The 288,358-nt window shown below is 42.6% G+C and overlaps 3 protein-coding genes and 1 pseudogene across 3 annotated transcripts; 2 read left to right on the forward strand and 2 right to left on the reverse strand.

The window, feature by feature from the left end:
* Positions 1–705: 705 nt before the first annotated feature.
* brk1 (BRICK1 subunit of SCAR/WAVE actin nucleating complex) lies at positions 706–24,055 on the reverse strand. The gene is made up of 3 exons (XM_072281000.1): positions 23,894–24,055; positions 10,580–10,662; positions 706–1,291 (listed from the first exon to the last, which is right to left on the reverse strand). The coding sequence occupies exons 1-3, from the start codon at positions 24,009–24,011 to the stop codon at positions 1,265–1,267; spliced, it is 228 nt and encodes a 75-aa protein (XP_072137101.1). The 5' UTR covers positions 24,012–24,055; the 3' UTR covers positions 706–1,264.
* Positions 7,224–30,983, forward strand: LOC140211286 (FANCD2 opposite strand protein-like; annotated as a pseudogene).
* Positions 30,984–35,063: 4,080 nt separating this feature from the next.
* LOC140211285 (ER membrane protein complex subunit 3) lies at positions 35,064–64,531 on the reverse strand. Its single transcript, XM_072280998.1, has 8 exons — positions 64,365–64,531; positions 54,401–54,458; positions 53,882–53,975; positions 51,107–51,211; positions 50,538–50,619; positions 46,718–46,797; positions 44,740–44,822; positions 35,064–41,770 (listed from the first exon to the last, which is right to left on the reverse strand). Exons 1-8 carry the CDS (start codon positions 64,517–64,519, stop codon positions 41,642–41,644), a joined length of 786 nt encoding a protein of 261 aa, XP_072137099.1. The 5' UTR covers positions 64,520–64,531; the 3' UTR covers positions 35,064–41,641.
* Positions 64,532–67,455: 2,924 nt separating this feature from the next.
* Positions 67,456–241,510, forward strand: fancd2 (FA complementation group D2). The gene is made up of 43 exons (XM_072281001.1): positions 67,456–67,616; positions 73,485–73,625; positions 74,767–74,834; positions 76,025–76,128; positions 77,057–77,117; positions 77,206–77,258; positions 78,447–78,525; positions 78,879–79,003; positions 86,702–86,789; positions 89,225–89,329; positions 91,440–91,537; positions 94,341–94,449; positions 98,163–98,198; positions 99,592–99,738; positions 102,519–102,653; positions 103,788–103,919; positions 110,641–110,748; positions 110,932–111,041; positions 125,193–125,253; positions 140,793–140,912; positions 144,315–144,388; positions 146,112–146,249; positions 146,360–146,460; positions 172,118–172,233; positions 172,446–172,554; positions 173,638–173,739; positions 174,532–174,650; positions 181,621–181,761; positions 182,448–182,564; positions 183,860–183,988; positions 195,104–195,222; positions 199,548–199,658; positions 208,331–208,455; positions 211,645–211,744; positions 213,172–213,294; positions 214,029–214,122; positions 216,160–216,231; positions 219,583–219,621; positions 223,159–223,233; positions 232,227–232,301; positions 237,664–237,810; positions 239,458–239,541; positions 240,509–241,510. Exons 1-43 carry the CDS (start codon positions 67,547–67,549, stop codon positions 240,590–240,592), a joined length of 4,344 nt encoding a protein of 1,447 aa, XP_072137102.1. The 5' UTR covers positions 67,456–67,546; the 3' UTR covers positions 240,593–241,510.
* Positions 241,511–288,358: the final 46,848 nt, after the last annotated feature.

Genomic DNA, 288,358 nt, shown 5'->3' on the forward strand with positions numbered 1-288,358 from the left:
ACAATAGTGCCTCTTTCACCTCAGACGTTTGAAGAAGTTTGCTATGGGCTCCCAAATCCTAAGAACTTTCTATAGGGGCACAATTGAGAGCATCCTGACTGGCTGCATCACTGCCTGGTATGGGAACTGTACTTCCCTCAATCGCAGGGCTCTGCAGAGATTGGTGCAGACAGCCCAGTGCATCTGTAAATGTGAACTTCCCACTATTCAAGACATTTGCAAAGACAGGTGTGTAAAAAAGGGCAGCTCCATTTTTTTCTGCTGATCCAGGCATCAAGAAATATAGATACAAGACCATTGCCTTAAAGGTATTTACCCAACCCCAGTTGGCCAAAATCCTCCACACTATTATTCTGCCCAGTGTCAACAGCCTACAGCTGAACCATAGTACACTTCACCCTTAACCTATGACCTCTAACTCTAATCTCATTCAACCTCACTGGAAAAAAGCCTGCTTGCATTTACCGTACCTATAAGCACTCATTATTTTAATATACCTCTATCAAGTCTCCCCTTTCTCCAGTGCTCTAGGAATAAAATACTAACCTATTCAACCTTTCTCTATTACTCAGGTCCTCAAGTCCTAGCAACATCCTTGTACTCTTCATTGCACCAAATCCTCCCTCCCACTTCTCACCCTCATTAATCCACAGAACAAAAAAAATCCCCTTCAGGTACAATATTAAATAAAATTTAATGCCAAAATGTTTTCAACCACTTTATTTTTAATATATAGTGACACACATTGGAGCAATGAAAATAAACAATAAAATGACAATTTATTTGTTGTACACTCCCAGGAACTCCAAAAAATTTGTTACATATGAAACAGTCATTATTCCCTCATCCAAGGAGCAGGCTAGCCAGCTGACAGGCTGGAGGTTACAAACTGTTAAACATTTTATCAAGAATAAAATGGAAAGACAAGACTCCACTTACAATACACGAGTTAGAACACAATTCTTGAAATCAAGGAGATTAAAAAAACCCACTCCACCATGAACAGTTGGCACAAATTTTACACCCAATCTCCAACTCACTGTTTTACTCAGTGCCGCCATCTTCAAAAATGAGGGAATCACCTTGGAATGGAACTTGGTCTGAATTACTTTGAGCTCTCTTGTTAAAAAGCCTTTAATGATCAAAAGAGTTAAGATAGAAAAGGAAAAGTTTGATGGCTGGGCAAGTCACGGCATCTGTTTTTCCCTGACATGATTCCATCGAGTTCATGATTACTCCGAGTGGAGGTTGAAATGCCACCGATTTAGGTCAGAGTCTCACCCTTCGTTACCTGCAGGGCAAGCAAATATGCATCGTTAATACAAAACTTCTGAATGCAATCATCATCATGAACAGGTTCATCCATACTCAGCTCCTCCCAACAGCTCATCACAGACATAGACCTCCCTAACATTGACAGCATCCATGTGCAAAGCAGGAAAATGGCCACCCATCTTCAAGGATTTGCTAGTAGGGATAGTACATTCATAGCAGAGAATCGTGAGCTCCTTCACTCCATCTGAAACAAGTTGGGATTTCCTTGCGGCCTACTGTTTTTATTTCAATCCCCATTCCAATGTCAGTCCACGGCCTCCTCTACTGTCACAATGAAGTCACACTCAGGATGGAGGAACAACACCACAGATTCCACCTGGGGAACCTCCGACCAGATGGCATGAACATCAATTTCTCCCCCTTACCCCTTCTTTCTCTTCTCATTCCCTGTTCTTTTCTTCTGCTCCCCTGCCCTATCTCATTTTCCTATAGCCAACTCTACTATTTTCCTTCTTCAGCTCTCTACCTTTTCCACCTATCGCCTCCCAGCTTCTCACTTTATCCTCTTTTCCCCCACTAACCAACCTTCCCCTTTACATTGGTTTGACTCATCACGTTCAAACTTTCCCTGCCCACCCCGCACCTCCCAACCTTCTTATACTAGCTTCTTCCTGTTTTCCAGCCTTCACGAGGACTATCAGCCCCAAAATGTCATCTTTGCCCCTTTCCATAGATGCTGCCCGAGGCTGCTGCGTTCCTCCAGCATTTGTGTGTTACTCAAGATTTCCAGCAGCTGCAGAATCTTGTGTTCGGGATTAGTGATTTCTTGGTTCTGCGCAGAAAGAGAGAGGGGGGAAATGAACATGTAGCAGAGAGACTGAGGAAAAAAAAAGGGTTGCTGTAGGTTTGGTACCAGGCAGTGAAAGTCTCTAACAGCTCAGCTGGCCTGAGTCACAAACTGTAGGCTAAAGTGAACTTTAATAAAAGCACACCTGGTTGCTAATCCAACAATGGTTGCACAAAACATCGGAACAGAAGCTGGCCATTGTACGTATGAGGTGAAGGCAGAACGGCACACAGCTCATATACAACACAGTGGCCACTTTACCAGGTACAGGAGTGGCCTTCTGCCAGTATGGCCCATCTACCTCAAAGTGTGACACGTGAGTTCAGAGATTCTTTTCTGCACGCTGCTGTTATAATGTGCAAACTGAGTTACTGAAGCCTTTCTATCAGCTCGAACCAGACTGGCTACCTCCTCCGACCTCTCATTAACAAGAACTACCACTCACTGGATGTTTTTTGTTTCTCACACCGTCCTCTGTGAACTCCAGAGATGTTTGCATATGGAAATCCTAGTAGATCAGCAGATTCTCAAACCACCGTCTAGCAACAACAATTATTCCATGCTCAAAGTTACTTCTGTCACATTTCGATCCCATTCTGATGTTCGGTTACGACAACAACTGACCCTCGTGACCATATCAGCATGGTTATGCATTGAGTTGCTGTCACATGAATGGCTAATTAGATATTTGTATTAACAAGGAGTACCTAATAAAGTGGCCACTGAGTTTCATACTAGAAAAGGTTTACCTCATTATGTACAAACAGTGCATGGGGAGGCAGGGCAAGACAGTTAGGGGAAGGTGTAGATATGAATGAAGAAATCTTTGGACTGGGGAGCATTCAATCCGAGATGAATGATTTGTTTGTTGATGTCCACTTATAATAAAGAGCAAGTTTGTTCTGAAGGTAAGCCTCAACTTCATGTGAATTCTTTGTCTACAATTCCCAGCTCTACTTCTTGCTGATACCGTCAGGCAGGAGGCTCAGAAAACTCAGATCCACAGCACCAGGTTTCGGAACAGCTATACTGACAATCAGGCTCTTTCAAAAGTCTGCACAACCTTAACCCGACCTCAGCTTCACTCATGGTCTCTCCTACCCGCCCCCACAGTCCCACCAGTCTTGTACAATCTGCATGCCCTTGTTTGTACAAATATGCCTATAAAGCAGCTGTTTCCACTGCAGCCATACCACACCATAATTGTACTTTACTAAATAATATCAGTTGCAAACACATTGAACCAGGAACAGTTATTACCCTTCTACCATCAGGCTCCTGAATCAGCATGGGTAACTTCACTCAGCTCAACACTGAACCGATTCCACATCCATGCACTACCTTTCAAGAATCTACAAGTTCTCAGTATTATTTATTTATTTTTGTATGTATTTGTAGTTTGTCTTTTGCACATGGGTTGTTTGTCAGTCTGTGTAGTTTTTCATTGATTCTATTGTATTTCTTTGTTCTACTGTGAGTGCTTGCAAGAAAATTAACCTCAGGGTAGTATATTTGACATACATGTACAGGTCGACCTTCACTAATCTGACTAGCTGTAATCCGGTTCCTTCGATAATCCGGCACTGATTATGCTTAATGTGATCCTTCTGTAATTCGGCATTTTCACTAATCCAGCACACCTCGGGTCCCAATGGTGCCGGATTAGTGAAGGTTGGCCTGTCCTTTGATAATAAATTTACTTTGAACGTTGAATAAAGTGGAAAAACTGAAATGTAGCTGGTTTTACCAGCAAACGTACAGACCAAGGGTGCTGGCAGGTGACCATTCTCCCACAAAATTCAACTTATAATTTCTTCCCTCTTTCCACATTCCAAGCAGTACACTTACTGCAGGGCTGATACTGTCTGTGTACCTCAATCTTCCATAGCAATGTTGGTCAAGATTGACCTCAAAGTTTCAACTAATACTTTTATGCTACAGAATTGTAGCAGTTAAGTGTGACGCCAGCACCAGTGATAGTGATCTTTGGATCACCTGGACTACACAAATTCCTACATCAGGCTGCCGTTTATTGACTTCAGCTCAGTGCTTAACATAGTCATTCCTACAGTTCTGATCAAAAAGCTCCAAAACCTGGGCCTCTGTACCTCCCACTGCAACTGAATCCTCGACTTCTTAACTGGAAGACCACAATTTGTGCAGGTCGGAAGCAACATCTCCACCTCACTGACAATCAACATACACTCATCTCAGGAATGTGCACTTAGCACACTGCTCTATTCTCTACACCACAACTACGTGGCTAGGCACAGTTCAAATGCCATTTATAAATTTGCTGATAACACTACAGTTGGTAGAATTTCAGATGGTGACAAAAGGGCATACAGGAGCAAGATAGTCAGCTAGTTGAATGCTGTCACGGCAACACCCTCGCCCTCATTGCCAGCAAGATCAAAAAAACGATCATGGACTTCAGAAAGGGCAAGACAAGGGAACACATACAAGTCCTCAGAGAGATCAGAAGTGGCAAGAGTGAGCAAATTCAAGTTCCTGGATGTCAATATTTCTGAGGATCTATCCTAGGCCCAACATATTGTTGAAGCTACAAGGAAGGTGCAACTGCAGCTATATTTCATTAGAAGTTTGAGGAGATTTGGGATGTCACCAAAGACATTTGCAAATTTCTACAGATGTACCAGGGAGAGCATTCTAACCAGATATATCATCTGGTATCGGGGGGGGGGGGGGGGGAAGAGGGAGAAGGGACAAAACAAGCTGCAGAAACTTGGAAACCCGTCATGTGCACTAGCCTCTGTAATATACAGGACATCTTCAAAGAATGATGTCTCAAAGGCAGCATCCATCATCAACGACTACCATCAGCCAGGACATGCCCTGTTCTCATTGCTATCATCAGGAAGGAGATACAGGAGCCCGAAGGCAGGCAGGCAGACACACACACACACACACACACACACACACACACACACACACACACACACACACACACACACAGAGCGATTCAGGAACACCTTCTTCCCCTCTGCCACCTGATTTCTGAATGCACATCGAAACCAAGAACATTACCTCACTATTTTTTTTTGCTGTTATATGAACCCTAACCTTACATCAGGATCAAAGATATATATCTATCTGATCCTGATGAAGGGCCTCAGCCTGAAACATTGACTGTACCCTTTCCCCCCACAGATGCTGCCTGGCCTGCTGAGTTCCTCCAGCATTTTGTGCGTATTGCTTGGATTTCCAGCATCTGCAGATTTTCTCTTGTTTGTGATGTTACAAATAAAGTTAATTTTAAAATTGAGACAAACACAAAAAGTCAATGAAGGTGTAGAGAGAAGCCCGGTTTAAGGGAAAAGAAAGCTCTTATCAGCAGGGGAAAAATCAGGAACAGGTGATCACGGATATTTCACCTTTTGTTTAGGTGTGGAAAAAGGAGAGGCAGTCCTGGAACCTGATGCAATGTCCTAAATACTTAATGATCTCTTACATTTATCCATCACATCCAATGGTTCTGATCACGAGGGGAAGTTTTGTGCACGTGCTTGTTAAGAAGTCAGTACTCTTAGCAAGATGTTTGAGCTTGCTTTCAGCTGTGAATAGCACGAGCTGAATTTCATTCTAAGGTGAAATGAAAGATGGTTGAACCCAAGGATCAAGATGCTATGAAGCTGAATGAGTGGATAGTCACCCAAAATTCCACAACAGTGATATAATAAAAACTATTCCAAAGTTGAGCAGTACAGTAGCATGGAGTGGAAGAAAATTAAATTTTGTCATCAAGCTTGATTAGCCAAGTATTGCTCAAGATTTGCATCATGAGGGTGACAGGATATGACGCAGATGCTGTCTTGCTTGTGCTAGCTAACAATAGCTAGCAATAGATCATGCCAATAATGAAGCATTGCTAACCTTTGTCTGAGTGTGTCTGGCTAATAGAGGAACTGAATGTGGACATGCAGTTCTAATTTTGTGTAACGCCCAGAAACATTTGTGAACTGGCTGATACCCAACAAGTACTTCTTGAAATTACTGACCAAGTATGTTTAGCAGCTGGCTATTGCCCAGAATTTACTGTATAAATTTTAAAATGTAACCTGACATTGGCAGAGTCGTAAGGCAACAGCTCCCCGTGATCACGTATTAAAGGGTTAAACATAAACAGCTGTCCCCCGCTTTTCGAACGTTCACTTTACGAAACCTCACTGTTACGAAGGACCTACATTAGTTACCTGTTTTCGTTAACAGGTGTTTTCACTGTTACGAAAAAAAGCAGCGCGCGCCCCGAGCAGCCGCTCCTCCCCCGGATTCGGAACTGCATTCTCACCGGCATTGCTTAAACACGAGCCTGTGAGCAGCCGTTAGTAAGATGAGTTCTAAGGTATCGGAAAAGCCTAAAAGAACTTGTAAGGGTGTTACACTTAGCGTAAAACTAGACATAATCAAGCGTTTCGATCGTGGTGAGCGAAGTAAGGACAAAGTGAGTTTGGCTTGTGGAAGTTGACAAAGATGATGTTGAAGAGGTTTTGGCATCTCATGACCAAGAACTGATACAGGAAGAGCTGATGCAATTGGAAGAGGAAAGGATAACAATCGAAACTGAATGCAGTAGCGAACGAAGTCGTCCAGGAACTGAACATGAAGCAACTGCACAAGATTTTCGCCACAATGATAAAGTACGGCTTTAATTTTGAAAGGGTACATAGGTTTAGGGCATATTTGCAAGATGGCTTGAGTACTTACAAAGAACTGTATGATAGAAAAATGCACGAGGCTAGCAGTCAAGCATACTGTCGTTTTTCAAGTCTTCCACATCAGCCACAGCAGACGACGAACCTCGACCTTCCCCATCGAGGCAGGCAGACATAGAAGATGACCTGCCTGCCCTGATCGACGATGAGATGACACCCCCATGTCCCACCACCCCAGTGGTCCCAACCCCCGGGCCGCGAACAGATACCGATTCGCGGAGAATGCAGCGGTAGCCGGGAGGCACACAGCACATCTTTAAGAAAAAAGCCGAAATAAACAAGCTAATTAATTAGGTGCTGCCTGGCACGTAATTAATTAGCTTGTTTATTTTGGTTTTTTTCTTAAAGATGTGCTGGATGTGTCCTGGCCACCGCTGCATGTTTCGTGAATCAGTATCGGTTCGCTGCCCGGAGGGTGGGGGGCACTGCACCACCCAAACTCCAACGACTCAGCCTAACACACTATCATCAGCGTGCTCGGCGCGGTCTTCCCGATTCCGGTAAGTGATCCTACACTGTACATACATTATTTTTACTTTATATAGGCTGTGTATTTTTACATGTTATTTGATATGATTTGGCAGCTTCATAGCTTAAAGGTTACTGGACAGTGTTTTTGCCAAGAGCAATTGCGTCGTGTTTCTGCCGAGAGCGCTTGCATGAGATTTTCGCTACAGAGAACAGTGCGGCAATGATTGTAGAGAAGTATTTCTACTTTATAAAGGCTGCGTATTTATCATATCATTCCTGCTTTTACTATATGTTACTGTTATTTTAGGTTTTATGTGTTATTTGGCATGATTTGGTAGGTTATTTTTGGGTTTGCGAACGCTCACAAATTTTTCCCATATAAATAAATAGTAATTGCTTCTTCACTTTACGACATTCCAGCTTACAAACCGTTTCGTAGGAACGCTCTACCTTCGGATGGCGGGGAAAACCTGTACCAAGGTCTTTGTCTTTGTTTCTGTTTGATAACAGGGTAAATTCTCTTACAGTAAAACATGGAAAAACAGAAGATTCTTCAACACATAGCAATTAGCATAACACTATTATAGTGCCAATGACCCTTGTTCAATTCTGCCTCTGTCATAAGGAGTTTGTACAACTCCACGAGACTGCATGGGTTTCCTCCCACATTCCAAAGATGTTGAGGTCAGTAAGTTAACTGGTCACATGAGTATAATTGGTCAGCCTAGGCTCATTGGGCAGCAAGGGCCTGTTAGTGTGCTGCTTGCTCACGATGTGCTGTGTCCTGTGACGTGGGCAATCCTGTTCTTTCCATAACCAAGATTGTTCCTGGCAACTTTTTTTCCCCTCTACAGATTTGGTTTGCCATTTCATTCTTCTGGGCAGTGTCTTGACAAGATGGGTGACCCCAGCCATCACCAACGCCCTTCAGAAATTGTGTGTCTGACATCAGTGGTTGTATAACCAGGACTTGGGATATACACCAGCTGCTCATATGACCATCCACCACCTGCTCCCATGGCTTCAGGTGAGCCCCCGATCAGGGTGGGGGGAGAAGAAGAGCTGAGCAGTTTCTACACATTGGCCAAGGGTGACCTGCAGACTAGCAGAGGGAAAGACTGCTTTACATCTCTTTTGGAGGAGATGCATCGCCACTCTGCCACCTATACCATGCTGTATCTCTGAATAAATAATAAGTGAAAACTGTGCGGGTCATCTGTAATGTACGCTTCTACAGAATGTTACTTTTCCCATTGGACTTGAAATCTGAAGAAAAATGAGTATTGCACAAGAGGCTGACATAATTAAGTTACGTGGAAATAATGTTTTCCTCAAGGAATGTATTAACAGCAATGTATTTGTAGAAATGTTGGTTACAAGAGCCATGAGGTAACGTTGCAGCTCTACAAGTCTCTGGTTAGATCACAAGACATAGGAGCAGAATTAGACCATTTGGCCCATCGAGTCTGCTCTGCCATTTCATCATGGCTCACCCAATTTCTCTCACAGCCCAATCTCCTGCATTCTCTCGTAACCCTTGATGCCCTGACCAATCAAGAATTTATCAACCTCTGCCTTAAATATACCCACTGACTTGAACTCCACAGCAGCCAGTGGCAACGAATTCCACAGATTCACCATGCTCTGGCTAAAGAAATTTCTCCTCATCTCCATTCTAAAAAGATGCCCCTCTATCCTGAGGTTGCATCCTCTGGTCAGGCTCTCCCACCATATGAATATTGTGTTTCATTCTGGTCGCCTATTTCGAGGAAGGATGTGGAAGTTTTAGAAAGGTTGCAGAGGAGATTTACCAGGATGCTGCAGAGATTAGAGATAATGTCTTATGAGGAAAGGCTGAGTGAATTAGGACTTCTCTTTGGAGGATGAGAGGTGACTTATTGCAAGTATCAAGGGGTACAGCTGGAGTTAGACAGCCAGCACCTTTTCCCCAGGGTGGCAATGGCTAAACCCAGAGTAGATCCTTTTAAGATAAAAGTGGAGGTAAAGTCAGAGGCAAGGTATTTCTCCCCCCCACCCCCCAAAACACAGGAAGTGTCTGGAATGCACTGCTGGAGGTGGTGGTGAAGGCTGATATTTAAGAGACTCTTAGACAGGCACATGAATGGAAGAGAATGCAGGGTTATGGGTCACGTGTTGGGAAGGGTTACACTGATCACAGAATAGGTTAAAAGGTCAGCACATCATGAATCGAAGCACCTGTGCTTCCCGTACTCTCACTCAGCAGCTCACTAGAATAGATTTCGAAATTTATACACTCAGGTAGTGCTGAGGAAGCAATGTAATTGCAGCAAGACTTAAGACAAATTAGAAGAATGGGCAAAAAAGTGGCCGATGGAATACGGTGTTGGGAAATGTATGATAATGCATTTTGGTAAAAGGAATTGTACAGACTATTATCCAAATGGGGAGAAGGTTCAAACATCTCAAGTGTAGACAGATTTAGGAGTCCTCGTGCAAGACTCCCAGAAGGTTAATTTACAGGCTGAGTCTGTGGTAAAGGTGGCAAATGCAATGTTGGCATTTATTTCAAGGTGAATAGAATATAAAAAACAAGGAGATAATGCTGAGCCTTTCATAAGACAGTAGTCAGGCCACACTTGGAGTATTGTCAACAGTTTTGGACCTCATAACTCAGAGAGGATGTGTGGTCATTGGAGAGAGTCCAGAGCAGGTTCATGAGGATGATTCCAGGAATGAAGGGGTGTACTCACTGGAATTTAGAAGTATGCAGCAGGGGAATCTCATTGAAACCCACTTAATGTTGAAAGAACTGGGTGGATGTGGAGAGGATGTTTCCTGTGGTGGGGGTATCCAGAACTAGAGGGCACAGCCTCAAAATTGAGGGGTGACCTTTTAAAACAGAGGCAAGGAGGATTTTTTTTTAAGCCAGAGAGTAGTGAATCTATGGAATGTTCTGCCACAGTGGAGGCCAGGTGAGTGCATATATTTAAGGGGGAAGTTGATAGTTTGCTGATCGGTCAGGGCATCAAAGGATATGGCAAGGCAGCAGGTGCATGGGGTTGAGTGGGATCCAGGATCCGCCGTGATGGAATGGCAGAGCAGTCTCGATGGGCTGAATGGCCTAATTCTGCTTCTATGTCTTATGGATTGCTTTGTACAGATAACAGAGGAACATCTCAAAGCTTCAGTAGTACTCAGTACCAAAGAATTAAATGTTTCCCCTCAAGTGAATGTCCAATCAGAAAACTGAATTCAACCACAGCCCTCTTACCCGTGCTTCAATGTATTCAATCCTTCGTTCTAGAGCTGTTAGCTTCTCATTCAGTGTGGCTAGCCGGGAACGGCAGGACATGTCTGCGAAGATAAAAAGAAATCACATTACATTTCTAGGGACATGTGACAGACACAAGGTTTCTCTTTCAGGCAATCAAGGCTGCAAGGTAACATCAATGGTAAACCCACAATTTTTCTTTAAACTTTACCTCCAATACAGAAGTAAACTTGAAAACACAGGAGTCTGCTGATAGTGGAATATAGAGACAACGGAAGAACTCCAGCCCTCTACCTTGTCCATCTATCACCTCCCTGCGTCTCCCTTCACTACCCATCTACCCCACACCTGGTTTTGCCCATCTCCTTTACCTCCCCCCCACCTTCTTGTTCTGTCTTCTGCCCCCTTCCTTTCCATTCCTGACTGAGAGCTGACAAATGGCTTTCAAACCATCTGATTGTGCTCCTAACCCTTCTTCTGGCCCCCTCCTTTACAGTCCTGATGAGAGATCTTGGCCCAAACATCGACTGCTTATTCTCCTCCATACATGCTGCCCAACTTGTTGAATTCCTCCAGCGTTTTGTGAGCACTGCTCAAGATGGCAAGGTTGTTGATTTCATCTCCAGGACACAAGAATAAAGAAGAACGAAATAATTGTTTCTCCAAATTTGATGTAGCACAAAAACATTCAGATAAACAACACAAAAATAAAAACACAATAAGTATAAATACATAAGGTAGCTTCTATACATTAATTGTTATGTCTATGAAGTGTTGCTAGGCACAGAACAGTCTGTACATAAAATGGCTGCCAGGAAATGAAAAGTCAGTGGTGCAGTGGGTTCATGGACAAAGGTGTTGATCAACCACTGCTTGAGCCTGGGGGTCCTGGCACGGAGATTATGGAGTCTGTTCCCTTACGGGAGTGCGAGAAACAATCCATGAGCAGGGTGGGTGGGATGCTTCATGTCGTTACTGGCCTTTCCTCGGTGCCTGTCTGTATACGTGACCCCAGTGGCAAGTAGGCTGGTGCCAGTGATCAGCTGCGCCATTGTGACTATCTGTCATAGAGACTTCCTGCCTTCCAGACCGCACACTGATGCAGCACATCAGGATGTTCTGTATGGCACATCTATAGAAGGACGCGAGTACAGATGAGCATAGTCCAGCTCTCTTCAGCTCCTCAGAGAGCAGAGGCATTGGTGAGCTTTCCAGATTGTGTAGGATGTATTCCGGGAACACGAGAGGTTGTGCGAGTTTCAAAAACTGCTTGTAGTTTCCACTGCTATGCTGCCAATGTAAAGAGGGACATGACTGATGCAAGCTCCCCTGAAGTCAATAACCATCTCCTTTATCTTGGTGACATTAAGGAAAAAGGTCATTTGCCTGGCACCAGGCCTCGAGCTTTTCCACCTCCTCTTTACAGGCCATCTATTCACTGTTCCAGCATCGACTGAGCTCAATCCAGATAAAGGAGGGCTATTGCATTTTGAGAGATCACCTCATTATGATCCAGCACTTAATCATTTACCTGCACTGAACTTTTTCAATAGATGGAGCAATTCATTCTGCATTTAGAGATACAACATTCAATCAATTCATTCATTTTAGAAAACAGGCCCATACCACCCAATTACATCCATGTAACCTACTAACCTGTACGTCTTTGGAATGTGAGAGGAAAAGCTTGAGCATGTAGTTATTAAGGAAGAGGATATGCTGGAGCTTTTGGAAAGCATCAAGTTGGATAAGTCACCAGGACCGGACGGGATGTACCCCAGGCTACTACGAGAGGCAAGGGAGGAGACTGCTGAGCCTCTGGCGATGATCTTTGCATTATCAATGAGTATGAGAGAGGTTCTGAAGGATTGGAGGGTTGCAGATGTTGTTCCCTTATTCAAGAAAGGGAGTAGAAATAGCCCAGGAAATTATAGACCAGTGAGTCTCACTTCAGTGGTTGGTAAGCTGATAGAGAAGATCCTGAGAGGCAGGATTCATGAACATTTGGAGAGGCATAATATGATTAGGAATAGTCAGCATGGCTTTGTCAAAGGCAGGTCGTGCCTTACGAGCCTGATTGAATTTTTTGAGGATGTGACTAAATACATTGATGAAGGTAGAGCCGTAGATGTAGTGTATATGGATTTCAGCAAGGTATTTGATAAGGTACCCCATGCAAGGCTTATTGAGAAAGTAAGGAGGCATGGGATCCAAGGGGACATTGCTTTGTGGATCCAGAACTGGCTTGCCCACAGAAGGCAAAGAGTGGTCGGGTCATATGCTGCATGGAGGCCAGTGACCAGTGGTGTGCCTCAGGGATCTGTTCCGGGACACCTATTCTGTGATTTTTATAAATGACCTGGATGATGAAGTGGAGGGATGGGTTAGTAAATTTGCTGATGATACGAAGGTTGGGAGTGTTGTGGATAGTGTGGAGGGCTGTCAGAGGTTACAGCGGAACATTCATAGGATGCAAAACTGTGCTGAGAAGTGGCAGATGGAGTTCAACCCAGATAAGTGTGAGGTGGTTCATTTTGGTAGGTCAAATATGATGACAGAATATAGTATTAATGGTAAGACTCTTGGCAGTGTGGAGGATCAGAGAGATCTTGGGGTCTGAGTCCATAGGACACTCAAAGCTGCTACGCTGGTTGACTCTGTGGTTAAGAAGGCAAACTGTGCATTGTCCTTTGTCAATTGTGGGGTTGAGTTTAAGAGCCGAGAGGTAATGTTGCAGCTATATAGGACCCTGGTCAGACCCTACTTGGGAGTACTGTGCTCAATTCTGGTCACTTCACTACAGGAAGGACATGGGGGTGCAGAGGAGACTTACAAGGATGTTGCCTGGATTGGGGAGCATGCCTTATGAGAATAGGTTGAGTGAACTCAGCCTTTTCCCCTTGGAGTGACGGAGGATGAGAGGTGACCTGATAGAGGTGTACAAGATAATGAGAGGCATTGATCGTGTGGATAGTCAGAGGCTTTCCCCCCCAGTGTTGAAATGGCTAGCACAGGACGGCATAGTTTTAAGGTGCTTGGAAGTAGGTACAGAGGAGATGTCAGAGGTAAGTTTTTTTTTTAAATAAACGCAGAGAGAGGTGAGTGTGTGGAATGGGCTGCCCGCGGCGGTGGTGGAGGCGGAATGAAGACTCCTGGATAGGTACATGGAGCTTAGAAAAATAAAGGGCTACGGGTAAGCCTAGGTAGTTCTAAGGTAAGGACACGTTCGGCACAGCTTTGTGGGCCGAAGGGCCTGTATTGAGCTGTAGGTTTTCTATGTTTCTATGAAACTAAAGTAAACAGGAATCTTACACCATCACAGGTAGAATGTATAAAAGTAAACACGAGATCTGCAGGTGCTGGAAATCAACAGGATAGGGAGCATCTATGAACGGGAGCAAATGGCCCAAAGCATCAACTTTTTATGCATCTCCATAGATGCTGGCTGACTTACTGAGTTCCTCCAGCATTTAATGCATGTTGCTCTAGATTTCCAACATCTGCATGATCCCTTGTGTTTTTGGCTGTCGTTAAATAGAAACTTTTAGAAACAGATGTTGTTTGCTGCAATTACAAACGCGGCCATCCAGCCCCAACACAGTTCAAGCAAGAAGCTTTCTTCCTTTGCAGCTGCCAATGGTTGCACATGAACCAATCCTTTTTTTAAAAAAAAGGGTCAACAGGAGGCATTTATTTCCAGTATGAAGCAATGTAGAGGTCTAGAATAACTCCCTCTGTGGAGCCATGGACCATGACTGCTTTCCAGACCAAAAAAAAAGGAAAAAAAAATTAAAGTTAAGATGGATAAACAAGGAGCAGATCAGCCCCTATTTAACTGAATAGGTGGTGGTGACTGTTTAGCACATGATGGGATGTGGATTAGTGGCAGTGATCACTGATAGAGATAAAAGTTCACACCCCCCCTGCAACTGTCCCACACCCCTCCTCCTAAACACAGCTGGGGATTTACATTTAAGCATTTAAAATACTGCAGAAGTTTCTATCACTCAGAGGGACATGGGAGTAGAATCAGGCCATTCAGCCCATCGAGTCTGCTTTGCAATTATTGTCCCTCAACCTCATTCTCCTGTCTTCTCCCCATAACTTTTAACACCCTTACTAGTCAATAAGTTATCAACCTTTACTTTCAACATACCCAATGACTTGGCCTCCACAGCTGTCTGTGGTGATGAATTCCTCTGATTCACCACCCACTGGCTAAACAAATTCCTCACTGCTCTAAAGGTACGTCCTCATATTCTGAGACCGGACCTTTTGATCCTAGACCTCCCCACAAGAGGAAACACCCCCTCCGCATCCACTCTATCTCGATCTTTCAATATTCAAAAGGTTTAGAAGAAACTCCTGTGATTACAGGTCCAGAGACATCAAGTTGCCTTTATTTATCACACATACATCGAAACTTCAGTGAAATGCCTCACTCACGTTAGTTAAGAGCTGGAGGTGGCCCACGAGTGTTGACACGCTTCTGGCACCAACATTGTATGCCCACAACTAACTACCCCTAACTTGCACATCTATTGGGTGTGGGAGGAAACCACAGCATCTGTAGGGTACCACAAGGCCATGAGAAGAACGCACAAACTCTTTGTAGACAGCAGTAGGACTTGAACCCTAATCTTACAGCTGATACATTATAAAGTGTTGTGCTAACCTCTGTACTAATGATCCTGGACTAACAACCCAGAGTTCAAATCTCACCACAGCAACTGTGGGATTCAAGTCCAGTACACAATACAGAAATTTGGTCTAAAACAATTAGTTATAGTGACCATAAAGCACATTGAACCATTGCAAAAACCTATCTGGTTCAATAATTTCCGCAAGGCAGTAAATTTGCTACCCTTCCCCAGTCTAGCCTGTCTGTAATGCCAGACCGCACCAAGCAGGCTGGCTCTTAAACCTGCCCTAAAAGCCTCTCAGTTTAAGGGCAAACAAGAATTATCAATAAATGCTCTCCTTGAAACAATACCAGGGTGTGCAAAAACAAGTTTGAAGAATTAGAATCAGGTTTATTATCACTGCTTTATATGATTCAAATTTGTTTTGCAGCAGCAGTACAGTGCACACATAAAATTACTACAAATTGCTATCAATTACAGAACATCACGTACAGTGCTGTATCACCAGGATCGTTCTTGGCAAACCTTCCTATACAAGGGGTTTGCCATTGCCTTCTTCTGGGCAGTGCCTTTACGAGACAAGTGACCTCAGCCGTTATCAATATTTTTCAGAAGTTGACTGCCTGGGTCAGTGGCTGCATAACCAAGACGTGGCATGTACCAGCTACCCATACGGACACCCACCACCTGCTCCCAAGGTTTCACAAGATTGACTGGGGGAGGGGGTGGACTAAGCAGATGCCACACATTGTCCAATGGTGCCCTCCAGACTAGTAGAGGGAAGGAGTGCCTCACACCTCCTTTGGTAGATACACATCTCCACCTCGCCATCTAAATTCCCCCCCTCTTTTTGCACTAATTTAAATATGTTTCTTATTATATGTTTTTATTATGTATTGTACTGTACTGCTCCCATAAGACAACAAATTTCCTGCATATACCAGTGATATTAGACCTGATGACAGCAGTAAGAAGACAGCAAATCCCCGATGGTGAGGGTCTTTAATGATGGATGCTGCCTTCTCAAGCCACTGCCTCTTAAAGATGTCATCAGTGGTGATTTGAGGCACAAATCTACTGGGACACAAGAGATTCTGCATATGCTTGAAAACCAGAGTAACACAAAATGCTGAATGTATTTAGCAATTCAGGCAGCATCTATGGAGAGGAATAAACTTAAGTTCAATTTATTGTTATTCAACCATACACATGTATACTGCTAAACAGAACGACATTCCTCTGGATCAAGGTACACACCACAAATTATTACCATATCACTGGCAACATTTTGGGTTGAGACCCTTGATCACAACTGAATAAAGAATCATTGGGATGTGTCAAGAAAATTCCAGGAAAGGAACTCACCCAGCTTTGCTCAGTCAGTCCTATGTACCACTGCAGACCCACTTTGCAGCTGATTCTCAACTACCTCCTCAATTCAAGGAAATTAGGGACAGAGACTGACTGTCCACGTGCACAGGCGGTTGTCAGATATATTGGGGCATTTGGGAAAAAAACTCCTGGGCACATGGATGATAGAAAAGTGGAGAGTTGGATTCGAGTAGGTTAAAAGGTCAGTAGCATGCTATAATGTTCTATGTTATGAAGCAAAACCAAGGGCTAGGTGGCTTCCTTGAAACAGTTAACTGGTGAAGGACATTCAACTCAATCATGGATAAAGGATTGCTGGCAATGCCAACAGTCAGTCTCTGTCCCTAATTTCCCATACTTTCCTCCATTTACCTTAAAATTATGCCCCCTTGTTTTAGCCACTTCCACCCTGGTAAAAAGTCTTTGGCTATCTACTCTATCTATGCCTCTTAACATTTTGTACCACTATCAAGTCATATCTTAGCCTCTTACACTCTAAAGATAAAAGCCCTAGCTTGCTCAATCCATAAGACATGCCCCTCTGGTCCAGACAGCATCCTGGTAAATCTCCTCTGCCCCCTTCCTAAAGCTTCCACATCTTTCCTATAATGAGGTGACCAGAACTGAACACGATATTTTAAGTGTGGTTTAGCCAAGGTTTTATGGAGCTGTAACATTATCTCACGGTTCTTGAACTTAATCCCCTGTCTAATGAAGGCCAGCGTACCATATGACTTCTTAACAACCCTATCAACTTGCACAGAAACTTTGAGGATCTATAGACATGGACCCCATATCCCGCTGTTCCTCCACACTGCTAAAATCCTGCCGTTATTCCTGTACTCCACCTTTAAATCTGACCTTCTGAAATTAATCCCTTCACACTTCTCCACATTGAAGTTTGTCAGCCATTCCTCCGCCAAGTTCTGTATTCTGTCAATGCCCTGTTGCAACCTACAACCACACTATCCACAATTCCACCAACCTTCAAATAGCTACTAGGAAAACAACATTCTATGTTATCTAAAAAAAAAAGAGCTTTAATACAGCAGACAAGCAAATAACAAGTAAAACTCAGGAAAGGCTTTGTCAGACACAGCACCACCGACCAGGGTTCAATTCCCAGCACTGCCTGCAAAGAGTTTGCCTCTTCTCCCATAACCATTGTTTCCTCCTGGCGCTCCAGTTTTCTTCTACATTCCAAAAAATAACACAGGTTGCTAGGTCAATTGGTCACATGGTGTAATTGTACGGCATGGGTTTGTTGGGCCAGAAGGACTTACTACCATACAGTATCTCTACCTTTAAAAACACACACCAAGTTTTACAAAAATTTGTGCAGTTGCCTTCTTTCTCACATTGGTTGTTTGCCAGACTTAATTGTTTTTCATAAATTCTATTGTACCACTGCTCCGGCAGCACGTTTCACGCACATACCGCTGTGTAAAAGGAAAAAACGTCTGCCTCTGACATCACCCCCTATACTTTTCTCCAAACATTTTAAAATTATGCTGCCTTATATTAGTCATTTCCACCCTAGTAAAAACTCTGGTTGTCCACTATCTATGCCTCTTATCATCTTGCACACCTTTAAGACAAAAATCTTAGGGATAGGAAGCTATTGGGAAAAATTCTGACAGAGGGGATGTATCAACACTTGGAAAGTTAGTATGTAATCAGAAACCAATCTGGCTTTGTCAAGGAAAGATCAAGAGAAGACAAAGTGCACGGATGATAGCAGGGTTATAGGTGAGATCCGGTACATCTCAGTAAAGCCTCTGACAAGGTCCCACATGGGACACTCGTTCAAACGTTTAGGGCCCACGACAGGCTGGCAAACTAATTTCAAATGCCTTATTTTTAAAAACTAATTACAACCTGGATACATGTTCAAAACACAGGACTGATCGCAACTTTGGAAAATAAGTGAAGATATACTTTAATGCAGATATGAATAATCATTCTACATTAACTTTGATACTCAAAATGAAGTAATCATCTGACTTGATTCTCTCCTTTGGTCAGCAAGTTTCAGAGATCTGAGAAGCAACTCACAGGTCCACAGTTATGGTTCACCTCATGTATATCTGTAATGATTGACATGGGCAAGGAAATCCCAAGTCCAAGCTGATTCTCAGAAATATTTTGAATTGCATAATGTCACAAATAGGTATGGGCACTACTCAAAATCCAATTAAAAACAAATATACAGCAATCTTATTTAAAAATCATGTTTTTCTAATTAACTCTTACGTACAACTGTCATAATTCCTTTCAACAACGAAATTCAATTTCAGTCAGCTGGTCATCATCGACCAAGCAACAATTCTCAATGTAGTAAACCACCTTTTTCACTATAGGAGAATGGAACTCTTTAGGAAACACAAACAAAAGTTCACATTATTGCCAATATTATTTTGAGGAGCCCAGCTTCAGCAATTTGGAATATAGATGAAGCAAATGTCATCAATGCGACAGATTGAACAGCCTGGTAAGGAAACATCAATGCCCAGGAATGGAAAAGGCTACAGAAAGTGACCCAGGCCCACACAGGCAAATCCCTCCCCAGCATTGACCACATTTACATTGAGTGCTGCCACATGAAGCATTGCCCCAAGACCCCCATCATCTCTTCTCACTTCAAGAACAGTTATCACCCTACAACCATCAGGCTCCTGCATCAGCATGGATAACTTCATTCCCCACAACTCTGAAATGATTTCATAACCTACAAACTCACTTTCAAGGACACTTTAAGACATGCTCTCAGTACTTTTTTTAAATTTGCAGTTTGTCTTTTACATGTTGGTTGTTTGCCAGCCTTTAAACATACAATAACTATGCATGCAACACACATCAAAGTTGCTGGTGAACGCAGCAGGCCAAGCAGCATCTCTAGGGAGAGGTAGTCTTTCCACTTTCAAATCTCTTACTAGCTCTTCCTTCAGTTAGTCCTGACGAAAGGTCTCAGCCCAAAACGTCAACTGTACCTTTTCCTAGAGATGCTGCCTGGCCTGCTGCGTTCACCAGCAACTTTGATGTGTGTTGCTTGAATTTCCAGCATCTGCAGAATTCCTCATGTTTACGGTTTTAAAATAACTATGCCTACTTTTCCTATAAAAGGCTGCAAGAAAGTGAATCTGAAGTTAGTATATAGCAACAGATATACTTTTTGATAATAAATTTTGACATTACTTTTACTTGTGCTCAAGACAGTGTTGTCAACGTGATTTTTTTTGTCTCCTACAGAGTTCATCTCTTCAATGTCATCTCTGACTATCTATCCTGGGTCCAACATATTAATGCAGTTACAAAATTCAGGAGGGATAGACATGAAGGAAGGGGAGGTGGGGTGGCGTTGCTGATTAAAGAAGAGATTAACGCAATAGAAAGGAAGGACATAAGCCGGGAAGATGTGGAATCGATATGGGTAGAGCTGCGTAACACTAAGGGGCAGAAGACGCTGGTGGGAGTTGTGTACAGGCCACCTAACAGTAGCAGTGAGGTCGGAGATGGTATTAAACAGGAAATTAGAAATGTGTGCAATAAAGGAACAGCAGTTATAATGGGTGACTTCAATCTACATGTAGATTGGGTGAACCAAATTGGTAAAGGTGCTGAGGAAGAGGATTTCTTGGAATGTATGCGGGATGGTTTTTTGAACCAACATGTCGAGGAACTGACTAGAGAGCAGGCTATTCTGGACTGGGTTTTGAGCAATGAGGAAGGGTTAATTAGCAATCTTGTCGTGAGAGGCCCCTTGGGTAAGAGTGACCATAATATGGTGGAATTCTTCATTAAGATGGAGAGTGACATAGTTAATTCAGAAACAAAGGTTCTGAACTTAAAGAGGGGTAACTTTGAAGGTATGAGACGTGAATTAGCTAAGATAGACTGGCAAATGACACTTAAAGGATTGACGGTGGATATGCAATGGCAAGCATTTAAAGGTTGCATGGATGAACTGCAACAAATGTTCATCCCTGTTTGGCAAAAGAATAAATCAAGGAAGGTAGTGCACCCGTGGCTGACAAGGGAAATTAGGGATAGTATCAATTCCAAAGAAGCAGCATACGAATTAGCCAGAGAAAGTGGCTCACCTGAGGACTGGGAGAAATTCAGAGTTCAGCAGAGGAGGACAAAGGGCTTAATTAGGAAGGGGAAAAAAGATTATGAGAGAAGACTGGCAGGCAACATAAAAACGGACTGTAAAAGCTTTTATAGATATGTAAAAAGGAAAAGACTGGTAAAGACAAATGTAGGTCCCCTGCAGACAGAAACAGGTGAGTTGATTATGGGGAGCAAGGACATGGCAGACCAATTGAATAATTACTTTGGTTCTGTCTTCACTAAGGAGGACATAAATAATCTTCCAGAAATTGTAGGGGACAGAGGGTCCAGTGAGATGGAGGAACTGAGCGAAATACATGTTAGTAGGGAAGTGGTGTTAGGTAAATTGAAGGGATTGAAGGCAGATAATTCCCCAGGGCCAGATGGTCTGCATCCCAGGGTGCTTAAGGAAGTAGCCCAAGAAATAGTGGATGCATTAGTGATAATTTTTCAAAACTCGTTAGATTCTGGACTAGTTCCTGAGGATTGGAGGGTGGCTAATGTAACTCCACTTTTTAAAAAAGGAGGGAGAGAGAAACCGGGGAATTATAGACTGGTTAGCCTAACGTCGGTGGTGGGGAAACTGCTGGAGTCAGTTATCAAGGATGTGATAACAGCACATTTGGAAAGCGGTGAAATGATCGGACAAAGTCAGCATGGATTTGTGAAAGGAAAATCATGTCTGACGAATCTCATAGAATTTTTTGAGGATGTAACTAGTAGAATGGATAGGGGAGAACCAGTGGATGTGGTATATTTGGATTTTCAGAAGGCTTTTGACAAGGTTCCACACAGGAGATTAGTGTGCAAACTTAAAGCACACGGTATTGGGGGTAAGGTATTGGTGTGGGTGGAGAGTTGGTTAGCAGACAGGAAGCAAAGAGTGGGAATAAACGGGACCTTTTCAGAATGGCAGGCGGTGACTAGTGGGGTACCGCAAGGCTCAGTGCTGGGACCCCAGTTGTTTACAATATATATTAATGACTTGGATGAGGGAATTAAATGCAGCATCTCCAAGTTTGCGGATGACACGAAGCTGGGTGGCAGTGTTAGCTGTGAGGAGGATGCTAAGAGGATGCAGGGTGACTTGGATAGGTTGGGTGAGTGGGCAAATTCATGGCAGATGCAATTTAATGTGGATAAATGTGAAGTTATCCACTTTGGTGGCAAAAATAGGAAAACAGATTATTATCTGAATGGTGGCCGATTAGGAAAAGGGGAGGTGCAACGTGACCTGGGTGTTATTATACACCAGTCATTGAAAGTGGGCATGCAGGTACAGCAGGCGGTGAAAAAGGCGAATGGTATGCTGGCATTTATAGCGAGAGTATTTGAGGACAGGAGCAGGGAGGTACTACTGCAGTTGTACAAGGCCTTGGTGAGACCGCACCTGGAGTATTGTGTGCAGTTTTGGTCCCCTAATCTGAGGAAAGACATCCTTGCCATAGAGGGAGTACAGAGAAGGTTCACCAGATTGATTCCTGGGATGGCAGGACTTTCATATGAAGAAAGAATGGATAAACTGGGCTTGTACTCGTTGGAATTTAGAAGATTGAGGGGGGATCTGATTGAAACGTATAAGATCCTAAAGGGATTGGACAGGCTAGATGCAGGAAGATTGTTCCCGATGTTGGGGAAGTCCAGAACGAGGGGTCACAGTTTGAGGATAGAGGGGAAGCCTTTTAGGACTGAGATTAGGAAAAACTTCTTCACACAGAGAGTGGTGAATCTGTGGAATTCTCTGCCACAGGAAACAGTTGAGGCCAGTTCATTGGCTATATTTAAGAGGGAGTTAGATATGGCCCTTGTGGCTACGGGGGTCAGGGGGTATGGAGGGAGGGCTGGGGCGGTGTTCTGAGTTGGATGATCAGCCATGATCATAATAAATGGCGGTGCAGGTTTGAAGGGCCGAATGGCCTACTCCTGCACCTATTTTCTAAGTTTCTATGTTTCTAAAATAGCTACGCCAGCAGCTATTTCATTAGGTTTGAGGAGATTTCATATGTCATCTAAAACCCGAGCAGATTTCTACAGCAGTACTTCAGACAGCATTCTGACTGGTTACATGACTGTCTGGTATGGAGGGGCCACTGCACAGAATCGGAAAAGGCTGCCGAGCTGCAGACTCATTCTGCTCCACCATGAGCACCAGCCTGCCCAGCATCAACATCTCCAAAAAGTCAGCATCCATCATTAGGGACCTCAACAGATGTCCTCTTGTCATTACTACCATCAGAGAGAAGGTATAGGAGGCTGACGACACACAATTAATGTTTTAGGAACAACTTCTTCCCCTACACCATCAGACTTCTGAACAAACAATCAGCTCATGAAAACTACTTCACTTTTTTTTTAAAAAACACAAACACGAGGAAATCTGCAGATGCTGGAATTTCAAGCAACGCACAAATTTTTTTGTGTGTTGCTTCACTATTTTTTATTCATTTGCACTACGTACTTAATATATTCTTACTGTAATTTATTTTTAATGTATCACACTGTTCTGCCTCCACAAAACAAAATTTCACAATATACCTGTGTGCCAGTGATAAAAACCCTATTCTGATTCTATATTAATGTTCTAACAACAGGTAGAAGGAGGTTTAAAAACTCTTTAACACACTATTGAACACACAGGGATCATTCAAACAGCAGCCCATCCTCTTCAGTGTTTTGTGAATTTCAAAGTACAGCTATTTAGGGTCTGATTAGTTTAAAGTAGCAGGCAATCTGAGAGGCAATTTTTATGAACATATAACAGCGTTGGTACATTCAACACATATTCCTTACTTGAAGAAAGCTCACAATGCTTGTAACATTTGCATGAGTAATACAGTACTATAACAGGCGACAGCTGCAATCCGCTAAAGACCACTGCACTGCAAACATTGTCTGATCAGACACGAAGGATTCGTAGAAATAGAGGTATCCGACGAGCCTGCTTTTTAAATCAACAACTGATGAGGGATGAATCCCGACGCTTACCAAATAAATACTTTGCCCTTCAAATATCACTGCTACCATTTTAAACCAATAACTGGACATTAGATGCAGTATTACTTTTTCTGCCAAGGGTTCTGCTAATACCGGATATTAGCAGAACCAGGCCACAAGCCCCGGCGTTGCAGACACCCACTGAAGTGAATAGGTGAGGAAAGGAAGCTCTCCTCTTATCGCCCCGGCTGCTTACCAAATGAGTTGAGGAAATCGGCAATCTTCTTGATGCTGCTGGTGATAACTTCGATGTACTCCCTATTTGCCCAGTCTTGGTGAATCTCTCTCTGCACCGGATCTCCCTGGCCCGCCATCTCCCTCCAGCGCAACCCAGCTGGAACAAGCCATTTGTATTCGCGGCGCTGATTGGCTCTCCGACCGCCGGTCCTGAACGACCAACGATTCAATTGGCCCAATCTAACCCGGAAGGAGGCATTCGGCCACGATCATTGGCCAGGAAAGAGAGCTTGTCCATCAATGGAAAACCGGACAGGGCTGGGTCTCTGGTGACCAACGCGTGTGCTGGGCTGTCTGTTAAAACTGGTCAGGATAAGTAGATTAGCGAAATGACGACTCGGAGAAGAACGCAAGTAGCTGCGATGAAAGGACAAAGTCTGCATCCACCCGGAACGCCGTACTGCTCCGTCGCCGGACGGCTGCGGTGTTTCGGTGCAGTCGCTCCCGCGGCGCAGCCTGGAGAAAGGCGTGGGCCGGAACCGGCGCAGGGAGCTGCCGACTGCCACATTCTCGGCTGCAGGAGTCCGGGCTGAGGGACGCGCTGAAACTCGGTGCAGCCACCGCAAGGGCCTGCTGGGGACGGACCACGGTGTAGGGTTCTTCTCCCGCGGGATGAGGGAGGGAGTAGACCCCTCAACAACGGTGTGGGAAGGGGAACCAACGAAGTGCCACCTGGGTGGCCAGAAGTAGGAACATGTAGAAACTATAAGAGAAATGTATGTAAAGGATTGAGAGTCATTGGGTAGTTTATTGTAAATAATTTTATTTTTGAATAAAGTATATTTTGAAATAAAAAGTTCGTTCGTAACATAGATTTAGCAATGCAGCCTTATTTTAATTGGTTGAATCCTCCAGCAACTCTTTGAGAATGATAGATTGCTTTGAGGTATCACAGTTCTGAAACGCTGTAACTATTGTGCATTATGATGTCATTATCAATGTATCGATTTGTTGCAACATCATCAAACACTGATACACTTACGTCTCAGGTAACTAAGCAACATAATAGAATTGTATCATGATTCACCTCAACAGAGAAATCGCAAGTCAAAATAGAAAACTGAAAAATAATTCGTATTTCTGGTATTATTTTTCTTACACCCTGACAATCTGATCAGTGGGAGGCAAGTATTAATTTAAATTTGTTACGTCATAAAAAGTGCTCACACTGATTTGTGCTCTAATCTAATAAAATTAGCGTCTTAAATTATTAACTTATTTTTCTACACAGACTGCCTGACTTCCTGAGTATTCTAATATATTTCATATTTTTAAAATCTGATAAAAACCAACATGTAAAACTAAGTATGTTCATCCTAAACTGAGCCAACATTTATAAATGCAAATTAGATTAACAGGTAACTATGCCCTAATAATATAAAATGTGATACCCATGCCAAGGAAATGGTGATGAAGAAACAGAATATAATTAACGGTAGAGTGCAAATATTTAAAAAGTCATTAAAAAGTTGTGCAAGTGCTCATTTGGTCAAAAAGCATGTATGGAGGGACAAACAGTTGATATTTAAGGTCAATTGTTTTCAACAGATACTGGTTGAACTGCTGAGTATTTCATAGAACACTACAGTACCGTACAGGCTGACTTAATGTACTCAAAGATCAATCTAACCCTTCCCTGCCACTTAGACTCTCTCGTGTTAGCCATTTCCACTCTGGGAAAAAGTCTCTGGCTTTCCACTCAATCTAAGCCTCATCATCTTGTACACCTCTATCAAGTTACCTCTAATCCTCCTTGGCTCCAAAGAGAAAAGCCCCAGCTCACTCAATCCATCCTCTTAAGACATAAGACCTTAAGGGAGAGGAACAGAATTAGGCCTTTTGGCCCAGTGAGTCTGCTCTGCTATATCATCATGGCTGATCCATTTTCCCTCTCAACCCCATTCTCTGCCTCCTCCCAGTAACCTTTTATGCTCTGAATAATCAAGAATCTATCAACCTCTGCATAAATACACCCAATGATCAGGCCTCCACAGCCCCTGTGGCAAAGAATTTCACAGGTTCACTAAAGATATTCCACCTCATCTCCATTCTACATGGACGTCCCTCTGTTCCAGGGATTCCCAACCTGGGGTCCATGGACCCCTTGCTTAATGGCATTGGTCCATGACATAAAGAAGTTTGGGAACCCCCGCTATATATGAGGCTGTGTCCTCTGGTCCTGGACTCCCCCACTATAGGAAACATCCTCTCCACATCCACTCTATCTAGGCCTTTCAACATTTGATAGGTTTCAATGAGATCCTCCACACATTTTGTCTAAATTCTAGCGAGTTCAGACACAGAGTATTCAAATGCTTCTCATATGATAACCCTTTAATTCCCAGAATCATTCTAGTGAATCTCTTCTGAACTCCTCCAATGTCAGCATAACCTTTCTTTGATAAGGGGTCCAAAACTGCTCACAATACTCCAAGTGAGGCCTCTACAGTGCCTTATAAAGCCTCAGCATTACAGCCTTGCTTTTATATTCAGTCCTCTCAAAATGAATGTTAACATTGTATTTGCCTTCCTCACCACAGACTCAACCTGCAAGTTAACCTTTAGAGAATCCTGCATGAAGACTCCCAAGTCCCTTTGCACCTCGAAGTTTTGAATTTTCTATCTGTTTTTGTTCCTTCTACCAAATTGCATGAACATACATTTCCGGACACTGTATTCCATCTGCCACTTCTTTGCCCATTCTCCTAATCTGTCTTCAGTCTTTCTGCAACCTCCCTGCTTCCTCAGCACTACCTGCCCCTCCTGTAATAACATGGTATATTATCTTGTTAAGCAGCCTCATGTGCGGTACCTTATCAAAGGCTTTCTGAAAATCCAAGTACCACAGCCACTAACTCTCCTTTGTCTATCCTATAACCATATAACAATTACAGCATGGAAACAGGCCATCTTGGCCCTTCTAGTCCGTGCCGAGCTCTTACTCTCACTCTATCCTGTTTGTTATTTCCTCAAAGAATTCCAACAGATTTGTCAGGTTAGGTTTTTCCTTCAGGAAACCATACTGACTTTTGCCTCTAAGTACCCTGAGACCTCATCCTTCATAATCAATTCCAACTTCTGAGGTCAGACTAACTGGCCTATAATTTCCTTTCTTCTGCCCTCATCCCTCTTGAAGAGTGGAGTGATATTTGCAACTTACTAGCCCTCTGGAACCATTCCAGAATCTAGTGATTTTTAGAAGATCATTATTAATGCCTGCACAGTCTCCTCAGCTACCTCTTTCAGAATTCTGGGGTGTAGTCCATCTGGTTCAGGTGACTCATCTACCTTCTGACCTTTCAGCTAACTGAGCAACTTCTCCCAAGTGACAGCAATAGCAATTGAACTTATTTCTGCTTCTGTCACTCTCAAACTTCCACCATACTGCTAACATTTTCCACAGTGAAGACAGATGCAAAATACTTACTTAATTCATCTGCTATTTCCTTGTTCCCCCATTGCTACCTCTCCAGCTTCATTTCCCAGCAGTTAATATCAACTCTCACCTCCTTTTGACTCTTTATACAGTAAATCTGAAAAACATGTTTTGTATCCTCTTTGATATTATTGGGTAGTTTATCTTTATATTTCATCTTTTTCCTCCTTATGACTTTTTTACTTGCCTTCTGTTGGCTTATAAAATCTTTCCAATCCACCAACTTCCCACTAATCTTTGCTGTATTGTAAGCCCCCTCTCTGGCTTTTCTGTCGTTTTTGGCTTCCTTTGTCAGTCATGATTGCATCATCCTGCCTTTAGAACACTTATTCTTTGGGATGTACCTATCCTGCATCTTCTTAAATTCTCCCAGAAACTCCAGTCCTTGCTGCTCTGCTGTCATCCCTGTTAGTATACCCTTCCAATCATCTTTGGCCAGCTCCTTTCTCATGCCCCTATAATTCTCTTTACTCCACTGTAATATTGATATATCTGCCTTTAACTTCTCCCTCTCAAATTGCAAGGTCAAGTCCATCATATTATGATCACCGTCTCCTAAGGATTCCTTTATCTTAAGCTCCTAATCAAATTTGATTCATTACACAACACCCAATCCAGAATAGCTGATCCCCCAGTACACTCAACCATAAGCTGCTCTGAAAAGCCATCTCGTAGGCATTCTACAAATTCTCTCTCTTGGGAACCTGATTTTCCCAATCTACCTGCTTATTGAAATCTCCCATGACTTGTAAACCTTCCTGAAAGGATATTGGCCCCATTCGGATTTAGGTGTAATCTGTCCCTTTTGTACAAGTCATACCTTCCTCAGAAGAGATCCCATTGATCAAGAAGTCTGAAGCCCTGCCCTCTGCACCAGTTTCTCAGCTACATATTCATCTGCCAAATCATCCCATTTTCACTCCCACCAATGTGTGGCACAGGTAGAAATCCAGAAATTATTAGCCTGGAAGTTTTGCTTTTCAGCTTTCTACCTAGCTCCCTAAAATCTTTCTTCAGAACCTCCTCAATTTTCCCACCTATGTCATTGGTGCCAATATGTACCAAGATTTCTGGCTGCTCATCCTCCCCTTTCAGAATGCCATGTATCCAATCTGAGATGTCACTCACCCTGGCACCTGGGAGGCAACACAGCATCTAAGTGTTTCTTTCACATCCACAGAATTATCATGTCTACTCCTTTTACTGTGGGATCTCCTTCTCTCCCCCTTGCCTTCTGAACCATAGTACCAGAAACCTGGTTGCTGCAGCTCCCTCCCGGTAGGTCTTCCCTCCCCCCCCCCCCCCAAATTTATAGGCATCTGTTAGTCTTGTGAGACCATGGATTTGTGCCTTGGAAGGTTTCCAGGGTGCAGGCCTGGGAAAGGTTGTATGGAAGACCAGCAGTTGCCCATGCTGCAAGTCTCCCCTCTCCACACCACCGATGTTGTCCAGGGGAAGGGCATTAAGACCCACACAGCTTGGCACCGGTGTCATCGCAATGCAATGTGTGGTTAAGTGCCTTGCTCAAGGACACGCACGCTGCCTCAGCCAAGTCTCGAACTAGTGACCTTCAGATCACTGGATCGATGCCTTAACCACTTGGCCATGTGCCAACACAGTGAGGGGAATGGCCACAGGGGTACTCTGTACTGGCTGCCCATTTCTTTCCCCTTTCCTAACAATCACCCAGGTAGCTGCCTCCGGCTACTCCCTTTAGCTGTTGTCACTTCCTCAGTTTCCCATATGAGCTGGAGGTCATCGAGCTGCAACTGCAGTTCCTTAACATGTTCTCCCAGAAGATGCAGCTCATGCTTTCTATCACTTTCACTTTTTAATTCAAATTTCCCACATCAGCAATATTTCACATTTAGCATGATGCAATAAGAATCCGGTTTATTACCACTGACATATGTCTAGTGTAGTTTCCTGGAATATAAACTTGTGTTTTTATTAGAGGTATAGAACAGCATCCCAGCTACACCCAATCTGAAAATGTTAGCTGAAACATGGATGCTGGGAATGGATAACAATTCAGCTAGATTTTGCAAAGAGAGCAGTTTCGTGAATACTTTAGGCATAGAGCCTTATCATCACTTAATGTTCACATACATATATGTTTTCAGTTCTAATGACAGACCATCATGTTAACTGTCTCCAGAGGTGTTAACTAACCATTTTCTTTAATTCCACCATTGAGTACAGGCTGGTAAGAGAAAGGAATAATAATTTTCTTCCCCTTAAGCCTGTATTGTTGTTACAATGTCAACATTTAACACATTCGCAAATTAAGTTTGTTACTAATAGATATAGACATTATTAATAGATATAAACTTCTATAAATTATAAAAGTAAATAGCACCAAATAAAAAGAATAACAAGCTAACATGGATAGTTCAGAAATCTGATGGAGCAGAGGAAGAATCTGTTTCTAAATTGTTGAGTGTGATTCTTCAGTCCCTATACCTCCTCACTGATAGTAAAGAGAAGAGGGCATGTCTTGGATGCTGAGGGTCCTAAATAGTGGATCCTGCCTTTTTGAGGCATGTTATATGACTGATGTTCTATTGAGCTGAAAACAGATTTGTATTTTTTTAAACAAATGCAGAGTTTATATAAAATAAGTAATTTCAAGGGCAACTAGTGCAACTATTTGTATCAAATTATTGTATTGATGACTGACCATTGTCACCCTCTTTAAGATCCTCTCGTTGTGTACTTCATGTTTGAAGATGACTTCCTATCAGCTGTGGGGTCTATGGTCTCCCTTTGATGAAAGTTTCCAGTTGGATGGATACAGTGCATGTCTTTCTGGGAAACCAGATGGAGCGGAAACAATTCAGGTAGCCTTGCCATCGGACCAAGAAGTCGCTCTCTAGCTGCAAGATAACGTTATGACCAATGACTGGAAGCTGTTGGGCCTAAACAGATAGTATCAGTCCTGAGATGTTGTGTTATACTCTCAAAGTCGAGCAAGACACCACCGCAGTTGTGTATAAACCTCAAGCTGTCAAACTCAACTCTGTGGATTCAGTATTCAAGTCAGCCATCACCACTGGAGCACCAAAACTGACAAGTGTCTTCCACACTTCTGAAGGATCAGCCTTTACTGTAATCAATGCTGGTTCCCCAGCATCTACTTTAACTGCACAATACAAAATTAATGTCATTGTGATGATCTACAGACAATTATTAAGAGTTGTCACTTTAATCTATACAGCCTACCAGAAGTGTTTTCATACCTTACAACTTCCAGTTTAATGCTGGCTTCTTAAGAGTATTTGGAATTTAAAGATGGAAGCTGTCTTTATCTCCAGTTTTCCTTTCTACTGCTCCTATCATTTAAAAAAAAAATACACACTGATGTGGTACCACAACTGCTGCAGTTCACAAGTAAGCTGTGGTTGCCTTTTACCTTAAAGATATGAGTTCATTTGGATTTGGCATAATAATAATTCTGACAATGGACTCTTAGAATGAAGAACAGCACTGGGAAAGTATAACTTAATATTAATCTGTGACTTTTGTTCTTTATGTCCAGGCATACTTGTATTGGGAATTGGTTGAGATGATCTTAGGAATTAGTTCAATGAACTATTAGATGATAAATATCAAGTTTAAGATGTGATATGTTAAGAGTAACAAAAATAAAACTAACAGATTTCTAGCATTTGTACAATCTCGTGTTTATAACAGATTTGTTTCTAATTTTTCAGACAAGTGTTTATATTTTTTTAGAAACACATTATTCCGTGTCGCTGACATTCACGAACACTGAAAAGAAATCAATATTAATGTTTTGAGTCTGTGTGATGGAAAGGGTATGTAGCTGAACAATGCCAAGCAAAGATGCTGTATAATGATTTTCAATTATTCAAAGGACTGCCTTTTAAATATTCTGATGAAAAACACAGCAGTGAATTGAAATTATGTTTTTTTTTAATTTAGAGATAAATAAACAGGCATGGAATAAGCCCTTTTGTCCCAACGAGCCACACCATCAAAAGATCCACATACTTAACCTTAGCTTAATCACAAGACAATTTACAATGACCAATTAACTTACTAACCGGTTTGTCTTTGAACTATGAGAGGAGACCAGAGTACCGGGAGGAAACCCACACATTCCTTTCCCTACAAGGTTCATAGGAAAAGAAAGGTCAAAAGGTGTCATAGCAGTATAATACAATATAACTCTTGTAATGCTGAGTTGCAGGAATACAGTTCCTTTGGATGATACGTGGAAACTAACTGTTAAGATGTCGGCTGAAAACAAAATATAGATCCACTTATTAAATGTTTTCATCTGTTTGTTTAAGTTCAGCAATCAAGCTACCTTCTCATCACAAGCCTCACTTCCTTTTTGTCTCTCAGTGAAAATGCAGAATTTAGTTTAACTATTCAGATTCAATGCAATGTTTTATACAGGTAAAGGCACATGCGAAGGTAAATCTTCCACAAGATTCAGGTCAATCCTAAATACCTCCGAATGTCACTGGTTTGTGGTCACAATAACCAGGTTTAGGAAATATCTTAGTGCATCTTTTCAAGCACTAACATATATTGCGAGGCACTATTGGATATTAAGAATACCAACTATGGTAGGTCTGCACCCTACTAGTGAGTTGCTGGATAGCGGTGGAGCTACAAATGTTGCGTACCATGTTGTAGCCTGCTTCAGCCACCCAGGGAAGAAATAGTCAGTGACCGTGCACAATCCATAACAGGACAGTGAAGGACATTTTTGTTGAGATTGCAAGACCCCGTTGGTCATTGTGGTAATGTAGAATACTGCTGGTCTGATTCTTTGGTTCGTTGATAAAACTGATGGGAACTGCATGGCCTTGGTTGTGGCATGGACCAGGCCCTCATTTGTGCCTTGGTATTGCCTGTTGCGGCCACCGTGGAAGGAGCTGCTGGAGCTGGCTTCTCCCATCATCACTGCCCCCCAGTGCTCACTAAGTGGAATTGCGACAAGCCTTTGTCTGCCCTGTGCAATATGAGGAACCGATGAGGGCTGTTTTCGCAGAAACTTGGCACTAGTACAATTTTTAACACTCAATCAACAAAAGACATGTTTTTCTTTTGTTACAAAAAATATTTTTTTAAATTTAAAGACAATTCAGATGTCCGTTAGGATAAGAGAATTAGTTCTAATCGTTGGTGTTAACACACACAAACAAACGTACATACAATCACATGCAACACACCGAGACAAAGAAACCCACATGACACATTTCTCCACACACAAACATGGACACAAATACAGACACACAAAGGAACACACACATTCACATGCAACACACTGCGACACATAGAAACATGCACGCGCGCGCACACACACACGCACACAAATGCATGGACACAGACAAATATGCACACACACAATCCCAAAAGCACACAACACCTCGCACACAATCACAGACACAAACACAGAAACAAACATAAAACACACACGCACACACATGCACAAACACACACAAATACTCACACACGCAACACAGCAACATAAACACACAAATTCTTACACACACACACAAACACAGTAACATAAACACACAGAAACACACAAACACCTATAGAGAGAAAAATGCAGACACACACAGGCACAGATGCAAACATTGACATATACAGTCACATAAGATACTTGCACAAACACGCATTCAAAGCACATGCATACACACACTTACACATAAACACAATCACAGATAAACACACACAAACATGCTTATATAGACCAACACAGAAACACAAACACAAAAACATAAACACAAACACACACACACACACACACAGTAAAAAGAAACATGCAAACAAACACACACAAATAAACACACGCTCAGAGAGAAAAATGCTGACACACACAAAAGGAATGGATTAAGACAAAATTTAGAGATTTTATATTTTAAAATTGCAGTTGTTTAATCTTCTAAAGTTTACTTCAAGTGCAATATGAACTACTTATGTAATGTCCTATAGTTACGTCTTCAAATCTTTGAGTTTCTTGTGTGCAGCACCTTTTCTGCACAAAATCCCATTGGAAATCTCAAGTAACAAGCAAGGTTGCACTACCAACCTATACCAGAGGTAACAGCAACTCAACACCACTGCATTTCACTCAATTCACTGCAGTTAGTGTAAAGAAAAATTCAGTGGCGTATCATGACTAACGTAAACGTTAATGTTATGTAATAAGTCATTAATATTCAAACAATGCCTGCACAAGAAAATTAATCTTGGTTTATCACAGTTGACTTAAACAATTAAAATCCTCCCATTTACTGATCGCCTATGGTTTGTTACATTAGGCACTGTAGAGATACAGAAGTGTAGTCACACAAGGTAATTGATGATTCCAGTCATTGGCAGCAGCACACTAACTGATATGTGCACAAGAGAACAGTAAAGAACATTTTGTACAGACAGAGTATTACTTTAAGTGTATGTCAGTCAATATTGCAGATAGATTTAAAAGATCTCTTTCACCATTTCAAAAATGGCATGTGTGTCCTGATTAATGTTTCTCCTTTAACCAACACCAAAAACCAATTAAATCGCACCATCAATGACTGTGTTTCCAATATTCACCTATATACCATCAAAACATTTCAAGTCCAAGTCACTTTTTATTGTCATTTCAACCATAACTGCTGGTACAGAACTTAATAAAAACGAGACAACATTTTCCAGGACCATGCTGCTACATGAAACAATACAAAAACTACACTGAACTACGTAAGAAAAAACACAAAGACTACACTAGACTACAGACCTACCCAGGACTGCATAAAGTGCACAGAAAAGTGCAGGCACTACAATAAATAATAAACAAGACAATAGGCACAGTAGAGGGCAGTAGGTTGGTGTCAGTCCAGGCTCTGGGTATTGAGGAGTCTGATGGCTTGGGGGAAGAAACTGTTACATAGTCTGGTTGTGAGAGCCCGAATGCTTCGGTGCCTTTGGCCAGATGGCAGGAGGGAGAAGAGTTTATATGGGGGGGTGCGTGGGGTCCTTCATAATGCTGTTTGCTTTGCGGATGCAGCGTGTGGTGTAAATGTCTGTGATGGCAGGAAGAGAGACCCCGATGATCTCAGTTGACCTCACTATCCGCTGCAGGGTCTTGCAATCCGAGATGGTGCAATTTCCAAACCAGGCCGTGATGCAGTTGCTCAGGATACTCTCAATACATCCTCTGTAGAATGTGGTGAGGATGGGGGTGGGGGGGGTTTGGAGATGGACTTTTCTCAGCCTGGTAATAGTAACATAACTATTGGATAAAAAAAAAATCCTTAGAAAATTAATGTAGCTAAGCTTGATAGCCAACTAACAGATGATTTTCTGAAAAGTGCAAAGAGTATTTGAACCTCTTTTTTGTTAACAAGGCATTTGTTAAATGCTAACTTGGATTCTATGAAATGTCATTTATATCAAATAAGGAAGGCATTAATGATATCTAATCTAGCTCTCCCATTACCACATCTAGTACATGGGTACCTCCCCAAATTTGATGAGACTTTTTCAGTAAATGAATGTGTTGTAGAATCAGAGACAACAATATCTTTTTTTTAACCTTTTAAACAAATATTACTAGCTTTAGTTTGGCTGTCAAACATTCCGGTAACTAAGTACAGAAACCATACCAAATCTGCATACTTCTTACCTTAAGACTATCATAAATAATCAAGTACCTTAATAATTATTATTGAAAAACTTTATTAAACACAATGAACATCTCATACAAAAATGAGCAAGGTTGTCTACAAATTAATATGCAGGTAGTTGCTGAGAATAGGGTTATTAAATATGGGAGCTCTGCTTTTAAATATAGTGGACATAAAAACAGTTGTAAACCAGTCACTGAAAAAGTCAGAATTTCACACGATCAGTCATGTTATATTAGTAGACATTCAATCATGTAGGTTTTCATGGCTTTCAAATAATTTATCTTTTGGAGGCCCGAAAACGGAAGTGCTTCACAATTTTATCAATAAAATTTGAAAACTTGTGTTAATGTAACTTGAAGAATACAGTACCAGCTGAAGTGGTATTACACCACTACCAATTCCTAACAACAGCACAGAACAAGTTGAAACATGCTTTAGTTACATATATGCAGATAATCATAAAGACCTAGATGGACGTGGAAGCATTGGAAAGGGTACAGAGCAGATTTACCAGGATGCTGCCTAGTTCAGAGAGTATGCATTATGATCAGAGATGAAGGGAGCTAGGGCTTTACTATTTGGCGAGAAGGAAGATGAGAGGAGACATGATAGAGGTGTACAAGATAATAAGAGGAATAGATAGAGTGGACAGCCAGTGCCTCTTCCCCAGGGCACCACTGCTCAAGACAAGAGGACATAGCTTTAAGGTAAGGGGTGGGAAGTTCAAGGGGCATATTAGAGGAAGGTTTTTTACTCAGAGTGTGGTTGGTACGTGGAATGCACTGCCTGAGTCAGTGGTGGAGGCAGATACACTAGTGAAGTTTAAGAGACTACTAGACAGGTATATGGGGGAATTTAAGGTGGGGGCTTATATGGGAGGCAGGGTTTGGGGGTTGGCACAACATTGTGGGCCGAAGAGCCTGTACTGTGCTGTACTATTCTACGTTCTATGTTCTATCCCAAGGTGTGGACTTTCACTTAGATACAACAGCCCCTCTGATGCACTGCCATTCAGCATGAACCTTGGACTTACTAGTCTTTCTAGTTGCTATGAAATGATCACTAGCCTAAATAAATTTGAGAAAGGAAGCAGTTTTTCGTTGTAAACCTGAGATAGCATTGAAGCATTGAGAATGGCTGTCCTGGTTCTCTGTATTTGTTTGTTATATTTCAGGGCAACTTACATTTCAAGGAAATGTTTATTGTTTGGTTACAGAAAACATTTAAACATTTCTACAACCCCTCCAAATGAAGAACATTATAGAAATGAGTAAGAAACAAACCTAATCTAAACCTAGAAATTTTATCTTTACATGCTTCCCCAATATCTAAAGGATAATGGAGCACCTCAACCCAACAAAAATAAAATTAAACTAAGAATAAAAATACAAAATGAATCTTGTTACTTTGCAGTGAAAATGTATTTTAAGTTCAAACAGATATTACATTTGCATCAATACTGAATTATTTGTTTTAAACATTATAGCTTGGATGAACGACATATCACATTATTAGTCGACTGAGGCATGAAAGATTGTGATGGTACACATTCAATATGGGGCACATGTACATAGATCCAAGAGAAAGGTGTGTCCTAATTTGGATGCAAGGAAATAGTTTCCCAAACATATGAGTGAATATTTAAAAGTGCGGGATGTCAGCAAGGGAGTTTATGTGCAGCTGAAAGAACATGGCCTGTCGATTAAAGATCACAATTTTAGATATTGCTAAGTTTAGTCCTTTTGTAGGGTGAAAAAAATCATTGCAGTTTGCTTTTGGATATGGTCCTCATAATCTAGTCAAATAGCAAAAGGAAAATATTTGGAAGCCACTTTTCAATCAGCTCCATTTTACTTGGGATATTGACTTAAATTCTCACTAAGAATAGATTTCACGTCACATGCCGGTGATAATAAACCCGATTCTGATTCTGAATATAAGGCAGTGACCTTAAAATGCTTTCCAGCAACCACCCTGGGCTGTAATCAAAATAATTTATGATAGGGAGCCAAAAAGAAACCCACGACTGGTAAAGCTGAGGCTAATGGAAATATAAATGGAATTTGCTTGACTCTGTTGTGGTTAATGCTGCAATTATACAAGGTAGACATGATATTAGTAGTAAGTACTCATGCAATATCATAAACATAATAGATATTTGAGTATTTGGAAACACATGGCCTAATTAGGGAGAGCCAGCAGGGATTTGTACATGGCAGGTCATGAGAGAGATTGATGAGGGAAGGGCAGTGGATATTGTCTACATAGACCTTCGTAAGGCATTTTTCAAAGTCCCTCATAGGAGGCTAATCCAGAAGATTAAGATGCATGGAATCTGTGGCGAATTGGCTGTTTGGATTTCGAACTGGCTTGCACATAGAAGAGAGAGGGAAGTGGTTGAAGGGACATATTCGAGCTGAGGGTCTGTAGTTAGTGGAGCTTTGCAGAGATCTGTGCTGAGATCTCTGCTGTAGTAATATATACAAAGGACCGGATGAAAATGTAGATAGTGGGTTAGTAAATTTGCAGATGATACCAAGATTGGTGGAGTTGTGGATAGTGCAGAAGACTGGCAAAGAATACAGCGTGATATAAATCAGTTGCAGCCATGGGCTAAGAAATGGGAGATGGTGTTTAACCCAGATAAATGTGAGCTGTTGTACCTCAACAGAGCAAATACAAGGAAACAGTACACTGTTAAGAGCAAGATCCTTAACAATGCTGCTGAGCAGAGATCCAAATTCATAGTTTCTTGAAAGCAGCCACACAGTTCCATTAAGGTGGTTAAGGCGGCTTATGGAATGCTTGCTTTTATTAGTCCAGGCATTGAGTTCAAAGGTTTGGAGGTTTTGTTGCAACTTTATACTCGAAACTGTGTTGAGGCTTTGGAGAGGGTGCAGAACAGGTTTACTAGGATGCTGCCTGGTTTAGAAGGCATGTGCTAGAGGCTTTTAAGAGACATTTGGATAGGCACATGTGTGTATGGAAGATGGAGGGATTATGGACATGGCGTAGGTAGGAGGGATTAGTGATTGAGTATTTTTGATTTGCTTTTTAGCTTGTTCAGCACAACATTGTGGGCTAAATGGCCTGCTCCTGTGCAGTACTCTTATACCACTTGAGTAAATATTGGATCTTCTTAACCTCACAAAAATTATATGTCAGATGTTTGTTATGTATGAAACCATGAATTCAAAAGAACAAAGAATCATAATACAAAAAGTTTTCTAGAAGCACTTTGTTAAATATATAACAGAGATACATTTAACTATTTCCCCCTCAACTCCAGAATTTTTGGGATGCTTTTAGATTTAGCTGCAAATCACACACATTTTTACTGTCCATGTTTGAAAGTCAGTAATTCTGAATTTGTAAAAAAAGTTCTGCAACAGAAAGATAATTGTCAGAAATGCCTTTCCTGTTATTTATAAAGCATACAAATCATTATTATACCATGCCAGGTAACAGCCTTTAAATTGTTTGTTTTTAAAAATCTAATTAACATATACCAGAATATTAAACCTATTAAAGAAATAGTCATAAAACACTAGCAGTAAAAATCAATTTCACTAAAAGTCTTTTGTTCCCAAAACCTCAAGGACACATTTATCCGTTTTTCATGTTGCTTGTTAATTTTTGTTACACCTAATATATTGCTACTTTCATCTAAAGTTCTGCGACAAAGGAGAACAAAGTAGAAGTAAAATTTATGCAGCAATTATACAAGGTACAACTAGTTATTTACACAATGATTACACAACAGTGATAAAATTACACGGCCTCCCAAAAATGCTCTATTTCTCCAAAATCTGTACTGAGTACACATAAAAGGATGATTCTGGAATGTTAATAAACAAAATAATTTTGGAAATATTCAACAGAAGAAACCATACCTATGGCACAAATAGTTTACACTTCAAGTTAATGACCTTTCACTTGAATGAAAGTTATTGGAATGCTAATACACTACTGCAAATATAGTTAACAAAACAAAGATATCTGCCTGTTGACATTCATGTTTCATGATGTCTTAGAAGAACCTGTTCAGTCTAACAAGTCCACACCAAACAACACTGCTTGCTCCAGTGGCTTGTGTTAAGAGTGCAGTCAGGTACAGCACAGAGTCAAAATTCAGATGTAGATGGGATGTGCAGAGGCATGATTTCCAATATCTTTCCAATGGCCTGGAAGGAGATGGAAATGAACAGCAAATGGACTGGGCTCCAACTCTGAAGTTGTTAAGCAGTTGTCAAATTTGAGCCTTTAAATAAAAGTGAAGGGCCACCAAGTGCACTTCAAAAGCCATAAAACTGTAAGCCAGTTTCATCAAGAAAGGAACCAAGAACAAAAAAAAACACGGTAAAGTATGGGCAACATCTGCGACTAACATCAGAAACTGTTGCTTGCTGCCGCTTATGTGCGGAAGGGAGGGGAGCTGGGGGGGGGGGGGGAACCTCAGGGTTCTTACGTTTAACTGCCGTTCATTCTTTGGGGCACTCCTCTGTTTTCATGGGTATTTGTGAAGAAAATGCATTTCAGGATCTATATTGTATACATTTCTCTGACATTAAATTGGACCTTTGAACCTTTGAATGCAGATGCGCAAACATCCATTTATTGGATGGTTTTATCTGAGGCATACCAAAATTTCTATCAGGGAGCAGACCAGGTACAAGTTAACATTAAACTTTACAAGAATGTTGAATGCGTATGCAAAATTAGCCTGGGAAACAAGTGGAACACTTCAATATGATTCAGAAAAACTTATGATTTGATAAATAGATAGGGCACGAAGTCTTAATCCTAGGCAATTTCAAATGCATTGCACATTTGGGAAAAAAGACTTAAAATAACCTTAAGTTGAGTCAAAAAAAATAAGGTAAAAAAAACAAATCGTTAATTTGCTTTTGCTTTTCTGAATTGTTGATATAGAATTCCTTGGCAAAAACCAAATCTTCACTTGTAAACTTTAAAGGTGCTTTGTTAAGTCATGGCGTGCACCAAACATTTATCCATGTCCATCAGTGCCAAATGCCCACGTCGATCAGGATTGATGGATTGTAATTAGAAAAGTACATTTTGCTGAATAAGGACTTAACTGCATCAGCTAAACTACACAGATAGAAATGTGAGGGATAGGGGTAATCAGTTTCCTTTTTACTTGATCTTGCACAAATGGGTATTTTTGTGCGTCAGAAGAAATATACATTTTAAAATCAGTCAACCTGAAATAGTATTTCAAAACACTGAAGGTTATACTTCAAAACCAAGAAAAAAAGTAATAAAATATCAAACCAGCTCAATATTCCCCATTCACACTACCAGTTTGTGATTAACTGTGTGCTAATCTTTAACTATAAAATACAACATTACAGGAACAGAAAAATCAAAGTGTTGAATGATTGCAGTGGAGGTAATGAAAATGCATGTGTAGCTTTGACTTCTGATTCACATTCTTAGTTGGCATTTATTTCAATTTCAGCAGTTTACTCAGAAGGATCTGAGCACTGATAATATTTCACGTTGAAAACTTTAAATATATTAATCTTGTTTTCTTTTTGGCAGGACATAAAATAGCCAACAGAAGACTACCAGTATGTATGTCAAAAGGGAATCACTAATTTTCCGTGACAGGAGAAAAACTGAAGATGTTGGGAGAACACACACACACACACACACACACACACACCCACCCCTAGGCAGAATCTATGGAAAAGAGTAAACAGTTGACATTTCTGGCTGAGGCCCTTCATCAGGACTGGAGAAAAAAAGATGACAGGTCAGTGTAAGAAGATGGTGGGGGGGCGGGGGGGGAGAGAGAGAGGAGGACGGAAGGTAGTAGTACAAGGTAGTAGGTGATGGGTGGAACCGGGAGAGGGGGAGGGGTGAAGTAAGGAGTTGAGGGCTAAGTCAATTGGTGAAAGAGATAAAGGGTTGGAGAAGGGGGAATCTGATAGGAGAGAACAGAAGGCCATGGAGGAAAGGGAGGGGAGAAGCAACAGAGTGAGGTAAGAGAAGGAAATGGGAAATGGAGAATGGTAAGGGACGGGGGGGGGGAATTATCAGAAGTTCAAGAAATTGATGTTCATGCCATTAGGTTGAAGGCTACCCAGTTCCTGGGTGATAATATGGAAAAAAATGATGAAATGCCAGTACTTAGTCACAAGATGAACATTAAGTATAGTGCACTTAATTCTGACCTACAAGAACTGCAAAATAAAATGCTTCAATTACCCAAAGAACCACCCTTATCCACATGAGAATAGTAATTTTTATTTTCCCCCCATAATTCTTTTAACAAAAAAGTAATCCAATACATTTGGTCATAGACACCTTACACTTCTACGTAACTTTTACTTTTATGAATGAACAGAGAGAGACAATTCCTGACATATTGCAAGAAAATATACAATCTATTCTCGTCTAGTATCTTTACACTGATGGCTTTCAAATTCACAGTAAAATCTCACATTAGTGGTTTGTGTAACTTGCAGCTTTACCAGACATTTCTAATGCTTTCAAGTGAATTTTTAAGACAAGGAGAAATATCTGTCTTACTACAAACCAAGTTATGGTAGAAGTTTAATCTGGGGTCCCTGGTTAAGGTGCCTTAAAACATTGATGTGTCTATTTCCTTGTTGAACATTCCTTCAAAATTGAGATCCTTGGCCATAAGTTCTTCTTCCACTTCCTCCAAGGCCCACTGATGATCCAGGATTTCCAATGCTTCCCATTCAGCCTTTAGAATAAAAATACAAAACCAAGAAAAGGTATATTTTTCTACCTTTTAGTTTTGAACTACTAAATAGATAACTTATTCCCATTACTCCCCCTTCTATTTTAATCCTACTCTTAAGCATACTACTAAATTCCTAGTATATCATTAGGCCATTTTTCATACAAATTCATATTAATCAGTGCTGATAAGGTGCTTGAAAATGGAGGATATTATAATTCACTACAACCTTGTTGTCATTTACCTCTGCATAGATCTTCAGCAGAAATGATTCGGACCTTAATCAGTATTAGGAACCTCAGAATCGGGAACTTTGTGGCTGAACAGATTCTCTTAATAGGGGCAGAGCCAAGATCAAGTATCTTTGCATTGATCAGACCATGGCCAGAAAATGTTAACCATGAGGAAACTGGGTTGGTTTACTGGTAATGCAGGCTGAGGCATATAGAATTGAAAAGAAACAGAAGTTAGGAATAGCCGCCACCTTTTGCAAGAAGTTAAAAACAAGGGTTAACGACAAGTAGTGAAGGAAATTTAGGAACCACTGAGATGGTGGAAGTTAGTCATTACGTTTAAAAATATTTGAGTTCAATGCCAGATGGACCATGCAAGTGCTGGATAGCTATACCTCAGTCTGAATAGACAAAGTAGAGCAGAACATCCTCCTTTCTTGCCACAATGGAGGCCACTCTCAGGTTGGAGCAAAACCTCATATTCCGTCTGGGTAGCCTCCAACCTTATGGCATGAACATCAATTTCTCTAACTTCCAGTAATTTCTCCCCCTCATCTTTTTCCCTCCCCATTCTGGATCCCCTCTTGCCCCTTTCTCTTCTCCCCACCTATCAATCGCCTCCCTCTGTCCCTTTCTCTCATGGTTCACTCTCTTATCAGATTACTTCTATTTTTAGCCCTTTACTTTTTTCACTCATCACCTACCAGCTTCTCAATTCAATCCCACCACCCCCCATCCATTTGCCTTTCCTCCTCACTTAGCTTCACTTATCACCTGGCAGCTTGTACTCCCCCCCCCCCCACCACCACTTATCTTCTTATTCTTGCTTTCCACCCTTTCCTAGCCAGTCCGAATGAAGGATCTTGACCCAAAACATCAACTGTTTATTCCTCTCCTTAGATGCTGCTGACCTACGGACTTCCTCCACATTTTGTGTGTGTGTTGCTGAACGAAACAGCACCCTGTGATGGATTTGAACTTGAAGTCAATAACTTTGTTTCCAATTATCAATTGCACTTAGAGGATTTTCACAGTCATAATGTTCTAGTTATAAAAAAGGGCTAAAATCTTTGCCTTTACAATCTCCTATTTAAGTATTCCCTCGCATGACCCTAACAATTCCCAGAGAAGTTCCAATTTTTTAATTCCATTTTTCCCTCAGCAGATTATGGCAAATTAGAGTCACTACAGCGGAACATTTTGGGCAGCCAACGAGTTCTCTGAAGCTGCGAGATATCATCGGTAGCCCCTGTGTCGGGTGGCAAGGCCTCGGTTCAGTTCACTTCCAGCAGTGGGGAAACGCAAGCATAAGGAACAGGCGAGACGTGGTACAGGCAGAAGTACAAACCCGTGAGGAAGAGAAGCGCATTTCAAAGGCAGTGGAACAAGGGTCCCAGGGTGCCTGGTCAAAATGGGATCACCTGAGCACAAGATCTCATGGGCAGAGTTATGGAGACTGGTGCCCTTCCGTATTTCCTTCCTCTTGCGATCCGTGTATGACACCCTTCCTTCACCATTACATCTGTGCACATGGGGGATGAGAGAGGACCCGAACTGTAAGCTCTGTGGTCAAAAGGGGACACTGGCTCATATATCGCCTGGGTGTAAAACAGCTCTAACTCAAGGACAGTATAGGTGGTGCCATGAGAAGGTGCTTCTGGCTCTTGCCGACACACTAGAGCGGGAGAGATGCAAGAAGAGGACGGCTGGCACAGATTTGAGAAAGGCCATCACCTTCATCAAAGAGGGAGCCAGGCCTTTCGTAACCAAACAACCAAAGCCCAATCTACTGCTAACGGCCAGGTCCTGGGAGATGAGGGTCGATGTGGGAAGGAAGCTGCAGTTCTCGGATGTGGTGCACACGACCCTACGCCCGAACATTGTACTGTGGTCAACTGAAGACAGGAAGATAATTCTGGTTGAGCTGACTGTGCCGTGGGAGGAGGGATGGGAAGAGGCCCACGAGAGTAAGGCCTTGAAGTACCAGCCCTTAGCGCAGGAATGCAAAGACAAGGGACGGCAGGCATGGTTGTTCCCTGTGGAGATCGGCTGCAGAGGTTTCCCAGCCAAATCAGCATGGTGGTTGTTGTCAGCTCCGGGCCTGGACAGAAGGAGCGAAAAACAGGCAGCTCGTAGGATGGGGGAAGAGGCAGAATGAGCCTCTTGTTGGATTTGGAGTAGGCGAGAGGAGGGGAGCTGGAAGCCAGGAGCAGGTGGGCAGTGATTTGGCCACCACTGCCGGCCCAGCAACTGGAGAGTGTCATGGTTAAGGGTCGAAACACTCGGTGAAGGTTGGGAACCACCTGATGACATCTGCTCCTGGCTGAAGGCTACGGTTACCTTATAATGTATCTGGAGAATGCACCCTAACAGGTGTATGTAACAAGCAAACAAGTGAATATACTCTATATACACTCTCTCAACAAGGACTTCAGTTCATTCTTGTTCTAATATTCATTTGTATAGATCTGGCAACAAACCCCTTATTCCCTACTCAAAAACAGTTATAATGTCCTAAATATGAAGCTTTGCATTTTATGAATAAAAATTATAGAACATTTTTTATCTACAAAATACCATGAATTTCATGAACAAAATTACTGCTAACTTTGACTTTATTATCCAAATTAAGTGTCTACTAGAGCTTACTATAAAATGCTGTAATGTGCAAGACAACTAATGTTATACCAGAAGGCTAGAACAGGATATTTCTATATTTATATGGTATAACTAACAAACCTTGAAAGCTTTATTTGTATCAGGAGGCATTGCCATTGCAGCACCTGTCATCTGTTCTTGCATAATACGTGACTGATCTGCAGCTACAATAAGAGGCAGAGTATTGAGTACAATGGATTAAGTGTCAAAGTAAGGAAAGAAACAGATCTAATCATGAAAAAAGTATTTTATAAAAGGGAAAACTTTTATTCAGATAAGCAGCTTCATTTCATAAAGGGAACATTCTTGAATAGTATTCAGTTCCACATTAACATGGTTTACTTTTCATGCACAATAAATCCCAGAATAAAGACACTTCCATAAATTAAAATTAACTTATTTTTACAATAACAAGAATGGCAACCAATATAAAAGGTAATTAGTTTTATGAGAATAAAATTGCAATTCTCATAATAAGCACACTACATCCTTAAATTATACCCAGTACAAAAACAGAAAACCCATATTCTTGTCTTTATGATGTTCATGATTTACAAGGATCTAAAATAGTTTCACAAGCTTTTCCAAAGCACAAATCTATGTTCTAAGATTCACTGAACATTTTGTTTTGCTGCAATCAGATTGTAGCCACCAACCCATTACCTCCTGTCTGGTGTAAAATTACTAATGCAGGATACTATTGCTGGTTGATTCAGCAACAACTTTCCTTTTTTTTTGCAGCTAAATATCAATGTTTGTTTTCAGGATTTGTAAATTATTTATTCAACACGTTTAAAAAAAGCTTGTAGCAGAGAAATGTCATTTCAGGTGATCCCGATTGGTATCTGGTTATAAAAGTACATTTTTTCTTTCTTTCCATCCTCTCAAATTTTATCTATTCCCACAGGTCACTGACTCACTTTGTTTTAAGGAAGTCAGTGACAACCTAATAGTTAATAGGAGATGTTTGGTGGTTTGGGCACAAATAGGATAACAAAAGAAGGCAAGGTGCTTTTGCAATTACTCATCATCATCCATTCAAATATGGAAGATTGTTAAGACAGATCAGGGTAAGAGAAGTGTTCATGATGGTGATAGTGAGAGAACAAGGCTTCTTCATGCTTCATTTTGAGCAGATCTTTAATACCAACATGGTAATAAAGATGTGCTAAAGCCTTACCTCTGCATTTCCTCTGAACCACATTACAGTACTAGAGTGCCTTCTGAATATGAACTTTGTTTTTGATAGATTATATTCACATATACCAAGTGAACATTATTAATACAACTGCAAAACTAAGTTACTTTCTCTTTTCTTCATCCTGAAAACAGAACCCATAATACCAGCTCATTACAAATGCAGTCTAACTCAAAGGTCTTTAATGATATTCAACATGCCCAATTCAACTCAAACACTTGAAAATTCAATCTCGATTAGAAATAAATAGGTCATAATCAAGTCTGAAAAGTAGAATTGTATTTAATTTTATTCTGGCTTGATTGTACTAGTTAACACAAAGTACTAAATGTTGTATGGCTTTAGTCAATACAGTCTATAAGATGTTAAAATGTTTTGTATGTTGATAAAATGGAATACTGTATCTTTAGATTCCAAGGTACCTTAACCCATAATTTTCATATTCTCTCAAAATGTTTAGCAATGACACCACTAACCACAAGATTAGTAAGATGCTTTGTAAGAAGGGCAAGTAGGATGAATTACCTCATTTGTCCACACTAACATCTTGCTGCTGCTGTGTGACTTGAAGTTCCAAATTAAATTCTGGGCCAATATTTACTTTTTTAAAAAAATTCTTACGCTAGTTAGAAGGGAGGCAAAATACATGCAGATAGGAAAAAGATCTTCCTGGCTATAGAAGCTTGAGGAGCTCATTTTCTGGTGAAAATTCAAAATGTAATCTTCTATCCCAAAAAGAAAATCTATCCTACCATACATCCAGCCTGCTAAATCAATCCATTGACACAATTTTATACACATTTTGTGCCATATATGATATTCATCAAGACATAGTGTATACATGCTCAAGTTACTGATTACCATTATCTTGTCCCAGGAGTAGAGAATACATGCTTCTCAGTCCAAACACATTCAAAAAGTACCAAGATGCAGAGCTCACCCTAAGTACAAAAAAGAAAAAACAAATTAACTTGAAAAAAATGGAAAAATAAATGTAAATGTGGTAACATTACTGCACTATCAACTTTGTCTACATAATGATAAACCAGACATGCCCTCCAGTCAAGATGCAAGATGTTCCAGTATCAAAGTACATCTGTCATGCATCTTACTGGTAAGCTCCATCAAGGGAGAACTGACCAAATAGACCAAAAATGAAATGGATGATTCATGTTTTCCCATTTTTTCTTATTTCTATTAAATTTCTCTATCATTCTTGAGTCGGAATCCATTCAGCCTTGTGTAAACCGATGCACTAAGAGAGTACTCTATTCTAATTGTGCTGTGTGCTTGATAACCTATACTCCAACTATATTTAGCCTTTACCAAGAAGAAAAATAACCTTCATATAATGTCTTTAATGGTGACGACACAGCATTTTACAAGAGGGGTTACTCTCATAATTAAGGAAACGTAACTGCTAATTTGTACATAGCAAGCTCACACAGAGTGACAGAGGCAGAATAAGCTAAATTTTAGCAATGTTCAGTGAGATGAATATTGCTTTGGTTATGTGGAGTTTTCAAAAATAGTGCCATGGATCTTTTACATCTGCCTCTTTGAAAGTCTCATTCATAAGACACTTGAAATCATGAAATGCTTTTCACTTAGCCAAAGGAAACAAGGACTCCAGAGGAAAGGCAGGAAGAAAAAAATGTAAGATTGAAGAGACAAATTTAGAAATCCTATATAAACCCATGAGAACTTAAATTTCATTTCAAATGATTGAAATAGCTTCCATTTAAAACTCAATAGCCCTATTGAATTTTCAGTAGATTAGAGATTCATGAGTTATATGATGCTGGCTTAGCCTTTGTTTATTCCTGTCCTACTTTAATGGAAGATTAATGCAGCAGTGAACAGATTCATGTTCTCCATGGATAAATCCCATCCATTGAAGGGAGCATTCACTGCAGATCTTTACTCAATTTTTATTTATTTATTTATTTTTAAGCAGGGCGTCTCACAAGCTCTAAAAGCCTTCCAAAAAATCACAATTCCCTGCCTTCTTAAAAATACCACTTCTAATTCTGTAAAACCCTTGATTCAAGGAAAAAGGTTTACATGAACAATAAATATGGAAATGGATATGAAGGTCAAAGCCCATAGATTATTAAAATTAAATCATTCAACATACAATGTATTATTGGATAATTAGATTAACTCAAATTGTTCCATTTCATAGTTTTTGTAAAGCATTTTTAAAAGTATGCCAGAAGGATAGTGGACAACAAGCTAAGGCTATCCAACACAAGCAGTTCATATTGAGCGTATATTGAATAGATTAAAAGAATGTGCAAAAACAAATACTGTACATTAAAAAAAAGGTGAGGTAGTGTCTAAAGATTCAATGTCCATTTAGGAATCAGATGGCAGAGGGGAAGAAGCTGTTCCTGAATCACTGAGTGTGTGCCTTCAGGCTTCTGTATCTCCTACCTGACGGTAACAGTGAGAAAAGGGCATGCCCTGGGTGCTGGAGGTCCTTAATAATGGACGCTGCCTTTCTGAGACACCGCTCCCTGACGATGTCCTGGGTACTACGTAGGCTAGTACCCAAGATGGAGCTGACTAGATTTACAACCTTCTGCAGCTTCTTTCGGTCCTGTGCAGTAGCCTCTCCATACCAGACAGTGATGCAGCCTGTCAGAATACTCTCCACGGTACAACTATAGAAGTTTTTGAGTGTATTTGTTGACATGCCAGATCTCTTCAAACTCCTAAAACAAAAAGTATAGCCGCAGTTTTGCCTTCTTTTAACTACACTGATATGTTGGGACCAGATTACATCCTCAGAGATCTTGACACCGAGAAACTTGAAGCTGCTCACTCTCTCCACTTCTGATCCCTCTAAGGATTGATATGTTTTCCTTTGTCTTACCCTTCCTGAAGTCCACAATCAGCTCTTTCATCTTACTGATGTTGAGTGCCAGGTTGTTGCTGTGGCACCATTTCACTAGTTGCCAAATCTTCCACCTGTATGCCCACTCATCACCACCTGAGATTCTACCAACAATGGTTGTATTGTCAGCAAATTTATAGATGGTATTTGAGCTATGCCTAGCCACACAGTCATGTGTATATAGAGAGCAGGGCAGTGGCCTAAGCACACGCCCAAGGTGCACCAATGTTGATGGTCAGGGAGGAGGATATGTTATCACCAATCTGCATTGATTGTGGTCTTCTGGTTAGGAAGCTGAGGATCCAACTGCAGAGGGAGGTACAGAGGCCCAGGTTCTGCAACTTCTCAAATCAGGAGAATAGGCCATTGACCTATTGTGGTGATAGGCAAATTGCAATGGGTCCAGGTCCCTGCTGAGGCAGGAGTTCAGTCTAGTCATGACCAATCTCTCAAAGCATTTCATCACTGTCGATGTGAGTGCTACCGGGCGATAGTCATTAAGGCAGCCCACATTATTCTTCTAAGGCACTGGTATAATTGTTGCCTTTTTGAAGCAAGTGGGAATTTCTGCCCATAGCAGTGAGAGGTTGAAAATGTCCTTGAATACTCCCGCTAGTTGGTTGGCACAAGTTTTCAGAGCCTTACCAGGTACTTCAGCGAGTTGTTATGTCTCCCCTCTCGCTGTGAAACGGGAACAACTCTTTTTCCTTTATTAGGGAGAGGCTGTGGTATGTCAAGTTACCAGGTGTAGAGTAGTCTTTGGGGTACTGCAAGTCTGTGTCTTTATTGATGCTTTGCTGCATGCTTGATTGCTCAGTGGAGGGTGCCGATACTTTTTTGCTGGTGGGGGGGCGGGTCATTGCCTTGTTGCTTAAGGGAGGGTGCTTTGGGGTTCTAATGTTTAACTGTCATTCATTCTTTGGGGCACTCCTCTGTTTTTGTGGATGTTTGCGAAGAAAAAGAATTTCAGGATGCATATTCTATGCATTTCTCCAACATTAAATGTACCTTTGAACCTATTGAAAAAAAACCACCGTTTAACTGACTAACAAATTATGTATTTAAATGAAATACAGAATAAGAACACTAACAATACACTATTGTACTATAAAATTATAGTTCATAATAGTTATTGACATAACAGTTCATCCAGTATACATTGCCGTGTTCTTTTGATTGGCTGTAAATGAACAATATCAGCGTAGACACAGTGCAAATAAAGGACTACCTTCATACAATTAATTCCAACATTTGCATTCTTCAAATCTTCATTTTCACTGCAACATTCGAGATCATTGTTGATACCTTCAAATTCCTAACTTGAAGTAGTGAAATGTTTCATTTTCATTCTGGCCATTTTTGGCATCTCCAAGCTTGAATGCTTGAAACCGCAGTAGGTAAAAGAGTTCAAAATTGCCTTACTGCTCATTTCTAACCAACTATCAGTGACAAAAAAAAAAAAGTGCTTTTTGAACACAAACACACACAACTAAAACTATTTAAAAACTACTTGCTCCAAGTATGGTGCAGTGTTAACGTCCACACGACTGACACTGGTTAGAAGTTTCAGCAAGTCTCCTGTGTCAATTTAGTGGCATAGTGCTCCAAATAAAAAAAAGTAATCCTGGCTATTTTCTCAATTAGTTTTTGTTCTTTAAGAGATGTCCCAAATAAGTGCTGGCCATGATTATCTGCAATGCACGGTAGTTTGGTTTAGTGAAAAACTAAAACCAAAACTTGCTTTTGGCACATCATATCTGTAGTGTGTACTTTTCAACATACCAAGAAGCGTCCAGTGACAGCAGCTCGATTCCCTGCTGTAACATGGGCTTAAAACGTAATGTCAGAGGAAATGGAACCTTTGCTAAAAAGAAAAATAAATAGTGTTAGTAAAATAATTTTAACTTCAATTTGCTAAACATATATTTGATATTTGGACTACCTGTACAGCACTAAACAGGATGGTAATACATCAGAGAAAAGTGAGAGAAAATGCAAGTAAATTTGGATAGAGGTGATGGGATGAGTAGCATTTAGTACACAAGTGAAGCAGGTAGTGTTTTTTTAAAAAAATGGCAATATGTTAGAAAAAGTTTTAAAAATATGAAATTCAGAGTTGTTGTAACTGTGTATTTAAAGAAGAACTGAGGAAGATGGTGATTAAAATAATTTGACTTTGAATAGGAAATGAAGTTGAATTAATTGAAGACGATGCTGGAATAAATAACGGAATGGTACCAAGAGAATAAAAATTATAGCTTTGGTTTTCTGAACCTCACTTTGAGAGTACAAATGCTCATTTAAGATGAGAACAATTGTTTCGCTCGCACTTTGTCCAGGGCATTACTCACTTGTGACAAAACCGGAGAATGTCCAGTTGATCCAGCCGCCGATGAGAATCATCGGAAGTACATTTGTAACATTGCCTTTCATCATGTCCATCACCATTGTGGGGTCTGAAACATTAAGTTGGGAAAATTATTAGGTTTAATTTCAACATTTTTATCAGCAATACAGGGAAATGCACAAAGAAAATCCCTATCATATTTGTTAGGCAGGCTATGTCTTTAAAACTTTAAAAATCACAAGATGTTTGCTGTTTACTGAGTGTATCTTTCAAAATAAGATTAAAAATAAAGTGGAAGCAAGATGCAAAAATTCTTGGGTGAGAAAATAATGGCAATTACTTGACCTGGCAATACAAGTCTACTAAATTAATTGATACACAAATTTTATATTTTCACTCAACCTCTGCAATTTTCTTGAATGGAACAGATAAAATAAACAAATAAATGAAAGCAAATCTTGGGCATGACACTTCATCTTTCACCAACCAATTCAAGTCCACACATCAGTGGCCACTTTATTAGGCAAACCTGCTCATTAATGCAAACATCCAATCAGCCAATCCTGTGACAGCAACACAATGCATAAAAACATGCAGATATGATCGAGGGGTTCAATTGCTGTCCAGACCAAACATCAGATGGGGAAGAAATATGATCCCAGTGACTTCGACTGTGGAATGATTGTTGGTTTGAGTATCTCAGAAGCTACTGATCTCCTGGGATTTTCACGAACAACCGTCGCTGCAGCATACAGGGAATGGTGCAAAAAACAAAACAAAAAAGTCATCCAGTGAGCGGCAATTCTATGGGCAAATTCTCTATGTTAACGAGCGAGGTCAGAGGACAATGGTCAGACTGGTTCAAGCTGACAGTAACTCGAATAACCAACACTGGTGTGCAGAAGAACATCTCTGAATGCACAACACTTTAAACTTTGAAGTGGATAGGCTCCAGCAGGAGAGGACACCCTGGTTTCCACTCCTGTAAAGTGGCCATTGAGTGTATATATAATACCGTATGTTATGTCAAAGTACAGAATAACCTCTGAATGTTCTTGAAGTGGAGATTTTACAACCAACCATTTTGCATGCTAGACTCCACAAAATCAAAGGGGAGAACAGACAAAGAGAAATCAGTGGATGCTGTTGACATGGCCCTTTGACAAGGTGCCACACATAAGGCTGCTTAACAAGAGTCCATATTAAAGGAAAGATATTAGCAGGGACAGAAGACTGGCTGACTGCCAAGAGACAAAGAATGCAAAGAAAATGCCTTTTTTGGTTGGGTCTGCTTCTTTTCAAGTTATAGGTCAAAAATTTGGACTTCAGAATCAATGACTTTGTGGCTGTATGAAGATAGGTGGAGAGGCAGGTAGTGCTGAGGAAGCAGGGAATCTGCAGGACTGAGATCGGGAATATGGGCAAAGAAATGGCAGATGGAATATAGTGTTGAGAAGTGTATGGCCATGATTTTGGCAGGAGTAAAGGTGTAGTCTATTTTCAAAAAGAAGAGAAAATTCAAAAATCCGAGGTGCAAGGAGACTTGGGAGTGATTGTGCAGGATTCACTATAGGTTAGATTGTAAGTTGGGTTGGTGCTGAGGAAGGCAAATGCAATATTAGCATTCATTTTGAGAGGACAAGGATGTCATACTAAGGCTTTATAAATAATTGGTCAGACTGCACTGGGGGTATTGAGAGCAGTTTTGGATCCCTTATCTGAAAAAAAAAGCAGCAAGCATTATAGAGGGTCCAGAGAAGGTTCATGAGAGTGATCCTGGGATTGAAAGGATTAACAAATGAGGAGTGCTTGATGGCTCTGGGCTTGTATGAACAGGGATCTCACTGAAAACTATTGAATATTGAAATGCCAAGATAGAGTGGATGTGGAGAGGATGTTTCCTATAGTCCGGGAGTCCAGTGAGTGCAGGATAGATACATCCCAAAGAAGAAGAAATATTCTAAAGGCAGGATGATGCAAACATGGCTGACAAGAGAAGTCAAAGCCAACATACAAGCTAAAGAGAGGTCATATAATAGAGCAGAAAATAGTGTGAAGTTAAAGGATTGGGAAGCTTTTACAAACCAACAAAAGGCAATTAAAAAAGTCATGAAGGAAAAGGTGGAATACAATGTGGAAAGGATGTTACCGATGGTGGGAGAGTCCAAGACTAGAGGATCCTTCAGAATAGGGGATGTCCATTTAGAATGGAGCTGAGGCAGCTGTGGAGGCCAAGTCAAATTCTAGGCAGCTTCTAGAGGAGGTTACATGGTCAGCACAACATTGTGGGCCAAAGGGCCTGTAATGTGCTGTAGATTTTCTATGTTCTTTTGGGGCTGAGGGGTGGGGGGGGGGGGAATGGACCAGCCATGACAAAATGGGAGAGCAGTCCAGATAGCCTAATTCTGTTCCTATATCTTATGGTTTAGAACCAAAGGGCACAGCCTCAGAACAGAGGGATATCCATTTCAATTAGAGATGTGGAATTTCTTTAGCCAGAGAATAGTAAATGTGTGGAATGCATTGTCACAGATAGCTGTGGAAGCTAAGTAATTGAGCACATTTAAAGTGGAGGTTGATAGATTCCTGATTAGTTGGGGTTTCAAAGTTATGGGGAGAAGGCAGGAGAATGGGATTTAGGGGTATAATAAAACAGATATGATGGAATGCTGGAACACACCTGATAGGCTGCATGGCCTTATTCTGCTCCCATGTCTTATGGTCTAAATAAGACATTCCATATCTACTGCATAGATTAAAAATTAAAAGAATCGATTACCAGTCATAGGAGAGGGCGGAACAACTTTTCTTTTGGTCTTCTTGAAAAATCCATCATCAGGGTTGTTGAAATAATACTTCCGTGTTAGGAAAGACTAGACAGTTAAAACAGGAACATATTCAAAATTATAAGAAATTAAACATTTTGCAATCCCATTATAAGAGGGGAAAAGTAGTATGCACATTGTTGGTTGGAAATGAGGCAGTATCTGAATGGAAACCTCGCAATACAGGTTAAGTGCATGTAAGTTGCAAAATTCCCATTACCTATGCCCCAACTTCCTATGCATTTTGTGGGTGTAGCGATATGGCAGATCATGGAGTATGGCACATCCTAGCCACACCAAGTTTTAAATTACTTTGAATGGCCCGCAGGAGTTTGACACAACTAAGTATGCAGAATAAAAAGAATTATTTAAGTAATCCAAACCACATTGACTTACACCCATATTATCTGACCATTAACATTCTGGCACTGACAAGAGTTATTTCAGGTGTGTTTATGGAAAGGAAGATTTACCTGTTTTGGAATATATCTGCCATTTTCTCTCAGAATTCTACTTCTGATTAGAATTTGACTGCAAAAGAAAAGGTATCAATTATACTTTAACAAATTCTGAAATAATTGGAACATAAATAGAAATTACAGATGATGGTTAACACTTTCAAGTGGTTTGATAGCCTCTATCCACACAATTGTTGGATGTACTTCACATTACTGGAATACTTCAGTTACTCACCAACTTGAAATACAAAGAAAAACTAACATTAACAAAACCACTGATGCACTAGATGGGAAAAGGTTCAGAGTACACATTAGAAAACAATAGTATGCAAAAAAAAAATTGTGATTATTTATAGACAGACACACAGGCACCTGGCCTACTAAGAAGCAGGCTTGTCATATGCATGTGGCACCATCAGTTGTACTGCCCATTAACCTTTATTAAACTGCATTTCTGATATTTTTATTTACCATTTACTTCCATCTAGTGGTTTCTTTGTACTTTGATTTCTTTTGCAGTCCATCAAACATTATAGCTATTGAAAAAAAAAACAATGCTTACATTTATGAGATAAATAATTTCTCTTTGACTGTTAGCTTTATTTTTGTTCTGTTTTGAATCTCCCAAGAAGCATTATTTTAATTCTCAATGCTAGCCTGAATTCCCAATGGGAGCATTTTCATTATTGAAAGTCTTGGCATGTGCTCAGAATAACAAAAGTTGTTTCCATCCATTACTTAATTACTGGAATATTTTTTTAATGAAACACAACAGTACTTTACTCAGAGCTTATTTAAAACTTTGACTAAATAATGAGTGTTTTTTAAAAAAGCACACGGTGAGCACCAAATAAACTAAAATACACTGAAAAAGCAGCACAAATGAAATGCTGCCTCATCTAGGAATACAGTTTGCGTCGCAATGTGATGGGAAAAAAAATAGAGTAAAAGCACAGCTCCAATGGAAAGTACCATGAAAAGATGGAAGAGGGGTCCAGGAAATCTTTTCTGAATGCTGAGAGGAGGAAGTAGTGCCTGGTGGTGGAACAGGCTGTAGCAAAATCATGGGTGATTCACTGGATGTGGAGATTAGTGGGGTGTGGCCACGACAAAGGAAACTCCATGCAATTGGGATGTGAGGGGATGAAAATGGAAGTGTGGGAAACAGTAGATACAGTTGCAAGTCGTGAGGGAGAGCTATGGTAAGAAACAATGAAGATATTTTAAATGCCTCTGGTTTGCAAATTAGATCATAGCAGACATCCCACCTCTCCCAGAACTTCCGGGAGTCTCCCGCATATTAATAGTGGCTCCCTGATGCCCGCAAATTATATACAATATTACGGAAATAAATTTTTTTGAGAGCGAGCGAGAGAAAAGCACGAGAGAGTGCGAGAGCAACGAGACAGAGCGCGCGAGAGAGAGCCAGAGAGAAAGCAAGCGAGAGCAAAGGCAAGCGAGAGAGGGACAGCGCGCGAGCGAGAGCGCTTGAGAGCACGCGAGCGATGAGACAGAGAGAGAGAGCGTGAGCGAGAGCGCGCCATTGCAGAGTGTTCCAAAAAAAATATAAAACGTACATCACCCCAGACCACACTAAAGGGTACCCCTGCCTAATAGGGGTCAAAATAATGACAGTGTTGCTCACCGCACTGTTTGCAACAGTGACTTTTCTATTGCCCATGGTGGGTTAAGACTGTAAAAGACATGTTGAAGTGAGTTTAACAGGTGTCATTCATTCATTAGCATAGCTAACGTTATTTAAACTAGCTGGCTAGCTGCTAAGGAGCTACTCTATTGCAGACATCCCACCTCTCCCGGAAGTTTCCCACAAATTGATGGTGCTACCTCCCTGAAATGAGTTTTTGCAGGGTGGGATGTCTGTCATAGTGATAAAAAAAACTGGAAAAATGTAATGATGTCCTTGCAGGATATTGAGGTGCTAGCTGTGGGTTTCTAATGTGCACTGGTACCTAACCTACCCACTGAGACGCAGGTAGGGATGTCAGAAGAGGAAAGAGTCACTTATTAGACCATGCCAATATGAGAGCAGGATGGAAAGGCAACTGAAAGTTTCAATTTCTGCGTGCACAGGAAACAGCATCAACACACTCATCAATGTGGTAAGAAAGGAACGAGCCAAGAATGACCATAACAAGGACTGATCCTTATGTCCAACAAAAAGACAGGCATAACCTGGGGTCACACAAGTGTTAGGAGGTTTCCACTGACTTTAAATAAATGGAGTTTAAAAAATAGTTGAGGTGGGGAGACTACTGCCCATAATGGTAATGGGAGTGAACTAGTCAGGATTTTGTTTGAGGGAGTAATAAGTCATTTTTAGCCACTCTGGTAAGGGACAGAAATATGGAGGAAGTAGACATCTACTATGAAGATTAATCACTCAGGACAGGAAACTGTCAAAGTAGCAGAGGGCATCAAATGTCATAGATGCAAATAGGAAGGGGCATCAAAAAAGAAACAATAAAAATAGAAAGTTTCTCTGGGGCAAGAGCAGGTTGAAATGATGGATCTATCAGTATATTACTGCATGGCTATATCAAAAAAGTAAAGAGGATTCATGGTACCTGTAAAATGGAAGGATTGGACCCCTAGTTTCTGTCTCCACCAAAAGACTTTCAACAGATATTGACTGCCCTTCCTCCAATCCTCCATCCTAGAAGGACTTCTTTTTAAAACCAAGATTCTGTCATTTCTGCTCTAATAAAGAGACCTTTCATAAAGGTTCTCAATTCAATTTGCAAATATATACATGTTTCCAGACTCTTGTTGCTTTAATATTCAAACTCACTCTCAGTCTCACATGTCTTTGGCTTTCTCCATTGCCTCAATGATGCTAATGCAAGTTCAAAGAACATCGTCTCATCTTTCACCTCCTTGGGACGTAATAATAAATATACCAATCCCTGCAAGTCCCTTCTTCCTGCAGTGCTCGAGATACAAAACATTTTCTTTTCACCTTCCATCTGCCAGGTTTTACAGTAACTTACCACAATAACTTTGGTCTGCACAACATCATGCTTTCTCCACTCCTCCTGCAACTTCAAACATGCTCGTTTTCTCCTTTCTAAAGGAGGGCCCTTGACCTGAAATATCAATTTTGCTTCTGTCTTTGAAGAAACAATCTGATTTGCTAAATGCTTCTAAGATTGTGTTTTAGAGTACAAGACATAGGAGCAGAATGAGGCGATTCAGCCCATCAGGTCTGTTCCGCCATTTCATCAGGGCTGATCCATTTCCCTCTCAACCTCACTCCCCTGCCTTCTCCCCATCAATTTTCATGCTCTGACTAATCAAGCACCTATCAACCTCTGCCTTAAACACTGAACTGACCTGGCCTCCACAGCTGCCTGTGGCAACCAATTCCACCCTCTGTCTAAAGAAATTCCTCCCCATCTGCATTCTAGATGGGCATCCCTGCATTCCAAAGCTGTGTTCTCTGGTCTTTTAGATTCTGCTACACAGGAAACATCTTCTCCACATCTACTCTATCGAAGCCTTTCAACATCCGATAGGTTTTAATGAGGTCCCCCCTCATTTGTCTGAATTCCAGTGAGTACAATGAGCCCAGAGTCAAACGCTCCTCACATGACAAGCCTTGCATTCCCAGAGTCATTCTTGTGAACCTCCTCTACACTTTCTCCAATGCCAGCACATCCTATCTAAGATAAATCTGCAGATGATACCATGATTGCGGGTGTAGTGGACAGGGAGGAATATCAGAGCTTGCAGACCAGCCAGAAAAGTAGGCTGAAAAATGGCAGATGGAATTTAATGCAGACAAGTGTGAGGTGTTGCATTTTGGTACAACCAACCACATATATCCAACACAGCGAATGGTAGGGCACTGAGGAGTGCTGTGGAACAAAGCGATCTGGGAATAGATCCATAATTCATTGGAAGTGGTGTCACAGTTAGACAGGGTCGTGAAGAAAGTTTTAGACACTTTCACCAATCAAAGTATTAAGTACAGGAGAAGGGACATTATGTTGAAGTTGTATAAGACATGGTGGATGAAAGCTTGATTTCAACGTTTAAGAGAAGTTTGGATAGGTGCACGGATGGTGGGGGTATGAAGGGTTCTGGCATCAGTGCAGGTTGATGGGTGGAGGGAGGTTAAATGGTTCGGCACAGATTAGATAGGACGAAGGGCGAATTGCTGTGCTGCGATTTTCTATGACTCTAACGCGCCCAAATCAGCTCACAATACTCCAAGTGAAGCCTCAACAGTGCCTTTCAAAGCCTCAGCATTACATCCTTGTTTTTACATTCCAGTCCTCTCAAAATGAATGCTAACATTGTATTTGCCTTCTTCACCACAGACCCAACCTGCAATTTCCTAAATCCCTTTGCATCTCATTATTTTCTCCATTTAGAAAATAGACGCTTTTATTCTTTCTACTAAAGTGCATGACCATACACTTTATTACTGTATTCCATCTGCCACTTTGCCCATTCTCCTAATGTGTCAAAGTCCTGCTCCTTCAACACTACATGCCTCTCCATTTATCTTCATATAGTCTGCAAATTTGGCCATCAATTCACTATCCAACTCACTGATATAAAACGTAAAATGCAGTCCCAATAACGATCCCTGTGGAATATCACCAGTCACTGGCAGCCAATCAGAAAAGACTCCCTTTATTCACATTCATTGCTTCCTTTCAATCAATCAATGCTCTATCCATGTGAATATCTTTTCTATAATACCACGGGCCCTTATCTTTGAATAGATTCTTCTTGGGCTTCCAGCCAGGTACATGTGGGTTTCCATCGTGCCGATATAGCTGCACTGCATTCACAGGGAATCCTGTAAACGCCAGCGGTCCCAAGTCCCTCCTCGTTGTTAGGTTTCCTGCTTTTTCTAGTGGAAACCCACATCAAGGAGCATAGGAGGCGTACTCATTTGGGCTACCCGGAGAAATCTGTAGTAGCAGAACATTGTATTCGCAATGGCCATAGGAATGACTTCCAACAGCACAGAACTACTGTGCCGCGCCAATAGCTTTTGGGACCACATGGTGAAGGAAACCATTGGAATAAAACTAGAGAAGAACAATTTTAACAAAGATGAAAGTCTCGCCCTAGGAACGGGAATTTGACTGTAAACAAGGTGGGACAGTGGAAACCTGATTGGTTGTGTACTAACCAATCAGGAGGGACGTGCGATGGTGGTATATATACCACCAGATTAGACATGCATACGAGGCATCAGCCCTGATGAAGATGGCAGAGTTTGTCATCAAAACATCAGTTATAATTGATACCTATACCTGACTGGAAGCCCAAGAAGAGTTTACTCCTCATATACTCCAGGAAAGCACTAGATCTTTTTTCAGCACTTACCGTGCTAAGCAGCCTCATGTGTGCACCTTGTCAAAGGCCTTCTGAAAATCCAAGTACACAACATCCACTGACGTTGTCTATCCTGTTTGTCATTTTCTCAAAGAATTCCAACAGATTTATGAGGGAAGATTTTCCCTTGAGGAAACCATGCTGATCTTGGTCTATTTTATCATGTGCCCCCAAGAACTCTGAAACCTCATCCTTAACAATAAACTCCAACACCATCCTAACCACTGAGGTCAGGCCAACTGGCCTATAATTTTCTTCCTTCTGCCTCCCTCCCTCCTTGACGAGTGGAGTGACATTTGCAATTTTCCAGTCCTCCAGAACCAATTGATTCTTGAAAGATCATTACTAATGCCTCTACAGTCTCTTCATCTATCTTTTTCAGAACCCTGGGGTGTAGTGCATCTGGTCCAGGTGACGTATCTACCTTCAGACCTTTCAGCTTCCCAAGCGCCTTCTCCCTAGTAATACCAACTGCACTCACTTCTGGCACTCTCGAACTTCCGGCATATTCCTGGCATCTTCCACAGCGAAGACCAATGCAAAATACGCATTTAGTCCATCCGCCATTTCCTTGTTCCCATTACTACCTCTTCAGCATAATTTTCCAATGGTCCGCTATCTACTCTCACCTCCCTTTTACTCTTTACATATCTGGAAAATAAAACACTGGGTATCCTCTAATATTATTGGCTAGTTTACCTTGTGATCTAGTTCTAGACAACATCAGAGCAGAAGCAAATACTTTGGGCCCCACCACAACCACTCTGACCATTTAGCATCCTAATGCTTTCGCTGCTTTGGTGATTCAGGTTCTGAGACCGATACTAATTCAATGTTGTGAAAATCCCTGCCTCCACTCAAGAGATAGGAAACTGTTCCAAGGATCTGCTACATAACATACCTCCTACCCCTTACCTTAAACTCAAGCTCTTGAACTTTGACGACTCTGCTATTGCAACTCACCCTATTAGCAGCACTCAATTTTGCATAGCTTAAATTAAGACACTTTCTGCCCTGGACCAATCCCCCGCTGGTCCAAGGAAAGCACACAGTCCTATCCAATTACTTTCCACAATATGAAAAACTCTATTTTACATTGGACAAGTAATATAAAAACTTAAAGACTGCTGAGAGGTCACGCGAAGTGGTAGATAGCCCTTCGTATATGTTTTGAGAATTAATGGTGGCCAATGACAGATAGTGATCGGAGATTAACAGCAGTGGGAAGAAGCCATGGCTGGTGATTCTCTAGCTGTTAACTCAACAGATAAGCATGATAAACCAAAGTTGCTGGTGAATGCAGCAGGCCAGGCAGCATCTCTAGGACGAGGTACAGTCGACGTTTCGGGCCGAGACCCTTCGTCAGGACTAACTGAAGGAAGAGCTAGTAAGAGATTTGAAAGGGGGAGGGGGAGATCCAAAATGATAGGAGAAGACAGGAGGGGGAGGGATGGAGCCAAGAGCTGGACAGGTGATTGGCAAAAGGGATATGAGAGGATCATGGGACAGGAGGCCTAGGGAGAAGGAAAAGGTGGGGGGGGGGGAACCTAGAAGATGGGCAAGGGGTATAGTCAGAGGGACAGAGGGAGAAAAAGGAGAGTGAGAGAAAGAATGTGTGTATATAAATAAATAACGGATGGGGTACGAGGGGGAGGTGGGGCATTAGCGGAAGTTAGAGAAGTCAACATGTGTTGCTTGAATTTCCAGCATCTGCAGAGTTCCTCGTGTTTGCGAGATAAACATGATGCGATTACAGCTTGGGTGTTAGAATTTGGAGATCAATTCTGATGCCCTCTGTAAGGGGTTTCTCTGGGTGATCCAGATTCCTCCAGCATTCTAAAAACATACCAGTGAGTAACAGACAATAGACAATAGGTGCAGGAGTTGGCCATTCAGCCCTTCGAGCCAATATCGCCATTCACTGTGATCATGGCTGATCATCCACAATCAGTATCCAGTTCCTGCCTTATCCCCACAACCTTGGATTCTGCTACCTTTAAGAGCTCTATCCATCTCTTTCTTGAAAGCATCCAGAGACTTGGCCTCCACAGCCTTCTGGGGCAGAGCATTCCATATATCCACCACTCTGTAGGTGAAAAAGTTTTTCCTCAACTCTGTTCTAAATGGCCTACCCCTTATTCTTAAACTGTGGCCTCTGGTTCTGGACTCACCCATCAGCGGGAACATGCTTCCTGTCTCCAGGGTGTCCAATCCCTTAATAATCTTATATGTTTCAATAAGATCCCCTCTCAGCCTTCTAAATTCCAGAGTATACAAGCCCAATCGCTCCAGTCTTTCAACATATGACATTCCTGCCATCCCAGGAATTAACCTTGTGAGCCTACGCTGCACTCTCTCAATAGCAAGAATGTCCTTCCTCAAATTTGGAGACCAAAACTGCACACAGTACTCCAGGTGTGGTCTCACCAGGGCCCTGTACAGTAGGTTAATTGGTCATGGTAAATTGTCCTGTGATTAGACTGGAGTCAACCATTAGGCTCTTGAACCAGAGGGGATAGCTTCATTCACCCCATCATTGAATTGTCCCCACAACCTATGGACTCACTTTCAAGGACTCTTCATCTCATGTTCTCAATATTTGTGGCTTATTTATTATTTTTTCTCTTTGTATTTGCAGTTTGATGCCTATTGCACATTGGCGTTTGTCCATCTTGTTGGGTGTGGTCTTTCATTGATTTTTTTGTATTTACTGTGGCCGGCTGGTGGTGTAGTGGCATTAGTGCTGGACTTCGGGGCAACAGGTCCCGAGTTCGAATCCAGCCGGCTCCCTTGCACGCTTTCCATCCATGCTGGATTGAGCGTCGAGCTAGCAACTCGACCTCGTAAACAAAAAAGATGCTAAAGAAACACCACATAACGAGCAATCAAGCTTGTCAGGATGGCGCCCCGATGACTCCACCAGGAGTTAAGGGCCTCTTCTTTCTTCTATTTACTGTGAATACGTGGAAGAAAGTGAATCTCAGGGTTACGTATGATGACATATATGTACTTTGATAATAAATTTATTTTGAATTTGAAATAGGTGATTTGCTAGGTGTGTGGCTTGTTGGGCTGGTAGGGCCTGTTCCACACTGTATCTAACTAAATTAAAAAACCCATCCAGCCGGGTGCCAATAGAGGAAAAAACCAGAGAATGGCACAGTTGACTTTGTGAAAGGCTATGGCAGCTCAGGAAGTACAAAGATAATGTTTTCACAGTGACACAGGATGCCACGAGTGACTTTTATAACTAGTTACAGAGTGACAGGGAAAAATTTTAAGGGGATGAATATTGAAGGCAGGTTTAAAGGTGAGGGAAACAATATTTGACAACATAAAATATACAACAGGAGCTAACATGGGGATCAGGAAATAAATTTGACAATTAGTAGTTCAGTGGGAGAGGGGAAGGGCTAAGAGCAAGCCTCATGGATAACCTAAATTAATGGATTTATTAAGAAGCTATGAGACTAACTTCCAAAAGTTAATACCTATCATTCTTATTCAAGTTAAGTCTTCAACGTGTCTTGCCAGTTTCAAGGATTGATTGAAGTATGTACACCCAGATTCTTGTGTCTTACATACAATTTGGAAACTGCCATTTTAGTAAACATTGTTTCTTTCTAAGTGCTTCACTTCAGCAGTTTTCTATATTTACTGTTTTCTGCCACTTCAGGCAGCCTCTTATTTGTTCTTCTAATTGTCTCCCATATTTCCAAGGCCTGCAATTACCCGGATAATCTGCCTGCAGAACACGTCAACTCAATGTCCCTTATTCACTTTGTTAAACCAGGTTACAAAAACCTCACAATGGCACAGTTAGCTTCAACCTGATTCTTACTAATTACAGGTCAAACACAAAAAGAAAATTGCACCTGAAACAACAGATTTAGCGAAGTCTGCAGATTTAGTGGGTAAATCTGCTGACAACTCAAAACATCAGCATCACTGTTGTAGGCTACCAAGTGATATTAGGGTCAAAAAGTTATATTTTGCACAATTTGAAAGTATGTTGACGAAAAGTAACGTACACTAAAGACGTGGCTCATTCTTGACAATGAGAGTTCCTCTCAATGCTCGCAAATATGATGAATTTTAAAAACTACCCACACTTCATTAATTAAAGAACACAAATTCTACAAAATTGCCTGAAATTATAATAACAGAAAAAAATGCTACAGCCATAATCTTGAAGCGAATAGTTATCCAAAGCAAACCCAACTTGCTTTCAAAGACCACAGACGTTGCGGGAATAATCTCTACCCTTCTGTTGAGTATTGAGTGTGCACAGAATTCTTCCTTTAAATCGTTCCAATTTTCCAGGAACCTCAACTAGCTGCTGACCAGTACCTCCATGAAAGACCAATGAACAATTTTTCTTCTACTTCAGCCCTTCAAATACGCGGCATCGTTGTATGTTCATTGGGCAGATTACCAACAAAGAGTAGTCAGCAAGAATTGATTAGAAATTTCAGACGCTGTAACGGTTTTGAAAGGCAACAAGAACATTAACTATACACTAAAATCACCAATGTTTAACAGCCTTGGGGAAAAAGATGGTCGCCATGGAGATAAAGGACATTACTGAATGAGCGGTTTTCTGTACCTGTCGGAAACTTGCTCTTCCGTGAGCTTCTTGTCGCTCTGTAGTAGGATGGAAATGTAATGCCTGATTAAACCAACAAAAAAAGTGATGAAAACGATGGGCAAAACCACCCAGAGCCTGATATTGGAGTCCAGTAACAACTCCGGCTCCGCCATCTTTTGCAGGAAATGACGTTTCAAATCGCCCCGCCCTATTTATTGACAACATAATGTGTGTGACGTTATTACGTCCGGATACGTAACCGGTCCTCCAAGTCGCAGCCACTCTCCCCTTATTAGGTTCGCGTGTCAATATAAATTTATATCGAGGGAGAAAGTGCTGTTAGCGGTCATGCAAAAATAATATTAGGATTATCACGGGGTCTGTCTGTCAGTTTTAAAGGCTGCTTTAACGCTTTGAAACTTTTAAATCAGTGTATCTAGGGTGAAGATAACTATGCACCCGAATTTAGGTCTCCTTTACCCTGAGGAAAAGACTTATGATCCTGATGTGTGCCACTCATTAATTTTAAACATTTCTATAACTTTGTCCTTCATTCTCCTGCGTTTTAAAAAATGAAGACCCAGCCCGGCCAACCTCTTCTTTTAATTCAGGTCCTGTAGTCAAGGCAATTTTTCTGCATTCCTTCCACTGTAACCAGATCTGTCCTGTAACTGGGTGACCAAAACCTTTGAAGTGCGGCCTCATTACTCTGATAGTAATACTCTGCATGGTATTTTGTAGTTTCTCCCTGTATTTTAGTTTGCTCGCTTTTTTGCTTTATGTTTTATAATCACAGAATGCTGGGTCTTCAAGCAGAATGGTGGGTTGTCTGAACCACTCTCTGCAGAGTCCTGTGATTAAGGGAGGTACAGTTCCCATACCAGGCAATGATATAGCCAGTCAGGATGCTCTCAATTGTACTCCTGTAGAATGTTCTTAGGATTTGGGGCACATACCAAACTTTCTCAACTGTCTGAGGTGAAAGAGGCGCTGTTGTGCCTTTTTCACCACACAGCTGGTGTGTCCAGACCACGTGAGGTCCTTAGTGATGTGGATGCCAAGGAACTTAAAGCTGTTTACCCTCTCAACCCCAGATCCATTGATGTCAATAGGGGTTAGCTATCTCTATTCCTCCTGTGATCCACAACCAGCTTCTTTGTTTTTGTGACATTGAGGGAGAATCTGTTTTCTTGACACCACTCTGTCAGAGAGATGAAATCTTCCCTGTAGGCCACCTCGTTATTGTTTGAGATGAGGCTTATGGAATCTATGGAAGATAAGATCTATGGAAGGAAATAGATATTTGACATTTTGGGCCAAAACCCTTCATCAGGATATGCCCAGAGAATGTGTTCTACCAGTTAGTGAAATCATAGTGCATCAAATCTTCCCTGTTGCTCCCTTGCTATCTCCCATAACCCATGGTTTCTTTGTAACTCAAATCTATCGAATGACATTGAGTGCATAGCTCTCTGAGGTGCAGAATTCCAGTGATCCATCACTGTCTAGAGAAAGTAAATTCCTCAACTGCCTGAATTGAGTGATTCCATGTTATAAAACAAACAATGATGTCTCCTCTTCTCCCCCTCCCCCAAAGTTCGAAATAACCCCCACTAAGGGAAATCCCCTCTTAGTAACCACCTGGTCAAAGCTCTGTGAGAACCTTGCCTCTTATGTATGTCAAAGTGACAATAAATTCACTTTGAAAAGTACATGTATATCACCATATACTACCCTGTGATTCTCTTTCTTGTGGACATGCACAGGAGATTAGTGTGCAAACTTAAAGCACACGGTATTGGGGGTAAGGTATTGATGTGGATAGAGAATTGGTAGGCAGACAGGAAGCAAAGAGTGGGAATAAACGGGACCTTTTCAGAATGGCAGGCAGTGACTAGTGGGGTACCGCAAGGCTCAGTGCTGGGACCCCAGTTGTTTACAATATATATTAATGACTTAGACGAGGGAATTAAATGCAGCATCTCCAAGTTTGCGGATGACACGAGGCTGGGCGGCAATGTTAGCTGTGAGGAGGATGTTAAGAGGATGCAGGGTGACTTGGATAGGTTAGGTGAGTGGGCAAATTCATGGCAGATGCAATTTAATGTGGATAAATGTGAAGTTATCCACTTTGGTGGCAAAAACAGGAAAACAGATTATTATCTGAATGGTGGCCGATTAGGAAAAGGGAAGGTGCAACGAGACCTGGGTGTCATTATGCACCAGTCATTGAAAGTGGGCATGCAGGTACAGCAGGCGGTGAAAAAGGCGAATGGTATGCTGGCATTTATAGCAAGAGGATTCGATTACAGGAGCAGGGAGGTACTACTGCAGCTGTACAAGGCCTTGGTGAGACCACACTTGGAGTATTGTGTGCAGTTTTGATCCCCTAATCTGAGGAAAGACATTCTTGCCATAGAGGGAGTACAAAGAAGGTTCACCAGATTGATTCCTGGGATGGCAGGACTTTCATATGAAGAAAGACTGGATGAACTGAGCTTGTACTCTCTGGAATTTGGAAGATTGAGGGAGGATCTTATTGAAACATATAAAATCCTAAAGGGATTGGACAGGCTAGATGCAGGAAGATTGTTCCCGATGTTGGGGAAGTCCAGAACGAGGGGTCACGGTTTGAGGATAAAGGGGAAACCTTTTAGGACCGAGATTAGGAAAAACTTCTTCACACAGAGAGTGGTGAATCTGTGGAATTCTCTGCCACGGGAAACAGTTGGGGTCAGTTCATTGGCTATATTTAAGAGGGAGTTAGATATGGCGCTTGTGGCTAAAGGGATCAGGGGGTATGGAGGGAAGGCTGGTACAGGGTTTTGAGTTGGATGATCAGACATGATCATACTGAATGGCGGTGCAGGCTCGAAGGGCCGAAGGGCCTACTCCTGCACCTATTTTCTATGTTTCTATGTTTTAAATAATAATTACATCACGATCACGCACAACGACGCCAACATTCGCGCGGGGCGGGGCGCGCCCTGCCCAGGAGACGCATGCGCACTGACGTGTCTTCGCGCAGAATAATTACATCACGCACAACGACGCCAGCATTCGCGCGGCGCTGAGCGGGGAGGGGCGTGGCCTTTCCAGGAGACGCATGCGCGCTGACGTGACCGAAGTGGCGGGCTGAACAATTTTGGTGCTTTTGCCGGCTGCCGCTTAGAGTGCGGGGATCAGGCCCGACTAGCGCCATGGTGACCAAGAGAAGGCTCTCTAAGTCAGTCGATGATGACGAAGTGGTAAATTCCAAACAGCTATCAAGTAAGTGAACCGATATATTTATTATTTTAAGTGTTTATTATTGTGCTTGCTGAAACTGCTGTCTAGAGGGCTTCACAGTAGCTATCTCCAACAACCTACATTCGTCTGAGGTGTTTATTTGGCTCTGAGGGAAGATTCTCGTCCTTTCCGAAGATAAAGTGACAGAGGAGTGATACCAATATCTCTCTGAATCAAGTTATTCATTCCCACTGTTACTAGTCTTGAATCAATTAACGAAACTCCGGACAATTTAAATCACAGTTCCTTGGCAATCTACGAAATGGTGTAGTTGCATAACTTGAATTGCATGTTGAATTCTGTTTTTTGAGACCAGTAACTATATAAATTAAATTTACATCACTGAATAATTAGCTAGCAATATAAAACAGGTAATGCTTAATAGATGTTTGAATGAATAATTACCTATATTACTTGTGGGTAATCTTGATCCAGGTCCTAATGATGTGAACGTTGCAGGTTGTGTCTTTCAGATGAGGTGTTAAAGTATCCTATCACATTATTACAAAGAAGTAGGTGTGTGAGTGTTTAAGCCATGTTGCTATTTATGTAAGCTTTTTTGGGCTCAGTTTGCAGCTACGTTTCATTAGACATTTCAAAGTAAATACTAGACTTTTGTCAAAAATGTGAAATACAGGTCAACCTTCACTAATCCGACTACCTGTAATCTGGTTCCTTCTATAATCCACGCTGATTATGCTTAATATGATCCTTCTGTCATTTGGCATTTTCACTAATTCGGCACTCCTCAGGTCCCAATGGTGCCGGATTAGTGAAGATGGACCTGTATTAGAATGGTAAAATGTTATTAAAGTCATGCTGTAAGACTTAACAGTGTCCATGAAATATTGGACAGAGACAAACATAAAAGTTGCTGGTGAACACAGCAGGCCAGGCAGCATCTCTAGGAGGAGGTACAGTCGATGTTTCGGGCCGAGACCCTTCGTCAGGACTAACTGAAGCAAGAGTTAGTAAGAGATTTGAAAGTGGGAGGGGGAGGGGGAGATCCAAAATGATAGGAGAAGACAGGAGGGGGAGGGATGGAGCCAAGAGCTGGACAGTTGATTTGCAAAAGGGCCTCCTCTACTGTCAAGATGAAGCCACACACAGGTTGGAGGAACAACACCTTATATTCCGTCTGGGTAGCCTCCAACCTGATGGCATGAACATCGACTTCTCTAACTTCCGCTAATGCCCCACCTCCCCCTCATACCCCACCCGTTATTTATTTATATACACTCACACGTTCTTTCTCTCACTCTCCTTTTTGTCCCTCTGACTATACCCCTTGCCCATCCTCTGGGTTCCCCCCCCCACCTTTCCTTCTCCCTGGGCCTCCTATCCCATGATCCTCTCACATCCCTTTTGCCAATCACCTGTCCAGCTCGTGGCTCCATCCCTCCCCCTCCTGTCTTCTCCTATCATTTTGGATCTCCCCCTCCCCCTCCCACTTTCAAATCTCTTACTAGCTCTTCCTTCAGTTAGTCCTGACGAAGGGTCTCGGCCTGAAACGTCAACTGTACCTCTTCCTAGAGATGCTGCCTGGTCTGCTGCGTTCACCAGCAACTTTTATGTGTGTTGCTTGAAATTCCAGCATCTGCAGATTTCCTCGTGGTTGCGTTTTTAAATATTGGACAGATCTGTTTTTATAAAAAGCACTTTCTATGTAAATTTAATGTCATTAACTGATGTACTGTATAGGAGATATTGTATAGTTTAAATAATGTAACTATCTTAAAGACTGATAGACCTCTGATCACAGGTAAATCAAAACAATTGTGACTTCAGTACAGTGACTTCCAAACTTCATTTGTTGATGGAAATACTGTTGGTGCGCTTGACTGCTTGGAATACAAGATAACAAAGTAGAGTCTATTTTATCCTTTATCGTTATGTATAATCTCTGTAATGTTAATCTTTCCATCAAGCAGAATCCTGTTGCAGTTATAATTGATAATATTGTCACATGCACCATAATACAGTAAAAAGCTATTTTGCATGCCATCCATATGGATCATCTGAGAACACAAGCATATTGAGCTGATACAAAGAGAAAACCAGTAACACATTTCAGTATCTGGCATTACGGTTATAGAAGTGGAGTACAGGTAGACAAATAAGGTAAAAAGTCATTATGGGGTAGATTGTGAGATCGAGAGTTTATCTTTAATGTACAGGTGGCTTATCCTGGAGTTATATAATAGCAGGGTGCGAGCTGTTCTTGAGCATGTTTTCAAACTTTAATATTTTCTTCCCAGGGAAGAGGGGGGGGTGGGTGAAAAAAGAGAATGACCAAGGTGGAAGAGGTTTTTGATTACATTGTCTGCACTTCTTGCTGCCTCAGGAAAGCAGCCAGGGTCATTGGAGGAGTAGGCTAGATTTCATGATGGACTGAACTGTGTCCACAGCTCCCTGCAATTTCTTGCAGTGTCGGGCAGAACAGCTGGCATGTCACCTGCATACAGTGATTTCTATGGCACATGTATAAAAATGGATGCGGTTCAAAGGAACGTGGAATTTCTGCGGAAGTTGAGGCCCTTGTGTGCTTTCTCGCCCAGAGTGTCTACATCGTTGAACTAGAATAAGCTATCAGTGGTGATTAGATTTTGTTTTGCTGATATTGGGGGAACATTTGCTGTCTTGTCATCAAGCCACTAGGTACTTTGTCTATCCTGTCATTATTTGAGACCTGGCTCACGATGCTGGTATTATCTGCAAACTTGTAGAGGGAGTTGTACAGCAGAATCTAGCCACACGGTCATTGTATTATGATTGTATTGAGAGGAAAGTCAGGAACTGAGAAAGCAGTCTTGAGGGGCATGTAATGTCCAAAGGTGTAGGAAACTGAGATGTTTGGACTGTGTGATAACTAAATTCAAGGTGAGTTCACCCTTTCTTCCATCAATGGGCGTGTTTATTCCATCAGGGAAGAGGTATGGGAGCCTGAAGGCACGCACGTAATGTTTTAGGAACAGCTTCTACCTCTCCACTAAAAGGTTTCTGAGTGGTTCCTGAACCCATGAACAGTACGCCACTATTTTCCTCTCTTTTCACACCACTTATTTATTTACTTTTTAAAATATTTTTATCACAACTTATTGTTTTATTATGTATTGCACTGTACTGCTGCATAACAACAAATTTCACAACCTATGTTAGTGATAATAACAAAACAACAGGAATTCTGCAGATGCTGGAAATTCAAGCAACACACATCAAAGTTGCTGGTGAACGCAGCAGGCCAGGCAGCATCTGTAGGAAGAGGTACAGTCGACATTTCAGGCCGAGACCCTTTGTCAGGACTAACTGAAGGAAGAGTGAGTAAGAGATTTGAAAGTTGGAGGGGGAGGGGGAGATCCAAAATGGTAGGAGAAGACAGGAGGGGGAGGGATAGAGCCCAGAGCTGGACAGTGATAGGCAAAAGGGGATACGAGAGGATCATGGGACAGGAGGTCCGGGAAGAAAGACAAGGGGGGGGGGACCCAGAGGATGGGCAAGAGGTATATTCAGAGGGACAGAGGGAGAAAAAGGAGAGTGAGAGAAAGAATGTGTGCATAAAAATAAGTAACAGATGGGGTACAAGGGGGAGGTGGGGCCTTAGCGGAAGTTAGAGAAGTCGATGTTCATGCCATCAGGTTGGAGGCTACCCAGACGGAATATAAGGTGTTGTTCCTCCAACCTGAGTGTGGCTTCATCTTTACAGTAGAGGAGGTCGTGGATAGACATGTCAGAATGGGAATGGGATGTGGAATTAAAATGTGTGGCCACTGGGAGATCCTGCTTTCTCTGGCGGACAGAGCGTAGATGTTCAGCAAAGCGGTCTCCCAGTCTACGTCAGGTCTCGCCAATATATAAAAGGCTACATTGGGAGCACCGGATGCAGTATATCATCCCAGCCAACACACAGGTGAAGTGTCGCCTCACCTGGAAGGACTGTTTGGGGCTCTGAATGGTGGTAAGGGAGGAAGTGTAAGGGCATATGTAGCACTTGTTCTGCTTACAGGGATAAGTGCCAGGAGGGAGAGCAGTGGGGAGGGATGGGAGGGACGAATGGACAAGGGAGTCGCGTAGGGAGCGATCCCTGTGGAATGCAGAGAGAGGGGGGGAGGGAAAGATGTGCTTAGTGGTGGGATCCCGTTGGAGGTGGCGGAAGTTACGGAGAATAATATGTTGGACCTGGAGGCTGGTGGGATGGTAGGTGAGGACCGGGGAACCCTATTCCCAGTGGGGTGGCGGGAGGATGGAGTGAGAGCAGATGTACATGAAATGGGGGAGATGCGTTTAAGAGCAGAGTTGATAGTGTAGGAAGGGAAGCCCCTTTCTTTAAAAAAGGAAGACGTCTCCCTCGTCCTAGAATGAAAAGCCTCATCCTGAGAGCAGATGCGGCGGAGACAGAGGAATAGCAAGAAGGGGATGGCGTTTTTGCAAGAGACATGGTGAGAAGAGGAATAGTCCAGATAGCTGTGAGAGTCAGTAGGCTTATAGTGGACATCACTGGATAAGCTATCTCCAGAGACAGAGACAGAAAGATCTCGAAAGGGGAGGGAGGTGTTGGAAATGGACCAGGTAAACTTGAGGGCAGGGTGAAAGTTGGAGGCAAAGTTAATAAAGTCAACGAGCTCTGCATGCGTGCAGGAAGCAGTGCCAATGTAGTCGTCGATGTAGTGAAGGAAAAGTGGGGGACAGATACCAGAATAGGCACGGAACATAGATTGTTCCACAAACCCAACAAAAAGGCAGGCATAGCTAGGAACCATACGGGTGCCCATAGCTGCACCTTTAGTTTGGAGGAAGTGGGAGGAGTCAAAGGAGAAATTATTAAGAGTAAGGACTAATTCCGCTAGACAGAGCAGAGTGGTGGTAGAGGGGAACTGATTAGGAACGCGACTCCCTTGTCCATTCGTCCCCCCGTCCCTCCCCACTGATCTCCCTCCTGGCACTTATCCGTGTAAGCGGAACAAGTGCTACACATGCCCTTACACTTCCTCCCTTACCACCATTCAGGGCCCCAAACAGTCCTTCCAGGTGAGGCAACACTTCACCTGTGAGTCGACTGGGGTGATATACTGCGTCCGGTGCTCCCGATGTGGCCTTTTATATATTGGCGAGACCCGACGCAGACTGGGAGACCGCTTTGCTGAACATCTACGCTCTGTCCGCCAGAGAAAGCAGGATCTCCCAGTGGCCACACATTTTAATTCCACATCCCATTCCCATTCTGACATGTCTATCCACGGCCTCCTCTACTGTAAAGATGAAGCCACACTCAGGTTGGAGAAACAACACCTTATATTCCGTCTGGGTAGCCTCCAACCTGATGGCATGAACATCGACTTCTCTAACTTCCACTAAGGCCCCACCTCCCCCTCGTACCCCATCTGTTACTTATTTTTATGCACACATTCTTTCTCTCACTCTCCTTTTTCTCCCTCTGTCCCTCTGAATATACCTCTTGCCCATCCTCTGGGTCCGCCCCCCCCCCCCCCCCCCCGTCTTTCTTCCCGGCCTCCTGTCCCATGATCCTCTCGTATCCTCTTTTGCCTATCACCTGTCCAGCTCTTGGCTCTATCCCTCCCCCTCCTGTCTTCTCCTATGATTTTGGATCTCCCCCTCCCCCTCCAACTTTCAAATCCCTTACTCACTCTTCCTTCAGTTAGTCCTGACGAAGGGTCTCGGCCTGAAACGTTGACTGCACCTCTTCCTACAGATGCTGCCTGGCCTGCTGCGTTCACCAGCAACTTTGATGTGTGTTGCTTAGTGATAATAAGCCTGATTCTGACGCTATTATTGTACATTGTATTTTTGTTAGTTTGTTCAATTTTCCTTAATGAGTGATGTTATTTTCCTAAGGGGCAAAGAAGAGCAAAGCCGAAGGTAGAAAACAAATATCGTCTGCTGAGGAAGAAGAGGTGGATAATGATAATGTATTTGCACAGTTGCTGAAAGTAGCAGGAGTGATCCTGATATATGGAAACCAACCAAATAAGCTAAGTACGTTGTTCAAAAAACTATTATACTATTTTCATTTTTTGAATAAATATTTTCAAAGTTCTTTTGTAGGCAGTAAGTTTATTGATAAGAAAGCAAATTGCTGGAAGAACTCAGTGGGATGGGTAGCATCTGTAGAGGGAAATGGGCAGTTGACATTTTGGATCACCTGTTTGGTTTTTCACTCTAGATTCCAGCATCTACAATTTCTTGTGCCTCCTATGATTATCACGTGGAAGGATTGAACGTCATGTCCTCTGTAAATTAATTGGTTGATAACAGTTAAAATTTTATAATGTCTAATTTTAGTTGATGACATTTTCAAAATGTCTTTGGAAAGTTCAACAGGTCCAGTGCATTGGATGTGAGAGTTCTGCATTTGTTCTTCTATTTTGATGAAAAAGCAACTGCATTAGTCTGATGGAAGTTTCCATCTTAACCTTTTGCCCTTCTCATCTGGAGACTGCTTAATTTATCTTTGTATCTTTGGCATCTAACAGTTATTTGGGCCATTGTAGCCCAAGTATTTCCAGCCTTACTGAATATTTTTTCAACCATGCTTCCAACTAGATTCCTTCTATGGTGATTCTAGATAATCCAGTTCTTCAATTTTTTACATTTGCCTTTAAATCGGACATGACCTGAGCAATGAACAACCTTTGTCAGAGGGCATTACCAAGATGTCACCAGAGTTTAACTTTAATTAACTGGTGTATTTGTAAAGTTGATACTGTTCTTTTTGCAACAGATTAAAGGTGCCCTAATTCAAGTTCTGAGACAACAAGAGATTTATTAATCTTTCTACTTATCTGTTTGATACAACATGGTAACAGGCCCTTCCGGCCCAACAAGCTCACGCTGCCCAGTTTAAATATTCAAAGTAACTGGATACACACAAGAGTTGTGATTTTTCATTCAGTATTTTGCCCCCAAGACCAAAATGTGTTGTGATGTATTAAGTTATTTCATCATTGAATTTATTTAAACTAAAATTAGGCTTTCAATAGATAGGTAAATAGATAACTGAATAACAACTGAACAGAAGGCCTTTGAGATCCCAGAACATTTAGGAATCTGCCATTTTCTGTGTCTGTTTAAGTTATCTACTATTAAGTTTAACTTGTTTTAATATTTATTTTTGTAGCTTTAGACCAAGCAGTTTTTCAAAAGAAGCTTTACCAAGCTTTGAGGAAACACGCACGCTATCCTAATGTAAGTAGTAACATTAGTGCAATCACTCAGATCGAGTATGATGTTCTCCTAAGGGACTATCTATTGCTGGATCCTCAGGTGGTTGTAGAAGCCAATCTGGAATATACATATTGTGCAGTGTGGACAGGATGGCTGTGGTTGGCAGTTGGGTCTGTTGGTTGTTCAGTTTCTCCTTTTGCAGCTGCCACTTATTCTCTGTGGCACAGCAGAGGTCATTCTCATATAGCACAGCTCTCCCTTGAACAGGTTTCCTCCAGGCGTGTCTATTGAGCACATTGTCTTCACAGTGTCTAGATGTAATGTTGAATTTCTTCAGGCTGATTTTGACAATATCTTTGAAGCATTTCCTTTGCCCACCAGGGGCTCACTAACCTTGTTTGAACTAGGAGTAAAGGATCTTTTTAGGGAGAAATGTTAGGCATCCAGATGACATGACCTATCCACCGGAGTTGGTGTTGCTTTGTTGTGGTGGCAATGCTGTTTGTGTTGGCTTCCTCCAGGACACTTGCGTTAGTGTGTCTGTCCTTCCAGCTGATCCTTAAAATCGTTTGTAAGGATTTTTGGTTGTTTTATTCCAGGACTTCCACCTGTAAGTGGTCCATGATTCAGCTCTATACTGAATGTCAGAATCTCTCATTAGTGTAGTTACAGTATATTACTTTGTATCTTAGCTGGTATTTGCTAAGACCTGTTAGTAATAGCAGTTGGTCAATGATACATATTGGAACTATACTTTCACTACAATTCATATTTAAAATGACAATTTGGCTTTTTGATAATGCTTCATTTGAAGAAGCACAAGGACACACTTGTTTCTGAACACGCCAGAAGTAAAAGTTCCTGGTCTTATTTGATCCCGGCAAAGGAATCACTAGAGTTGCCCTTAAACATCCTGGCACTGGCAAGAAGCATCAGCCAAGGTGAATGCTACACTTCGATATTCAGTGATTTTGGTTAAATGTGTGAATGTTGTTACCATCTGAAGTAAGGGGGTTTTACTTCAGTAAGTAATCAAGAAATTGGGAAAGAAATTGTATGAAAAGAAATCTTTCACCTGCTCTTGTGCATTTTTGTGCAGTAACTTCAAACGGTGTGCTTGCACATTTTGAAACTCTGCTAGCCTCTTTGGTTACAGAAATATTAAATGGTATTTAAAAAAAAAGAAGTAATGTACTCTATTCTATTTGTAGATTGTGCAGGAATTTATAACTGGCATGGAGTCATACATCGAGAACAGGGATAAGTTCAGGAATTGCCTTTTACCTTGTGGGCAATCTCAAGAGGAAGAATCCAGGTATAATTGTGTTAATGAGATAACATTATTATTAGTGCTGGGCTGCCGGAAGATACTTCATGAGGGGTGATTGATAAGTTTGTGGCCTAAGGTAGAAAGAGTCAATTTTAGAAAACCTAGCACATTTATTTTTCCTACATTTACACACACAGTCCAGCAGACATGGAGCATACGGATCCTCGGTGTCTTGGACCTCCAGAAGTGGTCCATAGCAGGGGTGATTGATAAATTTGTGGCCTAGAGTAGAAGGAGATGAGTTATTAACTTCAAACTTTCTGCATTTTCACTCAAAGAGTTGAACTGCACGTGCATGTAACTCGAGCGGTATAACTCATCTCCTTTTATCTTAGGCCACAAACTTATCAATCACCCCCGCTGTGGACCACCTGGAGGTCCACGACGCTCTCGTTACATGCACGTGCAGTCCAACTCTTTGAGTGATAATGCAGGAAGTTTGAAGTTAATAACTCATCTCCTTCTACCTTAGGCCACAAACTTATCAATCACCCCTGCTGTGGCCCACTTCTACAAAGAAGGGATCCGTATGCTCCACGACCGCTGGACTAAGTGTCTACATGTAGGAAGGAGCTATGTTGAAAAATAAATGTGCTAGGTTAGGCCACGAACTTATCAATCACCCCTTGTACTGTGTGAAGCTATTTATATGGCACCCTAATTTTTGCCATTTTCATTTTTTTTTCCAGAAAATATTAAACCTTGTTCATTGGCATCTCACCCAACCTTTTATTGTAATAATACAAATCTAGGCAGAATCTGTGGCCGTTGATTCTGTTTAGTAGCAAAAGGTTTACTGATTGATGGTTGGTGGTTTTTCCTGACTCTAAACCAGAAGTGTGAATGCAATTTAGAATTCCACATCCTACCTATAAAAGCTGTATAATTGTGTACATTCTTTTGTTTGTTGTAGTAACACCGTAAATTATCAGGAAAGTCTCATAAAGCTGCTTCTTGGGATTGAGATTCTGCAGGTAAACAATTGCAGTAGTTATAGTTGGCATGCCAAATTACACATGTATAGTTTACTCAAGATGCTGTTATTTTCCTTTTTCTTCATAGCCTCCTATTATGAATATGTTATTTGAAAAAATTCCCGAATTTATGTATGATGGGTAAGACCTGTTTTTATTCATCATTGCAGTTAAGTAGTCTATACCTCAGTTATGGTGGGGGCATTGGCACTAATTTCTTTTCTTTATTAGAAATGGCATTTTTTTTTTAAAAAAGACAATAAAAAATTACTATTGAAATTTACTTTGCACACCACTTTGGGAAACTCCAGGTGCAGGGATAGTAATCAACATGTGATGTTTATTTTTGTAAATATTTATAATAGAAGTAGGAGAATAGCCAACACTGAATAAGTCTTTCTGTTATTACTCTATGAAGTATAACCACTTGACACTTTCAGAATTCATATTATTTTAGATTAGTGAATAATAACATTTACTCATACTAGGTAGGTCAACCATTGATTAACTATCAGACCTTATTGAATGTCATTTTCATTCTATCTCCTAAAGTAGTCATAGAAACAGCTCTCCTGACAGGAGAAAGGGCAATGGTGGGTTACTGGCACCTTAAAACCAGTCACTCTGCCCAGATGGGGCTCATCAGCTATGGTTGGCAGCTCGTGTAGGAGAAGGAAAACTCTGATCTCAAACCTCACTCACTCCCTTACGGCTATACCTGCTGATGGGGAAGGCTTTGGGAATAAACCCCGAGGAAAAATTTGGAGCTAGAGTCCCTAAGACAGTCCTGCATTGAGTTTAACACTGACTGCCAATTCCTACGATGCCACCAAACTGTGTCAGGCTATACCGTTTCTTTGGATTCATCAGCTGCTTGGAGAGGGGGAGCCTGCTGCATGGGCAACAGCTTGCTCTCTATATCATACCACTGTGACCATAAGACAAAGGAGCAGAAGTCAGCCATTCGGCTCATTGAGTCTGCTCCACCATTTTATCATGAGCTGATCCATTCTCCCATTTAGTTGCACTCCACCGCCTTCTCACCATAACCTTTGATGCCCTGGCTACTCAGATACCTCTCAATCTCTGCCTTAAATACACCCAATGACTTGGCCTCCACTGCCGCCCGAGGCAACAAATTCCATAGATTGACCATTCTCTGGCTAAACCACCCATAGATTCACCACCCTCTGTGGCTTGCATATATGTAATAACTAAGATGCAATCATGATCAATGCTGACCTATGGAGGGCCTCCAGACATGTAAAATAAAATCTTTTAGTATTTTGATATTACAAAATCCCTTTATGCATTTTTCTTCAATTCTAGTGTACCAGAAGATGGGATTAACATGCCAAGGCTTATCATCAATCAGTTTAAATGGCTGGACAGGATTATAGATAGTAAGGTAGGAATGTTGTTTTTCCATTTGGGTGTAAGTAAGTATTTTTTGAATGGAAGATCATGTTTATTCGCTTAATAAAAGAGAAATAAGAATGCTTTGTAGGTAATGGCTTTTAAGGAAGAATTTGGAATAATTTTTCAAAATTATACTACTTCTACTCCTTCCCTCTTTGTTATAATTACCCTCTTCCTAGACTGGCTACTTTTGGGGAAAGCTTTAGCTATTAATTAATCTTGAACATTTACCTGTTCATGTTGTAACAGCAGACTGTATATGGCACTTGAGTACTGAGCTATGTGCAATGTTGTAATCATTGCTTCTTTGGCTAGCTTGTTTTTTTTTTTTTTTTTTAACAGGAATTGACCAGTAAAGTCATGCAGCTGATTAATGTTGCACCCCTTGAAATCCAACGTGACATCATCACCAGCCTGCCAGAAATCCTTGAAGATGCTCAACATAATGAAGTTGCCAAGGAACTGAAGTAACCTAAATCTGATGCATATTCTTTTACATTTAACTTGGCGATTATGTTGGCTAGTACTTTTTATATTGTTGCAGAACTGAACCATAGATCACTGTTAAAACAGCCATACCAATTAAAACAAAGTTGGATACTGGAATTTCACAAGAGGCAACTCAGTGGTATAACCAGTATAGCCAGAGCCCCCTGTTCAGTCCTGACCATGGCTGCCGCCTGTGAGAAGTTTGCCCATTTTCCCTGTGGCTATATGGATTTCCTGCTGGTGCTTTGATTTACTCCTACGTCGCAGTGATGCGCGGTTTGGTAGGTTAATTGTCTGTTGTAAGTTGCCCCAAGTGTGTAGATGAGTGGTTTAAGATGGTACTGTTGAAGGCAGGCGACAACTTACTGGTGATTCCCAAGCAAGAAATACAACTAAGTACTTTACTAATAACACTTCTTTCTGTGAAAAATTATGGTAAATGATCACCATAAACAATGAAGAGGCGTGCACACGTGAGGGTCGCAGTGTGTGGGTGCGAGACGGAGTCGGAGAGAGGTCGAGTCATGTTCAGGGAGGAGTAGGAGCAATGCTTGGGATGGAGTTGGGGCGAGCTAAGCGGAGAAAATTCAGAGCAGAGGAATGGGGAGCAAGGTTTAATTGATCTAAGTGCTGGGCTGATTTGAAAAGATTGGGTACATGGTGGCGGGATCCAGGCCCAGAGCATTTTGAAATGACAAAATGCAGGTCCTAGAGTGTGGAATGACCCAATCTTTGGATGATTTAAGCGCCGGGCCAGATGGATTGAAAGGGCTGGGTTTTGGGACCAGAGGCGACGTTTTGCTCTGCTTTGTGTTGAACTGAGGCTGAGGCTGGGGGCCTACTCCAGGCTTTATGTCTGAGGACTCACTTTCATTCTAAGTGCTATAAGACCATAAGATATAGGAACATAATTAGACCATTTGGCCCATCAAGTCCGCTCCGCCATTGCATCATGGCTGATCCAATTTTCCTGTCAGCCCCAATCTGCTGGTTTCTCCCCTTATCCCTTCATAAGATAAGAGAAAACTTTATTTATCCCAAAGGAAATTATTGTTGCAAGGTTGCTCAGTCAGAAATATATACTTTAAAATACAAAATTCAAGCAAAACAATACAAAATATGCATTAAAAGCTAATAATGCGAAACAGAGATGTGCAATGAAACCTTATAGTTACAGGTTTCCCGGCCATCCGAAGGTAGAGCGTTCGTATGAAACGGTTTGTAAGCCGGAATGTGGTGAAGTGAAGAAGCAATTACCATTTATTTATATGGGAAAAATTTGTGAGCGTTCGCAAACCCAAAAATAACCTACCAAATCATGCCAAATAACACATAAAACCTAAAATAACAGTAACATACAGTAAAACCAGGAATGATATGATAAATACACAGCCTATATAAAGTAGAAATAATGTATGTACAGTGTAGTATCACTTACGGGAATCTGGAAGACAGCACTGAGCACACTGATGATGGTGTGTTAGGCTGAGTTGTCGGAGGTTGAGGTGGTGCAGTGGTCCCTACCTCCAGGCAGTGAACCAATACCGATCCGCGGAGAATGCAGCGGTAGCCGGGACGCACCCAGTACATCTTTAAGAAAAAAGCCATAATAAACAAGCTAATTAATTAGGTGCTGCCCGGCATGTAAATACTGGCCCAGATCAGAGGCAACACAATTGGCAATCGCCTCTGAATCCACCTGAATCTCTGTGAGCTTGCTCCCAAGTGAAGCAAGCTGTATCTATTAAAAGAACTGGAGAAAACAAAGAACGTGATTCTCACAGTGCTGTCTGGCTCATCCATTGAAGCAGGAAGATAATGGCTTACTCAACTCCAATATGTGGTTGGTATGCTAACTGCAGGGGGTTCATGTCCTAACTAATCAAGAATCTATCAACCTCTGCCGTAAATATACATAAAAACTTGGCTTCCACAGCTGCCTGTAGCAGAGACTTCCACAGATTCACCACACTCTGGAAAAGGAAATTCCTCTGCATCTCTATTCTAAAAGGACACCCCTCTATTCTGAGGCTGTGTTCTCTGGTCTTATACTCTCCCACCATAGGAAACATCCTTTCCGCATGCACTCTATCAAGGCCTCTCACTGTTCAGTAGGTTTCAATGAGGTCACCTGTCATTATTCTAAATTTTAGATTTAGATTATGAGGACACTCAGTCCTCGTTCATTGTCATTTAGAAATGCATGCATTAAGAAATGATACGATGTTCCTCCAGAGTGATATCACAAAAAAAAAGGACAAACCAAAGACTAACACTGACAAGACCACATAATTATAACATACAGTTACAGCAGTGCAAAGCAATACCATAATTTGATAAAGAGCAGACCATGGGCACAGTAAAAGAAAGTCCCAAAGTTCCAATCAACTCTCGATAGCAGGCAGCAAAAGGGAGAAACTCTCCCTGCCATAAACCTCCAGGCGCCGACAACTGCCGATGCATTGGAAGCACCTGACCACAGCCGACTCTGAGTCCGTCTGAAAACTTCGAGCTCCGACCAGCCCCTCCGATACAGCCTCCCGAGCAGCATTCTCTGCCAAGTGCTTCAACCCCACCCCGGCCGCTGAACAATAAGCAAAGCCGAGGACTCGGGGCCTTCTCCTCTGGAGATTCTGGATCACACAGTAGCAGCGGCAGCGAAGAAGGCATTTCAGAAGTTTCTCCAGATGTTCCTCCGTGCTCTCACATCTGTCTCCATCAAATCAGGATTGTGCACGGCACCCTACTTGACAGATAACAGATATCATTTCACCGGAGTGGCCGCTGCATGCTGCGTCGCACCATCTTCTCCTCCTGCGTGTGAATTCCAGAGAATACAGGCCCAGAGCCATCAAATGCTCTTCATATGACAAGTTATTCATCCTGGTATAATTTTCACAAACCTACTTTGAGCCTTCTCCAGTTTTAGCACATCCTTCCAAGATGATGGGCTCAAAACTGGTCACAATACTCCAAGTGAGGCCTCACTAGTGCTTTATAAAGTTTCAACATTACATCCTTGCTTTTATATTCTAGTCCTCTTGAGAAGAATGCTAACATTGCATTTTCCTTCCTCACCACACTCAATCTGCAAATTAATCTTCAGAATCAGGTTTATTATCAAATCAAGTCAATTTTATTGTCATTTCAACCATAGCTGCTGGTACAGTACACAGTAAAAACGAAACAACGTTCCTCCAGGACCATGGTGCTACATGAAACAACACAAATACACTAGACTACCTGACACAACACAAAACTACATTAGACTACATGAAACAACACAAAACTGCACTAGACTACCTGAAACAACACATAACTACACTAGACTATGAGAAACAACACAAAACTATATTAGACTTCAACCCTACATAAAGTGCACAAAACAGTGCCAGACAGTACAATAATTAATAAACAAGACAATAGGCACAGTAAAGGACAAATTACAATATAATAATAAATGATGTAAATGTAAATATAAACAATGTAAACAATGTTTTAGAAGGAATTGAGAAAGAAATAAGCAAAAATTGTAAAGGGAGTGGAGTGGTGTTCAGGTGAGAGTGTGTGTGTAGGTTGGTGTCAGACTAGACTGGAAATTGAGTAGTCTAATAGTTTGGGGGAAAAAACTGTTACATAGTCTGGTCATGAGAGCCCGGATGTTTCGGTACCTTTTGCCAGATGGCAGGAGGGAGAAGAGTTTGTCTGAGGGTTGCGTGGGGTCCTTCACAATGCTGTTTGCTTTGTGGATGCCGTGTGTGGTGTAAATGTCTGTAATGGCAGGAAGGCAGACCCCGATGATCTTCTCAGCTGACCTCACTATCCACTGCAGGGTCTTGCAATCCGAGACGGTGCAATTTCTGAACCAGGTAGTAATGCAACTGCTCAGGATACTCTCGATACATCCTCTGTAGAATGTGGTGAGGAGGATGGGGGGGGGGGTGGAAGATTATTTTTTCAGCCTTCACAGAAAGTAGAGACGCTGCTGGGCTTTCTTGGCTACAGAGCTGGTGTTGAGGGGCCAGGTGAACACCAAGAAATTTGGTGCTCTTAACGATCTCTACGGAGGAGTCGTCGATGTTCATCGGAGGGTGGTTGCTCCATGCTCTCCTGAAGTCAACAACCATCTCTTTCGTTTTGTTCACATTCAAATACAAGTTGTTGGCTCTGCACCAGTCCGTTAGCCACTGCACCTCTTCTCTGTATGCTGACTCGTCCTTACAGATGAGGCCCACCACGGTCATGTCATTGGCAAACTTGATGTAATTCAAGCTGTGTATGGCTGCACAGTCATGGGTCAGCAGAGTGAACAGCAGTGGACTGAGCACACAGCCCTGGGGGGGCCCCTGTGCTCAGTGTGATGGTGTTGGAGATGCTGCTTCTGATCCGGACTGACTGAGGTCTCCCAGTCAGGGAGTCTAGGATTCTGTTGCAAAGGGAGGTGTTCAGGCCCAGTAGACTCAGCTTTCCAATCAGTTTCTGAGGAATGATTGTGTTGAATGCTGAACTGAAATCTATGAATAGCATTCGAACGTACGTGTCTTTTTTGTCTAGGTGGGTGAGGGCAGGTGGAGGGCGATGACGATGGCACCTCGAGTGGTTGGGACGATATGCGAACTGCAGGGGGTCCAGTGAGGGGGGCAGCAGGGTCTTGATGTGCCTCATGACGAGCCTCTCAAAACACTTCATGATGTTGGATGTGAGTGCAACTGGACAGTAGTCGTTGAGGCAGGACACTGAAGACTTCTTTGGCATGGGGACGGTGGTGGTGGCCTTGAAGCACATTGGAACAACAGCGCCGCTCTGGGAGATGTTGAAGATGTCAGTGAGAACATCTGCCAGCTGGTCCGTACATCCTCTGAGCTCTCTGCCAGGAATATTGTCCAGTCTAGCAGCCTTCCGTGGGTTGTGTGATGAGGTCTTGAATTACCCCTATGAACTATGCTTTTAAAAGAGAGAGAGAGAGAGAGGTGTCCAACACAGACACCTTGTTATTAAGAGAGAATGAGGCGAAGACTGTTCACAGTTTGTTTGGAATTTCTGCAAGGACACTAGCAGCTTCTAAGTTCCTACAGAGAGAGAAGGGAGGAGCTACTTGATGGACAGCTGGTGTTCAGCACAACAGTATTTAAACCAGCGTAAGTGCTCGTTTCACAGGAGGGGACATGCAGACGCACTAGGGTGTGGTGAAGTTACCTCTATCCTGTTCAGGTGCCCACGAGTGTGGGACTGTGGATCGATTACGAGGTATCGATCTGTGATTATCAGTGCATGAAAGAGCGACCTTGTGGAGTCTACTAGTGTGTCTAACCCTTGCCGGGGTTGGTAGACTATCACTCGAAGACGGTACTCTTAAGTTGGTCAAGTTTGGCTAACTTGGAAGTTTCGGAGGACAACGGGAAGATCGACGGCATCAGCTCACCTGAAGAACCAAACACCTCTCTCTCTCCATCACTACTCAACTCAATACCATGAACTGAACTGAACTTTACTCATCACCGTCAGACTGTATCCATTTACCACTAGGCTTGAAGAAGCTTGGTTTTTCTAAGTCCACACTTGTATATAAAATCATTGCTAACCTGTTTGATATATCTGCATTTATATTACTGTATTGCGTAGTTACTAATAAATGCCATTAGTTAATAACAATACCAGACTTCAAAGTGTTTTCCATTTCTGCTGGTTCTTTAACCTGTCATGGGGTACGTGACAGTTGACCCTGCCTAGAGTCCCAAAAGATGTCCTGGGTATTTTGTAGGCTAGTACCCAAGATGGAGCTGACTAGATTTACAACCTTCTGCAGCTTCTTTCGGTCCTGTGCAGTAGCCCCCTCCATACCAGACAGTGATGTAGCCTGTCAGAATGCTCTCCACGGTACAACTATAGACATACCAAATCGCTTCAAACTCCTAATTTGGAGGAGAAGATGGTGGCACGATGCAGTGTGCAGCGGCCACTCCGGTGAATGATATCTGTTATCTGTCAAGTAAGGTGCCGTGCATAATCCTGATTTGATGGAGACAGACATGAGAGAACGGGGGAACATCTGAAGAAACTTCTGAAATGCCTTTTTCGCTGCTGCTGCTACTGTGTGATCCAGAATCTCTGGAGGAGAAGGCCTCGAGTCCTTGGCTTTGCTTGTTGCTTGGCGGCCGGGGTGGGGTTGAAGCGCTTGTCAAGATAATGCGCAGTGTCGGAGGGCTGGTCGGAGGCTCGAAGTTTTCGGAGGGACTCAGAGTCGGCTGTGGTTGGGTGCTTCTAATGCATTGGCAGTTGTCGGCGCCTGGAGGTTTATGGCAGGGACAGTTTCTCCCTTTTGCCGCCTGCTATCGGGACTAACGGGAGTCGATTGGAACTTTGAGACTTTTTTTTACCGTGCCCCTGATCTACTCTTTATCAAATTATGGTATTGCTTTGCACTGCTGTAACTATATGTTATAATTATGTGGTCTTTGGCTTGTCCTGTTTTTTTGTGATATCACTCTGGAGGAACATTGTATCATTTCTTAACGCATGCATTTCTAAATGACAATAAACGAGGACTGAGTTTCATCATAATCTAATCTAATCTAATAAAGTATAGCCACCGTCTTGCCTTCTTTATGACTACATCAATATGTTGGGACCAGGTTAGTTCCTGAGATCTTGACACCCAGGATCTTGAAGCTGCTCACTCTGTCCACTCCTGATCCCTTTAGGGAATCTTGTGCAAGGACTCCCAAGTCCCTTTGCACTGTGTCTTTGTATTTTCTCTCCATTTAGAAAATAGTCAACCCTTTCTTTTCTTCTTGCAAAGTGCATGACCATACACTTCCCAAAACTGCATTCCATCTACCATTTCTTTGCCCATTCTCTTAATCTGTCTAAATCCTTCTGTAGCTTCTCTACTTCCTCGAAACTACCTGCTCATCATCTGCAAACTTTGCAACAAAGCCATCAATTCCATCATCCATATCATTGACATATATTGTAAAAAGAATCAGTCCCAACACAAACCCCTGTGGAACACCGCTAGGCACCAGCAGGCAGCCAGAAAAGACTCACTTTATTCCCACTCTTTGCCTCCTGCCAGTCAGCCACAGCTTTATCCATGCTAGAATCTTCCCTGTAATTCCATGGGCTTGTAGCTTGTTAGGCAGCCTCATGTGTGGCATCTTGTCAAATGCCTTCTGAAAATCCAAGTACAGGTTTCCCCGCTATCCGAAGGTAGAACATTCCTATAAAACGGTTCGTGAGCTGGAATGTCATAAAGTTCATAGTTACACCTTTTTAATAAATTTAACCAAGCAGGGTTTGTAACTGTAAGGATGTTGGTGTTCTAGGCAGTAGTTCAGATTAAAACAAGTATTAAATTTCGCAGCTCCAGTTTACAGCAATTCTTCATTGTCTTCACAAGTTTGTTTTGATTAAAACCTTCACTTTTAATATTACATATGTTATATGACGTATCACAAGATATTAAAATAACCTCAGCATGAACACTATAGACTGTTGCATCAGTTGCTTTTGTTTAAATTATATGCCGCATTGTCTTGGCATAGCTTAGAAATTTTCACCTTCAAATTTGTTTCCATTTGTTGTGTACCAGGGTCATTCTTGAACTATATTTAAAACTATGTTTAGGTTGGTTCACATTTCCAGTGAGTTTGACATGTTTTCATTTTCTGTTACAGTTCCTTGCTACAACAGAACACCCGTTTGACTGTGGCCATCTTGGATGCTTTGTCTAGTCTTAACCTGTGTGCTGAGCTCCTAGTGGAGGTGAGGCTTATCGAGTTCTCCTGCCCTGATTTAGCAGTATTGTCTCCCTGCTCACCTACGGAATGTGAGGAACTCTAATATAATCATAATGCTTTCTCCTAAGTTGATTTCACGGACTGCAAATTGATAATAGAAAATAAGATGGTATTGTAAAGTTGGGGTACATGTCGGCACACTATAACTTGATGGAAAGGCAGGGAAGAAAAAGTAGACTCTTTTTGCCCTGCTGGAAATTTTCATGCAGGAATTCATTGCCTGAAAACATGAGTGAGTAAAGATTTAGTAGTAACTTTAAGATCAAAAGGAAAGCATTTATATAGGATATTGAATCTCATAAAATGCTTTAGAGGGATGTCATCCCCTGAAGCCAAAAGAGATATCAGTTATATGGTAGAAGCATCTTTTTTAGGGTAAGTCTTAAAGATGGAGAGGGTCCAGAGGAGGTTCACAAGAATGATCCCAGGAACACAAGGGTTAATGTACGAGAAGCATTTGATTATCCTGCGCCTGTACTCATCAGAATTTAGAAGAATGAAGGCGGAGCTCATTGAAACCTATTTAATTTTGAAAAGTCTTGATAGAACAGGTATGGAGAGGATGCAGCTTATTCTGAATGCTCTAATTTCCTTTTACATCCCAACGACATATGGGTTGATAGGTAAATTCAGCTCTCTAAATTACCCATAGTATATATTTAAAGGGTAGAATCGAGGGGGAGTTGATGGGAATGTAGGCACATTAGGTAAGAGGATGTGGTGGGCGAATAGGATTGCTCTGTGAGCTGGCATGTGCCAAATGACCTCTTATATCACATGGAAATTTGAAATACCTCTTTAGCCACTGGATGAAATACACTCAGTACTCCTAGCTCTGTTGCAGGAAGTAATTAGCATTAATTATTCAAAGTTGTTACATTTTTTTAAAGAGTTTTTGATGACATTTCCATTGCTCCAGGCATACATGGCCCACGACCTCACAAAGTGGTGAAGAAGCATACGATCAGCATTGGAACTTTTTGTCAGGACTGTAAGGAAGCCTTACATGATTTGAAGGAGTGCACTACCTCACAAACTTCCTTCTCATTGTCCTGTCAAGGAGCCCCTGTCCTAATTTGAGATGCCATGGTATCTTGTCAGTGTTCTCTGGAACCAAAGAATAGACATAGAATCAAGTCCAGGAGTTTCCTAAGAAGAGGGGATGTTGAAGAGAAAATCTGCAGGTGTTTGGTCTGATTTTCGGCTCTGAAAGAGATGGACCAAGAAGGTTAAGATAAAAGGCTTTCTGCTCTCTTTTTTGACTTGTGGTGATGACACACAATTCATTGGAAGTGAGTGGAAAGTTTATTTTGAAAGCAAGCTCAAACTGTTTTTGAACTCCAATTTTGAAGATGGTTTTCTATGGGCAAATACAGCAACATTTTGCGCCTGTCAAATTATTGGAAGCTGTCTGTTTTGTGACTGTGAAACAATTATATCACATCTTGTTTCAACAAATACATCTGCAATCAGCTGACAGAATTCAGGCAAGGTAGTGTAGTGGTTAGCCCAGTGCCTTACAGTACCAATGACCTGTGTTCATTTCACACCGCTGTCTGTCAGGAATTTGTATGCTCTCCCTTGACCAATTGGGTTTCTTCCTGGTACTCCGGTTTCCTCCCATGGTCTGAGGACACACAGGTTATTAGGTTAATTGATCATTGTAAATGATTAGGCTAGATCTCAATAAATTTAAAAATTTTAATTTAAAACAACTAAATAATCAATAATTACAAACTCTTCAAAGCGTGAATTTGCTGTATTATAGTATCATAGAAGAGTATAGTACAGAAATGGATTCTTCTGGCTTTTCTTGTCCATGTTGATCTTGATCTACTTTGATCCTATTTGTCCACGTTAGGCATGCCTTCCCTTATGCCTTTCCTAGCCCTATACCTCCCTGTTAAACATTGAAATTGTATCTCCCTCCACCACCTGCTCTGTCAGCTTGTTCTACATATTCACCATCCTCTGAAAAATCTTAACCTATAAATCTTCAAATTTCTCTCCTCCCATCTTTAACATGTGCCCTGCAACTCTAAGGCCGGGGGTGGGGGGGGTGACAATCTGACTATCCATCCTATCAATCCTCTCATAATGTTATAAATCTCTAAGGTCATTCCTCAGTCTCCTTTGTTGCATCAGCTGATATCAGGTAATGTCATAGATGAGTAAGTGAAACTTTCTGGTCAAATAGTTCAATTTTACCTCATATTCCTTGACCAATGTGGTTCACAGTGTGTTGGTATTTTGAAAATGACTTGGGGTGAAGTATACATTTAAGATATGAAGTTAAAGGCGGGTGTAATGACATAAAATAGAGTAAATTAGGAGGATTTTACTGTATGTGGGGAAAAATACTGTCCAGCCTCATTTAATTTTTTTAAATATAATTTACAGGTGCGTCATAGTGTCATGTCAACTCTGTCTGCAGTAAAACTTGATGATCTTCCTGTAGTTGTCAAGTTTATTCTTCATGCAATCACAGCAGCAGATGCTACAGAGGTAAAGTACATCAAAGCTGTAATGAATTTTTGTACACAAATCAGCAGCTATGAATGACTGTCAGCTGTCCTTGGGAATATAAACTACCTGACTGACTATTCTCTTGTAGAACGTGAATAAACACAGGTTGTCTTGATGTTTCTTCTGACTTCCATTTTATTGATGTACTGCATTGATTTTGGGAGTTTTGGGATGGAATTTGAAAGCTTGGCTGCTGTGTTGCTGGTTCTTGTAATACTGTCACTTTTGCTATTTAACATGAAACTGCTTGGTATAATTACAGGATTCTATGTAGAGATGGGTTTGTCTTTGTTTCAGCCTGAGCTCTTTTATTACCATCCTTCAGGAACAATGTATAGTGATAATCTAACACCAATGGGACTATAGTAGTGCTGGACTAGCAAACTGTCTGGATGATAGGGTGTTGCACCTGTCAATACCCAAAAATGTTTCTGTTTCATTTTTCTGACATGTTACACAGTATAATAATTAATTTCTGTGGTGAACAGGAGGTATTTAAGCACTCAAAGCTCTGGCTCTGGCTGCCAACCTGCCCTTAGTGTTCCATATCCAAATCCCAGCACCGACCTCATACCTGGCCCGTACACGTTCTGGTCCTGGTCCTGGCCACACACCAGACCCGAGCCGCAGGTTGCGCACCCTGCTTGTATTCTGGTCCCCAGCTCACATTCTGGACTGAAAAGTGAGCCAGATGCAAGATTACATGCCTTTAAGTTAGTGTAGCATAAAATAAGACCGTAAGACACAGCAGTTGAATTAGGCCATTATGGCACATCGAGTCTGCTCTGCCATTTCATCAAGGCTAATCCATTTCCCTCTCAACCCCATTATCCTGTTTTCTCCCCGTAACCTTTCACACCCTGACTAATCAAGAACATCTCAACCTTCGTCTTAAATACACCCAATGACCTGCCCTCCATAGTAACCTGTGGCAACAAATTCCACCAATTCACCACCCCCTGGCTTAAGAAATTCTTCCTCTTCTCCATTTTAAATGGATGGCCCTCTATTCTGCAGCTGTGCCCTCTGGTCCTAGACTCTCCCACCATAGGAGAGATCCTCTCCACGTCCACTCTATCTAAACTTTCCAACATTTAGTAGGTTTCACTGAGATCCCCCTCCTTCTAAATTCCAATGAGTAAAAGTCCAGCGCCATCAATCGCTGCTCATTTGATAAGGTTTTCATTCCCAGAATTATTTTTGTGAACCTCCAATGTCAGTACGTCCTTACTTAAATAAGGGACCCAAAACTGCTCACAATACTTCAATTAAGACCTCACTAGTGCTTTGTAAAGCTTCAATATTACATCCTTGCTAGATAATTAGATTTATTGCTCTCCTAGATGAAGATATTGAACAATATTGCCATGTGATCAGTAAAGTTCAGAAGAATGAAAGGAAATCTCATTGAAACACACACAGTCTTGAAAGGGTCAGATCTGTTGTATGCTGAGAGGCTTTTGGTTAGAAGTAGTAGTTGGAATTATGTCTAACATTGTGGTTAGCTGTTGGACAGAGGTGAAACATTTCTTCTCCCAGGTCTTTGGAAAGTAAAGGAGTGTAAGGGTATGTGATCAGATGGGATGGGGTGGCTGACGTACAGGATCAGTCATGATCTTTTTGAATTACAGACCAGGCTCAGAGGCACACATGCAACTTAGTCTAACATTTTTAGTAGCAATTTTATTGTTTCTGATGACATGCAAATAGCTGTTCTAACCATATTTTGTGCATTTAATGGGCCATAAACAGACTATTGAATCAAGCAACAGCTCACAAATAGCAGAAAAAATTTAAGTTTGTTTTTGTAATTGCAGTCAATGTCACACTTACTATCAAATGCACTCTTGTAATATAAAATCACCTATGCTGCTAACTTTTATTCAACTCTCATCATGCCATAAATATATTTGTGTGAAATATGATTGCAAAGTTGGTTATATACTGTAGAACTATGTTGGGCGAGTGTAGAATGTTATTTGGCTTCTGTCAAACTTCAACCTTAGTTGGGTTTTTGTCTGCGGAGACCCTCTGAAAGAGCCTTAGTTTTAAACCTAGTTTCCTGACACTTGCAATATTTCTTTCGCAGGTGATTGGGGAACTACGAAGGAACTTACAATTGGAATCATGTGTACTTCCTCCTCAACTCCAGACTAGTCAAGACAAACAGAATCCGAATGCTATGTGGTATGATGTCAGATCATTATGTTATATATAAATGAGAGGTGAAACTAACAGATCCACTGTTGAGATTTAAAGACCAAGTGTTCCAGATACAGTTCAGATATATTGTCATAAAGAGAATGAAACTCGGAGCTCTTTGTATGACAAGGGAGGTAAAGATAATGAGAGGAAAATAGGGCAATGAGAGGATGTATGTCAGAGGAATAACTCCATTGAGAATTGAGTCGAAGGTATTAATCTAGGAGGGAATGAAAACGAGAATAAGATGAGTAAAGAATGAAAAGAGAATGATAGTTACTGTAATATTCAAGGAAACTTTAATGTCTTTTGGTGTGTAAATAGTGTGTACAAGAGGAGGGATGGAGCTGATTAGAAGTCATCACTGCACAGAAGAAGAGGTACTAGTAGGAATATTAAAAGCATTTTGTAACAATCCTTACAGAGGAAAATAATGCTGCCAGAATCACAGTAGACATAAAGGATGGGGTTTTACTTGGTATATTTGACAGACTGGCTATGTTTAAATTCACAAATCACCGATGGAAGTAGTAGAGAAGCTTGCTGTAATCTTCCAATATTCTGTAGATACAAAGAAGAATCCAAAGAGCTGGAAAATGGCAAATGCGAAAATGGCATAGTCATGGAAGATCAATTGGGGACATTAGAGAAGTTTGAAGTAATAGACAGCACAGATGTGTTAAAAACATGTGGTTTGGGTAATTACTTTTTTTGTAAGGTGATGTGAAGGTTGATGAGAAAGCAGTAGGTTTGTCCACTCGGAGTTTCAGAAGATGCTTGATCAAGTCCCACTTCACAAGCTTGGTCTTATGGCTTCGACCTCAAACATCAATTGTTTATTCCCTTCCGTGGCCTGACTTACTGAGTTCCTTCAGCATTTTGTGTGTGTTGTTCACTATAAACTCCAGATTTGGTGCTGATATTAGAGATTAGTGATATGCAGTTGTTTTTCAATCTGGGGAAAGTAAATAGTGGTGTTTCCCAGAGGTCGGAGAAACTGCTAGTTTGATATGTTAATGATCCTAGGATTCATAAATTGAGGCATGAGACATTATGTTGAAACTTTAACAAAAATCACAGGTTTTGCAGACGTGGGAATATTGTGACCAACTCTGATTTTAAAAGATACCTACTAGGATGTTTCCAGGAATCAAATTTTAGTTACAGGTGAGAGTGGAGAAGCTGGGATTGTCAACAATTATATAAAATAACTATGGATTTTAATAGCCCTTGAATATCATGATTATAATATTTTTATTCACCTGCTGAGCAGGTAAGAGATTAAAGTAGATTGTGCCTCATTTTCAGTAGGAATATCCACATCTTTAATTTCCCAGGTGTCAGCTTATTTAAAAAAAACCTTAATCTGTACAGCTAGTGGGAAAACTTGTTTAACATCGTTAACAGCTTTTTTGAGTTAGGAACCAAAGGAAACTTTATTTCACATACCCACTGCCTGTTCTTTGTATAAACTACCAACTGAGGTTTAGTTGACTCAAGAGGCAACTAAGCCTCAGTTGGTAGTTTAAACAAAAACAGGCTGTGAGTTTGCCTGTCACTTTAGTCTTGAGGTCATGAATAAGGCTGACAATTCAATGCCAAAGGGTCACATGGTGCTGGCTCAAAGAACATTGATCTTGATCTTGTGAGCAATATTTATCTTTGTCAACATCCCATAATAAAACAAATGCCTTATTAGACTGTAAAGATTATCTGCTGTGTTTTCTACATTAAATCAGTGGATATGAGTCAAAACTACTGAGATTGTGAAATGTGCCATCTAACTGCCAGTCTCTAATGCAATATGGCTGAAGACACATTCTGTAGATGTATTATTGTATTTAGTGCAACTAACTAATTATAAGTGAAAGCTAGGCAACCATTTTCCATTAGAGGTAGGTACTTTATTTCTTACATACTTCAAGTGTATAGGGAGTAAAAATCTTCATGTTACATCTGTCTAAATGTGCAATCATAGTAATTTATGATAAATAGAACAGTCAATGTAACGTAGAAATAAACTCAAATCAGCGTGAGTTAATCAGTCTGATGGCCTGGTGGAAGAAGCTGTCCCGGAGCCTGTTGGTCCTGCTTTTATGCTGCGGTGCCATTTCCTGGATGGTAGCAGCTGGAATGGATTGTGGTTGGGGTGACTTGGGTCCCCAATGATCCTTCGGGCCCTTTTTCTCACACCTGTCTTTGTTAATGTCCTGAATCACGTGAAGTTCACAACTATAGATGTGCTGGGCTGTCCGCACCACTCTCTGCAGAATCCTGCGATTAAAGGAGGTTACAGTTTCCATACCAGGCAGTGATGTAGCCAGTCAGGATGCGCTCAGTTGTGCCCCTGTAGAAAGTTCTTAGGGTTTGGGGGCCCATGCCAAACTTCCTCAACCGTCTGAGGTGAAAGAGGCGTTGTTGTGCATTTTTTGCCTAGGGAACATGGGAACTAGAGAACATAGAATTACATAAAAGTAGGGAATGTAGAAATACCTAAATGGGTAAGAGATTTAGAGAGGATGAAGGGGTCTTTTTTTCACCCAGAGTGTGGAGTAACTGCAGTACACTGCTGGAGGGAGTGTTGGAACCAGAGACACAAGTGAAATGTCTAGATGAGTACTCGAGTCGCCCAGGCATAGAAGATTGTGAATGGGTGCCCATTGATCATTGTGGATATGGTGGGGCGAATGGCTTGTAACAATGCTGTATGATTCTGATTTTGCTCACTTTAGAGACAATTTTACTCAATGACAACAAATGCTGTTCAATGTTCTGATTTTGTATTTAGGACCTCAGTGAACCGGAAAAACAGCGGTCATGACTGTGTTGTGCTTATGTTTGATGTTATCAAGGCTGCTGTACGGTTTCAAAAAGTGACAGCTGAAGCTTGGATTAAGGTGATCGTGTAATTATTGGGTTAACATTAAGTAGGCTATTGTAATAAAATAGTTTGCTGTAAAGTTATTCTGTATTTATGCATTGTAGCCACCTCTGAACCTCATGGATGCTGCCTGTCTAGCACAGGTACCATAGTGATTGAGGCCAATACTGGGGTCTGTGACTATTTTTAACCTTCTTTCCTTGTTTCATCGCAATGTGTTCTGAGTAAACACAAGATAGTTGATGGTGGAGTGTAATGAACAAACTTTATTAATGCACTCCATGCTAACTTTGTCTCTTTATACACAATTTTCCTTTCCTCCAATGTACACAGGGAAAACCTCATAATATTCCTAAACACGAGGAATTCTGCAGATGCTGGAAATTCAAGCAACACACATCGAAGTTGCTGGTGAACACAGCAGGCCAGGCAGCATCTCTAGGAAGAGGTACAGTCGACGTTTCGGGCAGAGACCCTTCGTCAGGACTAACTGAAAGAAGAGCTAGTAAGAGATTTGAAAGTGGGAGGGGGAAGGGGAGATCCAAAATGATAGGAGAAGACAGGAGGGGGAGGGATGGAGGGAGATGTCCTCCTTTTTTAAAGAAAGGGGTTTCCCTTCCTCCACCATCAACTCTGCACTCTGCTCCCATTTCACGCACATTTGCTCTCACTCCATCCTCCCGCCACCCCACTAGGAATAGGATTCTCCTTGTCCTCACCTACCACCCCACCGGCCTCCGGGTCCAACATATTATTCTCTGTAACTTCTGCCACCTCCAACGGGATCCCACCACTAAGCACATCTTCCCCTCCGCTTTCCGCAGGGATCGCTCCCTACGCGACTCCCTTGTCCATTCGTCCCCCCTCCCCCCCCCAACCGATCTCCCTCCTGGCACTTATCCTTGTAAGCGGAACAAGTGCTACACATGCCCTTACACCTCCTCCCTCACTACCATTCAGGGCCCCAGACAGTCCTTCCAGGTGAGGCGACACTTCACCTGTGAGTCGGCTGGGGTGATATAGTGCGTCCGGTGCTCCCGATGTGGCCTTCCATATATTGGCGAGACCCGAAGCAGACTGGGAGATCATTTCGCTGAACACCTACGCTGTGTCCACCAGAAAAAGCAGGATCTCCCAGTGGCCACACATTTTACTTCCACATCCCATTCCCATTCTGACATGTCTATCCACGGCCGCCTCTACTGTAAAGATGAAGCCACACTCAGGTTGGAGGAACAACACCTTATATTCCGTCTGGGTAGCCTCCAACCTGATGGCATGAACATTGACTTCTCCAACTTCCACTAATGCCCCACCTCCCCCTCGTACCCCATCCGCTATTTATTTATGTACACACATTCTTTCTCTCTCTCCCTTTTCTCCCTCTGTCCCTCTGACTATACCCCTTGCCTCTGGGTTTCCCCCCCTTTCCCCCTTTTCTTTCTCCCTGGGCCTCCTGTGCCATGATCCTCTCATATCCCTTTTGCCAGTCAACTGTGCAGCTCTTGGCTCCATCCCTCTCCCTCCTGTCTTCTCCTATCATTTCGGATGTCCCCCTGACCCTCCCACTTTCAAATCTCTTACTAACTCTTCTTTCAGTTAGTCCTGACGAAGGGTCTTGGCCCGAAATGTTGACTGCGCCTCTTCCTAAAGATGCTGCCTGGCCTGCTGCGTTCACCAGCAACTTTGATTGTGTGTTGCTTAATATTCCTAAGTTACTTTATTCATGTATATCATTTGCTTCAGAGCTGCTTAACTTGGAAAAGACTAACTGATATAAATGCTTTTATCATCATTACAATGGATTGTATTATCCCCGTACTGCAATAAATAGATCTTCGTACCATACTAAACTAATCACTTCGTTTATTATCCCAGGCAATAATTACAGTATAATTACTTTTAATCACTGCCATTGTTATCACTTATTTCTTTAAACCTTTTATATTAAACACTGACTCCAAAAGCAGGTAGTAAGCTGTGCTTCCTTTTTGTAAAACACACCTGGTTTATCTTTGGAAAAACTTGTTTCACGATTCTAAAGTTAGCAATCAACCAGTAACTTTAAGATGTCCAAGATGCTTTTAACATCTTGATGTTTTTTCACCAGCATCTTGGATTCAATGCCTTCTACCCCTCCAATTCAAAAGGATCGTGGCTGATGTTCTCCAGGCCTCAGTTCCTCTTTGACTTCAGTTTACCAATCTCACCGTTTAAAATATTTCCAAAGATCTAGCCTTCACAGCTTTCCAGGGCAGAGAGTTTCAAAGGTTCGCCATATTGCAAACATCTGCAGCTAGGTGTAGTAATATTCATATTGCACCTTTCAAAACTAATAAGGTCAACTGCAGCATTTAATAAAAATAGCAACATTAAGGCTTAATTTTAAAAATCAAACATAAAATGTTCTATAGATGTACATTAATGCATTTATTCCTGAAGCACATTAGATATTGATCTTCATTTGGTCATTGTGGGAGAATTATTCTTAGTATATTGGTTATAAGAATTCTGGCAGAGTAGAATATAAATAGAAACAAGAAGCTCTTTTTTTACTATTTCCAATCAGCTTATACCTTTCTGATAAGATATGGACTCCACATGGTATATTTGCCAGGGTTCCAGCTTCCCTCTTGTTCAAATGACTATGCACTTGAGATCATTAGTGGTGACTGGTTGTTGAAAAAATGAAGACCTAATCTTATTCACAGTGGGGACCCATGCAAGCATTTTCTCAGTTTTGATTAACATAAGTGCTTGTGGAGCTGGCCAGTTCTTGCCTCTGAGGCGTATTAGAGTGTGCTTCTCCTTACTCCGCCTAAGAAGAGAAGGCATAGGACCAGAATTAGGCCACTTGGCCCATCAAGTGTGCTCCACCAATCCATCATGACTGATTTTACTGCCTGATCACCATAACCTTTGAAGTCTTTAAGTTCTTGATTATTATCAACCCCTGCAGTAAGTATACCCAGCCGTCCGTGGCAATGAATTTCACAGATTCAACACCCTCTGGCTAAATAAATTCCTCCTCATCACTGTTCTAAAGATGCATGCTTGTATTCTGAGGCTGTGCCCTGTAGTTCTAGACTCCCTCTCCATGTCCACTCTATCTAGGCCTTTCAATGTTCGATAGGTTTCAATGGGATTCCCCCCCCCCCCGGCCATTCTCTAATTTCCAGCGAGTACAGGCCTACCCATCAAGTGCTTCTCATACGTTAACCTTTACCCATGATCATTTTTATTAATCTCTTCTAAAATCTCTCTAGTTACAGCACATCCTTCTTCGGTAAGGGATTCAAAACTGTTCACGATACTCCAAGTGCCAATGCCTTATAAAGCTTAAATTCTGCATAATTCCTAAAATTAACTTGGTTGCTCGCCACAGATGAGTATTGTAATATGGAACTTCAGTCACTTTTATTTTTAACTCAAACTGCAGCCAACCTGACCAATGAGGAAGGCTGGCAAAGGTTCTGTTATTAAGAGTGCCTTTAAGCAGAAAACAGGCCAAAGCCACCTATATCCAATGTAGGACGTTTGAAAAGTTGTCATTGTAACAGAGGAAGCAAGACGGACAGTGGGAACGAAAGAATAAATGTCAAGACAGCAATACATTATCCAGATAATTTGTTTCAGTGATGTTAGTGTCAACCTACATAATGTGCTTGTGATAATCAGTAACAAAAGTTATAAAGGCTTTGACTGATCTCTGTTACTATCTTCTTGCAGGCGATTGAAAATGTAGATTCTGCTGCTGAGTACAAGGTAACTAATTTCCTTTACTATGTTTCTACTTTGTCCTGTGTTTCAGTACATCGGCCTAATGCACTCAAATGAAGAAGCACCCCATAACAGCCAGAACATAACTGTTTAATTTTAGCATTTAACCTGCCAGTAATAGTCAAGTTGGACTTTCCTTTTACATAACGAGGTTGTAAGAGGGTTCCAAACAAATGAGGAGCTGGGATCCTATGTAATTTACAAAAATAATGGCAAATTAATCACAGTAAAATTCTGATAGAACATAACTCATTTGTAGAATGGGGACAATATTATTTCTCTGTATTTCCCTCCTGGGAAGGGCGATGGCTTCTGCACAGAAACAGAGTTTGATGGACTACCACCAAGCAGTCAAATTTTCCCATTAGCTGCATGCATTTCATTTTTTTAAGCTAGCAACTGGAACTTAGATCAAAATGTTAGGCAGAGTCTTTCAAAATTCGATGTCAAGAAAATGGTGAGGGTCCTCTAGAAAGCACATAGAATATGAGTATTGCTGAAAAAACTGATTATTTGTCATCTGGTATTGGTGGTGAGTTACCACTCTTAATCATTGCAAGTATTACCTCATAATTGTTTCAAAGTTCAAAGTAAATTTTTTATCAAAGTATGTATATGTCACCATATACTACCTTGAGATTCATTTTCTTGCAGGTACTTACAGGAAAATAAAGAAATACGATAGAATCAATAAAAAAAAACCCAAACACAAAGACTGACAATCAACCAATATGCTAAAGAAGCCAATTTGTGTAAATACAAATAAATAAATAAATACTGAAACTGTGGGGTGTAGAGTCTTTGAAAGTGTGTCCATAGGTTGTAGAATCAATTCAGAGTTACAGGATTTTGCCTCAGCATTTGTGTATCACTGTCTTAAATCAGGATGGGATGTGAATCGGTAAGAGAAATGGCAGCAGGAGTCGTGGTTCTGCTGCCACTGTTATTCTGAGTATTGAAGCCATCTGCTTAGGAGATGCTGTAATGGATCGTACAGATGCTACATTAATGTTGGAAGAAGCAAATGTTTCCCTACTCTTTTTCCATAGCATTGAAAGTTTTGCCTGTTTCAGTATTAGAAAATGATTACTGGGTCTGTTTCCACCACCCTTCCAGGCTGTACATTCAATATCATATCAACTCTCAATATATTAAGAATTCCACCCGAGATTGCTTGCCATTCTTTTGGTGAAAGCTTTAATATCTACTTTATTTAACTAACAAGAATTACTATATTTTGTTGTACTCATTGGATTCTGGTGTTGGGAGAATATTTGTTGCTTGCTGTTCTTGGAGAGGATGTAAAATGATTACTTTTTTTTGCTGTTAATGGTAAAGTCTCACTAGTTTTGTTTGTGTTTTTAATTTCCATCTGAAGGTAATAGATTTTTTAGTTCTCCTGATCCTCCATACAGCTGGAGCAAACAACAGCAAGAAACAAGTAGAGAAACTGTTACGCAGCAAGATTCGCCTTGGCCTTATCGGGGATCAGCTTTTGCAGGTTGCATTCCGGAGTCATGCTCTGGTTAGTGTCATCAGTCATCTGCAGGAGTTTCACTTTCTCTGATGTCAAAAGTCTTAAACCTCCAGCTGAAATATTCAATTAATACTGTTTTGTTTAAGCCAGCTCCAGATTTCACTTTTTGTATAATGTGTCTACAACTGCTCTTTATTTTTGCAACACTTTTCTTAAATAAACTGTCAAATGTAATTGTGCTTCAGGGTCAATGTGGTACTGACAATGAATAATCATCGATTCAGTTATTTTCACACCTGCCTCTAGAAATATCTTGCCCTTCTGCTCTCTCCCTATGTATGGAATAATCTATCCCATGTGTATTTCTTTCAGTCAAACTAACTGCCCTCTAAGTCTGTGCATTCCAGTTGCTATGATCCACAAGAATTTTCTGAGCCCTGATATCAATTTATATTTGATCAATTTGCATTTGAAAAAATTAGAGAGGAAACCTATTTTAATTGGATTTGGTTTATTATCAGATCATAATAATCGTAATCATAATCTGGGTGATTTATAACAACAACATTTTGTTTTACGTAGACTGCTCTCTTAGTTTTCGATTATCATGATTTCTCACCCCATTTCTTTCAAATGCCTTACCTATGGTAGGTATTCGTACTCCTTACACTAATCAGTCTTCACCTGTTTATGTGTATCAGGGTCCAGAAAAGATTCATGAGAATGATTCCAGGAATGAAAAGCCTATCGTAAAGAGGACCAGTTGATGGCTCTAGGCCTGTATTCACTAGAATTCAAGAGAATGAGAGGGATTTCATTGAAACCTATCAAATGTTGAAAGGCCTTGCTAGAGGGGATATGGATATGATGTGTTTCCTATGGTGGGGGAGTCTAGGACCAGAGGGCACAGCCTCACAATAAATCAATGTCCATTTAGAATGGAGATGAGGAGGAATTTATTTAGCCAGAGAGTGGTAAATCTGTGGAATCTATTACCACAGTCAGCTGCAGAGGCCAAATCATTGGGTATATTTAAGGCAGAGGTTGATGTATTCTTGATTACTCAGAGCATGAAGGATTACAGGAAAAAGGAAGGAGATTGGGGCTGAGAGGGAAATGGATCAGCTGTGATGAAATGGCAGAGCAGACTCTATGGGTTAAGTGGCCTAATTCTGCTCCTATATCTCTGGTTTTATGATCTTGTATAATCTTACACTTCGTTCCTCTGTGCCCTCCCACACCTCTGCTTTGAAAAATATTACCCTCACAAAATGCTGAAGGAACTCAGCAGGCCAGGCAGCATCTATGGAAAAAATAAAAGTATGGTTGACGTTTCAGGCCGAGACCCTATGGCAGGACTGGAGTAAAAAAGATGAGGAGTGGATTTAGAAGGTGGGGGAAGGGAGAGAGAAACGCCAGGTGATAAATGAAACCGGGAGGGAGAGGGATGAAATAAAGAGCTGAAAAGTTGATTGGTGAAAGAGATACTGGTCTGGAGAAAGGGCAGTCCGAAAGGAGAGAACAGAAGGCCATGGAAGAAAGGAAATGGGGGAGGAGCACCAGAGAGAGGCGATGGGCCGTCAAAGAGATAAACGAGAGAAACTGCAGATGCTGGAAATCAAAGCAACATGCACAAAATGCTGGAGGAACTCAGCAGACCAGGCAGCATCTGTGGAAAAGAGTAAGCAGTTGACATTTTGGGCCGAGACCCTTTGGGTCTGTACTTTTTTCCATAGGTGCTGCCTAGCCTGCTAAATTCCTCCAGCATTTTGTGTGTGAGGCAAGGAGAGGGAGTGAGAAAGGAAAATGGGGAAAGGGGAATGGTGAAGAGGGGAGGAGGCCAGAACTGGAAGTTTGAGAAATCGATGTTCCTGCCATCAGGTTAGAGGCTACCCAGACAATATAAAGTGTTGCTCCTCTAACCTGAGTGTGGCCTCATCACAACAGTAGAAGAGCCAATGGATTGACTTAGCAGAATGAGAATGGAAAGTAGAATTAAAATGGGTGGCCACTAGGAGATCCATTTTAATTCCACTTCCCATTCCCATTGCAAAATGCCAAAGGTTCCTGGCCCAAAACGTTGACATTACTTTCTTCCATAGATGCTGTCTGGCCAGCTGAGTTCCTCCAGCATTTTGTGAGTGTTGCTTAGATTTCCGGCATCTGCAGATTTTCTCTTGTTTGAGCCCTCTGTCCTCCCCCACTTTTGAGGAAGGAGTTGCCTACTCAAAACATTGACTAGTTTTTCTTTGCACAGATGCTGCTTAACTCTTACAGCATTTCTGTTTTTGTATCAAATTACAGCATCTGCTGTTTTATTTGTTTTCCACAGTAAGTTATTTTTTGATTATTTTGGCTATGCTTAATGCAAAATAAGCCGGCTGGTGGCATAGCGGCATCAGCACCAGACTCCAGGGCGAGTGGTCCCGAGTTCAAATCCAGCCGGCTCCCTTGCACACTTTCCATCCGTGCTGGGTTGAGCGTCGAGCTTGCAACTCAACCTTGTTTAAAAAAAAAATGCTAAAGACACAACATATGATGAGCAATCACCAAAAAGATAGGTGCAAAAAACTTGTCACAACGGCATCCCGATGACTCCACCTTAATAGTTAGGGCTATTCTTCTTAATGCAAAAAGCACTTTCCACGTAGATAATTAGATGTAATATTGCACAGTCTAATATTGCCGAAGGCTAGCCACTTCTTGAAGTAAGACTTTTCACTGTGCAATAGGTTCACAAAATGTTTTGGGTTTAGCATTGTTAATCACCTTGTTGCAGAAAAAAAATCACTCTACCCTTCAATAAAAATCCTATTATTTTAATCCAGGTTGTCCGTGAATACTTTCCTTCTGTGCTGTCCTTGGCTCAGACTCTGTTGAGATCCCCAGATGTGAGTGTAGTGTCATTTGGAAGTCAGATGTATAAACATGCCTTTATGATGTTTGATTCCTACTGTCAGCAGGTAAGAGGAGAGTTTTTGTTTTTTTTTACGGAAAGCTGACTTTTTGTATGGTATGGTATAATGATCGTTTTCAAATTTCTCACCTAAGTAGTTATTTTTTTATGCCTGTTTACAGGTAAGTTGGTGAAGCAGTAATTCAAGGCTTGGACTATTTAACCACAGATTTTAGTTTAAATCCCATCATTGCCGTTGGGGAATTTAAAGTCAATTTACTTTCACTAAATAAGGTAAAATGAAAAAAAAATAGCATTGAGTAATCTTAACCAGAAGTAGAGTAGTGGTTATTATCACTGACATGTGATGAAAGTCGCTTAGCAGCAGCAGTATAGTGCAGTATATAATGAAATTATTATAAATTACAGTAAGATTATATAAAAAATAAATAATGCAAAAAGAGCAAAATTGTGAGGTAGTGTTCATGGGCTTTTCCTGATGGCAGAGGGGAAGGAAGAAGCTCTTCCTAAGACATCTGAGTGTGCATTTCTGGCTTCTGTAGCTCCTTGATGGTAGCAATGAGAAGAGAGCATATTTCGGATGGCGATGGTCCTTTATAATGGATGCCACCTTCTTGAGATATCACCTTTCGAAGATTGAAATAAAACTCCATATGGTTCACTCACTGCTTGGGAATAAAATCTATCATCCTTGCGTAGTCTTGACCACATATGATTCTAGACAGGTACTTCTCTCCTCCAGCAGATTTCTGAACTGTCCATGAACACCACCTCTCTATTTCGCTCTCTCTTTGCGCTGCTTATTTATTTTTTCATATTTCTTATTGCAATATATAGTATTTCAATGTATTGCATTGTATAGCTACAGCAAAACAACAGAATTTATGACAAATGTTAGTGGTAATAAAGCTGATTCTGATTGTGAAGAACCAAGATATAATAAAAACAAAATTCTGTGGATACTGGAAATCTGAAATGATATTCAAGAAAATACCGGTCCTGTGGACAGGCAAAAAGCAGTTAATGTTTTAGGGCAATGTATTTCATGAGATTGCGGTTTGATCTTTTAAAAAAAAAAACTAGGATTTTCTGTTTTTATTTCTAATGTTCATTACATGTGTGCATTAACATTCAAGCTATTTTAGAATAAGAAAACAGTTGTGATTACATCTGATTGCAGGAGGTTGTTGGTGCGCTGGTGACACATGTTTGCAGTGGTTTCACTGCAGAGGTGGATATCTCACTTGATGTGCTCATAGACTTGGTCTCCCAGTGCTCATCTGCTATGGCTGTCTATGCTGTATTTGTGAAGGTCGGTTGATTTTATATCTTACTTTCAAGAGAAACATTTAAGATATTTAAGAATGTGGCTTTCTCATTGTACTCCAGGGAGCGTGAAGTGCAGAATCAAATATCGCTGTGATGATTGTACGTCCTAGTATCAATTGTTTGGTGACAATAAAGTATAAGTATAAAGTGCTGGTATCAGATACCACTCAATGATAAATCATTCATTGAGAATAGTTTCACATGAAATATGCAGCAGATTCCAGATTTTTCTTTTTAACTGCAGCCTTGCCTCAATAGCTTATATTTAAGTATTTGTGGATCTTTGGAAAATCCGGTCTTTTTTGCTCTGACTTCATTTTCCTTAAGAATATAAGAAACAACAAGAATCAGTCCGTCATACCTTCGTGCCTTCCCCACCATTCGATCAGATCATGACTAATCCAGTTTTAGCATCAACACCACTCATGCTTTCTCCTAAACCTGACTCCCATGTCATTGAGATATCTGTCATTCTACGTGCTACATCAGAGGTTTTCTACTTTTATGCTTCATGCTGCATGCAATAAAGCCCAGCATTCCTTTAGCCTGCTTAATTATTGTTCCTTTGGTATGCTGACTACTTCTGTTCTATTTCTTAGGGACCTTGAATCCCTTCGTATTTACGTTGTAGTTTCACTCCATTGAAATAAACTCTTTTCATTCTTTCTTCCAAAGTTTATACTTTATAGTTTCTTACTTTTTACTCTGTCAACTTCTTGCTCGGTGGATTTATCTATTCATATTTGCATGCTCTTTAGCACCTCCTTTCTATCTGCTAGCTGACACATCCTTGTATCAGTAAATTTGCAACGGTGGCACTAGAGACCTGGGTCTAGTTGGCACCAGACACCACTGTTGTTGGCCAAATCACAGGAGGTAACAAATCAACATATAAAGTTCAAATTAAATTTATTATTAAAGTACATAAAGTACATATGTATCACCATATACAACCCTGAGGTTCATTTTCTTGTGGGCATATCAATAAACCCATAATAGAATCAATGAAAGATTCACCAACTTGGACATTCAACCAGAGTGCAAAAGACAACGAACTATGCAAATACAAATAGAGAGAAATAATAATAATAATATTCCCCTCAGTAAGTATGCCATTTTGGAAACTATTGGGGGTGACAGCCTACCGGGGTGAGGGGTTGCTCAGCTACCAGGTCTCTGGCACTGAGTCTGGTGCTGTGGTTCAGAAGAGAAGAGAGGTGGAGAGGAGTGCGGTGATGACAGGAGATTCCATAGTCAGAGCAACAGAGACGAGGTTCTGTGGCCACATAGAGATACCCAGATGGTATATTGCTTCCCAGGTATCAGGGTTAAGGATGTCTCAGATCTAAAAGGGCAGGGTGAGCAGCCAGAAGTCTTGGTACATGTTGACACCAATGGCATGGGTAGGAAAGGTGACGAAGTCCTGAAGAGAGATTTTAGGGAGCCAGGTAGAAAGCTGAAAAACAGGACCTCCAGGGTAGTAATCTCTGGATTGCTGCCTGTGCCAAGCACCAGTGAGGGTAAGAATAGGATGATTTGGCAGGTGAATGCATGGCTGAGGAATTGGTGCAGGGCACTGGAGTTCAGATTTCTTGATCATTGGGATCTCTTCTGGGGAAGGTGTGACCTGTACAGAAGGTACGGGCTATACCTGAACCCAAGGGGGACCAATATCCTTGTAGGAAGATTTGCTAGAGCTATTCGGGAGGGTTTAAACTAATTTGGCAGGGGGATGGAAACCTGAGTGATAGGGCTGAGGATGAGGTAGTTGGCTTACAAACAGGTAGTGTGTAGTGAGACCGCTGGCAAGGAGGTGCTGATATTAGGGCAAAATTGCAGTCAACAGGATGAGTTGCAACGTAAAAGGCGGACAAAATTGAAAAGGGTGAATACAAGACTGAAGGAGTTATATTTGAATATGGAATAAGGTTGATGAGCTTGTAGCACAATTACAGATTGGCATGTATGATGTTGTGGGCTGAAAGAAAATTGTAGCTCTGTGTTTTTAAAAAAAAAAGTCATATCATTAGAAGGAGTTGACATAGGACCGGAAGGTGTTGAATTGTTGTGGGTAGAGCTAAGGAACTGCAAGGGTAAAAAGATCCTGATGGGAGTTTATATAGAGACCCCCAAACAGTAGTAAAGATGTGGGCTACAATGGGAGATAGAAATGCATGCCAGAAGGGCAATGTTACAATAGTCATGGGAGATTTCAAAATGGAGGTAGATTGGGAAATTCAGATTGGTGCTGGATCCCAAGAAGGGGAATTTCTAGAATGCCTACAGCTCGTGGTTGAGTCCAGCTATTCTGGGTTGGGTGTTGTGCAATGAACTAGAATTAATGAGAGATCTAAGGGTAAAGGAACCCCGAGGGGAAAGTGATCATTATATGATAGAATTCACCCCGCAAGTTGTGAATGAGCAGCTAAAGTCAGATGTATCAGTATTACAGTGGAGTAAGGGGAATTACAGAGGCATGAGAGAGGAGATGGCCAAAATTGTTTGGAAAAGAACACTAGCAGGAATGATGACAGCAGCAATGGCTGGAATTTCTGGGAGCAATTCGGAAGGTGCGGAATGCATACATCCCAAAGAGGAAGAAGTGTTCTAAACGCAGGATGATACAACTATGGCTGACAAAAGAGGTCAAAGCTGATATAAAAGCCAAAGAGTGGCATATGATAGAGCAAAGATTAGTGGAAAATTAGAGGATTGGGATGTTTTAAAAACCAACAAAAGGCAACTAAAAAGTAATAAAGGAAAAGATGGAATATGAAGGTAAGGTAGCCAATAATATTAAAAAGGATACCAAAAGTTTCTTCAGAAATACAAAGTGTGAAAGAGAGGCGGGAGTAGATAGTGGATTACTGGAAAGGTAGTAATGGGGGACAAGGAAATAGTGGATGAACTGAATAAGTATTTTGCATCAGTCTTCACCGTGGAAGACACTAACAGTATGGTAGAAGTCCCAGGTGACGGGTTGTGAAGTTGCCATTACTAGAGAGAAGGTTCTTGGGAACTGAAAGGTCTGAAGGTAAATAAGTCACATGGACCAGATGGTATACACTCCAGGGTTCTGAAGGAGGTGGCTGAAGAGATTGTGGAGACATTAGTAATGATCTTTCAAGAATCAATTGATTTCTGGCATGGCTCCAGAGGAATGGAAAATTGCAAATGTCACCTCACTTTTCAAGAAGAGAGAGAGAGGCAGAAGAAAGGCCAGTTAGTGTGATCTCGGGTTGGGAAGATGTTGTAGTTGACTGTCAAGGATACAGTTTTGGGGTACTTGGAGGCACATGATAAAATAGACGTAGTCATTGTGGTTTCCTTGAGAGAAAATCTTGCCTGACAAATCTATTGGAATTCTTTGAAGAAATAACATGCAGGATAGACAGAGGGGAATCAGTGAATGTAGTGTACTTGGATTTTCAGAAGGCCTTTGACAAGGTGTCATATATGAAGCTGCTTAACAAGTTAAGAGCATTACAGGAAATGTACTAGCATGGATAAATCATTGGGTGATTGGCTTTCTAAAGCACTGATTAGGCCTCATTTGGAGTATCATGAGCAGTTTTGGGCCCCTCAGCTAAGAAAGGATGTGCTGACATTGGAGATTGTTCAAAGGAGGATCACAAAAGTGGTTCCAGGATTGAAAGACTTGTCATATGAAGAGTGTTTGATGGCTCTGGGCCTGTACTCACTGGAATTCAGAAGTGTGAGGGGTGATCTCATTGAAACCTACTGAATGTTAAAAGGCTTTGATACTGTGGATGTGGAGAGGATGATTCCTATGGTGGGGGTGTCTAGGATCAGAGGACACAGCCTCAGAATAGAGGGTTGTCCTTTTAGAATGGAGATGAGGAGGAATTTCTTTAGCCAGAGAGTGGTGTATCTGTGGAATTTGTTGCCACAGCCAGCTGCGGAGGCAAAGTCATTGGGTATTTATAAGGCAGAGGTTGATAGATTCTTGATTGGTCAGGGCATGAGGGGATATGGGGAGAAGGCAGGAGATTGGGACTGAGAGGGCCTAAGTCTGGTCCTATATCTTGTGGTCTTAATAAATAAATGAGCAATAAATGTTGAGTCTTTGAAAGTGAGTCCATAGGTTATGGGAACATTTCAGTGATGGGGCAAGTGAAGTTGAGTGGTTATCCCCTTTGGTTCAAGAGCTTGATGTTTGAAGGGTCTGAGCCTGGTGGTGTGAGACTTGAGACTCCTGTACTTTCTTCCTGATGGTCGCAGCGAGAAAAAAAGCATATCCTGGGTGGTAGGGGTCACTGTCGATGGATGCTGCTTTGCTGTGACAATGCTTCATGTAGATGTGCTCAACGATGAGGAGGGCTTTACTTGTGATGAACTGGGCTGTGTCCACTACTTTTTATATAGAATTTTCCATTCAAGGGCTTTGGTGTTTCCATATCGGGCTTTGAAGCAGCAAGTCAATATACTATTCACTACCCATCTATAGAAGGTTGTCATATTTCTAACCTTCTCCGCCTCTAATCCTCGGATGAGATCTGGCTGATGGACCTCTTGTTTCCTTCTCTTTAAGTCAATAATCAGCTCCTTGGTCTTGCGTTAAGTAGGAAGATGTTGTTATAGCACCACTCAGCTGGGTTTTCAGTCTCTCTCCCATATGTTATTTGTTGCCACCTTTGATTCGGCCTGCGACAGTGGTGTCAGCAAATCTGAATATGGCATTGGAGCTGTGCTTAGCCACACAGTCATAAGTGTAAAGTGAGTAGAGCAGTGGGCTAAGCACTCAACCTTGTAGTGCACTTTTGCTGATGGCGATTGTGAAGGAGATGTTGTTGCCAATCTGAACTGACTGGGGTCTACAGGTGAGGAAATCCAGGATCCAAATGCCCAAGGAGCTAGTGATTAGTCTTGGAGGGATGATGACAGGAGGCAGATTGAAAATCTGGCTGAATGTTGCCACAGCAACAACCTCCCACTCAATGTCAGCAAAACTAAGGAGCTGAATATTGACTTCAGAAGGAGGAAACTGGAGGCCCATGAGCCAGTCCTCACTGGGGGATCAGAGGTGTTAAAGGTCAGTAATTTTAAATTCCTCAGTGTTATCATTTCAAGTATAATTATGAAAAAAGCACGGCGTCATGTCTACCTCCTTAGTAGCTTGAGAAGATTTGATGGGACATCTAAAACTTTGACAAACTACTATAGATGTATGGTGGAGAGTATATTGACTGGTTGCATCACAGCCTGGTATGGAAACACTAATGCCCTTGAAAGGAAAATTCTACAGTAAATTGTGTATATAGCCCAATGCATCACAGGTAAAGCCCTCCCCACCATTGAGCACATCTGCATAGAGTGCTGTTGCAGGAAGGAGACCTCCATCATCAGGGACCCTTACCAGGCAGACCATGCTTTCTTCTCATTGCAGTCATCAGGAAGAAGGCACAGGGGCTCCAGGACTTGCATCATCAGATTCTTGAACCTGTGGGGATAACTTCACCGGCCCCATCACTGAACTGTTCCCACAACCTATGGACTCATTTTCAAGGACTCTTCATCACATGTTCTCAATACATTGCTTACTTATTTATTATTATTTCTTCCTGAGGAAACTAAAGAAATTTGGCCTGTCCCCTAAAACCCTCACTAATTTTTATAGATGCACATAGAAAACATTTTTCTAGGGTGCATCACAACCTGGTATGGAAGTTGTCCTGTCCAAGACCGAAAAAAGCTGCAGAAGATCATGAACACGGCGCAGCATATCACACAAACCAATCTTCCGTCCTTGGACTCACTTTACACCGCACGCTGTCGGAGCAGTGCTGCCAGGATAATCAAGGACACGACCCACACAGCCAACACACTTTTCGTTCCTCTTCCCTCCGGGAGAAGGCTCAGGAATTTGAAGACCCGTGCGGCCAGATTTGGGAACAGCTTCTTTCCAACTGTGATAAGACTGCTGAACGGATCCTGACCTGGATCTGGGCCGTACCCTCCAAATATCCGGACCTGCCTCTCGGTTTTTTTGCACTACCTTACTTTCCATTTTTCTATTTTCTATTTATGATTTATAATTTAAATTTTTAATATTGACTAATTTTTACTATTTTTAATATTTGTAATCCAGGGAGTGGAAAGCGCAGAATCAAATATCTCTGTGATGATTGTATGTTCTAGTATCAATTGTTTGGCGACAATAAAGTATAAAGTATTATTTCTTTTTTTTCTTGTGTATTTGCACATTTGGTTTCTGTTTGTCGTGTTGGGTGTGGTCTTTCATTGATCCTATTTTGTTTCTTGGATTGACTGTATATGCTCATGAGAATACAAATCTCATGGTTGTATACGGTGACATATATGTAGTTTGATAATAAGTTTACTTTGGACTTTGAATCCTGACCTTCAGTGGTGTCTGTATGGGGTTTGTATATTCTCACATCGGTGTCCTCAGGGCACTCCTGTTTCCTCCCACATCCCAAAGATCTGCAGATGGTAGGTTAGTTGGCCATTCTAATTTGGGTCTGGTGTGTGGTGAGTGGTAGAATCTGTAGGAGTTGATGGGAATGTGGTATTGATATAAAAGGATTGGTTGATTGTCAGTGTAGTAGTTTGAAGGGCCTGTTCCCATGTTGTATCTTGCTATGGGTATATCTTAGCAGGGTTGAGAAATGGCTAGAAGATAGCATCTATAACAAACTAAGGAATCTCTTTTTATTTCACAGGGCATCTTGGATTATATGGACAACTTGTCTCCTCAACAAATCAGGAAGCTGTTTTTTATTCTTAGCACCTTGGCTTTTGGTAGAGGACTGGAGGGCAGCCATATTCAGGTGAGGGAGAGACTATGAACAATCTGCGAATATTCGGGTTTATCATGTATGTGCGTAGTCCTTCTGGAATTTCATCTCATGAAAACCTGTGGTGATGTATACATTCATAACAAGTTTTCTCTTTGCCAGAATGATCTAAGTTAAATGGAGGAATTGCTAACTATGCTTTGACCTATTTCACAGGATGATATGCACATTATTATCAGGAAACAACTGTCCAGTACAATATCCAAATATAAGCGCATTGGGATCATCGGGGCAGTCATGATGGTGGGATTCATGGCCTGTGATAGGTAATGTAAATTGCACATCATCTAATTGCACATCAATCTGTCTGCTGGCCAACTCTTAGCAAAGTTCTCAAGGACAGACACAAGGTTATTTTTTGCAGTATTGTAAATGTCTACAAGAAAATGGATCTCAGTGCGGTATATGGTACATACACTCATTGGCCACTTTATTAGCTGCACATTAATGCAAATATCTAATCAGCCAATCATGTGGTAGCAACTCAATGCATAAAAACATGCAGACATGGACAAGAGTTTCAGTTGTTCAGACCAAACGTCAGAAAGGGGAAGAAATGAGATGTAAGTGACTTTGACTGTGGAATGATTGTTGCTGCCAGAGAAAGTGTTTTGAGTATCTCAGAAACTGCTATCTCTTGGGATTTTCATGCACAACAGTCTCAGAGTTAACAGAGAATCACATGGGAAACTAAAGATATCTAGGGAGCGGCAGTTCGGTGGGCGAAAATGTTTTGTTAATGAGAGAGGTCAAAGGATAATGGCCAGACTGGTTCAAGTTGACAGGAAGACAGCAGTAGCTCAAATAACCATGCATTACAACAGTGGTGTGCAGAGGAGCATCTCTGAATGCACAATACATTGAACCTTGAAGCCGATAACCCTTTCCCTCATCTTCAACTCTCCTCCTCTTCCTGAACACCCCACTCTGGTCTTCTGGCTGCTGTGGATCTTTTCATTGCTAACATTCAGAGGTGCAAAGGACTTGGTGCAAGACTCCCAGAAGGTTAATTCACAGGTTAAGTCTGTGGTAAAGAAGGCAAATGCAACGTTTGCATTCATTTCAAGGGGAATAGAATATAAAAACATGGCGATAATGCTGAAGCTTTATAAGACACTAGTCACACCGCACTTGGAGTATTGTCAACAGTTTTGGGCCCCATGCCTCAGAAAGGATGTGTTGTCATTGCAGAGTCCAGAGGAGGTTCATGAGGATGATAACAGGAATGAAGGGGTTAACATACAAGGAGCATCTGGGAGCTTTGGGCCTGTACTCACTGGAATTTAGAAGAATGAGTGGGGATCTCATTGAAACCCACCAAGTGTTGAAAGGACTCGATAAGCTGGATGTAGAGAGGAAGTCTCCTTTGGTGGGGGTATCCAGAACTAGAGGGTACAGCCTCAAAATTGAAGGGTGACCTTTTAAAATAGAGGCAAGGAGGAATTTTTTTTTTTTAGCGAAAGAGTGGTGAATCTGTGGAATGCTGTGCTGCAGACTGCAGTGGAGGCGAAGTCCATGGGTAAATTTAAAGTTGAAGTTGATAGCTTCGACGCATCAAGGGATATGGTGAGAGGGCAGATATATGGGGTTGGGTGCGATCCGGGATCAGCCATGATGAAATGGCAGAGTGGACTCGAACTGACTGGCCTAATTCTGTTCCTGTGTCTTATGGTCTAACTGCCAACGAACTGCCTCAACATTACTTCTACTCTCTCTAATTCTAACCTCACTCCTTTCAAATGCACTTCTCTCCCCTCTCTCGGCACTAATCCTAATCTCACCATCTATCCCACAAATAAGAGGGATGTTGTAGTCTGGTGGAGTGATCTATACTTTGCTGAGCACCAACAAGAGTCCAGTCCTGATGAAGGGTTTTGGCCTGAAACGTCGACTGCACTCTTTAGCATAGATGCTACCTGGCCTACAGAGTTCCTCCAGCTTTTTGTGTGTGTTACTCTACTTTGCTAAGGCCAGACGGCAACTCTCAGACACCTCCTCTTACCTACCCCATGAACAGGACCCCACTGAGGAGCACCAGGCCATTGTCACTCACACCATCACTGACATTAATTCTGGGAATCTCCCATCCACTGTTATCAACCTCATAGTTCACTTACCCTACACCTCCCATTTTTACCTCCTTCCCAAGATCCATAAACCTGCCTGTTCAGATAGATTCATTGTTTCTGCTTGTTCCTACCCTGCCAAACTTGTAACTGCATACCTTGACTCTGTTGACCCTGATTCAGCCACTTCCGTGACATTTCACATGTCCTTGATCTTTTCAATGACTTTAAGTTCTCTGGTCCTGATCATCTCATTTTCATGAGGTCCCTAAAGTCCTCCATCCCCAGGAACAGGAAGGCCTCAAAGCTCTGCTTCTTTCTGGACAGCAGACCCAACCAGTTTCCCTCCTGCACCACTCTCCTCTGTCTGACGGAACTTGACCTCACTCTGAATAATTTCTCCTTTGGCTTCTTCCACTTCCTTCAAACAAAAGGTGTAGCCAATGGCGTTCGCTTGGGTACCAGCTATGCCTGCTTTTTTAGGGCGACGTGGAACAGTCTATGTTCCAAGCCTACATCATTATCAACTTTTCCTACACTACATCGACAATTGCATTGATGCTGCTTCCTGCAACCTGAACTCATCAACTTCATCAACTTTGCCTCCAACTTCAAATTTACCTGTTCTGTTTCCGTCACCTCCCTTCCCTTTCTCGATCTCTCTGTCTCTATCCCTGGAGACAGTTATTGATACCTTTTATAAGCCCACTGATTTTCACAGCTACGTGGACTTTCACTTTTCCCGCTTTTGTCACTTGTAAAAATGCTGTCCCCATCTCCTAATTCCTCCGTCTCCTCAGCACCTGCTCTCAATATGAGGCTTCTCATTCTAGACCTAATGAGATATCCCCCTTCAAAGAAAGAGGCTTTCTTCCTCCAATAACACTGCCCTCACCTGCATCTTTTCCATTTCACGCTCGCCTGTCCTCACTCCACCCACCCACCACCACACCAGGGATAGGGTTCCTCTTGTCCTCACCTGCCACGTCACCAGCCTCCGCATCCAGCACATTGTTCTCTAACTTCCACCATCTCCAACTGGATCCCACCACCAAGCACATCTTTTCCTCCCCTCCCCCCCCTCACTTTCCATTTTCCACAGGGATCGCTCCCTACACAACTCACTTGTCCATTCGAACCTTCCCACTGATTTCCCTCCTGGTGCTTATCATTGCAAGTGGAACAAATGCCATAATCGCCCCTACACCTCTTCTCTCACCACCAAACGGTCCTTCCAGGTGAGGCGACATTTCGCCTGTGCGTCTGTTGGGGACATCTACAATATCTATCTGGTGGCTTCCTGTATGTCGGTGAGATCCAACATAGACTGGGAGACCGTTTCACCGAGCGTCTACACTCCATCAGCCAGAAGAAGCGAGATCTCACAGTGGCCACCCATTTCAGTTCTACTTCCCATTCCCATTCCCATTCCAACATGTTAGTCTACGGCCTCCTCTTCTGACTTACTCATGTTGGAGGAGCAACACCTTGTAATCCATCTGCGTAGCCTCCAGCCTCATGGCATGAACGTCAATTTCTCAAACTTCTGATAATGCCCTCTTTCCCCCCTTCACCTTTCTCCCCTTCACCTTTCTCCCATCCCCTTTTCCTTCTGTCACCGTATCTCTTTACCTGCCCATCGTCTCCCTCTGTGCTCCTCCCCCTTCCCTTTCTTCCATGGCCTTCTGTCCTCTCTTAGCAGGTTCCCCCTTCTCCGGTCCTTTATCTCTTTCACCAATTGACTTCCCAGCTCTTTGATTCACTCCTCACCGCCCCCCCCCCCCCCAACCTTCTTATCCTGACTTCTCATCTCTCTTCTCCAGTCCCGATGAAGGGTGTCAGCCCGAAACATCGACTGTTTACTCTTTTCCATAGATGCTGCCTGGCCTGCTGAGATCCTCCAGCATTTGTGTGTAGAACGGGCTGCAGCAGCAGTAAAGAAAACATACACTCAGTCACTCAGTGGCCACTTTATTAGGTTCAGGAGGTAATTTTGGAGACTGCAGATTCTAGAAATTTGAAACAAAAACAGAAAATTCTAGAAGTACTCAGCAGGTCAAGTATCGTCTGTGTTCAGGGAAGCAAGGCAAATTTTTTTGAATCAGAGACCCATTGTCAGAACTGAGGAGATGAGAAAAGAAGGGAAGGTGGGTGGGGGGGAGGATGGGAAGAAACAATTTCAGCTAATATAAGAGGAATTGAGTTACATGAAGTTATAGAATTCAGAAGGCTACAATGTGCCCAGATGGAAGTTGAGGTGATAATCCCTGAGCTCGTGGAGAACAGGAGGGCACGGACCAATAGTGGGAAATGGATGGAGATATTAAAGTAGCCTTCCTTCGCAATTTGCCTTCATGAGCAAGATAGCACAGTGAACTTTCCAGCACAAGTCTCACTGATTTGAATTGACATAAAGTATGTTTCAATGTGTATGTAACAAGTAAAGCTAATCTAATCATTACAGCAGGTGCAGAGTGCTTTGGACTTCAGCCTTCCTTTGTCAGCTATGGTTCAGTGACATATTCTTGCCTTTGAGTCAGGTTTCAGGTTGAAGTATGAACCTTGATATAATCTAGTGTAGACTGAGGGAATGCTACACTTAAGAAATACCATTGTATTATTTTGAACAAGGGCAAAAACCTGCAATAGTACCATGCAAGTTTACGTTCTTCTACAACCAACTTAAGAATAAAGAATCATGAACACCAGCCCCTGGCGGGCCATGGACTCACTCACTTTCAACTCGGACCTCAGTTCTGGTGCCCTGCAAGCCACAGGCTCCGCCACCCCCAGCTCCAGATCCAGCTTGGACTGAGGTCCTGACCCTCTCCAGACCCGGACCACTCTTACTGACACTGGTTCCTACTACTCGTCTTATTCCTCCACTACCATCTATCCTCCCTGTGATTCCCAACCTTCCCTCTACCTCTCATCCCCCTCCATTCCTCTGTTTCTTTCATCCTTCCCTGAACATCCCAACCCCCCCCTCCTGAGACCTCCCACTCTTTACCCTCCTCTGACCCTAGCCCCAACCCTTGCCGTGTCTTCCCCATCCCCTCTGACCTTCCCCTCTCTGAGGCAGAACGCCTTGTCCTTAGCAAGGGCCTCACTTTTGTTCCCCTCCGTCCACACCTCAGTGAGTTCCGTGCCCGCCATGACGTTGAACTCTTCTTCCGTCGCCTACGTCTCCGAGCCTATTTCTTTGGCAAGGATTCCCCTCCCCCCACTGATGACCCCTTCTACCATCTTCAACCCTCCTCCTCCTCCTCGACACCCCGCCTGGGCCTTCTACCTGCACTCGATGTTTTCATCTCCAACTGTCGCTGAGACATCAACTGTCTCAACTTCACCACTCCTCTCTCCTGTTCCAACCTCACTCCCTCTGAATGCACTGCTCTCCACTCTCTCCGCACTAATCCCAACCTCACCATCAAACCCGCTGACAAAGGTGGTGCTGTAGTAGTCTGGCGGATGGACCTCTACCTCACTGAGGCCAAACGGCAGCTCTCTGACACCTCCTCTTACTTACCCCTTACCCCTGGAACAGGACCCCACCAAAATACATCAAACCATTGTCTCCCGTGCCATCACCGCCCTTATCAACTCCGGAGACCTTCCATCCTCAGCTGCTAAACTCATTATTCCCACACCCCGTACCGCTCGGTTTTACCTCCTCCCAAAGATCCATAAGCCTGACCCATAGTTTCTGCCTGCTGCTGCCCCACCGAACTTGTATTTGCCTACCTGGACTCCATTTTGTCACCCATAGTTCAGTCCCTCCCCACCTATATCCGGGATACATCCCGTGCCCTTCACCTCTTCAATAACTTCCAGTTCCCCGGTCCCGACCGCTTCATTTTCACTATGGGTGTCCAATCCTTATACACTTCCATTCCCCATGAAGAAGGCCTCAAAGCCCTCCACTACTTTCTGGACGATAGACCTCACCAGTTCCCCACCACCACCACCCTCCTCCAGTTGGCGGAACTGGTACTCACACTTAATAACTTCTCTTTTGGCTCCAGCATGGGCCCCAGCTACGCCTGCCTCCTCGTTTGTTATGTGGAACAGTCTGTGCTCCAAACCTATACTGGTACTGCTTCCCAACTTTTCCTTCACTACATTGACGACTACATTGGTGCTGCTTCCTGCACCCATGATGAGCTTGTCAATTTTATCGACTTTGCTTTTAACTTCCACCCAGCGCTCAAATTCACTTGGTCCATCTCGGACACTTCTCTTCCCTTTCTCGATGTCTCGGTCTCCATCTCTGGAGACAGACTGTCCACTGACATCTTCTATAAGCCCACTGACTCTCATAACTACCTTGACTATACCTCTTCCCACCCTGCCACATGCAAAAATGCCATTCCCTATTCCCAGTTCCTCCATCTCCGCCGCATCTGCTCCCAGGATGAGGCTTTCCATTCCAGGACATCTTAAATGTCCTCTTCCTTTTAGGACCTTGGTTTCCCTTCTGCCGTCATCAATGATGCCCTCACCTGCATCTCCTCCATTTCCCGCACTTCGGCCCTCACCCCATCCTCCTGTCACCACCACAGGGACAGAGTTCCCTTTGTCCTCACCTATCACCCCACCAGCCTCTGGATCCAGCACATTATCCTCCGCAACTTCCGCCACCTTCAACAGGACCCCACCACTAAGCACATCTTTTCCTCTCTACCCCTGTCCGCTTTCCGCAGGGATCATTCCCTCCGCAACTCCCTGGTCCACAAGTCCCTCCCCATGGATCTCCCACCCGGTACTTATCCCTGTAAGCGTAAGTGCTACATCTGTCCCTACACCACCTCTCTCACTACCATTTAGGGCCCTAAACAGTCTGTCCAGGTGAGGCAACACTTCACTTGTGAGTCTGTTGGGGTCATCTATTGCATCTGGTGCTCCTGGTGCGGCCTCCTCTACATCGGTGAGACCCGACGCAGATTGGGGGACCACTTCGTCGAGCACCTCCACTCCATTCTCCAAAATAGACAGGATCTCCCGGTTGCCACCCACTTCAACTCTGCTTCACATTCCCATTCGGGTATGTTCATACATGTCCTCCTCTACTGCCATGATGAGGCCAAACTCAGGTTGGAGGAGCAACACCTCATATACCGTCCAGGTAGTCTCCAGCCCCTTGGTATGAACGTTGAATTCTCCAACTTCCGGTAATTCCTTCCCCCTCCCTTCCCCTATCCCTATGTCACTCTACCCCCTCCCCCAGCTGCCTATCACCTCCCTGCTTCCCCTCCCCCACCCCTTTATCTTTCCCCTTACTGGTTTTTCACCTGGAACCTACAGCCTTCTCCTTCCCACCCTCCCCCCACCTTCTTTATCAGGCCTCTGCCCCCTCCCTCTACAGTCCTGACGAAGGGTTCCAGCCCGAAACGTTGACTGATCGTTTCCACAGATGCTACCCGACCTGCTGAGTTCCTCCAGCGTGTTGTTAAGAATAAAGAGAATTCAGCAAATAATATACCATTTCTGAGATTTTTTTGGCATAGTGACCAGGAAGTACTATTCATAACATTTACTCATTCAGAGCAAAATGTTTCTAATATCACTTGCATCATACACCAGGGTGCTCTCTTCAGTTACCTGATGAGGTAACCGTGGCCTTTGACCAGGAGCAGATATCGTCAGGTGGTGCCCAACCTTCGTAGGGTGTGTCTGCCCTTAACCACTACACTCTCCAGTTGGCAGATCAGCGGTGGTGGCCAAGTCACTGCTCACCTGCTCCTGACTTCCAGCTCAACTCCTCTCACCTGCTCCATATCCAGCAAGAGGCCCTTTCTGCTTCCTCCCCCATCCTGCAAGCTGCTTGGTTCTTGATCTTTTCATCAAGGCCCAGTGTGGACAGCAACCTCCATGCTGACCTCGCCAGCAATTCTCTCCAGCCGATTTCCACAGGGAATAACCATATCTCCCATCCTCTGTCCCTGCTCTCCTGGACTAAGGACTGGTACTTCAGGACCTTCCCTTCACGAGCCTCCTCGCATCCTTCTTCCCATGGTACTGTGAGCTCCAACAGGATGACTTTCTTGTCTTTGGTGGATCACCGTATGATGTCTGGTGGAAGTGTGGTTTGCACCACTTCCAGGAACTGCGGCTTCCTCTCCACGTCAGCCCTCATCTCCCATGATGTGGCAGTTTGCAAGAGATTGGATTTAGACCTCTTTGATATGACTTGCATGGCCCTCTCCTTGATGGAAATGACCGCCCTGTTTGCCTCTCTGCCAGCTGGTCTCTTTTTACACCTCTCCCACTCCAGTGTGGCAGCAAGGGACAGCAGAACCTTGTGGCGCCACCTATACCGTACTTGTGTTAAAGCTGTTTTGCATCCTGGCAGTTAAGGTCCTCCCTCAGCTCCCACGTACGCAGCTGTGGTGGTATAGGGAGAGTGTAGAGTGTTATACACAGATCGCAGGAAGAAAGAAATGCGGAAGGGCTTCAGTCTCCAAAGCTCTGCCCAAGTGATCTTGTGCTTGGGAAGATCCTATTTCATCCAGGTGCCCTGTGACCTCAACTCCTCTGCCTTCAGTAACTGCTTTTGTTCTTGTGGTTCCATACCTCTGCCTGGACCATGTCATGTCTATCCCTTGCACTTGCCCGCACCCATTGTTGGGAGTGTGCAGAGCAAAGGCCTTACTGCCCCAGGCATGTGTTGCCTATGATGTCTCAACTGCAGGGAGCTCACTGCTTGGTCTGTGGCTGGGTTGGTGGCCCACTTTTGGCCTGATCTAGTTGTGACTCCTGCTTGATTTATTAGCTTGGCATCAGAGCCCCTCAGCGCTAACACAACTCTACACTTTGCCACCTTGAATTCCTCCAGTACTGATGACAATGGGAGGTGTAGCTGGCCTGATCTTATGTACAGCCATTGAAGTAAAGCTTGGGGTGGATCTCCAGCCACCTTCACCGGTGCTTGTTTACTTTCCTCTTGATGCCTTCTACAGAGGTCATGGGGAATTCGTACACCATGAAAAGCCAGAGCAGCCTTGGTAGAAGACCATGTTGGAACAACCATGTCTTATATTTATTAGGGAGTCTGGGTTTGTCGATCTTCTTCAGCCACTCTTCTGTCTGCTTTATGTTGGCACTGCCTGTCATTGCTGCATTAACCCACTTTCCTGGGTTGTCCTCTATGGATAGAATGACTTCTTGAAGACAGCTTGTTAGTAACTTCGCCCTTTTTGATCAACATGCATCTGGACTTCCTGGCCTTGAAGATCATCCTAGCTAAGGTAGCTACATTGTCCAGGGTTTCTAATGCCTATCTTACTTGGAAGTGGATTACAGTGGTTAGTGTGATGTCATCTATGAACCCCCATATTGCAGGCTGTTGGATGCTGGGCTCCAACACTGGGCCTTGGGTTGCATCTGCTGCTGCTTTCATACCCATAACACACAAGATGGGGGAGCTGGTACAGCCAGTTGGAATCCCCTTTTGGAGGTCTTGCCAACTGGTTGTAAAGTGAGCTGAAGTGAAGTGTAGCTTGAATCCTCCTAGGTAGCTGGTGATCATGTCTTGTGTTACTGGTGGGATATAGTAGTGGTCCAGGCTAACCTAGATGAGGATGTGTGGAATTTGATTCATAGGTGTTGGCTAAGTCTAACCAGATGACTGTTTGGTCACCTTTCTTCTGCCTGACCTCACGGATCAATTAGCTGATTATTGAAGAGTGTTCAAGGCACCCAGAAAAACCCAGGATGCCACTTTTCTATGTAAACACGAGAAAATCTGCAGATGCTGGAAATTCAAGCAACACACACAAAATGCTGGTGGAATGCAGCAGGCCAGGCAGCATCTATAGGAAGAAGTACAGTCAACGTTTCGGGTCAAGACCCTTCGTCAGAGTGTCCTGACGAAGGGTCTTGACCCGAAACGTTGACTGTACTACTTCCTATAGCTGCCTGACCTGCTGTGTTTCACCAGCATTTTGTGTGTGTTGCCACTTTTCTAGATGGATGTGTTGATATAGTCATTCTCCATTAAGTAAGAGGTCAGCCTTCTCACAAGCACCAATAATATCTTGCACACCGCGATAAGGAGGGAGATTGTCCTAAACTGGACGATTGTGAAGGAATTCAGCAATTTTCCGGCTTAGTGGAATGAAGCCTTTGATCCAAATCTTCCTCATTATCTTCCACAACCTCCAGAGGAGTTTTGGGCATTCCTTATATACCTTGTAGGATATACCATTTCGTCCTGGGGCGGCAGATGACTTTGCTGTCAATGACATCCTAGACCTCCTGCCACGTGGGCTCTGCTGTGTTGAGCTCAGTTGCTGGGATTCTTGGTTGAGTGACTTTCGGACTGAATTCTAGTCCCCAATTCCTATAGGTGCTTCCTGGCTGGAGCTCTCCATCATCTCATCAAATGTTGAATTTTGTAGACAGCATTTTGAGCACCTGTGATGATTTCATAAGACATACAGTAGGAGCAGAATTATGCCATTCGGTCCATCGGGTTCTGGTCTGCCATTTGATCAAGACTGACTCATTACCCCTCTCAAGCTCATTTTTCCTGCCTTCTGCCCATAATCTTTGACACCCTTACTAGTCAAGAATCTATTAACCTCCACTTTAAATATACCTAGTGGCTTGGCCTCCACAGCCATCAGTGGCAATGAATTCCACAGATTCACCACCCTCCGGCTAAAGATATTCTTCCCCATCTCTGTTTGAAGGAGACATCATTGTATTTTGAGGCTGTGCCTCTGGTCCTAGACATCCCCACCTCAGGAATCATCCCCTTATTCTTCTAAATTCCAGAACTATCAAACACTTCTCATATGTTAGCCCTTTCATTCCCGAGATCATTCTTGAGAACCTCCTGTCGACCCTTTTCAAAGCTTGCACGTCCTTTCTTAGAAAACACAGGGCAACGAAATTTTTTTTTTTTTTTTTTTGAAAGTAACGCACGAAAAGTGCTGGTGAATGCAGCAGGCCAGGCAGCATCTATAGAAACATAGAAACATAGAAAATAGGTGCAGAAGTAGGCCATTCGGCCCTTCAAGCCTGCACCGCCATTTATTATGATCATGGCCGATCATCCAACTCAGAACCCCGCCCCAGCCTTCCCTCCATACCCCCTGATCCCCGTAGCCACAAGGGCCATATCTAACTCCCTCTTAAATATAGCCAATGAACTGGCCTCAACTGTTTCCTGTGGCAGAGAATTCCACAGATTCACCACTCTCTGTGTGAAGAAGTTTTTCCTAATCTCAGTCCTAAAAGGCTTCCCCTTTATCCTCAAACTGTGACCCCTTGTTCTGGACTTCCCCAACATCGGGAACAATCTTCCTGCATCTAGCCTGTCCAATCCCTTTAGGATTTTATACGTTTCAATCAGATCCCCCCTCAATCTTCTAAATTCCAACGAGTACAAGCCCAGTTCATCCAGTCTTTCTTCATATGAAAGTCCTGCCATCCCAGGAATCAATCTGGTGAACCTTCTTTGTACTCCCTCTATGGCAAGGATGTCTTTCCTCAGATTAGGGGACCAAAACTGCACACAATACTCCAGGTGTGGTCTCACCAAGGCCTTGTACAACTGCAGTAGTACCTCCCTGCTCCTGTACTCGAATCCTCTTGCTATAAATGCCAGCATACCATTCGCCTTTTTCACCGCCTGCTGTACCTGCATGCCCACTTTCAATGACTGGTGTATAATGACACCCAGGTCTTGTTGCACCTCCCCTTTTCCTAATCGGCCACCATTCAGATAATAATCTGTTTTCCTATTTTTACCACCAAAGTGGATAACTTCACATTTATCCACATTAAATTGCATCTGCCATGAATTTGCCCACTTACCCAACCTATCCAAGTCACTCTGCATCCTCTTAGCATCCTCCTCACAGCTAACACTGCCACCCAGCTTCGTGTCATCTGCAAACTTGGAGATGCTGCATTTAATTCCCTCATCCAAGTCATTAATATATATTGTTAACAACTGGGGTCCCAGCACTGAGCCTTGCGGTACCCCACTAGTCACCGCCTGCCATTCTGAAAAGGTCCCGTTTATTCCCACTCTTTGCTTCCTGTCTGCTAACCAATTCTCCATCCACATCAATACCTTACCCCCAATACCATGTGCTTTAAGTTTGCACACTAATCTCCTGTGTGGAACCTTGTCAAAAGCCTTTTGAAAATCCAAATATACCACATCCACTGGTTCTCCCCTATCCACTCTACCTGTTACATCCTCAAAAAATTCTATGAGATTCGTCAGACATGATTTTCCTTTCACAAATCCATGCTGACCTTGTCCGATGATTTCACTGCTTTCCAAATGTGCTGTTATCACATCTTTGGTAACTGACTCCAGCAGTTTCCCCACCACCGACGTTAGGCTGACTGGTCTATAATTACCTGGTTTCTCTCTCCCTCCTTTTTTAAAAAGTGGGGTTACATTAGCCACCCTCCAATCCTCAGGAACTAGTCCAGAATCTAACGAGGTTACAATCGTTAGAGGATTCGTTACAATCGTTACAATAGGAAGAGGTACAATCGACATTTCAGGCCGGGACCCTTCGTCAGGACTAACTGAAAGAAGAGATAGTAAGAGATTTGAAAGTGGGAGGGGGAAGAGGAGATCTGAAATGATAGGAGAAGACAGGAGGGGAGGGGTGGATCTCACCCATGAATGAAGCCACACTCAGGTTGGAGGAACAACACCTTATATTCCGTCTGGGTACCCTCCAACCTGATGGCATGAATATGACTTCTCTAACTTCCGTTAATACCCCTCCTCTCCTTCACTCCCCATCCCTTACTTTATTTATTTTATATATTTTTTATTTACCCCCCTTTTTTCCCTCTTTTTTTTCTCCCTCTGTCCCTCTCACTGTAACTCCCTGCCTGCTCTCCACCCTCCGGGCTCCCCTCCCCCCTTTTCTTTCTCCCCAGGCTTCCCGTCCCATGATCTTCTCCCTTCTCCAGCCTGGCATCCCTTTTGCCAATCAACTTAGCAGCTCTTAGATCCACCCCTCCTCCTGTCTTCTCCTATCATTTCGGATCTCCCCCTCTCCCTTCCACTTTCAAATCTCTTACTATCTCTTCTTTCAGTTTGTCCTGACGAAGGGTCTCGGCCCAAAACGTCGACTGTACCTCTTCCTATAGATGCTGCCTGGCCTGCTGCATTCCACCAGCAGTTTTCATGTGTGTTGCTTGAATTTCCAGCATCTGCAGATTTCCTCATGTCTGCGTTTTTTTGAAAGTGCTGCTTCCTCAGAATTTTTTGATTATGATAGACCGCTTGAAGCTGAACAGAAATATAATTTCAGATTATGTATCACGAAGGAATTTGGAGAAACAAGAAATTATCCTTTATTGAATATAGTGCATTTAATTGCATAACAGTGCTGATGCTGCAATAATTCAACTACGCTAAAATGTTTTGTTGATGATTTCCATTTGTATTCAGTTTCTGAGTCTTCTCACTAATGTCCAACAATAATCAGCCAGCATCGATGGATTCCAATTGCCCTGATACCTTTTCTCCATGACCACAATGTCCTGGTGAATCTTTTCACCATGCTCGTCACTGACAGCACCAAGATTTGCAGGGAGGAAGTCTAAATGGGAATGCAGAACATGAATCTATAGTGGTGTGTTGCACTTCGTGCAATGTTTGAAACATGTTGTCAACCAACTGCATGTACTTTGGTGCTGTGTAGTTGCCAAGAAATTTTTCAACAACATCCTTAAATACCTTCCATTCAATTTTTCAACCGTCCCCCTGGAAGTTCTTTGAATTTCTGTCATTGATGACCTGCTTGATTTGTGGACCAACAAAAATGCCTTCCTTAATCTTGGTATTAGTTATTCTAATTTAAATTATGAATTGAAATAATTAATTTAGGTGATTTCAAGAAAATGGTGCGTGATAGGGTAATTTCATGATCAGCAGCCCAAAATCCATATGATACATCAAAAGTATTCAGGAAGCAAAATCTTTGTTGTCCAGTGTAAGGGGCTCAAAACTGCTCACAATACAGTGACTTTGGTGTTCACCATGTTCAGCTGCACTGATGTGGAAGTAGCAATATCGTTAATGAAATATTAGGAGCTTGTTACATCCACGGTTTGTGTAAAAACTTGTGTTCTTAAGATTTGTACTACAGAGTGTCAAAACTTTGTGTAGAATTATGCTGTACTGATTACTATAGAGCTTGTGATGGATTTCAACAGTGGGAACCATCTTTCAGAGTCTGTAATTGTTTGTCATTGATGACCTACCTGCTTGATTTGTGGACCAACAAAAATAATTTCCTTAATCTTGGCATAATTGAAGACCATTTTTCAAAACAAACAACATCTAAGCTCCTGCATCTTTTCCAGAAGTAAAATTGATACATGTTCAACAGATTTACCAGCCATGAGCAAGGAGTCATTCAGACAGGTATGATCTTATGACTTTTTGCTTTTATCCCCTAGCGCTGCTTTGAACTAAATTGTTTAGTTAAGAACATTGCCAGCCCACTATTCTTAATCATCTATCCTTTGTTTTCAGAGCGTGGGTGAAAGTGGGTTCTGTTGGTGTATTGAGATGTTTGTAAGAAACACCTATAGCTTCACTGACACCTGGATATTTTTTAATGAAAACTGTCTTTTGAAATGTTTACGTTTTAACATTGTGCATCAGAGCCCATATTTAGCTACTTTATGGGCATGAACGTCTGATCCACTGACCAGAAGATACAGCCATAACTGCCAACACTTAGCTGCATTTAGATTAGTCCAGAGGATTTGCCCACTAGTCTGATATAGTTGACAGCCAAGTACTATTTCAAATATATTTTCTTATCCATAGAACCTGTAAATATACATTCTAGTATATTCAGGTATAAAAACAAAACTGCTGAAAACACCCAGCAGGTCAGGCAGCATCTGTGGAGAGAGAAACAGAGTTACCATTTCAGGTTGAAGACCCTTCAACTTAAGAAGCTGCAGGAAGATTTGGGGATTGGTTACGTCTTGACAAGGTAAAACCAGGGTGACCATGTAAGTGAGGATATCTAGTCAATGAGTGAATGGCAATAGTTAGAGAGTGAGAATGTAGACAAAAGAGCATACCCAAGATAAAGTAAAAGTGCAAAATGTGGAGCAGGAAGACATGCCTGGCAATTCAGGCTGGGTATGTGCAAAACTCCCAGAGGGTTTGAAAAAAAATAAGGCTCTGTTTCTCTTTCCACAAGTGTTGCTTGACTTGCTGATTATTTCCATCAATTTGTGTTCTATTCATTTATATTACCTCAGCAGAATGCCAATTTTTCTTTGCCAGACAGTCATACAACATGGTCTTCAGCCCACTAGGTAAACACTGACAATCAGACACCTATTTACACCAATTCTACACTAATTTTTTTAGTTTTCTTTTATTTACAGATACAGCACAGAATAGGCCCATCCACCCAGCAGTCCCTGATTTAACCTTAGCTTAATCACAGGACAGGTTACAATGACCTATTAACATACTAGCCGGTATGTCTTTGGTTTCCACCCACATTCCAGAGCACCTGGAGAAAACCCATGCATTGCACAGGGGGGATGTACAGACTCCTTAGAGAAGACACCAGAATTGAACTCCAAATCTGAACCTTGAGTTGTGATAGTGCTACACTACCGTTCCCATCAACTCCCTCCAGGCTCGAACACTTTAGAGACAATTTTCAATAGCCTATTTACCTACCAACATACATCCATAAACTAAATTGCCAGAAGGAAAAATTATATAAAAATAGTTTTATTTGTCACATGGACATCGAAACATATAGTAAAATGCATTATTTGCATCAGTGATCAGCAATCTGAAATGTGTTTGGGTAGCCTGCTTGTGTCACTATGCTTCCAGCATCAACGTTGATTGCTTGCCTGCAAATTACTAACCCTAACGCGTATATCAGGATCAGGTTTTTATCACTGGTATGTGTCGTGAAATCTGTTAACTTAGTAGCAGCTGTTCAATGCAATATATAATATAGAATAAGTACATTACAGTATATGTATATTGGAGATAAAAAATCATGCAAAAACAGAAATATATTGAAAAAGTGAGGTAGTGTTCACGGGTTTGATGTCTATTTAGGAATCGGATGGCAGAGGGGAAGAAACTGTTCCTGAATTGCTGAGTATGTACCTTCAGGCTTCTGTACCTCCTACCTGATGGTAGAGAAAAGGGCATGCCCTGGGTGCTGGGGGTCTTTAGTAATGGATGCTGCCTTTCTAAGATACCACTCCTTGAAGATGTCCTGGGTACTTTGTAGGCTAGTGTCCAAGATGGAGCCAACTAAATTTATGACCCTCTGCAGCTTCTTTCGGTCTTATGCAGTAGCGCCTCTCCCCCCCCCCCCCCCCCAAATAGCAGACAGTGAGGCAGCCTGTCAGAATGCTCTCCACGGTACATCTATGGATGTTTTTGAGTGTTTTTGTTGACATCCAAAACCTCTTCAAAATCCTAAGGAAGTACAGGCGCTGTCTTGCCTTTGTAGCTTCATCAATGTGTTGACACCAGTTTAGGTCCTCGGAGATTTGACACCCAGGAACTTGAATCCATTCACTCTCTCCACTTCTGATCCCTCTATGAGGATTGGTATGTGGTCCTTCGTCTTGCCCTTCCTGAAGTTTACAATCAGCTCTTTTGTCTTACTGATGTTCAGTGCATCTTTTGGCATTTGGGAGGAAACCAGAATACCTGGAAGAAATCCACATGGTCACATGGAAAACATACAAACTCCTTACAGACAGTGGCAGGAAATGAACCCTGATCTTACAGCTGGCATTGTTAAGTGTAACGCTAACGGCTATGCTACCATGTAATATAGTCACAGGGAGAATGTGTAATTTCCACATAAATAGCACCAGAGGTTGGGATTAAATCCAGAGCTGAGAAACCAAAGCTCTTCTCTTTCTTTCTTTCTTTCTTTATTAATCTTTTCATTGATTTAGAGAAAACATATATACAGACAAGGGGAGAATTATCTCAAATATATATATCAGCAACAATATAAACAAAAGATGAAATAGATATTATAATCATACATAGTAATAAGCAAATATGCAATATATAATAAAAAAAAAGACAACTAATTCTCATCAATTCATAAAGAGAGGGAAAAAAACTTTAAATTTAAAATGAAAGGAAAAAAAAACACTGCACCAAAAAAAAAGAAAAAAAAGGGGGACTGGGCAGTCCATTCGGAGGATACAAGCAAGAAAAAAGGAAAGACTTTCTGATCAAATCTAAAACTTCAAAAAAAAATCGGAGAATAATAAATCAAATCAAATGAAAATATAGAATAGAATGTTGCCATATTTGCTCAAATTTAAAGGATGTATCAAATATCGGACTTATTTTCTCTAAACTTAGGACATAATGGAGGAAAACCGAAAAAAGACAGTAGGTGGATTAGAATCCTTCCACTTCAATAAAATGGCTCTCCTAGCCAATAAGGTCGAAAAGGCTATCGTATATTGAGCGGAAACAGGAATATTTCCTGCTTCCGATGGGATAATCACAAAAATTGCCATAAGTAAATTAGGTTGTAAATCCAGATCCAAGACTTTTGATAGCATTTTAAAAATGTCTCTCCAAAGCTTTATACAAAACCAAAACATATGAGTTAAAGTGGCCATCTCAATATTACATCTGTCACAAATAGGATTGATATTGGAAAAAATACGCGCTAGTTTATCCTTTGACATATGGGCCCGATGCACTACCTTGAACTGTATCAAGGAAAGATGGGCACACATAGACAAGTTATTAACCAAATGAAAAATTTTACTCCGTTGATTATCTGAAAATGACTCTTGAAATTCCGATTCCCAGCACATTTAATTTTATCATTAGTTATCATTCATGAATTCAATAACCGTTTATTGATTTTGGCTATCACCCCTTTTTGAAATGGTTTAAACTGAAAGAGAGCATCTGTCATATTAGGTGGATAAGCAGAAGGTTAATTTGGCAACAAACCACGTAAAAAATTCCTAATTTGTAAATATCTAAAAAAGTGTACGGTTAGATAAATCATATTTATCCACTGAGAAAAAGACATTAAACAATCCCTTAAAAACAAATCTGAAAAAGTTGTTATTCCCTTGGTTTTCCAAATTAAAAAGGCCTTATCCAAAACTGATGGTCTAAAAAAATAATTGAGATGGATATTACTAGAAAGAATAAAATTATTTAACTCAAGAATCTATGAAACTGAAACCAAATTCTTAATGTATGTTTAATAATGGTATTAAAATCTTGTCTACTAATCTTAGAAAACAAAAAGGGAAGGGGAGCTCCCAGTAAAGAGGCCAAAGAGAACACCTTCACCGAGTTTTCCTCCAAATCCAACCATGAAGGACATTCATGTTTCTCTGAATAGTGAATCCAAAAAGTAATATATTGAGTATTAATTACCCAATAGTACATTCTAAAGTTAGGCAAAGCCATATGACCATCTTTTTTTAATTTCTGCAATAAGGGTTTACTTAATCGAGGATTTTTATTGTTCCAAATATAAGATAAGATTATAGAATCTATTCTGTCAAAGAACGTTTTAGGAACAAAGGAAGGAACTGCCTGAAATATACATATAAGAATTTCGGTAAAACTTATCATTTTATTAGCATTAATTCGACCTATTCATGATAATGTCATAGGTGACCATTTAGAAAGCATTTATTATATTATATATTTATTTATTATTTATATTTATAAGTAATATTTATTTATATTATGCATTATGTTTATAGAGGTCCTTAAAATTTTTAGTAATTTTATTACCAAGATAAGTAAACTAATTTTTAGCAATACTGAAAGGTACTTGATGATTTGGATCCGAGTAATTATTAATAGGAAATAACTCACTTTTATGTAAATTTAATTTATACCCAGAAAAACTACTGAATTCAGAAAATATCGATAACATAGAAGGAATAGATTTCCTAGGATATGAAATATAAACTCACAGGTCATCTGCATATAACGAAACCTATGTATTTTGTCCTCTCTCTTAATACCCTGAACAGTATTAGAATCTCTAAGAGCAATAGCAAGGGGTCCTAAAGCCAAGTTAAATAATAAAGGACTAAGAGGACATCCCTGCCGAGTACCCCTATATAATCTGAAATAGGGAGATTTTTGATTATTAGTTATAACCGCAGCCATAGGGGCATGGTAGATCAATTTGATCCAGGAAATAAATCCCAGGCCAAAATTAAATCTTTCCAAAACCTCAAATAAGTAAGACCACTCCACCCTATCAAAGGCTTTCTCTGCATCAAGAGAAGCAACACATTTAGATTCTCCAGATGGAGAAGAGTGAATAATGTTTAATAATCTTCAAATGTTTAAAATGTGGATATCTATTTTTAATAAATCCAGTTTGGTAATAATTGGAATCCAATTGGAAATAACAGTAGGTAAAATACTCTCAAGTCTTTTAGCCAAGATCTTAGAAAGAATTTTAAAATCCACATTCAATAGAGAGATTGGTCTATAGGAAGCGCATTCAGATAACTCTTTATCTTTTTTTAGGAATTAAAGAGATTGAAGCTTCATAAAAAGTTTTTGGGAGAGTCCCAGAGGATACAAAATCAGTGAAAATTTGACATAAATGAGGTGAAAGTGTATCAGTGAAAGTCTTATAAAATTCCACTGTATATCCATCTGGTCCTGGAGCCTTAGCTGATTGGAGGAAATAGCCCTTGCTATTTCCTCTTGTTTTGTAGGTGCATCTAATATATTCATATCTTGAATAGAAATTTTAGGTATATTCAATTTTTGCGAACATCTATTCATAAAAGTAATATTGCCTGAAATTCAGATTTATCAAGATTAGAGTAGCAATCCATAAATATCTTACTAATTTCATAAGGATCTACCGTTTCAGTTCTATCAGGTCTTCGTATTTTCAGGATCTGTCTTCTAACCATATTTGCTTGTAACTGACCAGCTAATAATTTGCCTGAATTGTCACCATGTATATAAAATTGGCTTTTGGATTTAAGAAGTTGCTGTTCAATGGGAAAAGTCAAAATCAAATCATGCTGTGTTTGGAGTTCCACCCTTTCCTTAAAGGGATCTTCACTGGGCATTACTGAATAAACTTTATCTATTTCTTTCATCCTATTAGTAATCAGTAAAAGTTCCGCCTTAGTTTTCCTTCTTAAAACTACTGAGTATGAAATTATCTGTCCTCTAAGAAAAGCTTTCATCAAATCCCAAATAACCAAATTTGACATTCCCTCAGTTGTATTTAATTCAAAAAATAGAGAAATTTGCTCTTTAATAAAATTTACAAAGGTTGAATCTTGTAACAATGAAACGTTAAGTCTCCACTGAGGTATCTGAATATTATCAGAAAACTTCAAAGTTAGTTTCATAGGTGCATGATCCGACAACGCAAGCAACAGAGGGCACTAATCACGTGTCCAGCAAAAAATAATCAGTTCTTGAATATTTATGTTATACATGTGGAAAAAAAAAAGAAAAATCTTTTTCTTTAGGATGTTTAAATCTCCAAATATCCACCAAACCATATTCTAATAAAAAAGAATTAATACAAGTTACAGCTTTATTAGGAAGTGATGGATTGGTGGATGATCTGTCAATGGATGGATTGAGACAACAGTTGAAGTCACCACCCATAATCAACTTATATTCATTTAAATTCAGCAATGCAGAAAATAGCTTCTTAAAAAATTCAGGGCTATCTATATTAGGTGCATAGGCACACACCAAAGCCACCTTTTGACCACATAACAGACCAGTGACAGTTAAATATCTTCCAATTAAATCAGTAACAGTATTAAAATGAACAAAAGGGATTTTAGAATTAATAAATATAGATACCCTTCTTATTTTATTTACTGATAAAGAATGAAATAAGGGCCCCTTCCAAAATTTAAAAAAAAAAGATTTTCATCTTGCCTGCGGACATGAGTCTCCTATACAAAAATAATATCTGCAGGAAGTGTTTTTAACTTCTTAAAAATCTTTCTGCGCTTAATAGGTTGGTTCATACCGTTTAAGTTCCAAGATATTATATTAATTTTATTAAGATCCATATTTAAAGTTTAATTTAAAAATTTTATAAAGTAAACTGATGTGCAGGCGCCAACTAAATCTGAAGAAAGGGCGAAGCATGACTCAATCAGAAAGAAAAGAAAGACGATTGACAAAAAAAACCCCTCAGGACTGCCCAGTCAAAAAAAAACTAATCTAATAACTCTAAACCCTAACCCAACCCCCCTCCCCCTGAGGCCCAGAAACCGTCCAATATGCGAACAACATGCTATTCTAATGACCTTTAACCCCTGTCTCCAGATAGCAGCCCTTGCTTACAAAGTAACACGTTACCACCACCAAAAAGACATAACAAAAAATACATAAAGAAATAAACAGATTCCAAATATTTTCATACTATGTCTAACAATAGTTAAGACTGAATTAACGACGGCCATCTTAAATCCATTTAAAATACACAACCATGTATTCAAAAAAAAGGATAAATCCAACCAACTAGTATACTACAACTAATATTAAAGATTTGCAAATCAAAGAAAAAATAAGTAAATATATATATGTTAAATTCAAAACTACATTAACTATTAAAGCAAACAACAACAGATCTAAGTAAGTCAACCAAATCCATGTCTAAGCACTCATAAAATATGGAGTGGACTTTCATCGAAACCGTAACAAACAACTCCCAACTAAAAATTAACTCAAATCGAAGAAAAAAAATAAGAATCTATATATATTAAATCCAAACTTCTATTAACTATTAAAGCAAACAGAATCTATATATATTAAATCCAAACTTCTATTAACTATTAAAGCAAACAGCAACAGATCTAAGTGAGTTAACCAAGTCAGTGTCTGGGCACTCATAAAATGTGGAGCGGACTTTTATCGAAGCCGTTACAAACAACTCCCAGCTAAGGATCAACTTTTCAAATTGCTTACGAAATGGACCTAAACTCCTTTATAAATTTCCAACCGTCTTCTGGAGAGTCAGTCCGTTGTAGATGAGCATTGGGTGGAGTAATCATCAGAGGAGCCGGATGATACGGAGAAGGGCAACAGTTAATCTTAAAAAGTTCAGCCATAAGTTCCTGATATTTAATTCTTTCAGCATAAATCTCTGGGATAAAATCTTTAACTATACGAATCTTAACTCGTTATAAACGAGCTTATCTCTTTTCCTTGCATCTCGAAGAATAGCTTCTTTGGTTGTAAAATAATGCAAACATAATTACAGGACGTGGTTTCATTTCGGCTGAAGGCTTAGGACATCGAATTTGGTGGGCTCTGTTCAATATTGGACAGGCTTCGAGAATGTCACTAAAGAGTGAATATAACATGTTCGTAAAAAACTTTAATGGCTCACTGGTTTCCGTATTTTCAGGCAAACCAAGTATGCGTAAATTCATCCTGCGACTTATGTTTTCCAGATCAATCGTTTTCTTATTAATTCTTGATAATTCCAAAGTCTCATTAATTTTCTTTTCCATAAAAGACATCTTCAAATCCTGCTCTTTAATAGTTTGACTTATTAACTCCTGTTCTCTTTCAATTCTAAGATTCTTCAAAGATTTCTGAACAGCGAGAATGTTTTTTTCAAGCATTTCATTAGCGTTCGTCAATTTATCGATCTTGGTATCCACCATACTGATCTTCGCATTAATAGCTTCTATTAAAGAGAGCATTCTCTCTGAAGTAGAAACTTCCTCTGGTTTCTTTGTTTGTTGAGCTTCGGGAGGTGTTTTGCCACTTCTTAATTCATTTCCAGATCAAATATCAGCCACTGTAATTAAATTGTAAATCCTTCAGCAAAAATAATAAATCTTCAAACTTGAAACGAACCTAGCAGTGGAAAGTAAGCTGTAAAAGATGGAGCTACGACAAAAACGTCTTACTCCATGAGCTGCCAAGTGGAGACTCCATGCTCTTCTCACTGACAAGAATAAACCTGTGGATGCTGAAAATCAGAGCAACACACAAAATGCTGGAGGAACTCAGCAGGCCAGGCAGCATCTATGGAAAAAAGTACAGTCGACATTTCGGGCCGAAACCCTTCAGCGGGACTGGAGAAAAAAAAGCTGAGGAGCATATTTAAAAGGTGTGGGGAGGGGAGAGAGAAGCACTTGGCGAAAGGTGAAATTTGGCAGGGTAGGGATGAAGTGAAGAGCTGGAAGTTGATTGGTGAAAGAGACAGAAGGCCATGGAAGAAAGTAAAAAGGGGAGGGAGGAGCACGATAGGCAATGGATGAGCTAGGAGATAAGGTGAGGGAGGGAAAAAGGGATGGGAAACGATGAAGTGGGGGATGGGGTGGGAGACATTACCAGAAGTTTGAGAAATTGATGTTCATGCCATCAGATTGGAGGCTACACAAACGGAATACAAGGTTTGTTCCTCCACTCTCAGTGTGGCCTCACCACGGCAGTGGAGGAGACCATGAATGGACATATCAGAATGGGATGGGAAGTGGAATTAAAATGGGTAGCCACTGGGAGATCCCACTTTTTCTGGAGGACGGGGTGTTTTCTCAATCTACGTTGGATCTCACCGATATACAGGAGACCACACCGTAGGCAACAAACACAGTATATAATCCAATAGGCTCACAGCTGATGTGTTGCCTCAAGTGGAAGGACTGTTTAGGGTTCTGAATGGTAGTGAAGTTGGAAGTGTAGGAACAGGCGTAGCACTTGTTCCGCTTGCAAGGATAAATGCCAGGAGTGAGGTCAGTGGGGAGGGATGAATGGACAAGGGAGCCTTAGTGCGCATGCGCCGGTCGTGCATGCCGCCTGGTACAGCCGTTCCGATATACCCTTATTTTCTTCTTCTTACTTTCACCCAATTTCCCTTGGGATTAATAAAGTATATCTACCTATCCATGAGTCGCGTAGGGAGCAATTCCTGTGGAAACCAGAAAGTTGGGGGTGGGGAGGGAAAGCTCTTCTCACTGAGACTCTTTTCTCAAGTAATGTAATAATAACTTTAGAGCACTTGTAAGTAGTTCAAAGTACTTTTCAATGGGATAATAAAATTAAAAAAATAAAAATAAACATGAAAATATAAGACAAAGATATCAGTGAAAAGCAAGGTTAATTAATAGCAGTAGAGAGATTTTTCTTAGCAGAAGTCGGCAGGATATGAGAGAGATGGCAAATTAGATTTGAAATTGGATTAGTGTAAGGCAGCAAAAGGATAATGTTTTTATGACTGTGCAGTTCTGTAGCAATATTTTAATGGCTTAGACCTAAATGTACAGGGCATGACAAATACATTTTTGGATTGTATAAAAACTGGGTTTGTGGTTGACGGAGCATTTATATTGCGAAAGGATCTAGATGGTTTAGTCAGCTCAGCAGAGTTGTGGCAAATGGATTGTACATATGAGGTAGTACATGTGCAAAAGCATGGGAACATACAGTCACTGAGTGGGCACAACATTTTATGTGGAGGAGTAGAGGAACAATGAAATGTTATAAAAGTTTAAGGAACACACACAAAAAATGCTGGTGAACGCAGCAGGCCAGGCAGCATCTATAGGAAGAGGTACAGTTGACGTCTCGGCCCGAAACGTCGAATGTACCTCTTCTTATAGATGCTGCCTGGCCTGCTGCGTTCACCAGCATTTTTTGCGTGTGATGCTTGAAATTCCAGCATCTGCAGATTTCCTCGTGTTTGCGTTTTTAAAAGTTTAAGGGTTGTTTTCCCTTATCAACTGAAGCAAAGAAGTTACATTATAGTTGTATACAATACTAGTTAGACTGAAACTTCAGTACTCTTTATAATTGAATATCCATATTGGAAAACAGATGTAAGTGCCACATACAATGAAGTCCTGATGAATAGTCTCAACTGTTTATTCCTCTCCGTAAATGCTAAGTTCCTCTAGTAACTTGTGTCTGTTGCTCTGGATTTGCAGTATCTGCAGAATTTCATGTATTTAAGATGTGTGTGCCTTTCTGAGGGTGCAGAGGTTTCGAAGGTTAGTCCCATGAATGGGAAAAAGAAAGCTGCATTCAATTTGTTTGGAACACAAATCTGAAGAGATTCTTATGTGCATTATGTAAAATTATAAGAGGCTTGCACAAGGTATATAAGGAAGAATACGCAGTATACTGTACATTGTAAATACAGTATAAAAAGTATTCACCCTCCCTTAAGAGTTTTCATGTTTTATTGAATTTATAGCATTGAATCACAGTGGATTTAATTTGGATTTTTTGATACTAACCAACAGAAAAAGACTCTTCATGTCAAAGTAAAAGAGCTCCACAAAGTGAGCTAAATTAATTACAAATATAAAACACAAAATAATTGATTGCATAATCACTCACCTCCTTCAAATTGGTATTTAGTGGATTCACCTTTGGCAGCAATTACAGCCTTGGGTCTGTATGGATAGGTCTCTGTCAGTTTTTTTACATCTGGATACTGCAATTTTTCCTCATTCTTATTTACAAAACTGATCAATCTCTGTTAAATTGCATGGGGATCATGAGTGAACAGTCCTTTTCAAGACCAGCCACAAATTCTCAGTTGGATTAAGGTCTTGACTCTTACTTGGCCACTCCAGGACATTAACTTTATTGTTTGTAATAACTGTGTAGCTCTGGATTTGTGCTTAGAGTCATTGTCTTGCTGGAAAACAAATCTTCTCCCAAGTCGCAGTTCTTTTGCAAACTGCATCAGATTTCCCTCCAGGATTTCCCTGTATTTTTGCTGCATTCATTTTACCCTCTACCTTCACAAGCCTTCCAGGGCCTGCTACAGTGAAGCATCCCCACAACATGATGCAGCCACCACCATGCTTCACGGTAGGGATGATGTGCAATATTTGGCTTATGCCAAGCATAGTGTTTGGTCTGATGGCCAAACAGCTCAATTTTAGTTTCATCAGACCATAGAACCTTCTTCCAGTTGACTTCAGTCTCCCACATGCCTTCTGGCAAACTCTAGCCGAGATTTCATGTGATTTTTTTTTTTTTTTCAAGAGTGGCTTTCTCTTTGCCACTCTCCCATAAAGCTGTGACTGGTGAAGGACCCGGCAACAGTTGTTATATGCGCAGTCTTTCCCATCTCAGCCACTGAAGCTTGTAACTCCTCCAGAACTGTCATAGATCTCTTGGCGCCCTCCCTCACTAGTCCCTTCTTACACAGTCACTTAGTTTTTGAGGACAGCCTGCCTCTAGGCAGATTTACACCTGTGCCATTATTCTTTCCATTTCATGAACTTTTCAATAACCTTTTCAAGGAGTTGCTTGGAGTGTTCTTTTGTCTTTGTTGTATAATTTTTGCTGGGATACTGGCTCACCAGCAGTTGGACCTTCCAGAAACAGGTGTATTTTTACTACAACCAATTGAAACACCTTGACTGCACCTTGACTCCATATAAATAATTATGTGACTTTTAAAACCGATCAGATGCACCAGTGATGATTTGGTGTGTCATATTAAAGAGGGTGAATACTTAATGTAATCAACTATTTTGTGTTCTATATTTGTAATTAAAAGCCAAATGAAAACTTCGGGGGGGGGGGGGGGTTGGAAGAGCCTTGGTATAATTTAAAGTAATTGGTAGAAGGAACTGAGATATAGTGAAAAGATCTTTCACCCAGTGGCTATTGGTGGCTACAAGGATGGTAGCAGCAGACACCTTTGCAAATTAGACATAGAATAGTACAGCACAATACAGGACCTTTGGCCCACAATGTTGTGCCGATCCTCAAACACTGCCTCCCATATAACCCCCCACCTTAAATTCTATATTGTGTGCAACTGCATACTGTCACAGCATTCATGGACTCAAGGTCTTGGACAATTAAAAGTTGCTGGTGAATGCAGCAGGCCAGGCAGCATCTCTAGGAAGAGGTACAGTGCACACAATATAGAAACATAGAAAACCTATAGCACAATACAGGCCTTTCAGCCCACAATGCTGTGCTGAACATGTACATATTTTAGAAATTACCTAGGGTTACCCATAGCCTTCTATCTTTCTAAGCTCCATGTACCTATCCAGGAGTCTCTGAAAAGACCCTATACCTCTTCCTAGAGATGCTGCCTGGCCTGCTGCGTTCACCAGCAACTTTTATGTGTATTGCTTGAAGTTCCAGCATCTGCAGATTTCCTCGTGTTTGCGTCTTGGACAATTTTTTTTTGTGTGTGTGAGCCTGTATTTTACTGATATTTGTGCCTTGTGCTGTGTGTGGCTGTTGGTACTGTGTTTTGCACCTTGACCCCAGAGTAATTCTGTATTCTTTGGCTGTATTTGTGGGTATTGATGTATGATTGAATGACATTTAAACTTGAACTTGACATTTCCAGCTAAGACACTAATGAAGCATTTTGTGTTTGTTGGGCAGATGCTGGATGATGTGATTAGATTGGGTACTGTAGCTCCTTTTCAACTTGCATGGACACAAAGGGTTGAATGGCCTCCTGTGTTGTGAAAGTTCTATGATTATCTTATAAATGCCATTAACATTTCCAAATAAGCACTGTTTAAAATAAATGTTTCATCTTTAACAGACTCTGGTTGTAGCACCTTTAATTGTTTATCATAGAAACCATAGAAAAACTACAGCACAGAAACAGGCCTTTTGGCCCTTCTTGGCTGTGCCGAACCATTTTCTGCCTAGTCCCACTGACCTGCACATGGACCATATCCCTCCATATACTTCCCATCCATGTATCTGTCCAATTTATTCTTAAATGTTAAAAAAGAACCTGCATTTACCACCTCGTCTGGCAGCTCATTCCACACTCCCACCACTCTCTGTGTGAAGAAGCCCCCACTAATGTTCCCTTTAAACTTTTCCCCCCTCACCCTTAACCCATGTCCTCTGGTTTTTTTTTTATCCCCTTGCCTCAGTGGAAAAAGCCTGCTTGCATTCACTCTATCTATACCCATCAGAATTTTATATACCTCTTCAAATCTCCCTTCATTCTTTTACGCTCCAGGGAATAAAGTCCTAACCTATTCAACCTTTCTCTGTAACTGAGTTTCTCAAGTCCCGACAACATCCTTGTAAACCTCTGCACTCTTTCAACCTTATTAATATCCTTCCTGTAATTTGGTGACCAAAACTGAACACAATACTCCAGATTCGGCCTCACCAATACCGTATAAAACCTCATCATAACATTCTAGCTCTTATACTCAATACTTTGATTAATAAAGGCCAATGTACCAAAAGCTCTCTTTACGACCCAAATCTACCTGTGATGCCACTTTTAGGGAATTTTGTATCTGTATTCCCAGATCCCTCTGTTATACTACACTCCTCAGTGCCTTACCATTAACCCTGTATGTTCTACCTTGGTTTGTCCTTCCAAGGTACAATACCTCACACTTGTCTGTATTAAACTCCATCTGCCATTTTTCAGCCCATTTTTCCAGCTGGTCCAAATCCTTCTGCAAGCTTTGAAAACCTTCCTCACTGTCCACTACACCTCCAATTTTTGTATCATCAGCAAATTTGCTGATCCTATTTACCATATTATCATCCAGATCATTGATATAGATGACAAATAACAATGGACCCAGCACTGATCCCTGTGGCACACCACTTGTCACAGGCCTCCACTCTGCGAAGCAATCCTCTACTACCACTCCTTGGCTCCTTCCATTGAGCCAATGTCTAATCCAATTTACCACCTCTCCATGTGTACCTAGCGACTGAATTTTCCTAACTAACCTCCCATGTGGGACCTTGTCAAAGGCCTTACTGAAGTCCATGTGGACAATATCCACTTTCCTGGTAACCTCCTCGAAAAACTCCAACAGATTGGTCAAATATGACCTACCACACACAAAGCCATGTTGACTCTCCCTAATAAGTCTCTGTCTATCCAATTGCTTGTAGATTCTGTCTCTTAGTACTCCCTCCAATAACTTACCCAGTACCGACATCAAACTTCCTGACCTATAATTTCCCGGATTACTTTTCGATCCTTTTTTAAACAACAGAACAACATGAGCCATTCTCCAATCCTCCGGCACCTCACCCGTAGACACTGACATTTTAAATATATCTGCCAGGGCCCCTGCAATTTCAACACAAGTCTCCTTCAAGGTCCGAGGGAATACCTTGTTAGGTCCTGGGGATTTATCTACTTTAATTTGCCTCAAGATAGCAAGCACCTCCTCCTTTTCAATCTGTACAGTTTCCATGATCTCACTACGTGTTTCCCTTAATTCCATAGACTTCATGCCAGTTTCCTTAGTAAATACAGACGCAAAAAAACCCATTTAAGATCTCCCTCATTTCTTTTGGTTCCGCACATAGCTGACCACTCTGATCTTCAAGAGGACCAATTTTATCCCTTACAATCCTTTTACTCTTAATATACCTGTAAAAGCTCTTTGGATTATCCTTCACTTTGACTGCCAAGGCAATCTCATGTCTTTTTGCCCTCCTGATTTCCTTCTTAAGTATTTTCTTGCACTTTTTATACTCCTCAAGCACCTTATTTACTCCCTGTTTCCTATACATGTCATACAATTCTCTCTTCTTCTTGATCAGAGTTGCAATATCCCTTGAGAACCAAGGTTCCTTATTCCTATTCACTTTGCCTGATATCTGTGGAATTCATTGCCACAGGCAGATGTGGAGGCCAGGGCTTTGGCTATATGTAAAGTGGAAGGTGATAGATTCTTAATTTAACAAGAATGTTATAGGGAAAAGGCAGAAGAATGGAGTTGAGTGTGATAATAAATCAGCCATGATGGAATGGCAGAGCAGGCTTGATGGGCCAAATGGCTTAATTCTGCTCCTGTGTCTTATGGTCTTATGCAATGTTCATGTTTTGTTTACCTTCTCATTTGTTCTGCACAGGACCTGCAAGAAGCTAGTTAGTTTGATTTTTTTTGTCATTGTTGTAATTTCAAATAATTTGCACTTCTGAAACAATATATTAGGTATCAGCCCTGCTTGAACTGGTGCGAACTTGCAGTGAACATTCACCAGAGGCTGCTGCTCTTTATTATGATGAGATGGCTAACCTGGTTCAGAAAGGAAACCTGGATCCACAAGTGCAGGTAAACTGCGATTAATTTTCTGTTTAACTGCTGGACTTTATTTGTACGTGATTTAACAACTAAATACTTTTATAAGCAAACGACCTGCTAGAGAAACTCAGTGGTCTAATAATATTGTAGGGGAGGAGAGGAATCAAGAGCATTTTGGGTCAGAACCTTGCATCAGGACTGAGAGGGGCGATAACCGTTACAAAAAGGAGAAGGGGCATGGCGACATAGGAGTTGTAGGTGATTGGCGGACTGAGTAGGTGCAAAAGTTGACAGGCAGATTATGCCACATGGGGATGGGTGAGGTGTTAGAGTTGGGAGACCAGGGCAGATGGTTGATAGTTGGAGACAAAGAGCAGATGGAGCAAGGTGGGTGGAGAGCTGGGTGAAGATTGGAGATGGCTGATAGAAGGCAATAAGCAGGAACATATTCCGGTGCTGGAGTCTGTTAAATACAGGAAATAATAATGAAGACCATGAGGGGAGTGGTGAATGGCAAACGGAACGAGAACCAGATAGGAGAGGGTAGTGAGGAGAGGCAGGGACAGATGAGGAAACCTGTGGGAAAATTATTCTAGACTCCTGGTTCAGCCCCAGCCCAGATTTTGGTTATGTATCACATCTCCACTAATTCACCACATCTTCTAACTGCTTTTACTCCATGTTCTGTACTCAAACATCTCCATCTTCCAGCTCCAAATACTTCTCCAGATATGTCCTCAACTAACTTTTTAACTTGACCATCAAAAGATCGGTTTGAGTTATTTTCCTTTATCTTACCTTGTTTGTAATTATTTTTATTATTTGGCATCTTGAATCCTTGAGAAGTATGGGCTGTTTTAATTTCTACATCTTGATTCTGTGTGCAATTGCATCTAATTTTTCAGCCCTTTGTTTTGTTCCATGTTTCTTCTTTTAACGGAGAACTGTGCAGCACCATTTATTCATTAAGGAGCAGAAAAAAAACACCGGGCATTGAAGTTAAGCTTTTGAAGGTAGTTTTGGAGATTGAAGAGGAAGTAGTGAGATTCCTATTGATTGAGGCTATGTTTCACTCTGCAATGCTGAAGTATCTCTGAGCAGATATAGTTTTACCTTAAGCAACTAAAATAAGCTTCGAATCCTGTTGATGTGTAATTACAGAAAATTTCCTAAGTTGGGAATTGTTATAAAGTATAGTAGATAGTACAAGTGACACCCACTTTTCCCACCCAAATGATGGTGCTTCTGGTAATGGAAATTTGCCCTTATGGAATTCACAAAAAATTCAGATACGGACTAAAGTTTGCTCTTAAGGAATTTATGTCAGGTGGAGGTGGGGGAGGAATAAATACATAAACTTGAAATGTGAAAGAAACAATAAACTTTGTGTGATTTGAGTCACTCATATAGTGGGATAATATGATTTGCATATGACATCAGTGCTTCTATTGAGTTGGCAGTCAAAACTCTGTCCCTTCCTAGCCGCACACATGTTCTTCATCTGCAAAACGTATTCTCTGATACGCTGAATTGTAGAAAACTGTAGTTGTCATCTGCCTTTACGTCACATCCATGTTTTTACCCATTGCCCCCTGAACTCCAGCAAAACCACCTTTCTCCCATGAACCCTGATCCTTGAGTCCATCACTTTCCCTGATATTCTCACTTTCTAAACCATTTCCTAATACACAAACCTTGTGCTTCAGAGAAAATGCCTCACAGATGAAGAGCTTGGCAAAGCTGTTCTTTTGAGGTGTCTTGTTCTCATGTCCATAGACTAGCGAGGGTGTGGCAAAGGAGGGACTTGGCTGTGATTGCTATTCCAGTTGACATGGTGATGTCATATCCAAATCTTATAACCCACAGTACTGAGTAACTAAAAAATAAAAATAGATAGAATTTGTTGTTTCTTTTGTCTGATTCTTGAAGCTAATGCTGGCCTTGGCTATTAAATCAATCTGATGTAATTTTATCATTGCGGATAAAATGTCTTTATGTGAGAGAAAAACATCCTTTAGGGACATCTCTGCTTATAACATGGGATTCAATGGAAAATGAGGTGTTTGCATTATAGAAAATTGTGCACTGCGTGGTAGTGAAACTGCACTAAGGCGGATAGGAAAGCTCTGCAAAACTGCTCAACACATCACTGGCACCAGTCCACCTGCCATCAAGGACATGTATACAAAATAGTCCTAGAAAATGGCAAAAAATACTTTATACTTTATTGTCGCCAAACAGTTGATACTAGAACATACAATCATCACAGCGATATTTGATTCTGCGCTTTCCACTCCCTGGATTACAAATATTATATAGTAAAAATTAGTAAATATTAAAAATTTAAACTATAAATCATAAATAGAAAATAGAAAAATGGAAAGTAAGGTAGTGCAAAAAAACAGAGAGGCCGGTCCGGATATTTGGAGGGTACGGCCCAGATCCGGGTCAGGATCCGTTCAGCAGTCTTATCACAGTTGGAAAGAAGCTGTTCCCAGAACTGGCCGTACGAGTCTTCAAGCTCCTGAGCCTTCTCCCGGAGGGAAGAGGGACGAAAAGTGTGTTGGCTGGGTGGGTCGTGTCCTTGATTATCCTGGCAGCACTGCTCTGACAGCGTGTGGTGTAAAGTGAGTCCAAGGACGCAAGGTTGGTTTGTGTGATGTGCTGCGCCGTGTTCACGATCTTCTGCAGCTCCTTCCGGTCTTGGACAAGACAAACTTCCATACCAGGTTGTGATGCACCCTAGTAGAATGCTTTCTACGGTGCATCTATAAAAATTAGTGAGGGTTTTAGGGGACAGGCCAATATTATGAAGCATCACACCCATCTTGTTCGTGAATTGTCTGTCCCACTGCCATCAGGGAGAAGGCTATAAAGCATCCCTGCCAGGACCACCAAACTCAAAAGCAATAAGGCTAATCAATACCTCTGTCACTAACCCACCCCAGCATATTCCCACCACCACTACTTTTTCATTTCCTGTCAGTTACTTTATGTTCAGACACTCCTGTACCTAGTGTCACTTTATGGACATACAGTCAATCTATATCTATCTATATATAAAACTACCTTATGTATTTAATTTGTTGTGTTTTTTGTTATTATTGTGTTTTTTTTAATCTTACGTTTATTTTTTATGCTGTATTGGATCCACATTAGCAATTATTGTGTTCTCCTTTACACTTGTGTACTGGAAATGGCATTAAACAATCATGAATGTTGATATATATGGATGGTTTTGAGGGACTGCCTTCTTATGCGATTGCCTGTGTATGTGGAAGAAGTGTGAAATTGTGTCCTCCTTTGAGACTTAGCATTAGTGAGTTGTGCCACTCTGTGCTTCTCAGTGTGGTAGACCTTTTAAAAATAATAAAATGGAAAAATATGTTGAAGCGTATATTAAGCACCTTCCTCCTTTTGCTCGTGATCTAGGAACTGATTGGAAGAAGTGTACTTGATGATTTTCAAGAGGATTTTGTTGTAGATCTGATACCAGAAATAGAGAAGTAAGTCGTGAATTATGGTTTGCTCATGTATGATAAAAGTAAACTTTTGTTTATTAGGGAACCACTTATTCAGTATATGGAATACCATGGTGAGGATGAGTGAATGAATGGAATAACTGATCATTCATTAAGTAATAATCACAAGTGATTCTATAGATACTGGAAATCCAAAGCAACTCAACAGGTCAGGCAGTGTCTATGGAGGGGAATAAACAGTCAACATTTTGGGCCTAGACTCTTCGGTGACCAGTGGCGTTCTGGAGGGATCTGTTTTGTGACCCCCCCTCCTCTTTGTGATTTTTTATAAATGACCTGGATGAAGAAGTAGAAGGATGGGTTAGTAGGTTTGCTGATCACACAAAGGTTGGAGGTGTTGTGGATAGTCTGGGAGGGTTGTCAGAGGTCACAGTACTTTGATAGGATGCAGAACTGGGCTGAGAAGTGGCAGATGGAGCTCAACCCAGATAAGTGTGAAGTGGTCATTTTGGTAGGTCAAATTTGAAGACAGAATACAGAATTAATAGTAAGACTCTTGGCAGTGTGGAGGATCAGAGAGATCTTGGGGGTCCGTGTCCAAAGGGCACTCAAAGCTGCTGTGACATGGCATTTTGGCATTCATCAACTGTGGGATTGAGCTTAAGAACCATGAGGTAATGTTACAGCTATATAAGACCTTAGTCAGACCCCACTTGGAGTACTATATTCAGTCTGGTCACCTCACTACAGGAAAGAATGCCAAGGAGATTTACAAGAAAGTTGCCTGGATTGGAGAGCGTGCCTTATGAGAATAGGTTGAGTGAACTTGGCCTTTTCTCCTTGGAGTGACAAAGGATGAAAGGTGACCTGATAGAGGTGTATAATATGATGAGAGGCATTGACTGTGTGGATAGCTAGAGACTTTTTCCCAGGGCTGAAATGGCTAACATAATGGGGCATAGTTTTAAGGTGCTTGGAAGTAGGTACAGAGTGGATATCAGGGGTAAGTTTTTCACACAGAGAGTGATGGGTGTGTGGAATGCACTACCGACGACGGTAGTGAAGGCAGGTACAACAGGGTCTTTGAAGAGACTTGGGTAGGTACATGGAGCTTAGAAAAATAGAGGGCTGTGCAGTAGGGTAATTTTAGGCAGTTTCTAGAGTAGGTTACGTGGTCAGCACAACATTGGGAGCTGAAGGGCCTGTAATACGCTGAAGATTTCTATGTTCTTTATCAGGACACCTGACCAAAAATAATTGTTCTGTGTCAGCACCAGAAACCTCATTTGTAAACTGCATTTTATTGAGGAAGAAAGATGGTATGAGACTAAAAAATGCAAATCAATGCTTTAAGTGGATAATCTAAATACCAGTGGGAATTTTGTTTCTCTTTCACCTTTTTAAAATGTGATTGTGCAGTAGGTTGAACAATGCAGTGATAAACATTGCCTTGAGAAACTCGTAGATCGCACAAGCATGATCTAATTTTGACCTTGCCTTGCAAGGACAGGTCCATGTGGCCTGTCTGAACAATACTGTCAATTGATGCTGTACCAGGGGACCTTTGGGATTCTGAATAAGGGGATCATGAGCCTTTCCATTAGAAGTTGGATTGAAACTCCCCAGGTTAATTTTGTCCAATTTTCTACAGTCAGTTTTATTGACATGTTTTGAATATGTGAAAATATTTCCAGTACTCAATGTGTTTTATTATGCTGTTCTGTGCTCCATATTTTGATTCTTTCAGTGAATACCTGCTACCATTGAAGTGCATGTATAACTTGGATGAAGAAGAGAGTGAAGGTGGAATTGTAATCAACCTTCTGCCGCTGTTGTCCAATAGCGTGAATAACACTGGCTTTAAAGGCAAACAGGGAATCAAGAAGTAAGGATTAGCAGTGGTTATAACAGTTTTATTGTAAAACAGTCAAAGCATAGATTGACTTTGTTTTAAAGAAAACAAAGAATAAATGTTGTTTATTTGTCTATTTTTAGATGTGTTTCTCCTGTGAGTCTTGCTTCCTTTTTCCGTTTGCTGAGGCTCTGTGAAGAGGTGCAACATCACGGAAATTTGGAGGAAATTGATGCCTTGTTAGGTAGGTTTTGAGGGCCTTGCTGGAGTTTGAATAGGAAAAAGGTAATATTAGAAATGATTCAGATTCACTTCTGTTTATTTATCACACATACGTTGAAGCAGGTAGTGAAATACATTATTTGTGTAACAATCAACACAGCCTAAGGATGTGCTCGAATAAATAGCACTTGACTTTAGCTGAAGGCTGTTTTCCAAGAAGCTGGTAATTTCTCGACAGTCGTATTTCTGTAATTTTGCAATGAATCTACTTCAGGTAATTTAAAAAAAAAACTTAATTGTCTGTAAATATACCTGTAGGTATAGCAAAACTCTGATAATCTGCTATTTAACCATTCAGAAATCTCTATAGTTCAGCTTCTGGATCACTAGGTTATGTTTGCCGCATTATTTTTCCTATTAGCTGGGGTCCCAGTTCCTGCTCACCTCTTCAACTTGATCGGTTCACTGGGAAGTTTATTACCATAATGTTAACACATAAAAATGTGAATTTAAAATGCGCTGACGGGTGAGGGGAGATGGCCTGGAAAATCTGCTAATCTGGCACTACCGAAGTCCTAAATGTGGTGGATTGTCTGAGCTTCGCTGTAATGAGTTACCTGTTAGTATCAGTTTAACTCAGACTGTTAGGAGTGCACCACAATAATTTACAGTGAAATCCCGTTGTAAAGCGATCGTTTGGGTCCATAAAATGTCATCGCGAAAAAAGCGGGGTCGCGCTAAATCAGGGTGGTTGTTACTGTAGAAATTAAAACACAAATTAATTTTTAGTAAAGCTTTTTAATACACAAAACAACAAATAAAAACATTCAAGAATATTAGCAATCATCATTTACAGTTTATTTCTTTAAAAAGTGATTGAGTGTTCCTTGCTTGAACGTAGCATGTCACTGGCTGCGAGCGAAATCTAGAATACTTCTGAGTTGGAGGTTTTTTACGTGGTCCACCTCCTGGGTCTCCAGCCAATGGAGGCTAGCCTCGAGGTGTTCAATGGCTTCAGACACTTCTGGGGTGGGGTGGAGGCTCTTCATTATCATCTTCTTGTGGCTCGAGAGCCGGTACACTTGCCTCCGCCAGTGCTATATTTACGTTACGGACAGCAGGGACAAAAGTTTTGTGAAACTAATCCTCAAAGATGACACTTGTCATCCAAACATTGCTGCTGTGCGTGTACTCGAACGGTAACGACTTCATGTTGACATGGTGGAAACAGCAGGGCAAGTGAGATTTGCCAATTATGAGTGGTTTTAACTTAAAGTGGAGTGCAAAAGTTTGGGCACCCCGGTCAAAATTTCTGTTACTGTGAATAGTTAAGCGAGTAAAAGATGAACTGATCTCCAAAAGGCATTAAGTTAAAGATGACACATTTCTTTAATATTTTAAGCAAGAAAACCTTTTTATTTCCATCTTTTACAGTTTCAAAATAACAAAAAAGGAAAAGGGCCCGAAGCAAAAATTTGGGCACCCTGCATGGCAGTGCTTAGTAACACCCCCTTTGGCAAGTATCACAGCTTGTAAATGCTTTTTGTAGCCAGCTAAGAGTCTTTCAATTCTTGTTTAGGGGATTTTCGCCCATTCTTCCTTGCAAAAGGTTTCTAGTTCTGTGAGATTCTTGGGCCGTCTTGCATGCACTGCTCGTTTGAGGCATATCCACGGATTCTCGATGAAGTTTAGGTCAGGGGACCGTGAGGGCCATGGCAAAACCTTCAGCTTGCGCCTCTTGAGGTAGTCCATTGTGGATTTTGAGATGTGTTTAGGATCATTATCCTGTTGTAGAAGCCATCCTGTTTTCATCTTCAGCTTTTTTACAGATGGCGTGATGTTTGCTTCCAGAATTTGCTGGTATTTAATGGAATTCATTCTTCCCTCTACAAACGTTCCCCATGCCACTGGCTGCAACACAAGCCCAAAGCATGATCGATCCACCCCTGTGCTTAACAGTTGGAGAGGGATTCTTTTCATGAAATTCTGCACCCTTTTTTTCTCCAAACGTACCTTTGCTCATTGCTGCCAAAAAGTTCTATTCAAAAGGTTCAAAGGAACACCTAAACAAGCCTGATGCATTTTGGAAACAAGTGCTGTGAACTGATGGAAGTTAAAATATAACTAGAAGCAAGGAAGAATGGGCAAAAATCCTCCAAACAAGAATTGAAAGACTCTTAGCTGGCTACAAAAAACATTTACAAGCTGTGATACTTGCCAAAGGGGGTGTTACTAAGCACTGCCATGCAGGGTGCCCAAACTTTTGCTTCAGTCCCTTTTCCTTTTTTGTTATGTTGAAACTGTAAAAGATGGAAATAAAAAAGTTTTCTTGCTTACAATATTAAAGAAATGTGTCATCTTTAACTTTATGCCTTTTGGAAATCAGTTCATCTTTTACTCACTGAGCTGTTCACAGTAACAGAAATTTTGACCGGGGGTACCCAAACTTTTGCATGCCACTGTATGTGTTCCAATCTTGTTTACACAAAACAACGTCACATGATCTTTGCGTTATTTGAACCCCTCACGTCGGTGGCCATCATCTTTGCTAGCCAGTCTACGGTCTGGGATCATCCTGTAGCAGAGGCCTGTGTCGTCACAGTTGTACACTTGTTCTTCCACGTAGCCACCTTCTTCTAAGAGAGTTTTTAGTTCATCCGGGTGTTCGCTGGCGGCTGCACTGTCGGCTGAGCGAATTTCTCCTGGCACTAACACTTGAGAAATCCCATAACGGCATTTAAACCGGTCTAGCCATCCATTGCTAGCTTTGAACTGTGAGGTTTCTCCATTGATCTGCTTGTCAAACTTCTCGGCTTGAGCTTTGAGAATAGGACCGGAAATTGGAAGGCCTTCTGAGCGAGCTTGAACGAACCACTCGTACAGGGAGTCATCCAGGCTGACATCTTTGGCTTCTTCAGGCGTTTGGCTTTTAGTCCTGCTTCTTCTTCAACTTTGCAAAGCGACGCGCATATCTTTTCTTAGTGAGATTTCCAGCCACGAAGTGTTGATTCCGGTATTCCAAGGTCTCGTGCAATTTGAGTTTGACTTTTAGTCTTGATCGCATCAAGTGCATGAAGCTTATCTTTCACAGAAAAAAATTTCTTTTTCCAGCAGTTTGTTCCATTTTCAGCAAAAAAAATGTCCAACGACTCACATAAAATGCTGGAGGAATGCAGCAGGCCAGGCAGCATCTGGTTGAGACCCTTCGTGAGGACTAACAGAAAAAAGAGATAGTAAGAGATTTGAAAGTGGGAGGGGAGGGAGAGACCTGAAATGATAGGAGAAGACAGGAGGGGGAGGGATGAAGCCAAGAGCAGGGAAGTTGATCGGCAAAAGGGATACAAGGCTGGAGAAGAGGTGAGTATGGATTGACATGGACATGGAGTCCAATGACTCATTGCATTATATCCGATTTCGCATTAAATCGGGGCACGTAAAATCAGGGTTTCACTGTATTTCCCTCTCTGATCCCAATATCTTAACTATTTTTTTTTCTTTGCTCTGGGTTGCTGCTTTGTACCATTTGCAATTGGTTGCCATTAGTTGGTAATGCTGCAAATACAAGCACATGTCCAATTATTATCCTGTTCAGAACATTAGAGGTTCAAAAATGTAAGTCTCCACTATAGAACTACTGCTGTTACTTGGGCCACATAGTCATGAATGATAGGCCAGCTGGTGGCGTAGTGGGATCAGCGCTGGACTTCAGGGCGAGAGGTCCCGAGTTCGAATCCAGCCGGCTCCCTTGCACACTTTCCATCCGTGCTGGGTTGAGCTGATGATTTCTTTTTTAAAAAAAAAACTCACCCGGCAGAAGGCAATGGCAAACCACTGCTGTAACTTGCCTCGTACACAATTTCCCAATACGTCAGAGCGTCGTGGAAGGAAATCGTCTGCTAACTGGAAAAAATTCTGGATGCAACATGTCTTTAGTCATGAACGATAGCTTCTCATTGTTCCCAGAAAAGCTTGTATTTACACTCAATGGGCACTTTGAGGTACACCTGTACAGTTGCTCATAATCAGCCAATCACATGGCAGCAACTGAAGGCATAAAGGCAAGTTATTCAGACCAAACATCAGAATGGGGAAGGAATGTGATGTAAGCGACTTACTGTGGAAAGATTGTTGCTGCCAGACAGGGCGGTTTGAGTATCTCAGAAACTGACGATCTCCTGGGATTTTCACACTCACGGTCTCTAGACCTTACAGAGAAATGGTGCATTAAAATAAAAAAAGACATCCAGTGAGCAGCAGTTCTGTGGACAAAAATGTTTTGTTGATGAGGGAGGTCAGAGGAGAATGGCCAGACTTGTTCAAGTTGCTAGGAAGGCAACAGTAACTCAAATAAAAACATGTATCACCACAGTGATGGGCAGAAGAGTATCTCTGAATGCACAGCACGTCGAATCTTAAAGTTGATGGCTGACAGCAGCAAAACACCATGAATGTACAGTCAGTATCACTTCATTAGGTACCTAATAAAATGGCCACTGGCTGTATATAGCACCTTCCATGCCTTTGCAATAAGGTGATAAAGCTGAAAAGGCAAGGAATAAAACCATCAGGATGTAGAACAAGAAACTTGGTAAAGTGGAGGGCTTTGCATAATTTTTGAGCACAGATTAGAAAGCAACCTGGAAGAAGGAACTGTAAGGTGAACTCATTGTTACTGGTTGTGCATTATAGAGACCAGTGGAATCTGTGTTTCATAGATGATTGAATGTGGATTAAATCTGAAACGAAGACTTCTCTTAGGTCACCATTTAGAATAATTGTCTGAGTAGCTCTTCAAAAATATGTATATTATCACCAGTTCATATTATTTGCACATCTTGTGAATTTTTGTTTGTCCTTCTTTGATTGTGTGTATTTTTTCATTGATTCTATGGGTATTTCTTTGTACCTACTGTGAATGCTCGCAAGAAAATGAATTTCAGGGTAGTATATCGTGATCTACATATACTTTGCTTCCTTAAGGTTGTCATAGCTGAAGGAGGTAGTGGGGATATGCTCCCACTACCTATTAAATGTTCCTAATGGTGTGCGTATCAAATGGCCTGTGACAACCAAGTCCAGCTCCTGTGTGGCTTAGCTACTAGCCCTGTTTCTGCTGACAAGTAAAGGGGAAAAAGTGAGGTTACTGACACCTTAAAAACAGTTGCTTCGGGCAAATGGGGCTCGTCAGCCATGGTTGGCAGCTCATCTAGGAGAAGGAAAACTGATCTCAAGCATCTGCTGCCTTGCAGCTATACCCACTCATGGGGAAGATTTCAGGAGTAAACTCTGAGGGAAAACCTGGCCCTAGAGTCCCTAAGGCAGTCCAATGTTGAGTTCAACACTGACTGGCAGCTCCTGCAATGCCACTGTGTTTCTTTGGATTCATCAGCTACATGGAGAGGGGGAGCCTTCTGCATGACGAACAGCCTGCTCTCCATATCATACTGTCCTGGCTGGCGTATTATATAGACACCTAGGATGAAATATCCATGGTTGACCCCGACCAACAGAGGCTTCACACATACTTTGAAAATAAACAAATTTAATATAGAAACATAGAAAATAGGTGCAGGAGTAGGCCATTGGGCCCTTCGAGCCTGCACCGCCATTTATTATGATCATGGCTGATCATCCAACTCAGAACCCTGCACCAGCCTTCCCTCCATACCCCCTGATCCCTGTAGCCACAAGGGCCATATCTAACTCCCTCTTAAATATAGCCAATGAACTGGCCTCAACTGTTTCCTGTGGCAGAGAATTCCACAGATTCACCACTCTCTGTGTGAAGAAGTTTTTCCTAATCTCAGTCCTAAAAGGCTTCCCCTTTATCCTCAAACTGTGACCCCTCGTTCTGGACTTCCCAACATCGGGAACAATCTTCCTGCATCTAGCCTGTCCAATCCCTTTAGGATTTTATACGTTTCAATCAGATCCCCCCTCAATCTTCTAAATTCCAACGAGTACAAGCTCAGTTCATCCAGTCTTTCTTCATATGAAAGTCCTGCCATCCCAGGAATCAATCTGGTGAACCTTCTTTGTACTCCCTCTATGGCAAGGATGTCTTTCCTCAGATTAGGGGACCAAAACTGCACACAATACTCCAGGTGTGGTCTCACCAAGGCCTTGTACAACTGCAGTAGTACCTCCCTGCTCCTGTACTCAAATCCTCTCGCTATAAATGCCAGCATACCATTCGCCTTTTTCACCACCTGCTGTACCTGCATGCCCACTTTCAATGACTGGTGTATAATGACACCCAGGTCTCGTTGCACCTCCCCTTTTCCTAATCGGCCACCATTCGGATAATAATCTGTTTTCCTATTTTTGCCACCAAAGTGGATAACTTCACATTTATCCACATTAAATTGCATCTGCCATGAATTTGCCCACTCACCCAACCTATCCAAGTCACTCTGCATCCTCTTAGCATCCTCCTCACAGCTAACACTGCCGCCCATCTTCGTGTCATCTGCAAACTTGGAGATGCTGCATTTAATTCCCTCATCCAAGTCATTAATATATATTGTAAACAAATGGGGTCCCAGCACTGAGCCTTGCGGTACCCCACTAGTCACTGCCTGCCATTCTGAAAAGGTCCCGTTTATTCCCACTCTTTGCTTCCTGTCTGCTAACCAATTCTCTATCCACATCAATACCTTACCCCCAATACCGTGTGCTTTAAGTTTGCACACTAATCTCCTGTGTGGGACCTTGTGAAAAGCCTTTTGAAAATCCAAATATACCACATCCACTGGTTCTCCCCTATCCACTCTACTAGTTACATCCTCAAAAAATTCTGAGATTCGTCAAACATGATTTTCCTTTCACAAATCCATGCTGACTTTGTCTGATGATTTCACCGCTTTCCAAATGTGCTGTTATCACATCTTTGATAACTGACTCCAGCAGTTTCCCCACCACCGACGTTAGGCTAACCGGTCTATAATTCCCCAGTTTCTCTCTCCCTCCTTTTTTAAAAAGTGGGGTTACATTAGCCACCCTCCAATCCTCAGGAACTAGTCCAGAATCTAACGAGTTTTGAAAAATTATCACTAATGCATCCACTATTTCTTGGGCTACTTCCTTAAGCACTCTGGGATGCAGACCATCTGGCCCTGGGGATTTATCTGCCTTTAATCCCTTCAATTTACCCAACACCACTTCCCTACTAACATGTATTTTGCTCAGTTCCTCCATCTCACTGGACCCTCCGTCCCCTACTATTCCTGGAAGATTATTTATGTCCTCCTTAGTGAAGACAGAACCAAAGTAATTATTCAATTGGTCTGCCATGTCCTTGCTCCCCATAATCAATTCACCTGTTTCTGTCTGCAGGGGACCTACATTTTTCTTTACCAGTCTTTTCCTTTTTACATATCTAGAAAAGCTTTTACAGTCAGTTTTTATGTTCCCTGCCAGTTTTCTCTCATAATCTTTTTTCCCCTTCCTAATTAAGCCCTTTGTCCTCCTCTGCTGGACTCTGAATTTCTCCCAGTTCTCAGGTGAGCCACTTTTTCTGGCTAATTTGTATGCTTCTTCTTTGGAATTGATACTATCCCTAATTTCTCTTGTCAACCACGGGTGCACTTACCTTCCTTGATTTATTCTTTTGCCAAACTGGGATGAACAATTGTTGTAGTTCATCCATGCAATCTTTAAATGCTTGCCATTGCATATCCACCGTCAATCCTTTAAGTGTCATTTGTCAGTCTATCTCAGCTAATTCACATCTCATACCTTCAAGGTTACCTGTCTTTAAGTTCAGAACCTTTGTTTCTGAATTAACTATGTCACTCTCCATCTTAATGAAGAATTCCACCATATTATGGTCACTCTTACCCAAGGAGCCTCTCACGACAAGATTGCTAATTAACCCTTCCTCATTGCTCAAAACCCAGTCTAGAATAGCCTGCTCTCTAGTTGGTTCCTCGACATGTACTTTTACTTTCAAGAGGAAGCTGTATCTGGTGAAGCTTGACAGAACTGTGAGCTGAGCAGCTCTGTGGTGGGTAAGTTTGTTACTGCAATGTAATAGTGCTGATTCATTTGTACAGCTTGGCACAAGAGCAGAAGTCAATATGAACATCAAAATTGTATTTTTTTAAAATTAATTTGACTGATTCCTCAATCAGTTCCCCTCCACCACTCCACCACCACCTTCCTCCATCTGGCAGAACTGGACCTCATTCTCAACAACTTCTCCTTTGGTTTCTCTCACTTTTTCCAGGCTTGAGGCTATTGGCCCCGGCTATGCCTGCCTTTTTGTTGGCTATGTAGAACAGTCCATGTTCCAAGCCTTCCCCAGTAATGCCCGCCAAAACTTCGTTCACTATATTGAAGACTGCATTGGTGCTGCTTCATGCACCCATGCTTGAGCTTGTGAATTTCATCAACTTTTTCTCCAACTTCCACCCTGCCCCTAAATTCACTTGGTCCATTTCAGACAACTTGCTTCCCTTTCCTGGAAAGGAAAGGCTTATCCTGGGAGTACTATTCTCTTTTCTCAATTCCTTTGTCTCTAGTGCATTTATTCCCAGGATAAGCCTTTCCTTTCCATGACATCAGGGAAGTCCTCCTTCAATGAATAGTGTTTTTTCTCCTCTTGCACTGATGCTGCCCTGCTCACATCTGCATTTCCCGGACATACCTACTCACCTCCTCTTCCTGCCACTTTAACAGTGATAGAGTTCCTCTTGTCCTTACCTACCGTCCCATGAGCCTCCACATCCAACACACAATTTTACGCAACCTCCGCCATCTCCAAAGGGATCCTGCCATCAAAGACATCTTTACCACCCCCCCCCCCCAACTCTCCACTTCTCCACAGGGATCCTCTGTGATTCGCTTGTTACTTTGTTGCACCCCATTAAATTTCCCTCCTGGCACCTATCCCTACAGACAGCCAAAGTGCTACACCTGCCCATTCACGTACTCCCTCACTTCCATTCAGAGCTCCAAACAGACCTTCCAGGTGAAGCAATACTTCACCTGTGGATCTGCTGGGATCGCCTGTTGTATCTGATGCTCCCGATGCAACATCCCCTATACTGATGAGACCCATGGTAAATTGGGATTCACTTCGTCAAGCACCTCCACTCCATCTGCCTAAAGCGGAACTTCCTGATGCCAAGCATTTTAATTCCCGTTACCATTCCCATTCCAACATGTCTTGTGCCGTGATGAGGCCACCCTTGGGGTGGAGGAGCAACACCTTATGTTCTGACTGGGTATCCTCCATCCTGATGGCGTGAATATTAATTTCTCCTTTAAGTAAAATATTTTCCTCCTCTGCCCCTCCCCTTTATTCCCCACTCTGGCCTGTTACCCCCTTCTCACCTGCCTATCACCTCCCTCTGTGCCCCTCCTTCTCCAGCCCTTTAGCTTTCCCACCCACCTGGTTTCAGCTATCACCTAGCTATCCTCCTTCCCCTCCACACACCTGTTTATTCTGGCATCTTCCTCCCTCCTTTCTAGTCCTGAAGGAAGGTCGCGGAAAGAAGTGTCAGCTGTTGTTTATTTCCTTGGATGCTGCCAGACCTGCTGAGCTCTCCAGCATTTTGTGTGTGTTCTTTGGATTTCCAGCATCTGCAGAATTTCTTGTGTTTATAAATATATGGTTGTTATTAATAAAACCAATAAGAAACCTGAATTCATGAGAAACCTCTTGAAGTGTTTGGAATAGGAAACTCAACACCACATGGAGGAGGTGAGATAAATAAGGTAGTACAGGTGTCCCCCGCTTTTCGAACGTTGGCTTTCCGAAACCTCACTGTTACAAAAGACCTACATTAGTTCTCTGTTTTCACTAACAGAAGGTGTTTTCACTGTTACAAAAAAAGCAGCACGCGCCCTAAGCAGCTGCTCTTCCCCGGATTCGGAACTGCATTCTCGCCAGCATTGCCTTAACACGTGCCTGTGAGCAGCCGTTTGCAAGATGAGTTCTAAGGTATTGGAAAAGCTAAAAGAACTCGTAAGGGTGTTGTACTTAGTGTAAAACTAGACATAATTAAGCGTTTCAATCGTGGTGAACGAAGCAAGGACAAAGTGAGTTTGGCTTGTGGAAGTTGACAAAGATGATGTTGAAGAGGTTTTGGCATCCCATGACCAAGAACTGATAGATGAAGAGCTGATGCAATTGGAAGAGGAAAGGATAACAATCGAAACCGAATGCAGTAGCGAACGGACCGAAAGTGAAATCGTCCCGGAACTGAACGTGAAGCAACTGCGTGAGATTTTCGCTGCAATGATAAAGTACGACTTTAATTTTGAAAGGGTACGCCGGTTTAGGACATATTTGCCAGATGGATTACAAAGAACTGTATGATAGAAAAATGCGCGAGGCTAGCAGTCAAGCATACTGTCATTTTTCAAGCCTTCCACATCAGCCACAGCTGACGATGAACCTCGACCTTCGACATCAAGGCAGGCAGACATAGAAGAAGATGACCTGCCTGCCCTGATCGACGATGAGATGACACCCCTGTGTCCCACCACCCCAGTGGTCCCAACCCCCGGGCCGCGGACAGATACCGATTCGCGGAGAATGCAGCGGTAGTCGGGAGGCACCCAGCAAGTCTTTAAGAAAAAAGCCAAAATAAACAAGCTAATTAATTACGTGCCGGGTGGCACCTAATTAATTAGCTTGTTTCTTTCAGCTTTTTTCTTAAAGATGTGCTGGATGTGTCCCGGCCACTGCTGCATGCTTTGTGAATCAGTATCAGTTTGCTGCCTGGAGGGTGGGGGCCACTGCACCACCCCAACCTCTGACCACTCAGCCTGACACACCATCATCAGTGTGCTTGGCGCTGTGCCAATTCCGGTAAGTGATACTAAACTGTACATACATTATTTCTACTTTATATAGGCTGTGTATTTTTATGTGTTATTTGGTATGATTTGGCAGCTTCTTAACTTAAAGGTTACTGGAGAGCGCTTGCGTGAGATTTTCGCTATGGAGAACAGTGCAAGCAATTGTTGTAGAGAAGTATTTCTAATTTATATAGGCTGTGTATTTATATCATTCCTGCTTTTACTGTATGTTACTGTTATTTTAGGTTTTATGTGTTATTTAGCATGATTTAGTAGGTTATTTTTGGGTTTGCGAACACTCACAAATTTTTCCCATATAAATAGTAATTGCTTCTTCACTTTACGACATTCCGGCTTACGAACGGTTTTGTAGGAACACTCTACTTTCAGATGGCAAGGGAAACCTGTATAGGTGGGTTCATCAGCATACTCATTTATCAGTAATGAGGAAGATTGAATGACCGAATGTTTCTGTATAGATAAAACTGGTGACAAAATGCCATTCAGAAAAGGAAATATGGCTGTAATACAATATCATTGTTGCCACTTAACTCTGTAACTGCTAAGTAACTGAGGTTATAAGAAAAAGTCAGGTTGACACTGAGCAGTCCAACCAAAGTATTAGGCTGTGGTGGACCAAAGACACAGAGGGCCTACTGTCTACTTCTTTCTTTCTTTCTTTTTAAATTTTTTTATTAATTTTTCAAAATTACCAACTCAGTAACAAAGTTGGTACACAGAGATTGGAAAAATGTTCATCAACATATATAAAATGAATTTTAAGTAACATAGATATGAAGGACTTCCAAACTCATAATGAGATTAAACATTAAAAAAGAAATAGAAAGAAAAAAAATATATAAACAAAAAAAACCCCAAGGAAATGAAAACAGGCCTAGACCAACAGCTTATATCGGACATGTTCAATAATGTCGTTAACTCCGCTCCTCTCCTCATATAATTTAAGTTTAGAAAAAAAATTCGGAAAGGTCAGATTACATCGTATGAAAATGTTGCATAAAAGGTTTCCAAGTTTCTTCAAATTTAACCGAAGGGTCAAAAATATCACTTCTAATTTTTTCCAAATTTAAACTTAATATGGTTTGAGAAAACCATTGGAATATAGTTGGAGGATTCGTTTCCTTCCAGTTCAACAAAATAGATCTTCTCGCCATTAAAGTAACAAAAGCTATCATTCGACAGGCTGAAGAAGACAAAGATCTATGTTCTACCATTGGCAATCCAAAGATTGCCGTAATAGGATGGGGTTTTAAATCGAAGCATAGAACTGTTGAAATAATATCAAAAATGTCTTTCCAATATTTTTCCAAAAGAGGACAGGACCAAAACATGAGTTAAAGAAGCCACTTCAGAGTGACATCTATCACAAGTAGGGTTTATATGGGAAAAGAAATGAACTAGTTTATCTTTGGACATAGGAGCTCTGTGTACTACTTTAAATTGTATTAAAGTATGTCTAGCACATATACAAGTACTAACTAATTGAAAGATTTTATCCCATTTCTCTGTCGGTCGGGAAAGTTGAAGTTTCCTTTCCCATTCATTTTTAATTTTATCAGATATATCTGGCTGTAATTTCATAATTATATCATAAATTATTGCTATTAATCCCTTCTGCAAAGGATTAAGCCTAAAATTTTATCAAGAGTGCCAGATGGATTGGAAGTCGGAAAGGTAGGCAACGTAATATTTAAAAAATTTCTTATTTGTAAGTATCTAAAAAGATGGGATCTAGGCAAATCAAATTTCTCAGATAACTGCTCAAAAGACATATAGCAGTTATCCAAAAATAAATTGCGAAAACATATTATGCCTTTCGTTTTCCATATCAAAAAGGCTTGGTCCATTACCGAAGTTGGAAAAAAAATTAGATATAATAGGGCTTGATAACATAAATTCATTCAGGCCAAAAAATGTATGAAATTGAAACCATATTCGCAATGTATGTTTAACTATAGGGTTGAAAATTTGTTTATTCAATTTAGATAGTGCAAAAGGCAATGAAGTTCCTAAAATGGAGGCTAAAGAAAACCCTTGTACAGAATGGCCTTCAAGGTTTACCCAATGTGGGCTTGGAGTTATATTCCAATCTTGTGTCCAAAATATTAAGTATCGGATATTGATTGCTCAGTAGTAAAATCTTAGGACAGGCAATGCCAAACCACCTTCTTTCTTAGATTTCTGTAAGTATTTTTTACTTAATCTGGGATTTCTATTTTGCCATATATAAGAAGAAATTTTAGAGTCAATAATATCAAAAAAAGATTTAGGAATAAAAGTCGGTATCGCTTGAAATAAATATAAAAATTTGGGTAAAATAATCATTTTAAAAGCATTAATACGGCCAATCAATGATAGAGATAAAGGGGACCATTTGGTAATCAGTTGTTTAACCTGATTAATTAATGGTAAAAGGTTGAAATTGAATAGATCCTTATGTCTCTTAGTAATTTTAACTCCCAAATAAGTAAAATAATCAGTAATCAATCTAAATGGAGAATTTCTATAAATAGGAACCTGCATATTTAATGGAAAGAGTTCATTCTTACTTAGGTTCAGTTTATAATCAGAAAAGCTACTAAACTGAGCAAGCAAAGTTAATACTGCCGGAATAGATTTTCCTGGGTTAGAAATATATAATAGTAGATCATCTGCATATAGTGATAATTTATGAGTCTCATTTCCACGGGTAATACCAAATATATTAGGGGAGTCACGAATAGCAATAGCTAACGGTTCCAAGGCAATATCAAATAGTAATGGACTAAGAGGGCAACCCTGCCTAGTACCATGGAATAAATGAAAGAAAGGGGATCTTTGGTTGTTAGTAAATACCGAGGCCAAAGGGGTAAAATATATCAGTTTAATCCAGGAAATGAATATCGAACTAAAATTGGATTTCTCAAGGGTATTAAATAAATATACCCATTCAACTCTATCAAAAGCTTTTTCAGCATCCAATGAAACGACACATTCTGGAATTTTGGGTGAAGGCGTATAAAGGATATTCATTAATCTCCTAATATTAAAAAAAGAGTAACGATTTTTAATAAATCCAGTTTGATCAGAAATAATTTGGGGTATATATTCTCCAATCTCGTTGCCAATATTTTAGAAAAAATCTTAGAATCAACATTCAGCAGAGATATAGGCCTATAAGATGCACATTCAGTAGGATCCTTATCTTTTTTTAAGAATTAGGGAAATAGAAGCTCGATAGAAAGATTGTGGTAATTTACCTATTGAAACTGCATCCCTAAAAACGCTACATAGCCAAGGAGTTAGTGTAGTTGAGAAAAATTTTTAAAATTCTCCTGTAAATCCATCTGGACCAGGTGCTTTACCTGAATTCATTGAAAAAATAGCGTTCTTTATTTCCTCTACAGTAATAGGCACATCTAGTTTTGAACGTTCATTAGATGATAATTTTGGAATATTCAATTTCTTTAAAAATTCATACATTATAGTGGAGTCATCAGGAAATTCTGATTGATAAAGAGAGGTATAAAATTCTTGAAAGGATTTATTAATCTTGTCATGGTCAACTGTCAAAGTGCCATCTTGTTTACGAATTTTAAGAATCTGTCGTTTAACCGAGGCCAATTTCAATTGTTTAGCTAAAAGTTTCCCAGTTTTATCACCATGTATATAAAATTACTCTTAGTTTTGATTAATTGACTTCCAATTGAAGATGATAATAAAAGGTTATGTTCCATTTGAAGTTCAACTCTCTGTTTATAAAGTTCTTGATTAGGAGCTATAGAATATTTCTTATCAACTTCTTTAATCTTGTTAACCAGTTTAAGTATTTCCTTGTTAGTTCGCTTTTTTAGTCCAGCAGTGTATGAAATAATTTGTCCACGAAACTGTCCACTTCAAGGACTTTTGGGGATTAGTAGTAGTCCAGAAGTTTAAAAAAAAAACAATGGGTATAGCACACTATCAAGCATATCTTTCCCTCACCCCCCCCCCGCCCCCCAATTTCTGCTTTCCACTGGGATTGCTCCCTACGCAACTCCCTTGTCCATTCGGCCCTCCCCACTGATCTCCCCCCGGCTTGATCCTTGCAAGCAGAGCAAGTACTACGCTTGCCCCTACTCCTCCTCCCTCACTACCATTCAGGGACCCAAACAGTCCTTCCAGGTGAGGTGACACTTCACCTATGAGTCTGTTGAGGGCATATACTGTGTCCGGTACTCCTGATGTGACCTCCTGTATATCAGTGAGACCCGACGTAGATCAGGAGAGCACTTTGTTGAGCACCTACGCTCCCTCTGCCAGAAAAAAAACATCTCCCAGTGGCCACCCATTTTAATTCCACTTCTCATTCCCATTCTGATATGTCCTTCCATGGCTTCCTCCATTGTCATGATGAGGCCACACTAAGGTTGGAGGAACAACGCCTTGTATTTCATCTGGGTAGCCTCCAACCTGATGGCATGAACATCGATTTCTCAAACTTCTGGTTATGCCCCCCTCCTCCCCTTAGCTTCATTTCCCGTTCCCTTTTCCCTCTCTCATTCTCCTTGCCCGCCCATCACCTCCCTCTGGTGCTCCTCCCACCTTTTCTTTCTTCCATGGCCTTCTGTCCTTTTCTATCAGATTCCCCCTTCTCCAGCCCTATATCTCCTTCACCAATCAACTTCCCAGCTGTTTACTTCATCCCTCCCCTTCGGGTTTCACCTATCACCTTGCGTTTCTCTCTCTCTTTCCCCCACTTTTTAAATATACTCCTCAGCCTTTTTTCCTCCAGTTATGCCAAAGGGTTTCGGCCTGAAACATCAACTGTACTCTTTTCCATAGACGCTGCCTGGCCTGCTGAGTTCCCCCAGCATTTTGTGTGTGTTGTCAAGAAAGGGTTGAACAGCTTGAATCTCTTCTCTTTTGGAAAGAAGACTGAAAGTAACAAAGCAGATCTTTATATGACAAATAGTTGTAATGGACTGGATACAGGGAGAATGTTTCAAGTTGTGTAGATGAGGAGAATTTGGGACCATTATTATAAAATAGTTACCAAGTAATCCAGTATGGAATTCAAAGGAAGCTTCTTTACCTAAAGAGTGATCAAACTGTGAAACTTTCTCTGCGAAGTGGTTGAAGTAGGATGTGTAGATGAATTTCAGAGCAGCATGGGCAAAGCAGACAAGGAAAATTATACTCTAAAAATCTGTTAAGCTTATGTGAGAGAAGACTGAAGGAGACTGCAATGGTTGGTCCATTTGTCTTATCTGTGCAGCTGTTTAATTTAATCCTATGTAAATATTTCAAATGTAATAGCTATCTGCAGTGCATAGCACAGCACACTGTGATTAAACCCTTACGCGGTGTATTCTAGGCTGCTACACTAAGTTCAGGTGTTTGAGTTCCAGCAGCTCCATCACAGGCATTAGGCTCCCCAACATCATTGACATCTTCAAAGGGTGGTGCTTCGAAAAGGTGGCACCCGTCATTAAGGACCCCATTCACCCAGGACGTGCCCTCTTATTACTACCATCAGACAGGAGATGCAGGAGGAGCCTGAAGACATGCACTCAATGTCTTAGGAACAGCTTCCTCCTCTACACCATCAGATTTATGAATGGAAAATGAATTACTCCATGAACACTACCTCACTATTTGTGTTCCCTTTCTGCATTGCTTGTTTATTTTTTAATATATATATATTATTGTAAGTGGCCTATCAGCAGCGTCAACAGAGCTTTACCAAGAGGGAATTCTCGCAGGTCAGCGGCGGTTATTTAAAAAGGGAGCTTCGAGAGTGTTTGTCCATTGTACATGGCCTATCAGCAGCGAGGTAAATTACCTGTGAGGAATAGAAACAGGAAGTATGTCTGTCAGGCTGGTGTTCTGTGCTGGGTGTCAGATGTGGGAAGTTCGGGAGACTCCCAGCCTCCAGGATGGACACATCTTCAGCTCATTAGGGAACTGGAGCTGCAGCTCGATGACCATCCTCAGGTCAGGGAAAGTGAGGAGGTGATAGAGAGGAGCAAGAGGCCAGTAGTCACACCAGGGACCTCGGGAGACTGGTAAGTGGGTAACAGTCAGGAGAGGGAAGGGCAACAGTCAGATACTAGAGAGTACCCCTGTGGCTGTCCAACTTAACAATAAGTGCCCCTGTTTGCCTGGGGAAGCGACAGTGGCCACACCTCTGGCACAGAGTCTGGCCCTGTGGCTCAGGAGGGTAGGGAAAGGAAGAAGGCAGCAATAATAGGGGACTCTATAGTTAAGGGGTCAGACAGGTGATTCTGTGGACGCAGGAAAGAAAGACGGATGGTAGTTTGCCTCCCAGGTGCCAGGGTCCGGGATGTTTCTCATTGCGTCCATGATATCCTGAAGTGGGAAGGTGAACAGCCAGAGGTCGTGATACTTACTGGTACCAAGGACATAGGTAGGAAAAAGGAAGAGGTCCTGAAAACAGACTGCATGGAGTTAGGAAGGAAGTTGAGAAGCAGGACCTCAAAGGGAGTAATCTCAGGATTATTTCCTGTGCCATGCGACAGTGAGTATAAGAATAGAGTGAGATGGAGGATGATGTGTGGCTGAGTGATTGGAGCAGGGGGCAAGAATTCAGACTTCTGGATCATTGGGACCTCTTTTGGGGCAGGTGCAACCTGTACAAAAAGGACCAATATCCTGGCAGGGAGGTTTGCTAAGGTTATTGGGGAGAGTTTAAACTAGAATTGCGAGGGGCCTGGAACGGAACTGAAGAGATGGAGGAAGGGGTGGTTGGCTCACAAATAGAAAAAGCTTGGAGACAGTCTGAGAGAGAGAATAGGCAGCTGATAGCGAAGGGATACCGATAGTTTGAAATGTATCTATTTTAATGCAAGAAGCAAAATGAACAAAGCAAATGAGCTCAGAGCGTGAATCAGTACTTGGAGCTATGATGTTACAGAGACTTGGATGGCTCAGGGGCAGGAATGGTTAACTAGAGGGCCAGGCTTTAGATGTTTCAGAAAGGACATGGAGGGAGACAAAAGAGGTGGGGATGTGGTACTGCTGATCAGAGATAGTGTCACAGCTGCAGAAAAGGAGGAAGTCATGGAGGGATTGTCTACTGAGTCTCTGTTGGTGGAAGTTAGAAACGGGAAGGGGTCAATAACTCTACTGGGTGTTTTTTATAGACCACCCAATAGTAACAGGGACATTGAGGAGCAGATAGGGAGACAGATTCTGAAAAGGTGTAATAATAACAGGGTTGTCGTGGTAGGAGGTTTTAATTTCCCAAATATTGATTGGCATCTCACTAGAGCAAGGGGTTTAGATGGGGTGAAGTTTGTCAGATATGTTCAGGAAGGTTTCCTGACACAATATGTAGATAAGCCTACAAGAGGAGAGGCTGTACTTGATCTGGTATTGGGAAATGGACCTGGTCGGGTGTCAGGTCTCTCAGTGGGAGAGCATTTTGGAGATAGTGATCACAATTCTATCTCCTTTACCACAGCATTGGAGAGAGATAGGAACAGACAAGTTAGGAAAGTGTTTAATTGGAGGAAGAGGAAATATGAAGCTATCAGGCAGGAACTTGGAAACATAAACTGGGAACAGATGTTCTCAGGTAAATGTACAGCAGTAATGTGGCAAATGTTCAGGGGATACTGGCGTGTCGTTCTGCATAGGTACGTTCCAATCAGACGGAAAGGATGGCAAGGTACAGGAACCGTGGTGTACAAAGGCGGTTGTAGATCTAGTCAAGAAGAAAAGAAAGGCTTACGAAATGTTCAAAAAACTAGGTAATGATAGAGATCTAGAAGATTATAAGGCTAGCAAGAAGGAGCTTAAGAATGAAATTAGGAGAGCCAGAAGGGGCCTTGAGAAAGTCTTGCCAAGTCGGTTTACAGGAAACCCTAAGGCATTCTGCAAGTATGTGAAGAGCAAGAGGATAAGACATGAGAGAATAGGACCAATCAAGTGTGACAGTGGAAAAAGTGACAGATTCAAGAAAGGGAGGAGAGGTAGCCCAGGAAATTATAGACCAGTGAGTCTTACTTCGGTGGTTGATAAGTTATTGGAGAAGATCCTGAGAGGCAGGATTTATGAACATTTGGAGAGGCATAATATGATTAGGAATAGTCAGCATGGCTTTGTCAGAGGCAGGTTGTGCCTTACGAGCCTGACTGAATTTTTTGAGGATGTGACTAAACACATTGATGAAGGTAGAGCAGTAGATGTAGTGTATATGGATTTCAGCAAGGCATTTGACAAGGTACTCCATGCAAGGCTTATTGAGAAAGTAAGGAGGCATGGGATCCAGAATTGGCTTGCCCACAGAGGGCTAAGAGTGGTTGTAGATAGGTCATATTCTGCATGGTCGGTGAGCAGTAGTTCTGGAACCCCTTCTCTTTGTGATTTTTATAATTGACCTGGATGAGGAAGTGGAGGAACACACATCAAAGTTGCTGGTGAACACAGCAGGCCAGGCAGCATCTCTAGGAAGAGTTACCTCTTCCTAGAGATGCTGCCTGGCCTGCTGCATTCACCAGCAACTTTGATGTGTGTTGCTTGAATTTCCAGCATCTGCAGAATTCCTGTTGTTTGAGGAAGTGGAGAGATGGGTTAGTAAATTTGCTGATGACACAAAGGTTGGTGTTGTGGATAGTGTGGAGGGCTATCAGAGGTTACTGCGAGACATTGATAGGACGCAAAACTGTGCTGAGAAGTGGCAGATGGAGATAAGTGTGAGTTGGTTCATTTTGGTGGTCAAATATGATGGCTGAATATAGTATTAATGGTAAGACCCTTGGCAGTGTGGAGGATCAGAGGGATCTTGGGGTCCGAGTCCATAGGACACTCAAGGCTGCTGTGCAGGTTGACTCTGGTTAAGAAGGCACATGGTGCATCAGCCTTCAATCAACTGTGGGATTGTGTTTAAGAGCCAAGAATTAATGTTACAGCTTTATAGCACCCTGGTCAGACCCTGCTTGGAGTACTGTGCTCAGTCTGGTCACCTCACTGCAGGAAGGATGTGGAAACTATAAAAAGGGTGCAGAGGAGATTTACAAGGATGTTGCCTGGATTGCGGGACATGCCTTATGAGAATAGGTTGAGTGAACGCGGTCTTTTCTTCTTGACGCGGCGGAAGATGAGAGGTGACCTGATAGAGGTGTATAAGATGATGAGAGGCATTGATCATGTGGTTAGTCATAGGCTTTTTCCCGGGGCTGAAATGGCTAACACGAGAGGGCACAATTTTAAGGTGCTTGGAAGTAGTTACCGAGGAGATGTCAGGGGTAAGTTTTTTACGCAAAGAGTGATGAGTGCGTGGAATAGGCTGCCAGCAACGGAGGTTGAGGCAGATACGATAGGACTTTTAAGAGACTCCTGGATAGGTACATGAAGCTTAGAAAATAGAGGGCTATGTGTAACCCTAGGTAATTTCTAAAATTAGTTCATGTTCGGCACAGGATTGTGGGCCGAAGGGCCTGTATCGTGCTGTCAATTTTCTATGTTATTAATAGTATTTTAACGTCTGCACTGTACTGCTGCAAAGCATCAAATTTTACAATTCTGAGTTGCAAGTTCACATTTTCACTAATTTTGTGCATAACACTTCTCCAATGATGTGTCAATGATTTACTATAGTCAGTGATTGCAATTAAGAATCTAATTTATTTCCGCTCCCCGACCTGAATCGATTAACATTGCCTGAGGTGATTTTAACTTGCAATGCAGATTTTGGATTGAATGCTAGACCTTCTTGTTTTCTTATCTGTACTGCTGCTTATAGATAAGTTTGGGAAATTAGTGAAGCATATTTTCGACAGACCTATTAATGTGGGATGATGAATGCAGTGCAGAAACTTTGAGTAAAGTTCCAATGAACATTCTGATCATGAAATCATTTACAAACTTGGAAGCATAAACTGGGAACATCTCCCACACGATCTCCATCTGCAGGTGCACCACAAGGCTTTGTGCTTAGTTCCCTGCTGTACACGTTTTACACTTATGACTGTGTGACTAGCACAGATCCAAACCAGTGCTGGTGACACCACTGTCATAAGCTGAATCAAAGGTGGTGAATCAGCATATAGGAGGGAGATTGAAAATCTGGCTGGATGGTGTCATAACAACAATATCTCACTCGATGTCAGCAAGACCAAGGAACTCATTATAGAATTCAGGAGAAGGAAACCAAATATCCTTGAGCCAAACACGAGGAAATCTGCAGATGCTGGATATTCAAGCAACACACATCAAAGTTGCTGGTGAACGCAGCAGGCCAGGCAGCATCTCTAGGAAGAGGTACAGTCGACGTTTCAGGCCGAGACCCTTCGTCAGGAGCCAGTCCTCATTGGAAGATCAGAGGTGGAGATGGTTAGCAAATTTAAATTCCTTGGTGTTATTATTTCGGACGACCTGTCCTGTGCCCAGCAAGTACGTGCAATTACAAAGAAAGCCCAGCAGCGCCTCTACTTCCTTTGTGGAGATTCAGCACAACCTCTAAAACTTTGACAACCTTATATAAATGTGTAATGGAGAGTATTTTGACTGGCTGCATCACAGCCTGTTAAGGAAGCGCCAATGCCCTTAGACAGAAAATCCTACAAAAGGTGAATACAGCCCAGTCAATCATGGCTAATGCCCTCTCAGCCGTTGAGCACATCTACATGAAGCACAGTCACAGGAAAGCAGCAGCTATCATCAGGGACCCCTACCACCCAGGACATGATCTCTTCTCACTGCTGCCATCAGGAAGAAGGTACAGGAGCCTCAGGACTCACATTACCAGGTTCAGGAGCAGTTATTAGCCCTCAACCATCAGATTCTTGAACCAATGGGGATAACTTCACTCAACTTCACTTGCCCCATCATTGAAATGTTCCCACAACCAATGAACTCACTTTTAAGGACTCTTCACCTCATGTTTTTCCCAACCACCGGGCCGAAGGCATGTGCTACCGGGCTGCGAGGAAACGATATAGGTCAGCTGCACCTTTCCTCATTCCCTGTTACGCACTGTTGAACTTGAACATAGGGTTGCCAACTGTCCCGTATTTGCCGGGACATCCCGTATATTGGGCTAAATTGGTTTCTCCCATACGGGACTGCCCTTGTCCTGTATTTCCCCCGCTAAGGTAGAATGTTCCTATGAAACCTTTCGTGCCGAAATGGCGTAAAGCGAAGAAGCAATTACCATTAATTTTTATGGGAAAAATTTTTTAGTGTTCCTGGACCCAAAAAATAAACAAAAAATAATCATACCAAATAACACATAAAATAATACTAACATATAGTAAAAGCAGGAATGATATGATGAATACACAGTCTATATAAAGTAGGAATAATGTATGTACAGTATAGTTGGGAAGATTAAACCAAAACCGATTTGTGGAAACAAAAAGTCATGTACGCACATGCACACAGAGGTACCCACGCAAGGCTTCATGGTCATGGTAGTCTTTCTCGGGGTAAACCAAAGTGTCCCGTATTTGACTGCTACTTTTGTCCTTTATTTGGGAGTGAGAAAGTTGGCAATCCTAACTGTAAAAGATATGTTGAGGTGAGTTTAACCCTACTTGAACACCCTCCACCTCCTCCCCGGTCAGCCAGTCGGCAAGAATATTGTCAATATTAAACCGGTCCGCGGTGCAAAAAAGGTTGGGAACCCCTGTTGTAGGCTGAGATTTCCAAGAAATGTACTCTATAGAAGATTGCCTCACAGCCTTTCCAACTTGATTGCGTTTTTTGACAAGGTGGTGAGAGAGATTGTTTTGGGTAGGGCATTGGATGTTGTCTACATGGATTTTAGTAAGGCGCTTGACAGAGTCCCTCATAGGAGGCCAATCCAGAAGATTAAGATGCATGGGGTCCACAGCTAATTGGCTGTTTCAATTCAGAACTGGTTTGCACATTGAGGACAGGGCAGTGGTTGAAGGGATTTATTTGAGTTGGAGGTCTGTAATTTGTGGAATTCCTCAAGGATTTGTGCTGGGACCTCTGCTATTTGTAATGTATATAAAAGACCTGGATGAAAATGTAGATGAGTAGGTTAGTAAATTTACGGATGATACCAAGATTGGTGGAGTTGTAGATTGTGTAGAAGACTGGCAAAGAATACAATATGATAAAGACCAGTTGCAGATATAGGCTGAGAAATGATAGGCGGTGTTTAACCCAGATAAATGTGAGGCGTTGCACCTTGGTAGGGCAAATGCAAGGACACAGTACGCTGTTAAGGGAAAAATCCTTAACAGTGTTGCTGAGCAGAGAGATCTTGGGATCCAAGTTCATAGCTCCTTGAAAGTGGCTACAGAGATCCATAAGGTGATTGAGAAGGCTTATGGAATACTTGCTTTTATTAGTCGAGGCACCGAGTTCAAAAGTCAGGACGTTATGTTGCAACTTTATAAAACTCTGGTGGTTAGGCCACAACTGAAGTATTGTATACAGTTCTAGTTATCCTGCTAAAGGAAGGATGTTGAGGTTTTGGAGAGGGTACAGGATGCTGCTTAGTTTAGAGGGCATGTGCTATCACAAGAAGCTGGATAAGCTTGGGTTGTTTTCTCTGGAGTGTTGGAGGCTGAGGAGAGATCTAACAGAGATTTACAAGATTATGAGAGGCATAGATAGAGTGGAGAGAGAGCATCTTTTTCCCAGGGTTGAAATTAGTAATATCAGAGGGCATGCATTGAAGGTAGAGGGAGTAGGTTCAAGAGGGATGTGAGGAATAAGTTTTTTACTCAGTCATGGATACCAGGAATGCACTGCTTGGTATGGTGGTGGAGGCAAATACATTAGAGGCTTTTAAGAGACGTTTAGATAGGCACATGAATGTAAGGAAGATCGAGGAATATGAAGGAACACACATCAAAGTAGCTGGTGAACGCAGCAGGCCAGGCAGCATCTCTAGGAAGAGGTACAGTCAACGTTTCGGGCCGGGACCCTTCGTCAGGACTAACTGAAGGAAGAGCTAGTAAGAGATTTGAAAGTGGGAGGGGGAGGGGGAGATCCAAAATGATAGAAGAAGATAGGAGGGGGAGGGGTGGAGCCACGAGCTGGACAGGTGATTGGCAAAAGGGATATGAGAGGATCATGGGACAGGAGGCCCAGGGAGATGGAAAAAGGGGATGGGGGGGGAAAACCCAGAGGATGGGCAAGGGGTATAGTGAGAGAGACAGAGGGAGAAAAAGGAGAGAGAGAGAAGGAATGTGTGTATATAAATAAATAACAGATGGGATACGAGGGGGAGGTGGGTCATTAGCGGAAGTTAGAGAATTCAATGTTCATGCCATCAGGTTGGAGGCTACCCAGACGGAATATAAGGTGTTGTTCTTCCAACCTGAGTGTGGCTTCATCTTTACAGTAGAGGAGGCCATGGATAGACATGTCAGAATGGGAATGGGATGTGGAATTAATATGTGTGGCCACTGGGAGATCCTGTTTTCTCTGGCGGACAGAGCGTAGGTGTTCAGCAAAACGATCTCCCAGTCTGCGGCGAGCGACTCACCTGGGAGGACTGTCTGGGGCCCTGAATGGTGGTAAGGGTTCAACGTATTATTCTCCGTAACTTCCGCCACCTCCAACGGGATCCCACCACTAAGCACATCTTTCCTCCCCCCGCCCCCCCTGCTTTCTGCAGGGATCGCTCCCTACGCGACTCCCTTGTCCATTCATTCCCCCCATCCCTCCCCACTGATCTCCCTCCTGGCACTTATCCTTGTAAGCAGACCAAGTGCTACACATGCCCTTACACTTCCTCCCTTACCACCATTCAGGGCCCCAGACAGTCCTTCCAGGTGAGGCGACACTTCACCTGTGAGTCGGCTGGGGTGATATACTGCGTCCGGTGCTCCCGATGTGGCCTTCTATATATTGGCGAGACCCGACGCAGACTGGGAGATCGTTTTGCTGAACACCCTGCTCTGTCTGTCAGAGAAAGCAGAATCTCCCAGTGGCCGCCATTTTAATTCCACATCCCATTCCCATTCTGACATGTCTATCCACGGCCTCCTCTACTGTAAAGATGAAGCCACACTCAGGTTGGAGGAACAACACCTTATATTCCGTCTGGGTAGCCTCCAACATGATGGCATAAACATTGACTTCTCTAACTTCCGCTAATGCCCCACCTCCCCCTCGTACCTCATCCGTTATTTATATACACACATTCTTTCTCTCACTCTCCTTTTTCTCCCTCTGTCCCTCTGACTATACCCCTTGCCCATCCTCTGGGGTTTTCCCCTCCCCTCCCCCTTTTCCTTCTCCCTGGGCCTCCTGTCTCATGATCCTCTCATATCCCTTTTGCCAATCACCTGTCCAGCTCTTGGCTCCATCCCTCCCCCTCCTGTCTTCTCCTATCATTTTGGATCTCCCCCTCCCCCTCCCACTTTCAAATCTCTACTAGCTCTTCCTTCAGTTAGTCCTGACGAAGGGTCTCGGCCCGAAACGTTGACTGTACCTCTTCCTAGAGATGCTGCCTGGCCTGCTGCATTCACCAGCAACTTTGATGTGTGTTGCTTGAATTTCCAGCATCTGCAGAATTCCTCGTGTTTGCGAGGAGTATGAACATAGCATTGGTAAGAGGGATTAATGTTTGGGTGTTTTTGATTTGCTTTTTAGCTGTTTTGGCACAACATTGTGGACTGAATGACCTTTTCCTCTGCTGTACTTGTCTGGGTAAAAACCTATGTAGTAATAGTGTGTATAGCAATGTATGAAGAGTATGAATTGAATTTTACACTTGTCTAGATTATAACAGATTTTATCAGGTAATATTTTATTAAATACTTATAAAATACTGTCGTAGCACAATACACAGTAAATCTGGCTTCTTAGAATCTAAAGTCAATGTAAAATCCATGTTTGTTGGGGTATTTGTCTTTACTCAGCTTATTGTCTCATTGCAGGTTGTCCACTTTATCTGACTGACTTGGAGCTTGTGGAGAAGGTGGAGTCTCTGTCCAAACAAGAACGGGAGTTGCTTTGTTCACTGCTGTTTCATGCCCTCAACTGGTTCAGAGAGGTAATGTTACCTGAAACATGGTCTGGTACAAGTCTGCAACTGAACGGGCGATAGCTTCTGATTTCTAAAAGCCCACTTTGTGATATCTCTGCTAAAGCTTACTGAATTATAAATTCAAAATAGACATGGCCAATCTAGTTATATTCCAGAGCAGTTAATGAGCATTATTTCTGTGGAGTTATCAGCAGTGATTAATTTTATCTGTTTTCCAGGTAGTAAATGGATTCTGTAAACAGCAGGATACTGAGATGAAGGGAAAGGTACTCCTCCGATTGCAGAACATTACTCAGCTACAGGGACTTCTTGAGAAGTGTATATCAGGTTTGCCTTGGTTTGTACTTATGTGGGGCTTTACAGCTTGACCATACAATTTGCAGGTATTGTTGTGGTTACAACATTTTGTATGGAGATTTTATAGTAGTTGCATAATAGCTGTTTGTAGCAGGATTTGCAAGATAGTGTGAAGACTGGAGCCTGAACTATAGTTGAGATTGTATTTCAGGTACATCCGGATTAGTAATCCGTTGGTTACACCTGCATTTTATGGCTGTGCACCTACTACTGTCCTGGAGGCATCCTGCAAAGCAAGTGGCCCAGGAATAATGACAGGATCTTGGGCAGCAGAATTTGAATCACCTTTTCCACCTCCCTGATTATGACTCCTCATGCTGTCTTTTGGGCTTTTACATAATATCTCTGCCATTTAGAAATAGACAAAAAAATTAGATACATTAACATATAAATTAATGAATAGCATTAGGGTTAGATCATTTAAAATATAACTACTTATAAATATAGTGGTTGATTCCTTGGGTTAGGATATTCTACTTTAGGTAACAACGCAAGTGATCGTGCTTGAATGTTTCCATGTGTTCCCAGGTATGATCTTTGACTCCATAACATAATGGACCCCTTCTTATTTCTTGTGGAACTATTAGCCACTAGTCTAACAGGCCAATTGAATGAAGACAAGAGCCGGATGCAAATTTTAAATGTTTTGCAATTCATGTCTAAATATTGACCTAAATTCTCTTTTTACTTGTCCTATTTACTTGAACACGATATTCATTTATATCTCAGAATTTAAAAGGCTGCCTGTAAGGAGTTTGTACATTCTCTCCATGACAGCATGGGTTTCCTCCAGGTGCTCCAGTTTCCATCCATGTTCCAAAGACATACTAGTTGATAGGTTAATTGGCCATTGTAAATTGTCCCATGATCTGGCTAGGATTAAATCAAGGGATTGCTCGGCGGTGTGGCCAAGAGGGCCTATTCTACACTGTATCTCAATAAATAAATAAGTGGTTCCCCAAATATCAGAGGACAGTTAAAACAAGAATAATTTCTGTGTCCTTAGTATTCACTTTTAACTTTCTCAGCTAAATTTTCCTTTTAATATTTCAGAGACTCCTGGATATATCCCTCCACTGGCAAACTTTGATACAGACATCACTGAAGTTCCTCCAATGACAGCTGTTGTAACAACAGCCAAGAAAGAAAATAAAGGTGATCATTGCTCCAAAAAGAAAAGCTTGTTGGTAGCTTCAGAATAGGCCATAAAAATGGCTCTAAAGTCTGCACTTTGTGATGAACTAAATGGCCTCCTTTACCTAGACCTTTTTTTTAAAATAAGGTCACATATTTAAGAATGGGGCTAAAATCTGCCATAATTTATGGCGGAGCCGACTCACTGGGCTGAATGACCTGCTCCTGCTCCGATATCTTATTGTCTTTGACAATCAATACTGTCAATGACCAAAAGTATTGTACTTCAACCCAGGGACTCTGTACTTCTCTGTATCTTCAATTGAAGATTCTCTAACCTTTGCTTTTTCTAGAACAAAAAACATGTTTGAGACAAGGAGGTAAGTTGGCTCCTGATTGACATATAATCAGTTTCCGGTCTTAGTCGTAGATGAAGGATGATCTTCCTTGCTGGGTTAGCTAATTTATCCAGCTGAGCTGTGTATTTCAAGAGAATCCAAAGAAATACTGAGTTGCTGTTAGGGAAAGGAATAGCAGCCAGGGTTCATGATTCTTAATGACTGTTTAGTGATTCTGGTGGAAAAGAATCTGCATGCGGATATTGATGGGGAAAAAACTGGATCTGCTCTGATTTCCCGAACTGCCTTGACTCAAAGGTGACACTTGGCTAGGATACCAGCAGGCTGAAATAAGTTTTTGCATCGGGGAGAAATGAAAATATTTTCTATCAATTGTTTTACACTGAAGAATATATCAAATTCAGAGCCTTAAAGATGTTAATATTTTTGTTTTTAATTTGCATTTGTCCGCAAGATCTGAAGGGTAATAAGAAGCAGAAATCAGAAGGCAGCAAGAACTCTTCTGCTGACAGCACACAGACTGAGGAGCCTGCAGAAGAAAGTCAGATGCAAACTGAGAATACTCAAGGAAAGGTACAGTTAAGAACAAGGGTGGCTTATGCTCCATGAATTGAAACTCTTGGTATCATATTAACATGTGTTTGTGTATGTGTCGCTGTCATTTTCTTTTAATAAATTATCAGCTAAAGCATTTAAATGTGATTCCTCACCCTGATTTTGCAGTTAGCAGTGTGTCAGTGCTACACAGCAACACCCTATTGCTTTAACTAGTTAAATGCAGAGATCAGAAATACTCAAAATTTTATAACAAGCTCGACGGCATTATTCCAACGTTCCCTGATTCAGTGCACATATAACTGAAATCTTTGAAATAGTCCCATGTAGTAATAATAATAATAAATAATGTGTATTTTTAAAAATATTGTTATAGATTGCACGTTCTTTTTTTAACGCTTGTGAGAGAATGTCTTTTTCCAGGAGGGCTAGCACAATATAATCAAGGTTAAAGTCTGTCATGAGCCTTGTGGCCCATCAGGCCAGTGCTTATGCCGGTATCCGTGGCGTGAAGCAACTGAGCGTACGAGACTCCCCCCACCCCCCCACCCGGGTAGGACGCCAGTCTATCGAAAGGTTCACCCCCAGCATTTTTGCCAGTACCCATTCTCAGCTGGGTAGACTGGAGCATTGTGTGGTTAAGTGCCTTGCTCAAGGACACACATGTTGCCCCGGCCGAGGCTCAAACCCATGACCTTTAGATCGCTAGTCCAATGCCCTAACCACTTGGCCACGTGCCACACAGCATGATATAATGGTCAGTGTTATTGGTGACACTTAGTGACTGCAGTATGAGCAATAAAAGTGGAAATCATAGCCCAGTCTATCACAGGCTTGTTACTTCCTTCTATGGTCTATCTTCATGGTGCATTGTATCAGAAGGGCTATTAATATTGTCAAGGATGCCTGCAATCATGGCCATTCCTCTTTCTCCCTTCTGCCTTCTAGGAGAAGACAGGAGTATGAAAGCCCAGGCAACTAGACTCAAGAACAGCTTCTTCCCCACTGCTACCAAACCAATCACCTCTTTTACATCCTCTAACTAGTAATGCTGTTCCATTCGCAGACTCTTAATTTTACACCTCTCAGTTATTCTGTTACTGTCACTTCAGCTTTGTTTAAGTTTCTTCGATTAGCATGACTACACCTCGTACTGTGTTGTTTTATGCTCATTGCTATATTGTATTTATTAAAGATTCAAAATTGTTTATTGTCATTCTTCAGCATACAAGTGTAAAGGAGAACAAAATGATTGTTACTCTGGATCTGATACAGCTCAAATAAGCACAATAAGCATAAAGGATATAAAAAAGCATAATTATAAATATGAAAGCAGTTCTATAAAATACAATGTACAAGTAGGGATCTCAGGATACTTGGAAACATGATACTGTGGAAAGCGGCCAGTGAGTGAGTGGGCCAGTGACGGAGTGGAGATTTGAGGCTTTGACTCGAGAGGCTTCGATGAGAAGAGGCGGAGGACAAGCTTGCTCGCAGTTAGTCTTTACGATGCCTCCTGAGATGGTGATGTGCCTCTCACGTGAGATGTGGCAGTCTTGGGGGAACGCCCCTCTCCCACAGAGTCACATCTGCCAGAAGTGCATACGGCTGGGCGATCTGGAAGACCGTGGAAGGAATCTGGAGCAGCACCTGGATGACCTTCGACTCATAAGGGAGAATGAGGCAGTCATAGATGAGAGCGACAGGGAGGTAGTCACACCTAGGCTGTCGGAAGCAGGTCGTTGGGTGACAGTCAGAGGGGGGGAAAGCAAAGGTGAGCAGACAGGTAGTGCAGAGCACCCCTGTAGCCATTCCCCTGAATAATAAGTTTACCATCCTGGATACTGTTGTTGGGGACGACTGACCAGTTATGAGCCATGGTGGCAGGGTCTCCGGCACTGAGTCTGACCCTGTGGTGCAGAAGGGTGGGACGGAGAAGAGGAGAGCTGTCGTTATTGGAGACTCTATAGTCAGGGGAGCAGACAGGAGATTTTGTGGACGTGAGAAGGACACCCGCATGGTTTGTTGCCTCCCAGGTGCCAGGGTCCGGGATGTCTCTGACCGGGTGCACGACGTCCTGTTACGAGAGGGAAAGCAACCAGAAGTCGTGATACATGTTGGGACCAACGACATAGGCAGGAAGAGGGATGAGGTCCTGAAGTGTGAGTTTCGGGAACTAGGCAGAACGCTGAAGAACAGGACCTCAAGGGTGGCGTTCTCAGGATTGCTGCCAGTGCTACGTGACAGTGATGGTAAGAATTGGAGGAGATGGCAGTTGAATGCGTGGCTGAGGAGTTGGTGCAGGGAGCAGGGTTTTAGATTTTTGGATCATTGGGATCTCTTCTGGGGAAGGTGGGACCTGTACAGATTGGATGGGTTGCACCTGAACTCGAGGGGGAGCAATATCCTTGCAGGTATGTTTGCTGGCATGGTTCGGGAGGGTTTAAACTAATTTGCAAAGAGGATGGGACCCAGAGCGATAGAGCAGTGAAAGAAGTGCATGGAGTAAAGCCAGATCTGACATACAGAGAGGCTTTGAGGAAAGAGAAGCAGAATAAATGGTGTAAAGACAGTAAGGTAGAAGGGCTGAAATGTGTGTACCTCAATGCAAGAAGCATCAGGAAAAAAGGTGATGAACGGAGAGCTTGGATACATACATGGAATTATGATGCAGTGGTCATTACAGAGACTTGGCTGGCACCAGGGCAGGAATGGATTCTCAATATTCCTGGATTTCAGTGCTTTAAAAGGGGTAGAGAGGGCAGAAAAAGGGGAGGAGGGGTGGCATTACTGGTCAGGGATACTATTACAGCTACAGAAAGGGTGGGTAATGTAACAGGATCCTCTTTTGAGTCAATATGGGTGGAAGTCAGGAACAGGAAGGGAGCAGTTACTCTATTGGGGGTATTCTATAGGCCCCCTGGTAGCAGCAGAGATACAGAGGAGCAGATTGGGAGGCAGATTTTGGAAAGGTGCAAAAATAACAGGGTTGTTATCATGGGTGACTTTAACTTCCCTAATATTGATTGGCACCTGATTAGTTCCAAGGGTTTAGATGGGGCAGAGTTTGTTAAGTGTGTCCAGGACGGATTCCTGTCACAGTATGTGGGCAGGCCGACTAGAGGGAATGCCATACTAGATCTAGTGTTAGGTAATGAACCGGGTCAGGTCACAGATCTTTCAGTGGGTGAGCATCTGGGGGACAGTGACCACCGCTCCCTAGCCCTTAGCATTATCATGGAAAAGGATAGAATCAGAGAGGACAGGAAAATTTTTAATTGGGGAAGGGCAAATTATGAGGCTATAAGGCTAGAACTTGCAGGTGTTAATTGGGATGATGTTTTTGCAGGGAAATGTACTATGGACATGTGGTCGATGTTTAGAGATCTCTTGCAGGATGTTAGGGATAAATTTGTCCCGGTGAGGAAGATGAAGAATGGTAGGGTGAAGGAACCATGGGTGACAAGTGAGGTGGAAAATCTAGTCAGATGGAAAAAGGCAGCATACATGAGGATTAGGAAGCAGGGATCAGATGGGTCTATTGAGGAATATAGGGAGGCAGGAAAGGAGCTTAAGAAGGGGCTGAGAAGAGCAAGAAGGGGGCATGAGAAGGCCTTGGCGAGTAGGGTAAAGGAAAACCCCAAGGCATTCAATTATGTGAAGGAAAAAAGGATGACAGGAGTGAAGGTAGGACTGGTTAGAGATAAAAGTAGGAAGATGTGCCTGGAGGCTGTGGAAGTGAGCGAGGCCCTCAATGAATACTTCTCTTCGGTATTCACCAATGAGAGGGAACTTGATGATGGTAAGGACAATATGAGTGAGGTTGATGTTCTGGAGCATGTTGATATTAAGGGAGAGGAGGTGTTGGAGTTGTTAAAATACATTAGGACGGGTAAGTCCCCAGGGCCTGATGGAATATTCCCCAGGCTGCTCCACGAGGTGAGGGAAGAGATTGCTGAGCCTCTGGCTAGGATCTTTATGTCCTCGTTGTCCACGGGAATGGTACCGGGGGATTGGAGAGAGGTAAATGTTGTCCCCTTGTTCAAAAAAGGTAGTAGGGATAGTCCGGGTAATTAGACCAGTGAGCCTTGCGTCTGTGGTGGGAAAGCTGTTGGAAAAGATTCTTAGAGATAGGATCTCTGGGCATTTAGAGAATCATGGTCAGCATGGCTTTGTGAAGGGCAGATCGCGTCTAACAAGCCTGATAGAGTTCTTTGAAGAGATGACCAGGCATATAGATGAGGGTAGTGCAGTGGATGTGATCTATATAGATTTTAGTAAGGCATTTGACAAGGTTCTACACAGTAGGCTTATTCAGAAAGTCAGAAGGCATGGGATCCAGGTAAGTTTGGCCAGGTGGATTCAGAATTGGCTTGCCTGCAGAAGGCAAAGGGTGGTGGTGGAGGGAGTACGTTCAGATTGGAAGATTGTGACTAGTGGTGTCCCACAAGGATCTGTTCTGGGACCTCTACTTTTCGTGATTTTTATTAACGACCTGGATGTGAGGGTAGAAGGGTGGGTTGGCAAGTTTGCAGGCGACACAAAGGTTGGTGGTGTTGCAGATAGTGTAGAGGATTGTCAAAGATTGCAGAGAGGCATTGATAGGATGCAGAAGCGGGCTGAGAAGTGGCAGATGGAGATCAACCCAGAGAAGTGTGAGGTGGTACACTTTGGAAGGACAAACTCCAAGGCAGAGTACAAAGTAAATGGCAGGATACTTGGTAGTGTGGAGGAGCAGAGGGATCTGGGGGTACATGTCCACAGATCCCTGAAAGTTGCTTCACAGGTGGATAGGGTGGTTAAGAAAGCTAGTGGGGTGTTAGCTTTCATAAGTCGAGGGATAGAGTTTAAGAGTCACGATGTAATGATGCAGCTCTATAGAACTCTGGTTAGGCCACACTTGGAGTACTGTGTCCAGTTCTGGTCGCCTCACTATAGGAAGGATGTGGAAGCATTGGAAAGGGTACAGAGGAGATTTACCAGGATGCTGCCTGGTTTAGAAAGTATGCATTATGATCAGAGATTAAGGGAGCTAGGGCTTTACTTTTTGGAGAGAAGGAGGATGAGAGGAAACATGATAGAGGTGTACAAGATTATAAGAGGAATAGGTGGAGTGGATAGCCAGTGTCTCTTCCCCAGGGCACTACTGCTCAATACAAGATGACATGGCTTTAAGTTAAGGGGGATATTAGAGGAAGGTTTTTTACTCAGAGAGTGGTTGGTGCGTGGAATGCACTGCCTGAGTCAGTGGTGGAGGCAGATACACTCGTGAAGTTTAAGAGACTACTAGACAGGTATATGGAGGAATTCAAGGTGGGGGCTTATATGGGAGGCAGGGTTTGAGGGTCGGCACAACATTGTGGGCAGAAGGGCCTGTACTGTGCTGTACTATTCTATGATAAAATAGGCCAAAGTCAGCAGGGTTTCCTTAATGCAAAAATCTTGCTTGACAAATTTGTTGGAATCCTTTGGAAAAAATACCAAGCAGATGGACAAAGGAGAATCAAGGGATGTTTTGTACTTGGATTTTTAGAAGGCCTTTGACAAGGTATTGCACGTGAGGCAGATTAACAAGATAAGAACCCGTAGTATTACAGGAAGAATATTGGCGTGGATAGAGGATTTGCTGATTGGCAGGAGGCAAAGAATGGGAATAAAAGGAGCCTTTTCTGGTTGGCTGCCAGTGACGTGGTGTTCCAGTGTTGGAACTGTTTACATTATATGTCATTAATTTGGATAATGGAATTGATGGCATTGTGGCCAAGTTTACAGACTATACAAAGATAGGTGGAGGAGCATGTAGTGTTGTGGAAGCAGAAGAAGTGGCAGATGGAATACAGGGTCAGAAAGTGTGTTTTGGTAGAAGGATTAAAAGCAAAGACTATTTTCTAAACATGGAGAAAATTCAAAAATACGAGGTGCAAATGGACTTGGGAGTCATCGTGCAGGATTCCTGAAGGTTCATTTACAGTTGAATCGGTGGTGGGGAAGGCAAGTGCACTGTTGGCATTCATTTTGGGAGGAATAGAATAGAAAAGGAAGGATGTCATGCTGAGGCTTTATAAGGCACTGGTGAGGCCTCACTTGGAGTATTGTGAGCAGATTTGGGTCCCTTGATTTAAGAAAGGATGTGCTGGCGTTGGAGAGTATCCAAAGAAGGTTCATGGGGAATGAAAGGCTTATTGTATGAAGAGCGATTGATGGCTCTGGGCCTGTACTTGCTGAAATTTAGAAGAATGGGTGGCGGGGGGGGTGGGAGGAGTCTCATTGAAACCTATCAAATGTGAAACGCCTTGATAAAGTAGATGTGGAGACGATGTTTTCTGTGGTGGGAGGAGTCTCGGAGCAGAGGGCACAGCCTTAGAATAGAGGGACATCCATTTAGAATAGAAATGAGGAGGAACTTCTTTGGCCAGAGGGTGGTGAATCTGTGAAACTCGTTGCCACAGGCTGCTGTGGCAGCCCAGTCATTGGGTGTACTGTATTTAAGGCAGAAATTGATAGGTTCTTGATTAGTCAGGGCATGAAGGGATACGGGGAGAAGGCAGCAGATTGGGGCTGAGAGGGAAAGTGGATCAGCCGTGATGAAATGGTGGACCAGATTTAATGGGCTGAATTGCCTAATTAGGCTCCTATGTCTTTTGGCCTTATCGTTTTAATTGTATGTACATAAAGTGACGCTGGGTGATGTGTATGTCATGGTGGCAAATTATTGTGGAGTGGTTTAATGGGTGGATGACTTTGGGGAAGTAACTGTTTTTGAGTCAAGTGGTTTTGGTTTGAATGCTGCGTGACTTCTACCTTGAATGGAGTGGGACAACCTGTTCATAAGCACAATGTAGTCCATTTACACTGTGAGTTTCATGCAAGTGAGGAATTGCATTGCACCCTGGTGTCTGTAGACAGTAAGCTATACTGACAGAGGTGAATGAATGATGATCTAGATGACTCCAAATGCCTTAGTGCTATTCTGTTGTGTATTCTGCAGGAGAACAGTGAAGAAGGAAAGGTCTTTGTTAACTTGGCCAATTACAGAGCTTACTTTAGAGAACTGGATACAGATTTATTTTTTGTCCTACAATCAGGTCTGGTAACCAAGTCCCATCTGGATACTGAGCTAAATACCAAGGTGAGTGAACGGAAAGTCTGCACCAGAAAAAACCACTCTTGCAAATTCATCAGTCATAAATTAAAAAAAAAAAATTAATTTCTTTATCTAATAAAGCTCTCCATCCGTGCTGGGTTAAGAGCTGGTGATCTCTTTAAAATAAAACCTCACCCGGCAGAAGGCAATGGCAAACCATTGCTGTAACTTGCCACGTACACGATTCCCCAATACGTCAGAGCGGCACGGAAGGAAATCATCCACCAACTGGAAATTCCAGATGCGGCATACTGACGACACCGAATAGTAATATACTTCTGCAGAGCAAGAATTCTTTATTTATAATAAAAAAAAATATAACCTTTGTAACACAATGTTGACAGTTTAACCAATATAGTGAATGTGTCGTTGCAAAGAGGCAACTAAATTAATTAAAATGTTTGCAGAACTCATTCTGACATAAAGAGGAAAATACCAAAAAAATGCAAAAACCCCTAAAATCTGGAGGGAAAAAAAAAATTTAAAAAAAAAGAGGAAAAACTGTTGAGTTTGTGGAAAGAGAAGCTGTTGACAATTTAGGACCCCTCTGTGGTCTCATACCTAAATCAATAACTGTTTGACTTTGCCGCGGATATTGCTGACTAGAGGAGTTTTCAGCATTTTCTGATTCATAGGTGACTTCCTGTATTGAAGATTCTCTTGCCTTATAGGTTACTGAGGTTCTGCAACTGGGGTCAGCAGAGCTGATGTTTCTTCTGGAGGACCTATCTCGTAAACTGGATTACATGTTAGTAGCAAATGCTACCAAGAAAAATCTGTTCCTGAAGGTACATCTGTTTGCTGAAACCCTTATTCATTTTAGAATTTAGACTTATTTATTCCAGTTGACTCTAACTTTGTAACCGACCAAAATACTGCTGTCTAACCAAATTGCACTGTCCCTTTCATGTCACTCTTTCCTTGCCGACTGGTTGGCTTCCATTTGGGTAAAATCTTGACATGAAATTCTCACCCTTGTTTTCAAACTGCTCTGTAGCCTCTCCCTTCCCAATCTCCTTAATCTCCTTCCAGCCTAACTCTTTGAGACCCGTGCATTCTAGTAATCTGATTTTTTTGCTCATCCCTGAATTTTATAGGACTGAATGACAGTTCCTTTTGCTAGCAAGGCCCTCAGTTCTGGAATTCCCTTTCTAAACTTCTCCCTTCAATGTCTTCTTTTCTTCCTTTAAGCTTTTGGCACCTGTCCCATTATTTCCTTATTTGTCTTGGTAACAATTCCCTTTCTGACAAAGCTTGCCTGGGTACTTCAAATAAATAAATGTGTTATTAATACTGAAACTGGTAAAAAAGCTCAGGATAATAAGAAATGTTTTGCAATGTGGATATGGAGACACAAAATAAAGAGTTCATGTCTTTCAGAGAGAACAGTAGTTATAAGCTGTTTATACTGTGTGAACAGTGATCAGTTCCTTCAGTTACAACCTACTAAATCTTTTCCAAATGTAGCTTGTTCTGTTTTTATTTTCTACAAAGGAAAGGCGTGAATGCTCATCAGAACTAGTGAATTATTTGAACTTAATCAGTGTTTCAACTTAACAGTCAAAGATGGCTCAGTGCCATAGCACTTAGCTGTGGTTGATGTTATATAACATAAATTCCTCTCGGTATTTCCCATGTGATGTGCTGCTCTTCTTACACAAACTACTGCCAAAGGAGAGGAGGAAGTGAATTCGCTTAATGTGGGTAGAATAGTTTACTTTGGAGAAAAGAAGTCCAAAGAGAAATTTGATAAAAATATATAAGAGGTCTGGTCAGAGTGACTGTATGTTCCCTTTGGTAGAATGGTTGAGGATTAGTAATCATATGTATAAAATAAAGGGAAAGAAATTTTTTTTTTTTACATAGCACATGGTTGGAATCTGAAATGTTGTGGGGTCTGTTTCTATTGTAGCCTTCAAGCGGGGATTGAATATATATTGGGAAAAGTCTACATAGAAAAGGTGGGACTAGAAAATTGATTTGGTGGAGATGTGATGGGCTGAATAGCCTTGTGTGCTTTTCAACAGTTTTCTGATTCTATGATTTCAAAAGTACTTTGTACTATTTTCTTTTCTTCATACAGGTTAAAGGATGTAGAGACACTGGATTTTCACATTTGCGCCAAATGACTCCTCAGCAGCTCGCTCGATTTACTGTAAAGCTTCTCAATTCCCTGTGTAATCACCTGGAAAATGCTCACAATTTCTTTCAGGTAAAGTCTGGCGTCTGTGGAGATGAATGACTAACTAGGGCAATTTGGTGAAATTTCAGTAATTTTACTGAAGGCAGATGGGCGGCAGTTCATTCTTAGACATGGCTCCAGGGTGACCAAGGATGGGAGCTCAACATTCAAGGATATTCAATATTCAGGAAGGATAGACATGAAAGAAAAGGAAGTGGGGTAGCATTGCTGGTTAGAGAGGAGATTAACGCAATAGAAAGGAAGGACATTAGCCAGGAGGATGTGGAATGGATATGGGTAGAGCTGCATAACACTAAGGGGCAGAAAACGCTGGTGAGCGTTGTATATAGGCCACCTAACAGTAGTAATGAGGTTGGGGATGGCATTAAACAGGAAAGTAGAAATGCGTGCAATAAAGGAACAATAGTTATAATGGGTGACTTCAATCTACATATAGATTGGATGAACCAAATTGGTAAAGGTGCTGAGGAAGAGGATTTCTTGGAATGTATGCAGGATGGTTTTTTGAACCAACATGTCGAGGAACCAACTAGAGAGCAGGCCATTCTAGATTGGGTATTGAGCAATGAGGAAGGATTAATTAGCAATCTTATCGTGAGAGGCCCCTTCGGAAAGAGTGACTATAATATGGTGAAATTCTTCATTAAGATGGAGAGTGACATAGTTAATTCAGAAACAAAGGTTCTGAACTTAAAGAAGGGTAACTTTGAAGGTATGAGACGTGAATTAGCTAAGATAGACTGGCAAATGATACTTAAAGGGTTGACGGTGGATATGCAATGGCAAGCATTTAAAGATCGCATGAATGAACTACAACAATTGTTCATTCCAGTTTGGCAAAAGAATAAATCGGGGAAGGTAGTGCACCCGTGGCTGACAAGGGAAATTAGGGATAGTATCAATTCCAAAGAAGAAACATACAAATTAGCCAGAAAAAGCGGCTCACCTGAGGACTGGGAGAAATTCAGAGTCCTGCAGAGGAGGACAAAGGGCTTAATTAGGAAAGGGAAAAGAGATTATGAGAGAAAACTGGCAGGGAACATAAAAACTGACTGTAAAAGCTTTTATAGATATGTGAAAAGAAAAAGATTGGTTAAGACAAATGTAGGTCCCTTACAGATGGAAACAGGTGAATTGATTATGGGGAACAAGGACATGGCAGACCAATTGAATAACTACTTTGTTTCTGTCTTCACTCAGGAGGACATAAATAATCTTCCGGAAATAGTAGGGGACAGAGGGTCTAGTGAGATGGAGGAACTGAGGGAAATACATGTTAGTAGGGAAGTGGTGTTAGGTAAATTGAAGGGATTAAAGGCAGATAAATCCCCAGGGCCAAGATGGTCTGCATCCCAGAGTGCTTAAAGAAGTAGCCCAAGAAATAGTGGATGCATTAGTGATAATTTTTCAAAACTCTTTAGATTCTGGACTAGTTCCTGAGGATTGGAGGGTGGCTAATGTAACCCCACTTTTTAAAAAAAGGAGGGAGAGAGAAACCGGGGAATTATAGACCGGTTAGCCTAACATCGGTAGTGGGGAAACTGCTGGAGTCAGTTATCAAAGATGTAATAACAGCACATTTGGAAAGCAGTGAAATCATTTGACAAAGTCAGCATGGATTTGTGAAAGGAAAATCATGTCTGACGAATCTCATAGAATTTTTTGAGGATGTATCTAGTAGAGTGGATAGGGGAGAACCAGTGGATGTGGTATATTTGGATTTTCAAAAGGCTTTTGACAAGGTCCCACACAGGAGATTAGTGTGCAAACTTAAAGCACACGGTAATGAGGATATGATATTGATATGGATAGAGAATTGGTTGGCAGACAGGAAGCAAAGAGTGGGAATAAACGGGACCTTTTCAGAATGGCAGGCAGTGACTAGTGGGGTACCGCAAGGCTCAGTGCTGGGACCCCAGTTATTTACAATATATATTCATGACTTAGATGAGGGAATTAAATGCAGCATCTCCAAGTTTGCAGATGACACGAAGCTGGGCGGCAGTGTTAGCTGTGAGGAGGACGCTAAGAGGATGCAGGGTGACTTGGATAGGTTAGATGCGTGGGCAAATTCATGGCAGATGCAATTTAATGTGGATAAACGTGAGGTTATCCACTTTGGTGGCAAAAACAGGAAAACAGATTATTATCTGAATGTTGGCCGATTAGGAAAAGGGGAGGTGCAACGAGACCTGGGTGTCATTATACACCAGTCATTGAAAGTGGGCATGCAGGTACAGCAGGCGGTGAAAAAGGCGAATGGTGTCCTGCATTCATAGCGAGAGGATTCGAGTACAGGAGCAGGGAGGTACTACTGCAGTTGTACAAGGCCTTGGTGAGACCACACCTGGAGTATTGTGTGCAGTTTTGGTCCCCTAATCTGAGGAAAGATAATCTTGCTATAGAGGGAGTACAAAGAAGGTTCACCAGATTGATTCCTGGGATGGCAGGACTTTCATATGATGAAAGACTGGATCGGCTAGGCTTATACTCATTGGAATTTAGAAGATTGAGGGGGGATCTTATTGAAACGTATAAAATCTTAAAGGGATTGGACAGGCTAGATGCAGGAAGATTGTTCCCGATGTTGGGGAAGTCCAGAATGAGGGGTCACGGTTTAAGGATAAAGGGGAAGCCTTTTAGGACCGAGATGAAGAAAAACTTCTCACACAGAGAGTGGTGAACCTGTGGAATTCTCTGCCACGGGAAACAGTTGGGGTCAGTTCATTGGCTGTATTTAAGAGGGAGTTAGATATGGCCCTTGTGGCTAAAGGGATCAAGGGGTATGGAGAGAAAGCAGGTACAGGGTTCTGAGTTAGATGATCAGCCATGATCATACTAAATGGCGGTGCAGGCTCGAAGGGCCGAATGGCCTACTCCTGCACCTATTTTCTATGTTTCTATGTATAAGTTTATCTCTGAATAGTAAAAGATTCTCTTCATTTGCAAACTCAGAGTTTAATAAACTGTAAAAAGGGCAAGATTTTGGTGTGTTGCATTGATTATACCAGGATGAGTCCTAACTTTATTGCGGCAAAGGAGTGAGCAGAGGAAGGCAAAGCCCCAAAGGGAAGAATGGAAGTGTGAAGGTTTGGTTGCCATAAGTTTTTCCTATATAGATTGCAGTAGCTATTTAAAGAAATCTCTGGCCAGAACTCCAGTACGTTCCTGTGTCTGGAGTTGGTGCAAGAGACTTCAAGGAAGAATACTTTGGAAGGGAAAAGGTTGTACTTCAAAGTGTTACTGAGGCCAACTCCACAGAAAGATTCTTAGATATTTAAGACTTGTGTCCTATTTCAAATGTTCATGATCAGATTAATTCCTTACTCTGTGTTGAGTTACTTGGTTTTCCTTGATGACAGCACTGACCTTGTAACTGAGTTCTACACTTGTAAACTGGGCAAAATCAATCAGGTTGTCATCTTGGTTGTGGTCCAGGATTTCCTTTTGACAATGTGTGGACTTCAAGTTAGGGCAAGATCCAGAAGAATTAGTCATAGAAAAGTACAGCACAGAAACAGGCCCTTCATCCCATCTTGTCCATGCTGAACCATTTAAACTGCCTACACCCATCAACCTGCACCTGGACCATAGCCCGCAATACCCCTACTATCTGTGTTTCTATCCAAACTTCTCTTAAATGTTGAAATCGAGCTCACATGCACCACTTGCAATGGCAGCTCGTTCCACACTCTCATGACCCTCTAACTGAAGAAATTTCCTCTCATGTTCCCCTATTAACTTTTCACCTTTCACCCTTAACCCATGACCTCTAGTTGTAGTCCCACCCAAGCTCAGTGGAAAAAGCTTGCTTGCATTTGCCCTATCTATACCCCTCATAATTTTGTATACCTCTATCAAACCTCCTTTCAGTCCTAAAAGTGCCAAGAAATAAAGCCCTGACCTATTCAATCTTTCCTTCCAACTCAAGTTCTCCGGATCCTAAAATATCCTTGTAAATTTTCTCTGTACTCTTTCAACCTTAGTTACATCTTTCCTGTAGGTAGGTGACTAAAACTGCACCCAATACTCCAAATTAGGCCTCACAATGTCTTATACAAGTTCAACATAACATCCCATCTCCTGTACTCAATACCTTGCTTTATGAAGGCCAACCCTCCTCTTTCCACAGGAATCACTCCCTCTGCGATTTCCTTGTCCACTCGTCCCTCCCCACTGATCTCTCTCCCGGTACTTATCCCTGCAAAGCGTCTTAAGTGATAAACCTCCTCCCTCTCCTCTATTCAAGGCCCCAAATAGCCCTTCACCTGCTAATGTGCTGGGGTCGTCAATTATGTCCAGTGCTCCCAATGTGGCCTCCTCTACATTGGTGAGACCTATCGTAAATTAGGGGACTGTTTCATCATCTCTCTGTACTATCTGCCACAATTGGGATTTCTCGGTGGCCAAACATTTTAATTCCAATTCCCATTCCCATTTCAACATGTCAGTCCATGGCCGCCTCCTGTGCCAAGATGAGACCACCCTCAGGGTGGAGGAGCAATACCTTATATTCTGTCTGGGTAGTCTCCAACCTGATGGCATCAATATATAGATTTCATCTTTTGGTAAACAAATTCTTCCCCACTTTAATATTTTACTACTTCTCATCTGCCCATTACTACCCCCAGGGTCAACTCCTCCTTCCCATTCTCCTATGGTCCACTCACCTCTCCTATTCTCCATCTCTTGACCTTTCTCACCAACTGGTTTCATCTATCACCTTCCAGCTGGCCTCTTTCTCTTCCCCCTGTCTTTTTATTCTGACATCTTCTCCCTTCCTTCTCAGTCTTGAAGAAGGGTCTCGGCCTGAAACGACAACTATCTATTCATTTCCATATATGCTACCTGACCTGCTTCGTTCATCCAGCATTTTGCGTGTGTTGCCTTGGACTTCCAGCATATGCAGACTTTCTTGTGTTTATAGAAACATAGAATAACCTACAGCACAATACAGGCCCTTCGGCCCACAATGCTGTGCCGAACTTGTTCTTACCTTAGAAATTACCTAGGGTTACCCATAGCCCTCTATTTTTCTAAGCTCCATGTACCTACCCAGGAGTCTCTTAAAAGACCCTATCGTTTCTACTTCCACCGCCGTCACCGGCAGCCCATTCCACACACTCACCACTCTCTGTGTTTAAAAAAAAAAAAAAAAAAAAAACACTTACCCCCGACATCTCCTCTGTACCTACTTCCAAGGACCTTAAAACTGTGCCCTTTCGTGCTCGCCACTTCAGCCCTGGGAAAAAGCCTCTGACTATCCACACGATCAATGCCTCTCATCATCTTGTACACCTCTATCAGGTCACCTCTCATCCCCCGTCGCTCCAAGGAGAAAAGGCCGAGTTCACGCAACCTATTCTCGTAAGGCATGCTCCCCAATCCAGGCAACATCCTTGTAAACCTCTGCACTCTCTCTATGGTTTCCACATCTTTCCTGTAGTGAGGCAACCAGAACTGAGCACAGTACTCACAAGTGTGGTCTGACCAGGGTCCTGTATAGCTGCAACATTACCTCTTGGCTCCTAAACTTAATCCCATGATTGATGAAAGCCAATGCACTGTATGCCTTCTTAAGCACAGGGTCAACCTGTGCAGCAGCTTTGAGTGTCCTATGGATCTGGATCCCTGGATCCCAAGATCCCTCTGATCCTCCACACTGCCAAGAGTCTTACCATTAATACTATATTCTACCATCATATTTGACCTACCAAAATGAACCACCTCACACTTATCTGGGTTGAACTACATCTGCCACTTCTCAGCCCAGTTTTTCATCCTATCGATGTCTCACTGTAACCTCTGACAGCCCTCCACACTAGCCACAACACCCCCAACCTTGGTGTCATCAGCAAATTTACTAACTCATCCCTCCACTTCCTCATCCAGGTCATTTATAAAAATCAGAACAGATCTTGGCCAATGTGCCAAAAGCTTTGTTAACCGCCCTATCTACCTATGATGTCACTTTCAACAAAGAGTATTCCTAAATCCCATTGTTTCATTGCACACCTCAGTGTACAGTGTGCACTATGTAAGACCTAACCTAGTTGATCCTACCCAAGTGCAACACCTTGCACTTGTCTGCATTAAGTTTCATCTTCCATTTTTCAGCCCATTTTTCCAGCTGGCCCAGATCTCACTGCAAGCCATGATACCTTCCTCGCTGTCCACTACACCCCCAATCTTGGTGACATATGCAAATTTGCTGATCCAGTTAACCACATTATCATTGATATAGAGAACAAGCAACAACAGACCCAGCACCGATCCCTATGATACTCCACTAGTTACAGGCCTCTAGTCAGAGAGGCAAACATCTACTGCCACTCTCTGGCTTCTCCCACAAAGCCAATGTCTAATCCAATTTACCACCTCACCTTGAATGCCGAGCGACTGAACCTTCTTGGCCAATCTGCCATGCAGGACCTTGTCAAATGCTTGCTAAAGTCCATGTGGACAACATCCACTGCCTTGCCTTCATCCACTTTCCTGGTAACTTCCTCGAAAAAACTCTATTAAATTAATTAGGCATGACCTACCATACACAAAACATTCCTGCCTATCCTTGTCTATGTCTATTCAAATACTTACATATTCGATCCCTTAGAATAATAACTCCCACTACTGATGTTAGGCTTACTGGTCTGTAATTTCCTGGTTTATTTTTAGAGCCTTTCAGAAACAGCATAACAACATTGGTTATCCTCTAGTCCTCCGGTACCTCATCTGTTGGGCTGATTTAAATATCTCTCCACATATGAATTATCATCTACTGCCTAGGCTGAATCCCAACATGAACTGTTGTTGTTGAGAAATGAATGGTGAATGCTGTGGGTATTTAAAGAATGCCTCTGAGCACAGCAGCATCTTTACCCTCTCAATTTTGTCCCTTGGAATCCTTTTGCTCTTAACATATCTGTAGAATCCTTTAGTATTCTCCTTCACTTTGTCTGCTAGGGCAACATCATGCTTTCTCTTAGTCCTCCTGCTTTCTTTCTTAAGTGTTCTCTTGCATTTCTTATACTCCATAAGTACCTAATTTGTTTCTAACTGCAATGTGCCTCCTTTTTTCTCTTCTTAACCAGGGCCTCAATATCTTTGAAAACTAAGGTTCCCTACACTTGTTGTCTTTACCTTTTATTCTGAGAAGCACATATAAGCTTTGTACTCTCAAAATTTCACTTTTGAAGGCCTCCCACTTACCAAGTACACCTTTGCCAGGAAACAACCTGTCCCAAACCATACTTGCCAGATACCATCAAAATTGGCCTTTCTCCAATTTTGAACTTCAACCCATGGACCAGACCTATTTTTTTTTTTTGTATATTTACTTTGAAACTAATGGCATTGTGATCAAAGTGTTTCCCTACACAAACTTCTGTCACCTGCTCTGTCTCGTTCCCTAATAGCAGATCAAGTATTGCACACACTGTCATTGAGAGTTCTACATACTGATTAAGGAAACTATCCTGAACACATTTGACAGATTTTATCCCACCCTAGCCCTGTGCAGCGAGACAGGTAAGATTAACGATCTTGTAGTCAAGGATCCTCTTGGAAAGAGTGATTGAATTTGACTGAATTTCGTATACAGATGGAGGATGAAATAGTTAGATCTAAAACTAGTGTATTATGCTTGAACAAGGGAGACTACAACAGGATGAGGGAGGAGTTGGCTAATGTGTATTGGGAGCACAGGCTACTTGGTAGGACAGTTGAGGAACAGTGAATACTTTCAAAGAGATTTTTCACAGTGCTCAACAAAAGTATATTCTAGTCAAAAGTAAGGACAGTAAGTGTGGGGAGAGCCAGCCTTGGATAACTAAGGAATTAAAAGATAGTATCAAATTAAAAGCTCATGTGTACTCAGCTGCAAAGAGTAGTGGGAGACTGGAGGATTGAGAAAACTTTAAAAAGCAACAAAGAACAACTAAACAAGAAATAAAGAAAGGGAAGATAGAATATGAAAGTAAATTAGCACAAAATATAAAAACAGATAGCAAAAGTTTTTATAAATATATAAAGCGGAAGAGGGTGGCTGAAATCAACGTAGGCCCCTTGGAAGAGAGAAGGGGAAATTGATATTGGGTGATAAAGAAATGGCTGAGGCATTGAACGCCTATTTTGTGTCAGTCTTCATGGTGGAGGACATGTCTAATATGCCAAAGAGTGATGTTATGGACGAAATGGGAGGTGAGGACCTCGATAAAAATCATTGTCACTGAAGAGATAGTGATGAGCAAACTAGAGGGCCTGAAGGTAGATAAATCCCCTGGTCCTGATGGGATGCATCCCAGGGTGCTGAGGGAATTGGCAGAGGTTATAGTGGATGCCTTAGTAATCATTTACCAAAATTCTCTGGACTCTGGGCAGATTCCGGCGGATTGGAAGACAGCAAATGTCACGCCACTTTTTAAAAAAGGATGTAGGCAAAAGACAGGCAACTATAGGCCAGTTAGCCTAACATCTGTAGTTGGGAAAATGCTTGAAGCTGTCGTTAAGGAAGAAATAGTGAAACATTTAGAAAGGAGTGGTTCCATTAGACAGACACAGCATGGATTCAGAAAGGGCAGGTCCTGTTTGACAAACTTACTGGAGTTCTTTGAGGATATAATGAGTGCAGTGGATAGAGGGGAATGGGTGGATGTCATATACTTGGATTTCCAGAAGGCGTTTAGTAAGGTGCTGCACAAGAGACTTATAAATAAGATACGGGTGCATGGAGTCAGAGGAAGTGTATTGGTATAGATAGTGGATTGGTTAACCAATAGAAGGCAGAGAGTTGGTGTACAGGTGTCCCCCGCTTTACAAACGCTTGCTTTACGCCACTTCGCTTTTACAATAGACCTACAATTAGTACCTGTTTTTGCTAACCGAAAGAAGATTTTCGCTTTTAAGAAAAAAGATGCCCACTTTAAACTTGTGTTTACCCCGAAAAAGACTACCATGACCGTGAAGCCTTGAAGCAGGTGTATGCATGTACATGCGGATTTTTTTTCCGCAAATCGGTTTTGGCTAAATCTTCCCGATTCTGTTAAGTGATACTACATTGTACATACATTACTTCTACTTTAATACAAGCTGTGTATTTAACATATCATTCCTGCTTTTACTATATGTTAGTGTTATTTTAGGTTTTATGTGCTATTTGGTATGATATGACAGGTTATTTTTTGGGTCTGGGAACACTCAAAAATTTTCCCATATAAATGAATGGTAATTGCTTCTTCACTTTATGCCATTTCGGTTTACGAACAGTTTCATAAGAATGCTCTACCTTCGGATAGCAGGGGAAACCTGTATATGGATGTTTCTCCGGATAGCAGTCTGTGGTGAGTGGGGTGCCGCAGGGGTCGGTGCTGGGCCCGCAGATGTTTACCATTTACATTGATGATTTGGAAGAGGGGACTGAGTGTAGTGTAGTAAAATTTGCTGATGACACTAAACTGAGTGGAAAAGCAAATTGTACAGAGGATGTGGAGAGTCTGCGGGGGATTATAGATAGGTTAAGTGAGTAGGCCAAGGTCTGGCAGATGGAATACAATGTTGGTAAATGCGAGATCATCCACTTTGGAAGGAATAATAGAAGAGCAGATTATTATTTAAATGGTGAAAGATTGCAGCATGCTATTATGCAGAGAGACTTGGAAGTGCTTGTTCATGAATCATAAAAAGTTGGCTTGCAAGTACAACAGGTTATTAAGAAGGCAAATGGAATGTTGGCCTTCATTGCTAGATGGTTTGAATTCAAGAGCAGGGAGGTCATGCTGCAACTATACAGGGTACTGGTGACGCCGCACCTGAAGTACTGTGTGCATTTCTGGTCTCTATACTTGAGGAAGGATATACTGGCTTTAAAGGCAGGGCAGAGGAGGTTCACCAGGTTGATTCCAGAGATGAAGGGGTTAACCTATGAGGAGAGATTGAGTCGCCTGGGACTATACTCTCTGGAATTCAGAAGAATGAGAGGGGATCTTATAGAAACATACAAAATTTTGAAAGGGATAGATAAGATAGAAGTAGGAAAGTTTTTTCCATTTGGTAGGTGAGACTAGAACTAGGGGACATTGCCTCAAGATTCAGGGGAGAAGATTTAGGATGGAGATGAGGAGAAACTGTTTTTCCCAGAGAGTGGTGAATCTGTGGAATTCTCTGCCCAAAGAAGCAGTTGAAGCTTCTTCACTAAATATATTTAAGATACAGTTAGATAGATTTTTTACATAGTAGGGGAATTAAGGATTATGGGGAAAAGGCAGGTAGATAGAGCTGAGTTTACGAACAGATCAGCCATGATCTTATTGAATGGTGGGGCAGGCTCGATGGGCCGGATAGCCTACTCTTGCTCCTATTTCTTATGTTCTTATCTAGTCCTTTTACAGTATGGGAATCCCTGTCAATATATGGAATCACCTACTATAACAACCTAATGTTTCTAGCAGCAGTCTGTGATCCCTCTGCAAACTTCTTCCACTATATTTCTCGGAAGTTTTATGTTCTGTAATTAACACGTTCATACCTTTCTTATTTCTCAGTTCCACCTATAACGGCCTACTAGACGAGTGTTTCAGTCTATCCTGACTGAGCACTGCCGTGATATTTTCCCTGACCAGCAACATCACTGCTCCTTTAATCCATCCTGCTCTGTTGCATCTAAAATAATGGAACCCTTGTGGTTCCTGGAGTTAATAAGCATCTACTGCCTAGGCTCAATCTCAACATGAATTGTTGTTGAGAAATGAATGGAGTATTTAAAGCACAGCACCATCCTTACCCTCTCCTTGCTACATTCTAATTATGCATTAGAAAGTAATGCTGCTCCAGGAAAAATCTATGTGCACCATTGAAAATGAATCTGAAGGTAGAATATGGTGGCATACATACTTTGATAATAAATTTCTTTTGAACTTTGAACTTTAAAAGTACAAAATTAATAGCTTACTTGGTTCTGAATCAACAAGCCATGAACTCCCACATAGGAACCTATTAATTCTACCTGATTAATTAATTTATAAAGCTTAAGTGAATATGTAAAGTCATTGTTCTGACTTTTCTTTGCAGTGCCTTTTAGTAGAGATCAACGTTATTGCATTATAATTAGGCACTGCTTCTGCTGTGCAGGTGATGATGGCTGAGAACAATGGTGTGGTGGACGTTCTGGGATCAGATGTAAAAGAGTATCAGAGGATGGCCACGTGCTATCAGCTACTACTTCAGATCTTGAATACTCTCTTTGCTTGGTGGGTACAAAGTGTGTAACAGTGTGTGAATTATGAATGATATTGAAAGGAATTGATAGCTTGTGCTGTGTAAGTGAAATAAATGGATCCTACGAGGTATTTAATAAAATTCTTTTAGTAGTAGCAATTAGTTGTCCCTTTCCAGTAGATCAACATGACTGAATGATGGCCAGTGCTAGAGATGTGAGGGATAGATAGATAGAGAGGGGGATAGGGAGAGGGAATAGAAACTGACCCTTTGGCCTGTTGAGTACCTTCCAAACAACAAGGGTGGGACTTTATTCCTTGGAAAGTAAGAGACTGAGGAGTATAAAACCATGAAGGATATAGATAAATAAATACAGTGGAGCTAGAAAGTTTGTGAACCCTGTAGAATTTTTTCTATTTCTGCATAACTATGACCTAAAATATGATGAGATCGTCATGCAAGTCCTAAAACTAGATAAAGAGAACCCAATTAAATAAATAACACCAAAAACTTTATACTTGTTCATTTATTTATTGGGAAAAATGATCCAATATTAGATGTGTATGTTTGAATAAGTATGTGGACCTTTGCTTTCAGTAACTGTGTTACCCCTTTGTACATAATCACTTCAACGAAACGTTTCCGGTAGCTGTTGATCAGTTCTGCACATTGGCTTGGAGGAATTTTAGGCCATTCCTCCTTATAAAACTGCTTCAGTTCTGGGATGTTGGTAGGCTTCCGTGCATAAACTGTTTGCTTCAGGTTCTTCCACAACATTTCTATAGGATTAAGGTCAGGGCTTTGACTTGGCCATTCCAAAACACAAATTTTCTTCTTTTTAAACCATTCTGTTGATTTACTTTTGTCTTTTGGATCATTATCTTGTTGTGTTATCCAACTTCTGTTAAGCTTCAGGTGACAGACTGATACCCTGACATTCCCCTGTAAAATGTCTTGATACAATTTTGAATTCATTGTTCCCTCAATGATTGCAAGCTGTCCAGGTCCTGAGATAGCAAACCAGCCCGAAAGAACGATGTTCCTTCCACCATGCTTCACAGTTGGAATGTGGTTTTGATGTTGGTGTGCAGTGCCCTTTTCCTTCCAAACATAGCAATGTGCATTTCTGCTGAGAACTTCAACTTTTTCTCATCTGTCACAGAACATTATCCCAGAAGCATTGTAGAACATCCAGGTGATCATTTGCAAACTTGAAATATGCGGCAGTTTACATATTCATTTATTATTTTGGAGAACAGTGATTTCCTCTGTGGTGTCCTTCCATGAACATTATTCTTGTTCAGTGTTTTTCTTATAGTGGACACATGAACAGAGACTTTAGCAAAGTTCTAGAGATTTCTGCAGGTCTTTTGCTGTTACGCTTGGGTTCTTTTTCATCTCCTTCAGCACTGCATATCATGCTCTTGGTGTGATGTTTGCAGGATGCCCACTCCTAGGGAGAGTAGCAACAGTACTGAGTTTCCTCCCTGTGTAGGCTATTTCCCTTACTGTCGACTGATGAACACTTGGGCCTTTAGAAATGCTTTAGTAGCCTTTTTCAGCTTCATGCATCTCTACAATTCTTCTTCTAAGGTCCTCTGAAAGTTGTTTTTATCAAGGCATGGTGCACATAAACAGATATTTCTTGAAGAGCAGGCTCTGTCAGTAACCTGACTTTGTGTGTCTTTTTTTAATAGGGCAGAGCATCTCTATATCCCACACCTCCAATCTCATCTCATTGATTGGAGCACCTGACTCCAAATAGCTTTTGTAGAAGGCATTACCCCAGAGGTTCACAAACTTTTTCTAACAAATACATGTAATATTGGATCATTTTTCTGAATAAATAAATGAACAAGTATAATGTTTTTTGTATTATTTATTTCATTGGGTTCTCTTTATCTAGTTTTAGGACTCGCACGAAGAATTAATCACATTTTAGGTCACATTTATGCAGAAATAGAGAAAATTCTACACGGTTCACAGAATTTCTAGCACCACTGTAGCCATTTTCGCAAGAAAGGGGAATTTAAAACTGGACAGCATAGGTCATAAACAATAAGACATAGGAGCAGAAGTAACCCATTTAGACCATGAACTCTGCTCTACCATTTGATCATGGCTGTCATTTTCCCTCTAAGCCCCATTCTCCTGCCTTCTCCCCATAACCTTTGATGCCCTTACTAATCAAGAACCTAAATATACTTGCTTTAAATATACCCAGTGATGTGGCCTCCGCCACCTTCTGTGTGAATGCATTCCACAGATTCAATACACTCTGGCAAAAGAAATTCCCCCTCATCTCCATCCTAAAGGGATGTCATTCTATTCTGAGGCTGTGCTCTCTGGTCCTAGACTCCCCTGCTATTGGAAGCATCCTTTCCACATTCACTCTTTCTAGACCTTTTAATATTAATTAGTCTCAATCAGATTCCTCTTGCATTCTTCTAAACTCCAGAGAGTACAGGCCCTGAACCATTTTATGTTCCTCAAATGTTAATCACAAGAATAATCTTATGAACAACCTCTGGATCCTCTCCAATACTTGCATATCCTTCCTTAAATATGGGGCCCAAAACTGCTCAAAATATGCCATGTGGTCTGATTAATGTTTCATCATTGCATCCTTGCTTACTACTGACTCAGTCTGCAAGTTAACCTTTAGGGAATCTGAAAGGTTAAATCCATAAGTTTAAAGTGAGAGGTGAAAGATTTTAAAAGGGCCTGAGGGTCAACTTCTTGAAGCAAAGTATAGTGTTAGAAGATAGTATTCATATGGAACGAGCTGCCAGAGGAAACGGCTGAGGCAGGTACAACATTGAAGATAGATTTGGGTAAGAATGTGGATAGGAAAGATTCAGTTGGACGTAGGCCAAATGTGGACAAGTGGACTTAGCTGTGGTCAGCAATGACAAGTTGGGCCAAAGGGCATGTTTCAATGCTGTATTACTCTGACTCTTAACCATTTACAGTAATAATTTTAACCCTTCATCATATGTAGAAAGAACATCACAGCTCTGTCATTCACTCTTTGGGCGACTCTTTTGTTTTCATGGATGTTTTCAAAGAAAAAGAATTTCAGGATATATATTGTATATATTTCTCTGATATTAAATGGAACTATTGAACCATCAAACAGGCCCTTCAACCCACAATGTTGTGCTGAACCAATTAAATTAGTAATCAAATGGCCAGCTAAACTAATCCTACACAATTCCTACTTCTGGCTACACGATGTCCGTATCCTTCTGTTTTCCTCAAATTCATGTGCCTATCTAAACTCCCTTAAAAGTCCTAATGTATCTGCCTCTACCGCCACCCCACGCAGTGCATTCCAGGCACCCAGCTGTGTGTGTATATATATATATATATAAAAAAAAAAGTTTGCTCCACACATTCCTTTGAAATTACCCTCTTTCACTTTAAATGCATGCTATCTGATATTAGATATTTCAACCCTGGGAAAAAGATATGGTCTGTCTGTTCTATCTATGTCTTTCATAATCTTATAAACTACTGTCAGATCTCCCCTCAGTCTCCACCTCTTCAGAGAATATAACCCAAATTTGTCCAATCCCTCGTTATATCACATGCCCTCTAATCCAGGCAGCGTCCTGGTAAATCTGTTCTGCACCCTCTGCTTCCTATAATGGGGTGATCAGAACTTTATGCACTACTCCAGATGTGACCCAGTTGAAGTTCTGTAAAGCTGCAACATAACTTCCTGACAGTTGAACTCTGGCTCGACTAATAAAGGCGATCCCGCCATATATCTTAAATGTCCTGTCAACCTGCTCTTTCAGGGAGCTATGAACTTGGACTCCAAGATCCATCTGTTCATCAACACTGTTGGGGGTCTTACCCTTAATAGTATATTGCTTACGTTTGTTCTAGCAAGGTGCAACATTTCACAGTTGGCTGGATTAAACTACATCAACTATTTTCATCAAATTTCTCCAGATTCGACCAATCTGCACACTAGTAGCAATTTATGGAGGCCAGTCAGCCTACCAGCCTGCAGGTTGTGATGTGTGGGGGAAAAACCTGAAAGACCAGGAGCAAACCCCACACGGATGCCATTTCAACCTGGGTTTCTGGTGCTGGTGAGGCAGTAGCTGTGGTTTTGCCACAATACCAGTAGATGTCATTTTCCATTATACAAGATAGTCAAGGGACTACAGTAACCCAAAGAGATTTATTTTGATTGTGGAAGACTTAGTCCCTGCATATGCAGAGAAGATGGTGTTTCCATAATAAGGTAATGTTAAAATGATTTATTTTCTCACTGGAATAGTATTAGGAGTGGTAAGATTTAGTGGCATATCAACAGAATTGGTGTTTAATTTTTAACTCCCAGGTGTGGCTTTGTCCAGAATGAAAACCGTAAACTGCTAAAGTCAGCTCTTGGCGTCCTAGCAAACAGACTTAAAGCAGGAGAAGGTGAACTGGAAATGGAAGATCTCTTCAGGTATACTAAAGAATTTCTTATTTTTCAAAATTGCAGCGTGGAACAGAGTTAGAGAAAGGAACAGTGCATCCTCAGTGATACCTGGTCATTATTTTTCGTGTTCAGCTTTACACATAAAATAACAAAAACGTGCAGCTGAAACAAAGCAATTAACATAGAAATCCCCATTCCGACGTGTTGGCCCATGGCCTCGTCTACTGCCACAATGAGGCCATTCGCAGGTTTGAGGAGCAACACTTCATAATTTCGGGTAGCCACCAAAAAACATTAATTTCTCTAACTTCCTGTAATTTCTTCCCTATTATCTCTTCTTCCATTAGCCACTCTGACTCCCCTTTGCCTCTTTTCTTCTCCTTGCCTGTACTAGTGCCCCTCTTCCTTCTCTTTCTCCCATTGTTAATTCTCCTTTCCTATTAGATTCTTTCTTCAGTCATTTACTTTTCCACCTATCACCTCCCACCTTCTCACTTCAGGCCTCCCTCCACCCCCCCCCCCCCCCCGTTCCCCTCACCTGTCTTCACCTACTGTATCACCTTCTAGCTTGGAACTACTTACCCTCCCACTAGCTTATTATTCTGGCTTCTTTCCCCTTCCTTTCCAGATCTGATGAATGTTCTCAGCCCCAAATATCGACTATTTATTTCTTTCCATAAATACTATAAGAGCTCCTCCAGCATTTTGAATTATGTAACTCGATTTTCCAATATCTGCAGAGTCTCTGATTTCATCAGAGAGGTTCCTTTCTTAAACAGGGTTTATAGGAGATGGGACCGCTGGAGCGGTTTGAGGAGGAATTTCCAGTGTTTTAGGCTTGGCCAGCTATAGAACAATGAAGAAAAGTGGGGGGAGGGGTTGTACTAAAGGCAAGAACATTCAGAGGGATATTATTGTAATATCCTGAGAGAGAGGAAAATTGCAAAAAAGAAAAGGCATGGGGACTTGAAGATGAGAATTTAATTTTAAAGGAACTTTGGGATGGTTTCAATAAGCTGAATATAATGAGATCTCAGGACTCTTTTTGCAGGATTGGGTAAATACAATGACAGCTTTAAAACTCTTATCATGATAATTCCACATTCTGCTGTCATGGAGATGCAACACTGTACTCAAAGTTTATATGAAAACCGTGGGTTTGCAGTTAAGATTTTCTACCAATTAATTTCTGGAAATGCACAAGGCTGATAGGTGATAGTGCCAGAATGTGTGATGACTCCTTTATTTAAATCTTCTCTGCTCATACAGTTGAGTCAGTAGTGAGGAAGGCAAGTGCAATGTTAGCATTCATTTTGAGAAGAATAGAAAAGTAAGGATGTCATGCTGAGGCTTTATAAAGCACTGGAGAGGCCTCAGTTAGGGTATTGTGAGCAGTTTTGAGTCCATTTATCTAAGAAAGGATGTGCTGGCATTGGAGAGGATCCAAAGAAAGTTCACAGGAGTGATTCTGAGAGTGAAAGGCTTATCATATGAGGAGCGATTGAATGTTCTGGGACTGTACTCACTGGAATTTAGTAGAATGGGGGGGGGGGTCTCATTGAAATCTATCGAACGTTGAAAGGCCTAGATAGTGTGGATGTAGAGAGGATGTTTCCTGTAGTGGGAAAGTCTAGGAGCAGAGGGCACAACCTCGGAATAGGGGGATATCCATTTAGAACAGAGACGAGGAGGAATTTCTTTAGCCAGAGGATGGTGAATCTGTGGAATTTGTTGCCACAGGCTGCTGTGGAGGCTAGGTCATTGGATGTATTTAAGGTGGAGGCTGATAGGTTCTTGATCAGTCAGGATGTGAAAGGTTACGGGGGAATGGGGCTGAGAGAGAAATGGATCATCCATGATGAAACGGTGGAGCAGATTTAATAGGCCGAATGGCCTAATTTTGCTCCTAGGTCTTATGTATTGAGGCAGCTCACAAGTGTCATCGTGTGTCCAGTGCCAACATAGCATGCCCACACTTAATAACTCAGATGGAAATCGGAATGTAGGAGGAAATCAGAGCACTCAGAGGAAACCTACAGAGTCACAGAGAGATTGAGCAGATTCCTTACAGACAGCAGTGTGACTTGAACCCTGATTGCTGGGACTTCAAATTGTTTTGGCTTTGAAGGGCATATGGTATAATCCAGGAAATTATAGGCTGGCAATACACTAACGCAGCAGGCCAGGCAGCATCTCTAGGAAGAGGTACAGTTGACGTTTCAGGCTGAGACCCTTTGTCAGGACTAACTGAAAGAAGAGCTAGTAAGAGATTTGAAAGGGGGAGGGGGAAGATCCGAAATGATAGGAGAAGGAGGGATGGAGCTGGACAGTTGATTGGCAAAAGGAATATGAGAGGATCATGGATGGGAGGCCTGGGGAGAAAGAAACTGGGAGGGGGGAAGCCCAGAGGATGGGCAAAGTGTATAGTGAGAGGGACAGAGGGAGAAAAAGGAGAGAGAGAGAAAAAAATTAATAATAATAAAAGACGAATAAATAACGGATGGGGTATGAAGGGGAGGTGGGGCATTAACGGAAGTTAAAGAAGTCAATGTTCATGCCATCAGGTTGGAGGCTACCCAGACTAAGTCCCTTTGTACCCCCTTATTTATTTATTCATTCATTCATTCTCTCCCCCCTCTCTCTCCCCCTCTCTCTCCCCCTCTCTCTCCCCCTCTCTCTCCCCCTCTCTCTCCCCCTCTCTCTCCCCCCTCTCTCCCCCCCCTCTCTCCCCCCCTCTCCCCCCCCCTCTCTCCCCCCCTCTCTCCCCCCCTCTCTCCCCCCCTCTCTCTCCCCCTCTCTCTCCCCCCTCTCTCTCCCCCCCTCTCTCTCCCCCCTCTCTCTCCCCCCCCTCTCCCCCCTCTCTCTCCCCCCTCTCCCCCCCCCTCTCTCTCCCCCCTCTCTCTCCCCCCCTCTCTCTCCCCCCTCTCTCCCCCCCCCTCTCTCTTCCCCCCCCCTCTCTCTTCCCCCCCCTCTCTCTTTCCCCCCCCTCTCTCTTTCCCCCCCCTCTCTCTTCCCCCCCCCCTCTCTCTTCCCCCCCCCTTCCTCCCTCTTCTCCATCTGTCCCTCTCACTATACTCCTTGCCCACCCTCTGGGCTTCCCCCCTCCCCCTCCCATTTTCAAATCTCTTACTATCTTTTCTTTCAGTTAGTCCTGACGAAGGGTCTCGGCCCAAAACGTTGACTGTATCTCTTCCTAGAGATGCTGCCTGGCCTGTTGCGTTCACCAGCAATTTTTATGTATGTTGCTTGAAATTCCAGCATCTGCAGATTTCCTCGTGCTTGCGAATTATAGGCTGGTGAGTTTTGTATAAGTGATAGGAAAACTGTTGGCAAATATTCTAAGGGACAGGAGTTATTTGCATTTGAAAAAAGCATTAGTGATAGCATGACTTTGTTTGGGGAAGGCCCTCTTTCATAAATTTCATTGAATTCAGAAGTCAGAAATAGGAAGGGATCGATCATTGTGCTGGGAGTCGTCTATAGGCCCCCAAATAGCCCTCAGGACACCGGGGAGCAGATAAGCAGGCAGATTTTAGAATGGTGCAGGAAATACAGGGTTGTAGTTATGGGTGATTTCAACTTCCCTCTTATTGACTGGCACCTCCTGACTGCAAGGGGGATAGGTGGGGCTGAATTTGTCAGGTGTGTTCAAGAAGGATTCCTGACACAGTATGTGGACCGGCCAACGAGAGGAGAGGCCATACTGAATCTAGTTCTGGGTAATGAACCTGGTCAGGTGGCAGACCTCTTGGTGGAGGAGCATTTTGGTGAGAGTGACCACAACTCCCTTAGCTTCAGCATAGCTATGGAAAAGAATAAAAACAGACAAAATGGGAAAGTGCTTAACACCAGCCCCCTAGGCCTGAGTCGACATAGTAGCTTAACTGGAGAGGGGCTAACTAGGAAGGGATGAGGCAAGAACTAGCGAAAGTAAATTGGAAACAGATGTTCAAGGGCGAAAGCACAGAAGTAATGTGGAGGAAGTTTAGGGACCACTTTTCTGGCTCGGGATAGGTTTGTCCCACTGAGACAAGGAAAAAATGGTAGAAAAAGGGAACCGTGGCTGACGAAACACGTGAGGCAACTCGTCAAGAAGAAGAAGGAAGCATATGTTAGATATAAGAAGCAGGAAGGGCTCATGAGAAATATAGGGTGGCCAGGAAGGAGCTTAAGAAAGGACTTAGGAGAACTTGAAGGGGGCATGAGAAGGCCTTAGAATGTAAGATTAAGGAGAACCCCAAGGCGTTCTATGCGTATGTGAGGAATAGAAGGATGACAAGAATGAAGGTGGGGCCGCTAAAGGGTAAAGAAGGCAACATGTGCCTGGAGGTTGGGGAGGTCCTAAATGAACACTTTGATTCAGTATTCACAAGTGAAAAGGACCTTGATCAGCGTGAGGTTGAAATAGAACAAGCCTGTGTGCTGGACAATGTGGAAATTAAGGAAGAAGAAGTGTTGGATCTTCTTAAAAACATCAAGATTGTTAAGTCCCCAGGGCTGGACATGATACACCCCAGGTTGCTGTGGGAAGTGAGAGAAGAGATCGTTGGAGCAGTAGCTATGATCTTTGAATCCTCTTTGGCTGCAGGGGAGGTGCCGGAGGATTGGAGAATGGCAAATGTAGTTCCCTTGTTTAAAAAAGGTAATAGGGAGAATCCTGGGAACTATAGACCGGTGAGTCTGACGTCGGTGGTCTGCAAACTATTGGAAAGGATTCTTAAGGATAGGATCTGTGAGCATCTGGAGAAGTACAGTCTACTCAAGGATAGTCAACATGGCTTTGTGAAGGGAAGGTCGTGCCTCACGAGCCTAACTGAGTTTTTTGAAGAGGTAACAAAAGAAATTGATGAGGGTAGGGCAGTAGATGTGGTCTACGTGGATTTTAGCAAGGCATTTGACAGGGTCCCCCACGAGAGACTCATCCAGAAAGTCATGAGGCATGGTATCAGTGGGACCTTGGCTGTTTGGATAAAAAATTGGCTTACAGGAAGAAAGCAGAGGGTAGTAGTGGAAGGAAAATATTCTGCCTGGAGGTCGGTGACTAGTGGAGTGCCACAAGTATCTGTCCTGGGACCCCTGCTCTTTGTGGTTTTCATAAATGACTTGGATGAAGAAGCAGAAGGGTGGGTGAGTAAGTTTGTGGATGACGCGAAGATTGGAGGAGTTGTGGATGGAGCTGTAGGTTGTCGAAAGTTACAAGAGGATATAGACAGGATGCAGAGTTGGGCAGAAAAGTGGCAGATGGAGTTCAATCCGGATAACTGTGAGGTGATGCATTTTGGAAGGACAAACCAGAAGGCTGAGCACAGGGTTAATGGTCTGTTACTTAAGAGTGTGGATGAACAGAGGGCCCTTGGGGTTCAAATCCATACATTTCTCAAGGTTGCTGCACAGGTTGATAGGATAGTTAAGAAGGCCTATGGGATGCTAGGCTTCATTAATAGGAGGACTGAGTTCAAGAGTAGAGAGGTCATGTTGCAACTCTACAAATCTCTGGTGAGATGACACAGAGTATTGTGTTCAGTTCTGGTCACCTCATTATAGGAAGGATGTGGAAGCTATGGAGAGGGTGCATAGGAGATTACCAGGATGTTGCCTGGATTGGAAAACAAGTCTTATGAGGCAAGGTTAGCAGAGAACTTTTCTCTTTGGAGTGTAGAAGGATGAGAGGGCACTTGATAGAGGTCTACAAGATTATGAGAGGCATAGATAGGGTGGATACCCAGTACCTGTTTCCCAGGGCACGAATAGCAGACACCAGAGGGCATATGTACAAAGTTAAGGGAAGGAAATTTAGGGGAGACATCAGGGGTAAGTTTTTTACACAGAGGGTTGTGGGTGCCTGGAATAACTTGCCAGGGATGGTGGTGGAGACTAAAACATTAGGGGTATTTAAGAGCCTCTTGGACAGGCACATGGATGAAAGAAAAATAGAGGGTTACGGGGTAGTGTGGGTTGAATACTTTTTTTTTAAAGGAATATAGGGGTCGGCACAACATCGAGGGCCGAAGGGCCTGTACTGTGCTGTAGTATTCTAGTGTCTAGACTTTTTTGAGGACGTATCAAAAAGAATGATGAGAGTAGAGTAATGAATGTTGTCTACATGGACTTTAGTAAAGCTTTTGACAAAGTCCTTCATTGCAGGCTGATCCAGAAGATTAAGGCACAACTTATGAGGCAAGGTTAGCAGAGAACTTTTCTCTTTGGAGTGTAGAAGGATGAGAGGGCACTTGATAGAGGTCTACAAGATTATGAGAGGCATAGATAGGGTGGATACCCAGTACCTGTTTCCCAGGGCACGAATAGCAGACACCAGAGGGCATATGTACAAAGTTAAGGGAAGGAAATTTAGGGGAGACATCAGGGGTCTTGCTTAAAGTATATATAAATGAACTGGATAAAGATGTAGATGGTCTGATTTATAAGGTTGCAGAAGACAAGAAAATTGATGGAGTTGTGGATAGTGGGGAAGGTTGTCATAGAATACAGCAGGATCCATTGGAAAATATAGGTAGAACATGTCAGATGGAATTCAAGTCAGATAACTGTGAGGAGGTGCATTTTTGGGTTCAAATGCAAAAGGAAAGTAAATGGTAGGGCCCTGAGGGCAATTAATCTACAGTGGGATGTCCTAGAGCAAGTCTACATCTCACTGAAAGTGGGAACTCTTAGATGCATGTGGATAGCTTGGTAAAGAAGGCACGTGGTAGATGTGCCCTCATCAGTCAGGGCACTGAGTATAAAAGTTAACCAGTTGGGTTATAGCTGTATGAAATCTCTGCCTAGGACACGTGAAATATTCTATGTAGTTCTGGCTGCCACACTATAGGAGGCATATAAAGATTTTGCAGAGGATGCAAAGAGGTTCATCAGAATTTGTATTAGCTATGAGGGGTTGGATTGTTTTCTCTGAGGCATGGGAGACTAAGGGGCAACCTCATAGAAGTATATGAAATTTATAAGAAACTTAGATAAATTAGATAGTCATCTTCTGAGGGTATCAACGACTCGAAGGCTTACTTTTAAGATGAGAAGGAGAAAGTTAAAAGGAGGTGTGCACAATATTTTTACTCGGAGTTGTAGGTGCCTAGTATACACTGCCTTGAGAAGTGGTGGAAGCAGATACGATAGCAATGTCTAACAGGTATTTAGGCAGATACATGAACAGGTTGGAAATAGAAGGATACAGACCACATGCAGACAGATGGGATTAGTTCCATTGGCACCTTGCTCAGTGCACACGATGAACTGAAGGACCTATTCCTGTGCTGTATTGTTCTAAGAATGGACCTCCATGCTACTTAATTCATTAATCCACAGTTTCATTTTACATAATTTTTAATCTTATTGCTGAGAAGAAACTAGCTAGTTTCTTTTTTTGTGCCCATTAAGGTTACTTGTTTCACTACTGTACTTTATTGAGATCTTCATGTTAGTTAATGATACAGATAACTTATTTAAATCACCGATGATAATTTGAGAGTGAGTTGATTTTTTTTTAAGCTGAAAATAAAAAGTCGGTATTAATGAAAGTGTCACTATTGAAAAGTGCTATTAAAACCCTCACAGAAAATCTGCAGATGCTGGAAATCCAAGCAACATTAGAAATAGGAGCAGGAGTTGGCCATCTGGCCCGTCGAGCCTGCTCTGCCATTCAATAAGATCATGGCTGATCTGACCATGGACTCATCTCCACCTACCTACTCTTTCCTCATAACCCTTAATTCCTCTATTATGTAAAAATCTATCCAACCTTGTCTTAACTGTATTTATCGAGGTAGCTTCCACTATTTCATTTGGTAGAGAATTCCACAGATTTACCACTCTTTGGGAAAAGCAGTTCCTCCTCATTTCTGTCCTAAATTTACTCCCCTGAATCTTGAGGCTATGTCCCCCAGCCCCAGTTCTAGTCTCACCTACCAGTAGAAACAACTTTTCTGCCTCTATCTTATCTATGCTTTTCATAATTTTATATGTTTCTATAAGATCTCTCATCTTTCTGAATTCCAGCAAGTATAGTCCCAGGCAACTCAATCTCTCCACACCACCCCCTCGTCTCTGGAATCAACCTGGTGAATCTCCTCTACACCGCCTCCAAAGTCAGTATATCCTTCCTCAAATAGGGAGACCAGAACTGCACGCAATACCCTAGATGCAGCCTCTTACAGTTGCAGCATAACCTCCCCGCTGTTAAGCTACCACATATGCATTCTCCCGAATGGTAAGTTTCACCTTTCACTTTGTTTCTTCCTCCCCTTCCCCCACTTTTTTACTCTGATCCCTCATCTTCTTTTTTCTCCAGCCCTGATGAAAGGTCTCAGCCCCAAACATTGACTGGAGGAACTCAGTACTTTGTATGTGTTGCTATTAAAACCCTGCTGGTTAACTTGTTTTGGGAAGGAAATTGGTCTCCCTTGACAAATTACACCTTAATATGGTTAATTTTCATCTGTCTTTGAAATCAGTCAGCAAGTACTCAAATATTTTCTTCCCATTTTCTGACTATTTATTGTAAGGATGGACATTAGAGATTGCAGATTTTTTTCCCCTCTTTTTACCTACTTTTGTCACCAGAGCAGTTCTCTTAATGTTCCAATATTTTTTTTTTGGAGAGTACAAAGCAAGTGAAATTTTCATTTAGTCTGTTTGGAAAATGCAGTCTGGTGTAGTTTATAAAATGTTATCTCCATTCACTATAGGCAGACTTTCCACTATCTGCAGAACTTCCAAACCACTATACCCAGCTGTGCCTCAGCAGTGACTCTTACCCAGCTGCTCATTGTCATATCAAGATCTTTAGACAACCAGTACAAGGAGAAAATAGGTTTGTCTTGATTCTTTTATTTTTACTGTTATGTTTACAATTTGGGTTGGGAATTGAGAAAGACACAAGATTGTTTATGATCATTCTTTAGTACACGAGTCTAAAGGAGAATGAAGTGATTGTGACTCCAATTGTGTAGCATAAAAAAAACAATAAGTATAAAGAACACAATACAAAATTTTTAAAAAAACACAAATAATAAATATAAAAGCAATCCTATAAAACACAATGTACAAGTGTCTGTTATGATGCAGACAATGTACATAAAGTGGCATTAGGTGACATGTATGTAGTGGTGGTGGGGTGCATTAACTGCGGAGATGTTGTTCAACCTGACAACTTAGGGGGAATGACTGTTTTTGAGTCTGGTGGTCCTGACGTGGATGCTGCATAGCCTCTTCCCTGATGGGAGTGGGATTCTTCTTTATGTTGCTGACCTTTCTCCAACACCTTTCTGTATATATGTTCTTGATGGCGGATTTAACTACCCGTCGTAGCACCCTCCTGTCCGTCGTAGTACAGTTTGCATACCAGACAATGATACAACATGTTAGGATGTTCTCAACTGTGCATCTGTAGAAGGTCGTGAGTCCATCTTTCTCCAGCCTGCTCAGAAGTAGAGGCATTGGTGAGCTTTCTTGACTGTGGAGAATGTCTTAAGGTAACACAGACTTGTTGGAAGGCTAGTATAGGAAGAAGACATATGGAATTTTTTTTTGAACTAAGCATAATCTTTGATCTGTTGTAAATGCCACTTTGAATTTGTGGGTCGACACGTAAAAAGGAATGGATTTTTTAAATTTGGTATGGACCAGCTTCACAGCTGTTTACCTTGATTCATTCATTCACCAAGATTTGAAGTTTGGAAGCTGCTATTTCACAATAAAAGTAGTCTGCTTTGATACAGAGCCTTTCACATAATTTTCAACAATCCCTTTATCGGGATCATTATTTGTCTATCTTTTATTTAGAGATACATTGCAGAATAAGTCTTCTAGTCCTTCGAGATGCACTGCCCAGCAACCCACGGTTTAGCCCTAACCTAATCAAGGGATAATTTATAGTGACCAATTGACCTACTAATTGTAATGCCTCTTTACTGTGGGAGGAAATCAGAGCATCCAGAGGAAATGCACACATTCCGTGGGAAGGACTTTACAGATGACGTCAGAATTGAACTCTGACGTCCGAACTGTAATAGCATTGTACTAACCACTATGCTACATTTGATTTCCAAATGTAAATACAGAAAATGCAGGATGTACACATCTGTGGAGAAAGAAACAGAGTTAATATCCCAGACTGCTGATTTTTTGTTGGAAACTTGGTCAGAGATAGAGATTAATGCTACAGAGGAGAGAACGGCTTAAAGAATGAATTCTGAAATTCAAGAACCAGGTATTTGAAGGCGAGGGACCAATAATAAAGTGATTATAGTGTAAGACAAGGGTGAAGTTGGAGGAGTGCAGATTTCTTGGAGCATCAGAGCGTTATGGTAGAATTTTTAGAGGAAGAATACTAATATGCAACATTAATTCAATTAATTTTGCTTCTTTCCATTAGATAATGTCTGTCTTTCGTTGTATCTTGCATTTACAGTTTCAGTACGACTTGAATGACACATAACTTGCAAGGTAACATGTCTGAGTGACCTGTGTCCTGTCGCACTCACCTCAATAATAAGCAAATGCTTTGAGAGGCTGGTCAAGGACTACATCTGCAGCATGCTACCACCCACACTGGACCCCTACAATTCTCCTAACGACACAACCGATTGACAGATGACACAATAGTCACGGCTCTACACACTGTCCTTATACACCTGGAGAAGAAGGATGCTTATGTGAGAATGCTGTTCTTGGACTACAGTTCAGCACTCAACACCATAATTCCCTGCAGGCTTGACAAGAAACTCAGAGTCCTCGGCCTTCACTCTGCCTTGTGTAGCTGGATCCTGGACTTCGTGAAAGATCACTGGCAGGTGGTAAGAGTGGGCTCCCTCACCTCTGCCCCTCTGATCCTCAACACAGGTGTCCCTCAAGGCTGTGTACTAAGCCCTTTCCTTTCCTCTCTGTATAACCACGACTGTGTTGTCACCCACAGCTTCAATCTGCTAATTAAATTTGCTGATGGCAGTACACTGATTGGCCTAATCTCAAATAATAATGAGACAGCCTACAGAGAAGAAGTCATCTCTCTGACACAGTGGTGTCAAGAAAACAACCTCTCCCTCAATGTCACAAAAACAAAGGAGCTGGTTGTGGACTATAGGAGGAATGGAAACAGGCTAACCCCTATTGACATCAATGGATCTGGGGTTGAGAGGATGAACAGCTTTAAGTTCCTCAGCATAAACATCACCGAGGATCTCACGTGTTCTGTACATACTGGCTGTGTAGCGAAAAAGGCACAACAGCTCCACTTTCACCTCAGTCGGTTGAAGAAGGTTGGTAAGGGCCCCCAGATCCTAAGAACTTTCTACAGGAGCACGATTGAGAGCATCCTGACTGGCTGCTTCACTACCTGGTATGGGAACTGTACTTGGCCCAATCGCAGGACTTTGCAGAGAGTGGTGCAGACAGCCCAGCGCATCTGTAGGTGTGAATTTCCCGCTTTTCAGGACATTTACAAAGACAGGTGTGTAAAAAGGGCCTGAAGGATCATTGGGGACCCAAGTCACCCCAACCACAAACGGTACCGCAGCATAAGAGCCAGGATCAACAGGCTCTGGGACAGCTTCTTCCACCAAGCCATCAGACTGATTAATTCATGCTGATACAATTGTATTTTATGTTATATTGACTGTCCTGTTGTACATACTATTTATTATAAATTACTATAAACTGCACATTGCAAATTTAGACAGAGATATAACATAAAGATTTTTACTCATGTTTATGGAGGATGTAAGTGATAAATTCAATTCAATCTTGTTCTGTATGTTCTTTGTAATGGTCTATTTTAATTTTTGTTCCACTTTTCTGTCTGATAGCACCTTTTTAATAAACATGCTGGGAGAGATCTGAAGATAGTTTGCAGAAAAAGAAATGTATAGCACGGACTAGAAGGGTTGAGATGGCCTGTTTCCGTGTGTAATTATTATATGGCTATAGAAGGATGCTTATAATAAATGCATAGTAAAGATTGCATCAAAAAATGACATGACTGTTTGCAATGTTCTCTATTTAGCACAAATAGCACGAGGCTTCTTGTGCCAATCCTGGGTTTCACCTTCTGGAGAAAAAGAGAAAGGTAATAAGTATAATGAAGCTCTGGAAACACTCTTATGGTAAGTGAAACTAGTAATTACATGAATTGGCCAGGATAAAACTTGACCCTCGATATCTGAATGCTGTTTTTTATTGGCGTAATTTAATTTTGATGAAGTGCAATCTATATCAATACTAGTTCTTGCAACATTGAGTGAGATCATCTTGTTCTAGCATTCATCTAGAACCTGGTTGGTCCTTTAACATTACTCTCCACTGCACACTGAGGACCAAACAATCTTTTGACCCCTGGAACCCAGTTAAACTGACATAGTTTATAGTACAGTTTTTGAAAATTCCTTAGTGGGTGGGAGATCAATATTGCTGGCTAGACCAACATATTTTACCAATTCTTAATTCACCCTTACATAGAACATAGAATAGTACAGCACAGTACAGGCCCTTCGGCACACATTGTTGTGCCGACCCTCAAACCCTGCCTCCCATATAACCCCCCCACCTTAAATTCCTTCATATACCTGTCTAGTGGTCTCTTAAATTTCACTAGTGTATCTGCCTCCACCACTGACTCAGGCAGTGCATTCCACGCACCAACCACTCTCTGAGTAAAACTTCCTCTAATATCCCCCTTGAACTTCCCACCCCTTACCTTAAAGCCATGTCCTCTTGTATTGAGCAGTGGTGCCCTGGGGAAGAGGTGCTGACTGTCCACTCTACCTATTCCTCTTAATATCTTGTATACCTCTATCATGTCTCCTCTCATCCTCCTTCTCTCCAAAGAGTAAAACCCTAGCTCCCTTAATCTCTGATGATAATCCATACTCTCTAAACCAGGCAACATCCTGGTAAATCTCCTCTGTACCCTTTCTAATGCTTCCACATCCTTCCTATTAGTGAGGCGACTAATCTATGGAGGGAAATAAACAGTTGATGTTTTGACCCAAGACCTGTCATCATGACTGGAAAGGAAGGGGGCTGAATAAGATGATGGAAGGCATGTGGGTAGCGCAGGGGGAATGATGTGAGAATTTCCCCATCATCTCCCTTTAATTTCCCACCACCTTCCCTTTATTCCACAGTCCTCTCCTATCGGGTCCCTTCTTCAGACCTTTACTATTTCCACCTATCCCTTCCCAGCTTCTCACATCTTCCTCCTGCCCAGCCCATTCACTTTCCTGCTCACCTGGTCTCACCTATCAGCTGCCTGCTTGTACTCCTCCCCCTCAACCCACCTTATTGTGGCTTCTGTCCCCTTTCTTTTCTATCCTAATAAAGAAATTCAACCCAAAATGTCAAATGTTCATTTCCCTCCAAAGAAACTGCCTGACCTGCTGAATTCCTGCAGTATTTTGTGGGTATGTTGTTTAAAATATTCAATTTGCTTTTTGTTACATATCATCCAGAGTAATTGAGAAATGTTAAATAATGAACTACTCCATACCGTTTATTGTTAATTTCCTATTAAATATTTTTACTGTGTTGGCAGTATTTATTTGAAACATACAGATGACGTGTTGAAATCTGTGGAGGAAATTGCTGGTGTGGGTGTTCCTGAGCTATTGAACTCAACCAAGGATGGTAACTCACTGACGTTTCCAACGCTGACCAGGTTTGAATAGAATAGTGTTTTAGGCAAACATAGCAATCTTATAAATTGAAATTACAGCAATCAGATCCTTGATATATTATCATTAACATATATCGTGAAATGTGTTGTCTTGTTGCAGCAGTATGTGAAGGATGTTTTAAAAAATCACTATGTGTTACAATAAATAGTGCAAAAGCAGAATAGTGAGATTTGGGTTCTGGACCATGGAGAGCTGGTGGAGGGGTAGAAGCTGCTCTTAAAGTGGTGATTATTCACCTTCAAGGTCCTGTACCTTCTCCCCAATTATGTTAATGAGAAGAGGGCATGTCCTGGAGAGTTAAGATCCTTAATGATGGATGTCACTTTCTTGAGGCACTGCCTGTTTAAGATATCCTCGGTGGTGGGGAGGGTGGTGTTCATGATAGAGCCAGCTGAGCCTACAACCCTCTGCAACCTCTTTCAATCCTGCACATTGGATCCGCCATACCAAATGCTGATGTACTCACAACCCAGCCTACACTGACTTATCTGATCTTAGTTGGCAAAGTGCCAGTGAAAGTATTCTTTGCTCACATTCACAATCCAGTGATACCTATTGGAAAATGATTTTCCTAAGACCATTACCATCATTAACATACATTGTATACTGTGGCATTGTGTTCAATTCCTACCTTTTTTAGTTGTTGATGTAAAAGAAAATGGACCCAGAATAGATGGAAAAAAACAGTAAAATAATCTGCTTAACTTCTGTACAGGCAAACATTTTTGGTCTTCTACCGGGTGATGATGAGAGAACTGAATGCATCAATAAAGGAAATTCCAGCTGGTACACCGTCTGATTCATCTGAGGTAAAGCAGATCTTGCACCGTTGCCATTTTCTTTATGTTAGCCATTACAGTACCTCAATAAAACTATCTCTAGGAGCAAAATGGCAAGGTTCAGACAAAAGAGCATATGACTGGAATGTCTTTTAAGGATTAAATGATTTAAGATTAACTGGACATTGACAAACAATTGAGAAATGGTATGTGTCATTGAGTGCTTATCATGAGGAGGAAATGAAATATTTTAATCACGCTTGATATTCTGACTGAAACACAAGCTTGCATAATTTTGTCTGTTTTCATCTATTTACAGTGCCTATAAAAAGTATTCACACCCCCCCCCCCCCGCCCCCCGGAAGTTTTCATGTTTTATTGTTTTACAACGTGAATCACAGTGGATTTAATTTGGATTTTTCACACTAATCAATAGCAATGATTCTTTCATGTCAACATGAAAACAATTTTTACAAATTGGTCTAAATTTATTACAATTACTAAACAAAATAATTTATGGTCCATAATTACTCACCCCTTCAAATCAGTATTTAGTTGATGCATCCTTGGCAGCAATTACAGCCTTGAGTCTGTCAGCTTTGCACTTTTGGACACTGCAATTTTTCTCTATTCTTCTTTACAAAACTGCTCAAGCTCTATCAGATTACACGGGGATCATGAGTGAATGGCTCTTTAAGTTCAGCCACAAATTCTCAATTGGATTAAGGTCTAGACTCTGACTTGGCCACTCTAGGACATTAACTTTCTTGTTTTTAAGCCATTCCTGTGTAGCTTTGACTTCATGCTTGGGTTCACTGTCTTGAGGGAAAACAAATCTTCTCCCAAGTCATAGTTCTCTTGCAGACTGCATCAGGTTTTCCTCCAGAATTTGCCTGTATTTTGCTGCATTCATTTTACCCTTGACCTTCACAAGCCTTCCAGGGCCTGCTGCAGAGTGAAGCATCCCCACAGCATGATGCAGCCACCACAATGCTTCACGGTAGGGATGGTGTGCGTTTGATGATCTGCGGTGTTTGACTCATGCCAAACAGCTCAATTTTGGTTTCATCAGACCATAGAACCTTCTTCCAGCTGACTTCAGAGTCCCTCACATGCCTTCTGGCAAACTTCAGCCAAGATTTATGTGAGGTTTTTTTTCCAACCATGGCTTTCTCTTTACCACTCTCCCATAAAGTTGCGACTGGTGAAGCACTCAGGCAATTATTGCTGTATGGACAATCTCTCCCATCTTAACCACTGAAGCTTGTAACTCCTCCAGAGTTGTTATAGGTCTCTTGGTAACTTCCCTCACTATCGCCATCTTGCACGGTCACTCAGTTTTTGGGTTCAGCCTGCTCTAGACAGATGCTGTGCCATATTCTTTCCATTTCTTGATGATTGACTTAACTGTACTCCAAGGGATAGTCAGTGACTTGGAAATTTTCTTGTATCCATCTCCCGATCTGTGTTTTTCAATAACCTTCTTAAGGAGTTACTTGGAGTGCTTTTTTGTCTTCATGGTGTAGTTTTTGGCAGGATCCTGACTCACCAGCAGTTTCCAGATACGGGTGTATTTTTAGTACAGTTAATTGAAACACCTTGACTGCACACAGTGATCTCCATGTAACTAATTATGTGACTTCTAAACCAATTGGCTGCACCTGTGATGATTTGGTGTGTTATATTAAAGGGGGTGTATACCTATGCAATAAATTATTTTGTGTTTTATATTTGTAATTAATTTAGATCACTTTGTAGCGATCTGCTTTCACTTTGACATGAAAGAATCTTTTTCTGTTGATCAGTGTGGAAAGAAGCAAACTAAATCCACTGTGATTCAATGTTGTAAATCAATAAAACACGAAAACTTCTGGGGGGGGCGTGAATACTTTTTATAGGCACTGTATACCAATGAGATGTTTATACTTGAAACATTATCCAGTGCATTTGTTTTGTGAAGGAGATAATAGCTGTTTGTGCTGTAGCATAAAGCTAATAAATGGGGAACAAATGTGATGGTTTTGCTATGTCTTTTTCAGCCCTACTTTAACACAGCTTTGGTCTCAGGTGCAGGTAGAGAAGCTGTTACGGTGGAATCTAGCTGTGCGGGACTTCCATATCCTTGTAAACCTTGTTAAGGTAAATCAATTTATTTTCTTGTAAGAGTACGTAGTTTTTTGTCTCGATCAATCAACAAGAAAATGAGTTGCTTACTCTTGTTCTGCCATTCAGTAAGAGGACTCTTGCATGTTTTGCTTAGCTTTTTTTAATTCATTCATTCATTTACAACAGAGATGAGGAGGAATTTCTTTAGCCAGAAGGTGGTGAATCTGTGGAATTTATTCCTACAGTCGGCTGTGGATGCCAAGTCATTGGGTATAAATATAGCAGAGTTCTTGATATAAGTTCTTGATTAGTAAAGGTGTCAAAGGTTACGGGGAGAAGGCAGGAGAATAGGCTTTAGAGGGATAATAAATCAATCATGATTGAACAGCGGAGCAGGCTCAAACTGAATGGCCTAATTCCACTCCCATGTTTTATATGGCATCACTGGCAAGAGAACCCCAAGTCTCTTTAGAACTGTATGCAAGATAAGCTCCATTCTCTAAGGGACAACAGTGAAGCAAATGTTTTCCTGACATCAATCCACTGAAGGAACTCGGCGGGTTGAGCAGTCTCCAAGAGTGGGAAAGAATTAACATTCCAAGTCAAAACTAGGCCTAATGCAGAAGCCCCCAGTGCCCAGGCCGTGCTCTCATCTCGCTGCTGCCATTGGGAAGGAGGTACAGGACCCACACAACCAGATTCAGGAGCATTCATTACCTTTCAACTATCAGGCTCCTGAACCAGCATGGATAACTTCACTTACCTCAACTCTGAATGGATTCCACAACCTATAGACTTATATTCATGGACCCTACCACTCATGTCCCCAATATTATTTATTTATTTATTTATTTAAATTTGCATAGTTTGTCTTTTGCACATTTGTCAGTTTATGTACAGTTTTTCATTGATTCTATTGTATTTCTCTTTTTTACCGCAAATGCCTGGAAGAAAATGAATAAATTTACTTTGAGCTCTGATCTTTGAAAATTTTGACAATTCCTTTCCATCTACAGATGCTGCTAGGCCAGCTGAGTTCCTCCAGCAGATTGTTTATTGTTTCAGATTCCAGAATCTGCAATCTCTTGAGCCTTTTTGGCAATCTGAGGCTTTAGACAAGTCATTTTAATTCTAGAATTTGTTTAATTAACTGATTTGGTAAATTTTCCAGGCTGTTGATGGCATTTGAATTGATTTCACTGGATCATCAGTCTGTATCTCTGTATTTCCAGTCTTAATGATCGTACTTCTGAGGTTAATAAAAATCTACCACCTCAAACTTAAAATGCAGTGGATTCCAGTTAATTGGGACACATCAGGACCAGTACATTTTGGCCCAAATAAATGGTTGCGCTAAATAGCCAAAGTTTCATGGAAAGTTAAAAAGTATATATAAAAAAAAGACAATCTATCATTTAACTGAGTAAGAAATTATGTATTTAATTGAAATACAGAACAAATTAGAACACCGTCAATACTACTGGTGGTTGGCCGTCATATCCAACAATGACATGAATCCTGTGCAGGAGAGATTTTAAAGTGGAAAACCCGTTGCTCTGGGCAGCTGCACTCTGTTGATCTTTGAAGTCTGGGTCCAGTTCTACGAGTAGACATCACAATTGGTGTCTTTCCTGGTTGCAGTGGATGACCATGACTTCTGTGCCTCGCATTGCCTTTCATCTCCACGGAGTGTTGCACTTGAGAAAATAACCTGGATTCCTTTCTCACTATAGATTTCACCCTCCCAAGTCCACCAGAGCTAACTTGGGATGCTAGAACAGGCATGTCCCTATATCACTGGGGTATGGGACCCACCAGCTACCTCACCTGGTTTAGCATACCTGTCAAAATGATGTACTAGGGTGTGGCCACCCCTGCATGCAAACAGCTGCTTGGAGCCACAGATGAGAACTGACTGCCTGGTGGTGACCAAAGGTAACATTCAAGATGATAATCAATACCTTCAATTCTTCATAGTTCCTAACTTGTTGAAATAGTGAAATAGTTTAATTTTCACTCCCATTTCTGGCATTTCCAAGCTTGAAACTGCAGTGAACAAAACAATTCTGAATTGTCTTACTGCTTATTTTTTGCCAAATATCAATAACAAAAATCCTGTCCAAACACAAGCAATTGATGTGATTTCAAAACTGTTCACTCTAAGCACAGTATAGTGTTTAACAGCCACACAAGTTAATGTGACTGATGCTAGTTAGAAACTATTCGGCAACTGTCTCCTGTCCCAATTAAGTGACATAGTGTACGAAATAAATTAAGGGAATCCCAGCTATTTACTCAATTAGTTTTTGTTCTTTAAGAGTTGTCCCAGTTAACCAAAATCCATTGTATTTGATTGTTGCTATTTGTCAAAAAGATTGTCAAAATTATATAACCTGCTGCATTTGAGACCTGTGTTAGCTTCACAAGTTATCTGGGTAGGACAGGTAGTTTTGTTCCTCCCAGTGTTTCCAAAAATAAATATTAAAGATACTAGCTTTATTTGTCACATATTCATTGAAATGTACAATGAAGTGTATCATTTGCATTAAATCAAATCATCAAGCTTTGTGCTGAACAGCCTTAAGTGGTGCTATACTTATGGTACCAACTAACCTTAACCTTGTGTCTTTGAAATGTGGGAGGAAACCAGAACATCTGGAGGAAACCCTCATGGTCACAGGAGGAACTTAGTAAGTCTTCACAGACAGCGGCAGGAATCAAATGCCAATCATACAGCTGATGCCCTAAAGTGTGGCATTAACTGTGATGTTGCCATGCCGACCTACTTTTCCAAGTACCGCTGTGATGTGGCTATGATGTTATATGCCGTACGATCTTGGGATATTCATTTTCCTGTTCTTGTGTACACTCAGATTCTCCCTTTACTAATAAAGGTAATGTAAAGATCCTGAGAGAGTGGCCATTACAGTGTTTAGTGTTTTGTGCTAATTCTACAATGGTTTGCTTATGTGAATGTTAATATGAACCTTACTTTAGTATCTATCTATTTGCTTTGGTTATAGTTAGTGTTGGCGTGTGGCCAAGTGGTTAAGGCATTCGCCTAGTGATTTGAAAGTCGCTAGTTCGAGCCTTGGCTGAGGCAGCGTGTGTGTCCTTGAGCAAGGCACTTAATCACACAGTGCTCTGCGACGACACTGGTGCCAAGCTGTATGGGTCCTAATGCCCTTCCCTTGGACAACATCGGTGGCGTGGAGAGGGGAGACTTGCAGCATGGGCAACCGCTGGTCTTCCATACAACCTTGCCCAGGTCTGCGCCCTGGAAACCTTCCAAGGCGCAAATCCATGGTCTCATGAGACTAACGGATGCCTATATAGTTTGGGAAAATCTATTTTTGTGTTCATTAATATTCTCTAATCTCATAGGTGTTTGACAGCAGGCCAGTACTGGGTGTTTGCCTCAAGGTAATCAGCTTATTAAGTTTTCGTTTGTCAACGGTCAATTTATTTCTTAAGAGAAAGACCTTGTATATCTACTGAAAAAATTATGCAAAACAAAATGATTACAATAGGCAGAGTTTATGAATATTGGGACATTGGGGTGGGATTTCCACTATGATGTGCTATTAACTAAAAATAGAAATCAGTGTCCCATTTGATAATTTAATTTCAAACATTTAAGATTTGCCAGCTTACCAACTGTAGATAAGATTGTAGCATTCCTGCAATTCTATCTCTTTTTACTAAGTCTTGGTTTTGAGCCAATATCCTAGAAATAACCTAGACTGAGGTTCCTGAACATTACTGTGAGTTTCAAAGTCATACAGTTAGGGTACAGAGGAATCCTGGGGTCCAAGACCATAGTTCAGTGAAAGTAGCAATGCAAGTGGAAAGGGTGGTAAAGAAGGTATATGGAATGCTTGCCTTCATTGGATATTAAGAGTTAAGAGAGTCATGCTGCAGTATAAAGCTTTAGTCAGATCACACTGGGAGTACTGTGTGCAGTTCTATATAGAACATAGAAACTTACAGCACATTACAGGCCATTCGGCCCACAATGTTGTGCTGACCATTAACCTATTCTAGAGACTGCCTAGAATTTCCCTAGCTCATAGCCCTTTATTTTTCTAAGCTCCACGTACCCATCTAAGAGGCTCTTAAAAGACCCTATTGTATCCGCTTTCACCACTGCTGCCAGCAGTGCATTCCACGTACCCGCCAGTCTCTGTGTTAAAAACTTACCCCTGACATCCCCTGGGTATCTATTTCCAAGCACCATAAAACTATGTCCCGTCGTCTTAGCCATTTCAGCCCTGGGAAAAAGCCTCTGGCTGTCCACACGATCAATGCCCCTCATCATCATATACACCTCTATCAGGTCACCGCTCATCCTCTGTCGCTCTAGTGGCCCTATTACAAGAAGGCTGTGGAGACTATGGAAAAGGGGCGGAATAAGAATTATTATCACCAGCATGTGTCATGAAATTTGTTAACTTCGCAGCAGCAGTTCAATGCAATACACGGGGTTCAATGTCCATTGAGGAATTGGATGGCAGAGGGGAAGAAACTGTGCCTGAATTGCTGAGTGTGTGCCTTCAAGCTCCTGTGCCTCCTGCCTGATGGTAACAGTGAGGAAAGGGCATGCCCTGAGTGCTAGAGGTCCTTAATAATGGACGCTGACTTTCTGAGAAACCACTCTTAGAAGATGTCCTGGGTACTTTGTAGGCTAGTACCCAAGATAGAGCCGACTAAATTTACAACCCTCTTCAGCTTCTTTCGGTCCTGTGCAGTAGCCCCACCCCATACCAGACAGTGATGCAGTCTGTCAGAATGCTCTCCACGGTACATCTATAGACGTTTTTGAGTGTTTTTGTTGAGATACCAAATCTCCTCAAACTCCTAATGAACTATAGTCACTGGCTTGCCTTCTTTATAGCTGCATCAATATGTTGTGACCAAGTTAGGTCCTCAGAGATCTTGACACCCAGGAACTTGAAACTGCTCACTCTCTATGTTCCCTTGTCTTATCCTTCCTGAAGTCCACAATCCTCTCTTTCATCTTACTGACATTGAGTGCCAGGCTGTTGCTGTGACACCACTCCACTAGTTGGTATATCTCACTCCTGTACACCCTCACGTCTCAATCTGAGATTCCACCAATAATGATTGTATCATCAGTAAGTTTATAGATGGTATTTGAGGTATGCCTGGCCACACAGTCATGAGTATAGAGAGAGTAGAGCAGTGGGCTAAGCACACACCCTGAGGTGCACTGGTGTTGATAGTCAACGAGGAGGAGGTATTATCAGCAATCTCCACAGGTTTCTGGTTAGGAAGTTGAGGATTCAATTGCAGAGGCCGAGGTTCTGTATCTTCTCAATCAGGATTGTGGGAATGATGGTGTTAAATGCTGAGCTATAGTCGATGAACAGCATCCTGACATAACTCCCTTGTCCATTCGTCCCCCCCCATCCCTCCCCACTGATCTCCCTCCTGGCACTTATCTGTGTAAGCGGAACAAGTGCTACACATGCCCTTACACTTCCTCCCTTACCACCATTCAGGGCCCCAAACAGTCCTTCCAGGTGAGGCAACACTTCACCTGTGAGTCGACTGGGGTGATATACTGCGTCCGGTGCTCCCGATGTGGCCTTTTATATATTGGCGAGACCCGACGCAGACTGGGAGACCGCTTTGCTGAACATCTACGCTCTGTCCGCCAGAGAAAGCAGGATCTCCCAGTGGCCACACATTTTAATTCCACATCCCATTCCCACTCTGAAATGTCTATCCATGGCCTCCTCTTTTGTAAAGATGAAGCCACACTCAGGTTGGAGGAACACCACCTTATATTCCGTCTGGGTAGCCTCCAACCTGATGGCATGAACATCGACTTCTCTAACTTCCGCTAGGCCCCCTCATACCCCTTCTGTTACTTATTTTTATGCACACATTCTTTCTCTCACTCTCCTTTTTCTCCCTCTGAATATACCTCTTGCCCATCCTCTGGATCCCCTCCCCCCCTTGTCTTTCTTCCCGGACCTCCTGTCCCATGATCCTCTCGTATCCCCTTTTGCCAATCACCTGTCCAGCTCTTGGCTCCATCCCTCCCACCCCCGTCTTCTCCTATCATTTTGGATTTACCCCTCCCCCTCCAACTTTCAAATCTCTTACTCACTCTTCCTTCAGTTAGTCCTGACGAAGGGTCTCGGCCTGAAACGTCGACTGCACCTCTTCCTAGATATGCTGCCTGGCCTGCTGCGTTCACCAGCAACTTTGATGTGTGTTGCTTGAATTTCCAGCATCTGCAGAATTCCTGTTGTTAGCATCCTGACATAGGTATTTGTATTGTCCAGGTGGTCTAAGGCCGTGTAAAGAGCCATTGAGATTGTATCTGCCGATGACCTATTGTGGCAATAGGCAAACTGCAGTGGGTCCAGGTCCTTGCTGAGGCAGGAGTTCAGTCTAGTCATGACCAACCTCTCAAAGCATTTCATCACTGTAGATGTGAGTGCTACCGGGTGATAGTCATTAAGACAGCTCACATTATTCTTCTTAGGCACTGGTATAATTATTGACTTTTTGAAGCAAGTAGGAACTTCCGCCTGTAGCAGTGAGAGGTTGAAAATATCTATGAATACTCCTGCCAGTTGGTTGGCACAAGTTTTCAGAGCTTTACCAGGTACACCGTCAGGACCTTCCGCTTTGCGAGAGTTCACCCTCTTTAAAGACAGCCTAACATTAGCCTCCGATGTTAGAAGGGGTTTATCAGAATGTTATCTCAATTGAAACTTCTAACCATTACATATCAGACAGAAATACATTGTTTCAATCTGATTTATGATGGTTAGAAATTTCAGTTTCTCCACAATTGCTACCAAATGTCACAAACAAAATGAAAGTACATTATTTGACTCTGCACAAACAGTATAATTTTGTTGGATTATTTGTTTGATTGAATTATATTTTTGATCTAATAAATGTTTTTTTCTTGTGATGCAGCATGGACGTCTTTTTGTTGAATCTTTCCTTAAGCAAGGCATGCCACTCCTTGACTACAGCTTCAAGAAGTATCGGGTATGGACTTCTGGCAAAGATTTTAAAACTTGTAGTTGCAAACAATGTCAGAATGGGAATGGGAAGAGAAATAAAAATGGGTGGCCACTGGGAGATCTTGCTTTTCCTGGCGGGTGGAGCGTAGTTGCTTGGCAAAGCGGTCTCTCAATCTGAGTCAGGTCTCATCGATATACAGGATGGCATGAACATTAATTTCTCTAACTTCCAGTAGTGCCCCCCCCCTTCACTTTTCTCCATTCCCATTTCCCACTCTCACCTTATCTCCTTATCATTTTCCTCTGGTGCTCCTCTCCCTTTTCATTCTTCCTCCTCTCCTATCAGATTCCTCTTTCTCCAGCCCTGTATCTCTTTCACCAATCAACTTCCCAGTCCAATACTTCCCCCCTACCCTTCCCCACCTCCTGGTTTCACCCATCACCTTGTGGTTCTTCCTCCCCACCCCCACTTTCTTACTCTGACTCCTCATCTTTTTTTCCAGTCCTGATGAAGGGGGTCTTGGCCCGAAACATCAACTGTACTCTTTTCCATACATGCAGCCTAGCCTGCTGAGTTCCTCCTGCATTTTGGATTTCTAGCATCTGCAGATTTTCCCTTATTTGTTACTGGAATCTTACTAAAATGTTTTATAGTTTTCTTTATCATTTACTATTTCTTCAGGTAAGGAGGCAGGCAAGGAATTTGTTCCCAATCCTCTGAAATATTTTCTGCCTGCTTATGATCACATCTGAAATAAGTTATTATCTTGATTTCCTTCCGTCCCTACAAGAAGTGCCTCGTCTGTTGCAGTCAATTGAATTTAGGAAGCACAGGTGCAATTCAAAAAACCACATGTTTTTTTGATTTGAGCAAACTCAAAAAAACAAATGCGCAGTCATGCCTCGATAAAGCAAGTCAGCAAGTTAGACCAGTGTGGAGGATTTAATAGAAGACAGTCTTTTTCCTCAACACACATAAAAAAATGCTGGTGATGCAGCAGGCCAGGCAGCATCTATAGGAAGAGTACAGTTGACGTTTCGGGCCGAGACCCTTCGTCAGGACCTTTCGTCTTAGCCCGACACGTCGACTCTTCCTATAGATGCTGCCTGGCCTGCTGTGTTTACCAGCATTTTTTATGTGTGTTGCTTGAATTTCCAGCATCTGCAGATTTCCTCGTGTTTGAGTCTTTTTCCTCAGTGGTTTGATTGAGGCATGGCTGAGCAAGTGCGTGGATGTCAGCGAGTTAGACTGGCGGGAAGGATTTAAAAGAAGATAGCTTTGTAGAGGGAGACAGAGTAGGAGGGCTTTGGTTCAAGGAGCTTCAGCGATAACAGTTCGAGGCGAGGTAAGCTAATTGTGAAGAATAGGAAGTATGTCTGTGAGGCCGGTGTTCTGTACTGGGTGTCAGATGTGGGATGTCCGGGAGACTTCCAGCCTCCCAGATGGGCACATCTACATCAAGTACATCAAGCTGCAGCTCCTTAGGGACCACGTTAGGGAACTGGAGATGCAGCTCATTGACCTTTGTCTGGTCAGGGAAAGTGAGGAGGTGATAGAGAGGAGTTATAGGCAAGTAGTCACACTGGGGCCTCAGGAGACGGATAAGTGGATAACAATCAAGAGAGGGAAGGGCAAGAATCAGATACTAGAGAGTACCCCTGTGGATGTGTTTGGGTACTGTTGGGGGGATGGCCTACCTGGGGGAAGCAACAGTGGCTGCGCCTCTGGTACAGAGTCTGGCCCTGTGGCTCAGAAGGGTAGGGATAAGAAGAGGATGGCAGCAGTGATAGGGGATTCTATAGTTCGGGGGCCAGACAGGCGATTCTGTGGACACAGGAAAGAAATGTAGATGGTAGTTTGCCTCCCAAGTGCCAGGATCCGGGATGTTTCTGATCATGTCCACAATATCCTGAAGTGGGAAGTAGAACAGCCAGAGGTCGTGATACATATTGGTACCAACAACGTGGGTAGGAAAAGAGAGGAGGTCCTGAAAACAGACTACAGGGAGTTAGGAAAGAAGCTGACAAGCAGGACCTCAAAGGTAGTAGTCTCGGGATTTACTACCTGTGCCACGTGACAGTGAGTATAGGAGTAGAATGAGGTGGAGGATAAATGCGTGGCTGAGGGATTGGAGCAGGGGGCAGGGATTCAGATTTCTGAATCATTCGGACCACTTTTGGGGCAGGTGTGACCTGTACAAAAAAGACAGGTTGCACTTGAATCCGCGAGGGACCAATATCCTGACAGGGAGGTTTGCGAAGGCTGTTGGGGGAGAGACTAAACTAGAATTGCTGGGGTGGAACTGAACTGAAGAGACAGAGGAAGGTGCGGTTAGCTCACAAATAGAGAAAGCTTGTAGGCAGTGTGACAGGGAGAATAGGCAGGTGACAGAAGGGATGCACTTACACTGATGGTTTAAGATGTGTTTATTTTAATGCAAGAAGCATCATGAACAAAGCGGATGAGCTTAGAGCGTAGATCAGTACTTGGAGCTATGATATTGTGGCCATTACAGAGACTTGGATGGCTCAAGGGCAGGAATGATTAACTAGAGGGCCAGGCTTTAGATGTTTCAGAAAGGACAGGAAGGGAGGCAAAAGAGGTGGGGGAGTGGCGCTGTTGATCAGAGATAGTGTCACGGCTGCAGAAAAGGAGGAAGTCATGGAAGGGTTGTTTACTGAGTCTCTGTGGTTGGAAGTTAGGAACAGAAAGGGGTCAATAACTCTACTGGGTGTTTTTTATGGACCACCCAATAGTAACAGGAACATCGAGGAGCAGATAAGGAGACACATCCTGGAAAGGTGTAATAATAACAGGGTCGTGGTGGTGGGAGATTTTAATTTCCCAAATATTGATTGGCATCTTCGTAGAGCAGGGGATTTAGATGGGGTGGCGTTTGTTAGGTGTGTTCAGGAAGGTTTCCTGACACAATATGTAGATAAGCCTACAAGAGGAGAGGCTGTACTTGATCTAGTATTGGGAAATGAACTTGGTCTGTCAGTGGGAGAGCATTTTGGAGATAGTGATCATAATTCTATCTCCTGTACAACAGTATTGGAGAGGGGTAGGAACAGACAAATAAGGAAAGCATTTAATTGGAGTAAGGGGAAATATGAAGCTATCGGGCAGGAACTTGGAAGTATAAATTACGAGGGGTGGTTGATAAGTTCGTGGCCTAAGGTAGACGGCGTCAATTTTAGAAAACCTAGCACATTTATTTTTCCTACATTTACACACTTAGTCCAGCGGTCATGGAGGATACGGATCCCTTCTTTGTAGAAGACGGCATCTTGGACCTCCAGAAGTGGTCCACAGCAAGGGTGATTGATAAGTTCGTGGCCTAAGGTAGAAGGAGATGAGTTATACAGTTCTCGTTACATGCACGTGCAGTTCAACTCTTTGAGTGATCATGCAGAAAGTTTAAAGTTAATAACTCATCTCCTTCTACCTTAGGCCACAAACCTATCAATCACCCCTGCTGTGGGCCACTTCTGGAGGGCTAAGATGCCGAATTCTACAAAGAAGGGATCCGTATGCTCCACAACTGCTGGACTAAGTGTGTAAATGTAGGAGGAGACTATGCTGAAAAGTAAATGCACTAAATTTTCTAAAATTGAGTCCTTATACCCTAGGCCATGAACTTATCAATCACCCCTCATACTTCCAAGTATGGAAGTATGTGGGATTGAGTTTTAAGAACTAAGAGGTAATGTTGCAGCTATATACGACCCTGGTCAGACCCCACATGGAGTACTGTGCTCAATTCTGGTTGCCTCACTACAGGAAGGATGTGGAAACCACAGAAAGGGTGCAGAGGAGATTTACAAGGATGTTGCCTGGATTGGGGAGCATGCCTTATGGGAATAGGTTGAGCGAACTCGACCTTTTCTCCTTGGCACGAAGGAGGATGAGAGGTGACCTGGTAGAGGTGTATAAGATGATGAGAGGCATTGATCGTGTGGATAGTCAGAGGCCTTTTCCCAGGGCTGAAATGGCTAACATGAGAGGGCACAGTTTTAAGGTGCTTGGAAGTACGTAAAGAGGAGATGTCAGGGGCAAGTTTTTTACGCAGAGGGCGGTGAGTGCATCAAATGGCTGCCAACAACGGTGGTGGAGGCCGATACAATCGGGTCTTTTAAGGGACTCCTGGATAGGTACATGGAGCTCGAAAAATAGAGAGCTATGGGTAACCCTAGGTAATTTCTAAAATGAGTACATGTTCTGCACAGCATCGTGAGCTGAAGGGCCTGTATTGTGCTGTAGGTTTTGTATGTCTCCATATTTTCTATGACCTAATCCTATTCTTGTGTCTCATGCTCTTATTGTGTAAAGTCCACTGAAATTATAATGTCCCTTCTCATTGAACATTTGATGGCAAACATTTTCCCTTCATTGCTGGGGGAAAACTCCATCAAATGGAGGTTGGAACTTCCTTTTTATCCTGGATAATGGGCTACATGACTACAAGACCAGAGTTTGTGCGGCTTCAGACATGGTTATAAGCTGCACTGGGGCCCCACAGAGGACTGTATTGGCTCCCTTCCTGTTTACCCTGTATACCTCGGACTTTAGATACAACACTGAGTCATGTCATCTGCAGAAACTGTCTGATGACTCAGCAATAGTTGGGTGTATAAAGGGAGGATGGGAGAATGAATACAGGGCCCTGGTGGAGAACTTTGTCAAATGGTGCAAGGTGAATCATCTGCAGCTTAGCATCAGTAAAACAAAGGAGATGGTGATGGACTTTAGGAAGTCTAAGCCTGGACTGCTCCCTCTTACTATTGATAGTCAGCATGTGGATGTGGAGAGGACCTGCAAGTACCGGAGGGTGCACCTGGATGTCAGACTTGAGTGGAGCACCAGCACAGAGGCTGTGTACAAGAAGGGCCAGAGTGACTTCTACTTCCTGAGGGGATTTAACATATAGAACACAGAATAGTACAGCACAGTACAGGCCCTTCGGCCCACATTGTTGTACCAACCCTCAAACCCTGCCTCCCTGCCTCCCATATAACCCCCCACCTTAAATTCCTCCATATACCTGTCTAGTAGTCTCTTAAATTTCACTAGTGTATCTGCCTCCACCACTGACTCAGGCAGTGTATTCCACACACCAACCACTCTCTGAGTAAAAAACCTTCCTCTAATATCCCCCTTGAACTTCCCACCCTTACCTTAAAGCCATATCCCCTTGTTTTGAGCAGTGGTGCCCTGGGGAGGGGGCACTGGCTATCCACTCTATCTATTCCTTTAAATATCTTGTATACCTCTATCATGTTTCCTCTCATCCTCCTTCTCTCCAAAGAGTAAAGCCCTAGCTCCCTTAATAACTGATCATAATCCATAATCTCTAAACCAGGCAGCATCCTGGTAAATCTCCTCTTTACCCTTTCCAATGCTTCCACATCCTTCCTATAGTGAGGCAACCAGAACCGGACACAGTACTCCAAGTGTGGCCTAACCAGAGTTCTATAGAGCTGCATCATGACCTTGCGACTCTTAAACTCTATCCCTCGACTTATGAAAGCTAACACCCCATAAGCTTTCTTAACTACCCTATCTACCTGTGAGGCAACTTTCAGGGATCTGTGGATATGTACCCCCAGATCCCTCTGCTCCTCCACACTACCAAGTATCCTGCCATTTACTTTGTACTCTGCCTTGGAGTTTGTCCTTCCAAAGTGTACCACCTCACACTTTTTCGGGTTGAACTCCATCTGCCACTTCTCAGCCCACTTCTGCATCCTATCAATGTCTCTCTGCAATCTTTGACAATCCTCTACACTATCCACAACACCACCAACCTTTGTGTCGTCTGCAAACTTGCCAACCCACCCTTCTACCCCCACATCCAGGTTGTTAATAAAAATCACGAAAAGTAGAGGTCCCAGAACCGATCCTTGTGGGACACCACTAGTCACAACCCTCCAATCTGAATGTACTCCCTCCACCACGACCCTCTGCCTTCTGCAGGCAAGCCAATTCTGAATCCACTTGGCCAAACTTCCCTGGATCCCATGCCTTCCGAGTTTCTGAATAAGCCTACCGTGTGGAACCTTGTCAAATGCCTTACTAAAATCCATATAGATCACATCGACTGCACTACCCTCATCTATATGCCTGGTCATCTCCTCAAAGAACTCTATCAGGCTTGTTAGACACAATCTGCCCTTCACAAAGCCATGCTGACTGTTCCTGATCAGACCATGATTCTTTAAATGCCCATAGATCCTATCTCGAAGAATTTTTTCCAACAGCTTTCCCACCACAGACATAAGGCTCACTGGTCTGTAATTACCCAGACTATCCCTACTACCTTTTTTGAACAAGGGGACAACATTCATCTCCCTCCAATCCTCTGGTACCATTCCCGTAGACAATGAGGACATAAGGATCCTAGCCAGAAGCTCAGCAATCTCTTCCCTCGCCTCGTGGAGCAGCCTGGGGAATATTCTGTCAGGCCCCAGGGACTTACCTGTCCTGTAGTATTTTAATAACTCCAACACCTCCTCTCCCTTAATATCAACATGCTCCAGAACATCAACAGATTTATGTCCATAAGACCATAAGATAAAGGCGCAGTAGGACATTCAGCCCATCAAATCTGCTCCACCATTCAATCATGGGCTGATCCAATTCTTCCAGTCATCCCTACTCTCCTGCCTTCTCCCCATACCCTTTGATGCCCTGGCTAATCAAAAACCCATCTATCTGTGCCTTAAATACACCGAATGACTTGACCTCCACAGCCTCTCATCGCAATAAATTCCACAGATTTACCACCTTCTGACTAAAGTAATTTCTCCTCATCTCTGTTTTAGATGGACATCCTTCAATCCTGAAGTCGTGCCCTCTTGCCCTGGACTCCCTTACCATGGGAAATAACAATCTGTTCAGGCCTTGTAACATTTGGAATGTTTCTGTGAGATTCCCCCCCCCCCCCCATTCTCCTAAACTCCAGGGAATACAGCCTAAGAGCTGCTAGACATTCTTCATACGGTAACCCTTTCATTCTTGTAATCATTCTTGTGAATCTTCTCTGAACCCTCTCCAATGTCAGTATATCCTTTCTAAAATAAAGAGCCCAAAACTGCGCACAAACTCCGTGTGGTCTCACGATTGCCTTATAGAGCCTCAACATCACATCCCTGCTCTTATATTCTATACCTCAAGAAAATAATGCCAACATTGCATTCACCTTCGGCACCACCAATTCAACCTGGAGGTTAACCTTTAGGGTATCCTGCACAAGGACTTCCAAGTCCCTTGACATCTCTGCATTTTGAATTCTCTCCCCATCTAAATAATAGTCTGCCTGTTTATTTCTTCCACCAAAGTGCATGACCATACACTTTCCAACAATGTATTTAATTTGCCACTTCTTTGCCCATTCTCCTAAACTAAGTCTTTCTGCAGGCTCTTTGTTTCCTCAACACTGCCCACTCGTGCACCTATCTTTGTATCATTGGCAAACTTAGCCACAAATCCATTACACCCATAGTCCAAATTATTGACATACATCTTAAAAAGCAGGGTCCCAACACTGACCCCTGTGGCAGCCAGCCAGAATAGGATACCTTTAATTCCCACTCTGTTTTCTGCTGATCAGACAATGCTCCACCCATGCTAGTAACTTCCCTGTAATAACATGGGCTCTTACCTTGCTTAGCAGCCTCATGTGCGGCACCTTGTCAAAGGCCTTCTGAAAATCCAAGTACACCACATCTACTGTATCTCCTTTGTCTACCCTGTTTGTAATTTCCTCAAAAAATTGCAGTAGGTTTGTCAGGCAGGATTTTCCTTTCAGGAAGCCATGCTGGCTCTGGCCTATCTTGTCATGTGCCTCCAGGTGCTCCATAATCTCATCCCTAACAATCGATTCCAACAACTTCCCAACCACTGATGTCAGGCCCACAGGTCTATAGTTTCCTTTCTGCTGCCTCCCACCCTTCTTAAATAGCAGAGTAACATTTGCAATTTTCCAGTCATCCAGTACAATGCCAGAATCCTTTGGAGTATACAGGCCTTTCCTTCACATGTTCTAGTCTGTTGTCGCCAGTGCAGTCTTCAGTGTGGTGGTGCGCTGGGGCAATAGCATCAACATAGGTGATGCCAACAGGCTCAATAAACTGATTAGAAAGGCTGCTCTGTTATAGGAATCGAACTGGACACACTGGAATCTGTGGTAGAACAAAGAACCCTATGGAAAATCCTGCCTATTCTGGACAATGCTTCTCATCCTCTGTACATCACCTTGGCTGAACAGAAAAGCACTTTTAGTAATAGACTGAGACAACTGTGCTGCTCCAAAGAGCGTTATGTGAGGTCATTCTTACCCGAGTCTACTAGGCTCCATAATGAGTCAACCTATAGCCGGGGAAGTGATGACCCCTCCTGTAACACACATCAAAGTTGCTGGTGAACGCAGCAGGCAGGCAGCATCTCTAGGAAGAGGTACAGTCGACGTTTCAGGCCGAGACCCTTCGTCAGGACTAACTGAAGGAAGAGCTAGTACTCTTCCTTTTTAGTCTCTTACTAACTCTTTCTTCAATTCGTCCTGACGAAGGATCTCGGCCTGAAATGTCGACTGTACCTCTTCCTAGAGATGCTGCCTGGCCTGCTGTGTTCACCAGCAACTTTGATGTGTGTTGCTTGAATTTCCAGTATCTGCAGAATTCCTTTTGTTTGCGTTTTTAAACCCCCTCCTGTTAGACTGTTTAAGGTAACTTACTTTTCATTCATCCTTACTTCTTTTCTAATAGTTGTAAATCTGTGCACTTGCAATGCTACTATGACACTGTAATTTCCTTTGGGATCAATAAAGTATCTATCTGTTTATCTATCTATTTATAATGATCAAAAAGGAATTGTTTATTTTGCAATAGGTTAAGAGGGATAGTTATAAGTTCACCTTACCAAAGCAATTTAAAAATTTTTTTAACTTAATGGCATTGAATTATTTTCTCCCATAATTTATAACTGAGCACTGAGGATATTTTCTTTTTCTCTTAAAGGATGACGTTCAGAGTTTGCTGAAAGCTCTACAGCTGAGCACTCGTCAGCTGCACCATATGTGTGGACATAGCAAGGTATCAGTGCAGCATAAAAGGCTATTGAGTTGCAAGTAATTAGTACTGGCCAGCTTTCCTAGTTTGTTTGAATTTCTTGTAGGACTATCTGTAAATTCAGATGTAAACTCTGCTGCAGAGTTATTCTAGTCAACTTTGTATTTGACTGGTTAAATTAATATAATTGCTCTAAGTTACAAGAATCCTCTAAGGTTGTTTAAGTAACATGGGTGAGGAAAATGTGGGAAATATAGACATTTGACTTCTTGACTTCTGCATTAAAAATACGAGAAATTATTTTATTATTCTGTAACTCAGTAAAAGCAATATCATTATTCACTTATTCTGAAATTATGTTTCTGAAGTCATAGAATTATACAGTACAGAAATGGGCTTTTCAGCCTTCCATGTTCTTGCTGACCATATACTGTTGTCTTGCCTCCTCCACTGAATCACTGTAAAAGACCACATAAGCAGTGAATTGAATGAAGATCTATACAAACTCTGCACTTTTAAATTGGGTGCATTTATTAGTTTTGACAAATATTTGAATTCAATAAATGCACTAGTTTACACTTAGTGTTAATATCTTTGTTATTATAAAGTAAAATGATCTGGTAAAAGGGTCATTTTGTGTCAGCGGACTAAAGACTAAACATATCACCATATTGAAAGATTGCATTTGTGAAAAAGTCAGAATAAGAAACCATAAGAAATTCGGCCCATCGAGTCTGCTCAGCCATTCCATCATGGCTGATCCCAGATTCCACTCAACCTCATACACCAGCCTTCCCACCATAACCTTTGATACTCTAACCAATCCGGAAACTTACCAATTTTCACCTTAAATATACACACAGTCTTGGCCCATAGCTGTCTATGGCAGAGCATTCCACAGGTATACTACTCTTTGGCTAACAAAAAAATCCTCCTTACCTCAGTTCTAAAGGGTCGCCCCTCAATTTTGAGGCTGTGCCCTCTAGTTCTGGACACCCCCGACATAGGAAACAACCTCTCCGCGTCCACCTTATCTAGTCCTTCCAACATTCCATACGTTTCAATGAGATCCCCCTGCATTCTTCTAAATTCCAGTGAGTACAGGCCCAAAATTGCCAAATGCTGCTCATATGTTAACCCTTTCATCCCCAGTATCATCCTCTTGAACCTCCTCTGGACTCTCTCCAATCCTTTCTGGGATGTGGAGCCCAAAACTGTGAATAATAGTGTCTTATAAAGCCTCAGCACAAGGGCTCATAAGTCCCTTTGCACCTCTGATATTTGAATTTTCTCCCCATTTAGATAATAGTCTGCACTTATGTTCCTTTGAACAAAATGCATTATCGTACATTTCCCAACACTGTATTCCATCTGCCACTTTTTTGCCCATTCTTCCAATTCGTCTAATTCCTTCTGCAATCCAATTGCTTCTTCAGCACTACCTACCCCTCCATTTATCTTTGTATCATCCACAGACTTTGTCACAAAACCATCAATTCCGTTATCTAAATCAGTGACAAACAATGTGAAAAGTAGCAGTCCCAATACTGACCCCTGAGGAACACCACGTCATTGGCAGCCAACCAAAAATGACCCCCTTTATTCCCACTCACTGCCTCCTTGCTGTCAACTAGTCCTCTGTCCATGCTAGGAACTTTCCTGCGATCCCATGGGATTTTATCTTGTTAAGCAGCCCCATGTGTGGTAACTTGTCAAGTGCCTTTTGAAAATCCAAGTGAATGATATCTTTTGCCTCTCCTCTGTCTGCCCTGCTTGTTACTTCCTCAAAGTACTCTAACAGATTTGTCAGGCAAGATTTCCCTTTACAGAAACCACGCTGACTTTGACTTATTTTATCATTAGCCTCGAAGTACCCCAAAACTCATCCTTAAAATGGACTCCAGCACTTTCCCAACCACTGAGGTTAGGCTGACTGGCCTAAAATTTCCTTTCTTTTGCCTTCCTCCCTTCTTAAAGAGTGGAGTGACATTTGTAATTTTCCATTCCTCCAGAATCAAGTGAATCTTGAAAGATTCTTGGATTTCAGCAATGCATTTGATAAGCTACCCCATGCAAGGCTATTGAGAAAGTAAGGAGGCATGGAATCCAAGGGGACATTGCTTTGTGGATCCAGAACTGGCTTGCCCACAGGAGGCAGAGAGTGGTTGTAGACAGGTCATATTCTGCATGGAGGTCGGTCACCAGCGGAGTGCTTCAGGGATCTGTTCTGGGACCCTTACTCTTCGTGATTTTTATAAATGACCTGGATGAGGAAGTGGAGGAATGGGTTAGTAAGTTTGCTGATGACACAAAGGTTGGAGATGTTGTAGATGGTGTGGAGGGCTGTCTGAGGTTATAGCGGGACATTGATAGAATGCAAAACTGGGCTGAGAAGTGGTAGATGGAGTTCAACCCAGATAAGTGTGAGGTGGTTCATTTTGGTAGGTCAAATATAATGGCAGAATATAGTATTGATGGTAAGACTCTTGGCAGTGTGGAGGATCAGAGGGATCTTGGGGTCCAAGTCCATAGGATGCTCAAAGCAGCTGGGCAGGTTGACTCTGTGGTTAAGAAGGTGTACGGTGTATTGGCCTTCATCAATCGTGGAATTGAATTTAGCAGCTGAGAGGTAATGTTGCAGCTATATAGGACCCTGGTCAGACCCCACTTGGAATACTGTGCTCAGTTCTGGTCGCCTCACTATAGGAAGGATGTGGAAACTATAGAAAGGGTGCAGAAGAGATTTACAAGGATGTTGCCTGGATTGGGGAGCATGCCTTATGAGAATAGGTTGAGTGAACTCAGCCTTTTCTCCTTGGAGTGACGGAGGATGAGAGGTGACCTGATAGAGGTGTATAAGATGATGAGAGGCATTGATCATGTGGATAGTCAGAGGCTTTTTCCCAGGGCTGAAATGGTTGCCACAAGAAGACACAGGTTTAAGGTGCTGGGGAGTAGGTACAGAGAAGATGTCAGGGGTAAGATTTTTATTCAAGAGAGTGGTGAGTGTGTGGAATGGGCTGCCGGCAATGGTGGTGGAGGTGGAAACGATAGGGTCTTTTAAGAGACTTTTAGATAGGTACGTGGAGCTTAGTAAAATAGAGGTCTATGGGTAAGCCTAGTAATTTCTAAGGTAGGGACATGTTCGGCACAATTCTGTGGGCCCAAATGGCCTGTATTGTGTTGTAGGTTTTCTATGTTTCTATCATAACCAATGCATCTGCTATATCTTCAGCAACTTCTTTCAGAATCTGGGATGTAGTCCATCTAGTCCAGGTGACTTAGCCACCTTAAGATCTTTGAGTGTGCCTGGTACTTCATCCTTTGTAATAACAATGGTACTCACTCCTGCTCCCTGACACTCATTGACCTCTGACACACTGCTAGTGCCTTCACAGTGAAGATTGATGCAAAGTACTTATTAAGTTTATCTGCCATTTCTTTGTCCCCCATTACTACCTCACCTGCATCATTTTCCAGTGGTCCAATATCAATTCTCACCTCCCTTTTATTCTTTGTAACTGAAAAAAAAACTTTTTAATATCCTATTGACTAGTTTGCCAATTATATTTCATCTTTTCCCTTCTTATGGCTTTTTAGTTGCCTTTTTGTTGGATTTTTAAAACTTCCCAATCACCCAACTTCTCCACTCACTTTTGCTACATTATATGCCCTTTCCTTAGCTTTTATGCAGTCCTTAACTTCCCTTGTCATCCACAGTTGCCTACCCCCACCATTTTGAGAACCACTTCTGTGGGACATATTTATCCTGCGCCATGTGAACTATTCCCAGAAACTTTAGCTGCCTCTGCTCTGCCACCATCCCCACCAGTATCCCATTCATATCCACCTGGGCAAGCTCCTTTCTCATGCCTTTAATTCCCTTTATTCCATTGCGATACTGATACACCTGACTTGTGCTTCTCCCTCTCAAATTACAGTAGGAATTCAATCACATTATGATCACTGCTTCCTAAGGATTCCATTACCTTAAACTCCCTAATAAAATCTGGATTATTACGCAACATCCAGTCTAAGATAGCCTTTCCCCAAGTAGGCTCAAACACAAGCTGCTCTAAGGCATTCAACAAATTTTCTCTCTTGTGATTCAACGTCAACCTGATTTTCCCAACCCCTTGCATATTGACGCCCCCATTACAATTGTGACGTTGCCCTTATTACATGTTCTTACCAGCTCCCTTGCCGTTTCTTAACTCCACCCACAAAGACTCAACATTCTCTGACCCTCTGTCACTTCTTTCTAAAGATGTAATTCCATCTCTTAACCAACAGAGCAGTGCTAACGCTTATGCCTTCCTGCCTGTCCTCTCAATACAAAGCTCCCAACTATAATGTTCTTTCAGCCACGACTCTGATGTCCACAATGTCATACTGACCAATCTAACTGCACCACGTGTTCATCCACCTTATTCCAAATACTACCTGTATTTAAATACAGCACCTTCAGTCCTACATTCTTTATGCTTTTGAATTTTGCCTCTGTGGTACAATATAACTCTGCACTGCTGCGGTTGTACCCAATCATTGGCTTGTCTTTTCTTATTATACCCATCAACTACTTGTAAACCTGCTGGCTCATTCAGACCAGCTCTGTCATACTGCATCCCATCCCCCTGCCATATTTGTTCAAACCACTCCCAACAGCTTCAGCAAACCTGCCCGCAAGGATACTGGTCTCCCTTGGATTCAAGTGATTCTGTAAGTCCCGGTATGCAGCATTGGTGTAGCCACGTGAACCCCTAAGCTTCATGGTAGCGTAACCATAAGACATAGGAACAGAATTAGGCCATTCAGTCCATTGAGTCTGCTCCATTGTAATGCTATTACAGCACAGCTGACCCAGGTTCAAATCTGCCCTGTCTGCAAAGAGTTTGCACTTTCTTCTGGGTGTAGCGGTTTCCTCTTGTTACCAAAGACATAGAGGTTAGGTTAATTGGTCATAGTTAATTGCGTGGTGAGGGCTCATTGCACCATAAGGGCCTGTTGCCATGCTGTATCTTTAAATAAAATAAATTAATAAAATAAGATGAATCAAAAAGATCATTATATTGCTTAAAATATCTAATACGGTTGAATACTTAAAAAAACATCTAGGTTGGAAGGTACACTTCAAGAAAATAAGCAAGTTATTTTAATGTTTTTAAGAGCTTTCCTTTTTCACAAAAGGTACCTGAAAACAAGGTGGACTGTGATATGAATTAGCTGTTGATCTTTTAATTACTAATATTTCGTCGTATAAGTAAGTGAAATACGAGTAATGATGCAATGTTAATACATTTTAATGTTAGTGATGTTATCAGAAGAACATGAACTTTCAGGCTTCATTGTAACAAACTTTACCTTCTCTTTCCTATGGTTAACTTAGATCAACCAAGATACTAATCTTACCAATCATGTCCCATTGTTGAAGAAGCTGTTGGAACTATTTGTGTACCGAGTTAAAGCAATGTTGACCATCAACAAATGCCAAGATGCATTCTGGCTAGGAAATCTCAAAAACAGAGATCTGCATGTGAGTGTATATATTTAAATAAAAGTACAGATCTGTCTGTTGGCTTGTCAAAATAGAATTATGTTCTGCCAAGTTATTACATGCTTCACCGAGGATCATCACATTGTCGTAGTGGAGAGGCTTGTGAGCTCCTGAGATCCCAAGAGAGATGCATCTGGAGCTTAGCTCGTGTTAAGGTCACCCATGATGGTGAGGTCAAAGGAGAGGTTCCAGACAAAGCAATCCAACAAGACCTCAATGCTGTAGCTGGTGGAAGGTGATGACACATCACAATGGCAGTGAAGGGTCCCCACTTGCCTTACGTGCCATGCCACTGGACCCTGACCTCGATCTGTCAAGGGCCACGTAGTGGCTGCCCGTGCATCAGCCTCCCCACATTAAACAAAGTCACACACAGGCATTTTCCATTAGGGGAATAACCCCTTAGGAGAACATCATATTCAACTCGAGTAATCACACTGCATGTCTTTCCTCCACCTCCCCCTCATACCCCATCCGTTATCTATTTATATACACATATACTTTTTCTCTCTCTCCTTTTTCTCCCTCTGTCCCTCTCACTATACCCCTTGCCCATCCTCTAGGTTTTTTCCCCTCCTCCCCCTTTTCCTTCTCCCTGGACCTCCTGTCCCATGATCCTCTCGTATCCCTTTTGCCAATCACCTGTCCAGCTCTTGGCTCCATCCCTCCCCCTCCTGTCTTCTCCCATCATTTTGGATCTCTCCCTCCCCCTCCCACTTTCAAATCTCTTACTAACTCTTCCTTCAGTTAGTCCTGACGAAGGGTCTCGGCCCGAAACATGACTGTACCTCTTCCTAGAGATGCTGCCTGGCCTACTGCGTTCACCAGCAACTTTGATGTGTGTTACATGTCTTTCAGTTGTGTTTGCTTGTTTGTGGGTCTGAAAGTTGTACTCAATGCAGAAGCTTAGAATATTCCCTTCAATGTCTTGCACCTCCCTCCTAAATTAATATGTGAGCTTCCTTTCAAACTCGTTCTTTCCCAGGTCTTTCAGTGTTTTATTTTTGTCTCACCTTATTAGGTTCTTTTTAATACGCTCCAAAGGCATCACCTAATCATCACCATTTCCTGATCCATCCCGTCTTCTGTCTCCTTCTATCCAACTTTCTTGATGGTGGCTAGGATTCACCTTTGCAATTCCCTACCATGTGTTTCTCATTTTTAATAAGAACACTGCAAATCCCAAATACTAGTTTGCAAATGGTTCTAATAATTCTGGCATTAGTGTTCCAAGTCATATAATAGCTTTGGCAAACAATGACTGAAAAATGTCTTATGATCTATATCCTCAAATGAAGTTCTGCATTTTCTTCTATTGTGGCTGCTGATGTTATTCACCAATTAATGTTACTAAATTGTTACATTCATACAGAAGGACAAACCAGGGAAATGTGGTTTACTGGTAGGATATGTGCATATAGTTATCCTTAGTTCTATTGAGGGAGGGAAGGCCAGATGGAATGGAGAATAAACAGAAAGTCACAGCGGGTTTCTTCCAACCTTTTCCTTCTGTTACCCATCTCTGTTCTCCCTTGGAAATTGTTTATGTGTACCTTGAGCAGTGTATCAGAATGAAACCTTCAATGGGATAAATACAGCTGGTTGAGTGATTGTTACTTTAAACAGGGGGAAGAGATCTTAACCCAGGAATCCCAGCAGGAGATTGGGGATGAAGAAGAATCACAGTTACCTGAAGATCATGAGGAAGAGGTAAGCTTCGGGAGGGTACTCGTACTGTGAGAGTGACTATGATAAAGTAAGCTGTCAACATTTGCTGTTGTGTGCTGGGGCAGCAGGCTGAGGGTCGCAGACACCAACAGAATCAACAAACTCATTCATAAGGCCAGTGATATTGTGGGGTTGGAACTGGACTCTCTGACGGTGGTGTCTGAAAAGAGAATGCTGTCCAAGTTGCATGCCATCTTGGACAATGTCTCCTATCTACTACATAATGTACTGGTTGGGCACAGGAGTACATTCAGCCAGAGACTCATTCCACCGAGATGCAACACAGAGCGTCATAGGAAGTCATTCCTGCCTGTGGCCATCAAACTTTACAACTCCTCCCTTGGAGGGTCAGACACCCTGAGTCGATAGGCTGGTCCTGGACTTATTTCCGGGCATAATTTACATGTTACTATTTAACTATTTATGATTTTATTACTATTTATTATTTATGGAGCAACTGTAACGAAAATCCAATTTCCCCCGGGATCAATAAAGTCTGACTATGACTATATATTTGGGATAATATTGGGCCAGCTGATTGGATGATTATATAATACTTGGTTATTGATATCAGTAAATTCCAAAATTTGTCATTATGTTAATGCAAGCTAGGTACTATGATACAGATTGTACAAAGTATTAAAAAATCATCCAGTCAGCTGGTCCAATATTATAATTGTGTAAATGGAAATAAGTTACTTTGATACAGATTGTACAAAACAGTCCCCCAAAGTTAAGGTAATGCTTGGCCATAGATTATAAAGTGGTATTCACACCTGAAACGTCAGATCTCAGTTACAAACAAGGTATCAAATCCAAGGAAGGTAATGCAATGAGCCACAGATCATAGATTGTAAAAGGAAAAAAGACTGTAATGTGGGAATGAATCATGCTTTTATTATAGTATCTACAAAGGAAACAAAAAGCTGTACAATTTGCTTTCTTGCAGGAGATGGAAGAGGAAGAGGATGGTGGATGTGAGTCTGACACAATGAAAACTACAAAAGATGATGAAGACTCTGACAGTGATTAGGTCTTTATTGACCATATCTGTGCTGGTACACCAAGCAATTGAAGTTGTTTACTAATATATGCAAATCAACTGCTAGCTTTAGTGAGGAGCTGTGGATTATGTATAGGAGGGTTTGGAAAATCTGATGTAATCTTTGGAATTGATATGTGTGTAAATGATCATCTTTAATGGACTTGGTTCAAGATTCATTAAAGCGTTTCAATGGTCATCAAACAGAGTTTGAGGCACTTGAAGATGCTGAAGGTATTCACCTTACCCAGCTTATTTGGATAGTAATCACCACTACTCATTGAGCTGTGAACAGTAAATTTTTTTTACCTGCTTTGTCTCTTAATAGCACACATTAATACTGTACTGTAATGCTTTGAAGTGTCACTAGGCCTGTCAGATGTTCAAAATTTGTAGATTTTAGATTTGAACAACTGAAATACTATTGCTCCCTGATTTGATATTCGTTAATTATATAAATTAAAAGTCAATTGCTTTCATAGAAGTTGCAGACTTAATGGCATAATTTACCGGAAGTCCTCTGTAAGAACCTAGAATCCCTTATTTTTGTTACGTTCTTAATTTGAATGTTTCAATGCTCTGACTAATTTTGATGTTTAAGGTCAACTTTATAACTTTATTTTGAATTGGGGATCAGGTATCACATTAAGCAGATGAATTACAAGGGTGATCTTTTGAAGGAGAGATGACTGTTTTTATCTAATTATGGATTGTTTTGAAAGCTACATTGCATGTCAACAGGATATTGATCTTGGAGTTGGTGATGTCAAAGTTTGCCTTAATGCCCTCTTCCATTATTTTTTGCAATTGTAAGTAAAGTATTCTCTTGAATTCTTTCTTTGTCAATCACGGTTTGTTTATTATATGAACTGTATAATTGTAAATTGTTTTGTTAACAAGTTGTGTTACAGTACAAAAAATTAAAATGTTGACTTTTTGTGAGATATTTGTTGAATATTCAAGTTCCAGTTCAAGTTTAGTTGCCATTTAACCATACACTGGAATACAGCCAAACGACCTCTGGGACAAGGTGCAAAACACAGAACCAAGAGTCAGACACATCACATATAATTACAATAGCAGTAAAACATACAGTTACAAAAAAAATTAATAAAATAGCCCAAGTCCCTGAGTCTCATGGCCTGTGGATTAATGGTGCATGGATGTTTTGTTGAGTTCTGTTCATTTGGACTATGTAGGTATTTAGTGGGCATGTGCACTTCCCTGTTATATGCATGCACGCCAGAGGAAAAAGGGGAATTGTGGGATGAAATGTTGGTGGCCCTCATGTATTGAACTGAGATATTGAGAGTAAAGTTGTTTAAATGACAGGATTGGGCGTTAACAGGGGTAGCAGAGGATGATTTCCAGTTATAGCATTCCGCTGGCATTTGATGAGAGTAAGCCTTATGAAAGCTGGAAAAATGAAACTGGAATGTGGACTCATGTTATGGAACTGGAGAAGAAGATGCAAGCCTTGGCTATTGCGTTGTTACTTTCGGGAAGTGCGAGAGACTGTGATGGGAAATTTGGTGAAAGACTTGAACAAAGATGACAGTATGAATACACTAATAAATACAGTTGACTCTTTTTAAGGAAGAAAAGGACAGATGTATGAGGCATATTCAGACTTTGACAAATTTTACAGAGATAATTCTTTAAAATGTGGCCAATTATGTTAGTGATTTTGAACAAAAGTACAGTTACGTGCATAAATACAAAATGAAACTCCTTGATGCTGTATTAGCTTTTTAAATTGTTGGATATTGCATGTCTAGACAAAAAGGACAAACAGCTAGCATTAACTCCATGTACAGAACTTGCATTTGCACCTGTGAAATCAGCACTGAACAGAATTTTTGGAGAAAAAGCCTCTAAAACAAAAGTCAGAATTAGTTTGAGTCGGGAAACAACATACTTCACTGAGCAGAAACAGGAGTGTAGCAAGCATAAATCCCAGACTGACGAGACAAGGGTATCATTACTTGGCACAAATCCAATAGACAAGTATGGTAAGAGATCAAAATGTGCAGTATGTCAAAGTATTTACTGGGCAGGAAACCTCCACACTGAGCCAAACAAGTGAGGTTATCTGAAGAAAATAACAAATCTGAAGATGTAGAAGAGTGTCTTATCACATTGTTTGCAAAGGAATCACTAATGCAGAGACTAAGGCAGAGATTTTGATGATAGGATCTCTAGGATCTGCTGTTATTGATGCAGCTTGCACATGCACACACACATACACTGTGTGGAGAAAAATGGCTGGGGTTAGTGGGGGTGTGTGCCCTCTTGGAGATTAGGATTAGGTTTGAGGGTAGGGTTGAAGTTTGTATATGTGGTTCCTAAGGTTGTCATAGCTGGGGGTGGTAGTGGGGATAAGCTCCCAGTACCTATAAAGTGCTCCAAATGATGTGCAACTCCAAGAGCCTCTGACAACCAAGTCCAAATCTTGGCCATCAAGTGTGCCTTAGCTACTAGGCCTGTAGAACTGTTTCTACTGACAAGAGAAGGGGCAAAGGCGGACGACTGGCGCCTCAAAACAGGTGGGTTGGAGCAGGTAGGGCTCATCAGACTTGGATAAGAGCCCACGTAGTAAAAGGAAAACTCTGATTATAATCCTCTGCTGTCTTGTGGCCATATCCATCCATAGGAAAGGCTTCGGGAGTAAACCCCAAGGAAGAAATCCCTAAGGCAGTTTGATGTTGATTATGTCAGCCTCTGCTATGACACTGGTGCCATGCAATATCAGCACTTGCTCTTCCCTTGGACTATATCAGTGGAGAGGGGAAACCCACTGCATGGGCAATAGCCAGTTCTTCAAAACTTGCTGCCCAGGCTTGCACCCTGGAGAGGACACAGTCCACCAGAGGCACAAACCTATGATCCCCTGGGATCGACGGCTGCCTAGTGTGGGGCTGAAAGAAGCCACTTTAACCTGGTCCATGCATTTCATTAACTGCTGCTGTTGATAGGGTGGGAAAGCCAGTTTAATCTGGCCCATGCCTTTAATTATCGTGGTCTAACACAACTTGGCTTAATTAACCTGATGTCCACTGGGATACATTATCATTAATGCAACCCAGGTCATGAGGTGTTTCGGGTCTTAGACACCCTTACCCAGGCAGGGTTGATCATGGACCGAGATAATGAGAGGCAAGTAATTTGAGGGTTATGGTATTTTAGACTCATTACTTGGCTTTAATTTGACCATTTGGGGAGCAGAATGTTCTCGGGTCTAGTTATCAGGCTTTATCTCAAAGGAGGTTCAACTTCCCTACTTTAAATTTACACTGGTCTTTATATTGCATCTGTATGCATGTAATTGCATGGGTTAAATTAACAGGGTTTACTGGAGATTCGGTGTCACTCCACCCTGTCACTGAGTTTAGTGGTGACTTGCATTCTGTGGTCTCAGCTTGCATTTAACTTATTGGTTGTCTCTCAGCTTTTTTACAGGCATTTCATGGACCAGGAGAATGAAGAACATGTCACTGTGACATTCGGTTGAGATTATGCGGACAGTGGGAAAACCATCCCTTTAGTGCTTCTTGATCTTGTCACTCGAGATTCAGTGTAATACAACCCTGCCACTTTGATCTGGCCCAAACCTTCATTAACCAGGTCCAACACTTGCCTTTATTGGATCATTCTTCTCATCGGGTTGTGGGGGTGTGTCTGGGGTTAATCAGAGTGCACTTTGGTTTAGTGGGGGTGGGCGCTCCCCTGGACCTTAGGATTGGGTTTGAGGATAGGGCTGGTGGATGTTACTTGTGGGGCTGGCAGAGATCAGGTTGTGGAATTTAGGGTGGTGATGTATGTGGGACTGTGGCGGATAGGGTAGTGGAGCCACTTGGGTTTAACTTACTGGTTCCCTCTCACCTTATGGGTATCTCGCCTTTTTTATTCGCATTTCGAGTACCGGGAGAATGAAGAGCATGTCACTGTGAGGGTTAGGGTGCGATTATGAGGGCAGTGGGCAAAATATCCCCCTAGTGTTTGTAGATCTTGTACTGGAGATGTAGTATCACTTCACCCTGTCACTTTGCTTTTGGCCCACGTTGTCATCATCCAGGTCCCCGACTTGCCTTTATTGTGATCTTCCTCCTCGTTAACCTCCCTTCTAGAGTTTAAGTTACGATTGGGGAGTTATTGCTTATGCTTAGTGTTTGGGGAGGGGGTTTATAGGGAATAGGTGCTGTCATCTGCAGTTGTGCAGTAACTACTTGAGGGGTGTTGTGGGGAGAGACAGGCCCAGGGATAGAGTTAGGTAATGGGGATGGAGGATTCACAACAAAGAGAGGCGGTATAGGAACTGGCAGTGTGGGGTCGGGTGGGGGAGAGTTCTACGGGACCTTGCAGTAGGGGGCAGGGCTGAAAGAGGAACCCAGCTGCTGGTGATGCTGGGTAAATTTGGCCCCTTGATGGGGTGAGGGCTTGGGTTTATGGGGGTGTGTAAGCGGGTTGGATATGTTAGGTTTAGGGGTAAGGCTCAGGACTGGGAATGCGAGAGGGGATGGTGGGGGCCAGTGTCACGTAAGCCCCTTTGTGGGGTCTGGCTTGGGTGATTTGGGGTGCTGTCCAGTTTAGTTGGGGTGCGTGGTCCATTGGAAGTTAGGATTAGGGTGAAGGGTAGGGTTGGGGATGTTTGTGGGGTGGCGTGGTACTGGCGATGTGGGGTGACCTCGGCTCCCTGGTGGGGACAGGGCTCGGGTTTATGGAGGGAGTGTAAGAGGGTTGGAGATGTTAGGTTTAGTTGTATGGCTGGGAGGGGGGCTGCGGGACCTTGCGGCGGAGAGAGGGGTTGAAAGAGCACCCAAACTGATGGTGAAGTGGGGTGAGTTTGGCCCCCTGGTCGAGACAAGGCTTGTGCTTATGGGCATGTGTAGGATGGTGAAGATGTTAGGTTTAGGTGTCGAGCTGATGCGGGGGGGAGGGAGGGGAGCGTGTAGCCCAGCATTAAGTAGGCCCCTTTGTGGCGGTGTGCCCGTGTTACTTAGGGTGCTGTCTGGTTTAGTTGGGGGGTGTGGTCTTTTGGATGTTAGGATTAGGGGGTGAGGGTTGAGGGATGGCCACAGACTGACGCCAGGTAGAAATGGTGATGTGGGGTGAGCTTGGCCCCAGGGCGATAAGAGGACTTGAGTTTATGGGGGTCTGAAGATGTTAGGTTTCAGGGCAGGGCTGTGTAATACAGATGCATTCTTCCCTATGGAGGCAGCTGGGGGGTGTGGAATTAGGGGTTAGGGTTATGTTGGGATTATTCGGGCAGTGAGCGAATCAGCCCTCTTGTGCTTCTTGATCTCATCACTTGGGAGTCAGTGTCACGCAACCCTGCCGCTATGACCTGGCCCACGCCATTATTAACCTGGTCCAACACTTGCCTTTATTGGATCTTGCCCCTCCTTACACAAGTCATTAGGGTTAATGGGGGTGTGTGCCCCCTTGGACCTTAGGATCAGGTTTGAGGGTAGGGATGGTGGATGTATATGCTGGATTGGGAGAGATCAGGTTGTGGAGTTTTGTGGGGTGAGCATGTCGGGCTCTGGTGGAAAGAGTAGTGTAGTGGCTGCGGGTTTGTGGGGGTGTGGCCTAGGGTTAGTGGGGGTATGTGCCCCTTTGGACCTTAGCTTTAGGTTTGAGGGTCAGAATAGCGGATGTATATGTGGGACTGGGAGAGGTATGGTTGTGCGGAGATTTGTGTGGTGAGGTATGATGTGCTATGGCGAATAGGGCAGTGTAGTGGAGCCAGTTTAATCTGGCCCATGCCTTTCATTATTGTGGTCTGACACCACTTAGTGGAGTTATTGCCTATGGATAGTGTTTTGGATTTGGGGGCTTTTTTATAGGGACTGTGTGCTGTGATCTGGGGGTTGTGCGGTAGCTAATTCAGGGGTGCTGTGGGGAGGGATATGTCCGGGGGTAGAGTTAGGTAATGGGGGTTGAGGATTCACGGCGAAGGGAGGTGGGGTGGGGTGGCAAATGGCATTGCGGGGGTGGGGTGGGTTTGGCCCTTGTAGTACAGGGGAGGGCTGAAATAGGAGCCTAACTGCTGGTGATATTGGGTGAATTTGGCTCCTTGATGGGGTGAGAGCTTGGGTTTATGGGGGTGTGTGGCAGGGTTGGAGATGTTAGGTTCAGGGGTCGGGTAAAGGACTGTTATATAAGCCCTTTTGTGTGGTGTGGTTTGGGTTATTTGGGGTGCTGTCCGGTTTAGTTGGGGTGCGTGGTCCATTGGAAGTTATGGTTATGGTGAAAACTAGGGTTTGGGATGTTAATGAGGTGGCGTGGTGCTGGTGATGTGGGGTGAACCTAGCTCCCGGGTGGGGAGAGGGCTAGGGTTTATGGGGGTGTGCTGAGGAGTTGGAGGTGTTAGGCTGAGGTGTATGGCTGGGTAGTGAGGTCACAGGACTTTGCAGTGGCGGGAGGGTTAGGGTTAGGGTTAGAGCACCCAAACCGATGGTGTGGTGGGGTGAACTTGCCCCCCCCCCGTGGAGAGAGGGCTCAGGTTTATGGTGGTGGTGCTGACCAGTTTAATTGGGGTGCGCGGTCCATTGGAAGTTATGGTTAGGATGAATGGTAGGGTTGGGGATGTTTGTGGGGTGGAGGGTAAAGGACTGTTACATAAGCCCTTTTGTGTGGTGTAGTTTGTGTTACTTGGGGTGCTGTCCAGTTTAGTCGGCGTGCGTGGTCCATTGGAAGTTATGGTTATGGTGAATGCTAAGGTTGGGGATGTTAGTGGAGCCTCCGTCTGCTGTAGCCCCTGTGTCTAAGTGCAGAGAAGAGGATAGTAGTGGCTTGGTGGAAGTCCTCTGCCCTGGTGCAAATGCAGTGAAACCGGGTCAACTGTCCTTTGACAATGCCTCTGAAGGTGGCTCCCTGTGTGTAGGAGGGTGTGTGTGTCTGTGGTTTTAAAGAATACTTTGGTGGCTAGTTTCTGGCTGCCATTTTCTGGTGCTAGTTTAAATACCGTAGTGTCCAGGAAGTCAATTTTCTCCCTATCTGTTGCAGCCTTAACCTTAATGGATGGATGATAAGTGTTTAGGATTTGAATAAATTCCTCTAATTCTACCTCCGAGTGCGTCCACACTCCCCAGATGTCATCCAGGTATCTAGAGAGACACATGGGTTTCTTGGGACTCTTTGGATAAACTGTTTCCTCCCATTTTGCCAAGTATATATTGGCATAGGCTGGAGCAAGCTTCTTTCCCATCGCTGTGCCCTTGACTTGTAAGTAGAATTCATTATTGAATTCATTGTCATTTTTAGTTAGCCTGAGGTGAAGGAGCTGTATCAAGGCCTCGTCTGGTCTCTCTAGCTGAGGGTTCTCCCGAAAGATATCCCTCACTGCCTCTATACCCCTGTCCATTTCTATATTGGTGTACAGGCTTTCAATGTCCATGGTGAAGAGTATGGCCTCAGGAGGCACTGACATGGAATTGACTATCCGGACAAAGTGGTACGTGTCCTTGATGTAGCTGGAGTGTTTCTGCGATAGTGGGTTAAGGAAGGCATCAATGTATTCTGCTATCCTGTATGACACGATGGGCCTGCCGGGTGGTATTTCTCCCGGAACAGACCATGAGTCTGGGTTCCTGTGTATTTTGGGGAGGATATGGAACTTTCTTGCTCGTGGCTGTATCCCTGTCAGGTAATCCACCTGCTTCTTCCTGAGGTATCTAGTCCTTTCTGGTTCTCGCAGAATGTTCCTAATTTCTGTGTGTGTTTCCCTGTATATGGGTTCCTTTAGTTTAGTGTAGTGCTCCATGTTGTTTAATTGTCTGTGTGCCTCAAATAGATATTGCTGTTTGTCCATGATCACTATGCTGCTCCCTTTACCTGCTGGTTTGATAACAATATCCATATTTTCCCTCAACTCCTTCAGGGTTGCTCTCTCCTTCCTGGTTAAATTGGGCTTATCCTGTACCTCTCTTTCCCTCTCCATTATCTCATCCAGTGTGCTCTCAAATTGTAGGACCGCTTCTGACCTGTACCTCCTCTTGGGCATCCAGTCTGAGGGAGGGGTGAAAGGGGTCTTTCTATATTCTGACTCCCCAAAAAAGTTGACGAGTACCACTCTCCTGTAGAATTTATCCATGTCCCCCTCAATCTGCTCCTTATGGAGTTTTGCAGTTGGCACGAAAGTGAGGCCCCTGTTCAGAACCTTTTGCTGGGTTTCTGTAGGGATGAATGTACGGGAGAGGTTCGCGATGGTCTCTCCCAGTCGTGGACCCTGCTTCTCTCGGCTTTGTCTCCACTCTAGTTTAAAGACTGCATCCACCTCTTGACTATGGTCAGGGCTGTGTTTTCTGTCCAATGGATGTGGTCTGTGTCTACCTTAAACTGCCTCGATGGGATTGCAGGGATATAATTCTTAGTTTTAATAACCTCATTTAGTTGGCCCAGGGTTGCCTGTTCTGCCTCTGTCAAACAGTGGCTAAAGTTCGGCTCTGGCACCCAGATACTGGCATTGGGAAATTTTATACGGGCCATTCTTAATAGTTGCTGAAGCTGTTTAGTCACTGCTGCTGGTTGATGTGACCTATTGTTTATTCCAAAGGAAAGGATAACCTTAGTTTCCAGTTGTGGTTCTAACTTTGTCAGGATAGCAGTGGCATGGGTGAATTTGGCTCCCGGAAAGCTGTCCAATTGAACATCCTTATTAGGGTATCTTTTGATCCTGGAGATGTTAGAGTCCCCTATAATTAATATAGGTTTAAGGGGCCTTAGTTCCCAAGTTACATTTTTCTGTCTAGAGTGAGGCCTCGTTATTTGACCCTCCTGGTTGTTGCAAATAGGGGTTACATGTCCTCTTGTTTGTCCCATGTCCTCCGATTCTCGGGCTGTGCGTTTCTTGGGAGGGGTTAGTCGGTATGCCTCGGTGGTGATACCCACCTATACGCCAGGTGTGCCCCGCATATTCTCAACCTAACCTTACAGTGACACGCTCTTCATTCTCCCGGTCGACAAAATGCCAATAATAAAGCCCAGAAGCCCAAAAGGCGAGAGAGAACCAGGAAGTTAAACCCAAGCTGGGTCCACAGAAAACAATTCACCACTAAACTAAGGTGCAGAGACACCGAATGCCCAGTAAACCCTGCAATTTAACCCATGCAATCCCAGGCATATAGATGCCAGGTAATGATGTTTAAAAACATCATTACCCTCATAGTTACATGCCTCTCATTATCCTGGTCCATGGGAAAACACAAGCCGAGCTTGATCACCTCCGGCTGGGTCGCCTCGGGGAGGGTGTCTGATGATTAAAGACCCGAAACACCTGATGATCCGAGGATGCATTACTGGTGATGTGTCCCAGTGCACACCCGGTTCGTGAACCAAGTGGTGTCGGACCATGATAATGAAAGGCATGGGCCAGATTCACCTGGATTCACCACACAATCCTATGTGTCATAGCACCTCATACCTCACCACTCAAAACTGTGCAGCCTCACCTCTCCCAGTTACACATATACAACCACCAGCCCAACTCTCAAACCTAATCCTAAAGTCCAAGGGGGCACACATCCCAACAAACCCCCGGCACATCCCGATTATCATGCCACACGCCCACAAACCCTATGCACACCCCGACTAACCCTGGCCACACCCCCACAAACCCGATTACCTTTGTTAGGAGGGGCAAGATCCAAGAAAGGCATGTGTTGGACCTGGTTAATGAAGGCGTGGGCTGGATCAAAGTGGCAGGGTTGCGTGAAATTGAATCTCAAGTGAGGAGATCAAAAAGCACAAGAGGGCTGATTTGCCCACTGCCCGCATACTCTCAACCTAAACTTACAGTGACACGCTCTTCATTCTCCCGGTCGACAAAATGCCAACAATAAAGCCCAGAAGCCCAAAAGGCGAGAGAGAACCAGAAAGTTAAACCCAAGCTGGGTCCACAGAAAACAATTCACCACGAAACTAAGGTGCAGAGACATCGAATGCCCAGTAAACCCTGCAATTTAACCCATGCAATCCCAGGCATATAGATGCCAGGTAATGATGATTAAAAACTGATCCATGCGAAAACACAAGCCGAGCTTGATCACCTCCGGCTGGGTCGCCTCGGGGAGGGTGTCTAATGATGAAAGACCCGAAACACCTGATGATCCGAGGATGCATTACTGATGATGTGTCCCAGTGCACACCCGGTTCGTGAACCAAGTGGTGTCGGACCATGATAATGAAAGACATTGGCCAGATTCACCTGGCTTACCCACACAAGACTATGCGCCATAGCACCTCATACCTCACCACTCAAAACTCTGCAGCCTCACCTCTCCCAGTCACACATATACAACCACCAGCCCAACTCTGAAACCTAATCCTAAAGTCCAATGGGGCACACACCCCCACAAACCCTACGCACACCCCGACTAACCCTGGCTACACCTCCACAAACCCGTTTACCTTTGTCAGGAGGGGCAAGATCCAAGAAAGGCATGTGTTGGACCTGGTTAATGAAGGCGTGGGCTGGATCAAAGTGGCAGGGTTGCGTGAAATTGAATCTCAAGTGAGGAGATCAAAAAGCACAAAAGGGCTCATTTGCCCACTGCCCGCATACTTTCAACCAACCCGAACTCGAACTCGAACTCGAACTCAAAGTCGAATTCGAATTCGAAGTCGAAGTCGAAGTCCAACACCGTCCAACTCGAAGACGAATTAGTAGTCGAACTCTAATGCAAGGACCGAGATGATGATGACTGGGCGAAAAACAAAGTGGCAGGGTAAAGTGATACTGCATCTCCAGTACGAGATCCACAAACACTAGAGGGATATTTTGCCCACTGCCCGCATACTCGCATCGAACTCGAAGTCCTTCTCGAACTCGAAGCGGAACTCGAAGTCGAACTTGAAGTCCAATTCTATATGGAACTCGAACTCGAAATCAAAGTAGAAGTCGAAGTCGAACACCAACTCCAACTCGAAGACGAACTCGAAGTCGTAGTCGAAGACCCTAACCCTAATGCGAGGAGCGAGATGATGACGTGGGCCAAAAACAAAGTGGCAGGGTAAAGTGATACTGCATCTCCAGTATGAGATCCACAAACACTAGAGGGATATTTTGCCCACTGCCCGCACACTCACAACGAAGTCGAACTCGAACTCGAAATGGAAGTCGAAATCAAAGTCGAACTCGAAGTCGAACGCGAAGTCAAATTCGAGATCGAACTAGACTTCGAACTCGAACTCAAAGTACAATTCGAAGTCGAAGTCGAAGACCCTAACCGTAATGCGAGGACCGAGATGATGATGACCTGGGCCAAAAACAAAGTGGCAGGGTAAAGTGATACTGCATCTCCAGTACGAGATCCACAAACACTAGAGGGATATTTTGCCCACTGCCTGCATATTCGCATCAAGTCGAACTCGAAGTCGAAATCGAACTCGAAATCGATCTCGAACTCGATGTCCAACTCCAACTCGAAGTCCAACTAGAAGACGAACTCGAACTCGAAGTCGAACTCGAAGTCGAACTCGAAGTCGAACTGGAAGTCGAACTCGAAGTCGAAGTCGAAATCGAAGTCGAAATCGAACTCGAACTCGAACACGAAGTCGAACGCGGTCGAATTCGAGATCGAACTGGAACTCGAAGTCGAAGTCGAACTCGAACTCGAACTCAAAGTCCAATTCGAAGTCGAACTCGAAGACCTTAACCCTAATGCGAGGACCGAGATGATGATGACGTGGGCCACAAACAAAGTGGCAGGGTAAAGTGATACTGCATCTCCAGTACGAGATCCACAAACACGAGAGAGATATTTTGCCTACTGCCCGCATATTCGCATCAAGTCGAACTCGAAGTCGAAATCGAACTCGAAATCCATCTCGAACTCAATCTCCAACTCCTACTCGAAGTCGAATTCGAAGTCCAACTAGAAGACGAACTCGAACTCGTACTCGAACTCGAAGTCGAACGCGAAGTCAAATTCGAGATCGAACAAGAAATCGAAATCCCAGTCGAAGTCGAACTCGAACTGGAACTCAAAGTCCAGTTCGAAGTCGAACTCAAAGTGGAACTCGAAGACCCAAAACCAAATGCGAGGACCGAGATGATGATGACCTGGGCCAAAAACTAAGTGGCAGGGTAAAGTGATACTGCACCTTCAGTACGAGATCCACAAACACTAGAGGGATATTGTGCCCGCTGCCTGCATATTCGCATCAAGTCGAACTCGAAGTCGAAGTCGAACTCGAACTCGAACTCAAAGTCCAATTCGAAGTCGAACTCGAAGACCTTAACCCTAATGCGAGGACCGAGATGATGATGACGTGGGCCACAAACAAAGTGGCAGGGTAAAGTGATACTGCATCTCCAGTACGAGATCCACAAACACGAGAGAGATATTTTGCCTACTGCCCGCATATTCGCATCAAGTCGAACTCGAAGTCGAAATCGAACTCGAAATCCATCTCGAACTCAATCTCCAACTCCTACTCGAAGTCGAATTCGAAGTCCAACTAGAAGACGAACTCGAACTCGTACTCGAACTCGAAGTCGAACGCGAAGTCAAATTCGAGATCGAACAAGAAATCGAAATCCCAGTCGAAGTCGAACTCGAACTGGAACTCAAAGTCCAGTTCGAAGTCGAACTCAAAGTGGAACTCGAAGACCCAAAACCAAATGCGAGGACCGAGATGATGATGACCTGGGCCAAAAACTAAGTGGCAGGGTAAAGTGATACTGCACCTTCAGTACGAGATCCACAAACACTAGAGGGATATTGTGCCCGCTGCCTGCATATTCGCATCAAGTCGAACTCGAAGTCGAAATCGAACTCGAAATCGATCTCGAACTCGATCTTCAACTACAACTCGAAGTCGAATTCGAAGTCCAACTAGAAGACGAAGTCGAACTCGAAGTCGAACGCGAAGTCGAATTCGAGATCGAACTAGAACTCGAAATCGAAGTCGATGTCGAACTGGAACTCGAACTCAAAGTCCAATTCGAAGTCGAACTCGAAGTCGAGCTCGAAGACCCTAACCCTAATGCGAGGACCGAGATGATGATGACGTGGGCCACAAACAAAGTGGCAGGGTAAAGTGATACTGAATCTCCAGTACGATATCCACAAATACCAGAGGGATATTTTGCCCACTGCCCGCATATTCGCATCAAGTCGAACTCGAAGTCGAAATCGAACTCGAAATCGATCTCGAACTCGATCTTCAACTCCAACTCGAAGTCGAATTCGAAGTCCAACTAGAAGACGAACTCGAACTCGAAGTCGAACTGGAAGTCGAACTCGAAGTCGAACTGGAAGACGAACTCGAACTCGAAGTCGAAGTCGAAATCGAAGTCGAACTCGAAGTCGAAGTCGAACTCGAACTCGAACTCAAAGTCCAATTCGAAGTCGAACTCGAAGTCGAACTCGAACTCAAATTCGAATTCGTAGTCGAACTCGAAGACCTTAACCCTAATGCGAGGACCGAGATGATGATGACGTGGGCCACAAACAAAGTGGCAGGGTAAAGTGATACTGCATCTCCAGTACGAGATCCACAAACACTAGAGGGATATTTTGCCCACTGCCTGCATATTCGCATCAAGTCGAACTCGAAGTCGAAATCGAACTCGAAATCGATCTCGAACTCGATGTCCAACTCCAACTCGAAGTCCAACTAGAAGACGAACTCGAACTCGAAGTCGAACTCGAAGTCGAACTCGAAGTCGAACTGGAAGACGAACTCGAACTCGAAGTCGAAGTCGAAATCGAAGTCGAACTCGAAGTCGAAATCGAACTCGAACTCGAACACGAAGTCGAACGCGGTCGAATTCGAGATCGAACTGGAACTCGAAGTCGAAGTCGAACTCGAACTCGAACTCAAAGTCCAATTCGAAGTCGAACTCGAAGTCGAACTCGAACTCAAATTCGAATTCGTAGTCGAACTCGAAGACCTTAACCCTAATGCGAGGACCGAGATGATGATGACGTGGGCCACAAACAAAGTGGCAGGGTAAAGTGATACTGCATCTCCAGTACGAGATCCACAAACACTAGAGGGATATTTTGCCCACTGCCTGCATATTCGCATCAAGTCGAACTCGAAGTCGAAATCGAACTCGAAATCGATCTCGAACTCGATGTCCAACTCCAACTTGAAGTCCAACTAGAAGACGAACTCGAACTCGAAGTCGAACTGGAAGTCGAACTCGAAGTCGAACTGGAAGACGAACTCGAACTCGAAGTCGAAGTCGAAATCGAAGTCGAACTCGAAGTCGAAGTCGAACTCGAACTCGAACTCAAAGTCCAATTCGAAGTCGAACTCGAAGACCCTAACCCTAATGGGAGGACCGAGATGATGATGACGTGGGCCACAAACAAAGTGGCAGTGTAAAGTGATACTGCATCTCCAGTATGAGATCCACAAACACTAGAGGGATAGTTTGCCCACTGCCCGCATACTCACAACGAAGTCGAACTCGAAGTCGAAGTCGAACTCTAACTCGAACACGAAGACGAACGCGAAGACGAATTCGAGATCGAACTGGAACTCGAAGTCGAAGTCGAACTCGAACTCGCAGTCGAACTCGAACACGAAGTCGAACTCGAACTGGAACTCAAAGTCCAATTCGAAGTCGAACTCAAAGTGGAACTCGAAGACCCAAAACCTAATGCGAGGACCGAGATGATGATGACGTGGGCCAAAAACAAAGTGGCAGGGTAAAGTGATACTGCATCTCCAGTACGAGATCCACAAACACTAGAGGGATATTTTGCCCACTGCCTGCATATTCGCATCAAGTCGAACTCGAAGTCGAAATCGAACTCGAAATCGATCTCGAACTCGATGTCCAACTCCAACTTGAAGTCCAACTAGAAGACGAACTCGAACTCGAAGTCGAACTGGAAGTCGAACTCGAAGTCGAACTGGAAGACGAACTCGAACTCGAAGTCGAAGTCGAATTCGAAGTCCAACTAGAAGACGAAGTCGAACTCGAAGTCGAACGCGAAGTCGAATTCGAGATCGAACTAGAACTCGAAATCGAAGTCGATGTCGAACTGGAACTCGAACTCAAAGTCCAATTCGAAGTCGAACTCGAAGTCGAGCTCGAAGACCCTAACCCTAATGCGAGGACCGAGATGATGATGACGTGGGCCACAAACAAAGTGGCAGGGTAAAGTGATACTGAATCTCCAGTACGATATCCACAAATACCAGAGGGATATTTTGCCCACTGCCCGCATATTCGCATCAAGTCGAACTCGAAGTCGAAATCGAACTCGAAATCGATCTCGAACTCGATCTTCAACTCCAACTCGAAGTCGAATTCGAAGTCCAACTAGAAGACGAACTCGAACTCGAACTGGAACTCGAACTCTAACTCGAACTCGAAGTCGAAATCGAGCTCTAACTCGAACACGAAGACGAACGCGAAGACGAATTCGAGATCGAACTGGAACTCGAAGTCGAAGTCGAACTCGAACTCGCAGTCGAACTCGAACACGAAGTCGAACTCGAACTGGAACTCAAAGTCCAATTCGAAGTCGAACTCAAAGTGGAACTCGAAGACCCAAAACCTAATGCGAGGACCGAGATGATGATGACCTGGGCCAAAAACTAAGTGGCAGGGTAAAGTGATACTGCACCTTCAGTACGAGATCCACAAACAGTAGAGGGATATTGTGCCCGCTGCCCGCATATTCGCATCAAGTCGAACTCGAAGTCGAAATCGAACTCGAAATCGATCTCGAACTCGATCTTCAACTCCAACTCGAAGTCGAATTCGAAGTCGAACGCGAAATCGAACGCGAAGTCGAATTCGAGATCGAACTGGAACTCGAAATCGAAGTCGAAGTCGAAGTCGAACTCAAATTCAAATTCGTAGTCGAACTCGAAGACCCTAACCCTAATGGGAGGACCGAGATGATGATGACGTGGGCCACAAACAAAGTGGCAGTGTAAAGTGATACTGCATCTCCAGTATGAGATCCACAAACACTAGAGGGATAGTTTGCCCACTGCCCGCATACTCACAACGAAGTCGAACTCGAAGTCGAAGTCGAACTCGAAGTCGAACTCGAAGTCGAACTCGAAGTCGAAATCGAACTCGAACTCGAACTCGAACTCGAACACGAAGTTGAACGCGAAGTCGAATTCGAGATCGAACTGGAACTCGAAGTCGAAGTCGAACTCGAACTCGCAGTCGAACTCGAACACGAAGTCGAACGCGAAGTCAAATTCGAGATCGAACTAGACTTCGAACTCGAACTCAAAGTACAATTCGAAGTCGAAGTCGAAGACCCTAACCGTAATGCGAGGACCGAGATGATGATGACCTGGGCCAAAAACAAAGTGGCAGGGTAAAGTGATACTGCATCTCCAGTACGAGATCCACAAACACTAGAGGGATATTTTGCCCACTGCCTGCATATTCGCATCAAGTCGAACTCGAAGTCGAAATCGAACTCGAAATCGATCTCGAACTCGATGTCCAACTCCAACTCGAAGTCCAACTAGAAGACGAACTCGAACTCGAAGTCGAACTGGAAGTCGAACTCGAAGTCGAACTGGAAGACGAACTCGAACTCGAAGTCGAACGCGAAGTCGAATTCGAGATCGAACTGGAACTCGAAGTCCAATTCGAAGTCGAACTCAAAGTGGAACTCGAAGACCCAAAACCTAATGCGAGGACCGAGATGATGATGACGTGGGCCAAAAACTAAGTGGCAGGGTAAAGTGATACTGCACCTTCAGTACGAGATCCACAAACAGTAGAGGGATATTGTGCCCGCTGCCCGCATATTCGCATCAAGTCGAACTCGAAGTCGAAATCGAACTCGAAATCGATCTCGAACTCGATCTTCAACTCCAACTCGAAGTCGAATTCGAAGTCGAACGCGAAATCGAACGCGAAGTCGAATTCGAGATCGAACTGGAACTCGAAATCGAAGTCGAAGTCGAAGTCGAAGTCGAAGTCGAAGTCGAACTCGAACTCGAACTCGAACTCGAAGTCGAAATCGAGCTCTAACTCGAACACGAAGTCGAACGCGAAGTCGAATTCGAGATCGAACTGGAACTCGAAATCGAAGTCGAACTCGAACTCGAACTCAAATTCAAATTCGTAGTCGAACTCGAAGACCCTAACCCTAATGGGAGGACCGAGATGATGATGACGTGGGCCACAAACAAAGTGGCAGTGTAAAGTGATACTGCATCTCCAGTATGAGATCCACAAACACTAGAGGGATAGTTTGCCCACTGCCCGCATACTCACAACGAAGTCGAACTCGAAGTCGAAGTCGAACTCTAACTCGAACACGAAGACGAACGCGAAGACGAATTCGAGATCGAACTGGAACTCGAAGTCGAAGTCGAACTCGAACTCGCAGTCGAACTCGAACACGAAGTCGAACTCGAACTGGAACTCAAAGTCCAATTCGAAGTCGAACTCAAAGTGGAACTCGAAGACCCAAAACCTAATGCGAGGACCGAGATGATGATGACGTGGGCCAAAAACAAAGTGGCAGGGTAAAGTGATACTGCACCTTCAGTACGAGATCCACAAACAGTAGAGGGATATTGTGCCCGCTGCCCGCATATTCGCATCAAGTCGAACTCGAAGTCGAAATCGAACTCGAAATCGATCTCGAACTCGATCTTCAACTCCAACTCGAAGTCGAATTCGAAGTCGAACGCGAAATCGAACGCGAAGTCGAATTCGAGATCGAACTGGAACTCGAAATCGAAGTCGAAGTCGAACTCGAACTCGAACTCTAACTCGAACTCGAAGTCGAAATCGAGCTCTAACTCAAATTCAAATTCGTAGTCGAACTCGAAGACCCTAACCCTAATGGGAGGACCGAGATGATGATGACCTGGGCCAAAAACAAAGTGGCAGGCTAAAGTGATACTGCATCTCCAGTACGAGATCCACAAACACTAGAGGGATATTTTGCCCACTGCCTGCATATTCGCATCAAGTCGAACTCGAAGTCGAAATCGAACTCGAAATCGATCTCGAACTCGATGTCCAACTCCAACTCGAAGTCCAACTAGAAGACGAACTCGAACTCGAAGTCGAACTCGAAGTCGAACTCGAAGTCGAACTGGAAGACGAACTCGAACTCGAAGTCGAAGTCGAAATCGAAGTCGAACTCGAAGTCGAAATCGAACTCGAACTCGAACACGAAGTCGAACGCGGTCGAATTCGAGATCGAACTGGAACTCGAAGTCGAAGTCGAACTCGAACTCAAAGTCCAATTCGAAGTCGAACTCGAAGTCGAACTCGAACTCAAATTCGAATTCGTAGTCGAACTCGAAGACCTTAACCCTAATGCGAGGACCGAGATGATGATGACGTGGGCCACAAACAAAGTGGCAGGGTAAAGTGATACTGCATCTCCAGTACGAGATCCACAAACACTAGAGGGATATTTTGCCCACTGCCTGCATATTCGCATCAAGTCGAACTCGAAGTCGAAATCGAACTAGAAATCGATCTCGAACTCGATGTCCAACTCCAACTTGAAGTCCAACTAGAAGACGAACTCGAACTCGAAGTCGAACTGGAAGTCGAACTCGAAGTCGAACTGGAAGACGAACTCGAACTCGAAGTCGAAGTCGAAATCGAAGTCGAACTCGAAGTCGAAGTCGAACTCGAACTCGAACTCAAAGTCCAATTCGAAGTCGAACTCGAAGACCCTAACCCTAATGGGAGGACCGAGATGATGATGACGTGGGCCACAAACAAAGTGGCAGTGTAAAGTGATACTGCATCTCCAGTATGAGATCCACAAACACTAGAGGGATAGTTTGCCCACTGCCCGCATACTCACAACGAAGTCGAACTCGAAGTCGAAGTCGAACTCTAACTCGAACACGAAGACGAACGCGAAGACGAATTCGAGATCGAACTGGAACTCGAAGTCGAAGTCGAAGTCGAACTCAAAGTGGAACTCGAAGACCCAAAACCTAATGCGAGGACCGAGATGATGATGACGTGGGCCAAAAACAAAGTGGCAGGGTAAAGTGATACTGCATCTCCAGTACGAGATCCACAAACACTAGAGGGATATTTTGCCCACTGCCTGCATATTCGCATCAAGTCGAACTCGAAGTCGAAATCGAACTCGAAATCGATCTCGAACTCGATGTCCAACTCCAACTTGAAGTCCAACTAGAAGACGAACTCGAACTCGAAGTCGAACTGGAAGTCGAACTCGAAGTCGAACTGGAAGACGAACTCGAACTCGAAGTCGAAGTCGAATTCGAAGTCCAACTAGAAGACGAAGTCGAACTCGAAGTCGAACGCGAAGTCGAATTCGAGATCGAACTAGAACTCGAAATCGAAGTCGATGTCGAACTGGAACTCGAACTCAAAGTCCAATTCGAAGTCGAACTCGAAGTCGAGCTCGAAGACCCTAACCCTAATGCGAGGACCGAGATGATGATGACGTGGGCCACAAACAAAGTGGCAGGGTAAAGTGATACTGAATCTCCAGTACGATATCCACAAATACCAGAGGGATATTTTGCCCACTGCCCGCATATTCGCATCAAGTCGAACTCGAAGTCGAAATCGAACTCGAAATCGATCTCGAACTCGATCTTCAACTCCAACTCGAAGTCGAATTCGAAGTCCAACTAGAAGACGAACTCGAACTCGAACTGGAACTCGAACTCTAACTCGAACTCGAAGTCGAAATCGAGCTCTAACTCGAACACGAAGACGAACGCGAAGACGAATTCGAGATCGAACTGGAACTCGAAGTCGAAGTCGAACTCGAACTCGCAGTCGAACTCGAACACGAAGTCGAACTCGAACTGGAACTCAAAGTCCAATTCGAAGTCGAACTCAAAGTGGAACTCGAAGACCCAAAACCTAATGCGAGGACCGAGATGATGATGACCTGGGCCAAAAACTAAGTGGCAGGGTAAAGTGATACTGCACCTTCAGTACGAGATCCACAAACAGTAGAGGGATATTGTGCCCGCTGCCCGCATATTCGCATCAAGTCGAACTCGAAGTCGAAATCGAACTCGAAATCGATCTCGAACTCGATCTTCAACTCCAACTCGAAGTCGAATTCGAAGTCGAACGCGAAATCGAACGCGAAGTCGAATTCGAGATCGAACTGGAACTCGAAATCGAAGTCGAAGTCGAAGTCGAACTCAAATTCAAATTCGTAGTCGAACTCGAAGACCCTAACCCTAATGGGAGGACCGAGATGATGATGACGTGGGCCACAAACAAAGTGGCAGTGTAAAGTGATACTGCATCTCCAGTATGAGATCCACAAACACTAGAGGGATAGTTTGCCCACTGCCCGCATACTCACAACGAAGTCGAACTCGAAGTCGAAGTCGAACTCGAAGTCGAACTCGAAGTCGAACTCGAAGTCGAAATCGAACTCGAACTCGAACTCGAACTCGAACACGAAGTTGAACGCGAAGTCGAATTCGAGATCGAACTGGAACTCGAAGTCGAAGTCGAACTCGAACTCGCAGTCGAACTCGAACACGAAGTCGAACGCGAAGTCAAATTCGAGATCGAACTAGACTTCGAACTCGAACTCAAAGTACAATTCGAAGTCGAAGTCGAAGACCCTAACCGTAATGCGAGGACCGAGATGATGATGACCTGGGCCAAAAACAAAGTGGCAGGGTAAAGTGATACTGCATCTCCAGTACGAGATCCACAAACACTGGAGGGATATTTTGCCCACTGCCTGCATATTCGCATCAAGTCGAACTCGAAGTCGAAATCGAACTCGAAATCGATCTCGAACTCGATGTCCAACTCCAACTCGAAGTCCAACTAGAAGACGAACTCGAACTCGAAGTCGAACTGGAAGTCGAACTCGAAGTCGAACTGGAAGACGAACTCGAACTCGAAGTCGAACGCGAAGTCGAATTCGAGATCGAACTGGAACTCGAAGTCCAATTCGAAGTCGAACTCAAAGTGGAACTCGAAGACCCAAAACCTAATGCGAGGACCGAGATGATGATGACCTGGGCCAAAAACAAAGTGGCAGGGTAAAGTGATACTGCATCTCCAGTACGAGATCCACAAACACTAGAGGGATATTTTGCCCACTGCCTGCATATTCGCATCAAGTCGAACTCGAAGTCGAAATCGAACTCGAAATCGATCTCGAACTCGATGTCCAACTCCAACTCGAAGTCCAACTAGAAGACGAACTCGAACTCGAAGTCGAACTCGAAGTCGAACTGGAAGACGAACTCGAACTCGAAGTCGAAGTCGAAATCGAAGTCGAACTCGAAGTCGAAATCGAACTCGAACTCGAACACGAAGTCGAACGCGGTCGAATTCGAGATCGAACTGGAACTCGAAGTCGAAGTCGAACTCGAACTCGAACTCAAAGTCCAATTCGAAGTCGAACTCGAAGTCGAACTCGAACTCAAATTCGAATTCGTAGTCGAACTCGAAGACCTTAACCCTAATGCGAGGACCGAGATGATGATGACGTGGGCCACAAACAAAGTGGCAGGGTAAAGTGATACTGCATCTCCAGTACGAGATCCACAAACACTAGAGGGATATTTTGCCCACTGCCTGCATATTCGCATCAAGTCGAACTCGAAGTCGAAATCGAACTCGAAATCGATCTCGAACTCGATGTCCAACTCCAACTTGAAGTCCAACTAGAAGACGAACTCGAACTCGAAGTCGAACTGGAAGTCGAACTCGAAGTCGAACTGGAAGACGAACTCGAACTCGAAGTCGAAGTCGAAATCGAAGTCGAACTCGAAGTCGAAGTCGAACTCGAACTCGAACTCAAAGTCCAATTCGAAGTCGAACTCGAAGACCCTAACCCTAATGGGAGGACCGAGATGATGATGACGTGGGCCACAAACAAAGTGGCAGTGTAAAGTGATACTGCATCTCCAGTATGAGATCCACAAACACTAGAGGGATAGTTTGCCCACTGCCCGCATACTCACAACGAAGTCGAACTCGAAGTCGAAGTCGAACTCTAACTCGAACACGAAGACGAACGCGAAGACGAATTCGAGATCGAACTGGAACTCGAAGTCGAAGTCGAACTCGAACTCGCAGTCGAACTCGAACACGAAGTCGAACTCGAACTGGAACTCAAAGTCCAATTCGAAGTCGAACTCAAAGTGGAACTCGAAGACCCAAAACCTAATGCGAGGACCGAGATGATGATGACGTGGGCCAAAAACAAAGTGGCAGGGTAAAGTGATACTGCATCTCCAGTACGAGATCCACAAACACTAGAGGGATATTTTGCCCACTGCCTGCATATTCGCATCAAGTCGAACTCGAAGTCGAAATCGAACTCGAAATCGATCTCGAACTCGATGTCCAACTCCAACTCGAAGTCCAACTAGAAGACGAACTCGAACTCGAAGTCGAACTGGAAGTCGAACTCGAAGTCGAACTGGAAGACGAACTCGAACTCGAAGTCGAACGCGAAGTCGAATTCGAGATCGAACTGGAACTCGAAGTCCAATTCGAAGTCGAACTCAAAGTGGAACTCGAAGACCCAAAACCTAATGCGAGGACCGAGATGATGATGACCTGGGCCAAAAACAAAGTGGCAGGGTAAAGTGATACTGCATCTCCAGTACGAGATCCACAAACAGTAGAGGGATATTGTGCCCGCTGCCCGCATATTCGCATCAAGTCGAACTCGAAGTCGAAATCGAACTCGAAATCGATCTCGAACTCGATCTTCAACTCCAACTCGAAGTCGAATTCGAAGTCGAACGCGAAATCGAACGCGAAGTCGAATTCGAGATCGAACTGGAACTCGAAATCGAAGTCGAAGTCGAAGTCGAACTCAAATTCAAATTCGTAGTCGAACTCGAAGACCCTAACCCTAATGGGAGGACCGAGATGATGATGACGTGGGCCAAAAACAAAGTGGCAGGGTAAAGTGATACTGCATCTCCAGTACGAGATCCACAAACACTAGAGGGATATTTTGCCCACTGCCTGCATATTCGCATCAAGTCGAACTCGAAGTCGAAATCGAACTCGAAATCGATCTCGAACTCGATGTCCAACTCCAACTTGAAGTCCAACTAGAAGACGAACTCGAACTCGAAGTCGAACTGGAAGTCGAACTCGAAGTCGAACTGGAAGACGAACTCGAACTCGAAGTCGAAGTCGAATTCGAAGTCCAACTAGAAAACGAAGTCGAACTCGAAGTCGAACGCGAAGTCGAATTCGAGATCGAACTAGAACTCGAAATCGAAGTCGATGTCGAACTGGAACTCGAACTCAAAGTCCAATTCGAAGTCGAACTCGAAGTCGAGCTCGAAGACCCTAACCCTAATGCGAGGACCGAGATGATGATGACGTGGGCCACAAACAAAGTGGCAGGGTAAAGTGATACTGAATCTCCAGTACGATATCCACAAATACCAGAGGGATATTTTGCCCACTGCCCGCATATTCGCATCAAGTCGAACTCGAAGTCGAAATCGAACTCGAAATCGATCTCGAACTCGATCTTCAACTCCAACTCGAAGTCGAATTCGAAGTCCAACTAGAAGACGAACTCGAACTCGAACTGGAACTCTAACTCGAACTCGAAGTCGAAATCGAGCTCTAACTCGAACACGAAGACGAACGCGAAGACGAATTCGAGATCGAACTGGAACTCGAAGTCGAAGTCGAACTCGAACTCGCAGTCGAACTCGAACACGAAGTCGAACTCGAACTGGAACTCAAAGTCCAATTCGAAGTCGAACTCAAAGTGGAACTCGAAGACCCAAAACCTAATGCGAGGACCGAGATGATGATGACCTGGGCCAAAAACTAAGTGGCAGGGTAAAGTGATACTGCACCTTCAGTACGAGATCCACAAACAGTAGAGGGATATTGTGCCCGCTGCCCGCATATTCGCATCAAGTCGAACTCGAAGTCGAAATCGAACTCGAAATCGATCTCGAACTCGATCTTCAACTCCAACTCGAAGTCGAATTCGAAGTCGAACGCGAAATCGAACGCGAAGTCGAATTCGAGATCGAACTGGAACTCGAAATCGAAGTCGAAGTCGAAGTCGAACTCAAATTCAAATTCGTAGTCGAACTCGAAGACCCTAACCCTAATGGGAGGACCGAGATGATGATGACGTGGGCCACAAACAAAGTGGCAGTGTAAAGTGATACTGCATCTCCAGTATGAGATCCACAAACACTAGAGGGATAGTTTGCCCACTGCCCGCATACTCACAACGAAGTCGAACTCGAAGTCGAAGTCGAACTCGAAGTCGAACTCGAAGTCGAACTCGAAGTCGAAATCGAACTCGAACTCGAACTCGAACTCGAACACGAAGTTGAACGCGAAGTCGAATTCGAGATCGAACTGGAACTCGAAGTCGAAGTCGAACTCGAACTCGCAGTCGAACTCGAACACGAAGTCGAACGCGAAGTCAAATTCGAGATCGAACTAGACTTCGAACTCGAACTCAAAGTACAATTCGAAGTCGAAGTCGAAGACCCTAACCGTAATGCGAGGACCGAGATGATGATGACCTGGGCCAAAAACAAAGTGGCAGGGTAAAGTGATACTGCATCTCCAGTACGAGATCCACAAACACTGGAGGGATATTTTGCCCACTGCCTGCATATTCGCATCAAGTCGAACTCGAAGTCGAAATCGAACTCGAAATCGATCTCGAACTCGATGTCCAACTCCAACTCGAAGTCCAACTAGAAGACGAACTCGAACTCGAAGTCGAACTGGAAGTCGAACTCGAAGTCGAACTGGAAGACGAACTCGAACTCGAAGTCGAACGCGAAGTCGAATTCGAGATCGAACTGGAACTCGAAGTCCAATTCGAAGTCGAACTCAAAGTGGAACTCGAAGACCCAAAACCTAATGCGAGGACCGAGATGATGATGACCTGGGCCAAAAACAAAGTGGCAGGGTAAAGTGATACTGCATCTCCAGTACGAGATCCACAAACACTAGAGGGATATTTTGCCCACTGCCTGCATATTCGCATCAAGTCGAACTCGAAGTCGAAATCGAACTCGAAATCGATCTCGAACTCGATGTCCAACTCCAACTCGAAGTCCAACTAGAAGACGAACTCGAACTCGAAGTCGAACTCGAAGTCGAACTGGAAGACGAACTCGAACTCGAAGTCGAAGTCGAAATCGAAGTCGAACTCGAAGTCGAAATCGAACTCGAACTCGAACACGAAGTCGAACGCGGTCGAATTCGAGATCGAACTGGAACTCGAAGTCGAAGTCGAACTCGAACTCGAACTCAAAGTCCAATTCGAAGTCGAACTCGAAGTCGAACTCGAACTCAAATTCGAATTCGTAGTCGAACTCGAAGACCTTAACCCTAATGCGAGGACCGAGATGATGATGACGTGGGCCACAAACAAAGTGGCAGGGTAAAGTGATACTGCATCTCCAGTACGAGATCCACAAACACTAGAGGGATATTTTGCCCACTGCCTGCATATTCGCATCAAGTCGAACTCGAAGTCGAAATCGAACTCGAAATCGATCTCGAACTCGATGTCCAACTCCAACTTGAAGTCCAACTAGAAGACGAACTCGAACTCGAAGTCGAACTGGAAGTCGAACTCGAAGTCGAACTGGAAGACGAACTCGAACTCGAAGTCGAAGTCGAAATCGAAGTCGAACTCGAAGTCGAAGTCGAACTCGAACTCGAACTCAAAGTCCAATTCGAAGTCGAACTCGAAGACCCTAACCCTAATGGGAGGACCGAGATGATGATGACGTGGGCCACAAACAAAGTGGCAGTGTAAAGTGATACTGCATCTCCAGTATGAGATCCACAAACACTAGAGGGATAGTTTGCCCACTGCCCGCATACTCACAACGAAGTCGAACTCGAAGTCGAAGTCGAACTCTAACTCGAACACGAAGACGAACGCGAAGACGAATTCGAGATCGAACTGGAACTCGAAGTCGAAGTCGAACTCGAACTCGCAGTCAAACTCGAACACGAAATCGAACTCGAAAACAAACTCCATCCCCAGCACAAACACAAACTCCAACACCATCTCCAACTCCAACTCCATCTACAACTCCATCTCCAACTCCAACACCAACTCCAAATCCAACTCCAACTCCATCTCCAACTCCATCTCCAACTCCAAATCCAACTCCAACTCCATCTCCAACTCCATCTCCAACGCCAACACCAACTCCAACTGCAACTCCACTTCCATCTCCAACACAAACACCATCTCCAAAAACACCATCACCATCTTCAACACCAACTCCAACACCAATATCTACTGCAACTCCAACTCCAACTCCAACAGCAACTCCAACTCTAACCACAACTCCCTCTCGATCTCGAGCTCGAATTTGAACTCGAACTCGATCTCAAACTTGAACACGAACTCGAACTCCGACTCCGACTCCTACTGCAACTCCAACTCCAACTCCAACTCCAACTCCAACAGCATCTCCAAATCCAACTCCAACACCAACTGCAACTACAACTGCAACACCAGTTCCAACACAAACACCAATTCAAAAATCAACACCAACTCCAAATCCAACTCCAACTCCAGCTCCCTCCAACTCGAACTCGAAGTCAAGCTCGAACTCGAAATCGAACTCGAAAACAAACTCCAACTCCAACAACAACTCCAACTCCAACTCCAACTCCAACTCCAACTCCAACTTCAACTCCAACTCCAACTCCAACTTCAACTCCAACTCCAACTCCAACTTCAACTCCATCTCCACCTCCAACGCCAACTCCAACTCCAACTCCAACTCCAATTCCAACTCCAACTTCAACTCCAACTCCAACTCCAACTCCAACACCAACTCCAAATCCAACTCCAATTCCATCTCCAGCACTAACTCCAACTCCAACTCAAACAACAACACCAAATCCTACTCCAACTCCAACTCCATCTCCAACAGCATCTCCCACTTCAACTCCAACTCCAGCTCCAATTCCAACTCGAAATCCAACTCCAACACCAACTACAAGTACAAGTCCAACTTCAACTACAACAGAAACACCAAATCAAAAATCAACACCAACTCCAACACCAATTATAACTCCAAACTCCAACTCGAACTCCAACTTCAACTCGACCTCGAACTGGAAATGGAGATCCAACTCCAACTCCACCTAGAAAAATAACACCAACTCCAACACTAACACCAACTCCCAACACCAACTCTAACTCCACCTCCACTTCCAACAGCAACAGGAACTCCATGAAAAACACGAAGCCAATTCGAAATCCAACTTCAACTCAAACTCCATCACAACTCGAAATCGAACTGCAACTCGAAAGCGAACACTCACTCGAACTCGCCCTGGACCTAGAACACCATCTACAACGCCAGCACTAACTCCAACTCCAACTCCAACTCCAACTCCAACTTCAATTCCAACTCCAATTCCAACTCTAACTTCAACTCCAACTCGAACTCCAACTCCAACTCCAACTCCAAATCCAACTCCAACTCCAGCACTAACTCCAACTCCAACTCCAACTCAAACACCAACACGAAATCCAACTCCAATTCCAACTCCAACTCCACCTCCAACAGCATCTCCCACTTTAACTCCAACTCCAGCTCCAATTCCAACTCGAAATCCAACTCCAACACCAACTACAAGTACAAGTCCAACTTCAACTACAACAGAAACACCAAATCAAAAATCAACACCAACACCAACACCAACTCCAACACCAACACCAGAAACACTATCACCATATCCAACTCCAACTTCAACCCCAAATCCAACTCCAACACCAATTACAACTCCAAACTCCAATTCGAACTCCAACTTCAACTCGACCTCGAACTGAAAATGGAGATCCAACTCCAACTCCACCTAGAAAAATAACACCAACTCCAACACTAACACCAACTCTAACTCCACCTCCACGTCCAACAGCAACAGGAACTCCATCAAAAACACGAAGCCAACTCGAAATCCAACTACAACTCAAACTCCAACACAACTCGAAATCGAACTGCAACTCGAAAGCAAACACTCACTCGAACTCGCCCTGGAACTACAACACCATCTACAGCACCAGCACTAACTCCACCTTGAACCCCAACTCCAACTCCAACTCCAACTCCAACTCCAACTCCAACTCCAACTTCAACTCCAACTCCAACTCCAACTCCAACTTCAACTCCATCTCCACCTCCAACGCCAACTCCAACTCCAACTCCAACTCCAATTCCAACTCCAACTTCAACTCCAACTCCAACTCCAACTTCAACTCCATCTCCATCTCCAACACCAACTCCAACTCCAACTCCAACTCCAATTCCAACTCCAACTTCAACTCCAACTCCAACTCCAACTCCAACACCAACTCCAAATCCAACTCCAATTCCAACACCAACTCCAAATCCAACTCCAATTCCATCTCCAGCACTAACTCCAACTCCAACTCAAACAACAACACCAAATCCTACTCCAACTCCAACTCCATCTCCAACAGCATCTCCCACTTCAACTCCAACTCCAGCTCCAAGTCCAACTCGAAATCCAGCTCCAACTCCAACTCCAGCACTAACTCCAACTCCAAATCCAACTCCAACTCAAACACCAACACGAAATCCAACTCCAATTCCAACTCCAACTCCACCTCCAACAGCATCTCCCACTTCAACTCCAACTCCAGCTCCAATTCCAACTCGAAATCCAACTCCAACACCAACTACAAGTACAAGTCGAACTCCAACTCCAACAGAAACACCAAATCAAAAATCAACACCAACACCAACACCAACTCCAACACCAACACCAGAAACACCATCACCATATCCAACTCCAACTTCAACCCCAAATCCAACTCCAACACCAATTACAACTCCAAACTCCAATTCGAACTCCAACTTCAACTCGACCTCGAACTGAAAATGGAGATCCAACTCCAACTCCACCTAGAAAAATAACACCAACTCCAACACTAACACCAACCCCCAACACCAACTCTAACTCCACCTCCACGTCCAACAGCAACAGGAACTCCATCAAAAACACGAAGCCAACTCGAAATCCAACTCCAACTCAAACTCCAACACAACTCGAAATCGGACTGCAACTCGAAAGCAAACACTCACTCGAACTCGCCCTGGAACTAGAACACCATCTACAACGCCAGCACTAACTCCAACTCCAACTCCAGCTCTGACTCCAACTCCAGCTCTGACTCCAACTCCAATTCCAACTCCAACTTCAACACCAACTCCAACTCCAACTCCAACTCCAACTCCAACACCAACACCAACTCCAACTCCAACTCCAACACCAACTCCAAATCCAACTCCAACTGCAACTCCAGCACTAACTCCAACTCCAACTCCAACTCAAATACCAACACCAAATCCTACTCCAACTCCAACTCCTACTCCAACAGCATCTCCCACTTCAACTCCAACTGCAACTCCAATTGCAATTCGAAGTCCAACACCAACTCCAACACCAACACCAAAAACACCATGACCATCTCCAACTCCAACTTCAACTCCAAATCCAACTTCAACTCCAACTCCAACACCAACACCAAATCCTACTCCAACTCCAACTCCTACTCCAACAGCATCTCCCACGTCAACTCCAACTGCAACTCCAATTGCAATTCGAAGTCCAACACCAACGCCAACACCAACACCAAAAACACCATGACCATCTCCAACTCCAACTTCAACTCCAAATCCAACTTCAACTCCAACTCCAACACCAACACCAAATCCTACTCCAACTCCAACTCCATCTCCAACAGCATCTCCCACTTCAACTCCAACTCCAGCTCCAAGTCCAACTCGAAATCCAACTCCAACACCAACTACAAGTACAAGTCCAACTCCAACTACAACAGAAACACCAATTCAGAAATCAACACCAACACCAGAAACACCATCACCAGCTCCAACTCCAACCCCAAATCCAACTCCAACATCAATTCTAACTCCAAACTCCAACTCCAACTACAACTCCAACTCAAACACCAATTCAATGATCATCTCCAACTCCAACTCCACTCCAACTCCAATTCCAACTCCAACTTCAACTCCAACTCCAACTCCAACTCCAACTCCAACACCAACCCCATATCCAACTCCAACTCCAACTCCAGCACTAACTCCAACTCCAACTCCAACTCAAACACCAACACCAAATACTACTCCAACTCCAACTCCATCTCCAACAGCATCTCCCACTTCAACTCCAACTCCAGCTCCAATTCCAACTCGAAATCCAACTCCAACACCAACTACAATTACAAGTCCAACTCCAACTACAACAGAAACACCAAATCAAAAATCAACACCAACTCCAACACCAACACCAGAAACACCATCACCATCTCCAACTCCAACTTCAACCCCAAATCCATCTCCAACACCAATTCTAACTCCAAACTCTAACTCCAACTACAACTCCAACGCAAACACCAATTCAATAATCAACTCCAACTCCAACTCCAACAGCAACTCCAAATCCAACTCCAACTCCAACACCAAATCCAGCTCCAACTCCAACTCCAACTCGAACTCCATCTCCAACAGCATCTCCCACTTCAACTCCAACTCCATCTCCAATTCCAACTCGAAATCCAACTCCAACACCAATGCAAGTACAAGTCGAACTCCAACTCCAACAGAAACACCAAATCAAAAATCAACACCAACACCAACACCAAGTCCAAAACCAACACCAGAAACACCATCACCATCTCCAACTCCAACTTCAACCCCAAATCCAACTCCAACACAAATTATAACTCCAAACTCCAGCTCGAACTCCAACTTCAACTCGACCTCGAACTGAAAATAGAGATCCAACTCCAACTCCACCTAGAAAAATAACACCAACTCCAACAATAACACCAATACCCAACACCAACTCTAACTCCACCTCCACGTCCAACAGCAACAGGAACTCCATCAAAAACACGAAGTCAACTCGAAATCCAACGCCAATTCAAACTCCAACACAATTCGAAATCGAACTGCAACTCGAAAGCAAACACTCACTCGAACTCGCCCTGGAACTAGAACACCATCTGCAACGCCAGCACTAACTCCAACTCCAACTCCAACTCCAAATCCAACTCCAATTCCAACTCCAACTTCAACTCCAACTCCAACTCCAACTCCAACACCAACCCCAAATCCAACTCCGACTCCAACTCCAGCACTAACTCCAACTCCAACTCAAATACCAACACCAAATCCTACCCCAAGTCCAACTCCAACTCCTACTCCAACAGCATCTCCCACTTCCACTCCAACTCCAACTCCAATTCGAAGTCCAAAACCAACTCCAACACCAACACCAAAAACACCATGACCATCTCCAACTCCAACTTCATCTCCAAATCCAACTTCAACTCCAACTCCAACACCAACACTAAATCCTACTCCAACTCCATCTCCAACAGCATCTCCCACTTCAACGCCAACTCCAGCTCCAATTCCAACTCGAAATCCAACTCCAACACCAATACAAGTACAAGTCGAACTCCAACTCCAACAGAAACACCAAATCAAAAATCAACATTGTCGCCAACACCAACTCGAACACCAACACCAGAAACACCATCACCATCTCCAACTCCAATCCCAACTCCAACTCCAACTCAAATACCAACACCAAATCCTACTCCAACTCCAACACCAAAAACACCATGACCATCTCCAACTCCAACTTCAACTCCAAATCCAACTTCAACTCCAACTCCAACACCAACACCAAATCCTACTCCAACTCCAACTCCATCTCCAACAGCATCTCCCACTTCAACTCCAACTCCAGCTCCAAGTCCAACTCGAAATCCAACTCCAACACCAACTACAAGTACAAGTCCAACTCCAACTACAACAGAAACACCAATTCAGAAATCAACACCAACACCAGAAACACCATCACCAGCTCCAACTCCAACCCCAAATCCAACTCCAACATCAATTCTAACTCCAAACTCCAACTCCAACTACAACTCCAACTCAAACACCAATTCAATGATCATCTCCAACTCCAACTCCACTCTAACTCCAATTCCAACTCCAACTTCAACTCCAACTCCAACTCCAACTCCAACTCCAGCACTAACTCCAACTACAACTCCAACTCAAACACCAACACCAAATACTACTCCAACTCCAACTCCATCTCCAACAGCATCTCCCACTTCAACTCCAACTCCAGCTCCAATTCCAACTCGAAATCCAACTCCAACACCAACTACAATTACAAGTCCAACTCCAACTACAACAGAAACACCAAATCAAAAATCAACACCAGCTCCAACACCAACACCAGAAACACCATCACCATCTCCAACTCCAACTTCAACCCCAAATCCATCTCCAACACCAATTCTAACTCCAAACTCTAACTCCAACTACAACTCCAACGCAAACACCAATTCAATAATCAACTCCAACTCCAACTCCAACAGCAACTCCAAATCCAACTCCGACTCCAACACCAAATCCAGCTCCAACTCCAACTCCAACTCCAACTCCATCTCCAACAGCATCTCCCACTTCAACTCCAACTCCATCTCCAATTCCAACTCGAAATCCAACTCCAACACCAATGCAAGTACAAGTCGAACTTCAACTCCAACAGAAACACCAAATCAAAAATCAACACCAACACCAACACCAAGTCCAAAACCAACACCAGAAACACCATCACCATCTCCAACTCCAACTTCAGCCCCAAATCCAACTCCAACACTAATTATAACTCCAAACTCCAGCTCGAACTCCAACTTCAACTCGACCTCGAACTGAAAATGGAGATCCAACTCCAACTCCACCTAGAAAAATAACATCAACTCCAACAATAACACCAATACCCAACACCAACTCTAACTCCACCTCCACGTCCAACAGCAACAGGAACTCCATCAAAAACACGAAGTCAACTCGAAATCCAACGCCAATTCAAACTCCAACACAATTCGAAATCGAACTGCAACTCGAAAGCAAACACTCACTCGAACTCGCCCTGGAACTAGAACACCATCTGCAACGCCAGCACTAACTCCAACTCCAACTCCAACTCCAAATCCAACTCCAATTCCAACTCCAACTTCAACTCCAACTCCAACTCCAACTCCAACACCAACTCCAAATCCAACTCCGACTCCAACTCCAGCACTAACTCCAACTCCAACTCAAATACCAACACCAAATCCTACCCCAAGTCCAACTCCAACTCCTACTCCAGCAGCATCTCCCACTTCCACTCCAACTCCAACTCCAATTCGAAGTCCAAAACCAACTCCAACACCAACACCAAAAACACCATGACCATCTCCAACTCCAACTTCATCTCCAAATCCAACTTCAACTCCAACTCCAACACCAACACCAAATCCTACTCCAACTCCATCTCCAACAGCATCTCCCACTTCAACGCCAACTCCAGCTCCAATTCCAACTCGAAATCCAACTCCAACACCAATACAAGTACAAGTCGAACTCCAACTCCAACAGAAACACCAAATCAAAAATCAACATTGTCGCCAACACCAACTCGAACACCAACACCAGAAACACCATCACCATCTCCAACTACACCTTCAACCCCAAATCCAACTCCAACACCAATTCTAACTCCAAACTCTAACTCCAACTACAACTCCAACGCAAACACCAATTCAATAATCAATTCCAACTCCAACTCCAACACCAACTCCAAATCCAACTCCAACTCCAACTCCAACTCCAACACCAACACCAACTCCAACTCCAACACCAACTCCAAATCCAACTCCAACTGCAACTCCAGCACTAACTCCAACTCCAACTCCAACTCAAATACCAACACCAAATCCTACTCCAACTCCAACTCCTACTCCAACAGCATCTCCCACTTCAACTCCAAATCCAACTTCAACTCCAACTCCAACACCAACACCAAATCCTACTCCAACTCCAACTCCTACTCCAACAGCATCTCCCACGTCAACTCCAACTGCAACTCCAATTGCAATTCGAAGTCCAACACCAACTCCAACACCAACACCAAAAACACCATGACCATCTCCAACTCCAACTTCAACTCCAAATCCAACTTCAACTCCAACTCCAACACCAACACCAAATCCTACTCCAACTCCAACTCCATCTCCAACAGCATCTCCCACTTCAACTCCAACTCCAGCTCCAAGTCCAACTCGAAATCCAACTCCAACACCAACTACAAGTACAAGTCCAACTCCAACTACAACAGAAACACCAATTCAGAAATCAACACCAACACCAGAAACACCATCACCAGCTCCAACTCCAACCCCAAATCCAACTCCAACATCAATTCTAACTCCAAACTCCAACTCCAACTACAACTCCAACTCAAACACCAATTCAATGATCATCTCCAACTCCAACTCCATCTCCAACAGCATCTCCCAATTCAACTCCAACTCCAGCTCAATTCCAACTCGATATCTAACTCCAGCACCAACTACAAGTACAAGTCCAACTCCAACTCCAACAGAAACACCAAATCAAAAATCAACGCCAACTCCAACACCAACACCAGAAACACCATCACCATCTCCAACTCCAACTTCAAACCCAAATCCAACCTCAACTCCAACTCCAACTCCAGCTCCAATCCAATTCTAACTCGAACTACAACTCCATCTCCAACTCCAACTCCAACTCGAAATCGAACTCGAACTCGATCTCCTACACCAACTCCAACTACAGCCCTAACACCAACTTCAACACTAACACCAACACCAACACCAACTCCAACTCCAATTCCAACTGCAACTCCAACTCAAACTACAACTCCAACTCCATCTCCAACTCCATCTACAACTCCATCTCCAACTGCATCTCCCACTTCATCTCCGACTCCAACTCCAATTCCAACTCGAAATCCAACTCCAACTTCAAGACCAACTCCAACAAAATCACCAATGCAAAAATCAACTCCAACTCCAACTCCAACTCCTACTCCAACTCGAACTCCAACTCCATCTCCAATTCCATCTCCCATTTCAACTCCAGCTCCAGCTCCAATTCCAACTCGAAATCCAACTACAACACCAACTACAAGTCCAACTCCAACTCCAACTGAAACACCAAATCAAAAATCAACACCAACTCCAACTCCAACTCCAACTCGAAAACCGACTCCGACTCCGACTCCGACTCCGACTCCGACTCCGACTCCGACTCGGACTCCGACTCCGACTCCGACTCGGACTCGGACTCGGACTCGGACTCGGACTCGGACTCGGACTCGGACTCGGACTCGGACTCCAACTCCGACTCCAACTCGAAGTCGAACACGATCTCCAACTCCAACTTCAACTCCCACTCGATCTCGAGCTCGAACTTGAACTCAAACTCGAACTACAACAACTTCAACTCGAACTCCAACTCCAACTCCAATTCCAAGTGCAACTCCAATTACAACTCCAACTCCAACTCGAAATCCATCTCCAACTCCCACTCCAACTCTAACTCCACATCCAAGTCCAACACCAACAGGAACTCCAACTCAAACTCGAACGCAACTCGAAATCGAACTCCAATGCCAACTACAGCTCCAACTCCAACACCAAAACCACCTCCAACTCCAACTCCATCTCCAACTCCAACACCAACATCAACTCCAACTCCAACACTACCTCCAACTCCAACACCAAATCTTCTTAAAATTACAAGACTCTGTGCAGCAGTTGAAGTCCAAGGTGTAAATGGTGAAGAGAAAGGGAGACAATACAGTCCCTTATGGAGCACCAGTGCTGCTGATCACTCTGTCGTACATACAGTGTTGCAAGCACACGTACTGTGGTCTGCCAGTCAGGTAATCAAGAATCCATGATACCAGGAAAGCATCCACCTGCATCGCTGTCAGCTTCTCCCCCAGCAGAGCAGGGTGGATGGTGTTGAACGCACTAGAGAAGTCAAAAAACATGACCCTCACAGTGCTCGCTGGCTTGTCCAGGTGGGCGTAGACACGGTTCAGCAGGTAGACGATGGCATCCTCAACTCCTAGTCGGGGCTGGTAGGCGAACTGGAGGGGTATTAAGTGTGGCCTGACCATAGGCCAGAGCAGCTCCAGAACAAGTCTCTCCAGGGTCTTCATGATGTGGGAAGTCAATGCCACTGGTCTGTAGTCATTGAGGCCACTGGGGCGCGGCGTCTTCGGCACAGGGACAGGCAGGATGTCTTCCACAGTACAGGAACCCTCTGGAGCCTCAGGCTCAGGTTGAATACATAGCGAAGTACTCCACATAGCTGAGGGGCACAGGCTTTGAGCACCCTGGTACTGACACCATCCGGTCCTGCAGCCTTGCTTGGGTTGAGACATTTCAGCTGTCTTCTCACCTGTTCAGCCGTGACGCCCACCGTGGTGGTTTCATGTGGGGGAGAGGTATAGTCATGAGAGCAGGGTGGGGGACTGTGAGGAGGGGTAGGAGGGGAGAGTGGAATACGTGTTGGTTGGGGGCCGACAACAGATGGCTCATGTGGGGGGTGGGCAGGTGTCACAATGTCAAATCTGTTAAAAAACAGGTTAAGTTTGTTGGCCCTGTCCACCCTGCCTTCAGCTCCTCTGTTGCTAGTTTGCCGAAACCCAGTGATGGTCCTCATCCCCCTCCAGACCTCTCTCATGTTGTTCTGCTGGAGTTTCCACTCAAGCTTCCTCCTACGCCTGTCTTTAGCCTTTCTGATCCTGGCTTTCAGGTCACTCTGTATTGTCCTCAGCTCCTCCCTATTTCCATCTCTAAACGCCCTCTTTTTAGCGTTCAGGATGTCTTTAATGTCCTTTGTTACCCATGGTTTATTATTTGAATAACAAAGGACAGTTCTTGTCGGAACATTGCAGTCCACACAGAAGTTAATGTAATCAGTGATGCACTCTGTGAGCCCATCAATATCCTCTCCATGTGGCTCACAGAGTGCCTGCCAGTCTGTCACCTCAAAACAACCTTGGAGCGCCTCATAAGCTTCCTCCAACCATTTCCTCACTGTCCTCGAGGTTGCATGTTTACACTTCACCAGAGGCATGTAGCAGGGTTTTAGAAGCACCAGGTTGTGATCTGACCTTCCCAGTGGGGGGAGGAGAGAGGAGTTGTATGCATCCTTAACGTTAGCGTAGATCAAATCCAGAGTCCGCTCCCCTCTGGTTGTACAGCTCACATACTGTGTGAAGCTGGGCAGTGTTCTAGCCATGGTAACCTGGTTGAAGTCACCCGAGATGGTAATGAGGACACTCGGGTGCTGGGTTTGTAATCTGGCTATGATGGTGTAAATGATGTTACACGCCAACGTCGGGTTGGCAGAGGGAGGGATGTACACAACAACCACAATTGCATGTGAGATTTCCCTTGGCAAATAAATGGCCGGAGTCCAACAACAAAAAGTTCAATATCCGGGCTACAGACACATTCCCTGATCGTAATATGCCCAGGATTGCACCATCTGTTATTTACCAGAACCGCCAGCCCCCTCCTTTGTGTTTACTTAACCCCCTTTCCTTCACTGTTTCCTGTTCCCATTTCCTTCTCTCACCTGATCTTCTTATCTTTCCATCACTGCTCTCTGGTGCTTCTCCCCATTTTCTTTCTCCTATGGCTTTCTGTCCTCAGATTCATCATTCTCTAACCCTGTACCTTCTTACTCTGAAGTCTCATCTTTTTCTCCACAGCTGATGAAGGGTCTCGGACCAAAACGTCGACTGTTTACTCTTTTCCATAGATGTTACCTGGCCTGCCGAGTTCCTCCAGCAATTTGTGTGTGTTGTTTAGATTTCCAGCACCCGCAGATTTTCTCTTATTTGTGCTAAGAATGCTTTAAATACCTCTGAAAAGGTCCCTGCAATTCCTGCACCAGCTTTCCACAAGGTGTGAGAGGCACATTGTCAGACTCTGGGATTTACGTACCCTAATTTGCCTCAAGACAGCAAGCACCTCCTCCTTTGTAATCTGTATGTGGTTCATAACTTCACTGTTTTGCTTGAGTTCAATAGACTTTGGGATCATCCCTCAAATAAATATATATGCAAAAAAAACCATTTAAGATCTCCCCCATCCCTTGGCTGCATGCATAGATAGCCAAACTGAGCTTCAAGAGGACCAATCTTCTTCCTTGCTACCCTTTCGCTCTTAGTATATTTTTAAAAACCTTTGGGATTCTCCCACACCTTGTCTGCGAGAACAACCTCATACCATTTTTTATGCCTCTTGATTTCCTTTTACGTATTCTCTTACCTTTTTCATATTCAAGTACATCATTTGCTCCTTGCTGCTTATACCTGCTATGCACATCCCTCTCCTTCTTAAATAGAGCCACATTATCCCTCAAAGAAGCAAGGTTCCCTGAACTTGCTAACTTTGCTCTCAAAATTCTGTACTCTCAAAATTTTACTTTAAGGCCTTCCACATGGCTTTGCCAGAAAGCAACCTGCTCAATCCACACTTGCTAGATCCTTTCTGATACCAGCAAAATCAGCTTTTCTCTAATTTACAATCTCAATTCAAGGACTAGAACTATCCTTGTCCATAATTATCTTGAAACTAATTGGAAATTTGACCACGAGATTCAGAGATGTGTGTCAGACAAACTATAAACAGCACTGGGGTCCCATAGGGGATTACATTGGCTCCCTCCCTGTTGACTTTGTACACTTCAGACTTTAGGTACCACACTGAGTCGTGACATCTGCAGATATCCTCTGATGACTCAGCAATAGCTGGGTGTATAAAGGGAGGACGGGAGGATGAATACATGGGCCTGGTGGAGGACTTTGTCAAACGGTCCAAGCTCAACATTAATAAGACAAAGGGGATGGTGATAGACTTTAGGAAGACTAAGCCTGCATGGCTCCCTTTCACTATTGATGGTGAGGACATGGAAGTACTGAGGCCTAACAAATACCTGGGAGTGCATCTGGATGACAGGCTTGAGTGGAGCTGTGTACAAGAAGGGCCACCTCTACTTTCTGGGGAGACTGAGATCCTTTGGAGTGTGCAAGCCTCTCCTCCACACGTTCTACCAATCTGTTGTCACTAGTACAATCCTCTATGCGTGCGAGTCAATGGCATCAACACAGGTGATACCAACAGACTGAATAAACTGATTAGAAAGACTGGGTCTGTTATAGGAGTCAAACTGGACACACTAGAGACTGTAGTAGAACAAAGGTCCCCACGGAAAATCATGACAGTTCTGGACAGTTTTCTCACCCTCTGCCTTCCCCCTTGGCTGAACAGAGAAGCACTTTTAGTAACAGACTAAGACAACTGCACTGCTTCAAAGAGTACTATAAGAGGTCACTCCTACCCTCAGCCATTATGCTCTATAATGAGTTAACCTATAGCTGGGGAAGTGATGACCCCCTCCTGTTAGACCGTTTGAGGTCACTTATTTTTCATTCTTTTTACTTCTCTTCTAATATTAATATCTGTGCACATGTAATGCTACTGCGGCACCGTAATTTCCTTTGGGATCAGTAACGTATCTATCTATCTAAATCCAAAGTGTTCCCTTCACACACTTCTGTCACCTGGCCAATACCACTGGCCATAGACTTGAAATCACAAAAACTAACCACTATCACTTTCCTGTCTCCAGTCTTTAATACTAAAATTATCACAGTTGATGAAGTAAAATCCTATTACTATGGGTAGGAGTAAAATCCTTTACCCCTATAACTCTACTATTCTGATGCCTCTCGGTGGTCTCATGAACTGTCTGAAAGAGGTTCAAAGTGAGCTTGAGGAACAGCATCATCTTGTGTGAGGGAACATTTCAAACAGAGTGGCCAGCCAGTGCTTTTGTCCCGGGTGGAGTTGGCTAGTATGAGAGGGCATTATTTTAAGGTGATTGAAGGGAAAAAGTCATAGTCAGGTTATTGCAGAGAGTTCGTGTGTGGAATGCACTGCCAGGGTGCTGATAGAAGTAGTTACATTAGGATAATTTAAAATAGATAGGCAATGGATGAAAGAATACTGAAGGGCTACGTGGGAGAGAAGGGTTAGATTATTCTCTGAGTAGGTTGGCTTAACTTTATGGTCAAACTGCCTTGACTGTTCCTTGCATTAGTTCAGGGTGGTTCTGGTATGATTTAAAGAAACATCTATGGAAACAAAGAGATGATCAGCAGTCAGTTCAAGACACTGCATCAGGCTCCTGCTTCAGAGTCTAAAATCCGAAACTCTAACCACCCCCTCTGCCTTCACAGATGTTGTCTGACTTACTGAGATTAAATGCTGGTAAATGGGATGGTTGGAATAGACATTATAGGCTGAAAGGCCTGTCTGTTTATGATATGTTTGACAAAAGACCAAGTTATCAGAAGATTGATGCCGATAAGAGAGACAATGGGGAAACATTCAAAATGCTAATATGAGAGACGAGAGAGATTAATGAAAAGAGACACAGTTCCTAGCATTGTCAGACCGGTTGCTTTGAACCTGAACTGTTTGAAGTTTGATGGACAGGCGATACCCCAGCAGGGGGATAAAAGGAATAGGTTCGCTAAGGCAAGGGACACACCACGACACCACAAGATAATGAGACCCTGGAAGTGTGGTGTGCCCCCCCACAAGTGGTGGGAGTTTTGGAGGTCTGGTCGTGGGACCGACCATAGATGCACAGGGTGAAAAGGTACGATCGGCGGGAACCTGGTGTGTGAGTCTGCCCTTGCCTGGGCGCCGGGTTCACCACAGAAGAACGATCGTATCCGGAACGGAGGGGTCACAGTCGGTGACCTCAGAAGACATTACAAAGGGCTCGCCCGAAAGCTAACTGCGAGGAATATCAAAGGTCTGTTTGAATCCGATTTGAATATAATCATTCTCTCTCTCTCCCTCCGCAACAGCACAACAGTGATTACTGCGAACTGAACTAAACTGAACTGAACTCTGCGTCACTTGAGACTGATCATTTTACCCCTAGACTGCGATAGAGCTTGATTGATCCTATTATCCTAGTTCTGTGTACATGTGTGTTTTATAATTGCTAACCCATTGCATTTATACCCTTACGTTTAGAGTACTGTGTTACTTATTTCTTTAATAAAACTTTCTTAGTTCCAGTAATCCAGACTCCAACTAAGTGGTCCATTTCTGCTAGTCTGGCAACCCAGTTACGGGGTACGTAACATATGAAAGGAGGTAAATCGATACCACATAAAGACCACAGCAATTCCATTCTTCCACTAATTTTCATTGTAGCACATACCCCTGGATTTGGGACAATTTCCAGCAGTTAGTTAACTTACTGACCCACGTGCCTTTGGGATTTAAGAGGAAAGTGGAGCATACAGGGCAAGTCTACATGATCACAGAAATAATGTGTAAAATTCACACAGATTGGACTCCAGTCAGGACTGAATCTAGATTGCTCATCATCATATATAGTGCTCTCTCTCTCTCTCTCTCTCTCTCTCTCTCTCACACACACACACACACACACACACACACATCTCCTTACTAAATCAGCAATGATGATGGAAAAAGAGGAAAAAGACATCAAAATGCATTCAAGCAGTGCTGTAGATTAGAGTTAACGTTTCCTGTTAAACACCCCTTGTTAGAACTGGCGAAGTTAATTTCAAGGTGCAAAGAGGAAAGGGAGGAATTGATAGGATAGTTAGGAGGCCAGGAGGATTGTATAGGTGATGTTGTTTACAAAGTTTTATGGTTGACAGACTAATATAGGCAGTTGGAGAGAGAGTGAGAGAGTGGGTGGTTGGGGGAGAGTAGAACCACAGGAATAATTGAAGTTTGGAAACTAGTAGCAGGTCGGAAGAGCTACAGAGAAATTAAATCATTGTGGTCTGGAAATGCCCAGCAAATCAGAGTGGCTGTGAAATGAGAAGAACCGAATCAATGTTATAGAAGGATAAACTCAGAGCAAAGCTTGCTAGTTCTGAATCAAAGAGTTAAACAAAACTGAACTGATTGAATTCGACATTGAGACAGAAGGCCACCGTGTGTCCAGCTGAGGATGACGTGCTGTTCCTCAAGCTGCCATTGGCCCTCATTGGAACTGTACTGGAGATAATAGTCTTATGCCCCCTTCAAATGACAGTAACGGTTTGATTTCATCCAGGGAAATTTTTAAGTGTGGTCTTATATTATCACATGGACATGATTTTAGGAATACATATTTAAAACTTGAATATAAAACTCAGTAAATCTGTCCTTGTGTTTGTGAAACATATCTCTTTATAGGTGATCACATTGACGCTAATTCAGAACTACCTCTGCTTCCAAATCGTAAAACTTGTCCCCTCATTGCAGAAAACAACACAGAGGACTAGTGACAGGACACGTAAAGATAGAACGCAACAGTGTTTTAGCTGTAGTGCATCCTTTATTTATCTACGCCGACAAATTTGCTGTTTAATGAATCACTTTTCTCTTCAAGGCAATATGGAATATCCAAAACAACAATGGAATCAACAGGGAGATGATTATCCCGAAATTTATCTTCAAGGCTTTTATGAAACATATTCATTAAACACTTTTCTCAATAATCATGCAGATTATTTTCACCATCAGAATTATTCCGACCACTCTACAATGTCATTGAGCAGGAGGTCACAGAATTTTGAACTAAGTCATGAGGGATCTGCACCTCATGTAATTTTACACCAACAGCTTGAAGATTATCAACAAAGCCACCAATTACAAAGCACAGGATTTCCTGTTGAAAGTATCACATCCTGCGGCCACATCACACCAAGGCTTGCCTGCTTACGCAGCTGCAGCAGAACCTGCAAAGCAAAGTGAAACTGCCAGAACATGTATCCTCGCTCTTGCCATGATGATAGCTGGCATCCCCACTGCCCCTGTGCCCACTGTGAAAACCGAAGATATGGTGTTGGCAGTACAAAAATTCAGAGATGATAACCCAAACCTAAGCAGTGACATAGATGAGATGCTGAAAGTTAAAAGAGACAGAAAAGAAGCCTTTATGAATGATTCACCTTTGCAGATGAAAGTTAACACTACAGATGAGAGGATCAACTGGAAGAGAATGAAAGAATGTACCATTATTTATCCTCAAGTTATGTCTTGCTAATAGAGAGTGGAGATCAGTCTGATACAAAGAAAGTCAAATCACATAACCTAATGCACTCATGAACGTTTGACCTTTTAGAACAAGTTGGCCTCTGGAAAAAGAAGCTACAATTGTTGCAAATGATACTACTTATAAATATGTTAATGGAGTTCCTGTACTTTAGAACAGATCATTTGAAATAAATCTGTATGTGATTGACTAACATTTTACAGTTCAGTTTTTTCTAAATTATTTTTAATTTTGTAATAATTTTCAATTTTCAATATATTGGCTATTATTCCTCATTGGCATTATGATCTGTAAGTTTTTATTATTAAGACAAGTACAAACTTACTAATTAAATGGATAAAGTAGTCTCTAGTTTTAAGAATGCAAATTAAGCATTAGAATGAGCACATGGATTCTTCAATCACTATAATTCCAACTGTTGCAAATATAAATGCTCTGCACAAAACATTGCAACTCTTGTTAGTGCTGGGAAAATCAGTTCCACATGCATCATAAACATATGGATTCTGCAGATTCTGCTGGAAATCCAGAGTAACACACACAAAATGCATCTGCACCAGACATCAGTCCAGGGTTCGAATCTAGCTGGCTCCTTGCACTTGTGCTGGGTTGAGCTTTGAACTTGCACTCAACCTCATAAAAGAGCCAAACACTACAGAAATGGCAAAGTTTCCCCCCCCATGCACCAAACAAAGCGGGGGTGGGGGGAAAGGAGAGAATAAAGCACACCAAAGCTTGAGGAACTCAGCAGGTCAGTTTGCAACTATGGAAAGTAATAAAGAGTCGATGTTTCAGGACTACGTTTTCCATATGATTCCTGGATCTTTTTGTCATTCATAGTTCCCTAATCTTGCCACATTTTGCTTTCATGCTCAAAGTCAGTCGAGTTTATTGCCAAGTACATAAAGTCATAGAGCACTACAGCATGGAAACAGTCCCTTCTGCCCATCTAGTCTATGCCAAAGTATTATGCTGCCTCGTCCTATTGAAGCCTTCCATCCATACACCTATCCCAATTTCTATTAACTGTTGAAATTCAGCCTGCATCCATCACTTCTGCTGGCAGCACGTTCCATGCTCTCACCACCCTCTGAGTGAAGTTATCCCTTATGTTCCTCTTAAACATTTCACCCTTCACCCTTAACCCATGAACTATAGTTCCAGTCTCATCCAACCTTAGTGGAAAAAACTTACTTCCATTTACTCGATCTATTCTCATCATAATTTGATATCCCCATATCATATTGCTAAGGCATACACTTATAACTTACTCAACATTTCTCTATAGTGCAGGTCCTCATGTCCTAGTAAATTTTCTCTTTCAATCTTCCTGATTTATTTCTTGTAAGTAGGTGACCAGAACTGCATACAATACCCCAAATTAAGTTTGACTACAATAGTTCTCTTTGTCGCCCTGTCTACTTGTGATGCCACTTTGAAGGAATTATGGATCTGTATTCTCAAATTCCTCTGTGCCCTACAATTGACTGTGTAAGTCTTAACCTGGTTTGTCCTCCCAAAGTGCAGCATTAAATTTCTTCTGCCTTTTTATTCAGCCCATTTTTCCAAATGGTACTGATCCCGCTGCAAGTTTTGTTAGCCTTCCTCAACGTCCACTATGACCCCAATCTTGCTGTCACCTACAGATTTGCTGATCTAGTTTACCACATTATCATCCAGATAATTGATACAGATGACAAACAATAATAACATCAATCCTGTTAATACACCAAGACACAGGGCTCCAGTCACAGAGGCAACAACCTATAAGACCATAAGACATAGTAGCATAATTAGGTCATGGAATGGAGTCTCCTCTGCCATTCCACCGTGGCTGATACATTATCTCCCTCAACCCATTCTCTCGCCTTCTCTCCATAACCTTCGATGCTCTGATGAATCAAGAAACAATCAACCTCCACTTTAAATATACCCAATGACTTGGACTGCATGGCAATCTGTGGCAACTTTTTCTTCATCTCTGTACTAGATGGATGTCCATTTAAAATATGGAGACTCCCAAACTATAAGAACCATCCTCTCCACATCCGCCTTTATCTCTTTCAATTTCGATAGATTTGAATGAAATTCTACCCCGTACTTCTAGACACCAGCGAGCACAGGCCCAGAACCATCAAATGCTTTGAATAAATTAATCCTTTTATTCCTAAGATTAGCATGAATCTGGTCTGGACCCTCTCCAATGCCAGCATATCTTTTCTTCGATAGGAGCCCAGAACTGCTCACAGTACTCCAAGTGCAGTCTGACAATGCCTTCTAGAACCTCACCATCACAACCTTGTTTTAGTATTTTAGTCTCTCAAAATGAACGTTAATATTACACTTGACTTCTTTAACACCAAAACAACCTGCACGTTAATCTTCAGAGAATCCTGCACAGGGACTCCCAAGACCCTTTGCACCTCTGAGTTTTGAATTTTCTCCCCATTTAGAATGTAGCCTATGCCTTTATTCCTTCTACCAAAGTACAAGACCATGCACTTCCCTACACTATATTCCATCTCCCGGGAGGGGGGAGAAGATGGCGACGTGACGGCAGAGCGCGCGGCCATTTCGGTGACGATATCTGTTATCTGTCAAGTAGGGGACTGTGCACAATCATGATTTGATGGAGACAGACATGAGAGTATGGAGGAAAATCTGGAAAACTTCTGAAATGCCCGCTTCACTGCCGCTGCTACTGTGTGGTAACCGGAATCTCCAGAGCTGAAGGCCCCGAAATCCTCGGCTTTGTGTGTTTGAGCAGCCGGGGAGAGGTCGAAGGTGCTCGGCAGAGGATGGCGCTCGGGAGCCTGTATCGGAGGGGCTGGTCGGAGGCTCAGAGTTTTCGGACGGACGGACTCAGTGTCGGCTGTGGTCGGCTGCTTCCAAGGTATTGGCAAGTTGACGGTGCCTGGAGGTTTATGGCAGGGAGTTTCTCTCTTTTGCCGCCTGCTATTGGGGACTCGGGAGTCGATCGATTCGGGACTTTGAGACTTTTTTTTTACTGTGCCCATGGTCTGTTCTTCATCAAATTATGGTATTGCTTTGCACTGCTGTAACTATATGTTATAATTATGTGGTTCTGTCAGTGTTAGTCTTTGGTTTGTCCTGTTTTCTGTGATATCACTCCGGAGAAACATTGTATCATTTCTTAATGCATGTATGTATTTCTAAATGATAATAAAAGAGGACTGAGTGTTCTCTTAATCTAATCTGCCAATTGTTTGCTCATTCTAAGTCCTTCTATCAACATCCTGCTTCCTCAGCACTACTTGCCCCTCCACCTTTGTATCATCTGCAAATTTGGCCACAAAGCCATCAATTCCTTCATTTAAATCCTTGACATACAATGTGAAAAAATTTGGTTCCAGTACTGACCCCTATGGAACACTGGCAGCCAAGCAGAAAAGGCCCCCTTTACTCCCACTCTTAGCCTCCTACAAGTCAGCTCATCTTCTATCCACGCTAGTATCTTTCCTGTAATACCACAGGCTCTTGTCAAGCAGCATCATGTGCAGCAACTTGTCGAAAGCTTTGGAAAATTCAAGTAAAAACATCCACTGACTCTCCTTTGTCTATCCTGCCTGTTATTTCCTCAAAGAATTCCAACAGATTTATCAGGCAAGATTTCCCCTTAAGGAAGACATGCTAATTTTGGCCTATTTTGTCACATACCTTCAAATACCCCAAAACATCACCCTGAATAATAGTCTCCAACATCTTTCCAACCACTGAAGTCAGGCTAACTGGCCTATAATTTCCTTTCTTCGGCCTCCCTCCCTTCTTAAAGAATGGAGTGACATTTGCAATTTTAGTCTTCAGAATGATTCCAGAATCTAGTGATTCTTGAAAATTCATTATTAGTGCCTCCACAATTTATCCCGCTACCTCTTTCCAAAATGTGTGGTGTAGTCCATCTGTCCAGGGTGACTTATCCAGCTTTAGGGTTTACAACTTCCCAAGCACCTTCTCCTTGGTAATAGCAACTACACTCATTTCTGTCCCTGACATTTCTCACATTTCTGGCATTCTGCTAGCATCTTCCACAGTGAAGACGGACTTAAAATACTTATTAAGTTCATCCGCCATTTCTTTGTTCCCCAATTTTTACCTCTTCAGCATCATTTTCTAGTGGTTTGAATTCCACACTCATGACTCTTTATATTTCTGAAAAAGAACTTTTGGTATTCTCTTTTATATTATTGGTTAACTTAACGTCATATATAATAGTTGCTCACTTTATGACAATTTTAGTTGGTTTCTGCTGGTTTTTAAAAGTTTTCCAATCCTCTGTTCCCACTAATTTTGCCATATTATATTTTTGCTGTATTTTGCTCTCTTTTGCTTTTATGCTGTCTTTAACTTCTCCCCTATTAGCCACAGTTGCCTCATCTTCCCTTTAGAATATTTCTTCATCTTTAAATCCAGAAGACAATAAAATATAGAAGTAGAATTAGTATAAAGGAGTCTTCTCTGCCATTTCATCATGGCTAATCCATTTCCCTCTCAGCCCCAATCTCTTGCCATTCCTCATATCCCTTCATGCCCTGGCTAATCAAAAATCTATCAACCTCCGCTTTAAATATACCCAATGACCTCCTCAGTCACCTGTCACAACAGATTCCACAGATTCACCACACTCTGGCTAAAGATGTATCTTTCCTGCACCTTCCCAATTGTTCCCAGAAACTCCAGCCATTATTGTTCTGCTATCATCCCTACTAGTGTCGTCTTCCAATCAAC

Source organism: Mobula birostris, chromosome 16 (genome assembly GCF_030028105.1).
Source record: "Mobula birostris isolate sMobBir1 chromosome 16, sMobBir1.hap1, whole genome shotgun sequence".
Taxonomy (NCBI): domain Eukaryota; kingdom Metazoa; phylum Chordata; class Chondrichthyes; order Myliobatiformes; family Myliobatidae; genus Mobula; species Mobula birostris.

Coding starts and splice junctions, on each gene's coding strand:
- fancd2 (XM_072281001.1), top strand. CDS start 67,547: ATGGTGACCAAGAGAAGGCTCTCTAAGTCAGTCGATGATGACGAAGTG. Junction 144,389..146,111: donor CTGATACCAGAAATAGAGAA/GTAAGTCGTGAA, acceptor TGATTCTTTCAG/TGAATACCTGCTACCATTGA. Junction 146,461..172,117: donor GGAAATTGATGCCTTGTTAG/GTAGGTTTTGAG, acceptor GTCTCATTGCAG/GTTGTCCACTTTATCTGACT.
- LOC140211285 (XM_072280998.1), bottom strand. CDS start 64,519: ATGGCGGAGCCGGAGTTGTTACTGGACTCCAATATCAGGCTCTGGGTG. Junction 54,459..64,364: donor GAAGAGCAAGTTTCCGACAG/GTACAGAAAACC, acceptor TTTCTTTTGCAG/TCAAATTCTAATCAGAAGTA. Junction 44,823..46,717: donor ACTCCTGGGACAAGATAATG/GTAATCAGTAAC, acceptor CTCTTATTGTAG/CTGCAGATCAGTCACGTATT.
- brk1 (XM_072281000.1), bottom strand. CDS start 24,011: ATGGCGGGCCAGGGAGATCCGGTGCAGAGAGAGATTCACCAAGACTGG. Junction 10,663..23,893: donor CGATTTCCTCAACTCATTTG/GTAAGCAGCCGG, acceptor TTATCTTCGCAG/ACATGTCCTGCCGTTCCCGG. Junction 1,292..10,579: donor TTGAATACATTGAAGCACGG/GTAAGAGGGCTG, acceptor CTTGCCCTGCAG/GTAACGAAGGGTGAGACTCT.